Genomic DNA, 229,540 nt, shown 5'->3' with positions numbered 1-229,540 from the left:
CATTTTGATTGTTTTACTGTCATTTACAGAGATATAGATAAAAATAAAGCATTTAGTTTCAATCCATATGCGTATCTTCTGTGTTTGGGACCCCTCCCCACAACTTTTATTCTTACTTAATTGTACTTTTATCCTTCTCACAAAGAACTGATTCTTATTTGCATAACACACAATACTTTAAAGATGCCAAAATGATTTTAAGTCAATTTAAACTAAAGGTACCATGAACAAGCTCGCAAAATTAATCCCCACCCCTTTTCCTTCTCCGCTGCAATTTTTTTTTAAAGTGCCTAGTATATACAATTTTTTAAATGGGACCTTGAACTTGCCAAAATGACCTTGGTTAAAAGAAGTTTTGTGAAATATGAACATCCACAGTTTCTCCATTAGAAATTGTGGATCTGACAGAGGCCTCTACATGTAACTTGCCATCATGACCTTGGGTCAAGGTAATGACAGTTTCAGCTCACAAATAATCTTTCTTTGAAGTTTCAACTTCCAATACTTATCTATTAGAGAGTAATGAACTGGAAACAAAATACAAACAAATAAAAAGATGTCAGTGACATTGAACTTTCCAAAATGACCAACACGACACACCTTTAAGTCATAATCTTTGTTCAAGTATCAACTTCTAAGAGGCCTCCATTTAAGAGTTATAGACTGGACATAAATAATAGCCTTTTCCCAGTGACCTTGAACTTCCTGGAATGACCTTGGGTCAAGGTCGGTACATAACCTAAGGTCATATGGAGTATTTGTGATAAGTAGGAGCCTCCAACGTTATCCAAAACAAGATAGAGTCAGAACAAGAAATAAACCTTTTTTTTTTATAAAAATGACCTTGAACTTGAGCAAATGACCCTGGATCAAGGTCATGGCATATCTTTAGGTAATAAGCAATCTTTGTTTGAGGCATGAACTTCCATCTCCAATAGGAGGTTTAACCAGAAACGAATTATATACTTTTTCTGACAGTGACCTTGAAGTTCCTGAAATGACCTTGAGTCAAAGTCAAGACACATCCTCAGGTTTTAAGCAATCTTTGTACCAAGTATGAGCTTTCATTGATTCTCCATTACAAAGTTATATACCAGACACAATTGCACGGACAGACAGCTAGATGAACAAGGTGATTTCTATATACCCCCAAACTCTATTTTAGGGGGGGGGGGTATAAATTGAGTATATTACTGTAATTTTAACATAGAACTAGTATTTGTAAAAGTACATTGGCTGAATAATCTACAGCTTTGAATAGGGCATATTTGGAGGTAATAAAATACTGAAATAAAACTCAACATACTGGTAAAAAATCATTAAAGCAAAATGCAATGCCTTCTCAATAACAAGTGGTGTACTGTAAACCGAGAAATTCCTGAATGGAGGTAATATTTGCAATTGGATATACAGTACTTGAAAAATGATCATCTGTCAGAAATGTTCTTTTATAACATAAAAATTTCAAGTTGCAGTTGTTCATGCAAGTAAAACAAACATACATGTACATGTATTAAAAGAATAGTGAGTTTAATCAGAGGATGCCTATTTTACATTTGTTGGCATGGATATGTGGAATAATATAAGTCTGCAATAACACCACCAAGTCTTTACGGAGATCTATAATGTCTGCCATTCGTTTGAATTTCTTATCTCTCCAGTTCCAGTCCAACACTACACTCTTTACACTGTCTAAATGTAACGAACCTGAAAGATAACAAAAACATAAAGAATTCTCTTCCAAAACTACACTCATTCCACTAAGTGTAACGAACCTGGAAGATAAAAAAACCCCAAAGAATTCCAGTCCAACACTATACTCTCTTAGAGTATGCAAGTTTTAGCTGATCTTAAGGTGGAATGGACCTCTGCTAAAGAGAGATAACTCTAACATTGATAAATTACTTTGTTTTATTTATGAAATTGATGATAAGTCTTAAATTTGCTTGAATTTTATTTCATCTCCACCTTTTCTTAGAAAATTATCATTTCAGATAAAATCCCGTTTACCAGAGGTATGCAAACTATGTTTCTCCTTTAATGTAAGTGATTATGGTGACATTTAGGAGAAATACTGAGTCTAAGACTTACCATTTTTGATGAGGCTGCAGATTCTGTTTGGGGTACCCAGTCCTATGTGACAGATATTCTTGGAGAGGTACTTTTGTTGTTCCTCTATCTGCAATGAACAAGATTATGTACATATCTACAATATTCTATGTTTTAATGTTTCTAGTCATAATACAGACAGTGGTGTACTACAATTAATATTCATTTTATCAGGTTGCTCTTTTTCTTGGGAATGCATTTGCCAATTTTATCAGGTTACTCTTTTTATGGGGAATGTATTTGCCTTAAAGATATGCTGGGACTATGACATGATTGCATGGTAGGCCAGAAAAAATAATTCCCATGTATCCCTCAAAACTTTCTTTGTAGGGGATATCATAAAATGGAAGTTATCCCCATAAGCTCCTTAAATACTTTAGGAGTCTGATGATATATCCTTGGAGCAATATCATGAGTACATTGTAAAAAATATTTTGTCAGAAACATGTCTTACTTTGAAGTGTTTTGCGAACAGTTTTGCACATTTGCACTCTTCTGTTTTGAAATCTGTTATATCCCTACAAAAAAGGAATTTCAAACTTATCATGCAGTGTACATGTATCACCATTTAGCACAAAAGTACAAGTCATGAATTGGCAAAATCATGAATAAAAGCTATGAATATTTCCATGAATTCAATTATATTCTTGTAAATTCATATTTTGGCATTGTTCAGAAATTCGCACACTATAAATGATTGTGCTGAAATATTAATCCAACAAACTATAGTACATGAATTCATATGCAACCAATATAAGAAGAAAAAAAAAGAACTGCAAGTATCTTCAAACATTTATATGTGAAACCAGTGCTTCACAAAGAATGGCCAGAAATAGTTAAATTTAAATAATTTTTTTTTACTATTTCAAGTCTTGTGCAAATCTTCTTTGAATGAGAAAACATGAAAATAAGGTTACTACAAAAGGCAGTAATCAAATATTAATGCTGAACTCCAGGAAGTACACTTTCAAGTCTTTTCCACAAAAATTTAAATATTTTTTTTTTTGACATTACATTTATTTACTTTAAAAGAATTACCCTCTAACTCTCAATATTTTGTTAGAATGTTCTTTCATACATTTACCTTTTACTATCTAATCAATTGGCTGTAAACAATCAAACAATCTGAAGGTTTGTACCTGTTAAGTTGAACTGCTCGGATGGCAGAGGACGCTATGATAATTTGAATGTTGTGTACCTGTTGAGCTGAACTGCTCGGATGGCAGAGGATGTTATAATGAGAACCAATGGAGAGCCAGGTTTTAGGTCACTAGACTTGACCAGCTTCTTCCATTTAGGTAATATAGTTCTGAGATAGGAGCTAGGGGTGTGGTCTGATTCACTGCTGACATAAAAATCACCATCTACAACAAGAAAACACCAATATAGCAATATTAATTATAGTTCTCGAGTAACTTGTGTATGAAATACAGTGTATGAAGAATAATGAATGCTTCCAAAAACTACTGCTTTACTGGTAAACATTTTTTTCATAAAATTACTTTTCTGCATCCAATTCAAAATTTCTCCTTAAACATTCCCCTAATATGCAAATGTACAGTACTGTAGCTGTCCATTGAGTACAAAAGTAAAAATCTAGATGTGTCAGATAAATTTAATAAACATAATAAAAGATTACAAAGCTCACAATGAATGTTATTTTAGGAATGACTCTAATTCTTGGCCAAATTATTCGAGTATAACCTGGTTTGGGTCAGTTTATGCTTTATAATCCACGAAGCGGATTATAAATCAGCGTAAACTGACCCAAACCAGGTTATACTTGAATAATTTGGCCAAGAATTAGAGTCATTCATTATAATTTAATTTTAAAATCATTAAATAACTATGGGTGTAAAATTTCGTTGCTTTTTATAAGTTCAAATTTGCCGCTCAATAATACAACTGTAGTAACGGAAGTAACGGAAGTGATGGGAAGCTAGGGGAGGTAAAAACTGATACATAGGCCTAGCAGCCTTGTTGTTTGTTTACATGTGGTAAGATAGAATTAATTATTGTTTGAAGTTAAAGGTACATTTATTAAATCTGGAATTTTCCATGAATCTTGAGGACTGGAAATGAGAGGATTGTATGGATACATGTACAGATGATTCAGCTGGTTGTCAGGGGGGGGGGTCCCCATACCAAACCAGGTTATACAGAAAAAATTTGTGTTCCTTTTTGGATATTAACCAATCAGAGGCTAGAATACAAACAAAATTAAATTATTTATAAATAATACATAGAACGGTAACAGATATGTTCACTAAGATCCATTAGTTACGTGTAAGTTTGTCATTAAAGTGTCTTAATATGCATTTGCACCTCTTAATGCATCATCCATACAAGTTTGTTAATTTGCTTGGGAATAGACTTACTCAAAAACTTAAACCTGACCCCTTATAAAGAAAAAACAGATCAGTTGCAACATCTGAAAATAGTCTGGTGATGTTCCAGCCCTAGATGCAACATTCATTCAAGTTTGGTTAGATAAGGAATTACTTTTAAGATGGACCTGGTCCAAAACATTTTTCTTGGTCACTCATCTGGAAAAGATACATGTCATTCAGATGGAGTATTCAAAGCAAATCTGAAAATGTGCATTCCAAGAAGCATCCATGGAAGTTCAGTCAGGGTAGTGCTCATACTAGTAGTTATTTGGGAATGAACCCGTGAAAAAACTTTGACCTGGTGATTCATTTGGAATATTAATGTCAGATGCAGCATCTAAAGCAAGTGTAGTAGTGTATATTCTTAGAGATATACAACTTCATTCATATACTTGTTTGGTCAGGGTAGGGCTTATAGTTACTTGAAAATGGAACCGTTCTATAAGCTTAAATCTGTTCTGTCATCCAAAAAATTAGGCTAAATGTAGCTGCAATAATGTAGCCCTCTCCGATTTTTTTTTTTTTTTTTTAATATCAGATTTAAAAAAATCGGAGAGGGCTACATTATTGCAGCTAGGCTAAATGCAGTATGCAGAGCATGTTTGGTAGAATACATCCCTAAATGCATCATCCATGCAAGTTTGGTCCAGGTAGGGCTTAGAGTTACTTGGGAATGAACCTCCTTTTAAAACTTTAGCTGGATTGCTGAGAAAGGAAAGTAACATAACTCCATCTTGACCTTAGATTAGGTAAAAACCACACACCTGGATCAAGCTTTAATTCATCCCACTCCACAGGAGACAGTTTTCCCTCAAAATGTTTAGAAAGTAGGTCAATTACATCAGCAGGCTTGGCTCTGGAGGACTTTCCCTTCTCCTTTAATTCTGTAGTAATCTTCTGTATAGTTAGAAAAACATAACATACATGTATAATTTTTGAGTCTTTTGACTCCTAAACTAGAATTCTCTTCCTTTTTTTCCCATCACATGAGTCTACAGTGATACAGTGCTTATACATGCTTGAATAATTGATTACATGTAATTGGAAAGGCCTTACTTGTAATCCATTTCTATAATTTATACAGAAAGAAAAAAATAAATTACCTCTCAAATTTAAATTTACATGTATGTTGATTGACTCTGGTTTATTACACTTTATGTAAGTGTAACACATCAGCAATAAATCATATCAATAACAAAGAATAGCAGAATAACAAAATATCATCCTGATCAGCTCATGTTTGTAATGTTCCTTTTTACTACAATAATCAAGTTTTCTTTTTTACATGCATCCAAAACTAACTAGATTTAAAGTATGAGAATTCATTTTTTATTGTCTTTATTTCATAGTATTTTCTGTTTCAGTTTGCAATATGCATTCATGAGATCAAGATTGTTTGTTGGGGCCCAACTTTTTTATTTTTTGACTGTGAAATAAGTTCTCAAATTTAGGCTTTTTGTTTTCTAGGTGATAATTAAGTTTTTCTAGGTTCTGATCATTGTCATTACTTGTAGTTTAGTAAGTTTTAAGGATGTTTTATTACATTAAAAAATCAAACTGGAGTGATGAAATCCACAGAATACTCAATTGTTAATAATATATACCAATTATTGATTATTGAAAAAAAAAGATTATCTATGGAAATAAGATAATTGCTATAAAATCGAAAATCAAAACACTAAGGCTGAGTGCTCATCTTCATATTACATGACTTTTATCTTAATAAGAATCACCCTCAAGAAAGGGGGGAAAACTGGACAGACTTTGCATGATCAGAATATTCTGCTCTTGAGAATAAAACAAAAGGAATATCCATGGCACATCAGAGTAGGATTGTTTAGAATAATCAGATTAATTCTGCTGCAGTTAAGGACATATGCAACATACCTTACCTACTGATAATTTTTCAAGATATTCTTAATTTAAGATTATAGTGCCATCAGATGTTCATAGACAAAAAGTCAGCATGTATTACCAGGGGTTTTGAAAAGATATCAATTGATGAAAATTCTTGTATAATTAAAAGAACACGATGTGTTTGTGAAACACTGTTGCCCCCGTATGGCAACTTATAGCAAGGTTAAACTTTCTCAAATGCAAATCAAATATGTTGGTACCCAAAGAAAGGTTTTGTCTCGAGGAATACCTGTGAAATATGAAAGCCCTAGCAGCAACCATTGAATAGATATGGAAAAGGTTAAAATTTTTTTCAAAAGTATGTCAAACATCAAGGTCAAATGGTCAAAATTAATGGTGCCCAAGGAAAGGCCTTCTTCCAAGAAATACACAGGTGAAATATGAAAGCCGAAACACCAATTGTTCAAAAGTTACGGCCATAGTTAAAGTTTTCCAAAAGTAGGTCAAACTCCAAAGTCAAAGTTGTTGGTATCCAAAGGAAGGCCTTGTCATAAGGATTACATATGTGAAGTATGAAAGCCCTACCACCAATCGTTCAAAAGTTATGGCCAAGGTTAAAATTTTCCAAAGTAGGTCAAACTCCAAGGTCAAGGTCAAAGGGTCAAAGTTGTTGGTATCCAAAGCAAGGCCTTGTCATAAGGATTACATATGTGAAGTATGAAAGCCCTAGCACCAACCGTTCAAAAGTTATGGCCAAGGTTAAAATTTTCCAAAAGTAGGTCAAACTCCAAGGTCAAGGTCAAAGGGTCAAAGTTGTTGGTATCCAAAGGAAGGTCTTGTCACAAGGATTACACACGTGAAGTAAGAAAGCCCTAGCACCAATTGTTCAAAAGTTATGGCCAAGGTTCAAGTTTTTCAAAAGTAGGTCAAACTCCTTGTTCAAGGTCAAAAGGTCAAAGTTGTTGGTATCCAAAGAAAGGTCTTGTCACAAGGATTACACACGTGAAGTATGAAAGCCCTAGAACCAATTGTTCAAAAGTTATGGCAAAGGATAATGTTCGGTAAAATTTTGCAAAACTGGGTCAAACTCCAAGGTCAAGGTCTAAAGGTCAAATATGGTGGTACCCAAAGAAAGGTCTTGTCACAAGGAATACACATGTGAAATATGAAAGTCATAGCTCCAACCAATCAGAGGGTATGGGGCATGTTAAAGTTTTAGCGGACAAACAGACAGACAGACAGATGGACAGTGCAAAAACTATATACCCCCGAATCTTCAATACGGGGGCATAAAAATATACAAACATTACTAAACATATATTCTATATGTTTTATTTATCCAAACTTGTTTTAGAAGAAGTGTACAGCAGCATATATAGACATTAAAATGTAGCACACAGTTCCTTTAACAATTGGAACTCTAAAACTCCAGGGAAAAAGACAGTAAAGTTCAAACTACATTGCATATGTCCTTAAAAGTTTAATTAAGAAATAAACAACAATGTTAAAAAGTTCATTGGGAAATGAACTTGGTTGGTCATATAATAAAATCCTGTGAATCCTGAACGGAAAAGTGCTGGTATCGTCTGTTTCATTTTACATACCTTCAAATGAATTTTGGTTTGAAAGGTAAGCACAATTTTAATTAATATTCAAACCATATTCTTCACACCAAAGGAAGATCAAACAAACATCTGTTGATTGAAAAAATATCCATAATTATGTTTTAATTATCTTTGTCATTGCTAACAAGCTGGAAGTTCCGAAACCACTTTCACTGTGACAGAAATATGTAGGCAAAATATCATCTCGGCGTGTGATTCGGTCATGCTATGACCTCTGACCCTCTAATAAGTTCATACAGAATTGAACATGTTTTCTCTTCAATAGGTTCATCTAAGGGAAATATTTGCAAATGTAAATATATAATTATACATTACATATACAATAAACATACACCTTTCTTTTGCGTTTTTGTTTCTTTTTAGTTCCAGCCCCCTGGTCAACTCCATCATGCTCAAGTGGCCTCTTCCTGTGGTCTTCAACTGCATTCTTCTCTTCTTCATCTGAACTTTTTTCTTCTGAATCTGAGAAATACAACTGTGAACTACTAATAATATACAGAAACTGTCATACAATTCTGACACATACTCAGATACTATATATCTGACTATTTGCATGTTAGCATGGTAAGTGCTTGTTCACTGTAGTTTTCGAAAATTCTATTTATAAATTATTAAAAATTGACCTTGTAACCGTTGGGCAATATAAAAATGACATGGACATCCGAAAACTTACCGTCATTTTGAGCACGATTACCAGTTTCCCACCACTCATCTTCTAAATTATCAGCCATGCTTGTTTGTTGTCATACAAAATATTCTAAATACCGATCCCGATCAAAATAGGCACCAGACAGTGTATCTACTTGTCGATTTGACATTTGATAGTAGATTTAAACTCTAGCAACTAATAAATAATATTGATATCAAAAGTGAGGAATTTTAGTGATAGTCTAAATAATTCTTAAGAATTAAATTGTGGGTTTCTTATGACAATTGAAAGGATTCAGGCAATGGGTTGTCAAAATGATTTCTTTTTAAATTCTTATTGACTTTGTGACCATGGTTGAAAATATTTTAAACTTTGTTTTCTTAATTTAAAACTTGTGATGCATGCATGTTGTGGAGTCCTGTGTTCTTGACTCAAAAAGACAAAATGCTCATACGTTTTCAAAGGGTTCATAAATATTAGGTGCTATTTCATGATATCACCAATTCAAATCTAGGTAATATCACGGATTATGTACTGTTGAACTTTTGTATCTCAAACACCCATAATTATCTCCAATACCATGGATATGTCTTGGTAATTTGGAAGTCCTCACTACTTATTATTTATAAGTATTTTACCTTCGATATCTCAAATCCTTGGCTATCTCGAAGTTTTTTTCTTGGTCCCATGGAGTTTGAGATAATGAGATTTGACTGTATTTCATATGAATAGGTAATGATAATCTTTTTGAACAGACAATATCATCTTTTTTGGAATAGATATATCACTTACTGGAATTGGTGATATCAAATATTCAATATGAATCCATTGTTATATCACTTATTAGAAGTGATATCACCTATACACATTTTTTTCCATCTTAATTCATAGGCACTTGAGGATCATTTGAATTACTACTAGAATAAAACATGTAAACAAACTTTACAAAGCTCGCCTAAATAAATGTTATCTGAAAGAAAGGCAAGTTCTAACACCCAATGAATTTACTGGTAGTGTGCACCTATAGAATCAACATCCATGCAAGTTTGGTCCAGGTAGGGCTTATAGTTATACATGTGTTTGGAAATGGACCTGCTCCAAAACCTTTTACTATGTTCAATCTTTCTGAAAATTTTGGTCAGATGCAGCATCTGATGCGTATCCCTTGATGAGTCATCCATGTAAGGCTTATTAGTAGTTATTATTAATAGTTACTTGAACAAGTCCACTCATCCAAAAAAATGTAGGTCAGATCCAGCATCTTTAGCAAGTCTGGTTGTTTGTATCCCTATATGCATCTTCCATGCAAGTTTGGTCTAGGTATAGGGCTTATAGTTACTTGGGAATGGACCTGCTCTAAAAACTTCAACCTGTCAATCATCCAGGAAATACAGGTTGAAAGCAAATAGAAGTACTTCTACCTTCCATTGTTGTGCACATACAGTACAATACAGGTTACATGTGTAAGGATATACACTTAAAATTAAGTTGGAATGTTTAATGTTTCTTGCAAAACAGTTAAACTGGTAATCTTTTTTTACATACAGTACATTATAATGCCAGGATTTGATAAATATCTACATGTTCTTCACACATATTCTCATATCATATTGCACATTAAAACATAAAACATTGTAAAAGAATAATCAAATCATCTAACAACTAAAATAAAAAAAAACAGACAACCATTACAAATAATTAAAAAAGAAATATCTACACAGCATTTCATTTCTCTTAAATCATGTACATGTATATACTCTGGAATTCCAGAATAATATCCCTGTGGCTTTGTATAAATTGAGAACTTCTGCATTTAAACCAAGTTCAGCTGAAGACATTACATTAAATTTAAATTAATCAGGACCTAAATGTTAGGGCTGGGATGATACAACTTTTTCTAAATTGATATGTATCACGATATTTGAGCAACGATACGATATGTATCACAATATGTTGAATTGGTTAGAAAATGTCTTTTTTGTATTGAAATGAACAAAACATTTCTTCACATATAAGAATAATTTATTTAAAGTAGTTGTACCTGTTGTAAAAGAAAATAATTTTACACAAGTGGTGTTAATTATTATGTATTTAATATTTATATTAATATTTAGCATATTCATATTTATATATTTAACCCAAAATGTGAAGTAAACAAAGAAAAACGTAAGTCAGAATTGTTTGCGATATTTCGATATTTCTTCATACGTATCGATATGCGTGTCATCCTCACATTGAATCGATATTATCGATTTCTCGATATATCCTCTCAGCCCTACTAAATGTATGAAGCATGGAGGGGGGGGGGGGTCTGTGCAATCATTTGAAGGAAGTACAGTAAATACTGCAGACAAATAGAAAAAATATAATGAAGTAGCTATATAAATGAAATGAAGTTGCTATAAATGTAATGAAGCAGCTATATGTGTAATGAAATAGCTATAAATGTTCACATAACACAGTTTGCACCCATAATAACAAAGCTTAAAAAATTAATCCAAAACTTTTTTGCCATCTACCCAATAAAAGTTCAAAAGTGTTAGAGATATTGTCACAAACAATGTATATAATAAATTATTACTGGATATAACACAGAGAGAAGTAAAATTTATACATAGATCCTATTTAAAAAAAAAATAATAAAATTAACAAACAATGATCTCACAACAGCCACACCCAGATGCAATGTCAATATGAATGTCTAATGTTTTTAGGAGATAATGCTAGCGAAATAAAGATATAACATATCAATTACATCACACATAGACTTTCAATCCAATTTCAATGTACAAGTTTGGCGAGCAAAAATGTTCAATTCTCACAACCAACTTCAACTTTATTTTGTTTTATAAATCATCGCTGCCTTCCTCTTCATCTGATTGTAGCAAAGCTTTGGCCGCTGGAAAATCCCGGAGAGAGGAGGTAACTCTCCCAAAAATTCTTCTTTTTCTGGCCGTGATGCGACTCTGGCGAATGGCTCCAATGCAGTAGATGCCTCCCACCAACGAAGAAAGTACAATTATCACAAAAACTGAAATAGAATATGTCTGCAAGTAAAACTGAATAGTGCAGTAAGCTCAGAAAAACACCAACATCATTCAAGTTAGTTCTTAATTATGAAAACTTTTACATGCAGATTGAATCAGTGCAGGTCATTTTGGTAAGTACAGTGAGGGTACATATATATAATGACTCTCTGTGGAGTTTCACTGCTTGAATTAAATTAATTTCTTGAATTCAATGCAAAAACACATTCATGTAAAATTAAATCTACATGCATTTTATAGAATACAACTATGTCATTCCATCTATTAAAGAAGAACTACATGTATGCTTAATGCACTTTGAGATCCCACACAGTGGCTTTCATATACATGTATAACCAACATTCACTTTATCATATATTCCATTATAATGTCACAGTCTACTTTACCAAATTAAAATTTAAAAATTAAAAAAAAAAAAACTCTCTTTGTTCAAAATTACATTCTGCTCCTATAACTAGTAAATATTTATTTTTTACCACATATTACAACTATCAATTTTTAAAGCTACAGAAAGTAGGTCTTACATGTTATTCCGGTTGTTTCAAATAGTTTCTCTTTAAAATTGGCAGGTTTCCCAGCTGGAGGTGAGATCAGAAGCTCCTTGATTTCTTGCAGTGATCCGTTGTTTGGTGCTGGTTTCACCTTCAGTATTTCACACATCAAGGGATATATATCAACGATATCAATAGGATGGATATGCGTAAAGTTGGATTTGAATGAAGGACCTGATGCCACAAAGAATGGTCGCATTTCCTGGACTTTCTCAGGATCATACCCATGGCCACCCTCTAAAACAGCATTTCAAAAAAAAAAATTGAGAATTCTTAAACATGGGTCAAATTTAACATATATCATTTACTAATAACTCCTCATCATCTGAACTCCAAATAATTATCAATAAGACATTTTCTTTCAATAGGTTCTGCATTTCTATTAATGATTTTTCAAGTTTTGAATACATAAATGCTGTTCAATACTTACTTGGACTGTAATCTTTACGGGTTCGATCTGTAACCATAATATATCCAGCCTTGGCTTCCAGGACTATAGGAGGTACTCTGTAATTCTTTTGAAGATGCATATTTTTCAACTGTTCACTTTCTTTTGTGTATACATAGATATTACTGCAACTCCGTACACCATCCAAAATCTTAGCATGAAATCCTGTAGATAAACAAAATACATGCATAGGAATACAAGTGACTTAACTAAGAAAAAGCATGCCAACTGCTGCCTTGCCCTCTCCTTATAAGACAACTTCCTCTATCAAGTTTTGTATCAATACAAAGGTCTGAGGCCAGTCTGACATAAAATTCATAGGAATCAGTTATTCCTATTGAGAGTTTTTAACTTTGGATCCCTTAATTAATTTGGTCCTCCATAAAGCCAAGGGCTTTATAATTCTTCAGAAGAGTCTTTAAAGACATATCCTTTGTATTCCATGTAAAATTTGAAACCCAATCATTCCAGACCCACCATTATTAATACAATTCAAAAACTGTACCCATGTTTTCATGCATCTCCAATGAAGGGGTCAATATGCTTAATTTTCTTTAAAATGAATCCCCCTTTATCCACAAAAATGTGCCAAGTTTGTTGAAGATTTTAAGAAGTTAAATATCCTAACAATATAATTATAGAAGAAAAACAGCTAATACACATGCCGGTATTGTATAAAGAAAAGTTTGCTAGAGCATTTAGCCGAGGAATGAAAATATTTTATTCCTAAAACACTTGCCTTCCTTTGGATATATAAAAAGCACAGTATCATGATCACGATTTGAGGTGTACCAATTACTGTCAATGCAAGTATCAATATTAACTAATCCTTTGTCAGTTGAAATCATCCCATGATCTCCTGTCAGAATAATATTAGTATTACTTAATAAATCGGTCTCATTTAGTCTCTTTATCAAATACCCAAGTGCAGTATCAACTCTCTCAAGTGCTTTTGTGATCTCTGGACTCTCTGCTCCAAATTTATGTCCAGCTTCATCTGGCTCATCAAAATATAACAAACCAAGATTCACAGGTCTTTTTTCATCTGTAAACCAATCTATTATGTAGTCTACTCTTTGTCTGTAAGACAATGACATATTTCCAGAAAATGCTCTTCCTATAGTTCTTGGTTGGATCCCTTTGATTATTGTCAATCCAGCTGGCCATAGAGCTGATCCAGTATCTCTGGTACCACTTCCTTTCTTGTTTGTCACATAGATCACTTCTTCACCATTGTCAAACCAGCGGGAGTCAAAGTTTTGGAAAAAATAGTCATAATGGAATGTATCATTTAGAAATTCATCTGCAAAAACATTATGAACTACTCCATGGCTCTCTGGATATAAACCACTGATAATCGACATGTGATTTGGATATGTAACTGATGGAAAAACATTTTTGACATACTTCACAGATGAGCCATGTTTTTTGAAATATGAAAAATTAGGAAGCTGATCGCTACGGATGCTTTGTAGGTAATCAAAGCGCAGTCCATCCACAGATATAAGAATTACGTTTGGGACTTTTTGTATTGGTCTTGCATGACCAAAGTAAAAAATGCTAAAACATTCAATAACAAAGCTCAGTATTATTGCTTTGCTTGGTGTCATTGTTGAGATCATGATTGCCTGGTGTAGTATCCAGATGCCCTGCCTACAGCATGCGAATCGGAACTGTTTTCAATTAAGTAACCATGCTCCCTACTGAATATGCTTTCCCTTCTCTGAATGAAAAAGATTAGATTACTCAGAACATTGGAATACGTATAACAATATTCATCAAATTCACTACAAATGCACAATGTGGAATAGTAGCGTATGTCAACACAGGAAATAAGCTGACGCGCATAAATGAGAAAACCGAATGGTTAACGTTACCTAAAATTGTTTAAGGATTTCTTATTTCTTGTTGACCATTATATTTGCTTATTATGTTTTTCGTAAATGCTACAATATATTCAATTTACACATATATTTATTTGGAAGATATTTGCGAACAAGAAAGAAAACCATTTCGGGTTTAACGATCCAAAGGTTCCGGTTACGGAGTTTCACGAACTTCCTTAGATACCAACAACGATGGCGGACAAAACAGAGGTAGGGACTTGCATATGATAAATCTTTTTGTTCCTGTTTATAAACTGATAAATATAATATTGTTTTGTCACTTTTTTCAATAATAACGATTTACATCAAAAATGTGAATAAACTCAAGAACTGTCGATAATAAGGCACACATTTCCATACACAATAATTAGAGATATATCGTGATATTTGATATATATCGATGTTGATATTACTATGCTCCCAAAGTACATGTTTTGAAACATATAGTTAGTGCATTGCAATAAACTGGATTTTTCAGGATTTGCAAAATTTTCCGACAATTTGCATTTTGCAGAAAATCAATGTTCATTTTTTAAAATGCTACTTGACTTTCTCTGTGTGTACTGGATTTTGCTTTTAATGAGTTAATTAGACAAACTAAGTTACTATGAGCATAGTTATGGTCAAAGAATGTAGACAGGAGTTATCATTATGAATGACAAATTGTTTGGATTTGCTCAATTTTGCAACTTTCTTTTAAAATGTACTTTCTTGCAAAACCCTGTGCTAAAACTATCACCCAATGTATTTATAGTCTATTATTTATAATAAGAATGAATTTAGAAATATTTTCTTTTTTAAGTCGCCATCTGGCTTGACAGATGAAGGTGGAACAAGTCAAAAGGACCCAAAGGTCATAAATATGGAAGGAGTCAGTGTTGATCAGACCAAACAAACAACAGAGTCAGATCTTGATGCTCTTTTACAGGACAAGGAGTTAATGATTGATCCCTATAATGAGGATGAGGTATGTATTATGTGATATACATTTATGTCAAAAGATTGCATGTTGTTAATGAGTGCATAAGTCTGAAAATGTAATTAATAATTTAGTAAGATTCCAATGAAATAGTTCAGTGTCTCCTTTTTTTTTTACAGACGGAACTTAGATTCCTGCATTCCAAACCAACATGTTTCATTATAATTGGAAAACCAGGGTCTGGAAAAACAAGCCTGGCTAGAAGACTTGCTTCAGAATGGAAATGTGAACTGATTAATCGTAAGAAGCACATTTTATGAAAATAAATTGCAACACTATCTTTTTGCAATACTCTTTAATTTTTTTTAATTTTATTACTTGAGGACATAATATATGATTTTATTTCAGCTACGGATTTGATCAACCAGCATATACACATGATGACTGAAACAGGCAATAAATGCCAAGAAATTCTTGTAAGAGGAGAGGCAATTCCTGAGGAGATGGTAATTAAAATGATCGAGGAAAAAATCCACTCCCCAGAGGTCACTCATCATGGTAAGATATGATTCTAACACATGTTCTTACACATGTCTTAGCTCTTTGTTGTTATTTATTATCATATGTATTGTAGTGTAAATGTGACTCTGATATTCTGTACAATGAAGCTGTAAATGTGACTTTCGGTGTTCTGCTTAGTGACGATGTTTTGAAGAGTGAGGATGAAAGAAAAGGAATTCCTTTTTTTTAAATTTGATTTCAAAAATTGAGTTGGAATTAGTAGTTGCACACAAAGCACAACATAATGACTAGACACTTGTCTCCAGCTTTAGATATCTGCATGTTATCACTGCTGGTCAATGTTCACCATTGCACTTCATTCACAGGTTATGTGCTTGATGATTTCCCCTGCCTATCTGAGGAAAACCTTTCCATAAAAGACCAAATTGAACTTGTGAAGAATTGGAAACTCAAGCCTGATTTTATCATTAACATCAAGGTTCACATTTTTACAATTTATTTTAAAAACAATATGGTAAACTATTTAATTGTTTAGTGGGGTTAAAGGGTTAAGAATCCTAACCTGGATTACAAAATGATTTATAGATCCCTGATCATGATTTGGAGAAGAGGAGAATAGGTCAGAAAATTGATCCCATGACAGGAGAAATCTTCACTGAGGATGTTTACAACCCAGAAAAACCAGTCAAAGAGGTCAGAAATACATGCACTTTATTAAAATACTTCAAATATGTCATGCTGCACATATTCTCTGGGAGTATTCATTCATGTTTAGGATTCATTTTACACAAATGTATCACTATTTCAGCACATCAATTCCCATTTGTTTTTAATTTTTTTATTGAATTATTTGGTAATATCAGTTAGAACCTGCCAAAGAAGTAAGTATCTGCATGCAGATCAAGATAATGTATACGTAGATATACCAAAGTAGTCGTCAGTTAACTTTGTGTGTACATCATTACACACAGCTATTTTTAAGCTAAGAAATATTGTATGTCTAATAACCCATAAAAAAAACAAGCCCCACAACAACTTGTGTGATTGACAAAATTAATTTGATTGTTAATGCATGAAATAGAATGCAAATACAAACATTAACTACTGAAATATTAGCAACATCAATTATGATATATGAGTTTATCTACATGATAAGTGATTTCAGGCATTTAAGTTGTATATTTCTTCTAACAAACTTACTGCATGCCTGTTGATAAAAATAGCAGTAATGGTGTGTTTAAATGCTTTAAACTAATAGGACATACATGTACATATATGTGGAAAAGAAAAAAACTAAAAAGGTTAAAAACCACAACTAATTAAAAGGATAACTTGTGGCATTAATAAACTGTTAATCGATACAGTGGTAATGTTATTATGTAATGTTGATAGATTAAGGAGGAAGGAGAAGAAGAAGGAGAGGAGGAGGAGGAAGAGGATGCAGAGGAGGCCACACCAGAGGTCAGGGGTCAATTTGTGTCAGGTTTTCTGATGATGTCTTTGTGAACTGATAACAATTGCTGGGTCAGAATCTGTGTATACTATGATATATCCATGTTTTATAACAGGACGGTGAATTTGCATCAGAACTTCCTCCCGATGTGCTGGAGAGACTACTGAGGCGACCTGAAGATTTGGAGGAGCAAGCTAAAGGAAACATCTCCAAATATAAAAATAAAATGCTGCGACTCTTAGAGGTAAGGCTTCATAATTTAGCATAGCTACCTGTGCATGTCAATATATTATACATGTATGTACTGGAAAATGGGCTTATTGCATGCATTTAACGTTGATTCATCATGAATATCTTTTTAGGATTACATGGCAGACCATGATCAGCAATATCTTATTGAAATGGATGGAAATCAAACCATTCCAACACTGTTTAGGGTAATTGAAGTTTTTGTTTTCTTTTAAAGTTATGTTTCTGTAAGTGATTAACTTATATTAATTTGTACACTGTAAAGTGTGTATGTAGACAAATGAACATTGTTCCTTCATAAATATAAGTATACTGACAGTATAGGTATCAGTATAATAACTTACTGTTATAATATTTTGCAGCAATTGCTCTCGCGATTGAACTGCTTTGTCCTGAGACCAGCTGCTGTACCTGTCAGGCTACAGGATCCTGAGGATGACGAAATCCCGGAGGAAATTGAGACGGATGAGTTAATGAGGACACTTGCACCTAAGCAGATGGTGGCCCCTAGGTTTAGATGGAGGAGAAGCCGCTGGTTGAGAAATTGTCCTGTAGCTCTTTATGAAGGGGATATAACTCCTGGCAAACCAGAATTTGCTGTCAGGTATAAACAGCTGAAAAAAAAATTGCATAGACAAAAAAATGTTTCTTGTTAACTTTTCCATTTGTTTTATATGTTATTGTTGTGTTTTCAGCTTTTTGGACAAGATATATGTTTTGTCAAGTGCAGAAGCAATGGAGAAATTTTTAAAGAATCCTCGTCCATACTTGATGGCCCCACAACCCAGGCCACCTTGTAAAATAGCCATTTTAGGTCCCCCTCTTGTAGGAAAAACCACACTAGCACACCTCTTGGCACAGAAGTATGGAGCAAAGGTTAGTATTTAATGTATTCAATATCTCAGTAAAACATTAAATGAGAGCCTTTCACTTTAAATCTTGTTAAATCAGACTGAGCAAGGCAGGAATGTCTTCAAGATTTGAATGTGATTGTGTCATAAATTGATGCAAAGTAGCCATCTTCATTGGTAAAGATGTAATCCCCCCCCCCCCCCACCCCGATTTTACTTTCTCACAATACTGTCTTGTTGCAGTAGAGTACCGGTAAGCATTTTTACTTTAGGTTTTGGATATGGACGTTCTGATGAAACCAAAGATGGAAGAAGAGAAGAAGAAGTACATTGATGAGCAGAAGAAGGAGGCAACAGAAAATGCCATCTCCACTGTCAAAATGAAGATCAAAGAGAAAATGGAGGCAGAGCAGGCTGCAAGAGAAGCAGAAGGTAAGGGGATCTTACAAATCTATACAACAGAGAAATCTTGCTTGTGAAATGCATAACGTTTTGTATGTTATAGAGGTATAAGGGATATAAATAGATGTTTGATCTACATGTGTGTTATTTATTGACACAATGTATTATGACAACAAACTTGGCTTAAATGTTTGACCTTGACCTGCTGTTTACAGAGGCAGCGGCAGCAGAACTTGCTGCACAACAGGCTGAGGAGGAAGCTGAGGAAGGTAGACAACTCTATAAAGCTAGTGTCCTCTGTCCTCAATGCATGACTATCCTCACATCTAAATCCTCAAATCTATCTGTCCTCAATGCATGACTGTACTTACTACACAAACCAATTCTCAAATCTATCTCCTCACTGCATGTATCTGTCCTCGATCACTGCATGATCTGTCCTCACTGCATGATCTGTCTTCATTCTCTCCTCATTGTATGACTTTGTCATCCATTAAATTTTTGCCTTATCCATTTCAATCGCTATAGTACTAAGGTCCTTTCTTCATAGACCAAATTTCTGATGACAGATCATTATTTCCATTAATTTTACTCTTAGAAGAATGATCATGGGTTTCTCTATATTTTAAGTCTACTTTTTAATTACTTTTAAATCATATTAAAGAATCCGTTGAAAATCTGAACAAGTAGCATATAAAAAATAATCTATAGTAAAGAAATCTTTTACATGAATTGTTTAAATTGAAAAATTAAATTGTAATACCTCTAATATTTAAGGCTATACACTTGCATGCATACCTCCCAATAGACATTTTTTATTTGTTGTACACAAAGCTGTATTAAGTAAAACATTTGTTTGCCTCTGATTAGATGAAGAAGGCAAGAGTGGTGATGAAAAAGAGGAAGGTGAGAAAAATTCTGTAGTTACCTCCCCTCTTCCTCTTCATTTACTTCTATATATATCCTCAATTTACATTAATATTCTATCAGTACTACTTGAAGCTTAGAATTTAGAATATTTTAAACCCTTTTTCTGCTAAAATTTCTACAGTCTGTCAAAATTTTATAATGTGTAATGATTTTTTAATTTCCAAATTTTCTTCCAACATTAAAGATATTACTTTGCTTTTTTTCCTGTTAAGACAATTGGGCTAGAAATTTAGTACACTGCAACTCTCTTATAGCATTATATTTAACTTGTTCACTTCTTCATAAATGATCTCTAAACTTAGCACTGCTAGTACGCATCTTGAATGCATAAGATTCTTGGTGACATTAATTATAGATTTATGTAATTAAGCTCTTTCATGAAGTAATGATCAAATCTAAGATGTACAAAATGAAATTATTTCAGACTCAGATGATGATTTTATGGGTATTATAGCTTGAATTCAGGAAAATAAAATGTTTGTTTACTAATTAAAATTCAATCTTTAATTTTTGTGTTTGTTTCAGGAAAATATCATTAAACTTGCATTTGCAGTTTTCAATTATTTCTGAGCTGTTTTTGAATTCATGCATGCATGTGATTTTGAATGCTATCATACTTTTACAATTTTTTTTAAATTTAGCTTGTGTGTATATTAATAAACATGTATATTTTTCTTCAAGAACTATAATAGAATCATGTTTATTTGACAGTTAATCATTTAAAACAAAGTCTCTTCTTGAGACAAGAGTTTGCACCTGGCTGTAACTTGACACAATCTCACCTGTTTTTACTGTAACAGAGTTTGTTTTTCTGACCAGATCCTAGTGCTACTGATACCAGCATGGTCAAAGAGGGTGAGGAAAAAAGTGAGGAATCTCCTCCAGAAGAGACTAAACCTGAGGAAGGGGCGGAGTCTAAGGAGGTCAAAGGTCGGCAGATCTGGCTAGGAACTTGTAGTGTTTTTGGGCTTAACTATAAACCGCCTTGTTCCTGCTACTGTTGGTTATTAACCGCTTTCTTATTTCCTTCAGCCTTGTTCCAGAATTGGTGGCAGTTCTTTTTATTCTGGGAAAAACTGTTTCTTTCCATTCTGCTAAATTTACTGTATAGGGGTTAAAATATTCAGGTGTATATATTTTTCCTTTTGGCACCTACAATCTCAGGTGTTTGAAATTGGGCAACTAGTAAATATTACTAGTACTTATATAGTGACTTTTTAAGCATATAAATTATCTACTTTTTTGTATTTGTGATTTATTGATGGAATGAATATAGCAAAAATGCACACCACTAGTTATTTTCCCCCTATACAGTAAATGATTCAAATTCTAGTGTTTTAAAGGTATGCAGATTTGAACATATTAACTCTTACAAATGTAACCACAGCTAGTTACAATCCTTGTGTGGTTGACAGCTTTGTAAATGAGCTGTTTTAATATCTTTTTTTAATCAAGGATTCTGCTTGCCAGTATATTGCTTCTCCTGGAAAGATAACCCATTCTGCCAGTTACTTATTGATAATTAACAATTTTACCAGCTTGTTTATTACGTTGAGAATGCTAACAAATGCTAAGGTAATATTTAAAGCTTAGCTTGAAATTCAATGTATTAACAAAATACTTCATACTAATTTTTTCTCCACTAAAGGTCCCTTTTTTAACAACTTTGTGATGTTTATTTTTTCAGCCAGAAAAATAAATGCCCAGATAAATTGTGATTTCTGTCATTCCCACGTATGTTTAGATTTTTTAGAGTTTAAGACTTATGAACCAAAAATTCATCTTAGATTTCAAAACGTAACACAACATTATATTTTTGGACATAACAGAAGAAGAAGAGGAGAAATCCGGTGAAGAGGGCGGTGAAGAGAAAGCAGAGGAAACAAAGACTGAGGAGAAATCCGAGGTCACCTCCTCCACGGAGCCTCCAGCCCCTCCTCCAGCCCCTGAAGTCGACGAGACCCACCCAGAGGTCATCACCATGGTAGAGGCCGCTATTAAGCTGGCAGAGGAACATCAGATCACCCTCCCCCCAGAGGCATATATTGAGGTTCTGGAAGTGGCAATTAAAGATGCAGAAAAAGAACTCAGAGAAAAGACCCCAGATGGACCTATGTAAGTGTAAAGAGATATTTTTCCTGCTTAGAATTTTGATAAATCATTGGGGGTTTTTTTTGTTTTGTTTTTTATGGAGAAGTTTTGAATTCATTTATATTATATCACAGAGATTTATGTTTCATTATTAAATACCCTCTTCAAAACCTGTATTATTTGGTGCTTTCTTTTGCACTGATATTTTGTTGAATTTGAAGGACAAATTTTCTTTTAAAATCTATCAAAATTCTTTGTATAGACATGGTGGATGGGTTTTGGATAACTTCCCAAAGACCAGAGACCAGATGAACATGTGTATAGAGAAGAATGTGATGCCTGATGACATCATTCTGCTACAAGACAAGGAGAACAGCGAGTTTCTGATCAGGCGCTTCTATCAGATGAACAAGGAGGAGATTGACGCAAAGATAAAGGCTCGCAAAGAGGAGGAGGAGCGCAAAAGGAGGGCCATTGAGGAAGAAAGGAGGTAGGCAGGGAGGAGTTCATTAAGATTTGTCGGATTAGAGGTGCAATCCAAATTCTCCTCAATCAATTGAGAAAGTATCTAAAATATTTGAGAATGTTCTGATTAATAATGCCCTGAAAACAGTTGTAAAGGAACAAGAAAAATAAATGAAAGTTATTAAAGTTAAAGAAATGGTAGATTATTGGTTGAATATTCAAGATATTTTTTAATATTAAGAAGGAGGGAGGAAGAAGAGAGAAAAGCAGCTGAAGAAGCAGCGAGGAAGGCAGCAGAAGAAGAGAGATTGAGGAAACTTGCTGAGGAAGAGGGCGAGGAAGGTGGTGAGTTATCTTCCTTGATCATCTTCATATCATATTATCCATTTCATGTTCACAAATAGAATCATTGAGGAATAATTTCATTGCTATCATGACATCAAGATTTCTATAAACATGAACAAGATATCTTGCCTCATCAGATTCATCATGTCAACATGTGTGAAGTGAAATTTCACCACATGAATTTTGCTGAATGCTGATGCACGGTGATTCAAACCAGAGCATGTGTGGCTTACATTAAAAAAAAAATTACATTTACTACTGTTCATTAGACAAAGTGTTTATCACCAGGATACAGAAAATAGCTTGAATTTATTGCCACTGTGTGTCACCACTACATAGACTTGGCACCATTTCTGAAATTTAGGTGAGACGGCTGAGGAGGGCGAGGAAGAAGAAGTCGAGGAGAAGACTGAGGAGCCAGAACAGGAGGAGACAGCTGAACCTCCTAAAGGTAACCCCACTGTCCACTCCTCACTGTTGGTCCTCTCACTGTAAATGTGCCCTCTGGTGTTGTGTGCTGTGTATTGTGTAAGGGGAGTTAACCCTATTGGTATCATTATGGAAGTGTTTTTTGTGGAATTTTTATAAAGTTATAGAGCTAGTAGAATCAATAAAAGCATGGGTGCTAGTTAACAACTGTTAGTGGGAATGGTATTTCATAGATAAAATTCTGCTATCATGCTATGTGTTGTGGTGTAGTAAGATTGTAGTAAGATTGTATAAACTTCATTGTGTTTATCAGAATGTAAAAATTGCATTCATAGAAGCATAAACTTGCATTGGTAGATATGAGTTCTCCCTCACCATCAGTTTCATCTTCAGGTTTGTGTCTGGTTATCATACTTTTATTTCATACTAGCTTATGTTCTCACAAAAATTCTTAGTGCTTTGTATTTATGCTTCACTATGTATATTTCAATTGTAGATATATGTATTATATTCCATTACATGTATATCAATACTTTACACTTTCTGTTAGTTTTAAACCCCTGCTTTTAGCATGTGTTGACTTTTTTGCATGCTATATTTCAGGATCTTATATTTTATCTCTTTGCACTTTTTAGGTGTAAAAGATGTATATTGCACATTTCAGTACTATATAACTTTAATCAATTCATATATTTACTGATTCAATATTGTGATGAACTTCCACATTTTTGATATTAAATTATATATATATGTATATATATTAAAAAAAAAAAAAATCAATGTCTTGAAAGTTTGTTGAAATATTTTAAAAATTATGTAATTAAAAAAAAATTAATAAAATTATTTTTTGTCTACCTTAAACCACTCAAATTTTGCAGACATTTTTGGTAAATATTGAATTTCTTATGAATCAATCTTCTGTTTGTTCCAGAATTCATTTTTTATGACAAATAACTATGAGCATAGGAAAGAATTTTACATATATTTCATTATTTTACATATATTTCTTTATTTTACATAGATTTCTTTATTCAAAGTTGGTTTATGATTCATCCTTTCAACATAGATTTATGAATTAATTGGCTTGTTTTCACCAACATATGCTCTGCATTTAATGAGTTGTCTTTCATTGAAAGAATACTCTTATTAACTACAAGTCATAGATGACTAAAAATGTCTCTAACCCACAATATATACATAAATCTGTCCCAGTTATTAATTTTTCTTCTTTCAGATATATACCCTAGCTACTTATTCACATTTTTTTCCATATGAATTTTTTTTATATTATTGTCTTTCTCACATGAAAATTTGCAAATACAAATTAATAGTAGTTATTCTAAAATCACAAAATGAAAATGTTGTGCTCATAATTTTATTACATTGCAAAGTTTGAGAAGCTAAGTCTGTTGGCAGTATTTACTTATTGAGATTTTTTTATAGATTTTAGATCTCTACTCTTTATTACATATTTTACACTTCATTGTATCAATGTCATGTTTTAACAGAGGAGGAGGAAGAACAAAAATCAGAAGTAGAGACCACAAAGACCAGTGACCCCGCCCCATCCAGCATAGGGGAGGAGGAGGGGTCAAAGGTCAAGATACAGGAGGATGAAAATGTGAGTATAAGACTACGCTGGGATCTTATTATTATTAACAATTTTCTTAGATCTGGTGGAAAAGAGGTTTGATTGTTGTGTTTTGTAAAGCATATAAATGAAAATTGTTATAATTGCTACAAAGTGGAAATTCTTCATGCAAAAAATAAAATTGCTATTTTTTTTCTTTTCAGAAACTTCCAACAGGACCAGAAATTGAGGAATTCAAAGAGAAGAGGAAGGAGTTTGACAGGGAATTCCAGAATGTTCTGGCTACTCTAGCTGGAGGAAGCAGCATGGAGCCTATAGCTATCGAGGCCGAGGATAAGTCTGTCGAAGAGGTGTACAAGGAGTCCATAGAAAATGTGGAGAGTAAGTTCTCTGTTGTGAACAACTCTTAAAGCACATATATCATCTCCGTTCATGTACTCATATGTTACATAGTAATTACATTTGTCCATAGGACCATTTTCTGTTCTGTGGTAAATTACTTGTACTATTATACTGTGGTACATTGATTGCATTTGAATAATGGTACATTGATTGCATTTGAATACTGGACCATTCATCTACTTTGACAGGTGATTTTTTTTACATTATTATACCGATTACATTTGATTACAAGACTGTGTGAGGACTCTTTGAATGTTCTGGGAGGCTACTATTACAATATTATGTTGTGATAACATTTTGATTACATTTGATTACAGGACCATTCCTGTACTCTGGTTGGGAGTATCAGGGAGCTGATGTGGATGAGGAAGAAGAAGATATGGAGGCTGATGCTGCAGCAGCTGAAGAAGAGGAAGAGGAAGGAGGCGAAGAGGTCAGTCAAAGGGAGATAACTTGACTTCAAAACTCAAATTTCCATCTGAAAATCTAAGAAATTAGAATAAAATCTTCCAAAATAAAAACTGCTCAGCAGTTTGTGGACATACATATGGAGGACTAAAAAAAATCTTATGAACTGGAAAATAATGTCACCTGTCTTGCAGAAAATGCATTTAAAGTTTTTAAGGAAACAAGTCAAATTTTAAGAGTTACAGTTGCTTAAGGTTGAAGACTAGTATTTGTACATGTATCATAAATTCTCTTTCAAGGAGGAAGATCCAAACAGGAACAAGAAGAAGCCACTTGGAGACACGAACCACTTCTGTCCTGTGGCACTGAAGGAGAACTTTGTCCTGTACCCCGGAAACCCTGAAATATCAGCCAAGTACAGAGAGAAGGTGTATTACTTCTCCACTAATGAAGCCAGGGAAAAATTCCTCACCAATCCCACAGACTTCCTCCCAAAACACAAACCACTGGATGTAAGCATTTGTGTGGAACTTGAAGCTATTATATGTAAATAAAGGAATTAACAGTAAAACACAGTAATAGTGAACACACTTATAATGAATTTACACTTACAGCATAGTGATTTTCATTCCCTGTAGTTTTATAATGTATAATGAACTTATTGAACAAAATGTTTTGCATTTATAAGGACAAAATTGACCATCCTTGATACTTCTCTGTAAGCTTGTATCATAAGGATGGGTCTGCTTAAATGTTTGTCGAAGATGTCATATAAATACAAGAAGTTTGTATCATACATCACGTTACCATATAGCCACTATGAATTTAATAAAAATTTTAAGATAATGTCATATGTATAAACTTTGTGAACTTCAGTATGATGTTGTGAATTTTTTTTTTCATATGAAGATTTTTCAGACAAGAAAGAAACATTGAATATTTCTGATTGTTTTGCCTAATGAGAGTTTTTTGTTTTTTTTTCTAAAATAACATTATTTTTGTTTTAACTGAACACTGCCAATAAGAATGTCAAAGAATGTATGAAAATTATATTCATGAAAATTAATCTGATTATTGTTCTTATATTATAGCCCCCTCCCATTCGTCTGTTGATTCTGGGAGCCAGAGGTGCTGGTAAATCTCTTCATGGCCGACAGATGGCCAAGAGGATGGGTCTATTCCACATCTCCTTCAAAGATCGCCTCCAGGAACTGATCATTGCCAAAACCAGGAAGAAGGTCGGACCGGAGTATGAGGAGGATAACCAGGAGGAACCAGAAGAGCCGTAAGTATTAAACTGTAGTAACCAGACAATCATCTATCTGCCAAAAATTTATATCACTAACAAATGGAAAATGAAACATGAAGACTATATACATGTATCTAATGGTTCAAAATGACTAGGATAACTTTTCATAAATGACATTTGTTATACTTGTATAATGCATGTAAGTTTAAGAGGAAAAAAAGGAAAAATGAACCAGAAATAATTTATACAATGACTGTTTGATAGAGATGAAGATGAGGATGAGGCGGCCATTACAGATCCTGATGGAAACCCAGTGGAAAAGCCAGCTGAGCCCTCGGACAGCAAAGAAAGTGGTGGAGAGGTTAGTCACATCAAATATTACCAGGGGGTAATACTGATTCAGTATTTCATGTACTGGTTAGCTTTTAACATTGATTCAGTTGTTTGTTATTTAGTTTTTTTTCTGTGGACTTTTTCTTGTCAGATACCTTACTGACTATTTTTGTTTGTGACAGGAGAAGGAAGAAGAGGAGGTAGAGTTTACTGAGGAGGAGGAGGCCATTAAAGCTAACCTGGAGTCAGATGAACCCCTCCCTGCTGAGGTCCTGGACACAATTGTACCTGCCTGGTGGAACAAAGAGCCATTCAAGTGAGTTGCTTTCCCAATTGCATATATAACTCATCCTCCAAAATATTTTTACAGCACACACAATAAAGCTCCAGTTTACATTTAGCCAATACAGACAGATGCAAAAAAAAACTCTGAGCTAAATAAGAAAGTATTTTGCTGTCTTAATTTTTTATTTTAAATCTGATTCGGTTGATTTACATCAAAGTAGTCGTTTTTGTTTTCTTTTAACTTTTCCAAATGAAAAAGACTTGACTTTTTAGTGGAATTTATTTGTATGAAATTTATTTTTAACAGATCCACTGGGTTTATTCTGGAAGGATTCCCTAGAACCAGTGAGGAAGCTAAATACATGGCAGAAATGGGGCTGTTCCCCGACTCTGCCCTCATCCTTAATGTAGAGGACAGTGACGTCATCGCTCGACTTCTTCCTCCAAAACTTGACAAATGGAGGGTTAAGAGAGACAGGAGATTAGAGAAGAAACGCAAGAAGAAGGAGAAGGCTCAGAAAAAGAGGGTAAGTGTTTAAAATTGTTGCTTCTTTGATGTACATCTCACATCTAATGCTTGAATTATGTGTACGCTAATACAATGTATTTTGAAATTACATTTTTCTTCTTGTGGGATTTACATGTATGTATGAAATTTCAAAGAAAAGAAACTGTTATACCGATAGTTTAGTATGTGGAATGAATATTTGATGATCTGATGATGCACCATTTTTGTTATGAGAGAGGGAAACAATGGAATTTGAATTTTTATGTTTATTTTGGAATGTTGAAAATTGTAGGAAGCAGCAATTCAGAAGAGGAGAGAGGAGCTCCTCAAGGAGCAGGAAGAGAGAAGAAAGGAGAGAGCAGCAGAGAAGGCTGCAGCCAGAGAAGATGGTGATGAGGAGGAAGAGGCAGAAGAAGAAGAAGAGGCAGAGGAGGAGGAAGAGGAGGTTGATATTGAAGCTCAGCTAGCCGAGGAGTTTGAGGTAACCCTTGTCAAACTCACTGTCTTAAATACTGTATTCAGGGAAATTTTCACCCCCGTTTTATTTTCACCCCTTTCGCCCTACTCACAGGTGGGCGAATTTAAAATGGGGCGAATTAAAAAAAAAACAGTGTAATTTCTTAATCAGAATTGTGACTGGGCGAATTTAAAATGGAGCAAACTTGTTTACAAGTGTGAAAGATCGAAAATAACATGGGGCAAAAATAACCCTGTATACAATAATGAGACTCTTCTTGGACTGTCAGCCAAACTTTATTGCAGATTTATGATAAGAATAAAATAACAGTATCCCTTCTTCATGTAATGGTCGCCCGCGTGGCGCAGTGGTTAGAGCATCTGCTCTAGAGTCGCGAAGTAAGGAGTTGATCCTTATGTCGCGGGTTCGAATCCCACTGTGGGACATGGAGACCGGTCCTTCAGATGAGACCGTATAAACCGAGGTCCTGTGTCACAGTGCGTGCTGGCACGAAAAAGATCCCTCACTGCTCAATGGCCGTAAGTGCCGAGTATAGGACAAAATTTGCAGCTTTCTACCGGCAAGTGGTGGCGTCTCTATATGAGTGAAAAATTCTCGAGAGGAACATTAAACAAAATACAATCAATCAATCAATCTTCATGTAATGACACTATGATTTAATTTGTGTCTGTAGGAAGAGGAGGAAGAAGAAGAAGAGGAAGAGGAACAAGAGGAGGATGCCACAGACAGAATGAGGAATGACCTCAATGAGGTGTATGATAATGACACCAACAAACTCGCAGCTGTACAGGTAATTTGTTGTGGATGAGTGAGAAAGTGTAATTTAGAACAGGAAACATCTAGGGTCTTTTCAAAATTAAATCTATTAAAAAAATCAAAATAAAAACTGTCAAATTTCATTATCTTGAACTTGATGGAGTCAAGAAAACACTTCAAGATATTTGTGGACTGGATATTGAGGTTAAAGGATATAAAGAAAAATTGTGATTTCCAACTCACTTATCCATTGTATTTGAGGTACAGAAGTTCAACTGTATATGTTTTTTTTTTTTTTTGTTTTAGGAAACTCTAGAGGAAATCTCTGTTCCACGAGTGGCAGTGGAAGCTGGCAGGAAGCCACATATTGTTAGATACTCCATGTCTAAGGGCTTGAAGCCATTCATTGACTTCAGACATAGTATGTTTGAGAGGGTCTACCCCGTCAATGAGAGGCTGGCCAATAAAATGCTGCAAACTGGTTATAAACAACCAAGCAAGTTTGGCAGATGGTGTCCAGTCAAGGTAATTACTTTTTATTTATCTTCAAGAGAGGAGAGCTTTACTATAAATTTCTTAAGAATCATTTATGCTTTAAATAATTTCTTCATAGTTTTTTTATTTACATGGTAATGTGCCGAAAGATCACCCATTGAATGGTATTTGATGTACTACTTTTTCAATTTTTTTCAGTTATATGAGGGAGATGTGATCCAGCCAATGAATGGACTCGGATTTCCAACATATCCTTGTATCTATCGGCAACATATCTACTTCATGTCCTCTCCTTCAGCTCGAGAGGAGTTCTCTAAGAACCCCATGCTGTACCTCACACAGAACATCTCCAGACCAGTGGTTCCAATCAGATTGAGCATCATTGGACCACCAAAGTCAGGCAAAACATCATGTATGTGGTGGCTACATTTATAACAAATTATTCCTAGCATGCATTTTGCTTGATATTTATTTTTGGAACACATTTTTTTGTATGTACAGTTTAGAATAATCTGCCTGCTGTATATTCTGTATAAAATAAGAACTATGCATGTTTATTCCATTTCCTGTGTATTTTGTACTTGCAGTGGCTAACAGGTTTGTGAGTGAGTATGGCTTGGTCAGGTTGTCCATTGGAGAGGCCATGAGGAGAGTTCTAGTTGAACAACCCAAAACAGATCTAGCTAAGTCCATTACCAAGCACCTGGTCAAAGGACTGACCATTCCTGACGAGCTGGCCGTCCAGGCTTTAGATGTCTGTCTAATGGACATGAGATGTCAAACCAGAGGGTGAGTTAACACTGCCAGTTCTCCAATGCTAGCCAGTTATTTTTTGAAACATATAAAAGAAAAGAACGATTTAAAAACAAATTTACAATTTTTTTTAACCTATTAGGTATGTGTTGGATGGCTATCCGATGACCAAGAAACAAGTGGACTTGATGACCGAGTGTAATATTATTCCAGTCAGGGTCATTGAGTTAATTATGGACAGCAAAGAAATCATGGTTAGGGGAATGAGGGACCGCATTGCCCCCACAAGGTAAATCTGTCCCAGTATTGTGATAAAGTAGTGCAATTAATAAAATGTAATAACTGCATGGATGGGATACTGGTAATTGACAAATTAAGGAAAAAATAAACTTTCATGGGAGTTAATGTATAAAATATTGTATTTTCTTGATATCAAAGAATTTGTTTTAAAACAAAAATAAAAAATTGATCCTTTGATCATTTTGTAAATGTTACTTAAGTTTGTGGGATTTTTGTAGGACCCTGCCTCTGCATGATAGCTCTCAGATCCTGGCTGTGAAATTAGCAGCCTACCATAAGGAGGTGGGGGCTGTCAAAGAATGGTACACGAAAGAACACATGAATCACAAGTTGATCAGTGGTGAACGATCAAAGTGGTGGGTATGGAATGCTGCTCTCGACATCTCCAAAAAGAGTGTGTCACAGATACAGATCTACCTAAAGAGGATAGGAGAGGGTGGGTGTTATACTTACATATGTAAATCTTTAAAAAAACAAGCAAACGGCAATTAACTAATGTGTTTATACATGTAATTATTTGTTGGCAAATACATGTACTAGAATGGAAGTACATGTACTATAATTTTCAGCAAAAATTTACTCATGAATTCTTTCAGCTCCACAAAGTTTTCAAGTCGAAATAATAATAAAATGCTCAATGTAACATCTTTATTTTTGAATCAAGTCACCACACTCCATGTTTAATGTCCCACATATGTACAGGTCAAGCTGCTTCCATTGCCGACATGTGCATCACACCAAACGAGTTCCTGCAGCGCATGGGTGACTTTGGTCAGTATTGTCCAGTCAGCCTGGCCGACAAGAATGAGCTCATCGACTGCTCCACCACTGTGTCTCTCAGATATGCTGCCGAGTATAGAGGTTTGTGATCAGTGCTACCATTTTATCACCTGTCTGTATAATTGTTAGGAAGAATGAATACAATCTTGCTTTGACTTATTATGCATTGCTTGCTTGTTAAATTGTGAAATTTTTGTCTTTTTTAGCTGTTTACAGTAAATATGTGCTTTTTTCAGGACATTATTATAAAATGGCTGGTCAGAAGGAACTGAACAAGTTTTTGGACGACCCAGAGAAATATGTTCCCCCTCTGGCCCCCAACAAACTTCCCCCTCCAGAGCTCCTCCCCAACAGACACACCCCTGCAGATGTAAAAGCCTCCCAGGAGATAGAGTTGTTAGGATATTGCCCTGTCACATTCTTGGATGGACATTGCAGGTTTGTTCTGTGATCCCCCCATTTGTACTGTGATTACAAGCAGCAGATCTTTCATGTTAAAGATTCCAGTTCTATGGTGTATTGTAATAATGATCAGTACTGGTATCGTTCAACATTTGGATAAAAGTCTTGCCACAATTTGTAACTGTATTTTGCTTTGTGATAACAGATATGAAGCCATCGTCCCAGGGAAACCAGAATTCATTGCAGAGTACAGAGGAAAATTCTTCTATTGTGAATCAGAAGAAAAACTTCTCAAATTTATGAAGTGAGTAATTGCTTTCATTTCATAGAACTGCTGTAAATGTGCTTTTGAAAATTGGTCAAATAATTGCATGCAGACATTGTCTTTCATATTGATTTTGTAATACTCCTAGAACACCAGAGAAGTATTATGATTTAAAGCTTCCCCACAAGCTCCCCCCTCCCAAGGAGCCCCTCCCAGTGACTGGACTCCCCATGCTGGGATACATGGAACAGTCCTGTGCCACTGCATTGGTCAAGGCTCTGACAGCCTGCGGAAACTTCAAACCAAAATACCCATTCCTTAATTCAAGTCGGTCAGCTCTTATGTATGTGGCCTATCATCTTAAAGGTATGTGAGAAACTGACTTGTTGAAATCAATTTCCTGAAAGAATTAAAGTCATACATGCTGTGTACTAATGATCTTATTTTAGACAATGAATGAATACAACAAAACATATTTACTCGTACATTAGCTTCAAAGGATGTGACCATGTTTTGTGGGCAACATGTTCTTATGCAGTTGAGAATTACAATGAATTTACAATTTGAATACTTTACATTGTCATATATATTAATATATAATGGCTATACTTCAAGTATATGTGTAGATATATTATGTTCTGTCATAATTTTTGTCTTCAGCATATAATCCCAAGAGTTCTGACTACGTAAGAAAAAAGTACAAGAAAAAATTACAGAAATTTGAAGAAACTTGTCAACTGATCCGTTACCTCGGGGACAATATGACTGTGAGATACCGTGCTCCCAATGATCGCCCTGGTGATTTCGACAACAAATTAGAAACATTCTTTGCTCTTAGAGGAATTGAACCAACAACAACATGGATGGTCTGAAATAGAACTACTTATTTCTGTCTCTGTGAAAATGACTCCCCATTTGAGAATTCTAAGTGCATTATTTGTGTGAAAGGTGCTCATATGAAATCCGCTGATTACTCTTTTTATAGTCTTATATTGTAACAACTAACAGATGTTAAAATACTGCTGACTGAAATTATACTTCACACCAAAGGAAGTTTAAAGTTACCCTCTGTCAACCTTTTTTATTATTGTTGTACAAAATCTACACTGGAGACAGGCCTTGTTACGAGAGTGTATTGGAAGAAATCCTGTTACGCCTTCTATTTATATGACTGTGTCTTTATTCTGTGATAAAATTGTAATACATTATTTTGTATTGTTGACATTGTGTATTTGAAGAATCAGATTATGTCTACAGAATTGAATTGTAAAGTTGTGGATATCCGTCCAATAAAATGTCATAAAGAAAAACTCAGGATGTTTTATTTCTCATTTCATTTCAGCTGAGCTTACAGGTGATTAATTGCGTATACTGCAAGTCATTGTTTATGGGCATCCAAAATTTTTCTCTTTCATGGAGAGATAAATTCATGGGTAATATGAATACATAGAAGATTCAATTAACCAATATATTATCAAAGTTATACTCATTCATGGGGATGTAAACTTGTGGCTGAGGGCAACCCACAAAATCAACAAAGTTTGATGATGATGATTGAGATGGCGATCATCTCGAAGGGCCCCTCTTTTAGTTATATGTATAAAACAGTTATGTGTATAAAACATGACAATATTTTGTTTTTTCTCTAAGTGAGCTATATAGTACTACAGAATACATGCATGTTTAATTCTTCTTTTATATCCTTTTTGATAAGCCATTATTTATGGGTTTTCATCCATCTATAAACATGCATTTCTCATGTCTGGGTTAAATTTTTAAAGCTGTGAGGACTAAGATCATCAAACTATTGTTTCATTGATGTATCTTGGGGGAAAGTTGTGTCACAAATTAAAAGTAGGTCATAGTGACCTCATTTTAGAATTTTATGGCTACCAGTATACATTGTCAAATCATGTTTACTTCATGTTCTGCACACTTTTAGGCCTAGGCCTAAGATCATCAATCCTCCTGAGATGCATCTTTTGAGAAGCTATGTTGGGACCCAAATGTAGCTCACAACAGAACAGAATTAAACCGCAGCGGCTATAAATAGTCAAATCAATATCATGGTAAAATCTGGATCATATTTGGCACACTGTATGACCTTGGATTATCATATGTAGTCAGCTAGTTGAAGCATCTAATGAGGAAGATATATTGCAACTTAAAAGCAGAAGTGATGCAATTTCTGGAATTCAAATGGGGATCAATGTCATTTTGTTTCCAAATCTTGCCTAGTGTGATCTAGAGTCACAAACCATTTTGATTTATGTAAATTGTATCACAGACCTAAATATGACATCTTTCACTGTTGTATCATTTGGTGAACTTAATTCTATTTGTAAGTACATCACAGCTTTTTAATACACTCTCAAGGACATTATTTCACTTTTTACAACAATATTCTAGTCTGTTCTTAAATCATTTTAAAATTGATACTGTATATCCCTGTTAAAAGGTCTATGGAGAGCCATACCACCTTAAAAAATAATAAATAATTACCATTAAGTCTTTAGAGCAGAAATATATACCTGACTTAAACAAATTTACTATTCTTACACATTTCACTCCTTTCCTTTTTACTACTAAGTGACTGAATGCCAAAACAAAAGACAAAATATCGAAGGCAATTCTAAAGTAATGATTTATTAAAAAGAGAATAGCAGATGTACAAAAATATACATGTACATAAACTATACAAGTACTTGTGTATCAGCAGAGAATTTTTGAAATTTCACATAGCATTACAAGTAAAAAAAAGACAAAAAAAAAAAAAAAATGAATCACAGTTTGCATATCACAGATGTAGAAAAAGAGTATCCATGTCCACACATCTACACAAAGGAGAGTTCAGAATTCACACCTTACATTAACCTAACAGCTAGAATCCATGTTTGATTGCAAATCTCTGGTGCTGAGGTAAGTTCACAGAACATTGAATTTCTAAGGTTTATATTGCAAACTCCATGACATAATTAGAGACGGGCAGTAAATTTGGTACATCAAAATTTATAGTATAAAGGCACCATAATTGAGAAAGACCACAGCAGTCTGTAAACAAAGCAAGCAATAGAAGGATAGAGATGGTATATCAACACCAGTCAAATCGGCTCTTATTTGAAAAAAAATATATTTCCTAAGTTAAGTTTTCTCAATGTTCTCAAGGGCTCTGGAGATAAGCTTTAATAAAGTCATTATAAGATATCATCCCATTCAAGTTCTTATCATAATAGGACAACAGATGGAAGAATTCATCTTCTCCTAGATTGACACTGAACTGACGTAGAACATGGCGGAAGTCAAGGGAGCTAACTGTGCCCTGATTTTCACGGTCCAGTGATCGGAAGAGTCGCCTCATTTCCTTCCAGTTCTGGAGCACACATTCACGGAGTCGAATCATGGCATCGTAGAAATGTGTGCTGGTGTGGCCCGCTGATACCTACAATACACAGACACAAATTAAGTTCCTGTTTAAAAATAATTGGTCAATATCTTTAAATTAGAAGTTTATTATGAAAAACAAATTAATCTACTGGAGGTATGACCATATATGATCAATTAATTTAATGTAAGAAAAAGAATTCAAGGACTTTCTCTGCATGTAATTTTTTTTTTTTTTTTTGCTTGAAGGAAAATTAACAACACAAAATATCTAGCCATATGTCTACCATGACAATATATTGCATCAAATCTAACACTTTTAGCAGGCTAAAAAACTAAAATAACTATAATTATTTTTATCATATTCCTGTTTCATCATTTATAATAATATGGTTGAGACTAAAATAAATTAAAAAAATACAGATCAGCATGTAAAGATGAGTAGAGAAAATCTGGAAATATTATATTTTTTGAAATTGACAAGAAAATAATCGACCAAAAACTGAAGGCAATTTAAAAAGATAAATTAGTCAAATTGAATGAGGGTGATTACAGTGTATAGCATTAATAAAGAGTGACATAAAATTAAATTTTATACTGATACTCTGAGGATAGATGAATATACAATGATTGTGTGAACTTATAAATTAAATAAAGCCAAAACCAAAAATCAGACAGCTGCAAGAAATTACCTCGGAATTCTCAGAGAGTGTGGACAGGGACTATAGAGCAAAATTAAACCAATTAAAATACCCTGACATAACCATACACAGCAAAGTTTGTCATTTTTTATACTGTAAAACACCTTTCATTGGAGAGAACTTTATTTTTGCGTAATTACGTGAGATGTTCTGTTCCCAAAAATTTCATTCTCATGTAAATTTTGTTAGTATAGATTATATACAACAATACCCAGAATTTGCAAAAAAATTGTCTCACTTATAAATACCGATTATATAACTCGCGAAAATAAGGTGTCGCGAAAATTTGGTGATCTACAGTAGTATATATAGACAGTCTTCCATATAAAAAACTGGTGACAGGCAAGGAACATCAAATTGTCATTAAAATGTTTTTGGTTTCATTTTCTGATACACAAATGAATAAATTTACTGTAATAATATCTTTAGTATTTTTAATATTAATTAAACATTAATGCTGCCTCTGTTGCACACAGAACCAGGTGCAGTCTGTAGACTGTAAGCCAGGTGTATAATGCCCGTGTGGAGATATATGTTTTAAGCCAAAATGTTTTATAATATTCGTACACATTCTAATAATATCAAAATACCTTCAATTGTCTACCAAATATTGGTATCTGTGTTGCCTTAATAATAACATTATATTTATCATTACATATATAAAATGAATTCAGTATACTTATTAAATTCAGTGGTATTCAGTAAATCAAACATTTGTTAATAGTTATATATCACATTCAAATTGTCACAAATTAAAATTCAAACATACATGTTATTTTGACTAAGCTTGGATTCAATGTAAGTGACACAGTTATATATACTGGATTCTAATACAGGAAGTGACATCACATTACTTACAGATACTCGTCCTGGAACACGTCGCCTTGACAATAAGTTGGAATCTTCCTGTGGCTTTAGATTTAAAATAAAGTGACGTAGGAAGTCAACATATGCAAATGAGCCATCCTCTCTCAGATCATATTTAGTCATCAGATCGTAGAATTCCTCTTCTGGCATTTCTATTCCATTTCTCATCAGAATGTCTAGAAAGAGCAAGGAAGATATATGTCAAGTAATTTAACATTCAGAAATATTTGTCCTGAAAGCTCACTACCCAGATAAAACTCTATTATTCAACCTCTGTTTCTTAAACTTCTGTTCTCTTTCTATTTGTAATACATCTGTATTCTGTAACTTGTCCTTACCTCTGAGTTCCTCTATCTGGATTGTCCCTGTGTTGTGTTTGTCACAGTTACGACAACTCCTCTGGATTTCCTTCCAGTTACGGAATATCCTGTTCTTGATCCTTGTTTCAGCACTCTCAGCATTGATCATTGGTGTACTCATACGAGTCTGAGCTCTGGACAATCGAGAACCTGGTCGCCCAAACTCCATCTGTGATGAGTAAAAAAGAATTAGACAAAATTATATAGACATAACTTCATCGTTTTTAGGACCCAAGTGCACTAATATATTGACTGCACTAACCAACTGAAAAAGAAAAATGCGCTTATTTTTGAGTGTGCTAATTTATGTTTTAGAGTATGTCCTTGGTGTTGCTGTCCAGTTTTACTCCCCATTCCCTTAAAAAAACATTTGAATGGTTTAATAACTTTTTCCCATTTTTCTTGCCTAAATCAAAGTCACTGATTTTTTTTTAGTCACTATCATCAATAGATGCTTAATTTGTATTCTTTGAATCTTCAACCTAGAAAGGTACAAATAGAAAGACACCTTTGTATTCAAAAACTACAAACTCATCCCCCAAAAAGTTATGAGTAAAGTCTCGTACTAAACATGTACACACTTTCATTGCAGCCTTGTTATTTTGTAGAAGAGAATTTTCTTACACTTGAGTACATGTACTGGTACATCCACTTATAGGCAAAACTCTTAACCCTTATTTTGGATCCATCCTTGCCCCAGGGGTATATATGGATACTTATTGTTATCAGTAAAAAATAAATCATCATCTTCTTAATTACACACCCTGAGTGTGTGAAAGCAGAGATAATTGAAATCTGAGCAATAATAATGCTGACACATCTTGAGAAACATATACAGTACTTTATCTTAACCATACAGAAATAACTAATTTTTTAAAACAAAGAAGCCTAACCTGTGTCAATGACCTGGATACTGCCCTACTCTGGAGTCGTCGTCCTGACATCTGTGTCCCGGGGCGACCATTCATCGTGGATGCTGGTCTCTGTGGAGTAGGAGGGACCTCCATGTTGGACGAATAACGACGCAGGAATTCCTTGTAGTCTAAGTTTCCAAAATCATTTACAGGTAATGACGCCCATAGATTGTCAAACTGCAACAGAATTACAAAAAAAGATTAAAAAGAGAAAAGCTCTTAATTATCGGAAGTCATCTCTGTTCCTTATCTATAAAGGTGTTGTGTTGACTGTATCTACAGATACTAGAGGATATATTTTTTAAATATTTCAAACACCTGCTCATCAGTGAATCTCATGACATTCTTATCCATCAAGTCTCTGAAGTCCTCTTTAGATACAACACCAATGTTGGCGTAGTCCACCTCTTTGAAGAGGTTGGCCAGTGTGTAGAAGTGGGCATGTACTGCCTCCCGGACTTTCTCCTGAACCTCATCAATAGGCATCAGGGGCTGAGACTGGTTCCTCATCTGCTTCTGTAGGGCTGCCAGCCATTTCTCTGCATCCTGAAGACAGTCATGCATAGAATGCAATTTACAGCTCTCAATAAAATTTCATTTATTCCAAATAAAAGTTCAAAATATTACTTGATATATGGCCTTAATCATTTTGTAAGAATTTTCCATTTACTGCATTGTGATTTTCTACCATTATGCAAATGACCTGTTACTTTAAAATAGATGCAAGGCTTGACAATACAGATTTTATCAGGTTTTGAACTAATGCAATTGACTCACCTCTTGGTCAGACATATTGTAGTTTTCTAGGAACAATAAGTAATTGACAGACTTATCCACCACCTGTAGTTTACTCATTAGGTGGCGCCACTGTGGATCAGTCATCTTAAAGGCAAAGATGTCCAGCACTCTTCTGAAGTCCTTCATAGGAATCAGGTTAGACTGATTTTTATCAAAGGAAGCAAAAGCCTGAAAAGACGGTAAGGATTCATCAACAGCTGAATACAATTCAAATTTCAAGGGAGGTCAACATATGGTAACTTTAGCAGATGGAAGGACGTAGGTCATCTCCATGAATCTCTATTATCTGTCTGAGTTTGTTGTTATCTTTCCAAGGACATTTCCCCGAGTCTCTATAATCTGTCTGAGTTTGTTTTCACCTTTCCAAGGACATCTCCCTGAGTCTCTATAATCTGTCTGAGTTTGCTCTCACCTTTCCAAGGACATCTCCCTGAGTCTCTATAATCTGTCTGAGATTGGTCTCACCTTTCCAGGGACATCTCCCTGAGTCTCTATAATCTGTCTAAGTTTGTTCTCACCTCCCTGAGTCTCTATAATCTGTCTGAGTTTGTACTCACCTTTCCAAGGACATTTCCCTGAGTCTCTATAATCTGTCTAAGTTTGTTCTCACCTCCCTGAGTCTCTATAATCTGTCTGAGTTTGTACTCACCTTTCCAAGGACATTTCCCTGAGTCTCTATAATCTGTCTGAGTTTGCTCTCACCTTTCCAAGGACATTTCCCTGAGTCTCTATAATCTGTCTGAGTTTGTTCTCACCTTTCCAAGGACATCTCCCTGAGTCTCTATAATCTGTCTGAGTTTGTTCTCACCTTTCCAAGGACATCTCCCTGAGTCTCTATAATCTGTCTGAGTTTGCTCTCATCTTAACGAGGACATCTCCCTGAGTCTCTATAATTTGTTTGAGATTGGTCTCACCTTTCAAGGGACATCTCCCTGAGTCTCTATAATCTGTCTGAGTTTGTTCTCACCTCCCTGAGTCTCTATAATCTGTCTGAGTTTGTTCTCACCTTTCCAAGAACATCTCCCTGAGTCTCTATAATCTGTCTGAGTTTGCTCTCGGCCTCCTGAGGACTGAGTCCGCCCCACTCCTGGATCCTGATCTCAGGTAGAGGGCGCTGGTAATGATCCTTACGACCCTCCTCAAAGGCCCTCAGGAACTCCTCATAGTTCAGACGACTCCCTTTGGTGCCTAGACCAATTCTTAAAAGAAAATTTGTCACAATGAGTTACAAGGATTAAAGCATAAGAAAAGATAATTGGAGGTTTAATAACAATCTGTAAATTTGCCATGAAAAAATCTGTAGAAAAAAAAAGATTTAGAGAAGAGCATACAAAATGTAGGTTTTGAATTTAAAGTCTTACTTGTCTATGAGCTTGAAGAATTGTTCATCGTTCATAAAGAAGTGTAGATCATTGAGAACATTCTGTATCTCATTTACTGATAGTGACCCCTTCTTCTGTGTATCATACTTCCTAAAGGCATCATATGTGTCCTTATAATTATCTCTGATCTTATCCCTGAAAGAAGTCAATTTTATAATACATGTACTGTGTCTGAAAATATTTTATAGTCTCTTTTCTTTTTTAAAGTACGGATGCAACTTTTGAACCATAAGTTTAATATCTATATATGTCATTATTGTCATATTTGTTGAATTATTTTGTGAATCATTTCACAATCCCATTAATTTCTCTGAAAACTGGGTGATCTTGAAAGTAGGATAAAAAGATTTTACAGATCTCTTCATAAAATCAACACATTTGTATAACCACATACTTGAGTAGTTTCTCGACTTGTTCAGCATTCATGAAGGCCACCCTATCTGCCTGGTGTTTAGTCATCCTCTGATGTTTGACCAGCTGGTCATCATTGTGATCCATGATCGTTTTATGACTGGTATCTATAATGTTTGTACTGGTTCCCATCGTATCAGCAGGAGTGAATTCTGATGCTCCGAGTTTTTCCAAAAAGTCTTGATAATTAACATAGCCTTTCCCATCTTCATCATAGCTGAAAACAGGTAGAGCACTTATTTACAAATATATTTCAAAGATTATTAATTCATATAAATTAACGATTACTCTTTTGAAGTAAACATCTTTTTTTCATTTAAATATACTAATTTTACAAAAGGGATGGTATGAAATATTGTAATGTCAATACTTTTTATTATCCAAGCATGTACATTTCTTCTGTTAACAACCATACATGTACTTACAATTCCCAAAGTCTTTTAAACTCCTCAGGTCCCATAGGAATAACCATTTTGAACAGCAAGTCTCTTAACTCTCTCTTCCTTAGGACTCCTTTGGTTCCAATGGCATCAATTTGTGTGAATGCCTACAAGAACAATTTCAATTAATCTAGGCTGTAGCAGAAACTGAAGAGCAATAGACTTAAACCATCTGATCAACAGCTGGACACGAGACCCATGAAGCAGCCTCACCTGAGCTAAATCCTTCCATTGTCTGTGACATTTCAGTTTTAATGCTTCGTGTGCTGACTCTGCTGTCATCTCTGGTGTGGGATAGGTGGTGTTATACCTGGAAACAATTGTAGAAATGAAATATTATATAAATATAACTGATGATCTACGGAATGTACCACTCAATTCAGTACCTGCACTAGAAAGGAAACTATGCCATGAAATTAAACAGAAATTAATATCATTTTTACATTGCTCTGAACTTGTCTACCCCCAGAAAAAGATAGTCATTTTTTTTTTAAACTTGATTAGACTTTTTTTGGTTAACAAAAATCCAACACTGACCTGTGAACAGAGTTAAGCCACTTGTGTCCCTCGGCGGTGTCCCTGGTCTCAAACCTTTGGAGGAATTCCTCATAAGAAATCTTACTGGAGTTTGTAATTCCCATTCTCTTACACAATTCTTGGAATTCATTGTCAGACATTATACACATAAAAGAATCTAAAATCCTCCTAAAGTTGGCCTTGTTGATCAAACCATTGTGGTCCTCATCAAACTTGTAAAATGCTGCTCGCAGATTCTGGGGGGAAAAAACAAAAACTATTTTATAACATCTCATTTTAAATTAAATCTAACACATACAAAAAGCTAAGAATAATATTCAAGTATCAACCATCAAGAAGGAAAATGCAAAAAGAACTCAAATAGTGAACATTTTCTTAACAATTTTTTTGTTAATTATATATCAAGTATATGCTCTTGAACAACTCTGTTTTTCCAATACCTTGACTCTGTGTTAGAAATCCATGTACAAACAAAGCACATAGTCCTAAGACTATAAACTTACTGCAAAGTTTTCTCGGAGTTTACTCCTTAATTTGGCCTCCACCTCATCTGCCGTCATTCCCCGCTCATCGCCTCGGATAGGATTTACTCGATGATTGCCCGTCCTCTGAATCTCATCTCCTGGTCCCTGGATCCGCGGATCCTCAAAGGCACTGACAAAGTCTGAGTACTCCATCTGACCATTCATGAAGCCTACACGCTCGGTCAATTCCTGGAACTGGTCGTCGGTCATCAGGATACCAAACGTTCCCAGAACCTGATCAATGGACACATCACAATAGTGATAACAGGGATAATAACTCAGTTATTCTGCTCTACATTAAGTCACAGAAACACCTGCTTGATTTAAAGTTAATGAAGTACAGTTCGACCATTAGACTCATTATGGACGAACAGAAACACTTACAAATTGTTATACTACAGCTTACTATTCAAACTTTATAGAAAAAAATATATATGAAGAAACTGGATACACAGCAAATTTAAAGTCTTTTATTAATTTGCCATGAATATCTTTGTTCTATCCAAACACAAAAATGTCTGCATAGCTATTAGCCCCAGGAATGATTAACATACCTCCCTGAAGTTCCTCTTGGTGACTCGTCCCTTTCCTGATTTGTCAAATGACAGGAAGGCTTGTCTAATCTGAACCTTGTGTTGGGACATACGGTCCTTCAGCCGGGCGATGACCTCATCAGCGGTCATTGTGTTGGTACGGTTCTGGGCCCTTCTATTAACTCTCATACTCCTAAAATATAAATATATGTGTAATATGTATCAATTAATGCTTCCAAATAATGGGTTTTTTTTACTGGTAATTTCTGCAAAATATCATTTAAACTTTTAAACGCAGAGGTAAACCAGAAGAATCTTTAGAATACAATATTGAATACCTAAGATTATGTTTGTTTGTTTTTTTTTTTATTATTATAGCTTGCTTTATTTTTTTTTATATACATGTACCTTGCTATATGGTTTTTCATCCTGATTGCCTCCCTTTCCTCACTGCCTTGTTGGACCTGGGAACTGAGGCCGATCAAATCTCCAGGCCTTACGTCAACGTTTAACATCTCCAGGAACTCCACGTAATTAATCTGATTATTAACACAATCCTTACACCGAGACACCATACTGTAAAATATAAACATTTATTACTTTCTAAATACAAGTCTAATGTTACTCCATAAGTCTTATAACATAGCACAATCATACATTTAAAAACTGTGTACACTTGAAATATCGATAGTAATACAGTGTATTTTCATTGTGGGTATACTGTCTCAGCTAGTTGCTTGAATATTTTGTTTACCAAATTACTTTGGTTTATCAGTAATATATAGTATTCCCCATGACATGAACATTTCTGTTACAAATGAAACCAAATTTATACTGACCTTTTGAAGTGATCTTCTGAGATGGGCAGCACACAGTTATCTATAACAGACTTCAGTTTGGGGATAGAAATGTAACCATCCCCCTTAGTATCGGCCACCATGATAGCTGCCGATACAGGCTTCCAGTACTCTGTTATCTTCTCACGGAGAATCTCCTCAATCTGTCAATTCAATAAAAACAGTAATCAACAGTGTTAAAAAGAACTGACTGACAAACTTAGTCAGGAAACTCTAATCATAATAATAAAGTCAAATATGTGATAGTCTTACTGTTTCCCAAGCCATGATGGCTGGTTTGGGCGTCTCGTTGAAACGATGTACAGACTTCAGCCATTTGTGTCCCTCCTGTAAAATGCAGCACACAACAAACAGTAAATCTACATGTATAACTGTGGAGATCAAAATTAAACATACACATATTTCTGTAGAGTACAATAAGTAACAAATTCTGAATGACTGTGAATGCTGCATCCACACTTACTGGAGTGTCTGTCTCCTCAAACAGTTTCAGGAAATCATGATAGGAGATGCTGTTGGTGTGAAAGGGATCTAACTTTAACATCAACTGTTTAAACTGCTCATTGTCCAATCTAAAGGCAAACTTTTCTATCACATTTCTCAGCTCGGTTCTCGTTATTCTTCCTTTACGAGTCTGTAATGGAGAAAACAAGAATAAAATAATAACAATTTATTTTTACATTGAACAAATTAATTAATTGTCTTATCATCTTCACTTAGTAATACTTCACCTAAAGGCATGATCAAGAAATATTAACTCATTAAATGTATTGCAAACATATCTTACAATATCAATCTGTAGAAAGGCCTGCTTCAAAGAGGGGTAGTGGGATTGAATATGTTTATACAGTAACTTCCATATATCATCTGTTGGCACCACCTGTATTCCCTCACGGATCGGGAAAAACCTGTCAAAATTTTATTAATATAACTCTCAAGAGTAACAATGGATATTACTACAGATCAGTGAAAGTTTGATGAATTATACACAATAGTAAGATATTTCACATTATTTGACCTACTTGTGATTGGGTCTCATGGGAATGGTCTGTCCATTTCCCCCTCCCTGGGGATCCTGGAACTTGTCCAAAAACTGCTCCCAGGAAATTTTTCCTGTTCCTCTCACACCACACCTAAAACAATGTTATACCCAAGAGTTATTCCCCTTATAATCTTATTAATTAACAACATAATAATCCTTTTTCTATCATTTACAGTAGAATGGTTTTCTACAACCATTCAGATGCTTAAATTATGCTTGTATAATTTCTCATGAGTTGACAAAATACCCCCACCTTTCCATCATCTGTTTGAAGAGTTGGTCAGACATTGGGATGGTAAACTGACACAGAATAGACTTGAGATCCTCCAGACCAATGAAACCATCCAGGTGCTGGTCAAAGGTCAGGAAAATCTTCTTCAGGTTCAGATAGTTTTTCTTCATCTACAACCAGAGTGGGATCCATTTTGAAATTTTTTAAAACCTTTTGTAAATTTGAAATTTGGATATTCCTATCTTAGAAATCTGATCATCAAAGACTATAAGACCATAAAATCAATGCATTTTTTCAGAGAGTAAATGATGATGGAATGCTGTAAGGATGAGTGATATAGATAATCCCTTTTTTTAGAGAGTACACTAACCCTGTTTCTGAACTCTAGCTCAATCTGGTCAAAGTTCAATCTCTGTAAAGCTTCCTCATCATCCTTCCTCTGCTTAAAGATCTTACTGTTTGAGGCAGGGATCTGCTGGGGCCACAAAAGGGCTGAAAATACAGAGTTCATTAGTTAAAACTATTACCAGTCAGAGTGACTTTCTATGTCATAGGAAAAAAAATGAAATTGCTGAGGAGTATGTAACATGAGATTGGTTGACAAAATAGAACAGAAAAGAAAATTTTCTTCATGAATGATGCATTAACATGGCCTACCAAACTATAGGTAGAGCATATAAGAAATGCATGTGTTGTGTCATAGCCCTCAACTGCATCAGGCATAATTCATTATGATGAATATTTTCATGAAATGTTGAAGATGTGATGCTTAGAACAGATAAGTTTAATCTTTTGCATGAAAGTGTGATGGATCAACAAAACCAAAAGTTATATTTTAATGTGTCTGCCATACAGGCAATTACCCATAAACAATGAATTGATGCAACTTTGAATAAAAAATACTGTCAAAGTGTTGAACAAGCAATATCATGCAAAATGTATATCAACAGAAATAAAAGTGATGATACATGTTTGACCATGCATTCTATATAAAATATTTACAAAGAACAATAGACATGCATGATGAATCTTATTCACAGTGAACATATTTGGACCAGAAACAGACAGTGAGGACATGCATTTCGACAGGTGTGAGGCATCACCTTTACCATTCGGCCTGTAAACTTGCCACTAAATCAAAAAAGACAAAACCCTGGCATGTCAAAAATCTACAAATCTGCATGTTTTAGACACTTCAATGATACTTAACTAAAATAATTAATGTTTTAAATAAGCATTTTGAAGACGGAGTCAATCAAACTTTAAAAAAACTCAGGATTACCTCCCTTTGCCCCGTCTACTGGTGGACGACCCTGGTTACCAACAGAGACCCCAAGTCTGGACAAGAACTCCTTATAATTCACCAAACCAGTGTGATGGAAGTCATATCGCAGCCACAATCTATATGGAAGTAAATAACAATTCTCTTACTAATAATATCTTACAAATAAAATCCTAGCTAGTAGAATGAGTGGGATAATTGTGCAAAAACCTTTTTAAATTATAGTATTGTTGAATAAGCTAAAGGCTTGAATTGGAGAAGGGATAGATGTATATACATATAACCATTAATCCCTGAATTACTGAATGACTTACTTCTGAAACTGGTCATCTGACAGCTTGAAGCAGTAGTTCTCAATTACTCGTCTGAGTTCATGTCTCTGGATTTTCCCATCTCTATTATAGTCAAACAGCTGTAGCGCCTTCACAACAGCCTTTAAATTCTGACTTATCTGTAAAAATTAAATAAATACTAATACTTAGATGTCACTGAACTGCAGACTATCATAATATAATTTCAAACATATGCTCTTCTTATTTATTACCATATTAATGCTTATCTCCCTTACCTTGTCTTTTAGCATCTTTTCAATCATGTCAATATTTATCTCCCTTGCTGCAGGAGGGGGAGAAAATCTGGAAGAGAAATAAATTTGCACATTTCAGGACCTGTACAAGACAAACATGCACAATGCCTCTTCTACAAATAATCATATTAAACTCAAGACAACCTCACATACCAAGACACAAAATTTCTTTACATTATTTCCAGAGAACTGCAAACACTACATTCATTACAATATTACACTGCCAAATCTGTGGACTTACTTTTGAAATCCAGCCCATTGACCACCACTGACAGAACTTGGAGGTTGTCCATAAAATTTCTCCATGAAGTCTGGATATTTGACCGTCCCATTGGGGTTCTTTTCCACCTAGTGGGGGGAGGGAGAATGGATTAGTACTTAGACCACTTCACACAGTCATATACCAAATAAAGTCACGAGAAAAAAATACATCCTGGGAGATATCATCTCCGAGCTAGCCAACACCGGACTAAATTACACTCCAAAAAAAGGCAATTCTTCTCTGACATTAATAATGTGCAATGCAGAAACATCATTCTCTTGTGATCCAGTCTATAGCACTAGATAAGCTTATGATGGAAATGTACACATTCTTAAGCCATCATGTTCAATTTAAACTGGTGATTTGTTAAATAAAATCATTAATTTGATAAACTATTTCAAATTTGAAGTATGTGTTTTGATTAGAATGAAATAAATCAAAAATAGAAGGATTGGTACAAACTGTTAAACTGAGGGAAGCATTATATTTGTACCAGTATGAAGATTTACAACATTTTGGAAACTGTATAAAAAAAAATTATGTAAAAATTGTAATACCAAATAGAACTACACATGTATTAGGTATTTTTATTACATATGCTTTTGGACTAAACTAAATATAATGTAAAATAGAAATTTTAAAATTTAGACATGCATTTTACTTAAGTACCATCAGTGACAGGTCACATTTTGGGGAACAATATACCCTCCCCAATGGAAGTCAAGCAAAAGAATAGTGTTAATTAATAAGATACAGTGGCATGCTCTTTGTTACAGGTTATATCAAGAACCTGGCATTCCATTCTCATGTTAGAATGATAAGCAAATAAATGATTAAAAACAAGTCAAAATTTGCAAAAGACCATGATTGCTGATATTTTCGTAGACACCAGAAAGTTGATATACATATTTACTTTTCCTCTATCACTCTCTGAAATAGAGCGTGCTTTGGGAGATATCACAAATATTAATTTAATGATTTTTGAATGTTCATAAACTCACTTATGCATTGACAAAAGAAGTGTTATACTGTGGAATCATTTTAATTCGTAGCGGTCAATGTTCATGGCAAGAAAAATTTTTACTTTCATGGGCATGAATTTCATGGGTTACTCCATTATATGGTAGATTCAATGAATCAATATGTTTACAAAATAAATGCTCATGGGGATGTAAATTCATGGGTAAGGGTGACCCACGGAATCCACAAACATTGGTCCCCTACGAACAATGATGATTGACACAGTGTTAGATAATCATGGTCTTTGTTTAAGAAAATGATTATACTGAAATATATGCCAAGCAGTTCAACCTTACCTTAGCAATTAAAAAAATTCAAATTACAAATAAAGGAAAAAAAAGTCTAAATAACATAAACTACTAGAGAAATCCAGAAAAAATGCAGGCTGATATGAATTTTATGGAGGAACACAATATTCCTTAAAATAACCTGACCCCAATCAAACAGTGGCATCTCTATAGCGACTGAAATAAAAACAAAAGGGTGATGTATCCAAAAAATGACATAGGGTGCTATCAAAGAAAACTATACGGATGAATAAATGAAGAGAGATATATTTTGCACTTTATTTTTACACTTCATTTATTATCTTTTTTTTAATTGAACTCAAATGAGGGTGCACTTAAGATGATTCAGACATAGAACTGGGTGTAAGAGGCAAACTGAAGCCACAATTTAATAGGTTAGGGTATGAGTGTCACACTTAAGGTCAACTACAAGTACAGAGTTATGTACCTTGGCTAATACTGCCTCAAACTGTTCTGAGGTCAGGGGGAGACAAAAGGATTCTAACACTCGACGGAATTCCCCTTTTGTTACCCCTTGATTGTGTTCAACATCATAAGTCATAAAGGCCTGAAAAGACAAAAATATGTGTGAGCCAATTCTATACAAAAAATATAATATAATGTAATAAATTCTGGGGTAAAAAGAGGCCCATGGGCCTTGACAGTCACCAAAGTTCTATGCAGTAGCTTTTACAACTATCAAATTCATGAAATGAAAACTCTATTTTTGTGATGAGCTGGGATAAAGCCCTGACATTAGTACCACTGTCAAGTTCAACTCTGATGGCAGTATTAAAAATATCTCATCCTTATGTACCTAAGTGTGATGATAAACAGAAAAAAATAATCCACAACAGAGGTATGCATGTTTAATTTACTGAAGACAAGGTTAAATGTCAAGGAGAACACCAGTGGTAATTGAATTATCTCATCCTGCTTTTTACAAAATAAGATGCAATGAGCATATCAAGTCATCTTTAAAAAAAAGTCATCTTAAACATGGTTCATTCCAATCTCAAGGTCGAATGTCAAGGTAAATATCAATACTAATGATAGTACTCAAAATATCTTATGTTGCTGGCCTATGTAAAATTAGTAGGTGTTAATCTGAAGATCATCCTCAAAAGAGATAAACATTCTTTATTTGCTAATTAACAAGTCCAATATCAAGGCCACTGAAGTATCTCACCCTGATATACAAATCTATGAAATTAGAGGAAATAATAATAATAGGTCATGCTCTACAGAAATAAATATGTTTCATTTAATAACCTCAGGTCAATTGACAATGTCAAAGTTGATTCTGATATTGGTATTAAAAATTTCATTTTGATTTATATATGTGTGAAGTTAGAAAATAATGGTCATCCATAACATTGGTAACTTTTATCGTTGAATGACTTCAGGGTCAAGGTCATCTATGATATCCTGATTTACATATGTGTGATATATAAGAAGATAATATTTAGAAAAGTTCATCTTTAACATAAATTCATGCTCTTAATTTAAATCCTTATGTCAAGGTCAACTCTGCTAGCATCTCATCCTGATTTAAATAGATGTAAGTCTGATCATTTTACTTTGAATAGATCACCCAAAAGGGAACTAAACATGGCAACTACACAAATTTGTAAAATGCTGAAAGATATCATCATCTCACTGACTTGACTTTGCTTAGCAATCAAGCTAAAAGAGACGTTTCATTATAATTGTGTAAAAAGATCTAGGTAATATAAAGATATAATAGCATTTACGGCAAAGTGGTCATGCATCCACATACCAATCTAAACAAAGTAAACTATTTAATATTCATCGATTAAATCACCGCACAAAATCTATTTCCTGCGACTGATCCCTGATTTAAATAGCTGGACTTATAATTACAGCCATTCATTTTTACCTCACCCAATGGGTATCAAAGATAACATAGGAACTAATCAATGCTGTTAAATTTAAAGGTACATTGCCCAAGATTAAAGTTTTTGTCAGCTAACTGCCAGGGCCATTAGTAATCCGGCCATTGACAAGGTCACATCATAGTGGGATTATTGGTTTAATTTAAAAACAGACAGTAGCTGTTGTCAATGTGTATATCACTCTGTGGGTCTTATATAACACTCAAATCTCTATCAATTTGGAAATATTAACCTGTTTAATGTATCATTTATTGCAAGCAATTTAATGTATCCTGTCTGGAATAAATAGCAGAACCAATGCCAGTTAAGAAAATTTCCTTCTTAGTATTAAATGATCATGCTTTTAAGATCATAGAATAGAATATCCAAAATCTGGAGAAAGTGGGGATATGTGTGTTTTCTTTTTTTCTGCTGTCTTTAGGTTCAAATTAATTTTGTTACATGATAAAATCAGAGTAAATTCACATTTTATTTTGGGGGATTCAATTTTTCATGATTTTGCATTGAATTTCAATAAATATAAACAAGGCTGGTTTGATAGGGTAGTTTTGTGATAAATGTGTGTTTTAACAATAATTAAGCCTGTACAACATGTTTTATAGATTTCTATAATTTTTTTTGAGTATCCTATGTCTATAATGTTTGATGATACATATATTTGTTCAAAATTTGAAGATACATTGTTTATCAATCTCTCTATAATCATACATATTTAAGTTTTCATGAGATGTTAACACTCGATCAGTACCCTGAACCCTTTTACAAGAGTACTGTATTCATAATATTCTGTCTGTATTCCATTGGAAATTCAATGGGAACATGTATATGAGAGTTGTAACTTAAGAACTATATAGTTACTTAATTGTTTGGTCTTTCACACAACATTTAGTACATTGATCACATTACATATTAACTAATCTGCTAGAATTTTGTGTGTAATTTTTTTAAGAAAAATCTAAAACAAGAAAGTCATTCAGTGATAAGCAATTGCAATTTTTCTTGAATTAAGAAGAGAAAGTAAGAAAGCCTCCATACAGTGAGGCCTGTGACATTGACTATAGGTAGACAATAACAAGTAGACAGTGTTTATACAATGAGGCCTGTGATATTGACTAGGTAGACAATAACAAGTAGACAGTGTTTATACAATGAGGCCTGAGATGCCTGTGATACTCACCTGCATTATATTCTGGTGTTTGGCCCTCACCTTCTCCCTGAGGAGAGCCTCAACCTCAATACTAGACAGGCTAGCATTGACAGGCTGGATTCCTCCCTCAGAGCCTGCAAAACAGAAAATCAAGTTGATACTGAAAGTCAATTCCTGGTGCACTGTTACTGTAAATACTTTAAAAAAAAATGCAACATTTAACAGTGGATACTTAACAATGGAATGAATTTACTTGCATTTACATAAAAAGCTTGATACTGCATTCTGTGAAATCTTTCTTTTGTTCATGCATCCCAATGCATTAAAAATTGATTCTATTCCATTCTGAATTGCTCTTAAGTGGTTTTGCTACTTTATATTGAGTTAGTTTATAGCCTCATCTAAATCTCAGTTTCCAGAATAAGAGCAATTGGGTAAAAAACTAAAAAAGTGAAATTTGTCCTGTGTCCAGTACTCTTTCTGGTAAAAAACTAAACTTCATTTTGAAGGATCTTACTTAGAGAAGATGACCGGCCACTTCTGGGCTTTATGTTTTCTTTGGTTCGGAGGACAGCTGGGCGGGCTGTGAACTGGACCCCCTGTGTCTCTGGAAGCAGTGTGCTGGCAGCTGCCATTTTCCTTCACACTCCTAAGATATTAAATGTAATTGTTTGTAAAGAAATTAGAAATGAAAATCAACTGAAGTGGTTATAATAAAACATGGTTATGGTGAAGTGCAAAGGACAAACAAATTTATTTGTTTCAAATGTACTTCCCTATTTCTGGTTAGTTTATGTGAACTTTAAAACTACTTTAAAATTGCTATGAACGTGAATATATAAGAAGTGTGTTCTCTGTTACCATGTTTTATTGTAATTAAATACAATTAAATTTGATAAAACAACAATTGATAATATATTACTATAATAAACAAACTGTATACATGAAAATACAGTCAAACCTCGTTATCTCGAAGTCAATGGGACCGAGAAAAATCTTCGAGATATTCAGGGTTAAATACTTAAAGAATAAGTGGTTGGGACTTAATTCACTTCGACATATCCATGGTATTTGAGATATCAGTGTTCAAGTTACCGAAGTTCAACTGTAGTAACTTTAAGTAACAATCACTTAATTTCTTTAGTTTTGGACATTGTTATATTAGGCAAATTAAGAAACACTCCTCCTCCCCACCAGACACAAAAAACACTTCCCTGCCACTCAATCCTGTTAATCTTTTCTACTTACGGTTGCTTTTTATTTACATAATATAAAATTATCTTTAACTAAATTTAGCTTAATCTATATGAATAAATTTTAGACAACGATACATTGAAGTATAATTATATGACCCATAACTGCAATCGTCATCATTCGCCCTCGCTTGTTAGTGGATTGTTGCTTTGATTCTGTCACTGTCATATTGGGATATATAAGAAAAACCTATAGGTTACAGCCTCCAAGCACTACTTAGGGAAAACGAGAACAACTCGGGTGTTTGAACGTTATGCATTTTAATTTCTAAATTCAGTGTAAATTTGTGGTTATTTTCGTTTTATTTTTATGATTTTTTATCAATTTACCTCTGTAGATGCTTAACAATCAATATCCCTCATATATTATATTAATCCATGCTTATTTTGTGAACAATTTACTGTTGACCGACTTCAATCTCCTTCCGTTGCCAGGAAGTGCTTAGGTGATACAACACGTAAAAGTCAGACCATTCCCGTTCAAAATCCGGATATTTATTTTTTAAGAGATGGGGAATCTATACTTATAAATTAATAAATTTTGCAAATAAACTCCGAAACGGGTGCACCAGAGTTCTTACTTACTCCTCTAACAATACACTAGATACAAGCTGATGTCCGTAAACTATATTTAGATTTCACTCGCATAGTTAGTATCGAACATTAAATTAAAAGTCTACTTTCATTTTCTATAAACAGCCATGAAATAGCTAAAACGTGAGTACGGTGGCGTTTCCGGTTGGCGGATCTAAGTTACTGGCAATTTTTAATGAAACTGACAACAAGCAATCGTTTATTTATTACATAAAACGTCATCACTGAATTATTCAGTTAGAACTCGATTTAAATGATATAAAAGAAATAAGTTGTGATAACCGATTAAAAAGGGAAATGTGCAAAATATTTTCGTCATTCACCGATCTTTATATTGACGGAAGCTTCTAGAACATCATATACCATCGAGCCCGGTATTAAGAAAAAAAAGGAGGAGATTATAGCTACATGACCATAAGAAAAGCTTTTTCGTGTAAATGGTCATAATTGAAATAACGGTAAATCACTGATAACACTATAAGTTGTGAATATAATTATATATCGAAAGACTATTACATTTACATGTATGTAGTAGGTTTTCCTAATAAATTTATCGATAAAATATGTATATATTCCTACTGAGCGCATCATATGTATGCTGTTTTGGATCTCGTAACCAGCCTCTATAACCAGGCAGAGCGCATGCGTGAAATAAATTTCCATCGAGATCGGAAAACAGCAGAGAGGAAATTCGGAATATATAATGGAAACTAGTAATGCGGAATGATACTATAGTCAGATGCAGAAATTTTTGCATAATTCGATCAACTTTTATTTAAAAAAGCAGAAGAATAAATGAATCAACTTTACAGTTAGTTTTTATTTATTTATTTATTTATTTATTTATTTATTTATTTATTTATTTATTTATTTATTTATTTATTTATTTATTTATTTAATTTATTTATTTATCATTCTTATAATTAATTAACTAAGTAACTGATTAATTTATTAAAAAATATATATTTGTATTTTTTTTTAAATTCATTTATAACATTCTTTCCTTCATTTATTAATTATTCCATCCATTAATTAATTATCTATTAATTAATTCATTGATTTATTAATTTGTATGCATGTTTGTTTATTTATTTATTATTCTAATAATTAAGTAATTGATTAATTCATTAAGAAGTTCATTTATTTGTTTGTTTATCTATTTATTATATTCATTCCTTCATTTATTTCGTATTCTATTTATTTATTTATTTATTATTTATCTATTTATTTATGCATTCATTTATTCGTATTTTTATTTATTTCTTTATTTTTTATTTCTTTATTGATTGATTGATTGATTTTTGCATTTATTTATTGATTTATTTATGCATTTATCATATATTTCTTTTATAAATTAATTATTTTTACAGGGTTTGTATACTTATTACCAGGGTCTGTTTATGTATTGCCATAGTTTGTATACCATCACCAGGGTCTATATACCTATCACCAGGGTCTGTATACCTATCACCAGGGTCTGTATACCTATCACCAGGGTCTGTATACTTATCACCAGGGTCTATGTACCTATCACCAGGGTCTATATACCCATCACCAGGGTCTGTATACCCATCACCAGGGTCTGTATACCCATCACCAGGGTCCGTTTTATCTATCACCAGGGTCTATATACCTATCACCAGGGTCTGTATAACCATCACCAGGGTCTGTATACTTATCACCAGGGTCTATGTACCTATCACCAGGGTCTATATACCCATCACCAGGGTCTGTATACCCATCACCAGGGTCTGTATACCCATCACCAGGGTCTGTATACTTATCACCAGGGTTTATGTACCTATCACCAGGGTCTATATACCCATCACCAGGGTCTGTATACCCATCACCAGGGTCTGTATACTTATCACCAGGGTCTATGTACCTATCACCAGGGTCTGTATACCCATCACCAGGGTCTGTATACTTATCACCAGGGTCTATGTACCTATCACCAGGGTCTGTATACCCATCACCAGTGTCTGTATTATCTATCACCAGGGTCTTTATACCCATCGCCAGGGTCTGTATACCCATCACCAGGGTCTGTATACCCATCACCAGGGTCTGTATACCTATCACCAGAGTCTATATACCCATCACCAGGGTCTGTATTATGAATTGAATTGAATTGAACATATTTTATTGACAAAGTCAAAAGGATCGGACACAAGTTCAGAAACTAAGATAGTCTTCTCCTAATACAACATTTTGTTAAAATTGCCAAAATAAAAAACATATATACATATGGTCTACTACATATACGTAGTTATAGAAAGAAAAAAAAGTTTTAAGTGTACAAGTATAACTTGAATTGGTAAGAAGAAATTTTTTTAAAAAAGTAAGCTTATTTTGAAAAACGACCACATTCATTTAAGAAAGTTTGAATGGTTTTGAAAAGTTCAACATTTTGTTCAATAGTAAGAGAATCATCTCCCCATAACATTAAATGTACATCTATAACATATAAATAATTAAATGATAAAAGCTTATTCATTAAGGAATTCCTTGCTTTTACATAATATTTACAAGCAAAAAACAAATGATATGCATCTTCTAGTAGTCCACAAGAACAATTAGGACTGGTTATTAGGTTACAGCGATATAAGTCAGACTTTAAAATACAATTATGTCTTAATCTTGTATGAATTATGTTCAAAAACCTTTTTCCATATGAAAAATATTTCTGAGGTTTTGCAATACTGTTGTGCAGATAGTTTTTAAAAATTTTGATAGAAGTTGCCTCCCTTGTTTTAAGACTAAGGGAATTCCACTTTCTAACTGTATCAGGAATAAATGATTTATTATATAGTTCTAATCTGTATTTTGGCAAAGAATAATTTAAGAAATTCCTGGTAGTGTATCCAGAAATATTGCCTCTTGTATCAGGTACTAAATTTTGTAAATAATTAGGTACTAAATTATTGTGCATTTTATACATTGTTATTAATTTTGCTCTGTTTCTTCTGTATTCCAATGGTTCCCAACCTGTTTCCAAATATAATGAATTTCTTGAAGCAATAATTGTAAGCCCAGTAACTATTCTTGCAGCAAATAATTGTACTTTTTCAAGATTCTCAATGTCTGTTTTTGTGCATCCAGACCAAACTTCAACAGCATATTCAAGTTGTGGTCTAATAAAAGATATGTACATCTGGGATAGAATATCTCTTGACACAGTAAATTTTAGTTTTTTAAGAAGCCCCAGTTTTTTGTATGCTTTCTTTATAATGATATCAATATGATCAGACCATCCTAAGTTGGACGACAGAAGTATCCCAAGATGTTTGTGTTCTGTAACATATTCCAATTGGCAATTGTCAAAATATAATTTAGGAAACTGCTGCATATTTTTTGAATTAAAAAATACGGCTTTGGTTTTCTGTGGGTTAAATTTCAATAACCATTTCTTTGACCATTCATCTAGTATTCTAAGATCATGGTTAAGATTTTGTTCAATATGATTAATATTATCTGAACATTGTTGTAAGGAATTATCATCAGCATATAATCTACAAACTAAAAGTGTAGTAGATTTTGAAACTTTAAAAGCAGACCTTGACAGTATATTATGACATTTAATGTAAAAAACACCAATCGCGGCACGGTGTTGTTCAAGGGAATTACCCATTATCAAAAACTGTGGTTAAGCAAAATCCAAAGTTTGATTTGCAACTGGGCCGCATTGAAATGGGATTTATTGACATTGTAATTATTTGGCAATATATGAGATGTGTCAATTCGAAATAAATAGAAAATAAAAAAGCACAAAAAAGGTCTGTATTATCCATCACCAAGGTCTGTATACCCATCACCAGCGTCTGTATACCTAGCACCAGGGTCTGTATTATCTATCACCAGGGTCTGTATACCCATCACCAGGGTCTGTATATCCATCACCAGGGACTGTATTATCTATCACCAGGAACTGTATAGCTATTACCAGGGTCTATATACCTATCACCAGGGTCTGTATACCCATCACCAGGGTCTGTATACCCATCACCAGGGTTTGTATACCCATCACCAGGGTCTGTATACCTATCACCCGGGTCTCTTTACTTATCACCAGGGTCTGTATACCCATCACCAGATTCTGTATACCTATCACCAGGGTCTGTATACCTATCACCAGTGTCTGTATTATCTATCACCAGGGTCTGTATACCCATCACCAGCGTCTGTATACCCATCACCAGGGTCTGTATACCTATCACCAGAGTCTATATACCCATCACCAGGGTCTGTATACCTATCACCAGGGTCTGTATTATCTATCACCAAGGTCTGTATACCCATCACCAGGGTCTGTATACCTAGCACCAGGGTCTGTATTATCTATCACCAGGGTCTGTATACCCATCACCAGGGTCTGTATATCCATCACCAGGGACTGTATTATCTATCACCAGGAACTGTATAGCTATCACCAGGGTCTATATACCTATCACCAGGGTCTGTATACCTATCACAAGGGTGTGTATGCCCATCACCAGAGTCTATATACCCATCACCAGGGTCTGTATTATCTATCACCAAGGTCTGTATACCCATCACCAGGGTCTGTATACCCATCACCAGGGTCTGTATACCCATCACCAGGGTTTGTATACCCATCACCAGGGTCTGTATACCTATCACCCGGGTCTCTTTACTTATCACCAGGGTCTGTATACCTATCACCAGATTCTGTATACCTATCACCAGGGTCTGTATACCCATCACCAGTGTCTGTATTATCTATCACCAGGGTCTGTATACCTATCACAAGGGTGTGTATGCCCATCACCAGAGTCTATATACCCATCACCAGGGTCTGTATTATCTATCACCAAGGTCTGTATACCCATCACCAGGGTCTGTATACCCATCACCAGGGTCTGTATACCCATCACCAGGGTTCGTATACCCATCACCAGGGTCTGTATACCTATCACCCGGGTCTCTTTACTTATCACCAGGGTCTGTATACCCATCACCAGATTCTGTATACCTATCACCAGGGTCTGTATACCCATCACCAGTGTCTGTATTATCTATCACCAGGGTCTGTATACCCATCACCAGGGTCTGTATACCCATCACCAGGGTCTGTATACCTATCACCAGAGTCTATATACCCATCACCAGGGTCTGTATACCTATCACCAGGGTCTATATACCCATCACCAGGGTCTGTATTATCTATCACCAAGGTCTGTATACCCATCACCAGGGTCTGTATACCTAGCACCAGGCTCCGTTTTATCTATCACCAGGGTCTATATACCTATCACCAGGGTCTATATACCTATCACCAGGGTCCTTATACCTATCACCAGGGTCTTTATACCTATCACCAGGGTCTGTATACCCATCACCAGGGTCTGTATACCTATCAACAGGGTCTGTATTACCTATCACCAGGGTCTATATACCTATCACCAGTGTCCTTATACCTATCACCAGGGTCTTTATACCTATCACCAGGGTCTGTATTATCTATCACCAGGGTCTATATACCCATCACCAGGGTCTGCATACCAATGACCAGAGTCTGTATACCTATCTCCAGGGTCTGTATACCCATCACCAGGGTCTGTATACTTATCACCAGGGTCTGTATTATCTATCACCAGTGTCTGTATACCCATCACCAGGGTCTGTATACCCATCACCAGGGTTTGGGTATCTATGAACAGGGTCTTAATCTGTAAATCTATGTCAAGGGTGTGTATTATCTGTCATTAGGGTCTGTATGTACCCATCACCAGGGTGTGTATACCTATCACCAGAGACTGTGGACCTATTACCAGGGTCCGTATATCTATTACCAGCGTCTGTATTTCTATAACCAAGGTCGGTATTATCTATTAAAAGGGTCTGTATACTTATCACCAGGGTCTATATTATCTATCACTAGAGCTGTACATCTATCACCAGGGTCTGTATACCCATCACCTGTTTGTCTGTCCGCAAAAACGTGCCCATTACTTTTGATTGGATGGACCTATGGCTTTCATATTTCACATGTGCATTCCTTGTGATAAGGCCTTTGTTTGAGTTCTAACATATTTGACTTTTTTGACCTTGATCTTTGAGTTTTTCCCACTTTTTCAAGAATTTACCAAACTTTAACCTTGGCTATAACTTTTCAACAGTTGGTGCAAGGGCTTTCATACTTTATACTAGTATGTGTATTCATAGTAGCAAGACCTTTGAACGGATATTAAAAAAATTGATCTTGACCTTTGAGTTTTACCAACTTTTAAAAATTTTAACCTTGAGAAATTAGTATCAGGGCTATTATTTTCCACATGTGTATTCCTTGTGACAAATCCTTTCTTTGGGTTCCGACATATTTGAAATTTTGACCTTTATCTTGGAATAAGACATACTTTTGAAAAACTTTAATCTTGGCCATATATTTTGAACAGTTGGTGCTAATTCTTTAATGTTTTACATGTGTATTTCTTATGACAAAGCCTTACCCTGGGTACCTTTAATTTGACCCTTTGACCTTGACCTTGCAGTTTGACCCACATTTAAAAAACTTTATTCTGAGCTAAACCTTTTGAATGGTTAGTGCCTGGAATTTCTTATTTCTCAGATATATTCACTGAGAGTCCTTTCTTTGGGTAACAACATTTTTCAGCTATTAAGGACATACGCAACGTAGTTTGAACTTTATTGTCTTTTTCCCTGGAGTTGAGGATTTCAAATACTTAAAAGAACTCTGTGCTACATTTTAATGTCTATATATGCTGTTGTACACTTCTTCTAAAACAAATTTGGATAAACAAAACATCTAGAATATATGTTTAATAAATTTTTGTATATTTTTCTTTGAATTATACAAGAATTTTCATCAATTGATATCTTTTCAAAACCCCTGGTAATGCATGCTGATTTTTTGTCTACGAACATCTGATGGCACTATATAATCTTAAATTAAGAATATCTTTAAAAATTATCAGTAGGTAAGGTACGTTGCGTATGTCCTTAATATTTGAGTTTGAGTTGCATTTGAGAAACTTTAACCATTGTCAAAAGCTGCCATACAGGGACATCAGTGTTTCACAAACACATTTTGTTTTAATTTGAAATACCAAACAAAATTAAATTGAAATATTCGATAATAACCATTATAGATTTTAGATAATTTTGTTCACTAAAGAAGAGAAAGTCCTTTGCTGTAAAGTGAGGTTTATTTGTACGTTTATTTGTTCACTAATTTGTTTATTTATTTTTGGCCTGAAATGACCATGTTATAGACCGTTCGAGAAATTAATACGGTATGTTCTTTGACATCAAACATATCAAACTTTCATGCATACTTAGCTTTGAAGTCTACATTTGGACTTTGCGACTTTGTAAAAATATTTTTTAATGAACGCCTGCACTGAAAATTTAAGTTTAAATTTCAATTTAAATTTAAGGAGGTATAACCTATCGATTACATGAATTTTTATTGGGGGAAGTGGGTTAAAGTCACTATTTATAACAAAGTGTTGTCAGTCTAACTATCATGATAAATAAAGAAGGATGGCTAAATAATTGTCTGGAATGTGTTGCTTGGAATTTATTTCAAGGCCTAAACATGTAGATCAAGGTGTAGGGAAAGGTCGACCAATAATAACGACCTCACTATAGATTTTCAAGGCACCTAAACACTACAGATTTTATTTATTTCATTTGTATTTACAATTCATCAAATTATAATTTCAGATTAACAATTTGTTATTACAATTTTTTATCTTTTATAAAACAAGTTAACATTTTATAATTGCAAATTATTTGATTTGTTGTATAAATATTTTCCTTCCTACTGAGTTTATGTTAAAGTATGAATTTGAATTCCCCCAATACTGATGTACAAAAATCACCGTTACGGAAAACAAGATGTGTTTGTGAAACACTGATGCCCCCGTATGGCAACTTATAGCAAAGGTTAAACTTTCTCAAACGCAAATCAAATATGTTGGTACCCAAAGTAAGGTCTTGTCCCGAGGAATAAACCTGTGAAATATGAAAACCCCGGTAGCAACGATTGAATAGATATGGATAAGGTTATTTTTTTTCAAAAGTATGTCAAAAATCAAGGTCAAGGTCAAATGGTCAAAATTAATGGTGCCCAAGGAAAGGCCTTCTTCCAAGAAATACACCTGTGAAATATGAAAGCCAAAGCACCGACCTTTCAAAAGTTATGACCAAGGTTAAAGTTTGATAAAATTTTGCAAAACTGGGTCAAACTCCAAGGTCAAGGTCAAATATGGTGGTACCCAGAGAAAGGTCTTGTCACAAGGAATACACATGTAAAATATGAAAGTCATAGCTCCAACCAATCAAAAGTTATGGGCAAGGTTAAAGTTTTTTCGGACAAACAGACAGACGGACGGACAGGGCAAAACTACATACCCCCGAATCTTCGATACGGGGGCATAAAAATGCGAATAAAGCGTTCGATTAATTTATCTTATCCAATAAATTAAAGAATTGAGAACACTTAAACTGGTTGCAAATTGTACATCTAGTAGGAAAATTCTATGAAATATTTTGTTTATAAAACAAGTAGAATCAACAATTAACACATTAATCACAGATTGTGTTTGCCTGCACATGATTAAAATCATGAAATTGCCCAAAAATGTACGATACATGGGAGAATTATTTGAAATCGCAAAGATATAGTCAGATAAGAAACAAACACACTCAATTTTGTAATTCATATTCGATTATCTTGTGATTTATTTTTGAAATTGTGTATACTTCATAATTATATTTAAAAAATCCCTGTGATTCATATTTAATTATGCGAAAAGTTCATATTCGAAATCTTGTTACTGTGTATTTTTAGGAATGTCAAAATATTTATTTTCCTTAGTCGACTATTCGATAACATTATTCGAACGATAGTCGAATATTCGGAGCATTTTCTTAAAATAAAATTTTAATATTTCAAACCTCACTTGTAAATGCAGGAGGTATTTATAACAAAAAAAACCTTTTTACCTCATATATACAAAAAAGTAACATCAATTGCCTCTGTTGCACATAGATGTTTGCAGGCACCTAACGTGTGGGCAGTGTGTTTATATGAAATAATTTTAGACCGTAAATTATTCATATATCAGTTTTTATTTTAGCAAGCATAAAAAAATTGCCAGCATGATATTTTAAAGTTTACAAAAATAAATGGAGAGGGGGGGGGGGGGGTTAATACACTATCTACGCCTTACTCTTTGAATATATGTATTGCTAATAAAATTAATTTGGAAAGATATACATATCACTACTTCAAATAAAACGTTTTATCATAATTATCAATTTATCTTTCATGGAATTTTATTCAATTATTCTCCATTGCTATAGCAAATACGCCGGGACAGTCTATGTGTTTGTTCATCACAAAAATTTGAACATTGGTCATAATTTTTTGTTTAGTTTATCAATTTCAAGAAATATTCATCTAATAGAAAATATATAATAATTTTGAGAAGATCGGACTCTCATATTCCACATATGAATTACGAATTACAAAATCTTTCTGAATTTATTTTTTTTATCTTATGACCTTGTCAGTGAAATTTGATATACTTATAAAAAAAAAATAACCCTGACCTAAGCTTAGTATGGAATGAGATATATGTTTTCATAATTGACCTGTGCAATACCCGTGACAAAACTATAACAAGTCACTGGAATGTATATAGCCTAATATCTTTGACCTTGGCATTTGACTTTCTTTTTACAAAACTTTTAATCCTGGCCAAAGCTTTGTACCTGATGAGACAGGACTTTAATATTTTCTTGTACATGAACATAGCTGTAACAAGACCTTCCAAATATACTTTGATTTTTAACCTCATAAACTTGATATTGAGGTTTGATCGACTTTCAAATCATAACTCGATCCTTGGTCCTAAGCTTTTAAACAGAACATCCCACTTTAAAAATATATAATAATTTTAAATATGATGAGCCGCCACGACAGTCACAATATGCCATAGACGATTGCATCCCAACCAAAAAGAAAAAAAACCCAACAAAAAACGATTAAAGACATTCCATATCATTTCCATGCAGTGAAAATACACTGGGTCTCCTTCTTGACAACATGACAGCTAGGGTTTGTAGAACACAAATTTTGGCACTATTATCCTACTGTTCTACTGTCATGAACATAGAAGAAATTTGAACTTTGTGTTGGTTGCTCTTCTTTTATGATAATTTTTAAAATTTCACACTTTATTGATTAATTATGTAGATATGTATATCTTCACATTTTCTCTGGAACAAGTAAACAACATAATGGAATTTTTAGATTTCTCTCGATTTATGCAATAGAGGAATCAGGATACATTGGCATTTACAATGTAAAGATAGTTCCACACAATTATAAATCTTTGTCCATTGTTATAAGTTTCTATATCCTTTGCTTCCTCCTTGACAGGCTTACACTACAAAATAAAAAGTAAATAAGATCAATATAACATTAGAGTCAATGCATCTTAATCACAATAAAATCATTATAGTTCATTAAGCAACTCATACGTTCTCCACAAGATGTTACGTTTATGAAGACACCCTAAAAAGTAATTGGATTCATTTTCATAATGCAAACTATGTTGAAGGTCACTCTACTAAAAAGATGGGAACTAGACCCTGCACGAGAGAAGAAAAAACCGTGATGAAGGGTATATAGACCCTGGTGATTGGTATACAGAACCTGGTGGTAGATAAACTGACCCGAGTGATGGGTCAAGAGACCCTGGTGATTGGTATACAGTACCTGATGATAGATAAACTGACCCTGGTAATGGGTCAAGAGACCCTGTTGATTGGTATACAGAACCTGGTGATAGATAAACTGACCCGAGTGATGGGTCAAGAGACCCTGGTGATTGGTATACAGTACCTGGTGATAGATAAACTGACCCTGGTAATGGGTCAAGAGACCTGGTGATTGGTATACAGAACCTGGTGATAGATAAACTGACCCGAGTGATGGGTCAAGAGACCCTGGTGATTGGTATACAGTACCTGGTGATAGATAAACTGACCCTGGTAATGGGTCAAGAGACCCTGGTGATTGGTATACAGAATCTGGTGATAGATAAACTGACCCGAGTGATGGGTCAAGAGACCCTGGTGATTGGTATACAGTACCTGGTGATAGATAAACTGACCCTGGTAATGGGTCAAGAGACCCTGTTGATTGGTATACAGAACCTGGTGATAGATAAACTGACCCGAGTGATGGGTCAAGAGACCCTGGTGATTGGTATACAGTACCTGGTGATAGAAAAACTGACCCTGGTAATGGGTCAAGAGACCTGGTGATTGGTATACAGAACCTGGTGATAGATAAACTGACCCGAGTGATGGGTCAAGAGACCCTGGTGATTGGTATACAGTACCTGGTTATAGGTATATAGACCCTGATGATAGTTATAGATGGTGGTGGGTATATACAGACCCTGGTGATAAGTATAGAGACCCTGGTGATTGGTATACAGAGCCTGGTGATGGGTATACAGACCCTGGTGATGGGTATACAGACTCTGTTGATAGGTATACAGTTCCTGGTGATAGATAATACAGTACCTGGTGATGGGTATAGACCCTGGTGATGGGTATACAGGCCCTGGTGATAGATAATACAGACCCTGGTGGTGGGTATACAGAACCTGGTGATGGGTATACAGACCCTGGTGATGGGTATACAGACCCTGGTGATAGGTACATAGACCCTGGTGATAAGTATACAGACCCTGGTGATAGGTATACAGACCCTGGTGATAGATAATACAGACCCTGGTGATGGGTATACAGACCCTGGTGATAGGTACATAGACCCTGGTGATAAGTATACAGACCCTGGTGATAGGTATACAGACCCTGGTGATAGATAATACAGACCCTGGTGGTGGGTATACAGACCCTGGTGATGGGTATACAGACCCTGGTGATAGGTATAAGGACCCTGGTGATAGGTATTTAGACCCTGGTAATAGATAAAACGGACCCTGGTGATAGGTATACAGAATCTGGTAATAGGTATACAGACCCTGGTGATAAGTAAAGAGACCCGGGTGATAGGTATACAGACCCTGGTGATATGTATACAGACCCTGGTGATGGGTATACAAACCCTGGTGATGGGTATATAGACCCTGGTGATAGGTTTATAGACCCTGGTGATGGGTATACAGACCCTGGTTATGGGTATACAGACCCTGGTGATAGGTACATAGACCCTGGTGATAAGTATACAGACCCTGGTGATAGGTATACAGACCCTGGTGATAGATAATACAGACCCTGGTGATGGGTATACAGACCCTGGTGATGGGTATACAGACCCTGGTGATAGGTATACAGACCCTGGTGATGGGTATACAGACCTTGGTGATAGATAATACAGACCCTGGTGATGGGTATATAGACTCTGGTGATGGGCATACACACCCTTGTGATAGATATACAGACCCTGGTGATAGGTATATAGACCCTGGTGATAGATATACAGACCCTGGTGATAGATAATACAGTCCCTGGTGATGGATATACAGACTCTGATGATGGGTATACAGACCCTGGTGATAGATAATACAGACCCTGGTGATAGGTATACAGACCCTGGTGATAGGTATACAAACCCTGGTAATGGGTATATAGACCCTGGTGATAGGTTTATAGACCCTGGTGATGGGTATACAGACCCTGGTGATGGGTATACAGACCCTGGTGATGGGTATATAGACCCTGGTGATAGGTACATAGACCCTGGTGATAAGTATACAGACCCTGGTGATAGGTATACAGACCCTGGTGATAGATAATACAGACCCTGGTGATGGGTATACAGACCCTGGTGATGGGTATACAGACCCTGGTGATAGGTATACAGACCCTGGTGATGGGTATACAGACCTTGGTGATAGATAATACAGACCCTGGTGATGGGTATATAGACTCTGGTGATGGGCATACACACCCTTGTGATAGGTATACAGATCCTGGTGATAGGTATATAGACCCTGGTGATAGATATACAGACCCTGGTGATAGATAATACAGTCCCTGGTGATGGATATACAGACTCTGATGATGGGTATACAGACCCTGGTGATAGATAATACAGACCCTGGTGATAGGTATACAGACCCTGGTGATGGGTATACAAACCCTGGTGATGGGTATATAGACCCTGGTGATAGGTTTATAGACCCTGGTGTTGGGTATACAGACCCTGGTGATGGGTATACAGACCCTGGTGATGGGTATATAGACCCTGGTGATAGGTACATAGACCCTGGTGATAAGTATACAGACCCTGGTGATAGGTATACAGACCCTGGTGATAGGTATACAGACCCTGGTGATAGGTATATAGACCCTGGTGATGGTATACAAACTATGGCAATACATAAACAGACCCTGGTAATAAGTATACAAACCCTGTAAAAATAATTAATTTATAAAAGAAATATATGATAAATGCATAAATAAATCAATAAATAAATGCAAAAATCAATCAATCAATCAATAAAGAAATAAAAAATAAAGAAATAAATAAAAATACGAATAAATGAATGCATAAATAAATAGATAAATAATAAATAAATAAATAAATAAATAAATAAATAAATAAATAAATTAATAGAATACGAAATAAATGAAGGAATGAATATAATAAATAAATAAACAAACAAATAAATGAACTTCTTAATGAATTAATCAATTACTTAATTATTAGAATAATAAATAAATAAATAAATAAACAAACATGCATACAAATTAATAAATCAATGAATTAATTAATAGATAATTAATTAATGGATGGAATAATTAATAAATGAAGGAAAGAATGTTATAAATGAATTTAAAAAAAAATACAAATATATATTTTTTAATAAATTAATCAGTTACTTAGTTAATTAATTATAAGAATGATAAATAAATAAATTAAATAAATAAATAAATTAATAATTAAATAAATAAATAAATAAATAAAAACTAACTGTAAAGTTGATTCATTTATTCTTCTGCTTTTTTGAATAAAAGTTGATCGAATTATGCAAAAATTTCTGCATCTGACTATAGTATCATTCCGCATTACTAGTTTCCATTATATATTCCGAATTTCCTATCTGCTGTTTTCCGATCTCGATGGAAATTTATTTCACGCATGCGCTCTGCCTGGTTATAGAGGCTGGTTACGAGATCCAAAACAGCATACATATTATACCTCTCGCGCATCGTGACAACGAATCCGAAGTACAATTTGTACTTGCTTACATGAAAAGAGAAAATTAATGAATAAGGTATTGTTCAAATACAATTAAAGATGTAAAATTTTGCGCTTTAATCAATGCACAGTTAATTTCTAAATACAATCTTTTATAGCTGCAATAATGTAGCCCGCTCCTTTTTTGAGGGGGGGGGGGGGAGGGAGGGGCAGAGAGAGAGAGAGAGAGGCCAGAAAATATCAGATCAAATAAAAAAAAAAATTGGAGAGGGCTACATTATTGCAGCTTAGTCTTTTGTATCAAATACTCAGCCTATTCATAGGGTGATAAAAGCTAATTTTTACACAGGTACTTGGTTTATAAATATGTATGTACCTTATTGACAGGTAAAAAAGTAAAGTACATTTTTACATATCAATAAGGTACAAACATATTTATAAACCAAGATCCAAGTACCTGTGAATTTTTACCCCCCCCCCCCATCAATTTATTAGTAAAATGTTCATATTCGTTGCTTTTATCCTTGACGGAAATGAAATAAGAGCATCTGAAGTACAATATCCATAACACAGTATAACAGGTTTCACAATAAACGTCAATTAATGAAATTGCTATTTTTCAAGTTTAAAAATAAATAAATAAATAAATAAAACAAAAAAGGGGGGTTGTTGGGGGGGGGGGGGATTGGACAGGTAAATCTACTTCATGCGGGATTTTGAACAAAGTATTTATTCCTGCATGCTGAACAAAGTATTTTTTCCTGCTATAAGCCGGTAGGCTGTCAATAGAGAACTACAATATATTTTCTGTCGGTAGTGGTATAAATTCAATTCCCCGCGCTTGCGCGGGATTTCATCTAGTATTTTCGTAAATCTTGAAAACAGATGCTCGTTTGTATTTCAATAAACAACAAATAAAAATTATTAATTTAAAAAAAAGCTTATAATTAGTTGCTTGACATAGGAGCTATTTTTCAATTTATTTTCAAAAAAATGTATTCATATAATATTGCATTTAGTTAATCTCTTACTTTTCCACAAGAAAAACAAATTAGATTAATTGCTATCTTACCTTGATTTTTTGTTAAATTTTGTGCTGAATTCTAGGACTTACTTCAACTTGGGTGTCTTGAACATCAACATCTCAATTATATTGATATTATTATGTATTCTAAAGCTGAAAAAAAAAAGCAGGTGCAGGATTTCTGATATTTCCACAAGTGCAAAGCACAAGTGAAAATAAAAAAAATCCTGTTAAATTTCAGTATCTCAAACACCGATGTCTAAAATACCATGGATATATTAAAATGATTTTGAAGTTCAAAGCACCTTTTCCTAATTTTTTACCTTCGACATCTTGAACCCTGGGATATTTTGAAGTTTTCTTGGTCTAATTGAGTTTGCGATGAGGTTTGACTGTCACAGTGAAACAAATGTAGTTCTTACCATAATGTATATATTAAAAGTCTCCATTTCAGCATCTTGACCCTAGGATAATATTTCATGTTTTTTTTTGTTTGTTTTTTTTTTGTTTTTTTTTACAGTACTACCATGCTTGAGATATAATTGTTTGACTGTAATGTACAATGTATATACATTTGTACAAATGAATGTATTAAATCAATTTTAAAAGTGTACATTGTAAATATACAGGGACTTCCTCCATTGACAGGTTGTTTCTTTACATGACAAACATCAGTTCATTAAAAGAAACAAAAATTAAGCAACTGCTACTTGAAAGACAAATTCTGACCCCCAAAAAAAGCCAAAAAGAAGAGTTTTACATACATTTCAGTTTTATTTGCATTTGCCATTTTCCCCTAAAATATATCTCTATTTGACATACATATCCAACATACAGAGTTGACAATACACATATCATTCATTGCTGTTGGACATGGTAACAACCAACAAATACATTATACAGATCCATACACACCAACACAGTGTTTGTGTAAAAACAAAACCATTTTGGCATAATATTATTAAAATGATCTGAATTTCTGACTTTTTATCTCTACAGCCTATGTATACTTAAAACAATTAGCCATTTCAAATAAAATTGAAATCTTTGATTTTTTTATTCAAGTAGTTAATGCAAGTACATATAGTTCTATCACTCATTACAAGCTTTTTTTTCTGTACCTGCATATGTGAATGCAAAAAGTTCTTTGGCCACACATTAACTTGTAACTCATGCATGTTTGTAGATCAATTCTAAGGCATAACAGTCTAAAAATCTAAATATCTGAAAATTACAGTTTGGTAGGTTTTCATTGAATATTTACAGTGGCTGCTGATTTCTTTAAATCACATACAACCAAGAAAACATGGAAATAGAAGTCAGACTTGGGTAAAAACTTACAGCTACAGGTACATGAAAATAAATCACCAATTACATGTACTGTAAAATTTAATTCTAGTTACCAGATAAATAAAGCAGTAAAGAAATGAAACGTGAGGAAAACAAAAAAAATCTTGAATGATAACAACTTTGTTTCTGAAGACTAATTAATAACAAATGTTGTTCTTGGAATTAAAAATTTTTAAGTAGTTTCCTTTTTTTATTTTTTGATTTGAGTTACTTCCACTCAACATAATAACATATACCATAATGCCCATAAAAAAAACACCATTTGGATCTACAGTCAAAAACAAAGCAATTTACCAAAAGCAATTTATCATTTATCAAGCACAAAAAAATGTTCCATCAAGGGAAGTAACTCCTCACTATGAGGTACACTGTACTGGCATTGAAGTTTTCACCCTTTGTCTTCATCAATGTTATATTCATACATCAACTTGTTTTTCTAATGAAGACAGATCCTAAATGGAATTCAAATCTTACATACTGGGATTTTCCTTGTACTAACAATAAATATAACTATGCTATACATTAGAACTATCATTATCAGTTTGTCAGATCAGGACTGATAGTTCATGGCCTGTAAAGGAATGATTTCAATAGAGGGATATATAAATATCCATACATCCTATCCTAAACATTAAATGTATCATATATACTGTACATGTGTATAAATAATAGAAACCCATGCATTGTTATCATAATATTTCATACAGTAACAGTTTTTACTTCCTTTTAAGCATAAAGTAAAAAAAAAAATGTCTAAATCACTCTAGCACCCAAGTATTCAGGGAAAAATTTAACAACCAAATGTTCACACTTTTAAGTTTTAAACAAATCATATATTATAAGCTTAACAATAAGGTAACAAATGAATGTTTTAAATGAATCTTAACTAGGGCTAAATAGCTCTCTGGTAATGAGACACAGTGTGAGATGATACGCGGACTGTAATTAACGACTAGTGAGTAACGCAGCAGTCATCTTCCAAATCTCTGCTTCGTTTCTCCGTATGTATGAAGTAAGTCTGTAAATGATTTATATCCTATACTATGGTGACTCCTAGTTGATCTGCAAAAAAAAAAAAAAAAAAAAAATTAAAAGAACTCTTTTTACACACAGTATTTTGTTTTATTCATTCACATCGATTAGTAATAAACAGCAGCATTAAAAGGAGGAGGATCCTCTGACAATTTGATTTCATTGTAAGAGAACTACAATGTACTATTCAAAAACTGTAGAAGTACTTTTTTTCCACATGGTATTAATTAATACTATTTAAGGCCACAAATTTTCAGCAGAAATTGTTCCTGCATACTTAAAAGTACATTTAAAGCATATATAGGCAATCTCAAAAATTCTTCTTCTACCTGTGGATTAAACAGATTTTGTGATTCCAAGGAATTATGACCCTGTGGAAAATAGTACGTTTACAGCATTCAATTGCTATGGGTTTCACAACCTTATTAATGCTGATGTCAAGACAATATGTAAACTAAATTTTGAAACAAAACTTACAGAATTTCTGTGAGTCGAATTTGCCAGGGTTGAAACCCAAATAGACTCTCTCCTACCCCGAACCGAATAACTAGGTCAGGGTCTGGGAAATGGGAATTTTCTGAAATGAAGAAAGTAAACAAATGACCAATAAATCATAATAGAAAATATACAGACCAGTATTTAGAAAAATCATATGTATGTATTATATAAATGTATTTGTGGCTGGTACAGTAACAACCATCTATCAGCAATAAAACTGAGAGTGAAAGTGAGCATCTACAGATATCAAGCCATGTTTTAAACACTCTTGTAGCTGTTATTTCCAGGGTATTGCCCAGATGGTCACCAGAAGTACCTTCATTCATAGTTTTAAATGTTGAACAATCAATACATGTTTGTTGCCCAAGAATATTACTGCATGTTATTTTTTTAAAAAAAAAACACCTATGTATTATTCTATCCACCTTTTATAAACTCATCAACAGTTGATGGAGTGATATCTTCTAAGCGCCGCTCTCTGGATGCCACCTGTTGACATAGTAACCGTGTGGTATCTACAAGACCCTGGCGACCATCCACTTTTGACAACAACTGTATATCAACCTGATTTGATCTACAATATCCTACAAATAAGAATACATTTGCAATCTTCCTTTTGAAAATTTCCAAGACAATACAATATATATGCATTTTACATTTTATTAATATCAGCAGATTGAAAAAAAAATATGTTCTCCAGTTTCAAGTTCTTTCAACATCAAGATAGTCTGCTCTCTTATGGTCAGTCTTCCTTATCAAGTTCAACTAGTCGACTAAAGTTTCATTTTTAGCAACTTCAAAATCTTACATAAAATACAAAAACATTTGAGATTATATTTGTTCAGTCTAATTAAAATGTTATAGTGTTATTGATGTCAGCTTGGAAACTCACCATTCTGAGCTAGGGGTATGCAACTACAGATATTGATATTTTTGGGCTCAAGCAAGTTTTCATTATTGTAGACATACTTTTTTTCTGTGTGGGATTAGGTTATGCTACGTAGGTGGTCACTAATTCTCCATGGAAATTTGTTATAGTGTACTTAAAATGCATTTAAGACATAAAGAGGTAATAAAAGATATCGGCATAGTTTTCTACCCGTGGATTGAACAGAAATTGTGATCCCACGGAATTATGACCCGTGGAAAAAAGTAGGCTTACAGTATTTTACCTCTCCATGACCTTGTCCTTTGACCTCGAGTCAAGATCATGACAAATTTTCATTTTATTAGAAACAACATGTTGAAGTTTGAATCCATTGCACTTGTGATTTACAGAGAGCCCAGGAAGAATTTTACATCATAAATTGTAATGACTTGGTTTTCACTATTTTTACTTTGTAGATTTTCGTTCCACTATCTGTACTAGAAATAAAACATTGAAATATTTTTTGCAATTTTGTTTTTTGTCATTCTGGTTGAACTACAAAAAATTGACAGCTATTGAGAGTAAAAAAATTACAACTACTTAAAGACTTGAAACTACAATGTATATTAAAGATACTTAAGTTACAAGAACTACAAAATGTCTGAATACATATTAGTGTACCCGTTAGTTTACCATTTGTGTGAGAAAGCTTCTCATCCCCCGAGTGAATGACAACTGTATATCGCCTGTGCTCCTCATCCAAACATTTCTTCTGTGCGTTGTCTATTTCCTCCTTTAACTCTTTCCTTTTCCTTTTTAAATAACCTAAAGTAGGAGAATAAAAACATAGGAGTTTTACCTTACAAAAACAAAGACATATCATTTTTCAGACTGTCTATCCATATTTACCAATACATCATATGGTGTTTAAAGTGAATTATTTCATGTTCATAAGGAAATTATATTTTAGCATTTAACTGTCTATATTCAATATAACGAAAAATAGATGTAATGTTACAATTTTATGCATCCCTAAATGTTTATTCAAGTTGATAAAATGTACTATCCTCTCCTAAGGCCATGGAACACCCAGTAACTGGCAAGATTAGAAATACAGTTGTACTTCGGTATCTCGAACACTGATATCTCGAATACCATGGACATGTCTAAGTGACTTTGGCGTTCAAAGTGCTTATTTATTAAGTATTTTACTCTGGATATCTCGAATCATTGGATATCTCAAAGTATTTTCCTGGTCCCATGAAGTTTGAGATAACGAGGTTTGACTGTATACACCTTACATCATTTCCATCTGTTACAGTCAAAACATTTGATGATAGACTATGTAATGGGTGGTATGATTGAACATGAACCTCTGAGAAAATTGGATTTAAAGTTTAAGTGTCTGAAATGAATTTCAATTCACTTTAATATCTATTCTCAGGTGCATATATATGTAGTACTAAAATACAACTTTTCAAAAGTTATGTCCCTTTACAGGGCTCGACATTAACGCTTGTCCGCTTGTCCGGTACCAGTGAAAAAAAATTACGGACAAGTGAATATTGCTAAGCACTTGTCCGATTGGACAAGTGCATTTTAATGTAAAGGAGTCTCTAAATAATTAAAAAAAACGACTGTTAAAAAAGTTAATCGGTAGTTTCAAGACAGAAGGTGTACATAAAAACCGGACTTCGATCCTGATAGGGATCGCTATTAATTGAGTTCATATTTGATCGGGATCGAAGTTCACTAATTGCATACTACTGAAAAGGCATGGAACCTACGAACTTAACGAAGTTTGGTTCACTTGTGGACATTTATGTTGTTGTCAGACCAGAAAGACTAGATAAAATTTCGTTTTATGTGTTTGTTGTATTTATCAATAACATCACGAATCAATCAAGCACATGTCAGGTGTAATGGACTTTATTTTAGTTTTCCAGTTGACAGTATTAGATATATTTATTGAAAATTTTTCAGACAAGTGAAGTTGAAGTTCGGACAAGTAAATGTCTTGGCCACTTGTCTGAATGGACTAGTAGGGAAAAAAGTTAATGTCGAGCCCTGCTTTATTGCCATCATTAAAATGTTATAAAATCATTGTGAAAATACATTTGAACACAGAGAAGTAATAATTATTCATGAGCATTAATTTTCGGTCTGGAAATAATTTGTAATGAATAATACTTGCATATATAGTAATTTGTGTTTTTAATTTAATATTTTCAAAGGAAATCAGTTCCTTATCTACTGTATCTATTTTGATGCTATGTTTCCACAGAAATAATAAATGTCTTTCAAAATGTAGAACAGAAATTTCAGTTCTAAATTAATTCAAAGATTTAATGAATTTAGTGTTCTTCTGGATCAATTTATAATACTTTACATAGAGGGATAGTAAAGTGGATTGAAAATCAACATAGAGAGGAGAATTTCAATGCAATAATTTCCCAGTCATTCGTACCGAATCATAGCTGCCCATTTCAAATGTTTTGACTGAAACAGATGCATGGAAATCATGTAAGATGCATCTTCCCAATTCTGGCAGTTAAAGTTCTGGCTCTAAAACCTGAGACAAGCTCACTTTTCATCTCAGTCTCACTTTTCCACTATATATTCCTTTTGTAAAAGTGAGATCAAATGTGAGCTTGTCTAAGTTTATGGTCCCAGGGCCTGTGGCCTTGTGATAGCTATGTAGATCACAAGTCTTGTTACTCATTGTCAGGGTCACACAAGCCATGCTTGTTTAACCTCATCATTTTAAGTAGATTAATTGGGGCAAATCAAAATACAGATGTCCATTAGACCTGAAGTGCCAACCCTTATAGACTATTAGAGCAATAAGAGGCAAAAAGTGACACTTGCATAGTGAGCTTTATAAACTAACATATAAGAACATGGCAAATGAAATCTGCACATTGAGCAATTTAATTTTTGCTGTAGGTGTTCTTTCCCTTGCTATTACAATATCCTTGTTAACATTAATAATGACAGAAGAGACATGACCGTTACCAAGAATTTGTTCTATTAGAATGGCAAAAGAGCTCAAATGTAATTGTAATTCTAATAAAAGGAAATTTTAACAAAAGTTTTGTAAAAAAAAAAAAGCACTATTTACCCTCCCAACCAAGACACAACTTACACAATCTAGACTTAATGCATCCGGCCTTTTGCTATCCAATATACCATGCATTATGAAAAAGCAGATTTAAATCAAAAGTGTATAAAGGTTTTAGGTGGGAATGCACTTCAATTCATAAACTAATACTGCGTTCACTCCAATGGTCAAATAATTGTGCATATTTCAATGAAACTTCAGTCAAAACAAATCAAAGAATGACACTTTTGCATTCCAAAGCCATGCATATATCTGGAACAATAAGAGTTTTGCATGGGTCTCTGGCAAAAATAGTTCAAATATCTATTTGGGCTGTGTCCATAGCCATTTCTGAATCTGTGTACTAACCATTTAAGTCATATATACTGAAATAAGATACTCCAAATGCTATTGACCACACTATAATGTTTGCTATATCTGGAAATGAGAATTCCTCTTCACAGATAATTAGTCCTAAGTGTGTTGGCACTTTCTTCAGGTCCCTTGCGTCAGATTTTAGCTGTGAATTCTTCCATTGATAGGGAAACACGGGGAAGCGAACGCTGTATAGACATTGTCTTATTAAATCTCCTACTGCTATAAAAAGATGAAAGACCCTTAAAAGTTTTTCTAACATTGTAAGACAAATTTTCCTGTCGTCTATGGTTTAAATTTTGTGTTATATCAACATTTCACTGCTCATTTTCTCTGTTGACAAACCGGTGATCTCGTGTACCGGATGGAGAACAGCGCTGAGGCAAAAAGTGTTCTTAATTATCATTGGTTGAAAACGTTTTACTTGGGATCATTTCATTGGTTGTCTCTTTCAATATATGATAGGCGGATCATATGGGAACGGAGAACCGACTTGTAAGGATTTATCACGTAATTATATTTATTTATTAATAATATAATAATTAGAAAGACAAAATAATTTATAATCTATAATATTTTAAACTTCATTTTGAAGCACATGCATATATAAATTAAACCAACGGTAAACAGTGGTACCTACTATACCAGGAGTAACGAAAAAATGGGCGGACCACGACGAGAGTCGAACTCGCACCACCTCGATTAGAAGTCGAGTGCTCTATCCAGTTAAGCTACGTGGTCTTGTTCTTACCTCTTTATTAAATTCCATAATATAAATGGTTCATAGAGGTTGTGAAATTCTCGGCGTCCTATTTCATCTTATTGCATCATCAATCATTATCTATATATTCAACGATCTAACAAAATACAGTGAGCATAAATAAAGAAATTAACATTGGCGAAAAAAACATTAAAATATTTTAAGGCTTATCAGAGGCAGATTCGAGTCTATGATTTAAAATAGAGGAAGCACCAGCTGATAAGGCAGGAGGTCTGGGCATGGCATAGGAACCGGGGGGGGGGCGTGTCCCACCCTTTCTAATTTTGACGATATATAGAATACTATAGAAAACATAGCTATTATATATGCTTGTGCCCCCTCAATAATAAGGTCTGATGACCTTAATTTTTTTTACTTGTCAAGGAATTTTCAAATTTTTGGTAGTGCCCCCCCAACTGAAAATGTTTGGTTGTTCCCCCCCCCCCCAACTGAAATTGCTTTAAACGTGCCTTTTAGGGACACATAGGAATTTAAAGAGTTCAAATTTTCAAAGAAATTATTCTCTTTGAAGACTCCAATTGGTACTGGGTTCGAGAGATTTTGTAGGACAACAATGAAGTCTTCTAGACTAAGTAGACATTTTCCAAAATTTCTTTTCGTCATTATTAATGATGAGACATAATAACTTAAACTGTAAAAACAAAACCTAAGAGTCAAATCCCAGAAGCTCCTGCTTCGCAAGAATATAGATATAAAACCGTCTATTTCAAACCTTTATCACTGCTTATCCAATAATTCATTTCTTTCTTCAAGATGGACCAAGATTTATCTTAAATTTTAGGGGGTGGGGTGGGTTCTTGTGCACCCCCTTAAATCCGCCACTGCATGTTGAATGTGCACTAAAACTGACTTTTTCGTTTACTACATTTAAGGTCATTTTAAGCCTCGATTATCCAGAACTTCATATTCTGAATAAATGAAAATGAAATCACAGTGAAAAATTATCGGACCACGACGAGAGTCGAACTCACATAACCTCGATTAAAAGTCGAGTGCTTTATCCAGTTAAGCTACGTGGTCTTTTTCTCTACAATTTGCATATGTTATTGAAATACTGTAGTTAGTAGTTGTGAAATATTCAATGAAAAATCCATTTTCTCTGTTTCATTGAATTGCATCATCAAATTCTGAGTTATCCATTCAACCAGGGACCTATATACTAACAAAATAGTATATAGGTCCCTGATTCAACGCTAAGTCGATAAAAAATTAGAATTACTGGATCAAAAAAGTGTGTCAAAGACGAGGAGCACAATAAAATAAAGTAAGTTTTTAAAGTTAAATAATAATAATAAAAAAAACCTTGTCTTAACCGTAAAAATGGCGCGAAATACATTGTAGTCATGTGACTATCACGTGACAAAATCAAGCGGAGTGTTTAAAAATGTCGGACAGCGAAGACAATGTGCCGAACTTGTGTACAAAGAAATCTCGTATGTCTCTCAATATAAATGCTGATGGATCTGGAGATGATCAGGTTAAATTTGTATTTTGATATTTTTTCAATTGTTGACAGCTTAATAATTCAATTTACATGTCTAGTCTAGAGACCTGTTAAAAAAACACAATAATAAACAATACAGTAAATACATGTATACATTATTGCAGTATCAACACGTTTGCTAATAGTATATAGGTTCTTGATTCCATACATAGTTAGGGAAATAAAAAATCAAAATAATTATTGAAATCACAAGGGCTTGGTTGCAGGATGGTGTGTTAAATTGTCTGAACACACTCTAGTTAGAATAATCTATAACTGTGTCTCGGGACAAGCCCTCACCACAGTTAGAATACGTCCCATATACTTGCAATGTAGCAAATCGGAGTGGATCCACTCCGAAATGATTTTGAAGAATACAAAAGGAGTTGCACTGAAAATAACTACCAAATTAATCATAACAAACCTGTAGCGTTTCCGAGTAAATCCTTTTCACATTCATATTTTGGTAGCTCTCAATCATAATTCCTCTTTGTAATAAAACACAAAATAACGGTAAAATGTTTATTAAATCCAAATGAAAATAAAATATAATTCAAATCAATGTCACAAAGTATAAATCCAAAAGAATTGAATGAAAGGCACTTAAAATAATTATTCCAATGTAACTCAAGTTAAATTCCCATTATTAAACTACTCTTTCAAATTACTCCCCCAAATTACTCCCCTCTCATTATAAAATGAGCCTGCTTATATAGTTTATGACTCCTCTTACTCCTCCTAATGTCTCCCCTAAAGTAAACTAAGGTCAAGCTATAAAGTCTAAACACTATAAATCACTACCATTGTATAAAACCTCCTCCTAACCTAATTAACAGCTCCCCATGACCTCTTTGCAGTCTGGGTCAAGACATTGATAAACAATCTAGTCTAAGAATAAAAGTAAAATAATAAAAACATACTAATCTACTGAATAAGAAAAGTAAATATAAAAAAATAATAAAGATAAAAAAAAATCATTATGCTACATTTCCCCCTGCTTAGCTTTGTACCCCGTACAAAAACAATTAAACAAAAATAAAAGCCTTTCAAACAAAAGTAAGACAATGTAAATAATAAAAGCAAATGATAAAACAAAATCAATCATGTACATCATCAAAAATATGCAAAATAATGGCATTTTAAAACAAAAATACTTATAAATGATGAATTAAAAAAAAAAATATTAAAATGTCATCTATTTACAAATTTATACACGGTCACAGTTCATTTATTACTCTCATTAGAATTGTCCAAGAAATCGTCCATGAAATCTGATATCAAGTCCATCACTGGCACCTCTCTCATTTCTTTGGTATAAGAAAAGTTTATCTCTTTAACAATTTCTGAATGTCCGTCCTTGTGATTAATTTTCCTATGAATTAACTGGATGGTAATGGATTTCTTTTCCTCAGAAACATTGTCTTTTTCTTCCTCATTACTGTTCTCGGCACTCTCTTCTGTTTTGTCACAATCCTCAGAATCTTTTGATGGCTCGAACTCTTCTTCATCAGATGAAATATCCTCATATAAATCACTTTTCACGGTAAAATCCATATTCCGGTCATTAGAAAAATTTGGAATATCTTCTGGTGAAAGGTCATCTAAAACTTCCATTAAACTGTGTTGCGAAAAATAATGTCTTTTAAAGTTGAAATTCCTTGTAAATATCCGTTGACAAATGTCACATTGATAAACTTTCTTCTTGGAAAAATGGTGTTCTTCTAAATGTCTTTGTAAATTCCTTTTATATTTGTACGTAATATTGCAGTCAAAACATTGGAACATTTTCACATAGAGTAAATTTTAAGTGTTTATTTTCTAAATCTTGTTGGGGTTTTTATAAGCCTGCCCAGTCTTGTTTTCTTGGGTTCCATCTGGGTTGGGGTTGACAAATGTCCATTATTCTCCTCCCTGCTCCTCTCTAACGGTATATCCTGGGTCTTGTCTTTAACTGGCAAGGTGTTTTCGGCTTCAGAATTTCCAGTGTTGTTAAATTGATCTTCAATGTCTTCGGGGACTTCATCACTTGGACATAAATTTGGAATGATGACATCTGGTTCACTATTTGTAGTTTTCTGAATAATGCGTTGCAGTTTCAAATAAGTTGTCTTGTTCACTTTTAATGGTTTAAGATTGTCCGCATGAATTACGACAGGTTTTGAAGAAATAGAATGTTGAATTCGATATAACACACCACTGAGTTTTTCAGTCACTACCCAAGGTCCACTCCAATTTCTTGCAAGTTTAAGTTTGGTTCCTAATATTTGCTGAGGTTGGAAACGACACACAGTATCACCAACACAGTATTGAATTTTTCTCACATTTTGATCATAATTTTTCTTCTGGGTTTGGCTACTTTTCTTGGTTTCTTCTCTAGCAATTTCATGGCATTGATCTAATTTTTGTTTCAACTCACGAACATAGTCATGATAATTGTTTGAGTCACTTATGACATTATTATCCTGATCAGAGAATAAATCAACCGGCATGACCATTTCTGTTCCAAGTAACATTCGGTACGGACTTATTCCAGTTGTTTCATGCACAGTACTGTTGTAAGCCATGGAAATTCCATCGATGAATTTGTCCCAATCATTTTGATGTAAGGAAATGTATTTTGACAGCATATCTTTAATTGTACGGTTCAACCTCTCTACCATTCCATCTGATCTTGGGTGAAACGGAGTTGTACGTGTTTTATGAATTCCAAGTAATGAACACAAGTTTTGAAAAAGTTGACTTTCGAATTGTCGGCCTTGATCTGTATGTAACGCATAAGGGCATCCATAACGTTTAATCCATCCTTTGAATATAACATTAGCGACAGTTTCAGCTTCCATATTTGGAATCGGGAATATTTCAACAAACTTTGTAAAATAATCTGCTACCACAAGAATATACACATTTCCACTAGCTGTTTTTGGAAACGGTCCAGCAATATCTGCTGCTATTCTTTCCCAACGTCCCCCTGCTATGAACGATTCCATAATACTTCGCTTTTGTCGTTGTGGATTCTTTCTTTCTTCACACACATAACACGATTTCACATAATCGGTCACATACTCACGAATATTTGGCCAGTAATAAGAACTTTGATTCACTTTACGAATATTCCTCTGAATTCCAAGGTGTCCTGAAACTGGTGAATCATGGAGATACCACATCACAACATCACGCATTGATTTTGGTGTACATATCCTCAATCTCACTTTATTCAATTCCATCCATTTAACACACAAAACATGTTGATGGATTTCTAGAATTTCCCATCTATTGTACCAAAACTTACACTCAGGATCAAGTTCTGTGATTACACTACTAGATGGTTTGTTTTCAGATCCAAATTTTTCAAATAATTGAAGAATCGGCCCAATTCCTTTGTCATTTTCTTGTTGATTACGAATTTCTTCATACGTAAGTTGTAGATCTGGTATTTCTCGTTGTTTAGCACGACGTGGACGATTACGTTTTCTCCTTGTAGTTGGTACTGTTTCAGGCTCAGAATCACTCCTCTCTTCATCCTCACTTGTCACATTAAATAACTGGAAAATGTCACAGATGATGTCATTTGCCCCCTCGATAGTCTCCTTTGAATTTTCCCGCAGATCTTTCACATGAGTCACTAAGTCACCATCATAGACACTATGTTTTTGTTTACACTGTTTACATGTTTTTTCATGTAAATCCTCTTTTGGTAATCTTGAAAGTGCATCAGCATTTGCATGTTGTTTTCCAGCCCTACGTATAATTGTAAAGTTATATGGTCCTAACTGTTGCAACCATCGGCAAATTTGTCCATCTGGCTCTTTGAATTTATGAAGCCAGGTTAAAGATCCATGATCTGTTCTCAAGATAAATTCTCTTCCTAATAGATAATGTTTGTAATATTTCACAAAGTAGATAACAGCTAACATTTCCTTTCGCGTTACACAATAGTTTTTCTCGGCTGAGCTCAGTGTTCTGCTTCCATATGCAATAACTTTTTCTCTCCCATTCTGGATTTGAGAAAGAACACATCCAATGGCTTCATTACTTGCATCCGTGTCTAATATAAAACTTTCACCATCGACATCTGGATATCCTAATATTGGTGCATTTTGTAGTTTCTTCTTTAGTTCAATAAAAGCTCGGTCACACTCTTCTGTCCATATCCATTTGCTATTTTTGCTAGTCAGAGAATGCAAACACTTTGCAATATTAGCAAAATCTTTAATATACTTCCGATAGTAAGATACTAATCCTAGAAAACTCCTTAATTCTGTGACATTCTTTGGTATTGAAATCTTTTCTATTGCTTCAGTTTTAGCAGGGTCTGTCTTGATTCCAGTCTTAGAAACAACATATCCAAGAAATGACACCTCTTTCTTGAAAAATGAACATTTCTTTGCTTTCAACCTCAAATTAGCGTCTTCCAGTCTATCCAATACTTGCTTTAAATTCTCCAAATGCTCATCAAAGCTTTTTCCATAGACAATGATGTCATCTAAATAAAGTACAGCTACATTCCACTGTAGACCACTTAATACTCTTTCAATTATTCTCTGAAAAGTCGCTGGAGCATTACATAATCCAAAAGGCATAACATTGTACTGATATAACCCTCCTCTTGGTGTAGCAAATGCTGTTTTCTCCTTGTCCTGATCTGACATAGGTACTTGGTGATAAGCCATATTCAAATCCAAAGACGAAAACCAAACAGATCCAGCCAATGCATCCAAGTTATCATCTATCCTAGGTATCGGATATGCATCCTTTATCGTCTTCGCATTCAAACGACGATAATCCACACAAACTCGCCAACTTTTGTCCTTCTTCTGAACAAGAACAAGTTGCGACGACCATGGACTGCTGGATTTCTCAATAATTCCCTGATCAAGTAGTTTCCATATTTCTTGATCTAGAATTTCCCTTTTAAACAATGGAACCCGCCGCGGCGCCTCCTTAAACGGCGTTCCGTCACTCAAATTTATCCTGTGCTCACCAATGTTGGTTCTATGCAAAACTCCATCCGGGTCAGCAAACACATTTCTCCTTTCAATGAGAAATTCCTTGAACTTTTCAGACTCTTGAGAATTTAAATTTGTAATTCCGTTTTCATAGACTGGTTTCAGGTACTCTGGTAATTCTTGAGTATCTCCCTGGCTAATTGTTGCTATAATTTTTCCTTTGTCACAAATTGGTTGACTCACATATGCAACAGGTACAAGTAATGCTATTTCAGTATGCTTCGGTACTGTAATTGCATGGTCCTCTGGATTATATAACCGAATGTAAAACTCTGTATTGCTTGAATCAAGAAGTGTTCTGGCAACTCCTAATTTATACGAACTAACGAAAGTTTTCAAAGGCATTGGTATTCCAATTTTCCCATCAGCATTCATAAGCATAGATCTTACAACAAATTCATGTCTGCCTGGTATGGTAAAAGAATCCAGATTATAAATTTTTCTCGTTGGACAAACTTCATTCACATCATTTTCTTGATCATATGTAAAACTCAAAGCACAATGTTGATAGTTCCAATTACACTTGAACTTCACAATGAAATCTTCTCCCAGTAAATCATGTGTGACTCCTCCAACAAAAACACGAAATTCAATATCAACATCCTTCAAAGTAAGAATCATTTTAGCAGTACCCAGAAGTTTTAGTTTACGTCCATCAGCTGATAAAAATTTACTTTTCACTTGCTCTAGTACAGGACGATTATCCAAAGGAATGCTATAAAATGTTTCTTCAGTGATAAAAGTTTTCCTCGCTCCTGTGTCAATTTTCCATGTTACTGGTGTTCCCTGAATTAAACCATTAACCAAAAATCCATTCCTTCCTGGGATTAAAATGTCAGATGTATTCTTCTCAAGAACATCACAATAATCACTTTCATTGAGCTTCATATCCATAGAATCAGTATTACATGCTTCCTCATGAGCTCTGTTATTAACTACTTGTAAATTACTGTGAGTTATCTCTTCTGTACTAGGCCTATTCATATCAGCGACCAACGCACGGCCTACTGCCTCGGTCTCCCGCTGTTTAACTGTTTGACAGTTCCACTCATTGCACTGCTTATGTTCCCCTTATTATTGACAGGACAATTCCTTAGAAGATGTTGTGTTGAATTACATTTGAAGCAAGCCCTCTTCACACGTTGTCTCATATTATCAAATCCATTACTCCCATCATTTGGTTGGCTAACTTGATAAATTCTGGGCTTTGTCAAGGTTTTCGGATCTCTGTTTTGTTGTTCACTAATCCTTATGCATTCTTCTTGCATTGCAGCCGTTACTGCTTCTTGTAATGTTTTAGGTCTAGTTCTCCTAACTGCAAGCCTAAAATTTTCCATCTCACTGCAGTTATCAAGGAAAGTCTTTAGACTACATTCTTGAACATACTCTCGGCTTTCAGGGTGAGCTCTTCGATACAAATCTTCCAGACACTGAGCAAAATCCCTATATGATTCACCTTCCTTCTTTCTTCGTAGTTTTGCCTCTGCAACATAACTTTCCTTCATTGCCTTGTGTCCAAATCTATTATCCATTGCCTTGATTAGTTCCTCATAACTATTTCTCTGTTCATCTGATAATCCATAAGCATATGTTTCGGCTTGTCCTCTCAAGGTAGTAAATAAAATTCGTCTTCTACGATCAAAATTCCAGTTATTGAGAACAGCAACATTTTCAAAATATCTTATGAATTCGGTCCATATTTCATTTCCATCTCCTCTGAAAGTACGCTTTACATTGACTTGATGTGTGGATTCCGGAAATGGTGTTCCAATATTGCGCTCTTTGCCATTGCCACATTTTCCTGGTGTATTTTGATAGATATTCCATCTATTTTCTGATTTGATTGATTCCTTAGAAAATTTTGCAATCAAACTTATGATCAATAAACACAGCGTAACAATTCCAACAGAAATAAGAAATTCCTTGGTCAAGCAAAGAAGCATGTATCCCGGAAAATAACGATATAATCCAAGAACAGAAACACATCCACAGAAAAACATTAAAATCCAAAATAATGTTAACATATTCCATTTTGAATGTGAAGAATTTTCTCCCTGAAGTCTCCCATTTTGTACAATTTCAGGTGAATTTTCGTCCACAAATGAATCCTCCAATCTTCGCCTGACATTTGAAATTCCCGAATTTGAAAATAGTCCCGGCGTCCTTTGTTTCAGAGTTCTGTCACAATTTGTCATTTCCATGTCCATTAACGAATACGACGTTTCATCCATTTTTCATTCAACGTTTTCTCTATTTAACATGTGCCTTAATCCTGCATTTACAACTTGGACATCTATAATATTGAGTAATGATTTTTCCATTGTCCGCACTAATTTTATGATGGTTTTCATTCTTCAAAAACATAACAAAACAATTTGGACACTCTTTCCGATTATCAACACGAATAAATCCAATGAAAATCAAATCTCCAGAATCACTATAATCCAACACATTTGCAAATTTAGGTCCGTTAAGATCCATTTTAGTTCACAATAAAATCCACAAATTATCAACAAATTATCCCACCGCTGCCACCATTTGTAGCGTTTCCGAGTAAATCCTTTTCACATTCATATTTTGGTAGCTCTCAATCATAATTCCTCTTTGTAATAAAACACAAAATAACGGTAAAATGTTTATTAAATCCAAATGAAAATAAAATATAATTCAAATCAATGTCACAAAGTATAAATCCAAAAGAATTGAATGAAAGGCACTTAAAATAATTATTCCAATGTAACTCAAGTTAAATTCCCATTATTAAACTACTCTTTCAAATTACTCCCCCAAATTACTCCCCTCTCATTATAAAATGAGCCTGCTTATATAGTTTATGACTCCTCTTACTCCTCCTAATGTCTCCCCTAAAGTAAACTAAGGTCAAGCTATAAAGTCTAAACACTATAAATCACTACCATTGTATAAAACCTCCTCCTAACCTAATTAACAGCTCCCCATGACCTCTTTGCAGTCTGGGTCAAGACATTGATAAACAATCTAGTCTAAGAATAAAAGTAAAATAATAAAAACATACTAATCTACTGAATAAGAAAAGTAAATATAAAAAAATAATAAAGATAAAAAAAAATCATTATGCTACAAACCTTTTTGAGATTGTATATGCCTTTTAACCTAAAAAATAATCCATATAAATACGAAAATTCAATTCATTTTCTCATCGTTTTTTCCTCACTTCAAATTTAATGCCATGTTGACACTCGGAACTCTCTGGATTGTTCATAGAAAATGCACAGTGTACGAGTTATCGCCCGTGTTTATTTTGCAACATTGCCAATACACGGAACGAATTCTATCGTTAAACCGGGTCTGTAGGACAATATCATTTTAACGATAGAACGTTCTATCTAAATACACTCAAATGCCATGGATATGTCGAAGTGATTTGCAAGTCCCAACCACTTATTCTTTTAAGTACTTTACCGGTCCCATTGAGTTTGAGATAACGAGGTTTGACTGTATTTTAAACCTTGCTTCCAACAATTTGGGACATTTTGTACCGTTCCTGTATTTCCATGGTATGGGGCAACATAGAAAACATAATGAACATATACAGTGAAAAACTGTCTAATCCAACACCTGTGCAATCCAGTTCACTGTGAATTCCAACCTTTATTTTCATTCCCATTTTACTGTTTTCTTTATTCTTTACACTGTGTAATCTGATACTCTGTCTATTCCGTCACAAAATTGGTCTCCAAGTGCATGTTGGATTAGACAGGTTTCACTGTATATACAGGTTTAATTTGTAAGCCGCTGCCCCATAAAGTTTGTAATGTTGTAGAGGGAAAACAGTGAGTTACGCCGATTGTCCCCAGATCGACCCCACAAAGGGAAATTACTTTTGTAAATGTGAAAATCGTCTATTATTTCACTTGAAATGATGCTGAATAAACACATACTAGATGCAGTGGATTTTTTTTTAGTTTTATGAGGCTTATTGTTGTGTAAATCACACAGACTTGTCAAGTAAGCATATTTCTTCAAGTGCTTTAGCTCCAAAAATACAATATATCATATATAATATTTAAATTTTTCTCTGACCTATTATTTTTTTTACATCTCGGTCTCCTCATTGTGACGTCTTTCTAACACAAGTTTGTCCATGTGTATTTCATGCAAGACTATCAGTCTATGCGAAAGTCACTGGACCGTCGGCTTTTACCGGTAAAATTTGGTTCGGGTCGGTAAAAAATTCAGGATACAGGACCGATTGTCCGTTGAAAAATTAAGGCCTAAAAATCTTAATTTACATGTACACATGTTCTTATTGTCCACACATAGCCTTTATTTGATCAATTTAGCAGTAATACATGCTTAATTTTAATTTATAAGAATTCTGTCATGATCGTTTATTTCTAACTCGAATTTCCTCTGTCACGGAATATAGATCCATAGATAGCTCATACGTGATTCGGTTGGGCGAAATTATTATCATTATTAAACAAGAGTAACTGTAATGAGTTACTTCAGGAAAGAAATAAATATATTTTAAAGTGCATTTTAAGTTTTAAAAAAAATCTTTGACAATGTGTATTTCCTTTGTATGTGTCAAATAAACAGAAAAAAGAGAAAATTGTATGGAATTGTATATTACCTTTTAAAAAGGAAAATTATTAATTGTTCATTTCAATAAAATAATTTTTTTATAATCTCAAATCTGGATCTATTTGAGGTTCATTTTAACAGTGAGAATTCCCCCCCCCCCCTCCTTTTTTCAATCTGTGTATCATAATGAAGTATGATTGAATTTAAAGGGGAAAAAAAGGTCGGTCTGGTAAGTAAATGCTTGGTCTGGTAAAATATATATTTTTACCAGACCTTATGTCCTGTAAAAATTTTAGACTTTCGCATAGACTGGACTATGCACAAAAATGGCATTCAAATCTTGTTTCATAGTTTGCTTAGTTAAAAAAAATTGCGAATACATCAAATGTAAATATTACTTTTTGTACTAACCTTTTAGATGTATAGTAATTTTACATTTGCTATATTCTGTAATTTGAAGTGAATTCATTATAATTCCACTTATTTTAGGATGACATATCATCTACTGCAAGTGCCAGCACCATTATGGAGGATGCCTCCACTAGAAGTGACACCCCAACACAGGGAGTAGGTGGAAGGAGAGGGAGGGGCAGAAACAAAAAATGGAGGCCAAAATTACAATTCAAGTGTACAAACTTTGTCAAGGTTTAGTAACCAATGTATTTATTGTATTCTAATCCCAATGTTTCAAACTGCAATTACTACCATAATGTTCAAAGCAAAGGACTGTTCATCATTGTAATGTTAATTAATTTAGCTGATAATGGTAAATGTAACTTCCACTTGACAGAATTTGAAGACATATATGGACATTCATTATTGCTGTATATCTCCTCTTTTAAGGGAGGACATACTGTTATATCATTTTTCTTTATTAGCTCACCTGTGCTGAAAGCTCAAGTGAGCTTTTCTGATCACATTTTGTCTGTACTTTGTCTGTGTGTCTGTCAGTCTGTCCATCTGTAAATTTTTCACTTTTTCGACTCCTTCTCTAGAACCACAGGACCAATTTCAACCAAACTAGCCACAAAGCAGTCTTGGGTGAAGGGGATCCAAATTTGTTCAAATGAAGGTCCATCCCCTCTTTCAAAGGGAGATGATTAAGAATTAGTAAACATTTGGTGGCATCTTTTAAAATCATCTTTTCAAGATACATTGGGCCAAAAAAGTTGAAACTTAAGTGTAACTTTCATTAGGTTTGAATTTGTTCAAATTATGACCCCTATAGGGTTAGGTAGGGGCCACAGTGGGGGATCAAAGTTTTACATAGGAATATATAGGGAAAAAAATTTGAAAAATCTTCTCGATAACAGCAAAGTCATGATTAGTCATATTGATATGGAAGCATTCATAGGTAGTGTAGATTCAAGTTTGTTCAAAGTATGACCCTTGGGGGAAGAGTGGGGCCACAAAAGGTGAACAAGGTTTTACATAGGAATATATAGGAAAAAATCTTTAAAAAAAATCACCTTCTCAAGAGCAACAAAACCATGATTAGTTATTTTATAATGAAAGCATCCTCAGGTTGTGAAGTTTTAAGTTTATTCACAATTTCCTTATTGACCCTAGGGAAATAGTGGGACCACAATGGGGGTCAAAGTTTTTTCATAGGAATATATAGTTAAAAAAAAACTTCTACTGAAGAACAACAAAGCCATGATTAGTCATGTTAATATAGAAGCATTCTCAGGAAGTGTAAATTCAAGTTTGTTTAAATCATTACCCCTGAGAGTAGGATGGGGCCACAATGGGTGATCAAAGTTTTACATAAAAACATAAAAATATATAATAGATGTAAATCTGCTGATGTAGAACAGCAGAGCCATATTGACTCAGGTGAGCATTGTGGCCCATGGGCCTCTTGTTCCTTCTCATTCTTCTAATCTTAATATTGTACAATTCAAAAAACTTTAACAAAATTCACAGGAGGATCATGGTCAGCCAATTTTTGGAATAGATGTCAACAGAAATACCAAGGATGGAGAACCCATTATATTTGCATCTGTAGGCCACAACAGGGTATGTATTGTATGTAACTACAACTATATATAGGCCACAACAGAGTACATACAGTCAAACCTCATTGTTTCAAACTCAGTGGGACCGAGAAAAAAACTTAGCGATGTTCAAGGCTTCAAGATATTGAGGGTAAAATACTTAAAGAATAAGTGGTTGGGACTTCCAATTCACCTTGACATATCCATAGAATTAGAGATATCGGTGTTCAAGATGTATAATGTATATTGGTATCAATATATTGAAAGTACCCAATACATTGGTATTTCATTATATATCGATACACCACATTTTAGGATGTATACTTTTAAAATTGTCTTTAATTATCATGTTTTTTCAATGTTTTTTCTGATCCCTTGTTTTCCTGAATAAAATACTTCTCAAAACTTTAATTCTTATGCAACTGTGAGACTGAGCTATGTACTCTTTGATTGCCTATGTTTTTTTTTTCTTTGCAGGTAACAATTTATGAACTCCAAGAGAATGGGAAAATAAAGCTAGTACAGGCTTATGCAGATCCATGTGTATCCTCTTATGTTACAAAGAAGCAAAACACTTTAATATCCTGCATGTATACAGGAAAATTTTCACCCCAGCTTTATTTTTGCTCTTGTTGCAAGTGGATGAACTTAAAAAGGCAAATTCAAAAAAGACTGCAGAACTCTTTAACACAACTATCTGGGCGAAATCAAAATGGAGCAAAATTGTTTGCAAGTGTGAAAGAGTGAAATAAGAAGGGGTGAAAAAAGCCTGTATACAGTACATCATAATGTATTTTTGACCTAAATAACTTTGATCTGAAATTGTTCTTGGGTTAAAGACTCAAGCATAGGTCTCTTGTCATTTTATTATCAGTCCTTAAATGATAAATACAGACAGATGAGAATTTCTACTGCTGTGCCTGGTCATATGACAATGTTACTGGACAACCATTGGTCGCTGTGGCTGGTCTAAGGGGGATAATCAGGATTTTAAGTCCCATAGCTCTCTGCTGCGTCAAAGTTTGTACATTCTGCTTTTATCCTCTAGTTCTATTTTACATTTACCCCAGTACGTATATAGAACGTGTATAATGTATATCTTTTTAATATAATAAAGTCATATTTTGTCACTGAGAAGTTCAGTAGAGAAAAATGTATTAAAAAATATGAAATAGATATGTTAGGATGTGATTAGAGATGTCCCAAGAGATTTATTCAAACTCCATTTTACTGTAGCTGAATTATGGAACGGTGTAATAGTTCTTGAGTTTGTTAGAATGTTATTCAATTTTTCAGCATTTTGTTGGACATGGTATAGCAGTCAATGAACTTAAATTTCATCCAAGGGACCCAAACATGTTACTCTCAGCATCCAAAGGTCAGTGACCTATAATTACCGGTAGTTTTAATTTCAATTATTTCAGAAATTTTAATATCAAAAGATGTCGTGAAATGTTCACATAGTCACAAAGAATGGACAAGCATTTCTTCATTTATTTGTAGACCACACCATTAGGTTATGGAATGTAAAGACTGACGTTTGTGTGGTGAAATTTGGTGGGGTGGACGGTCACAGGGATGAAGTACTTAGTGCAGTAAGTTCACATTCTTAGTGCAGTGAGTTCACATTCTGAGTGCAGTTAATTCACACTCTTAGCACAGCAAGTCCACACACATAGTGCAGTAAGTTCACATTCTTAGTGCAGTAAGTTCACATTCTTAGTGCAGTAAGTTCACATTCCTAGTGCAGTAAGTTCACATTCCTTGAACAGTTAAGTTCTCATTCTTTGTGCAGCAAGTTCACAGTCTTAGTGTAGCAAGTTCACTCTATTAGTGTAGGAAGTTTACACTCTTAGCGCAGTAGTTCACACTCTCAGTGCAGTAAATTCACATACTTAGTGTAGTAAGTTCACACTCATAGTACAGTAAGTCTACACTTGTAGTAGGTTCACCACTGAAATGAATAAGGAAAATTTTTTTCAGTTGTCATATCCTGTCTTTTTTCCCTAAAACTTTCTGCCAAATAAAGAATTTTTAAATAGTAAATTCTGGTAATTTGACCCCCCCATTAAGTTAATACAGTATCTGTAGGACTCTATTCATTTTTATTCCAAATGGAAAAACTTTAAAGTAGTGTAACAACTGTTGATAATTTGTGAGAAGATCATTGTGAAAATAAATCTGATTATAAAATGAGCTTTGAATAAGTGGATTTGTTTTCAGTGTATCATTTGTAAGGGGGGTACTTGTTGTTTGTAGGATTTCAATATAACTGGGAGTATGATCACTACCTGTGGTATGGACCACTCCCTGAAGATCTGGAAGACTGACACAGAGTCCATACAAACTGCCATGAAAGACTCATACACATACAATCCAGCAAAGACTAACAGGTTCACAATACTTAACCTAGTCATAATATTTATAATATATTAAATAGCATTTATTTGCTGTGAGCAGAAAAATGTGCTTTTTCAGAAATTGCTCCACATTGCAGTGCCTAATTACTTATAGATATTACATTGAAGAAATATGATGGTAATCTTTAGATATCTTCAATTGATTCTGGTGTTTAATTTTCCTACAGACCCTTTCCTACAGTAGCTCAGCATTTCCCAGACTTCTCCACTAGAGACATCCACAGAAATTATGTAGACTGTGTACGATGGTTCGGTAATTTTATACTCTCAAAGGTAAATCTCAATCTTGAGATGTTCTCAAAGGTAAATCTCAATCTTGAGATGTTCTCAAAGGTAAATCTCAATCTTGAGATGTTCTCAAAGGTAAATCTCAATCTTGAGATGTTCTCAAAGGTAAATCTCAATCTTGAGATGTTCTCAAAGGTAAATCTCAATCTTGAGATGTTCTCAAAGGTAAATCTCAATCTTGAGGTGTTCTCAAAGGTAAATCTCAATCTTGAGGTGTTCTCAAAGGTAAATCTCAATCTTGAGGTGTTCTCAAAGGTAAATCTCAATCTTGAGGTAAGGTAACATCTCTGTCTTAAAGTGTCATTTTCAACAAAAAGAAAGATTTTAATTGATGTGATTTTAGTCCATTTTTGTGCATGCAAAGCATTGTTTAATGAAAAGGACACATGCAGTGTTACAGTCAGTATTTTGGCATGGTATAGCAACAAAAAAAAAAAAATATATATATATAAATAAATAAAAATTGATTGGAAGTTGTACCTAATTAAAAACATTTACAAACCTAAAATATGGCAATATTGCTGCTTTTTTTATTGCATATTTCATTATTTAATGAATTCTTATCAATGATAAGAGGCAGAACTTTATTTAATAAATATATGGAGGGAAAAGAAAGTTAGGTCTGAATTAACTCTAGTCTTTTAAATATTGTTTCATGTCTTGGAATGTCGAAACCTAATTGATTTATCAACTATGTACATACATGTGTGAAATTTGTATTATTTGAAGTTTAATTTCATTTCTTCCTTGTAGTCTTGTGAGAACTGTATCATTTGTTGGAAGCCTGGCCCCCTGTCAGAGCCTAACTATCCCCTGAAGCTGAGTGACAGTACGGTTTCTATCCTCCATCGCTTCGACTATAAGGACTGCGACATCTGGTACATGAGGTTTGGCCTGGATTTCTGGCAGAAGGTGAGTGTTGGCATTGCATCATTAACAGAAATTAAGGACTTTAATATCTTTGATCTTTGCTAATTTTTTTTCATACCTTTGCAAAAAATTCTCAGCTTTTAAATCAATCATTGCTATTCCTTTCATTATTCACCATTACCTTTCATTATTCATCCGTTACATGTATGTTAAACATTAATTTTTGCCCAAAAGCAGAAATGTAATGATTATTTATGTTAAGTTGGGTAGGTGGGGGGATGTGAAAAAAACAGACTTATGTTCCTTCACCAAATAACATGTCCATGTTTATTTAGTTTATATTGTTTTAATTTATTTCACACAATTATGAAAAATTATTTGTAAAATAATGAAAATTGCATCAAAATAACACTTTTTCATGGTTTTTTTTTTTCAATTACAAAATATGGAGGGCAGGTTTTCATGTCAAATTGATACCTAGTGCTCATATTCATTGAACAACATGGTAACCTAACAACAAAACTTTATGTTAAACGTGATGACTTCAACTTTTTTATCATCAACTTCCCGTATTTATGTAGCAATATACCCTTATCACCAGCATATGGAGTTTATGTCTCCCAGTTGATTCGATACGCAAGAACATGCTCTATGTACAAACAATATTTATAATGAGGCAAGCTATTGACAAACAAGTTGGTGAAACAAGGATATCAACAGTCTCGTTTGAAGTCAAAATTTTGCAAGTTCACCTGATCCCACCTCTGATGTTTATAGAGGTCTGTGTTTGCTCTGCTACCGATTTGTATTGTTTCAATGGACTTTTAAGCTTGATTACTGTTCGTTATCTCCATATTCATGCAACTCATATCATGCAGATCTATTGGTTGACATACATGTACATACTTTCCAAGTCCAAAATTAGTTTAATAACTTCCTTTACATGTATCTTCCCATCAATTTAGGCTAATTTGTGATATCATAGAAAAATTTCTGGCTGATTTTAAAATTCTTTGAAATAAGTGATTAGAAAAGACATCTTTTGAGAAACTTTTCCAACCAAAAAGGTACATGTATTTTACTCTGCTGCTCTTTGTGTTAAAATTTTCACAGTTCTGCCCTTCTTTGAAATCAGTGAAAGTGCTATGGAAGTAAACCTGAGCATAACAAGCATTTCATACAAAGATAAAATATGTCAAAATGACATGGCTATATAAATTATATGACTTTAGTAATTTAGATAAGAGCAGTTATGAGTACTTGTACACATTGGATTTATGCATTTTATTATTAACTACAACTAATGAAACTGTATATGAATTCAGTTCTAAGATCCAATGTACTTAGAGAAAGGTAGAATAAATGAGTTTCCAGGAAAACTTTGTTCCTATACTTGAAAACAAACTTTGTTTTTCAAAAGCTCAGAGGTTTGATTTTATATTAAGATACAAACTAGATTATATCCACTGTGTTCTATTTCCACTTCCCCTCTCTGCTGTTTTAGCGGATATCGTGTAATATCCAGAATGTATTGTAGGGGGTTCAGGGGGGACATCAGGAGCTATATATTCCCTTCTGCTTTCTTCCCACCTCTCTTGACCTGCCCATGGCCTGTAAGCTGGATCATTAAAAGCCCTCACATCATAAGAACTTCCCTCAGTTCTTGGATCTCGACTGATATAACAGGGCTCCCTAGGGGGGCGTGGCTTAGGAAGGGTGGTAATTCTGTTCAGCATATCTGGCATGCTCTGGCTGTATCTTGGTCGAGGACGACGAATAATATCCACGTTCTGGGCAGTATAATAGGGGTTCCTCTGTCTCTCTCTGTATCCATAATATTGTGACCTTCTTGAAGGTGGATAAAGGTCTGCTTGGCTTTTACTACGGTCGTACAGATAGGGATTGTATATGGGGCGTGATGGAGTCGGTCTATAGTAATCACGTCTATCCACATATCGATTTTCTCTCATCCTGGGTAACGTTCTTACATCACGTTGAATCCCAGGGTATCTGATCATATCTCTTGTGATCCTGTTTTCTACTGTGTTCTTTTTATGCCTCTTTTTCTTGGAGTCCTCTTTGACTTTCATTTTCTGAGAAAGCTCAGGTTCCTTCTTTCTTCGATGTTCTGCTTTAAGGAGTTTCTCCACTTCACTGGCATCTGCATTCTTTAGAATTTCAATGGGAATGCCTCTCCTTCTCTTTTCCTCTTTCAAAGGAACACTTCCATTCATGATGGGTTTGTACATTTTCTCTGTTTTCTGTGTTTTATTTTTGCAGCAGTAGTAGTAAATGAGAGCTGCAATGACACCAATCACCATGATACCACCTGCTATAGAGGAAAACACTGTTACATAAAACAGGGTCTCATCACATTCAAAGTCACTCATTTCATAACTTCTCACATCCACTCCTAGTCTGTGGATCGGGGACTTACATACATAGCTGCTGTTAGAATGGTGGATAATTCTGACTTTTGTCATTAACATCCACTCTTGGAAATCAACAAGTTCACATCCACATAAAAAATTGCTGTTGGAAAAATCCACTTCTTGTAGTTTCTTCAGCACAGATAAGGTGGAAGAGTGGAGTACATGGATAGGGTTATCACTCATGCTGATCTTTTCTAAGTTTGGACAGGAGTTGAACGTTCCCTCAGTCAAATATCTGAATTTATTGTGGCTTAGATCAATGCTTTTGATCTGATATAATGACTGCATTGTGTTGTAAAGCTCAATATCATTAGATATGTGGTTGTGTTGTAATTGGAGAACTACCAGGTCACTCAAAAAGACAAATACAGCAGGTTTCAGTTGACTAAGATTATTTTGACTCAAATCTAACTCTTTCAAATCATACATGGCATAAAATGATTGGTCATCCATTTCACTGATCTTGTTACCATGGAGATCTATAGATTTGGCAGTCTTCCAGCCAGCATTCCTCAACCTCACAAGTTTGTTATTGGACAAATCAATCACATCTGGTGACTTGGGACGGAATGTTTGATGGTACACCATAGATATCTTATTGGAGCTGAAGTTTGTGTGGACTAGCTTCCTGGAGTCCAGAAACAGGAATTCTGGGAGCTGAACCAGGCTGTTCTGACTGATGTCAAACCTCTGAAGGTTGTGAAGTCCAGTCATGGTGGAGATGTTGTTGATCCTGTTTCCAGAGAGTAACAGGTCTTCTAGGTCTTTTAGTGTGCTGGGTGCCTGGTAACGTGTCATTTCATTGAAGCTAAGTTCTAGTAATTTCAGGGACTCGCATTTTGTTACAACTACAGAGTTGTCTCCAAGACGATTATGAGATAATCTCAGGGTTTGGAGGTTTGTCAGAGATTGTTTGAAAGTTTCATCTATCTGAAAGGAAACAAATTTCTGAATGATATAATCGAACAGCTTTACCGTCTCAAATTCAACCAATTAAATTGTACCCAGAATACTGAGAAAAGTTTCATGGACATTTAGAAACATATAATGTTTTGATTTCATTGTTGTTTTTATAACATGAATTGAAATAAACGTATTAGCCAGGGCTTAATTGACCCTTTTTGGTAAAGACCTGTACCCTTTCAATTAGGAATTTCAAATAAAAAAATTGGCAAAATTTGGAAATATCAGTGTTTTACTGTTGATTAAAGAGTTAAATTGAAGGCTTATTCCCTATTCACATCTTTGTGAATTGTTAAAATCCAAAAATTCAATTTTTTAGAATGTAAAATCCACTGAAAAATTCAATCTCTTTATCATTTGGGAATTTTTACCATAATTTTGGGGGGAAAATTGTTGATTTTCAATTAGGACAGGGTCCTTTTGCCAGACCTGGATGCAAGGGTTATTAAGCCTTGTTAGCTGTCTTTTATGCAAGAATATTCCAGATTTAGAATGCTTCATGCTTTGTAAAAAAATGCAATCAATTTTTAAGGTATAACAATACTGTATGTGTACATAAATTGGTGTATTCAAAATTTAGCGCAATCACTGGGTATGAAGTTGTTGGCGAAATCATGAATTATACATGTCCATGCTGTATATTGTATTTATAAATGATTTCTTAGCGGTATTCATGAATTAGCTCATCGTTGTCTGCGCCAAAGCCGCTAAAATATGAAGCCCGCTTTTTTAAGTACACATACAGTAAATGAATTGATAGAAGTGATAGACCTACCTCTGTGATTTTATTATGTGAGGCATCCAGATGAAGGAGTCCACCGATTTCGGTCACAGCATTAGAAAGTTTGTCTAGTTGATTATAGCTGACATCCAGAACCGTGAGACGACGGAGATAATCCCTCAGACTTAGGGGGATTTCCTGGAGGTTGTTCCTGGCTATTTTTAGTTCAGACACAGAGGTTTTACTCAACATTGGAATAAGATCAGTCACTTCTGTCAGGTTCATATCAGAGATATCCAGATGTTTGAGTTGTTCAAAATGAGAGGAGTTGAACATGTCTGTGAGATTTTCCACACCTATCCCAGAATTCCCTGCCAGTGACAGAAGCTCCATTCTCACTGGGTAGGCAAAAGTATCAGGTTCTATAACTGATATTGCACACTTAGACAAATTGACATGTTTAGGAACTTGATCAGACCATCCTTTGGTATATTCAAATGTATCCTTCCCAATGACAGTAAAGTTATTTCCTGAGAGGTCAAGGACATTTAGAGAGGTCATGACCTGAAATCTGAGTCCTAGTTTAGGGTTCTGTAATTGGTTAAAACTCATGTTGAAAACTCGAAGGTTACTAAGGTATCTGAATGGAATGTCTGGCAAAATAAAGAAGTCGTTGTGACTGAGATCTAAAACTTCTAGAGATGTCAAATGTTGAAAAATGTGGTTGTCAAGGCGCACTAGGTGATTCATGCTGAGGTCAAGGTATGTTAACCTCCGCAGGAACTTGAATATATTTTTATCCAGTGCATGAAGTCTGTTATTTGATAAATAAAGCTCTTCTAAATCCATGTATGGAGAAAAAGAAGTTTGTAGCTGAGGTCCTAGATAACTGTCAGTTATGTTGAGTTTTGTAATTTTGGGTTGAAATGTAAAGGCACTGAAGGTTAAGATACGAGTACAGCACACAGTGGAATTGTCACAAACACACCCCTGCATACACCCCCAGGAGGGAGGAATGGTCCAGATTACCAGAATACTAATACACATAATGATCCTCATGTCTTCACAAAAGGCCATTGTAGTTCATAAAACTTCTGTAAGTTGCTAGACACAGATATAACTAAGTTTCTCCTCTCATATACGAAAAGAAATGAAAAAGGAGAGGCTTATCATGAAGAAATGATTAGTGGTCTAGCCTTGTGTCTCCATGCTTTAGCTGTCTCCCTTTATAACACATGCAGTTCACTGATATCAACATCTAATTTTCTTCTCAACTGAGTGAAGGATTCGTGAAAACAAATTGTCCTTCACATGGTGAAAGTGGAGAGTATCACTACAAAACTATCCCAAAATAAAACCTGTACTGATTATGACAGAGTTTCCACCCTAATTCTAATTAGAATCTCTCAGATTACACTAATCATTGTATATCTAATGAGCGTTAACCTGTTCAGAACACTGTGTCTTTGCATATCTTAAATGTGGTCAATTTATTCTCCAGTCTTCAGTTACACATGCACTTTTAATAAAGTTATCACTACAGAGTATTGCTGACATGAAATATGAATTATTTTCTTGATAAAATAAATTTTCTTGTCAGAACTACATGGTTTAGCAAAAATTAGATGGACCATTTTCAAGCTTAATTATATATTTTGAATTCCCAAATTATAATTTTTTTTATCATTTTATGATTTATCAATATACATCCCCATCCTCTTTTTGAACAAATTACCATTTTATAAATTCTTTGCAGGTGTATTGTATTATATACAGGTATTTTCATCCAATTTAGTTTGAGCCAGTTAAATAAGCATGATTAGTTTCCACATTTGGAGTATTATTTTTATACCCCTGCTTGAAAAACGGGGATGTATTGTGATGAGGGTGTCAGTCGATCTGTTTGTTGGCCTGTCTGTACATCCGTCTGTTACGCTTTGGGGTACCCATCTCTTATCCACAACTCCTCTTATACCTGGAGTAAATAAAATTTAATGAGACTTTCACAGAATCTTTGTTACATAGTGACATTTTGCATCTCCTATTTTACTTTTTGATCGGACACATATTTCAGGTTTCCAATAGCACAACATTGAACACTGTCATTCTTTCTATAATATTGAGGGGTACCCATCTCTTATCCGCTACTCCTTACCACAGAATAAAATTGAATGATACTTTCACAGAATCTTTTTTGCCATTGTGCACCTCCTATAATTTTACTTTTTGATCAGGCACTTATTTCAGGTCTCCCATAGCAGAACATAAACTTTGCCATTATAAACATATTGCAGGTGGGGGGTATCATTTTGTGAGCTCAGTGCTAACAGTACCTCTAGTTTTATTCCTATATTATAAAGGTTCAGTTGGACTTTTTGAAATTGATTGTAACCATAATAAGTATTGTATGTATATGTATATGTACATTCCTGATGTCCCCCCCCCCTTCACCTTTTCAAATCTGCCACCAGGATGATATACATTATTTTATTGACAGGTGCTAGCACTAGGAAATCAGATTGGCAAGGTGTATGTATGGGATCTTGATCTTGAGGACCCAACTCAGTCAAAGTAAGTCATAATGTGACCAAAGTCAGTCAACTGTGACCAAAGTCAGGCAAAGTAAGTCATAATGTGACCAAAGTCAGTCAACTGTGACCAAAGTCAGTCAAAGTAAGTCATAATGTGACCAAAGTCAATCAAATGTGACCAAAGTAAGTCAAATGTGACCAAAGTCAGTCAAAGTAAGTCATATGTGACCAAAGTCAACCAACTGTGACCAAAGTCAGTCAAAGTAAGTCATATGTGACCAAAGTCAATCAACTGTGACAAAAGTCAGTCAAAGTAAGTCATATGTGACCAAAGTCAATCAAATGTGACCAAAGTCAGTCAAATGTGACCAAAGTCAATCAAAGTATGTCAGTGTGACCAAAGTCAGTCAAGTAATTCAAAAGTGACTAAACTCAATCAAAAAGTCAAATGTCGTCAAACTCATTCTATTATCATTCAGACATATTAGCTATAAATGTCAATTGAAAGCATTTTACATTTAAATACTTTCCTTTATATTGTCTTTCACCCAGTCATCGGATCTTAGATATATATTGCTGTGTAACGTGTTCAGCACAAAAATTTGGCCAGAATTTTACTCAACAGTGTGGCTTTTATTGATAAAATGTTGGCAAATGTAAATGGTTACTGATAATTTCAGTGTAAACAAAGCAAAAATATCAACTTTCTTCTTTCAGACCCATCATTTTAACACATCCCAAATGTTACACCCCAATACGCCAGATTTCCTTCACCAGAGATGGCAGTACAATGCTAGCTGTGTCTGATAATGCCACGATCTGGAGGTGGGACCGAGTGAAGTGAACCATGACTGCTGTCTCTAGATTCAGTGACCCATGACAAAGGCTAGGGGATATTATAACTGGAACATGTTTGCAGCTATGGGAGGATGTGGTTGGACAGGGAGGCTGAGGATACAAAGCTTTATGGCAATGGACATTATGTAAAGGAAGAACTGTGTGTAATTTGAAGAAATTAAAGGAAAAATTGTATAGAAAAATAATGTTGCATTCTTTTTTTGGGGGTGGGGGGGGGGGGGGGGAGGTGGAAGGGATGGGGTTATGTCAATGGTTGGTTGATTCTGTCTTTGGTATCAGGTTGTGCATTTACAGAGTTGGAATTGAAAGAAAGGTGTTGCCATCCATATTTCTCATGTACTGTGTGTGAAATCATATTTTCGTGGGGTCAAATTTTCGAGGTTTGAAGAAAAATTATTGGTTTGGGGGGATTTAATTTCATGGTTGGGATGTGTTGAGTAGTTATGAATATGAAATTTTACATTTCGTAGTGGATATAAATTTGTGGGTGTCTTCATACCTAGAAAACATGGAAAATCAAACCCCCACGAAAATTAGTGATCTTTGTGAACAGTTTAATTAATGAGTACAAATTTTTCATGAAACAGCCATGTTGACAATGATTTCTGTGCAAAAAACCATTAATTGTGTCTAAAAAGAAAAAAAAAAACTTGTACAGAACAGGAACTAAACTGCATATCATCTAAAAATCTGTAGTAGGGTTTTTATTTGCTGAATATGTAACAGGAAAGGAGAAAATGTATGACTGGACCACTACTCGTGTGCTCTAACAACTAAGCTACCCAGGCCGATATCCATGACCCAAACTGTAACTAATACTTTTCTAGCCCAAATTTTCTTTTTGTGTTCGGACCTATAACATACAGAGACAACTAGAGTATAAGTACTATAGACAAATTTTTGAAAAGCTCAAAATGATGTATTAATAAATAATTTTATAAATATTTGAGTAGCTGCAGGTCTTGTAGGTCACTGATCTGAAAAATGGGGATGCATGGTCCTCCATGGCAATTTTTCCTGAAAATAAACGAGGAAGATTTAAGGTAATTTCTTAATTTCTAATGATAGATGAAAAAAAAAATGGAAGCGTCCCTGGGTGGGCTCGAACCACCAACCTTTCGGTTAACAGCCGAACGCGCTAACCGATTGCGCCACAGAGACCTCGATATATGACTGGAAAAAAATAAGGTATTTAAAATTTTACTGTCATTTTGTAGCTTGATTACCGCTTCCGGTTTTCTGCAGTTGCTGATTGTGCAAGATGGTTACTTCGTGCACACGTGAATTTGGATGTGAAATGGTGAAATAATAACACCCTGTAGTATTTTGGTGCTGAATAAAAGATTACAACAAAACCATAAACACGGTAAGACAGCGACTGGAGTATAGTATAGAGAAACGACACGGACAGTCGATTGTCAATCGGGTTGAGATTTGCGAATTAGGTTATAACTAGAAACAAAAGTGAAAGCACAGAGAGATGCAGGATAAATATCACTGTACAAACCAGTAGTGTTTGAATGTTCTTTTATAACACGTTATTTTTAAAATGGAGTTCCCCGTGCTTCCAAATTCATTCATCGATTTCCAGTTTACAAATTTAAAAGTTTCTTTTTAAAAATGACAGTTATAACATATTTTGTGTCAGTTCTTCAGATAAATAATGATGAATAACGTAAATATAAGATATGAATTTAATTTCTGAAAATTCGTGTGGTACATGAACTACAGTGCTTCACATCTGCATATTTTTCATGAAGCGCTAACCAGATTCATTAATTGTGCAGACTTGATGCCTTTTTGTTTGTGTCCTCATGGATTTTCAAAAATTAAATATATTTCTTAAATGTACAGACTGTGGACAAAAGTATCAGAACAATTAACTATATCATTATGTTTGTAGAAAATACTGATGTATGTTTTAATACTAAAAATAGCCACATTTCATAAAGACATCTAAAGTAAGTTGCAACCATTTCATAGAAGAGACGATTTTGCGTCTGCCAAAAAATAAAACTTACTAAAACATATTCATCAAAACAAATACCTTACTATTTCGTAATGTAGCCTTTTGAACGAAGTACTATAGCAATTCTCTTGCGGAGGGATAATGGTACAATTTTTTAATCTTTTCATCGAAACTGGTCCAACTTGAACAAATTTTTACCTTTTTATGTTTTCTTTTAAGTTGCAAATGACAAAAACAATATTGATAATGAAACAGGAAGTCATCATCATTAAAATACCTTAGGTGTAGTCTCAAATCTACTACAAGAATGCCTGCTGTAAATAATTAAACATCTGGTTTCTTGTATAATGCAATGTAAATTTTTCCAATACTTTTGTCTACTGTTTGTAGTTGTGTGTAAATTGAATATTTAGCATTTGTTTCAATTCAAAATAAGGCTTAATTTTATTGAATATAAATTTTACAGTCAATTAACCAGATAGAAATGACTACATTACCACGACTGACAGGAGCTTTACGAGCATTTGCCAATGTTAGTAAAGACACAGGAATATCACTTGCTGATGAGCACCAAGAGTTAGTTCGTAAACGGCAGCTTGTGGCAAAGAAACGGACGGACACTGTCAGCTGGCAGCGACTGACTGAGGTTATAAACAAGGAAGCTGACGTGTCAAAACAGGAAGTGAAAGCAGCGCTCAAAGAACTGACTCAATACGCCAAATCAATAGGTGTGATATATTTTGATTGATTATAGTGCTGAAAACATGAAGTGTATTTTAAAAGAGGGCTAAAAACTTGAAACAGGCTGTGTAAAGAATGTACCTATGTCATATCGTCTTTGAATGCTTATTGTAGTGTGTAATTTATTTTTAACAAGAAATAAATGTATAAATTGAAGTGTTATAAGATATCAAAGAAAATGCCCAGAAGGATTGATTTTTTTTGCCAAATGTTACATGTTATAGGAAGTGATCTTATGAATCATCTTCCTTTTTTCAGTGGGATCAGAGGCAGATTTAGAGACAATAGAGGGCTCAGCAGCCTTCCTGTTTGAACTTCTGAAGTCGGTTAATATTGTCGGAAAAAAAGAGAGCACGAAACTTCGGCAGATCTTCGGACCATTTCCAGCCTCAGCAGCCAGCAATGCATGTTCATTGATCAACAAAATTGTGTCATGGTTACCAGAAAACACATTGGATTCCCTTGGTAACCAGGACAGACAGGAAGCTGATGGAGAAGCAAGTGTCAAGGAGTTTGGGATGAACATTAAATTTGTAGGTCAAAGTCGAGATTCTTATTTTGAAGATGAGGACTTTAGTTCTGACTCTGACGAAGGTGAGAGGAGAGAACTGGACCTGAAATATGTAGCTTCTCCCCATAAACCAATCGCAGCCAAAAGAGAATCACCTGACAAGGAGAGGTAACTCTAACGTTAATATGTTAGATTTTACAATATCATATTTTATGGTTTTAGCTTAATGTAATTAAAAAAAGTGTCACACTTTCAAAGAAAAATTACATATTGGAATATATTGTGTTAAAATCAAAATGTGTGAAGTATTAGAGACTTCACTTTATGTAAAGTACATTAAAACATTGTTATAAGCCATGGGTTGATTTGCTACCATCTCTGTAAATGTGAAATTTGGAGCAGAACATATCCTGTGCTTCTGTCAATGTAGAAAGGGGGAACAATTGTGTCAAACTTGCATTTTAAATTTTCAGAGTTGAAACTTGTAAGCACATTGAAGTTATAATATTCCAAGTGAAAAATAGAAGTATATATTGTAATTTTTAATTTCCCAGGAAGTTAATTTACATATAACATAAAATGTGTTTTAGGTATGATGCCTCTTGGCTACAAAGGGAAGTAACCCAGTATTTTCCTGGTGAGGAGAATTATCTGGGTATGAGTAGAGAAGACCTATGTTCCACCATATTTGATGTTCTGACAGCATCCAACTCGGATGAGGAACTTCAAAATAATGTAAGCATATTGGAGTATATTCTAAGTGAAACAAGCTAACTCAGAGAATTTATGTCCTCCTCCTAAGAAAAATAGAAGAGGGTGGAAGACCTACAAAAATGCAGATGGAGAAAGGAAAAAAAAAGATTTACCTTGATCTTTTAGCTTTTGGCCTTAAAGTTAATAGGGGTCTTTCTTAAGTTAAATCACGACCTTAAGTTTCTTTGCAAAAGCTTACAGAGATTTACATTTATCATCTGAAATATATGTATGCAGTATATGAATTTCTGACCTTGGATCATTGACCTTTTGACCTCAAAACCTATAAGGATCTTCTTTAAGTCACAGGGAGTCAGGATATAACATTTCATTGAAAAAGCTCAAAGAGCTTGTATGCAATTTTATGTATTTTATGCAAGATATGAATTTCTGACCTTTACTTTTAAATCTCAACATCAATAGAGGTCTCCTTTGTGTCATTGGGGTTTATGATACAAAATTTCATTAAAAATTTATCAAGAGAAAGAGAACTAAAGTTATCATGTGGAAACCAGTTTTTGCAATGTTTGAATTTTGGATGTGACCTTTGACCTTTTAATATCAAAATCAGTAGAGGTCCTTCTTAAGTCACAGGGAATTAGGACATAAAAATATCAGTGAAAAGCATCAGTGAGGACTAAAGTTGTCATCAGGAAACTGTTTTTTGCAATTTATGAATCGCTGACCTTGAGTTTGAGCTTTGACCTCAAATTCTATAGGTGTCTTTTTCAAACCATTAGGAGTTAAGACATAAAATCTCATTGAAAAATCTCAAAGAGAACTATAGTTATAGTCTGGAAACCATTTTTGCAATATATGAATTTCTGACCTTGACCTTTCTGACCTTTTGATTATAATCAGTGACAGTCTTTTTTTAAGCAATAAGAGGTTGGGATATAAAATTTCATTGCAAAAGCTCAAAGTCTTTTTGAGATATTGCCTGGAAACGAAAGTGTTATATACAGACAGAATAATGGACGAATGGACAGATATACCCAAATTAATATCCTCCACTTTCATTAAAAAGTGTTAGTAAATGTTACTTTTCCTATGCATATGAAATTTTTAATAGCAGTGTTAAGAGAAATAATTTTTCACTGAGTATTATTTTTTGCAGCTCTTTGAGCTTCTGGGCTTTGACAGATTTGAACTCATCCAAAGTTTGATTCAAAACAAAGGAAAAATTATTGAGGGAGCTTTAACTCGACCGGAGAGCAGTAAACAAACAAGTATGTATAAAAAGTTTTTCTCAACAACTAAACAGTAAATGTAACCAAAATTAAAATATCCTGATACATTTCTATGTAAGTGACTGTGTGATAATTTATTGTAATGGTTTGGGCTGTGGATATTGACCTGGGTAACTAGACAATGATTTCTTTTTTACCCATTAGGAATGGATCCGGTACTGATTTAACTGGGAAAAATAGGGTCGAAATAGAATGAGAATTTTCTTTCGTGTCAACAAATGAAATTTATTTCGTATTTATTCAAACCTCATTACCTATTAATTCACACTTTAAAGAATAATCAACAAATATTCATTGTTTTACACATTAATGTCCCATGTTCTCATGTTGTCATGCTTTCAAGTTTTCAAAAAGTAAGACACTAGCATGACTATGCTGTTAACAACACAGGTCCCACCATATTACCACTAATCTCTACTTTTGATTTATAGGAGCACATTTAATCAACTCATATGAAAAGAATTATGATGTCATTGTAATCTATTCCTCGGCAGTTGAATTTGGAATTTTTAGTCTCAAAATTAAGAAAAATGAATGTTTTTTGGCATTTAGAATGGTACTGTTCACCGGTACCAGTTACTGTAAACCGACTTTTATTTGTGTGCGAGAAATATTCGCGAGTTTCACAACATACTTTAATTCACGATTTGATATTGCCGTGAATCATTTATTTTGCTTTGTATTTGTAGAGATTGTTTCGTAAGTCGCGATAATTAATCTCTGCAGATTGATTTCAAACTGACGAATCACGAATCATGAATAAAAGTTGACACAAATTATGGTTGGTTTACAGTATTTAAGAAAAAAATTGCTGGTTGAGCACTTGACTTGTAATGCAGGGGGCCTGGGTTTGATGCCCAGTCCAGCCATACATTTTCTCCTTCCCTATTACAAATCTATCTTCAAAAAAAAATTAGCTTAAAGCCATACTTTAGACTGGCAAAATGTAAAAAGTTACTGGAAGAAACCTGGTTTTGAGAATAGGGAAGAGAATTAGGGATTGGGGATTGAGAAAGTTGCACTAAGAGGTGCTTAGCTTTGGAGGCTTTTAGAGCTGTACTTTATTTTTGCTGCCTTTTCATGGTTTTGAGTTTGGATTAACTAAAGTAAGTATACTTTCTTAACTTGTGACACTTATCTAAAATATATGATATTGATTTTCACTTTAGGGGCCAAAGCTGATGGAGGAAACAGGCCCCCAGTTACCCGACCCACGTATGGGTGTCAAGTTACTGTGCAGGTAAGTAATAGGTCCTGGATTACTGAACAAACCAATGGCTGTTAAATGTAGTTACTAACGAAGAAAATGAACAGTAAGGCCCTCTGTTATGTAAATTATTGTGGAGGTAAGGATTGTTCTATTATAACCATTAGGAACTAGATCCTTCTGTTATTATGCAAAAGCATGTTATTAAATACTTTGAATATCATTAGATCTACATGCAAGTTGACACATTGCAGATAAAGGATAAATTCAGTTAATGAAGCTATACAAAAATCAGCAAATCCTTATGATAAAGCCAGCCAAACATGTAGTTATATATGATAGAGGATAAGGTTTCCAGTGGAAACTGAAGAAAGGTACCTAGGCTATGGTTAAAGCTACATAAAAGTTTTACTATTTATAGACAGAGGATGAGAGACAGATGATGAAGATGATGAGGAAAGAGGAGAAGAAGGAGAGGAGGAGAGATGAGGAAGAGGAGGATGTAGGCTTTCTCTTTAATCCTCAGCATCTCAGGGCTCAAAGGTTTGTACACATGTCTTGTTTAGTTTAGTTTACCATTCAATTTTTTATAAATGATAAAATAAAGGTAGTAACTGTAGGCACTGTGACATTTACATAATTCTAAAGTTTGTCTATATTTGGAATTTTTATTTCTGAGGAAATCATTAATTCAGTAATTGATGAAACAAGTGCACTGAGATGTAAATTTCTAACACGTTATATGTGAGGAGGCACCTGCTTACTTAAGCATCTGTTGAGAGATCTTGAATATTAAGTACCAGCCGTATCTTATTCCAGAGAAGCGGCATTAAAGGCACCTGCTCCAATGTTCAGTGGGGGGAGGGGAAACTATACACCCAGGGAGAAGTTCCCCTTTGTGTTTGACTCCATGGAAGAAGCCAGACAGTCCTCAGCTTTCATTGGAGGAGTCAAGGTAACCTAGACTTATCCTCCTTTAGTACTTATAATTATACAGTAAAACACACTTATAGCAAAGTGCCAGGGACGTGCAATTTTGATTCATTACAAACGTAATTCATTATATCTGTTAAGATAACAATACATTTAAACCAGGGATTGAAAATCACTTCGCTGTAAGCATGAATTCATTATACATGTAAGCGTGTTTGCTATAACTGTGTTTTAGTGCATTTGGTATATTCAGTGTAATATTGTAATAATGCAGTATCTTATTTTTGTTTGATGTCTTGATTTCTGATACATGCTTATAATTAATCCACGTTAACAGCGACATGATTTTCATTCACTTCGTTTTGTGACTTATAATGAACTAATTGGATATAACAAGTTCTGCTTTTATGAATCTAAATTGTTCATCCCTGACAGTTAACTACAAGCTTGTTTTACTGCTGTACTCCTTCTGTGACATTGACTAGTAAACCAACTTTTATCAACATGTGAAAAATTTCTGCGAGTTTCGTGACCTCTTACTCGCGAATATTTCTCGCTGCAAAGTATTTATTTCATTATGTATTTATGTAGGATAATTCCTCAGTCTTGAAAATTAGTCATTGTGGATAGATTTCAAACAGACAAATCGTGAATAAAAGTTGCTGCGAATGATAGTTGGTTTACAGTAAATAAAGTTCTTGGGTCAGAGTTTGTTTGAGTAATTTTGTGTTTTATTGGATATTTCACTGATACATTTTTTTTCTCTGATTTCAGATGGTGCTACCAGACACATTCACCAGGAAAAGCACAAAGTTAGCAGAGGAGGTGAGGATCCCCCACACAGAGGCCCAGGCCACGAATGTGGGAAACCAGAGAGTCCAGATTGCTGACTTAGATGATGTAAGTCATGCATGTATTACTAGCCATTTTACTAAATAAATAAATTTCATGTAATTTGATATTTTATCCTTATACTTGTAGTCTTTCAAATTATAACTTGCAAGAATGATAACAGTAATTCTGCTGAATATATGGCAAAAAGACTACTTGTCTAGCAATAAGAAATGGAAAACTCACTGAAAAATAAATAAAAAAATATTTAAATCACATTGACATACATGCACCAGTTTTATATATAAACCATCTGTGTTTCAGGTTGCTAAGCTAGCGTTCAAGAACACTAAAGCCTTGAATCGTATCCAGTCAGTTGTATTTGATGCTGCATACAAGACTAACGAAAATTTGTTGATTTGTGCTCCCACTGGTGCTGGGAAGACAAATATTGCCATGTTAACAATCCTTCATGAGATGAAACAACACATCTCACAGGGGGTCATTAAAAAGGATGAGTTCAAGGTCAGTCTCATTTGCAATGTTAAAAAAATTAAGCCAGGCTAATAGTAGGAATATTACCATGAAATAGATTTGTACTTGACATAAATTAAGTTTCTCTTCACAATGACAGAAGTTGACTGTCATACCAAATTTCGAATGAATAATATAAGTTAAAATAGTTGCAGTGATTCATTTTGGTGTGCGTCCTGCGTAAATTACGCACAAATTTTGCTAAGGACGCATTATTTCAATAAATGTGCATCCCACTGGACGCAATAAATTTATAGAAGGACATGTACTATTTTAAATTATTTCGGTATAATCTGATTCAAAACTTGACCGATTGCATCATATCCACATGCTAAATGATACGCATGAACGATTTTAACAGGTATAAGGTTGCCAACAACAGGTCAGATTTCACAACTGCAGTTAAAAGCAATTATCAGAAAATATTTGAAAGTTAGATGGCATAGTTCGATTATCACTGATTAAGTCTATTACCGTGGAACGTTTCTGAAGCGAATACTATACTATACCTTTGTATTTAAGCTGTAACCTGTATAATTGTTTTTTTTTCTTTTCGTTTTTTCATTACATGATAAGAAGTATAAAATTTAATCATTTTTATTTCTGACTATTTGTCATTTCTTCTTAAACTTTTTTTTTACTTCATTCTGCTTCTGTGCATTTTATAACTGATACAATGTGTGAGATCGTATGTACGATCTAAAAATAGAACCAACGTGCACAGTGGACAATATATTTTTTTTACGACACAAAATCATATACTCTTACTTGGACAATTAATAGTAAAAGTATAAATCACTCACAGCTACAATAAAACATTTGCACTTTCGTGCAATACCCTTTTTTTCACCAGAATTTCCTCTGTAACATCTAATATACGGTACCCTTGGATTTGGACGCATTGATTTTGGCACGGGACTCATTGTTGTCATTAAGAGGGGTCCTTTGGACCCATGATAACCATTTTCAAAATGAATCACTGTAGTTGTAATCATTTTCTTAGATAATTTATGTGGCCCCCATGAAAGCATTGGCTGCGGAGATGGTCCGTAACTTTGGGGGTCGGTTAGAACCACTTGGAATTGCAGTCAAAGAACTTACAGGGGACATGCAGTTGTCAAAGTCTGAGATCCTCAAAACACAGGTATACCGCTTAATTTTTATCTTAAAACTTTAATGAAGTTCAGGTAAAGGAAATGCTGAATCAATTTTTGTTTAGACCTATCTTTTATATGCCAGAGCTGGAATAGAGAGAATTCATGATTTTTCTTTCAATTACATAGCAAATGAAAGTGAAGTACTGTACGTAGATCACATTATTTTTGCGACACCTTATTTTCACGAGATAGCTATTTGGTATTAAGCGAGACAAAATTTTTGCAAGCTGTGGTTTCTGTTCTATATAATCCTTAACAATACAAGTATATGCAAGAACAAAATTTTTGCGAGCAAACAGACTTGTGTAATAACGCGGAAATAAAGTTCTCACAAATAAAAAATGATTTACAGTATGTTATCAATATCCAATCAAGTAGAATTTTGATACATTTTAATCAGAACCTTCTGTTATAGATGTTGGTGACAACGCCAGAGAAGTGGGACGTGGTGACCCGTAAGAGCACAGGGGATGTAGCACTGACCCAGCTGGTCAAGTTACTAATTATAGACGAGGTCCATCTTCTCCATGATGATCGAGGATCAGTCATAGAGAGTCTGGTAGCCAGAACAATTAGACAGGTAAAGGCCAAGTATACCCACAGAAATTATAATACAGTCAAATTCAGCTATAAAGAACTCACTTATAAGGAAATCTTTGATATAAGGAAACTTTTGTGAATCCTACTTTACCTTGCATTAAAAAAAAAAAATCGATGTATACCTTTAGTAGTGTACATGTCTTTGCATTGGGTTGCCAATAAAACTTCAAAGATTTCTGTATTCCCGCAGCTAAAATTATATGCCTATTGTTTTATGATAATATTCCTGTACACTTTCTGTAGGTGGAGAGTTCACAGAGTATGATTCGTATCATTGGTTTATCTGCCACCCTCCCTAACTACATTGATGTGGCCCGATTCCTTCATGTCAACCCTTACGTAGGACTCTATTTCTTTGATGGAAGGTTTAGACCAGTCCCTCTCGGACAAACATTTGTAGGTAATGGAAACCTTATTTGTTCTGATTTCTGACTAACAGTTTAGAGAGTAAGTTCTCATCTTATTGCTTATTAAATTTTGTTAATGATACCTACATGTTTTGATTTTTATGTAATGATTTTAACATTTTGACATGTAAAAAATACACTCACAGGAGAAAATATGCGTATTAAATTTTGTATGATTTTTACCATATGTTTTGCAGGAATTAAGGCGACCAGTAAAGTTCAGTTTCTTCAGGACATGAATACAGTTTGTTATGAGAAGGTTCTGGAACAAGTTAAGCAGGGTTACCAGGTGATGGTGTTTGTACATGCTCGCAATGACACGGTCAGGACAGCCATGGTACTACGAGAAATTGCCAAAAACAACGGAGAGATGGGATTCTTTTCTCCCGAGCAATCTGCACAATATGGGCAGGCAGAAAAATCTGTGAGTTCAATATATAGCCCTGGTAATGATTCCAATTCACTAAACATCTCAAACAACAATGCAAGGAGATAAATCATTTAGCAACTATTCAGTATGTGTGTATATCTTTGGTGCCTGCATCCTTATATTGCTCAGAATGCAATATAAAGTGTACCATTTGACCTTTAAGTTTATACTTGAGGCAAATTTTATTCATAATCTGTGATTGTCATAAATCTATATTAAGGAATGATCTAATTTGATCATGCACATTATATTTCTGATATCAGGAAGTACTATTTATATAGCTACAGTAAGACTCATTCATTTTTAACAAAAACTAAGTGACATGTTTTGTTTTTCAGACACTGAAATCTCGTAACAAACAGCTGAAGGAGCTGTTTCCCGATGGTTTTGGAATTCATCATGCGGGCATGCTCAGACAGGACAGGAACTTGGTGGAGAGATATTTTGCTGCGGGACACATTAAATGTCTGGTGTGTACGGCTACTCTGGCCTGGGGTGTCAATCTGCCTGCACATGCTGTCATCATTAAGGTACTTGAGAGCAGCATTTTTCCTGAGATATTTTTAATCTGATTTATTTTCTTTATAAAATTTTGATTTTCATTATTTTCAATGTTTTGGATATGTATAAAATCTATCATGTAGTTGAGAGTAATATTTGAATTTTTTTAACCAAGACAAGCATTTTCAATGGAGTAGTACTTTTTTCCCAAATTTGGTTTTTAATTATTTTTTTAAATTTTGATTTTTTTGGAGATAATCATTTATTGCTTGTTTATAGATATGATAAATGTAATTGAGACACTTTACGAATACACACCATTAAAGAGAATGAGTCTGTGACTGAAATAAAAAGCTCACTCCTTGTAACTGTAATGATAATTCACTAAATTACCTATTCCAGTACACTTACTTTCATTCCGTTATGCTTACAGGGAACAGAGATTTATGATTCTAAGAAGGGAGCCTTTATAGATCTTGGAATTCTGGACGTCATGCAGATTTTTGGACGAGCTGGTCGTCCACAGTTTGACAAGTTTGGACACGGAACAATTATCACGGCACATGAGAAGCTCTCTCATTACCTGTCACTGATGACCCGACAGAATCCAATAGAAAGTCAGTTTGTGAACAGTTTGACAGACAACCTTAATGCTGAGGTATGCTCTTAAATACTTTCATCCTTCAGATGACCCATTTTATAAATACATATATGTCTTAAGGTAGTCATTCTGTTATTTTGATTACCATGCAGTGAGATATTAACACGTGATACATGTATAATTGTTTTATAATTGATTAAGAGTATCTCCAGCATCTCCAGAATTCCATTGTATCTTAATAATATGAAAAATGTACAGCAGTGTGTATCAAAGACCCAGACTGCATTCTCTGTTATTTGCTTAATAAAAAAGAAAATGCAGATTAGAAAAGACTGACACTTTATATTTTAAACTATTACAGATAGCTCTTGGTACAGTGACAAACATTGAGGAGGCAGTGAAGTGGCTAAGTTACACGTATCTGTATGTTAGGATGAGGTGTAATCCGCTGGTTTACGGTATCAACTATAATGCTGTGGAGGTAAGTTTGGCTAAAGGATGAGGGAGAATGAGGGGAGGTTAGTGACATGAGTGAGCTAGGGTAACAGAGTGAGGGTGATCCTAATCATGTGTTGTTTCTATTATTGGTGCCCTAACATTCTAGTCATCCTTTGTATCTCTCCTTGGTGCCCTTTTCTTCTTGAACAACTGTCCTTGGGTTAAGGAATGGATGGAATGGGTGGTGCTATTAGTGTACCATAATCAACTTATGATTATTCATAGGCTATTGTAATGTAGTTTATTTAAAGCACTTTTACCAATATTGAAGTATGGACACTTATTTGTGTAGAATGATCCTTTGTTGGAGCAGCATCGCCGGGACCTGATAGTGGATGCCGGTAGAAAGCTGGATAAAGCCCAGATGGTGAGGTTTGATGAGAGGACTGGATATTTTGCATCCACAGACCAGGGACGTATTGCCAGTCACTTCTACATTAAATATGATACTGTTGAGGTAAGATTTTGTCTGGTTCTTGTGCAAAAAACTTCCATATTCTATAATTGTAATGATTTTACAATAAGTCTGACATGGTTATTTCTGATACAGGTGGTTAATGAGCATTTAAGGCAAATTATGACAGAGGCAGATGTTTTTGCACTTTTGTCCAAGGCTCAAGAGTTTGACCAAATTAAGGTAACTTATTTTCTTATCATTGAACCTTTAAGTCTAAAAACTTATTTTGAGACTCTTTCTGAATGCATCACTTTTATATTTTCTAATGATGTTTAGGTCCGAGATGATGAGATGGATGAATTGGATGACATACTCCACAATGTCTGTGTGATGCAGGTCCTCGGGGGATCAGAAAACACATACGGAAAAGTCAACATCCTGTTACAGGCTTACGTGTCCAGACACAACATGGATGCATTTTCTCTGGTGTCTGACCAAGCTTATGTGGCTCAGGTAAGAAATTTGTAGTGGTAATGATCTTTGAAGTCTATTGTTTCAATTTTCGTTTTTATTTTAGGAATGATATGGAATAGTATCAGAAAAGAAAATGTAAATATACATAAATACATTTATATACTCATTTTATCTCCAATGCCAATGAATCAGATACAGGTACAAATTCCTTTTGTCACTCAATATTCTTTTTAATTAATCCCCAGTTCAACATTTTAATTGTTAATGAGAATTTTGAAGTAATTGTACCTTGATATCATTAATTTATAATGGTTCCTTGACACCATTGTAGAATGCTGGTAGAATAGTTCGAGCACTGTTTGAAGTCAGTTTGAAAAAAGGTTGGCCTGTAATGGCAGGGCGACTTCTTAACCTGTGCAAGACAATTGACAAGCGACTTTGGGGGTTTGAGAACCCTCTCCGACAGTTTCCTCTCCTCACCAGTGAAATTCTCAACAAACTGGAGGCAAAGAAATTGACAGTGGACAAACTTAAAGAAATGGAACCCAAGGAAATAGGTGAGGGAGCTAGCTATATTTGCTAATTCAAATCAGCAATATTAATGAAAAGAATTGGTGTTTTTTGTGCTTAAAGCTTTTTAGAAATAATCAGAAGTACATGTATGTAGGCAAAATAAACAAAACTGTTACAATGGTTTAAACTCACTATCAACGCAGAAGTGGTGAATTAAGGAAGAGCTGAGTCCTTGCCCTGGGATCATGAAACAGACTTAGACTTAAGTCAAATTTTCAGTCGTCCATAAAATATTTATTACTGATTAATCAAAACTCGTAAGATGTTTCATAATCCTGGGATCTTATCTACCAGCATGTACAAAGTTCAAGATCTTGAGTTCAAAAAACTTCAAAACTGAGTGTTATGGATATCATATTTGAAACTTGATTGAAAATAGGGTCAGGACATCTGACTCACCTAAATATTGTCCCTGTTATTGGACATAGAAATGATTGAGATGCTGAAGTGTAACTATATTACTGTTTATGTTCAGGTCACATGGTTCACCATCCTAAAATGGGTGGTGTGATAAAGAAATGTGTGAATCAGCTTCCTTCATTGGATCTGGAGGCCAGTATTCAGCCAATCACACGTACTGTATTAAGAGTGAGACTCTCCATTCAGCCTGAATTCAGATGGGATGACAAGGTATGTACATACTTGCTCTTTCTGTTTTTTGCTCATCTGGTCATAGGCTCAAGTAAACATTTCTGATCAGCATTAACACAGTTGGATTAATGCTCATTGGACTTTTGTTAGAATTATATTAATGAAACCAACAGATCAACATGGATTTTGACACAAAGATCCAAATAAACAAATCTACTTGGTTTTCAGTAATAATTTCTAACAAAAGGCCAATGAGCATTAATCCAACTGTGTAAATGTTGATTAGTAATGTTTACTTTTTGTCCACATCCACATTGAATCTAGCCTTCAAATCTGTTGTTTGTGATGTAGGTACATGGCAGTACAGCTGAATCCTTCTGGATCTGGGTGGAGGATCCGGATAACAATCACATTTACCACTCGGAGTACTTCCTACTGCATAAAAAACAGGTACTTATTCCAGTTATTACAGAGGCAGGTGCTTGTTAATTATAATCTGTAACTTTACTGGGAGTCAAAGGTCTAGATTTCCAGTTTAACTTTGGAAAATGTTAAATTTATTTAAGTCTTTGAAAGAAAGATAACAACTAATTACTGTAGATGCTACATTATATATTCTGTATGTGATTGATTGACAGGTGCTAGCAGGGGAAGCTCAGCAGCTGGTGTTTACTATCCCTATTTTTGAACCCCTCCCTTCCCAGTACTACGTGAGAGCCATGTCAGATCGCTGGCTAGGATCTCAGAGTTCATGTGCAATATCATTTCAACATCTCATCTTACCTGAAAGGCACCCCCCTCACACAGGTAAGTTAATCTTCTTCAAACAATCAACAATGCTTATCATTCTTTTAACTATCCATGTCATACATTTAACTAACCTCATCATGTAATTATTTACAGTTTTTCAAACATGTACAGATAAAATACAATTCACTATAAACAAAATAATTACAGATAACTGTCCACCTACATGTAATTCTTTTGATTACATCCACATGTTATTAAAAATTTCACCTGCATTAAGATACATGTAGGTGTACACCTTAACATGTACAGTGTGTATATCTACTACTGTCATCCCTGTTACATTGTTAAATATCCACCTGTACACATGATTATCCACATCATTCACATGGCCATATCATGTTGGTAACTTTATCCACCTGACATGGTAACTCATTCATCTCTTACAGATAATTACATCTATCTGATATAGATAATTCAAGCCATCTCTTAGAGATAATAACATCTGTCTAATATAAGCCATCTCTTACAGACAATTACATCTGTCTAATATAGATAATTTGAGCCATCTCTTACAGATAATTACATCTGTCTAACATAGATAATTTGAGCTATGTTTTTCAGATAATAGTATCTGTCTAATATAGATAATTTGAGCCATGTCTTTCAGATAATAGTATCTGTCTAATATAGATAATTTGAGCCATGTCTTTCAGATAATAGTATCTGTCTAATATAGATAATTTGAGCCATCTCTTTCAGAAAGTAGCATTCATCTAATATAGAAAATTTGAGCCATCTCTTTCAGATAATTACATCCATCTAATATAGGTAATTTGAGCCATCTCTTTCAGATAATTACATTTATCTGATATAGATATTTCAATCCATTTCCTTCAGGTAATAACGTCTGTTTAATATAGATTACTTGAGCCATCTCTCTGATATAAGCACATCTGTCTTAATCAAGCCATCTCTTACAGGTAATAACATCATCTCATATAGATAATTAATCTAACTTTTTCAGGTAGTTACATCAATCTTGTGGTATATTAAATCAATTTCATACAGGTTTTTACATTTTTCTCATATAGGTTTTTTATATTCATCTCATGCACAACGTTTTGATAATCACCATCACTTTAACTACTTTAGAAATATCATTACATATAGCACATTTATATAAAGTTAAACTGTAATAGTTTTAGCTTATGGGTTACTTGACAATTTAAGCAGCACATTGAAAAATCATGTTTATTGAACTATCAAGTAACAGAAAAAATAAATAAATAAAATAAAAATAAAAAAAAAAGCCTTTGACTAATTTCTAAAAGGGAAAGGAGTCTGTAACAGTAACTCCAAGAGGATTTGTAGGACTGGTAATTGATAGTTTTAATTCTAGATTTTCCAGTTTCTGTAAATCTTGATAACCTCCCATTACAGAATTACTTGACCTGACTCCACTACCAAAGTCTGCCCTAGACAACCCGGCCTTGGAGGCACTTTACAAGTTTTCTCACTTCAACCCCATCCAGACCCAGATCTTCCACGTCCTGTATCACACAGACACTAATGTCCTACTGGGGGCCCCTACAGGATCAGGTAAAACCGTGGCAGCAGAGATGGCTATATTTAGAGTATTCAGAGAGTATCCCAAAGCTAAGGTAAGAGGACAACTCCCACACTCAGTTATGCTTATTAAACATTGTCTCAGCAGACAGAAAAGTCTCTTCTGCAGATTGCTGTATACAGGGTTATTTTTGCCCTTTTACACTTGCAAACAATTTTGCCCCATTTTAAATTCGCCCTGTCACAGTTTTGTTTAAGAAGATATACTGTTTTCTTTTAATTCTTCCCGTCTTAAATTCGCTCAATTGTGTCTAGGACGAAAGAGGCGAAAATAAAACGGGGCAAAATTTTCCATGTATACAGTATCAGATTCCTGCTAGATCAGAAGTGTTAATAAATGTATTTGTTGATAAAAGAAGATGACTATAGTGAAGAATCAAAATTTGATTTAGGCTGTGTATATAGCTCCTCTGAAAGCCTTAGTCAGGGAGAGAATGGAAGACTGGAAGGTCAGGATAGAGCAAAAACTGGGTAAAAAGTAAGTTTGATTAAACAAATCTAGACAGTCCACTGTCTCTCTGAATTAAAATTATTTCACAACATTAAATGTCTAGAAGCACATTTACAAGTTTTCTCACTTCAACTTGATCCAGACCCAATGGGTTTTTTTTTGCATACCTTCAATATCATTATAGAGTAGTGGAGTTGACAGGGGACGTAACTCCTGACATGAGAGCGGTGGCCAATGCAGACCTGATAGTGACTACTCCAGAGAAGTGGGACGGGGTCAGTAGAAGCTGGCAGACCAGGAGTTATGTCAAGGCTGTGTCTCTCCTCGTCATTGATGAGATCCATTTACTGGGTAATTACAAGTCTATAATTATAATTTACTTTTTACAGGGTTATTTTCCCCTCATGTTATTTTTGCCGTACATTAAGATAACTATGCTTCTATTGAATTTGCCCCCTTTTTGAATTTGCCCACTAATGATGAAGGTGGAAGGGGTGAAAATAAAACAGGATGAATTTTTCTTGTATACTGTATCTTTATGTGTTGTTTTATGTAAATACATCTCAAATTTCTATAATTATGTATTTTTAGTGTATTTTTACATGTAAATATATCTGAACATGTATAAGTTGTAATAGTATTTCCTAATGAAATCGATTGTTTTAGCCATAAAATGTGTACATTAATTGAAAATGAGAATTTATTCCTCTAAATTGGTTTCCTTCCTAGGTGATGACAGAGGACCAGTCTTGGAGGTCATTGTTTCCCGTACAAACTTTATCTCCTCACACACAGAGAAGCCTGTCAGGGTTGTAGGTTTATCTACAGCGCTGGCAAATGCCCGAGATCTGGCAGACTGGCTGGGAATAAAACAGGTCTATGTTTTTATAATGCTGTTTTTTTAAAACTTGCATGTGAAGTAAAACAGTGAAATATTTTAAAGTCACTCCATTTCCCTTAGAAATGTTGTGTTGTGTATTGAAGAGATGAGGTCTTATTCAACATATTGAATACAAAGAAAACACATTTTTATTCAGTATTACTGAATTGTTTTATGTTGATTCAGGATGCTGATTTCTTTCATTTTTATGCCCCTAATCAAAGATTTGTGGGCATGTAGTTTTCGGACTATCAATCCATCTATCTGTTTGTCTGCAAATTTTGAATTTTCTTTTTAGTTGCAATAATGTAGCCCTCTCTGATTTTTTTTTTTTTTGGGAGAGGGCTACAACTCCTTAGGATCTCCGTAATGGTGCAAGTGCGGGAGTGATTCACTACCGCACAGATTTTGGCTCAAATTATCAGTAAGTGGGTATTTTATTAACATATCTTACCTGAACTCATAAAATGTAGTTATTCAAGATATGAATTGATCCAAAAATATACAGAACAATCTGTATTTCGGTTATTTTTCGTGTATGTCAACATCACAACTTGAATTTATCCGCCATGTTTACTGACCTTGATCGATTTTATTTTGGGACAACCAATGAGAATTCGGGATCTAGGGGAGCGGATCGTTTAGGATTTCCCTTATTTTAAGCATAAATATCACAGTTTATGAAAAAAATATCCCATGGAATGCTTTTATTTATCGATATTTAGTGATATCATACAACACGAACATTTATCAACACCGATATTTACTTTATCAAGTGATTCTAAATTTCAAGTGCAAGTCTCAGTACATCACGCGAGAACTGTCATGGCTGCTGAGGAGAACGACTGGTAAACAAGCAGATTTATTTTACTTGGTTTTCGCGTATAAAGGGTTATGATGTTGATAGTGAATAAAAATTCCGTCTCATTGGAAGTAAGTTGAATGCAAAAACAATTCATTTTGCCTGCAGTCGCCCGTATCTAATAAATATATTTGCACCAATACGGAGATGCAGTGGAATTGTAGCCCTCTCCTGAAAATATCAGATTAAAAAAAAATCGGAGAGGGCTACATTATTGCAGCTAATTTCTTTTGAATGGTTGGTACTAAGGCTTTCAATTTCACATGTGTATTTCTTTCTTTGAGTACTAACATATTGAATCTTTTGACCTTGACCTTGGAGTTTGACCTACTTTTGAAAAATTTACCAAACTTTATCCTTAGTCATAACTTTTGATTGATTGTTGACATGGCTTTTATATTTCACATGTGTATTTTATGTGACCAGACTTTTTGGGAACCAACATTTTTAACTTTTTGACCTTGTCTGAGTTTTACCAACTTTTGGAAAAATTTAATCTTTGCCACAACTTTTGAATGGTTGGTGCTAAGGCTTTCATATATCACATGTGTATTCTTTGTGACAAGACCTTTCTTTGGGTCTGACATTTTTTACTTTATGACTTTGACCTTGGAGTTTGACCTACATTACAAAAACTTTAACCTTGTCTTTAACTTTTGAACAGTTCATTCTAGGGATTTATTTATGTATCCCTTTTGACAAGACCTTTTCATTGGTACTAATATTTTGACCTCATGAACTTGACCTTGGAGTATGACTTACTTTTGAATTAATTTAACCTTGGCCATATTTTCTGAATTGTTGGTGCTAGGGCTTTCTTATTTCACATGTGTATTTCTTATGACAAGACCTTTCTTTAGGTACCACCATCTTTGACCTCATGACCTTGGAGTTTGATCTACATTTGAAAAACTTTAACCATGGCCTTGAGCCGCCATGTGGGGGCATCAATGTTTCACAAACACATATTATTGTTTTTAGCTCTAAGGGTCAATGGCCAGAAGAGCCTATGCGATGGTATCAATGGTGTCAATCTGTCCGTCTGTTTGTCCGGAAATAATTTTTTCAAAATTCTATGTTTTCTACATTTTTTTTTTAATTTAAATAAATCTTGGAAAACAAGTAGACTACACAAAGACACATCTATGTAATTCTGTATATCTTTTTTCAATTTTGACCAATGGTGTTTCTTTGGTTACTAAACAATGCTACTCCTCCTACAGATTAATTTGATTTCAATGAAACTTTGTGCACAGGTAGATTACACAAAGATACAAAATTCTAAAATTTTAGACCTTTTTGATATTGCAAAGTCTAGGATTTAAACGGTCAAGATGGTATAATTAATACATTTTATGGATGGAATGGATTTTAAATTTCAAAAAGGGAATATGAGGAAACAGATTTGAGGAGCTTTCGAAGAAAAAATATCCTGTTTGTTGACATTTTGTATGTATTTCTTTAGATGGGTTTGTACAATTTCCGTCCCTCTGTGCGACCTGTACCCCTGGAGGTTCACATCCATGGATTTCCCGGCCAGCATTACTGTCCACGCATGGCCACCATGAATAAACCAACCTTTCAATGTAAGTCAGACAGATATACATGTAGAATATTTCTTATTATAAATAGATATGTTGTTTCTATTCACTGATCATGTTTAATTTTTGTACTTCTTTACTGATAAAAAAAAAAATGTTGGACAGATGACACATATTTTAAGGAAAGTTTAATTTATAACATTTAGAAGCAAGGTTCTTGTGAGGTGTTACATCATTAAAATGTGTAGAAGCCGGATGCTTTGTACAGAGTGTTACAACATTAAAACATGTAGAAGTAAGGTGCTTGTACAAAGTGTTACATCATTAAAATGTGTGGAAACAAGGTGTTTTGTACAGAGTGTTTTATCATTCAAGCATGTACGTAGAATCAAGGTGCTTGTTTAAAATGCAACATCATTAAAACATTAAGAGGTAAGGTGCTTTGTACAGAGTGTAGAATACAGTAATAACCAATTTATATGCAATGATTACACGCTATCTCCTGTAATGTCTATTATGGTTATCGACAAGAAATCTAAAAAAGGAGGAAACTCGATGAAGAATGCTAATTTTTTCATATTGAGTTGTTAATAATCAAGTAAAGGATGGTGGAATCCCTACTTATTTAGGAATGTAAGCCTGTGTGATAAACAGTTTTCATAAATTGCTGTCATGGTTTATTGGGCATCAAAAACAGTTTTCTTGTTTGATGGATTTTATGTAATTGCATCCAAAGATACATAAAAAACTTGTGGGGGAAGACATCTAAGCTGAAAATGATAGTTTTAAAACTGTCATTTCTCATTTAAACCAATTTAAGGTTTGAATGAATAATACTAGTAATATTTCAGTAAATCTTATGGGTCATGCTTTAAATGCTATGTTTTATTTTTTGATCTACTAGAATTTTAGTCAGGTAGAATGAAGAAAACTCACTTCTTATCTGTGCTATTCATTGGGTTAGTAATATTTACAAAAAAAGACAGGTTGTGTACTGGGATAAGTCATCTATAGACATGAAAAGTGAGGCATTACTGCCAAGCATCAAGATATGGTGCATATATAATCACAATGTCCATCTGTCTGTCTGTCCCTTAATTCTGCACTGACATTGTTACACAAAAAATATCTAGTACAAATATGCCAAACAATTCATAGAGTCAGTTAGATTTTGAGGCTATGGCTCGAAAGAGCGTGGTGGGGGTGGTAGTGGATAGCTGTTGAAAATCTGTAGAGTCACATAGCATCAGTTTCAGAAAGACATTAGGTACCGTATATACTCGCCTATAAGTCGGTCCGCCTATAAGTCGGTTGTATTTTTTAAGCTTACATTAAAGGGATTGACCCGCTATTATACCAATATTTTCATAACTCGCCTATAAGTCGGACAGGGGTTTTTGGACCAAAGTTTAACTCCCAAAAAACCGACTTATAGGCGAGTATATACGGTACTGTTCCTTCCAAAATACTGCCTATCCATGAGGCCCCTGACAGGGAAATCTTCAGCTACGGGGACCTCATTAGGGAAATATGTTTCCTGGTATAACTCAGTTTATAATACTTATAAACTCTAATTGAAATTGCATGTGTATGCCTTCATTACAGTACATGTACAGTTGAACTTCATTATCTCAAATACCATGGATATGTTGAAGTGATTTGGAAGTTCTAATTGCTTATTCAATAAGTATTTTTCCCAGAATATATCTAACCCTCAGATTTCTTGAAGTATTTTCTCAGTCCCACTTGGTTCAAGAAAACAAGGTTTGATTGTATTTCATTTAGATCATGCAAGGTTTCATTTTGAATCCGTGTATACATAATTACTAAATTGGAACTGGAAAAAATTGTGTAAGTTATTAGTGTCTTGAAGAAAATAACTTCTGAGAAATATCAGCTGACTACATCAGTGATGACACAGAGTGACAAAATCGAGACATCGCCTGTAGCTTTGCCATTTATAACTCTCTGGAGGATAGAAACAGAATTTTGTCTATTGCCGCAGACATCTGATTAAGTTGTGGAGGAGAACATTCATACTCATTAACAATTATGTGCTCACAAATTAAGTCTTGTGTCTAAGATATTTATTATGAGATCTAACATAGTCAAGTTACATGGAATGTACAGTTTTAGTATAAATGTGTGACATTGGCTTGGTTAATAAGTCTCATACATGTCGGTTTAGTTAATAAGTCTCATACATGTCTTATGAGGAAAAGCAAATATTGGTCAAATATAGTAACTAAGTTGATATGATATATACAGGCTGTAAATTGCTCAACAGTATTATTTTCTGCTGTAACAGTATATTCTTTTAGAAGTTGTGCAAGTATCTAGAATCCATTCAAAACAAACTTCTGCTTAAGATAGCTGACAGGGGTTTCATTGCACAATATTTTGTGCAGTATAGTGAAATACAGCATATTAATAAAGTTTAAAGATAAAACAGATTTAATTTTAAGATAATATTTTTATATCCTTTATCAAATTAAACAGAATTAAGACATAAGTAAAAATCTTTTGCATTCTTTTAAAAAAAAAAATCTGTTTAACAATTTTTTTTTCAAATGATAGGTTGATGGACATCATAATTGTGTGTTTGTGATGTTATTATTAGCTGAAGTTCATAAGAAGGAGGTCATAAATTTGACATAAAAAAAGTATAAAGTATGGTAGATACTTTTAAAATTTAAAACATAGAAAATTACAAATCTCACTGTAATTTTTAGTTATTTCTGTATGAGTCCTTAGTATCGATAATATTTTGTAGTATGTACTACATAAAAATAGTAAAATTTTGTAAATATTTACAATTTAAGATGTCTACTTTAAAAACCAGCTGGTAAAATTTTGTGTTTCTTATATATAATATACTAAGTAGTATTACTCAATATATACCAATATTACAATTTGCATGAGCAAAAAGTCTATTGCAGTATTTTATAATTTGCTTCAAAATGCAAAAAGCAGCATTTCCCAAAATAATCATAGAATAAATGTACCTGTATTTTGAAATAGTCCCTAAAATGTACCCAGTTAAACTTGCTCGGCATGTACACATTTAAGTCAGTTTAGGTAACACATGGTGTAAAAATAAACAGTAACTAAAGACTGCTTCTTTCATTTTTTTGCTTCATACAACATGGAATGAATACTCTTTTAACATTCTTTGGTAGCAGAAATTCTCCGCTATGTTTAAGGATGTTACCCATTACTGGAATCTTACAAATAAGGCTGGGCTGCATTACTGATAAACAGTTGTAAATAGTTGCACCTTACACAGATACAAAGAAGCAATGTCGAGGAGTTACATTATGGCTAGTTTAGGAAGATTTACAATACATGTATTGTATGATACACAATATAGTTAGGAAGACAAAACATGATATAGGGTTATTGAATTTATATTGGTGAATATTGGCACGAGTTTGCTGTACAAATGCACGAGCTTGCGAAAAAGCCTTGAATAGTTCCTGATATGACTCATTCCCTGTGGAGGCAGAACCCCGTAATGTCACTGACCAATTTTAGAGTGCTTTCTTCCCCACTGCGGTGTTTAATGTGGTGTCTGATGACTGTTAGTGTTTCCTGTTGAACAAGAGTTGGATAGGAAAGGTCATGACCTTATTGATCCACCTATAATTTACAGAGTTTGTATCGCTCTCTCTGGTGGATCTTTACAGTAGTCCTCGAATCATTTACCAGAGTAATGACACCTATCAGATGAAGCTGGCTGATGGACTGGCTGTTTTCTTTGTCAGTATAATGTTATTAATAAACCAATATTTGCTCTCTGAATTATGTTTTTACTCCCCAAACGATGAATGGTTTCATTTACTAATGAAAATAGATAATTGTGCTTTGTGACTTATTTCATTATCTTTCAGGTAGAAACATGTTCTCATTATTTCACCATGTATTTTTGTGAAAGTTGATAGTATTTCATAATAGGATGCTCTTTAGAGTTTAAGTTAATTATGATCACCCAGAATCAATTTTGGCTGGGTTAAAATATTGTTTTTAGTTGTACTGCCAAACATTTTAAAGAGCATTTTGTGAAAATGAAATAAAGAAACAAACAGGTTAACTTTGTATGTAGTCACTAAGATTGAGTGCATACAAATTGGCAAATTCAGAGAATTGTGGTCCCCCACTTTTGGGGCCTTATTGGTTGGGGTGCAATAAACCAATTGACGTATTGTAACTGTCTTGTTTATAATGTCTGTTCATCATGCTAAGAAGTTTTATATTTTTGAATAAATATGTTGTACCAACATTACAGCCTAGTTAAATGTTTTGAAAATTATTTCATACTGCAAGGTCATGAAACAAAAAAACATAGTACATTTGAAAAAAAGATCTTGACACAGGAAATGCAAGTGTAAAAATATGAAAGCCCTATCTTTTCAGGTACAAAAGCTATGGCCAAGGTTAATTTGAAAAGTATAGGTCAAACTTCAAGGTTAAGGTCAGAACAGTAGTACATCCAGAAAGGTCTTGTCACAGGGATTGTACACAAGAAATATGAAAGCCCTATCTTCTCTCATTCAAGAAATATGAAAGCCCTATCTTCTCTCATTCAAGAAATATGAAAGCCCTATCTTCTCTCATTCAAGAAATATGAAAGCTCTATCTTCTCTTATTCAATAGTTAGGTTTGTTATTACCTTTAAAAATGTGTTCCTATATAAATCAATACTAATAAAAGTCTAACATTTCCAATGTTTTGCTGGTGGTCATAAAAAAAATCGATGTTTGACCACAGAGTGAGATGTTGGACCTGTCGATGAGATGTTGGACCGCTTACGTCACACAATGGGCGGGGTCAGCTAAATATCATTTGCATTCGTTGGTGTTTGACATACATGTATTCATGTTAAATAATAATACTAACAATAAAATAAATAAATGAAAGGTATAACAAAACATTTATTGACTGTATTCTCGGGCAAAATGCGTTTTGTCGACCCCTCGAACCAAACTGTTTGCCTTCCGCCTAACGGCCTCAAGCAAACAGTTTGGTTCTTGGGTGTGACAAAACGCATGTTGCCCGAGAACCCAGTCAATAAATGTACAGTATTATTAAAGTTAAAATTTGTAAAGAAAGTCATACTTCAAGGTCAAGCTCATGAGGTAAAAAAATTCACAGTATACAGGTAACTCTTGATGGCTCGAACTTCGATCTCTCGAAGTTCTTGATCGCTTGAAGTGAGTCTCTGGTCCCGAAATTTTCCACTATATAACTAAACAAATTTACTCTTGATTTCTCGAACTCTTGATCTCTCGAAACCCTTGATCCCTCAAAGTCAAAATGCAGTCCCGCTATGCATATTCTATTAGAATTTACCCTCGATACCTCGAAGTGGCTATGTGTATGCAAGATTATATAATTAGCACCTTTACCTGGACATTTAAATGGCCCAAGGCAGAAGACGCGGGTCTTTAGGACCGGGATGTTTATTCAGATGACACTTATGCTGCAAGGTGATAATTGATTTATAATTAATCATATTTTGCCTATATGCTATTAAAATAATTATCATCGACTGTCTTACGATAATTTAGAGATGCAGTGTCATTGAAAGTAGTAATTGATTAAAAGACAAAACACTAATTTAACTTTTATTTGGAGTCAATGTCAAAGTTAAACGAAATAGGAAAAAAAGCAGAAACAGCCTCAATGTCAATATGACAACTATTATTGGACAAATACTTACAGAACTGCGTTCAATGATCATTTTTGGAATAGTCAAAGGTATGTAGGACGCTGTAAAATGTCGTTTTCATGTAACGAATGTTTAGTACAATGTCCGTATTACAAAGAAAAAAAAAATATATACATGAAATGACGATATACTTTTTTTGCTTTACTCAGTTTAATAAAATATTCATCTGAATTACGAAAAAATATCGTTGTTTTATATAAACCACATGTAAAAGGTTAGCACTGCATGAAAATCATTACATCCGGTAAGACTAATTTTAAAACCTGTCAACAAACCCGGAAAATTCCGGACTCTTGAAATCTCTCGAAGTTTTTTCTCGGTCCCGCGGACTTCGAGTAATCGAGAGTTACCTGTATTTGAAAAGATCTCGTAGGTAATATTAATGCATGTGTGAAATATGAAAGCCCTACCTTTTCTCATTCAAAAGTTATTACAAGTTAAAAATTTTGAAAAGTAAGTGAAACTTCAAGGTCAAGGTTATGAGGTCAAAAATCAAAGTGTATTTAAAAAGGTTTTGTCATAGATAATGAAATATATAAAAGCTGTATCTTCTCTTATAGAAAAGTTATTACCAATTATAATTTTGGAAAAGTATGTCTCAAACTCCAAGGTCAAGAGGTCAATAATAGTCTGAAAAGTATTGCAACAGGTAATGCACATGTAAAAAATTATGAAAGCCCCTATTTTCTCTTATTCAAAAGTTATGACCAAGGTTAAAGTTACTGTGACTGACAGATGGATGAGCAGACAAATGGATAGATAAACGAGATTGAAAGTCATGAAAGCACCTGGGACAAGAATTTGTACAGCAAAACTCATAGTGAATTTCAATAGAACAAAGAGAAAAAACTTTTTTAGTTTTATAAATTTTATACATTTATAGCAAATTCATTGCAAATCTTAAGAGGAATTTGTTATGAAACAAAAATTTTAAATACTTTATTCCATTTTAAATTTGTAATTGTATCTTTCCACAGCCATAAAAACCCACTCCCCTGAGAAGCCAGTCCTTGTGTTTGTGTCGTCAAGGAGACAGACACGGCTGACCGCCCTTGACCTGATTGCCTTTCTTGCTGCAGAGGACAACCCCAAACAATGGCTACATATGGGGGAAATGGAGGTGAGGGGGATACTAGTCATTAATAATATTATGTGTAGGAGATTACTGAACCAAATAACTAAATATTCCAGCTTTGGTAATGGAGGCTGCTAGACTGTACTTATTGTGGCCCTGAGTACTTTCAATCATAGGTATAAATCTTATTTAGAATGGGCAGATTGAAGACATTTAAAAAAATATATCTTTCAATGTATACAAGTATATTGCATGTAGTACTTCTATATATGTTGATCAAGGTTTCGTGCATTCATCTACAGTCTCAACTAACTAGCAAAAGGGTTCCATTAATAGATTTTACAATACCCCTGAATGTAGATTGAATTTCATTTATTGCTGCAATTTAGTATTAATTTGAGTCTGTGAACTTAGTGCGTGACTCATGAGACAATGTTTATCTTTTAAGTTTCAGAAGTTTTTGATTTCATTAGGTCTATAAAAGTGCACAGGCCAAAAAAAAAAAATGCTTAAATATGGGTGTTTAATTAAACAATGATTACTTAGACTCCACCCTTATGTATAATTTGTGTGCATGTTTTGGAGCTTTGTTATAATTGCGGTTGTTTGATACGTGAAGAAGGAAGAAGATCATAGCTAATGGAAAATCCCTACAGGTAAGGTTTGAATCTCAATACAGGTATACTTGTATTATATATCTGTATTTTTATTGTCAGTGTGTGTGTGTGTGTGGGGGAGGGGGGGGGTTGTACCACTGTTACTACTCTACTTTGTTAATTGAGCTAGCTTTGACAGATTATTAGTGATGAATTAATTGCTGGACTTGATGCATACTTAATTAATTTGGAACAACTTTCATTTCAATTGTGGAAATCTATGTAATATTTCTCCTTTTGACATTTGTTTTTGGAATCTAAATAGATTATAAATTTTATGTTATATTTGAAGCTGTTGAACTCAGCAACCATTGCCTAAGTCTGCTATGTTGCTGAATGTGGATTTTTCTCAAACAGGGACTAATAATTTCAGTAAGAGAGAAGTATAACCATAAAACAATGTGCCAAGAGGGCATGATGTCACTTTTATGATATAAATTGAATAGAGGTATCTCAGATTTAATGATTTTATTGCACAGTCAGAATGAACATCAAGGATTTAATGAACATTGATTGCAAGCTTGAAAGTTATACAATATTACAGAAAAATTAGAAACTTTTTCCATAATAAGTTCTTCATAACTCTGTGCATATACATAGGTCTCTTCTCTATCTGATTCAGCTCTAGGCTGTACCTTTTGCTTTTCTTCAGCAGGTCTATTCTGGCACCTAAATTCTTATTCTTTGTCTATAATGTTTGTGGTTATCAGGTCAGTGCCAGCCGTGTGATGCAAGATGCATGGTTTTTTTGGGGTGTGTCCTGTCCAACTCCACTTCTGGAGATTTGATTAAATTAGCTCTCGGTTGTTGATCCACTCTTTCCCACAGGTCTTCATTTCTGATCTCTTCTGCACATAGTTGTCTTTAACCTTACCCTGCAAGGAGATAGCTATGCATACTCAGCCTTCTTAAAGATTACTTTTCTAGAAATTATACTCTTTTCGGAAAGCTTTGCAAACTCAGAGGGCTCTATTCGAACAGAAGGCTTTGGAAAGGGAACATTTCAACAAGATGGGTATGCAAAATGTAGCTTAAAACTAGAGGGCATTGGAAATTCTGTCCACAATAAGAGGGCTTTTGAAACTTTTTATTCTTCAACTAGAGATTTACCTGAGAGATGTAATTTCAAACCATGCTGTTGGAGGTTTGGTAAATTTCAACAGTTTAACAAGTGCTTAAGAAAGAGGAGAACAATATTATAAAACAATTCTCAACCATTTACGAATAAAGGGGTTTAGTCTCTTGGATACTGGGATCTGTCTTTGTGTTTACAACAATGATTCCCCCCCCCCCCCCCCCCAAAAAAAAAGGAACTACAACCTACAACCATTACAATTATTTTTCAGGAAATATCTATTAAGCAATTTTCGCTGCTAGGAACAAAGGTTCTAGTTCCGAGCAGCTCTGTTATGGCAGATTGAATCCTTTATTCCTAGCTCCTATATATTGATTGTTCCTAGAATTAATAGTGAGCTGTTGTAAAACATTCACAGGTCATGAAGAAATGATAGTATTTATCTGGTACTTATCAACATATAATTTTTTTCTGTCATATTATCCTTATTAATTATCTTGTGGAGGTACATGTAGCAGTTGATTTAGATGATATTGCTTGAGTCAGGGAAATGAATATAAATAATTTATTTTGATGGGTAATCAGCTTTTAAACCTCCAGCTAAGAAATGCATTTTTCTTCCTCAAGAAATTTTTGTACACCTTGAAAAAACTAGAGGCCAAGGAAAGAAAAAAAGTTACATTTTAAAATGCTACTTGCTAGATAGAAAAGAAATGTGTTCTTTTCTCTTCTATAAATTTTCTTGCTGGAGTTTTTTTTTTCCTGAACACCCCTTTTGATCCCAACCTTACCCTTCCCAACCCCCAACCCACCCCCAAAATAGACAGTGAAAAAGAATACTGTATACAGGGAAAATTACACCTCCATTTTATTTTTGCTCCTTCCCCCCTACTCACAGGTGGGTGAATTTAAAACAGTGAATTCAAAGAATACAATATAATTTCTTAAACAGAACTGTGACTGGTCAAAGAGCAAGGGCCACTTCAGTCCTTTTTTGGCCCTGTAAATTTCTGAAAAATTAAAACTGCATAGTTTTAGTCGACAAGGCAATACTGGTAAATATCACTTGAACACTTGGTGACTGAATTTCTACTAAAAATGACGTAATTTTCTTGCTAGTCAATGCATTATGACATCATGAATTGCGTCATTATTCAAATATCCCGTATATTTCTTCAAAATGGCCAAAATATTATGCTATTTGTCAATATTTTGTATACAGCACAATCTCCGATCCAAAATGTGCAAATATATTATGAAAGAACAGCTCATTAAGATTATAAAACATACTTTAATTTTTGGATCGAAGGGTGTGCTCATATTTTAATTCTTTGTTGAAGGTTCTCAAATTTACCTGTTTTCTGCAAATTTCAAGAACTTTGCAATTTCACAAAACCTGTTTTCCAGTACCTGGACTCTTTAGAGGAAACTTTTATATACAAACTGTAAGCGCCAAGTCTCTACTTTACATTGATGTTGAGAAAGGGACATAGTGTGTTAGTGGATAAATCTGTTTATCTTCAGGGCCATTATATGCATGAAGTGAACCAAGCTCTTTAAAATGGGTCAAAATTGTTTGCAAGTGTGAGAGGGCGAAAATAACACGGGACGAAAATAACCTTGTATACAGTACCTGGTATATTGTATGAAGAGTTGAAAATCTGAAGAAACCTTATGCATAAGACTAATTACTACACTGTAGCCAGTTTTGAAGCCATTTTTTCCCTTGAGATACAAGGATGGCTGAAACTTTCTTCAGAGTAAGTTGGAATAATAAGGATGTGGTTTCTTAGTTAATGGAGTTTTCAGTCATTGATTGTGATATAAGGGTGTCATTAATGTTTAATTAATCATATATCATAACAAAGAATTATATACAATATGTATAAGACAAGAAGTATCCTTTGTGCTTTTTAATGAAGATCGACAACCTTTATGTCCAATAATTGGAAGGAGAATGTAACTTTAACAAATTGTTACATTATGATTTATTGCATCTTTAATGTGGTCATTCATCTTAACAATGTGATAATGGCATGGTAAGAATAAGTTACAGTCAAACCTAATTATCTTGAACTCAATGGGACCGAGAAAAAAATTCAAAATATCCAAGGATTAATGATATTGAGGATAAAATAATTGAAGAGTAAGTGGTTGGGACTTCCAGGTCAGTTCAACATATCCATGGTGTTTGAGATATTGGTGTTCAAGATATCAAAGTTCAACTGTATTTCCAAAACGTTTTGTAGATTCATAGTTCAATCACAGACTTTTACATACTGGGTTTCAATCTTTGGGGGCTTTGCAAGTAATTAATATACCTCATATTCCTGGTAGAATTTCTGAGTGGGTTTGCTTAAGGACTAAGCAGCTTGGAAACATTTAATAATGTCAAGTGCATCTCAAAGTTAGAAATAAGTCTCGGATTAAGTCCGTATTTTACCAGACATCTGGCTTATTGCAGTAGATGTAATATTAACCAACAAAGTCAACATTAGATCCTGGGAGCAAATTACATCAATTATTAGTTTTTGTTTCCAAAAGAGTTCATTGCGAGAGACTAAAAAAAAATAATTCAAAAAGAGATGAAGGGAAATGAACTAGAAAAAACTAATTGATTTGTCGGTACCTTTTTCCTCAGTAAGATTAATCTTTCATAAACTTAATAAGCTGTCTATGGAAAAATATATTAATATCTCTAAAAACTCATTAGGTATGTAATTGGGTAGAGTGTTATAAAAAAAAACCAAAATCTTCCACAAAAGCTGATAAATACTTAATTTCTACAGTGTGTAGCTTATTCCTTTTCTCATATTCTGAAAATAGATTCTGACAATTGCTTCTGTGTAATTTTTTAAACTTGTCAAATTAGGAATGTACAATAAATAAGCAGAAAAATAAGATATATACAGCCTTATTTGGATCTATATCTGTAGCATTTGGTAATTCTTTTTCATAATCTGATACGTTCTCTTTTTCTTTAAACACTTGATATGATGATCTCCTATGGGAAATAGTCAGTTTAGAAACGGAGTCATACTAATTTGGTGTTGATTGGATTTCTGGTTGGTGGACAGTTAATACAATGATGAAAAAAATGGCCCCAAGTTCATCAACCATGGAAGGCAATCTAAGAGAACAATAAAAAGGGGAGAAAAAAAATCAAATTTCAATATGGCACTGTAAGCTACAAATTACAGTTTGATTGGGAAATATCAGGAAGCTAGGCAGGGGTGATTGGTTTACTGTAAGTGTCAAGTTTACAGTTACACTGGGATATCAGATGTCTTGTTCCATTACGAGTCTCTCTTCCTGATGCTGGAAGTAAGGTGCTAGCTTACATATCATTGATTGCTCTTGGACTGTTAAGTGATTAATTAAACATCCACCTCTTATCACACGCTGATTAAACCTCCTATCAGAATAGACAATGCACTCATTAGCTGTGTATACATCCAACATGGTGCATTGTGTGTCTGTCATAAACTTTTGAAATTTTTAAGTTTTTATAGAATGTCTCTGAACCAATATCAACCAATTTGCATATAGCTTCTATAGGTAAAGGGGAACAAAACTTGGGATTTACATAGTCCTTACCTACTTGGGGCCTATTGAGAGTTTGGGCCAAAGCTATCGAAATAGCAATGTTCAAAAACTTCTGTACTCAAGGAGACCTATAGCAGGCCAACTTTTTGCATGATAATACCCCCCCCCCCCCCCTAAACAAAGTTTGTTCATGGTTGTTCTTGATGCAAAGGTGTGTAATGACCTTGACCCAAAATTATTATTGCAAGTTGAAGGTCACTGGCAGAAAAATTATAAATTTGTGTCTGGTCTACAACTCCCTAATGGAGAAACATTGAAAGTTCCTACCTTTCAATTTGTAAGATTGCTTACTACCTGAAGGTGTGTCATGATCTTGACCCAAGGTCGTTTGATCAAGTTCAAGGTCACTTTTACAAAAAATTTTAATTTATGTAGTAAGCATTTATACCCTTGGGTTGAGGGTTTAATTAGGCTCCAGGTTTGGTCAAGTTGAATGATTATATTTTAAAATTACATTCTTAAAAATCCACTTCTTTATTCATGAACATCTAGAACTGTTTGTATGATTTTAATTAAGGTTTAATCCTCAACAAAAATTGTTAAATTCATGGCCCCTTGGCCCATGATTCAGACCCCAGGGTGGGGCTAAGTCAGTCATGCAATGGGGATGTTATACAATACAGATACTGTTGAGTTCATGTTATACAATGCAATATATTCTAGATAAACACTGTGAAATGGCACACAAGTGTTAGAAGTCCTTGTTATGCAATTGCATGACTCTCAGTGTCCTTTAATAGATATGTTATAGATTTGGTTGACCAGGGGTGAACAAAAACATGCTGCATTATCTAATACCTGACACATCATGTTTAAAATAAATTCATTGATGAATGATAAACAACCAAGACTTGTGGTACTTGCATGTATTATTTCTTGTGTCATTTGGAGACTTTTTATTCAAGGCATGCTGTAAGTATTTTGATATACATTACAGGGGTTGAAATTTTCCTGGAAAACTCACTAGCCAAGGGGCTACTGATCAGTAGAAAAATTACTAACCCAAACCTCAAACTAAATAGCCCAACAACATTGTTTGTTTACTCAACTTTGATGTGATTAAAATGCTTTATCATGCAAATATATTCACTGACTTTCAAAATGCTTGTGATAGAAACAAACTAGATCTCATCAAAAGAAACCAGTCTACATAGAAAACGAAAGTAAAGTGACAATCTTTTTTCCCAGCCTGCTAGTCTGACGGACTATTGTTAGTTCTGTTACATTTAAATTAGCTAGCCTGATTCTTACAATGACCAGACCCGGATGTCGGGTTACTGAATATTTTAATCCCTGCATTAATTTTATAATATATCAATACGAAAATCCTTAATCTGATGAATGTTAACCTTGGCAAAAATAAGCCCCATACAATAGTTACTTTCCAAAGTTCTTACATATGAGAACTCATGTTCTAGTCTTAAACTAGAAAAAAAAAGGCAATTATGGTGAAACTTGTTATATTGACACCTCTTGCTTTCATGCCCAATCAATCTTGGACAAAAGATGGCAATATGTAAAGGCAGCACTGTAGATTGAAAGTATGTACATTACATTTATAAAAAATCTTTTTCATCACCTGTTGGCACTTAGCAGGCAAACATGTCCCTCTCCTTCAACCACCACGTTTTAAGTGATTGCATTGGAGGATGAATTGGGTTTGTGTGAAAAATGACTGACACAATTTGTCATACTGCCTCAACATCAAGTGTTAATTTTTGGAGTTGAACATTTACAATATATGCTCATAGACATCTCTTAAGGTTCTTGAACCATTAGCAAAGTAATTTAATTGTTCTCCCGTTACAACTTGTGGATGCTATTCCCTGAACTAGGTATGTTACCCAAAAGGCTATGAGCTACAGTCACACCTCTTTATCTCAAAACTTGATGGGACTGAGAAATAACTTCAAGAAATCCGAGGATATAGGAGATATCTGGGGTAAAATACTTAAAGAAAAAGTGGTTGGGACTTCCAAAACACTTTGACATATACATGGTATTCAAGATATCAGTGTTCGATATACTGAAGTTCAACTGTATATATTAAAAAGTATTCAAACTTAAGATGTTATAGCAAAATTAGTAAAATTTACTGACATATGCTTGCATGTAATAATCACAACACTCAAAATATGTAAACAGGAAATCATTCCTCTAGGTTGGTGAGACCAATCCACACTCTCCCAAACTAATTCAGTAACAGTTGTATTTTGTATAAAGAAAAAATACTGTCATAAAGTTTTAAGAAATTTGTTTAGCCATGCCTAATGTTACAGATTATATCAATACACTGTTAAAGTTGTCAAGAAAAGGACAAATTGAAGGAAGTGAAGGAAGGATTTATATTGTATAGAACTTCAGAGAGTTGCTTATCCACGATCAAAGCCTATCTGTACGTTATCGTGTTTTATGAGATTGTTTGAACTGACTTATAAAATATATTAAAGGACTTATCGCATGATTTTTCAAAAATCTTAATTTTATGAAAAATATTATCTACAACCTTGTTTATTAAAATTCTGAATACAATAAACGTTGTTGGAAGCATATTTTAAGAGATATTGAGAGCTGAAATTCAAATACGGCAATATGCATATTTCAGTCGGATTTCGGCGAAATACTGCTCTGACGTCATAGGCGACAATTCAGTGATAGAGAGATGAGAAGTTGCACACTATTTACGAAGTTATCAACGACAAATGCAGCTTCATTATGAAAAATGTTGAAAAAATTAATTCCTAACGTGATTTTCAATAACTATAGAAACATTAACTAGTTCTAAGGTGTAAGAATTTTGAGATATTTTCGTTTTTTATTCCAAACATTTAGAATCTGTAGGTCTGATTACGGCAATGTTTCGTGATCGGAAAATTATTTTTCAAAACCGCCATCCTTTACAAAACATATGAAAGCATACTTGCATAAATTAATGTTATGTTAAAAACGAAGAATAACAAAGTTATGTAATATTAAATTTGTCAATCAAATGAGTTAATACATGTGATAAAATGACAAATCAAATTGTATCTGTGTATTGTGATGGCGAGTTTCTTCGTCTTCGCTGCGTCTCCCTCGCTATCGTCGCTGCTATTTTTCCAATGTTAACGGATTTTTCAGATTACTTCTTGCTGACAATTCGAAAATATAAGGTTGGATATTAAAATTCATATCGATAAAATCAGTAATTTGGTTGTCCATAACGCAGAAAATTCAGGTTGTATCGTGTATATTTTAGTAAGATTACGTGAAGAGCTGGTCAGCCATTGTCGCCTTTGACGTCACAGGGTCACGTGATCGCTATCTAATTAACTTAGATTTTTAATTCAGGGGTTTTCATTTGAGTCATTAATTGGTTAATTACCGCGGTTTATCCGCAGTAAAAACACAAAATTTATAAACTGTGGTCATAAGGAACGTTTTACGCTTTTAACTTCAAATAATTTAGAAACATGCGATAAGTCCTTTAAGGTAAAGGAAGAAAAAGGTTTCTTTAAATAGTGAAAAGTTGTGATTTGATAAGAGTTTCTTGCTCAGGAAACAATTCTATGAATGTTGCTTTCCCATGTGATGATCCCTAAAGTGTTCTTTTGTTAAAATGATTTCAGATTTCTTTATACTCCCTCTTATTGCAAGACCAGTTAAAGGAAAAATTATTATCAACAGCTTTAACTAAATAGAAACAGTTTACAATATTTAAAGAACAAACCTGTTGGTATTGTTGTCACAATTAAATATTTGATTTAAATTAATACCTGTTAATTGGTGCCTAGGACTACGTTCTTACACAATGTAGCATACAAATGGTAATTTGCAGTTCATACATGATATAGTATGTCCTCATATAATTTGATACTTATTTTAGGATAATATTAATTGATTATAGGATATGGATTTGCAAATGACTTCTTTTGGAAGTAGTAAATACGTCATTAACAATTCAATATTAATAGCAGAGAACATCCCTACAACGGAATGCTATGGTATCCTCAGATGATACGAAAGTCATTGATTTTTTTTTTGTATGGAATATTGTGACTGAGCTTTGTCTGAGAGATGCTAGGTATGGTACTCTTATTTATTTTAAGGCACCTTCGTTTCTTTTTCCATCGTGTTACTTTGTCTAGCTTTTGTTACCTGGATTTGCCTTCAATGTAACCTTGCAATTGAGCTCCATTAGTCACTTTCGATGAATGGGCAGTTGCATTTAGTGATAAGAGTTTTTGTGGAGGTTGTTTGATCTAAGTTTTTAAAGTGCACTTTAATAAAAGTGTTCAATCATGCTGCACTTAAATTCAAGAGTTTACAGTAATGGAGAGACTTGGACTGATATGTTTTTTCTTCAGCAATGCATCACTTTTTACAGGAAATGGGTTTCCTATTCCTACACAAAAGGGGAAGATGAACAGAAAGGATTATTTTAAATGACTAATTTTTATGATGTGTCAAGAGAAGACAACTCTGTGATCAAGCATTTTTCTGACCCTAACATGAGGAATTGCTCACCCCTGCTAAATCTGAGGGAGGATAAACATTTCTTGCTGTGTAGACAATGAGGCAAAGTCTTGTGGTATGTAAAGTGTACATATAAACCATTATTTTTAGGAAATTGTTCATTAGTTTGATGTATAATCAAGTCAAAAATCAAAAAAAGTTATACTAAGCAGTATTTAATTGTATGTGGGTTTTTTTTTCATATTTTACTGTCAAATTCATAATTCTGTGTGCAGTTAAATTACATTCATTTATTAAGAATCAGAAAAACTCAGAAGCCAAACGTGGTTACCGTACTCTTCCTAATATGAACCCTGCAAGTCCATATAACATCCCATCCCACTCATTTTTAATCTGAGAAATTGAGGTGTGTCCTAGGTGTAAAAGGTTAAAGTTCACATGAGTATTGTTTAAATATTTTAATCAGGTTAATTGTTTGAAAATTTTGCTGGTTACTGAGAAAGAAATGCCTATGCAAAATGAGTACACTAATCATTCTGTTTTAGTGTAAATCGGTTTTATAATTATGTGAAGACAGATGCAAAGTACAGTGCCCTGATACATTTCCCATAGGCAATTGATATTAATTATGATTTCTACTTTTTTCCTAATTTTCATTGAACAATGAAGTAACTAAATGTGAAATATATTGTAAAATTTGTTTTCGGGCAAAAAGTACATTCTAAAAATAAAAGTAGGGAGTTTTGTGTTATGGAAAAAAAACACTTGTGAAAATATCAATTTTATTCAATGGATAATTAGATTAGACTGAAAACAGAGATATCAAACAGGAAGTTAAAAATCTGATTGGCACTGTGTAAACTTTAAATGTAAATTTACTGCATACACATTTTATTAAGACACAACATTTAGTCCCAGAAAAACATTACCATGTTTGATATAGTTTAAAGATGGAAGTAAATATTGAAGGCAATATATCACATTATTTGACCTGTAAGTTATGTACTTTAACATATTTAATCTGTAGACTTTAGTCAATATAAACAACATAGGATACTGAAGGAGATGTTGATTCAGAGAAAGTATATTAGCCAACTTAACAATTAGATTAGGCAGTTTATTTAAAGCTTATTGTTTGAATATTGTCATCACAAAATGAATTAGCTCAATTCTTCAGAAAAACTAATAAATTGTGTAATAGAGAGAAAGAGAGGGGCTGTACAGGGTATACGTGTGTATTATGTTGATGACACTGTTGTTTTATTTGGTCTATTTCTGTGGATCATATTTAGGACGTATCAGGGTAAGGTACATCTCGGGAAAAAAAAATCTGATTAAAGCTTTGTTTTCAAGCACCTACTACTCGGATGAGGTGTACAGTTCTAGATTGATTATGCTGCAGTGTGATACGTGTATTTAATACATAAGATAAAATAACGGATGACTGTTACCAAGTATGTAATATTTGAGGAATCGTGAAAATAATTGATCGTTGAAAAATTATATAATTCTTTAAAAAAGAAATATAATATGTAAACACTGTTAGTAATGACAACACCAAAGGGAAGTGATTTTTTTATAGGGACAGGATGTTCAATTTTCCTGGTGACCTCATACTTTGCAAAGCATATAATATAGTGTAGATATTTTTAATTTAATGTCAATATTTATTAATATTTCCTTCTATAAAAGCTTGGTAAATATTCTTTTACTGGATGATGTTGTATGCATTGGGAACCATGATATAGAGTTGTGATGCAATTATCATGAATTATAAGTTGTGAATTAATAATGTGCAAAAAGACTACAGGATCAATAGTATCGTTTTGTGACAACAGGTATGTAGATATAACAGTCTCCGTCAAACAGGTCCATACCATTGGACAGCAGGTATAGGGAGAGGAGTATATTGGAAATATCACTGCATGGATTCCGAATTATCGGGGATGACTTCTAAAAATTTGTGTATCTTTTACAAGTGATTTTTTTTTAAACGGGTATGTTTTCACGATCCTAGTATCAAAATGCAGGTTTTGTAGTTTCATCCATGTTTTCTGAAATAAGTAAAATATGTAAAATAGAAACTTTATTGTTTTATCTTGGCTTATAATTCCTAGTTTAGAAGTCGGAAGTCAATTAAAATTTGTAGCTATACTGGACCTTTAATATTTGAGGCAAAGAAAAATTTAAAAAGTCTGAGAAAAATTATTTTGAAAGTATAGTTTGTATTTCTAGGTTTTTATGTTAAAGTCGTTCACTGTTGTGTCATAACTGTACCAAGCTTTTTTTGTTTTTTATTACAAAAAGAAGGTTCAAAGTTATGCTTCATTACAAAGTCAATTATTATTGTTCTTTGCTGATGTGTATAAATTCAGTGTACCATATTGGAAGATTTTCAAAATCTTTGTTGAATATTAAAGTGGCTCCTCTTATAGATTTCTTTCCAAGTACCGGTAAATGTTAAAACTCATCAATTCCAAAAATCACCAGTAAATGTGTTGAAGTAAAATAACAAGAGCAGGAAGTATAATAATTGTTTTAGTCATTCTTTGTTCAAAATTTATATTTTATTTTGTTTTTTAAAATGAGGGATACAGACTCTTTATTGGAGTGGATGTGTGACAGTGCCTTCACAGCTGTATTGATTTTACACTAATTGACAGTATTTGTCTTTTTTATTCCAGCAAACGTGAATACATGTTGGAATGGGAAGAAGAGGATGGCCTTATCGAATTTATTTCCTGATAATGTGCATGTTCTACATGTTAATGGTTTTTGTTTTCCATGGCCAACTTCAGCTGGAAATCCTTCAGAACAAGCAAATTAAAGGCATTGTAAGACATGTTCATTCAGCCCTGCTCAAATTTAATGCTAGTTCTGTTGAAGCAAATGGATTGAGAAGGGATTTATCTCACTTTCAGGTCCATAGTGAGTCATTCTATAGAGGACCAGCAGGGCCTCTGAGTGATGATTGCTTCATTTCTCCAAAGAATATGGAATACAAATTCCAGACAGTGCTTCCCAATGTTCTGTATATTTACTCAGCCTACTTGGATGAAAGAACTAGTCAAGCTTATGTTAGGGTTATGGCCATTCTTGCCAGAAAGAAAAAGGACAAGGTTGAAGTAACATGCCATTTTGGTGACGAAGAAGGAGCTAATATCAGTGCTGTTGTGTATGAAATGTGTGAAAACCACAACAAAATGATGGGTGGATACATCTTATCTTTCCCAGTGGATAGAGGGTTAAAACCATGCCATGTTATAATTAAGGCCAAGGAATCAGGTTCAGATGAGGTGAGGACAGTGTCTGTTAATGTAACCAAGATCTCTCCGAACTCCACACAGTACAGTTACGGTGTATGTATTCCGCCTCTCTTTGGAGAAGTAGATAAAGGAAGGCTTGTGGAATTCATCGAATTAAATCAATTACTTGGTGCTCAGCATTTCATTTTTTATGATTTTCACATATCAAAAAATGAGACTAGAAAACTTCTTCAGTATTACAGGGAGCGGGGTTTAGTGACTGTTATACCATGGGTGATACCGGGGGAGATTAAGGAATCCTCGCTATGGTACCACGGCCAGTTACTGGCCCATAATGACTGCATGTTCCGAGCAATGAGTCTCTTTAATTTTATGGTGCTACAAGACATCGATGAATATGTTGTGCCACACACTTCTCATAAACTCTGGTCTGAAGCTTTGTCAGATTTATTCCAAGACAGAGTTGTGGGGCTTAGCTTTCACAGTGCTTTCTTTGACCCTGGGGACTCAAAAGACCTCGTGACAATGAAACAATTTTCAAGAACAGCCATGTACAGTAAAGTAAGAACCAAAGTCATGATAATGCCATCAAAGATATTTGAAGTTGGAATTCATCATGTTAGCAAACCATTAGGGGAGGATTTAACCATTAAAACAGTGGATACCAAAGTAGCCAATCTACATCACTATAGAAAGTGTGTCAAAAATTACGGCATGAAATGTGATAAATTTGAAGATGACAAAACAATGCTCAAATATTCAAGTGTGCTAAAAAATAGATTTATATATATTATGAATCTAACGTTAATATGATTCCCAGAATTACCTAGGTTAATAATTTATGGTATTATTATTCTCTAAATTATTTATTTTTTCACTTGTAAAATCAATGTACAATAACTGTAATTATAAATTTGACAATATGAAGCTTGTTTTGTGATTAATTTTGACATAATATAAATAACATTATGCCATTTTTTTTTTTCCTACTGTAATTACTGTAGATCACTTTTTATTCATGAGAACTTTATTTTCGCGTAATTACGCAAGGCTGCCTGCTCGCAAAAATTTTATTCTCGCATATATTTGTAGTACAAAAGATTATATAGAACTCAATGGCCCTGAGTGCCGAGCATAGGTCAAAATTTGTAGCCCTCCACCGGCAAGTGGTGGCATCTCCATATGAGGGAAAAATTCTCGAGAGGGACGTTAAACAATAAAACAAACAAACAAACAAAAAGAACAATAACCAGAGTTTGTGAAAATTATGTCTCGCTTATATATACCAAAAAATGAGAATCTCGCGAAATTAAAGGGTACACAATGATTTGGTGATCGACAGTAAATGACATATATTTCGTGTGATTAAATTGTTTCTGAAGACAGTAACATTGCATATTTTGAGTATACCTACCTTTTTGGTACAGTATGTCATTTTTTCTCTACAGGGAAACTAGAGTTTCTTAGATAATCTGTAAACATTTGAGACTTTCCATGATACGAAAGCATCTTATATTCTAGAAAAATTAAGGAATGACAAAGATCAATGATAAGCTACTGTTATAACAGTAGTGTTGAAGGACAATAAATTTTGTTTAGTTTGTGGATTAGGTTTTCCCAGGAAATTAAATCTCTAACTATAGTTTTACCCTGGAGTTGTACACTATAATATCAGTGTTCATTATTTATCAGCTATTAGAAATAAAATCCCCATGCATAATATATATTGATGATATCATGTTTATGTACCTTAAATGATTTCGATTTCTTTATTTCTTTAAGATCAAGAATAGATGGTTGATGAGATTTAGACGATTCTATTGATTGCAGGTGTAATAAAACATAAATCACCTGAAATTCATAATGAACTTAGTGTAAATCATTGGGTTTATTCATCATAAAAAATATTGATAAAACAGTGAATGTTTCTTTTTCTTTGTTTTTTATTGTTTGTCTTTTTTTTATACTCATGGTGATTTACAATAGAATGCGAAAATTTAATCATTTCCTTGCACAGTGCTTTTTTCACATTTTCCGACTTCAGTATTGATTTTTTTAAGAATACGAAATCAGATATTCAAACTTTCTCCAGCTAAATTCATTTAACTTTACTTCTTTAATTGTCACGCTTTGACTTTTAGTAGGTAGGTTTGTTGATGTGTAGGCTAGATTATTTAAGAAGACCGGATTGGCATTTTATTATTTATTTATTTATTTTTTGTTTGTTTGTCAAAATCAATTTTTAAGCCACAAATTTTGAACTATAAAGGAAGTATTTTTTTATTCATTGAAGGTCAAGGCTGTAAATGTATTATATTAAGTGTGTACGATATTTGGTGGAAATTTATTTTTGATCAAGTTCGTGTAGATTTGATTTAGCTCATTTCTTAACGTTCTTATTTATGTATATGTATGTACAAGACATTAAGTGTTGTACTTGATTTAGAGGGAGTTGCTTACTGCCAAAGGTGCTAAAAAGAATACACAGCCAAATGTTATATGTTTACAGTATGTGAAATGTCAAGGTCATACTTAAGCTATAGAGATCATAAGTCAATTTTTTTTGTGCTATGTGGGCTAGTTATAAGTTGAATATTTTGCAGTGAAAATCTCTTTCTAAAATTTCATGTATAAATCATTTTCGTGATTTTTCTGATTGTTGAGATTAGTCCCATGTGTTATCTGAATTTATTTTGTTGATTAAAATTTAATGAAAAGATTTGAACTAGTTTTCTTGTGTGGTTGGTACCCAGTACACAATGAAACTCAGAAAAACTGAAGTCTGAGTCAAAGTGAAGTGTTGCCATAGCCCATTGTTTAATCACTTCAAATAAGTTAACAAATGAAAGAACTCCTTCACTTAGAAAACTTTTTTTTAGCTCACCTGAGCCGAAGGCTCAAGTGAGCTTTTCTGATCAAGGAGTGTCCGGAGTCCGTCTGTCGTCTGTAGTCTGTAAACTTTTCACATTCTCTTCTCAAGAACCACTGGGCCAATTTCAACCAGACTTGCCATAAAGCATCCTTGGGTGAAGGGGATTTAAGTTTGTTCACAGGAAGTACCGCGCCTTCTTTCAAGGGGAGATAATTAAGAATTCGTGAAAATTTGGTGGCATCTTTTAAAAATCTTCTTCTCAGGAACCACTGGGCAAAAAAAGATGAAACTTATGTGAAAGCTTCACTACATACTGTAGATTCAAATTTTTTCATATCATGACCCCTGGGGGTAGGGCAGGGCCGCAAGTGGGGGTCGAAGTTTTACATAGGAATATATAGGAAATGTCTTTAAAAATCTTCTTCTCTAGAACAGCAAAGCCATGAAAAGTCATAACAGAAGTATCCTCAGGTAGTGTAGATTCAAGTTTGTTCCAATCATGACCCCTGGGGGTAGGGCGGGGCCAAAACAGGGGGTCAAAGTTCACCAAAGAAATATGTAGGAAATACCTTTAAAATTCTTCTTCTCAAGAACAGGTGAGCCATTATTAGTCATATTAATGCAGAAGTATCCTCAGGTAGTGTAGATTCAAGATTATTCGAATCATGACCCCCAGGGATAGGGTGGGGCCACAACAGTGGGTCAAAGTTTTACATAGGAATATATAGGTGTAATGGTTAAGGGGCAATTAAATTAATTCTTCAGCAGTTACACATGTGTACAAATTAGTTGACTAATTATGTAAATCCTCCTCCAAGAAGACTATGGTAAGTACATGCAGTCCTTTAATGGTAAATTTTGTCCCCTAACTTGTCACATTTCAGTGACAAAGTCAAGTACATCAGCCGAAGGTAAGGTTACGACAGGGATTTAAACTGATATAAGTAGAGATATCTATCTGCATCATCCTTGTTTTAAAAATCTACAGTTAACAAATGTCCTTATGTAACTTAAGTTACTAAATCATCACTAGGAGGAGAAAACTAAGAAAAAGACATATATGAATTTGGAGTCATTTTGTTAAAGGTCAGGATTTAAGGACAATTTAAACATCAAAACGTGTTTTGAAAATTAAGATCTTGTGTAGTTTAACACTATAAATGATATTTTTCAATGATAACAATATAATTTGTAATGTCAATTTTCACAATATAATACTTCATGTTTTAGAAAAAGCACACACCTTTAAATAAATACCATTTGAAACAGGAAAATATATGCTACAAGTTCATACTTATGGGTACTAGGCCATCTACAAGTGTGTATGTGTGTACATACTTCCACTAACTGATCATTAGCAAAACTGGTGATATGTACCTAAAAGAAAGATTTCCTAGTGGGGGGGGATCCCCTGCTACATGTACAAGTATATAGTATGTGTATTGTCACTACGCCTCTCTAATATCTGAGTGTGGCATCTAAATTCATTCAAGAACTCATCACATATCAGTTAGTGATCCTTCTGCTGCTAGGGGTCTCAAAGGAATATCATGTCAGTACTGTTAATGTGGAAATTTACACATAGCGGTGATTAAATACACCAAATATGCAATATATATCCCTTGTATGTTAACACCTTTTAACATATTTTATTTAGTTTTAGTGTTATATAATTTAGTTATCACAGAAATAACCCCTATTGTCAACTGAGGCACATAATTAACACCACATTTACAGTATATTTAATTAGAGGTATAGGATCAAATCATGATATTACAGCTAGATTATAAATTTGTTTTCTTTTGTCACCTTGTACATTTACTTATATTATATTTTCATGTAAATTAGTTGAATCTGATTCATTAATTGAGAAACATTTGTTTAAAAACACTATTACCCTCTAAATGATGGAAGCAAGCCCTCTAGAGTAGCAACAGTCAACATTGCTTGATGATCGATGGGTGATATTCCAAAAAATATTGAATTTATGTGCATGCGTATGGTTCAGTCTATATTCATTTTAGGGATGGCAATTTTTAACCGGTTAACCGATTAATCGGTCGGAACGATGGTAATCGGTTAGGAAATCTGCAATCGGTTAGTCGGAAAAAAAATTAAAATATGTGAAAATTTCATTGAAATTCAGTTTGCAATTTAAAAAAAGCTATGAATGTTGAAAAGTCATAACGTATTCACTAATTTTGAGATAATTAATGAAGACTCGGGATTGAGGTGTTTGGGTAATTGGTCAATTGGTGAAGTGTAAATTGCTGTTTAAACATCCTGTCATTACCCAGCCTGTCCTATATTTCGTTTATGATATTAATTAAGTCACCGTGGAGCATTGTGAACTTATTACATTGTGTATCTTTTGATGTTATTTCTGCCAGATTATATTTTTATACAAACATTATAAATTCAATGATAGTTCAGTATAATATAATAAATACAGCCTGTAGTTGAGGGTAACATTGAACATTTTCACCCCTCGAAAACCATTGTCAACCTCTACTGTGCCTCGGTTGACAATGGTTTTCTTTGGGTGAAAATTTTCAATGTTATCCTCAACTACATGCAGTACATGTATTTATATAATATTAGGGTTATTTATATTTTTGGAACTGTTGATGTAATCACACAATAAATCACAGTTAAGGAAATCTTCCAAGGCATCTGTGTTATTTCAAGTATAAATAACAACATTTTATATTGCACATTATAGTCATATTATCCATTAACATATGGTATATATTGATGGAGCAAATTATGGAACAAATTTGTAATTGCACTAAAAATTCAAGGCATTGTTTTAAATTTTACTGAAAACCATGACAATGCATGTTGGCAACATTTTTTCTTATTTCGTATAGATTTAAAATGAGAACCTCTGTTTATTTGAACTTTCAGATGGAAAATATCATATCAGGTATCAAAGACACAAACCTGAAGCTAACACTGGCATTTGGAATTGGTCTACATCATGCTGGCTTGATAGAACGAGACAGAAAAGTCTGTGAAGAGCTCTTTGTCAATCAGAAAATACAGGTAGGTTTATAAACTGTTGGGAGACTCATTACATCTCTGTCATTCTCTGGTAGATCTATGGTCTCAAGGTTACTGACATGTAACTCCTACACAAAATCTGAAGAAAAGGAAAATCTGTGATTTCCATCTTCATTGTTACTGTAAAAGCAGAAATTTTCGTTGGGGATTAAATTTCGTTTATTTCGTTGTTAACAATTATCAACAAAATTGAATCCCACAGGAAATTTTATATTACTATATATCAAATAAAGTAACTTTCAAAACAATGAAATTTAATGCCAACGAAACCTTTTTAGATGACAATTCAACGAAATTTTATCCCCACAAAAATTTGTGCTTCTACAGTATATCTCCTGCAAACAGTGTACAAAGGTATATTAATTCACCATACATGTCTGTCTGTCTGTCTGTAGACTCTTCACACTTTTGACTTCTTCTCTAGTATCACTGGACCAATTTCAACCAAACTTGGCACAATTAGCATCCTCGGGTAAAGGGAATATAAGTTTGTTCAAATGAACAGTACCTTTTTCAAGAGGAGGTAATAAAGCATTATTGAAAATTTTATGGCAACTTTTAAAAATCTCATTAAGAACCATTGGTCAAGAAAAGATGAAACTTATGTGAAAGCTTTCTTTTTTTGCTTATTTTTCTACATTCTCCACATACACCTGTGCTAAACATAGCACCACATGACTTTTGATGCAAAAGGGGAGTTAATCTAAAACTTATACCATGCTCAATTCCTTTTGTTTTTATTTAGTAAAAAATTATAAATACTTTTGATAACACAGAACCAAAATAAAAAACAATGAGTTGGACTCTGAGAGGGGTGGGCAGGGATGAGAATCTAAGGCAACAGGCAGAAATATTAGCACCACTAAATTTCGACGATATTGTATAAGGATTTGTAGAATTAGAAATCTATATTCTCCATCCTAAATCAACTTCACATATTGCTTTCAAGCCAGTTTGAAGAAAGCATGATAGAGGAAAGGGGAAAAGCATTAGTGGAGTACTTGCAAAGTGAAAGAAAATCAGTGATAGATACAGTTGAACTTCGGTATCTCGAACAAGGATATCTTGAATACCATGGATATGTTGAAGTGATTGGGAAGTCCCAAACACGCATTTCTTAAGTATTTTACCCTCGATATCTCAAACCCTTGGATATCCTGAAGTTTTTTCTCGGTCCCATCGAGTTGGAGCTAACGAGGTTTTTTGACTGTATTTTGATTTACCACTTATTCTTCATTTTCGATCCTCAACACTATTTTCAGCACTTAGCTTGGATAAGGAGAGTTTATGCTTAACATGACTAAAGGTTAAAGTTTTTAAGCCAAACTTATTTTTGGGTGATACATCTTCAGTGCACTCTATGAGACTTAGTTTGAATGACCCCCACTAAAAACATTGTAATGATGAAATAAGTAAATCCATCCTAAATTGAACATGTGTTTGTTAGAAGTCTTTGTCTCACTTAAAGATGTTTTTTGTTGAGCTTACTTGTATAGTCTTTGAATTCTTTTTTTTTTTTGTATAAGACATTTAGTGTTAGATCAATCTAAAATTGATATCAAGAGTACCTCAAGAACTTTCAGTCCTCATCTTTGTCATATAAATACTGCATGGCCAGAGAGAGAAGTCTTTTGATTAGAAGACATTTGCAAAATGGACAGGGCTAAAGCAATAAATTTTGTAATCCACAGACAGATTAAGAAGTCTGTGAGTTTTGAAGAGTCTTGGTCATGTTGTAGTAAATAAGGCATTTTTAAAGGTAATTGTGGTGCTGAAGAAACAGTACTCTCAGATAATTTGTATTGTGATTTTATGCCTCATTTGGAGGTGTATTTTTTTGTATTCATTCATTTTTCATTTCCTAGGTCTTCCCAAGTCTCTGTCAGTTTTTGTTGATTGAAGACTTGTCTTGTAAGAGAACTTCAGAGCTAGTTCAGGGAATGTCTTCTGTCTTGGAGATAGAATAAATACTCCAAGAGCCGTGTAACAGAAATGATTAATGTCCACCAAAGGTCAATGCTTGTTGTTTGGTCTCACATCTCCACAATGATGTTCTCAAGAGTCTGACAAAATCAATCATAGATAATGGAATACATCAAGTTTTCTGGTCTGTAAATTACAAAAGTTAAGCAAATAACATCAACTAATTTAATTGGTGTGTTATATTCTTGCTTTGTCTAACTTGTCAATAGAACCTGGCCTGACTTAAGTAATATTTGTTTTAAAAACTTTTTAAAAGTTTTTTGTAGCTCAAGGGAGCTTTTCTGATTGAAATTTTTTGTCTGTCTGTTGATCTTTCTATTAATTTTTCACATTTTCAACTTCTCCAGTATCACTGGACCAATTTCAACCAGACTTAGCATATTAAAGCATCCTTGGGTGAAGGGAATTCAAGTTTTTTTCAAATGATGGGCCACACCTTGTTGAAAGGGGAGATAATCAGGAAAATGCAAAATTTGTGTGAATGTCTTTAAAAATCTTCTCAAGAACCACTGGGCCAGAAAAAATAACATTAGCCAATATACTCGCCTATAATTGAATTTTTGGGAGTTAAATTTTGATCCAAAACTCATGTCCGACTTATAAACGAGTCCTAGAAAATTGGATATTTTTTCTGGAAGAGGAAATATATTAATTTTGCAACAACTCTAATGAAAATCATTCATAAATGTCGGATTTTATTCTAATGCAGGAAAAGGAAAATCTTAGGTTACCACATGCAAATAACACAAGTGCTTACAGATTTAAATTATCTTATTTTTGTTTAAATTGTTAGTAAAAGATCAAATATCAATGTCATACCCCAAATATACTTTGAAACACAGGTTAGTACAATAGAATATTAATTTGAAATTGGCTGCAGATTCTGGCAAAAAAAACACACCAACTTAAAAGTGGGTCAATGGCAAATTCCTCCAAAATAATCTGGAAAAATGCAACTTATAAGCAAATTAACTTGGTAGATAAGGTAAGTAAAAACTTTCTGACAAAGGGTAGATTCAAGTTTGTTCAAATCATGGCCTCTGGGGGTAGAGTGAGGCCACAATAGGAGATCAAAGTTTTACATAGGAATATATAGGGAAAAACTCTTCTCAAGTATAGCAGGGCCATGATTAGTGATATTACAATGCAAGAATCCTGAGATAGTGTAGCTTCAAGTTTGTTCAAATCAAGACCCTGGGGGATAGGGTGGGGCCACTTGTCTCTTGAACAGCAGGGCCAAGGTGACTCAGGTGAGTGTTGTGGCCCGTGGGCCTCTTGGTTTTGTTTTGTTTTGATTTGTTTCGTTTTGCTTTTTGGATTTTTTTGTTGTTGTTGTTGTTAAAAGGCTCTAAGGTTTTGTTAATTCAAGTTTGTTCATATTACAGATTCTGGGGTCATGGTGGGGTCAAAATTGGGGATCAAATTTTACATAATACATGTAATACAAAATATTTTAAAAATCTTCTTCTCTAGAATAGCAAGACCATGTTAGTGATATTAATATTCAGAATCCCCATGTAGTGTGGATTCAAGATTTGGGTTAGGGTGGAGTCACATTATGGGGTGAAAATTTTTCATAGGAATTAATATAGAGGGAAAACATTTTAAAAACAATCCTGTAAGAACAACAGGGCCAAGGTGACAGAAAAGCATTGGGGCTTTTGGGCCTAGTGTTATAATTACCAGTATTGTTAGTTTTAAGTAAAGATATTCAGGATTTTTTTCTTTAAAAAAGGGTTTTGTCTGTCATCGATTTAAGATTTCTGGTTGTAGTCCAGGAAATCTTGACTTTGTATATGGATTAGTATTCAAGTATCATTGTCTGATTTTTGCTATATATCATTTAGAAAAATTGTTAGTTATTGGAAATTGAATGTCTAATAGACTTTATTTTAACATGAAAATACAATAATTGTGAATATTATACTTTCATGTAAATTAGTTGAATCTGATTCGTCGAGAAACACTTGTTAAAAAACACTATTACCCTTTGAATGATGAAACCACACCCTCCAGCATAGCAACAGCCACATTGCTCGATGACGGGTGATATTCCCAAAAAATATTAACTGCGCAGAATTTATGCGTGCACGGTTCAGTGTTACATGTATTTGTATAAAACATTCAATATAATATAATAGATACAGCATGTAGTTGAGTGTAGCATTGGAAACTTTCACCCCTCGAAAAACCATTGTCAACCTCAGCTGTGCCTCTGTTGACAGTGGTTTTCTTGGAGTGAACATTTTCAATGTTACCCTCAACTACATTCAGTATTTATACATGTATATTACATTGTTGAATATGCATGAATTTAAAGTTACCTTCTATCCATCACTAAAAGAAACCTCATTATGTGACTTATAATGTTGTAGGTTTTGATAGCCACCAGTACCTTAGCTTGGGGTGTTAACTTCCCAGCTCACCTAGTGGTTGTCAAAGGAACAGAATACTTTGATGGAAAGACTCGTCGCTATGTGGATTTTCCAATTACAGGTATTGACGATGCTGTAGAATTAATACTTGCTATATTGTATGCAATGAACATTCAATATAGCAATTCTTAATTTGAAAAAGCTTATGAGGCCAAGGTTAAAAAATTCTTTGTTTGCAGTTACCGACCTATAAATTTTAGAGTGGGTTGGTAGGTAGGTATTTCTATTTTCTTTTTTCTTTTTTTTGGAAAAAAAATTGTAGTTTTCAGATTTTTCTTAACAAAAGTAGGCTTACTAAACATAAATAAGTTCTACTTGTTAAAACTAACCACTGATTGATTAAAAAAAAAAAAACAAAACAAAAAATCAAATATAGAAAATGAAACAGTTTCAATATTCTGAAAGTTTGAAACTTTAAAAAAAAAAAAAAAATAACTGAAAAAAGTTTGAGTCGGGAGCATTTATGGTGGGTCGGTAGGCAACTGCAAACAAACAAATTTTTATTTTAGGCCTATTTCAGGAAATCTCATACATAAAAACCTGACACTAATTTGCTGTCATATGTGCAAAGAATTAACTTTCTGAATTTTATAAATGTACGATATTCTTATATTATTTGTGATGTATGATAGATGTGCTCCAGATGATGGGTCGAGCAGGTCGGCCTCAGTTTGATGACCAAGGAGTAGCCATGATTCTGGTACATGACATCAAGAAACATTTCTACAAGCGATTCCTCTACGAACCATTTCCTGTGGAGTCAAAGTAAGTCTGAACAAAGAGAGGTAACTCTGTGTAGAGGATAGAAAAAAAAGTTGGGATAACTCCGTCATCTTTAATCTATGATTGATCAATTAATACAGTTTGGGAAAATTTTAAAGTGGAAAAATTTTTAAAGAAAAGGTCATATATTGCACATATGATAATGGTCTATTGTGATTCTTGATAGGTTATAAATTAGTAGTTGGGTGTAGGGTTTTAACTGAACATGTCAGAGTCTCATAAAAAAAGTCTCCCAACATTTGTGACATCTTAAAAAATCCTTGATAAGCTGAAGTTGTTAAATGTTTTATTAAAAGTGATGTAATTGAAGATAGTGAATCCTTATCATGAAATCCATGTTTTCTTTTGTAGTCTGTTGGAGGTACTCCCTGATCACATGAATGCTGAGATTATAGCGGGAACAGTAACATCTAAACAAGACGCTATGGACTACATCACATGGACGTACTTCTTCAGACGTCTAGTGCAGAATCCTACGTAAGTAGCACATTCACATCGTAAATTCTTAACCCTTACCATATTTTTACAAGTGCTTCTAAATGGCTTTTCATTTATAGCTACCTGTATTTAAAGCTCTCTTCTGGCCAGAATTTAATAAGTATTTCTTTTTTTTTCATATCTAAAACTTTGCATGAAGTAAGTCATCCCTAAGGAAAACAAATGGAAATTTGTATTTTTAGCTCACCTGAGCTGAAAGCTCAAGTGAGCTTTTCTGATCACATTTTAACCAGCATCTTTCTGTAAACTTTTCAGATTTTTAACTTCTTTTCAAGAATGGCAAAGGCTTGACTAGTGATATTGATATTGAAGCATTCTTCGGTAATGTAGATTAAAGTTTGTACAAATCATGACCTCCGGGGGTAGGATGGGGACACAATGGACAATCAAAGTTTTACATAGAAATATATAAGAAAAAAATCTTCTTCTCAAGAATTGCAAAGACATGATTCATTAGTGAAATTGATATGGACCCATCCTAAGGTAATGTAGATTAAATCATGGGGGTAGGGTGGGACCATAATGGGCAATCAAAGTTTTACATAGGAATATATAGGGGAAAAAAGTGCTGATGAAAAACAGCAGGAGCGAAGTGACTCGGGTGAGCTTTGTGACTCATGGGCCTCTTGTCATACATCTTTTAAGAGTTTGAAATACTTTCAAACTAAAAATAGATTATTTCAGTTAACCAATATATTTTTTTATTATCATCATTAGGAGCTTAGTAATGTTTTTATTATGAGGAAATGTTGACCAAATCATTATTTACGTGGGCACCGTTGGTTAACTGCATATCTAATTTTTACTCTCCTCAAAATTTATTTTCTCCATAAAGGCATATACTGGTCACTAGTTTGATTTTGAGGACACTTTGTATTTTGGGTTTTTATTCATGTCCTGCAAGACTATCATTGCTCAAAGGTCTGGAATTTATCTGGAATTTTCTCAAACAAAAACACATATATTGACTCAAAAATGTGCATATTAAAATTCAGATTTCATTAATTTATACTTTGATCTAAGAGTAAATTGCTCTAGCTAACTTCAAAGTAAGGATTTATTAAATCAGGTCTGTTTACTCAATGGTACAACTAAATATATATCCTGCCGCATCAAAATTGAAATAGATTTTAAGGAATCTTTAGTCTTTAAATCTATAGGCACATTGAATGATAGAAAGAAGTTAAAAGAAGAATAATTTTCATATTTATTTCATTTTCATTCAAATGATATACATTATTCATATATTTTTTTTAAAAATTGCCAGCAATTTGAAATTTTACCAACAAGTTATGCATGATAGATAGGTAGCTATAAATGATGAAAAAAAACACAGAAATTGCATTTACCCCAATAGATCAGCACAGAAATCATGATACACAACAAACAAATTCTCACAACAAACACATTGTGGAATGAATGTGGATTTCATATCTGTGTCTTTCAGTGGGAACAAATTCCTACATACAACAAAACATCCGATGTGTAGAAATCAGAAATATACACAGTGATTTGGGAGTAAATGTTTGATGTCATTTTGTAGTGCATCTAAACAGCTGATTTTTAACAATTAATTAAGCTACAAAGCTTAATTAGCAATGTGTTAAAATGATCGAGATGTGGATTTCTCTGTCCGTGATGGATGGAATCGTAAAACATGATTGAAAAATGTTCATATACATGTCTGAATTAGATTAACAAGGCCAGTACTAAGAATTATGAAACATGTTAAGGAATTTAAATGGTGAATCGACTTCTGGTAAAAAAGATTAATACTGATAATTCTGAGATCCTTTGTTAATTAGCATGATTTTTTAAAATATGTATAACTATTCAAAAATGAAAACTTGTGCAGGAGGTAAAAGCAGGAATTTGTAATCAAAATCAAAAAGAGATGGTGAATTTTAAGTAGAAAGTCATGATTAGTTATAAACAGGAGAAGGTTTGTACATATTGATATATTTTTAAGGCCAGCATAGTACATGGTAACAATAAATGGGGTTTTGACTAGAAATAATTTACATAGAATTAATGGCATATCACAGCACAACCACTTAACAAGCACCTGACAATGGGAGGTAACTCTAACACCAAGGAAATATCCAAGTTCTCTGAATAGCTAGTATTCTGAGTTTCATCCCATTTAAAGAGGCTTGCTCTGGGCACAATTTACACAAAATAAATAATAATAAATTAGTGCACATTGGAATATTTACAAACAAAAACATTAATTCTATAAATACTGCTACAACTAGGTCAGTTCTATAACCACAATTGTAATTATTGTGCAAGAACGTAAACTGTGATAAAATGGAACAAAATATTAAGTGATTCATCAATAACTTATACACTCCATAATTTTTAGGGTAAATTATTCAGTTCTTGTTATGTGCCAGAGGCTTTATTTAATTTTTTGTGTATGTTGTGAATCGGCATCGAATTAAGGGACTGCTAATGAACAAAAAGACCTAGGGCAGAAAAGCTCATTAATCGAATGATGTAAAGGCACCAGAATTTGGTGGCTTTGTCACGCAATAACCATGTTTAATCGCGGGATACAAGAGCCCTTATGTCTTATCAATGCAATGATATTGATTTCTATGTCAAATTCAAAACAATCACTTTTTCCACTTTTTAAACCTGGTGTTGAGTCATCAGGGAATTGGAAAAAAATCTCTTTATCCACCTAGAGATGAAACTCATTGATGCCAGTCATAAAATATTTGTGCTCTATTGTTGTCATTCAGAAGAGATTTCTTTCTTTGATGCAGTTTTTGATATGCCGTAACTTAAAGTACATGGTGTGAGAGAAAATGTGTCAAAATGGAGAGCTGATTTTTTTTTTGTATATGTACAATGTAGTATATAAATATGTAATAAAAATATATTGCACAATATGTGTTTTTCATAGATACACATCAGATGTATATTGCACCATTAAATCCTCCATGTGTGCGTGCCATTATAATCTTGTTATCACAGATCAAGTTTAGAAACAAAAGTAAAATGCAGTCTATTTCTGCGGTCACTGTAAGGTGAAGTGAAGCTGGAGTCCTGTCCACTTGAAAATCTTAGTCTCAGCTGAGGTCTGTGGACAGACATTTGTCATTAATTGTTTGCTGAATAAACACCAATTTCTTGCTTCATCAGCTCACAGCAAAATTTCATGCCAGTAAATTCAGCAATTGCCGGGCACAGATCTCCTTTGGTTCTTGCCGCTGGACTTTGAATGCCTGCTTCTGGGGCTTGAGAGGGGAATTTAATTACAGCGAAGTTTGATTGTTTAGTCATGAATTAGTGAACTCTTCTTACTGACACCCTCAGCAGTCAATATAATTATAGAAATTGTCACTGGACACGTTACTATTGCGGAATTCCGTGCTATTTCTGTAGGCTGGGTTTTGGACCTCTATGAATCTGTTCTTGTCCATTCGTCTTCTTCTCTCTTTCCACCATTTTATCCCCAGAAGGATTAGAAGGACAAACAAAATAAAACTCAGGGTCCCAATCACACCTCCAATAATGGCCACTGAAAAAAACAAGATTAAAAAAACATTTAACTTTCAATATCTTTAAAGAATAGCAGTATCCAACATCTAAAAAAGTTTTTAGACAACGCTGTTTGTTGTACTTGTATGCCATTAAGGTTCAAGTTATCAAAAAAGAAAATGTAAGTTTGTTTTTGATTTCTAGAGGCTTTTGTCAGCATAGTGAAGGTTGCCTTACCAAAGGGTAGTTTATTTTCCTCAGTCTGCATTCTGACAGTATCAGTCCTGGTCATGGGAGCAGGGGCCTCTTCATCAAAGACTTCAGAAACTGTAGTGGTTCTTACAACCGGTGAGGCGGTGGTGGTTGTCAGAAGTGGTGGATCAGCTGTAAAACAAAATAGCCATTAATTATTAACAAAGATGAGGAATAAATTATCTCACACCAGTACCTCATCATTCCACTAATAGGATTTTCACACATGAAAGTCAATTGAAGGGAGGACTTAATTTTTCAAATATGGTTATCGGCGAAAATGAACTGTGAATTATTCAGTTCATTAGCAGTGATGGAGGGGAGTTTGGACTGCCTGAGATTACACACCTTCGTAATACAGCCAGAATCCCTTGTGATTTTCGATCCCGTTTGACATAAGCTGTATGAAGAGCTCGTCCCACATGATGGATATAGGCTCGTTGGCACGACGGGCACACAGAGTGACGCTGCGTGACTTGTCCCTGGCATATAGGTAGTCCATACACTGTATGGAGCCATTAGTTTCCAGGTCCATGTCGATCACAAAAAGTCTGATGTTTTGGTTGGGTTTCACATAGATTCTGGCAGAGCAGTCCAGATTAGATGGGTAGTTGTTAGGGTAGCCAGGGCTGGCTAAATACCCGGATTGGTCCCTCAGATCCTCAACATTACAAATACTTCTGGTCATGTATGCTGAAATTTCAAAAAAAAAAGTAAGCATAAGAAATGTTTATTATATTTATTTAAGGAATTTTTGTAATGCATACTTTTGAAGGCCGTATTAAAGTTTTTTTAGATTTTGACGATTCCAACTGCAAGATGTGAAATACAACATGTATTTTGTGTATTTTTTCACGTCATTTCATAATAATTGAATGATGATTTTTAAATCCATTGGAGATTGACATTTTAATATATGAAATTTTACTCTTCATATCAAATTGCAATAATTGAATAATTAATTTGCTGTGCATTATAAGTATAAAAACAATTTCTGACATTATAACAAAGAAAACAAGTAATTATTTGTTCTGATTTACTGTACACAAACTACGGAGTCCTTAGACCACACCATAGAATTCAGTTATTACATACATCTACCATAATATACTGTGATACTTAATATCTATGTATTAGTCATATTCAGTGCATTCCCACCGATATAAGTATTTTACCACATAGAACAGACAATGCTGGCGGATCTGGTCCCATTGTTAATTCTATACACTTATTGACATAGGCAATCTTCCCTGAGGAGGTTGACAAGCAGGCATGGGAAATATCCACAGGGGCATTGAATTAAAAAATTAATGGTATTGATTAATTATTGTGCTTGATATTAGAATTTGTTAATCAGTTTTATCTATCAGGGGTTGGGTCCAATGTCATTCAAGGCCCCCAATGGACAAGGCTAAAAACAGTGATCTGTCGGCCGTTTTTGGACCGTATGCGTGGGAATTGGCGATGAGAACTTTAACTGCTTTTTTAAGGAACCAGTGAGCCAATTCTAGTATCATCAGATTTTTGGCATGTCATAAAAAATCAGTTTGTGAAAGATTTAAATGACATTGTTAATGCCTTAGATATGATCAAAGTTCAGTATTTGTTAAATTTAAAATTTTACAAAAATTTTAATTGATTTTGTCCACATAATTTTAGGGATTTTTAAAAGAATTAATTTTTCTCATTATTTGAATTCCTTTATTTGTGTTTAAATGAAAATCACAAATTATAAAGTATTCAGAAAAAGAAGGTATGCATTGAGTGAAGTTGTGAAAAATATTCAATTATTTGAGAAAATTTTGAGTTTTTATATTAGCCACAGCTGGTCATATTCCATAAAAATTGAGAAAAAACAAACTTTGAAGATAACATTACTCCCGAACTCAATAAACTCGGGGCTGATTACGATTGTGAAATCCAATAGAGTGGACTATGAGGCAATTTATTGAATAAATTTATTGTCCCAAAGTACAAGAGCATATACACCGTAATCCTTTGATTTTATTCACTGCATTGCAAAAGGTGATTTAATTTTGACACCTGCTGTTTCAAACTAGTGGCTCAGTGAAATAATGCAATTAGAATTTAGGTCTTTGTCAGTTGTGCTGGTTGCCTTGGGGACATCTGTTGCTGTGTGCTGGATACGCCTGATTGGGGGCCTCCATCTGCAGATGGAGACGGTGACAGATGGGGGACCATGACAAAAATGGAGGGAAAACAGAGACAGCTGTTTGATGACAATTTTTTTTCTCACTCTTAGTTACTAGCCAAATTCAAAAAAAATTTTTTTTAAGTGGTTAAATTTAACTAATTCTTTTTTATTTGTTATTGCAAAAATGTTATTAAAAAAAAAAAAAACAAGCAAAAATACTTTCAATTAGTAAACAGTTCTTTTAAAATTGAAAGGTTTTTTTTTTTTTTTAAATTTTGCCTGTGTGAGTGTATTTTTTTTATTATGGCGAAATGAATCATGATGTTAATTTTGTTCAGTTGAAGTTTTAAAAAGTTCTATTTCCATATGCTTATATGTTGCTATATAACTGCATGTGGAACAAATTCAAGTTGTGCATGAAATATAGCAAAGTTTTTTTGTAGCATATGCTGTTGCACTTCTGACCTGAGTGTAGAAATCTGGATTTAATGCAATAATGGGTCAGAAGAAGTGAAAAGAGCACATTATTAGAAGTTTAAGTATCCTGTTTGGCTGCAGATACCTAATAATGATCTAAACTGGACCCCCACCCCGAGGCCTGGCAGCTCACTCGAGCATCATCGTTAGCAGAAAGTTAGCTGCATAGACAAGAATGATGAATTAGACATAAAAAGAGTTCCTGAAGAATGCCAAAACCTAACACAAAGACTGTGCCGGTTATTGTACGATCTGGGAGAGTGTAATTGAGGTTAGGCCCTGATCAGAAGCTACAAACAAGACATGCTCAAATAATTGTTTTTATAGCAGGTTTGAAGTTTTGTCTTGGCAAGAATGAATTAAATGGGAAATGTTATGAATTCTAAGATGGAAATTTTACAGCTTAAATGTATTCAATGGTCTGAAAATGAAAAAAAAATGATAAAGATTTTGTTTGTTATCGAGTCTACAGGTATTTTTATAAAGCAACTTTAAAGTTTAATGGGCTTAAAAAGATTTATTTCAAAAGTTTACATAGATTATAGAAAGCAAACAAGGACATTTTTCACTGAAATGCTATGCTTTCAAACTTTCTAATGATTAAGATCTGCTTTAAAAAAGTATATCAATTTCAGGTGCAGGATTGAACAATGCTAGATTTAATTATTGATTCACCTGCGGAACAGTTTTAAGAAGTGTTCAGTGCTCATTACTTCGCACACAAAATGATCGCAAGATCGATTGGCGTGATATTCCTCTGCCGTAAGAAATTATCACAAGGTGTCAGTTATCTGTGTTGTTAAATTTTCTGGAGTTTTATGAAGATTGAGTTTTAAATTGAGTAAAGAGCTTGAGAAGAAAATGAAATTATTTAGGGTGAGCAACTTTAATTCTGGAAGGGGAGGGGCGGGGAGAAGTGTAAAAATTCCCTGCTGTTAAGCTGAGCTTCTTTAACACATTTGCTCCCTAAAACTAGCTAATAATCTATCTCACTTCATGTAGGATTTAATAACTTGTAAATAACATGTGCTACTCAAAGAGTGCATCAAATCAAGCATAAGTTAGATGAAAGCAAAGGTTCCATTTTATCTCAACGGCTTTCATTTCTGTTTCTCGGGATGCGTAATGTGTGGATTTTTACCTGGAACACATTCGTAGTCTACTTGGAAGTAGGTACTCTCTTGCTGGCAAGACGGAATCTTCCGACCAAACCCTCCGCTGGGGAGGTTGATGCTGCAGGTCTCTTTCCCCACACAGGGGTAGTTCTCGTGCTCCATATAGATGCAGTCACCGGGGGCGAAGGAACACCTCCCCTCACTGTTGTACCCAAAGAAAACCTTGTGTATTCTCAGCATCGTCCGCGGAGAACACTGAATGTCGATTTTGTTAGCTCGAGAGAAGCAGGCACTTGCTGAACTGATTTCACCTGTCATAAAGAAATAAAACTAGGTTCATTTTGATAAAAAAGATTCTGTATATAACTCATCAAATGTTGAAAAATATGCAGGAATGAACTTAGGCACTTTAATGCACTTGTTTCTTTTTCTTTCTATCATGTAGGACTTGTTAAAAGAAAGACACTTATAATTTTGAAAGTTAAGTTTTTATTGCTTTGGGTTTTTGAACCGGGTGGAAAGTTTTAATTTTCAGTTAACAAACAACAGTCCATATTTTTGCCCTGTTCCTTATCTCTTAGCTAAGAAGTATTATGTGTATAATATTTGAAGTAGTGTATATATTATGACACATTATTGTTGATCTTGTAAATTTAATTGATATGATGTTTAAGAACTTTAAAGTTTGTTGTTTTTAGGCTACTTAATTCTTTGTGTATGTGAATTCCCTATCATAATATTTAATTCTCACAAGCTTCAGATGTCTTTCATGGTTATACAAGTTCACGGTTTACAAAAGAAGGGCATTATCTTTAGATATAGGCAGTTCTTGACATTGTCCCCTTTTCTGATAATAAACAGTACATGACAATAATACTCTGATTAACTGATTAAAACGTCTAGAAAAATAAAGTACATTCAAATTTTTAAAACTAAGACATAAATAGGAAGATTTTCTCACCAAAATGTCTAACATTTGCCTACATTTTCTGTAGTAAAATAATGTAGTAATATTGAATATGAATATATTCCCAAAGTTCACTTAATTAGGACCAACACATTCTCTCATTAAGCCAACACATTTCTAGTGCTGAATATGTTGTATGTCATGCTAAAATTCATTGTTATTTATGCTGTCTGTGAGCAATCAATATTAACCTTGACAGTTTCTGGGTTCTATTGTTATGTGATGTTTTATGATAACCAAATCATAAAAACTAACAAATATTTCTGAGGTATTGCTAAATTTTGGTACTTTCTGATTCCTCGCTATTTTTTAAAATTATAAATTGTTCATAAAAAAGTAAAGAAAAAGTAAAAAAAAAAAAACAAAAAGAAAAACAAAAATTTGATAAGTTTATCAGAAAGCCTTTACCTGAAAAATAAGATAAAATTTAAATTTTCTTACCTGTAACAAGGTCTAGTAAGCTGATGATGAAAATTACAATGGGGATGATGATATTGGATGCCATTTCTTTGGATTCTAAACTGACACTAAATCACTCAAAACTGTCTACCTATAGAAACAAAAAAGTCCAAACTAAAAAGACTCTTCTACGTAAGGTGCTATCTGGTCAACTTATAAAGCTATCTGTTGTCCTGTTCCATCTGTCTTCTGAATTTATACCCAAGAGTCCAAGACACAGCTGAATGGGTACAAATTGATTATCTAATTAATTCCACTCTTCAAAAATAAAATAGTGGTCCTACATTTTCATGCAGTTTTCATCAAGTGGTTCTAACATCAAAAGCTCTGAGCCGTCACTGGGTCTGACAAGAGAGGGAGGAGCTAAGACAAGGGGCTTTTGTACCAAACACGCGTAAAAAAGTGCGCCACACTTCCCTCCTGCTTTTGAAATATTTGAATAATTGATTAAGTCTTCTATTCTTCCCTACAGAAAATGTTTTCCATCTGTCAGAGTATTTTTAGCCGAGTCTTTTGATTTGGAGATCTGTTGCTTTTTGCCTGAGTTCCTGTTGTCAGTCTGAGGAAGGGGGAGGGGCTAAGATAGGGCTCCTGTAAGTTACCTGTGTAAGATAATCACCTGGCCACGCGACCAGCTGTCATGGTAGAGTGATTCCCCATATAGACTCTACACCACAACAAAGGAGCAGACGTGTGCCGATAATTATAGTCAGCTAGAGCCGTTAAAATACTTAAAGAAGAGCATTATACTCCTGGCACATGTTGATCCTCAAGACACCATGTGGCTTGCAATTTCCAAAATCTTGGCCAATCAAAACTTGGAGACACCACTGAACAAAAGAAATGGCGCGTGGCCATTGTGCACCTGACATTAGGTATGACCCTGTTTAATCAGAAATTTGTGTTCAAAGAGGATATCAGTTTATAAATGGGCCATCTGAAGATAAACCCTCCTAGTCTCACCTGTCGCAGAAACTGGTCATCAACAGTTGGTAAACTGTGGAACTATTCTACAGCTGTGATAGAAAACCCTCATATTACCGTTAGGGAGGGTACATAAGCTGGTGTGGTCTATATAATGCATCCATTTGTTAACAGCCCCTATTATTGATCCACAAATGAGTTATAATATTTAACACAACATCTGCACCATGTGAAGGCCTTCAGATAGTTTTGAAAAAAAAAATCAAAACAGTCACTGAAAAATACATAATGAGCAAAAAGGTTAATGTACTTTGTTGAAAGATAATATTTTTCAATCAATAGATGAAAAAGTATGGAATTTATGTTAACCAAGTTAAGATATGATTCATTAAGAAATTTTAATAGATTGCATAAACTAGATGAACTGAAACAAAGAATTTATTGCCAGAAGCAAAGCATAGAATGAAACCTGACACAAAATCAAATCCCTGGAATCAATATAAGAGGATGGCTTATAATCGGGGCCCAGAGTTAAACTGTGGCAGTTGGTATAAAACATGAAATGTTACGTTTGTATGATTGATAGGTCACAAATTCAGTTTTAGTGACTGTTTTCAAGATTGACAATACTGTACTTGAGATCTATGTTACAACCGTTACATTTACTTGGATAAGAATCAGATTGAGTTGAGTTTTGTTTTTTTTTTTTTGCACCAATGCCTGAATAAAATGAATCTTTTTTGTGAGTGTCTACACCAAAAATCTGCCATCCCACACCTGCTGTTTTACTAAGCATCCATAATTATTCTTTTGTTCCGTCAAGTTGAAAGATGAAGCCAATGACACCTGTACTACCAAGGTCATGGTTTTTACGTTTTTCCCGCTCGTGCATGCCACGATTTTGTGGTAGCATGCATCAACCAGCCTTATTCAGCAGAGAGTCAAATCACAGTATCACTGTATAACAAGTCGTGTCATATACATATCTAAATTATTAATGGTTAAATAGTATTGTGTGCCACAATGAAACTTGGGTATATGTGTCTTTTATTCATGCATAGCATTTTCCATAAATTAATAATGTTCAAAATTAAGTCAATTATATTGGCCAGAAATGTAATATACCTGATGTATTAATATTTTTAGACTTCAAAAACATAAATTACATGGAAATTTTACAGTTTTAAAAACATTTTTTTAATAGAATATATTTATACATTTTAATTGAAAACTTTTAAATACTATTCAGAAGATTCTGAATTTCCATTATAATATCCATTTAACAATCAACATTTTTAGATAAATTGGTCATAGTTTTTTTTAAGAATATCAGTGGAATTCGGGATCAGTGTAATTAATTGATGAATGTCAAAGCTGGTGATCTTTAATTAATTACTTTATGAATATAAGTATATAAAATGATATTATATACATGTGTAAGACACAGGATAGGTTTGACCTATTGTCCAGGAACACATATTGGTTTCCATGTTCATTGTAATTTCTGTCATATTTTGCGATATTGCCTTCACAACAGATTGCCACAGATAAAGGTAGATAAGGTGTCCGTTTCAGCCATTCCTTTGTTTTCTGTTCGGTTCTTATCTTTTGGACAAAGGACAGTCACTGATAACAATAGGGACGCGTGGCAAATTTACGCCAAACCAAACAATATTCCACCAATACAAGGTTATTAAATCATAACAAACTGATTATATTGGCTGCTGATTGCTTTATAAAAATTCATAACCTCCGTACTCAATAGCCAAGCTCTTTTGTTTAGGTTTGTTTTAATGGGTATTTTGTAACAAATTTATTTGGAGAATTGTATTTATTAGCTTTGCAAGTATGCCCACCCTACATAGGTTTTTTTTATTATTATAAAGTTGTAGATCAATTGATTGATCAAATGACATAAAAATGCATATTCTACATGTATTAAAACATCAAGACAATTATTCATTCCTGAAATAAAGAATATAAATATTTGAAAATGAATTTTAAGAATCTGCGTTTGCCTGCAGGTGTCATTCTCTTTGTAATGTTTCTCTTAATTAAATACTGCAACTTAAAGAACTCAAGCATTGTGAAGTTAGCAGATAGTGCACATAAACCCCCCTTAATGTTACACAAACCCCCTCCATACTATATTGATCCCTTTGGAAAAGCTTTAAATAAATCTTTAAATATTTGCTGGAATTATTGACACTTTTATTTGGTGATTGGAGCATTGATTTTTGTTACGAGACCATTTATTTGTTTAGTGTATTCTCTCATTGTTACAATCTGCAAAGAAGGAACTCAATTAGAGCTCCCAGGAAAATGTTGATAAATATTAAATTAATGGACATTTGACCAATTTACTAGAATTTTTGGGCATGTTTGAGAAATTAGAAGCCAGCTTGATTGGGTAGTTTCCTGGTGTTTAGGACAAGTTTGAGAAATTGGAATTGAGCTTGATTGGGTAGTTCCTAGAATTTTGTTCACAGAAGATTTACAGTGGCACTCTGAGATCATATCAAAGTTTTTAAACAGACCTTGCCAGGGTAGACTAGGTGATTCGAAGGTTTCTGCAGACTCCCTTTAGTTTTGTTGCTCTGAGTCAAATAATAGCTGGATGATTGATTTTCAGGAAGATTTTGCGGATTTTCTGGTCGTTTATTGCATCATGTGTGATTTTTCTTCACACCTGCAAATTTCATTGAGAGGAAGTAAGGCTACATTGATCATTAGAAATGTTCTATAAAGAGAGCTATCCCGTCTGGTATTGTTGATGAAAGTTTATGCGTTCTATAGATACAAAGGAACTGATTCATATACACAATATGTAGGGTTCTAAATTATATATCCTTTCCCAAGAACTCTTTTCCTAATTTTAGGAGTTCTGTTTTTATAGTTTTTCATGGATTTGCTACGTCATTTTTCAGTTCACTGTAATTAAAGAAACTTTTTTTGAAGTAAAAATAATCCAGACATAATAATTTTAACTTTTTGACTGTCAAGGTCAAATAAGGCATCTGAGGATTTCAAGGACACTTTTTTAATTTAAAAGGTGCAGGAAAATTCAAACCGAGTAGAATTTAAATATAACCCTCCATACCAATTAATACATAATGAAATGTTGAAGGTTAATTAACATTATGCATTTATAATCACATGATATAGAATTTTGTAAGGAACACGGTTGGCCTGCACATTATTTGTGTATGACATATATATTTATAATTTCTGTATCACAGTTCTCCTAACAGTGAATTTACTCTCTCTTCTGTTAGGAATCATGTATATTCATGCCATCTAAGAATCGAGGATAATTATTTCCTTATTCTCAACCATTTATAAATAAAATAATGTTACTGTCTTTTCCTGAACTGAATATTAAATACTGTAATAGATAAAGCGATGAAAGCTTGAATCTCTAGTAACAATTACTTTCCGATTTTAATCGATGTCAGTATATGTAAGCAAATGCTTCTGATGACCCTTTGACCTGTAATTAATTGGATGATGGCTATAATTACTAGAGGCTGTGCCCCGTGACCTTGATGTATGGTTTTTGTCCTGGAGCGGACTCTCATATAAACAGAGATTGTTTACACAGGCTACCCCTGTTTCTAATTATTAGCTCGTTATGTGAACTCAGTTGACATATTAAGATGTCCTCCAATGAGAAGAAAAAATTTTTATGTCCTTCAGAATAAAAAAAAAGATTGTGAATATGAAAATCTCCTGTATCCTGCTGTGTGTAAGAAAATTTATTCAGTTTTATTGAATATATATTTATGGAAAATAAATTAATGCTGCATTGAGTCAATTTATTTAAAATTTTAAATGCATTTGATGTCTATCATATTTAAATTGTCAAGAGTAAAGTGAGAATTTGTGCTATATTGTGGAGAAAGATTGATATAATTGTATCAGTAGGTTCCCAATTGTTAGATTGGCTGTTGTTATCCGATTTAACACAGTTTAAGGGTAGATGTAGCCCCCTGTAACATTTGTTCAGAGTGTTGTTATCTGATTAACACAGTTTAGTGGTAGATGTAGCCCCCTGTAACGCAGCCCTGTTATTGGGTGTAAGGTGTGTGTGTCTGATTTCGCTGGAAATGGGACAGTTTGACCACGTTTGATGTTGAGGACCTTGCCATTGATCTGTGAAGTGGACAATTGGAGAATGACCTGGTCATTTAATCAGATTGTCACATTGACCGACAATGTCCACCTGTCACTGCTTCATGCTTCCCCAGTCTCGTTGTATAAGGATCCTCCAATCAAATGTCTACGTCAATTGTCCAGAAGACAGTCTGCTCTATTAGGTTCTTGATGAATTCATTCAGACATGGATTAAGTGGAGACAAAAAAAAAAAAAAATACAGTAATGATGAATATTTAAATTTAAAAAAAAAAATCTTAACAGCTAGTGTGAGTCAAAAGAATTTGTAAATGATAGATATTTAATTTTTTTAAGTTTTATTTTCCAATTAATACACACAACTCATCTGGCAAAAAAATGAGCATATTTCAACATGCAGACTTAATTATATTCATTATGCAGTTAATTAAAAGAGATATAATTTAAGACTTCTTGGTCAAAGGTCAAGATTACTGATAAAATTACACTCTAGGGCCCTGGGTGACATTGTCAGGTTTCTTTCTTTTTTTTTTTTGGTTTATTTTCTGTTGCCAACTGCAACATGGCAAGTCTTACCCAATTCCTGGAAATACTTGGCAATGTAGATTGCCTTTGTTTACAATATAGACCCAAAGAATGCCAAATAGTGTGGTACTCTGGTTGAGATAGTGCACTCTGTAGTAGGTTTTTGACATAGATATGAGTCCCAGTATCTAGATCACAGGGCATATTTACTGTTACAGAGAATTAGGATACTTGGCAGTCAGCTGTCAACTTGTTTAACTATTCCAGATATTTTTACTTAGCATTATGGCCCTTGTGTAATCCATGCACAGAAAGTTAGATGTTTTTCTTTGAATAAAGGATGCTAATTTTAAAGAATAAAATCACTCTGTATATGGAAAAAAAAAACTTTAAAAAGTATATAGCTCCTAATGATGGCCAATTTTTTATCCTACTTCTCTGGAATCTTGTACTGAGAACAATTAATCCTGACTCCATTCTCATTTTAAATGCAGAATTTCAAATCTAATTGTTCCTTCAAGCATAGTGGTAAGAATGGTAAGAACAAAAATTTCAGTATCCTCATTGGATGATGTCTTTTGTGGTTATAGCTTCCTAGAGTACACAAATTTGGCATTAAATTAAAGAAGGTAGAGGTAGGAGTGATTGATTGTATGGTGTTTGAGGTCCTGTTGAAGAATTTTTCACTCGTATAGAGACATCACCACATACTGGTGAAGGGCTTCAATTTAGACCCTTGGCAAAGGGACAGTTGCTACCTATTTTTTATCAATTTTGGTCAGTTGCAACTGGGGTTGGAACCCACAACCTTCTGATCACGGAGAGAGCATCTTACTGACTGAGCTACCTTTGGTGTGATTGAAGTGTCTCTCATCTGAGATAAACTTCTTACGAACAGTTGTGCTTATTAAACCCTTGATAATGTTTTTAAATACATCTACATAATAGTTATTCTGAAGTGTCGTTGCAAACGCTACTGCTGAATTGAAAGTAAAACTATAAAAAAGAAAGACAAGCTAACTTAAAGTTACCATCTGTTTGGATGCCATTTATCAGTAGCAGTAAACTAAAAAAAATCAAGTTATATATACAGGTGCATATACCCTATATAAGTGACAATCTTTCCACATATTATTATATGCTTACCTGAGCCATTAACTAAAGGCTCAAATTGAGCTTTTCTTATCAAAGATTGTCCATCCATCTGTCTGTCCATTTATAATTCTGTTCATCCATCTTTTGTAAGTGTTTTACATTTTTGACTAATTTTCAAGAACCATGTACTGGGCCAATTTCAAACAAACTTGGCACAAAGTATTTTAATTTTAGGAAGAATAAGGTATCTATGTGAAAGCCATGACCCATGGGCCTCTTGTTTTCATTGGCAAACAAGAGTGAAAATAAGAGAATTTTAGAGTTAAAATCTTCAAGCAAGCTAATAAGATGAAATATGTATCTGTAGCTTCTATAGATAAATAAAACATTGATGCATTGAGCTTATTTCTGATGCTAAAAGCACAATTCAGATACCCATCTATTCATTTACATTGGAGTGCATTTTGTAGAATTTGTGCATGCATTACATCTGTAGAATTTTTGCAAATAGATAGAATCACAGTGTGCCACTATGATTAAGACGTAGCACAGTCTATTCCATTCCATCCCCTAAGACAAATCATTTATTACATTAATTCGTATCTATCTGACTATAACATTTCATAGTTATTTGAATTGAAATTGAAAAAGATAAGTTTTATTAAAGTTTCTGATATTTTTAAATTTTGGTGCTAAACAGAGTTAGTAGTGCATTAAGACATATTACCTCTGTGGCTGAGCTTGGATCATTCCCGCAGGTAATTGCAGTGTTATCCAATTAACAGACATAACATCTCACACATTAAACTAGGAGCCGGACCATATCACACCCAAAAATCAATTCTTATTACTGCTCATTTTTGAAAATATAGTGGATTAGCTCTAAATCAATGCAGTGTAAATAATAGGATATAATGCGTTTGATTGTCCTAGCTTTTGTTGGTTAAACTCGGCACTAATTTGTTATGAGTGTGTGACATTGATTTGTGGACATGATCGTGATTGAACCCAGTGCGATATTTTTGCCTCCTGTTGCCAGTCCTTATGAATAGCCATATTTTAATCATGCGATATATTATGTCACTGAATCAGAGGCTTTATAAAATATGACAATTTTTATTGATATTTGTAAATTTTATAGCTCTGATTTGCATATAAATGTCTTCTTGAATCCACTTTTCAGAGCATTTGAATATGAAACAGAAATGAAAATGTCATTTGAATTAATTTGAAGTCCATAAATATCTATTGTAATATTTCATTTGTATATACCTATCTGTCCTGATATCATAAAAATCACATGAAATCTTATAAGTTTTAAGATACAGTCAATCCTCATTATATCAAACTTATTGGGACCAAGAAAAATACTTAAAGATATCCCAAGGTTCAAGATATCGAGGTTTAAATAAAATAAGAAAATAGTAGTTGGGACTTTCAAATCACTTCACTTCGAGATATTGTAGTTTTAGATACCAAAGTTCAACTAACTGTATCTTTTTATTTGTTTTATCTTTAAAATTTTTCTTCATAAAGACTTCAGACTTAGTGTATATCATTCATAAATGATGGGGACTTAAATAAATGTGATGAATTCAAGAAAAGAGACATGTGTTAATTTTAAATTTCACTGAGACTTGAACAGTATAACTACTGAAGATACAGATTGCAAGTTAAAGAACACTAGCTATATCTATCAGGGGTTATTAGGTGTCAACATTGTTTGACATAATATGGGTCAATTTAGGAAGGTTGGAGTGTTGAAGTGTTCATTCTAGTCATTAAGATTTCATTATAAATTTTCTTTAAATTAAAAAATACTTTAAATTTAGGATATATATATTATAGAGATTAATATTTTTGTGTGGGATCTATACAAAGAAGAGATTATAACCATATAAATATTGTGTTCCAATTACGAAAGAAAAAAAACACCAACAAACACACACTTGTTAAAAGCTATATCATAAATCACATTAAGTGAAAGTTGTAAAACAGATAAAACTTATGCATATATGAAATTCCATTCTTTATCAAAATTATGGTTTTAATTTCTACCAATTATACTCCGTTGCTTGGCTCCCTAAGAGTTTGCCATCAGAGGGATTTACTCAGTATATATACTTCAATCTTTACATAGATGCGTGTTTGATGATAAATAAACACTGATTTTCTTCAAACAATTTGGCCACATTGGATACAAGCTTTGTATCAGGTAGCTGATATTAAGCATGTTATTTTATGAGATAAACTTGCTTATTGATAGCAATACGTAGAAATGCCATATTTTCAAAATATTTAGAAATTAAGACCAGCGGAACAGGTTTCCTGAGCAGAGGTAGCATATTGTGGTAAATATGGCAGACTGGGAATCCAGCTGAGCTTCAAATTGTTATTATAGCAGAAAATCTGACATATGCCTCAAAAACATTGTTCTTGTAATGATAGTCAGGTAAAGTATTCTGGTTATAGATCACGAAATTCAGCCAAAGCTTGATGTTATAAACTTGCAAGGACTTGGGGTGGGGGGAAGGGGGAGAAGGGGGGCAGATTAATTTGAAGGTTCAAAATAATAAATTTAATTCAGATTCTCTTTTCTTATTTTGACAGGACACCACTCACTTTGACACATCTGTGGTGTAAAATATATCAGTCCAAGAGTTGGGAGAGGTTAACATAATAAAATGGTCAAAAGACTCTCTCATCATTTTCTCTAGATTTATAAGCACTTTTTAGAGTAGAAGTATACCTTACCTTTCTAAAACTATTCATTATCCTCCACCCAGGTGAATTAATCAGTGCAATTTAGTAACCAATACTGAACCGGATGACCACAGGTAATGGTATAATGACTTCCAGAATCTTGGAGGATTTCAACATCTTATTAACCACCAATGCCAAGACAACTTGTTGGTTCTGTGTAATTTTCTGAGGCTGACGAACTTTGATCTATCAAAATAATTAAACAAGACGCCACCTTGATATTCCTCTGATTAGTGTATAGTGCCTCCTCTATTGTTTATTAACAGACTTATTGCTGATTAAAGGTGTAATCCTGGATTAAGGCTTTATGTACAGATTCCAAAGCATTAAGATGCATATTTCAGTCTTCTTTCATGTTGTTTGTTTGTTATCTTTGTGGTAGAGGATAAAATTGCATCCAAAAACAGCATAAAAATTTCTTGTACAGCACCTTTGGATAAACATTTATTACAAGCAATGAACTTGTATCAAACCAAAAATAAAAAAAGTTGAAGCAGGAAATTTATCTGATATGGAACTAATGGTTTGTTTTCAATGAAAACTTTGAATTAGTCTTTGATGGTCATTATAGGGTAACCACAAATCAAGCCACTGGATGTTCTCACATTTCATTATTGACTGATGGTGGATTTGAGACCAGGAAAATTCACTTTTTGATCAATTCAGGGATTAATTTTACCAGAACTTGGGTCTACAGCAAAATCTCCTTTTACAATTATTTTATTTCTTAACAATATTTACTTCTGATTTTTATGTTAATAAGAAGAACCCAATCATACATTATATTATGTGGGCATTTTCTCATAGATAAATGCTGTAAATCACTTTTTATTTGTGAGAACTTTATATTTGTTTAATTACACAAGTCCATCAGCTCACGAAAATTTCATTCTCGCATATATTTTTGTTATTAAAGATTATATACAGCAATAACCAACATTCACGAAAATTTTTTCTGTCTTATAAATCTTGTAATAAATGACTTTCTTGCGAAATTAAGGTGTCACAAAAATATGGTGTAGAGTAATGGGTGAGGTTTGAGGAGCATAAAGATTTGGGTCTTAGTAATGCAAGTTCTTTCATTAAACAGGGCACTGAAGAGCAAACCTTGATATTAAACAAAAAGTCTGAAAATGCTATGTAAAGAACTTGTTTTGCTCACATTTTGTTGAAATATGCTGAGAGTGACATAAAACAGCACAGAATCAATCACTCTTATTCAGTATCATCAGATACTCAGTGTATTGGATAATTTTATGTATGTATTTAACTTTTTGTAGAATATAATATAATTATATTCTTTCATAAAAAAGATAAAAAGTTATTTTCATGTAAGTGTTAAGATAAATTCAGAAGAAATAGGGACATATTCAAGATAAAAGAATTGCATGCATTTAGAATATCTTGTCAGATTAAATATCTGAAAGTGCAAGCATTAAATTTCAATTCAAAAAATGCACAGCACGAAGATCACTCGTTATCAGAAATTCCTTGAAATAATTGGAAAACTTATCTGAAAATTTTAGACATGCATGCGTAATGGATTGCAAAGAGAGAGTTTTGTTGAAATGATTATCTACTTGGATGATAACCCATATTGTGTGATGAATCCATTGTCTGACTCCGAAGGGACAGAGAAGTTCCTCCAAGACAGGAATTTTTTTTACTGTTAGGGTTTTTTAAGGGGGGATTGATGATCTTGCTGACTGGAAGTTGGAAAAGATTTAATTAGCTTTTGAGGACCACTTTGTGAAATGTGTCTGGATGTGCTTCTATAATCTTCACTGCTTTGTGTTTTTTTTTAAAGAATTCATTAGAGTTCTGCAGTAAATTTGCAATTTGCCATCTTTCGTTGATCCTTATCCAACAAAAAATCTGTCTCTCATAATCTTGTTATAATTTACTGGATGGTTGGTTATTATTGGTTCCATATTGTTAAAAGTTCAGGCTCTCAACCCCAGATGATAGGCATTGAAATCCCACGTTTTGATGTATGCATCCTTCATGTGTGCATCCAAAAAAATGTAATATTTTTCAACATCAGAAAAAAAAAATATGAAGACAGACACCATCATTTAGAAAAAGAGGTAGAAAAAATAATCAGTTATATTGATAAGCCTGCATAAAACAATGTAATCTATTTTAGAATTTCGGTTGATAGATTTAACCTGCAAAATAGTGAGGAAGAAAGCTATTTCTCCTTCGCATCATCAGATGTAAGGTAGAGACAGGCGGGTTGAATAGTTTATACTCATCAATCAGTGGAAATTAAAAAAAAAATAAGGAGAGAATCGGGGGAGAAGTGTAAAAAAGTCACGGGGATGTCAGCCATGTCTCGTAAAGCATGACACGTGAAGGATGGAACAGCAGAGGGGCAACAATCCTGGGGGGGAAAAAAAAAAAAAAACCTAAAAGAAAGGAACAGAGATAGAGGAAATTCAGATTTCTTAACCAGAATCTGATATTTTATTATTGCCAAAACCAAAGATTAATTCAATCATTTTCCTCTTTACGCAAATGCCAACATTTGGAAATTATGTTAACATTTTCCCAAAGAATCTATAATGCCTCTAACTTGACTTGTTAGAGGGATACAAACTTTACAAATTGATACATTTTCTTAGAAGAGTCTTAATTCATAAGAACTTTCCCCATTCATTTGATTTATTATTATTTTTCATTTCCTACCTTGTACATTTATAAGTGATTATTTGAGATTTATAGTAATGAGTCTATTTTAGATATGTTTTATTAATTAAAGGCAACACATAGTGAGGTTGCCAACTCTAATTTTCCAGCTCCTGGAGAATGTAGATTCTGATTACCTTGACCTTTCATCACAAAGATATATCTGTAGATTTGATGGCATCAAATGTAAACTTAGATATAAATCTTGAAGACATTATCTAGATTATAAAAAAGGAATTTGTTTCTAGAAGAATGTAACATATATAATGGTTAATCTGAGTAAGAATGAAAAGTAAGAATTTCACGGCCGCCTGACAGAAATGACACTCAGAGTTATTACACAATTAGTTACAGAGACGTGGAGAAAAGTCAGCTGACAAACAGCTGATTCCAATGGCAGTAATTGTATTGCAGTTGCCAATGATGCAGTGGCCTTTTTCCAAATCACAGATAACACAAACAGACAGACAATACAAGTGAAAACATGCTAGACAGGAGTTGATTGCACTTAATCTTATAATGACTTGGAAAGCTGGTAGAAAAATATTAACATGCACAAAATAATTGACAGAATACAAATTGGTGCTCCAAATTACAAACAAAATAAACTCTGTCCAAAAACAGACTGAACCATAAAATGAACGGGTCATCAGAACATAACTGTCTTTCAGTGGAGGCAGAATACTCTGCACACGAACCAGATGTTAAATTTGGTTAATTTTTGTATTCTTAACAAAGTGAAGATAGCAGAAACATATTACTGCCTTGTTTTATGATTTCTTACAAATAGCAGTACCAGGAGCCAAAAGTAAAAATTCGGCAAAGCCAATTACAGAAATGATGAAACAAGTCGGACTTACTGTGTATCAGTAGATTCTTTTATCTTTTGTGGATGTAAGGCTTCTTGCCAGACTAACTGCCCACTGAGAGGAGGATCAGAGGGCGACATCAAAAGGAGGGGTGTCAGCACGTGTGGGTACCGTTGTCACCACCTGAGGTGCCGCCAAAGAAGATACAGAAGTCACTCACAATATTGCGGGAATAATGACAGACAAAAGCACAGCAGGATGGTCAATTAATGTTGTACAAAAGGCTTTGGTCAATACGTACAGATATAGGCTCTGGTCAATACGTGCAGAAGGCCCTGGTCAATACGTACAGAAGGCACTGGTCAGTACGTGCAGAAGGCTCTGGTCAATACGTGCAGAGGCCCTGGTCAATACATACAGAAGGCGCTGGTCAGTACATGCAGAAGGCTCTGGTCAACCAGGGCAGAAATAGAAGTGGTCCGAGTCCCTGTTGTAAGTACACATACCCAGGAGGAGAAATTTTATGGCTTCTTTTTAAAGTTACAGCATCAATAACATCAGCTCCAAGAATGGCCCAGCAAAGCAATTAGTTTCTTGTAAAGAGGTAATTGCAGTTTTAGAACTTTTTCAATGTAGCTCACCTGAAGGTCACTGAAATGTCTAAAACATCTCTCTCTCTCTCTGCACTCCAGAGTTTGAGTGTTTCTTAATAAGCTATCAAGTGTTTCACAACTTTTTAACTAGAAAAGATAACTGCTGTGTTGATAGAATTCGGCTGTAATTTTTCTGTTTTGGTTTACACATGGAGTTAGGTAATGATGAATGTTTGCACCTGAATCAGTTATAAACATTTAGGATGAACTTGGAAGTAATTCAAAATGGGGGAACGTAGAGGGGGGAACAGGAATGGAATGGTGCCCAGAATCTTTCAGAGACTGGTCTATGATAGGTGTAATTTGTTGTCACGGATTGACAAACCTTGGTACATAGGAGATACTTATCTCCCACTCATGCTATTAGTAAAATTTGGCAGCCATCATCACTCAAATTTGATGGAGGATTGTAGTCTCCAAGATTTGTGGTAAAACTCTTTGATCACATGTCTTGTTTGTTTCCTTGAAGGTAAAAAGGATTGACTGCCAATTTGTGGCTCATGTAAGAATTAGAGAACATTAGAAGGGAATGTCACTCTTATTTACTTTTAAGTGGGGTGGGCTAATCTATATCGGAAAACTGATCACTTCAAATGCATATTTCAAGCATTAACTTAAAGGTATCACTTTCATTTCAAGTAGAAAAAATTTGAAACATATTATATTAAAGGTTTCTTTTGAGTGAGTTCAATTATAGTTTGATGGTTAAATTGATTTTAATGAGAGCCAAATTCAATGCAAAGTCTTTATATATTTACTTGAATTTATAATCTGATATATGGTTAGTGAATTTGCAATGTCAGAGGATTGGATATCAAATATTCAAAGTTCATTTGTAAATGTTAATTTAGAAAGATCTAATGGAAGAGAAACAAAAGAACATTTAGTTCTTATTCAAAGTAGATAAATGTGTGCAACAGAATATGGAAGGGGATTTATAAAAAAAAAAAAAGTTACATCTTCATTCCATTCATTTCTTCATCTCTATAATTTTTTATAAGTACGTGTATGATATAACTCAGTCAAAAATTTTTAATGAGTTTTACAGGAAAATCAGCAGTAAATAATCTTAGATTTAGCAAAGTAAGATCGAGTCATTTCTGTAGAGGGAAAAATAACAATCCCAATACATGGTTGATTTTTTGGCAGTCCTGCAAAAGACAAGTGTCAAATCTGCACTTAATAAGAAGGTAATTAATAAACAATAACTGGTAACCTTGTAAACTTCTTAGGTGGAGAATAAAAAGAAATGTAAATATTATCCACAATGTCATTCATATTGTATTAAGGTCAGAATTAGTTTATGTTCCGAATTCCATTTTTCACCCCAGTTGTAACTATGGTAGTAAAAATAGTAGAAGCTAATCTGCGTACCTGGCGCGGTTCCAGGTGTTTTGTTTATCTCCGGTGCATAACAATATCAGCAGCAGTGCATCTCATGGCGTAGTGTAAAAGTTGGCATAGAAGGCCGAGTGTGGAATGTGGAATGATTTTATCAGCCTGAATGATGCCACATTAAAACATCATTACTGATGTGTTGGCATTGTGTACACATGTAACAGTCTCATTTGCATATTTGTATGTGAGAAAACTGTCTATTCTGGAATTCTAAGCATCAGCGGCATTTGCATATCCCAGTGCTACAATAGTTTTACTTTTGAGTTTTTGTTTTTTATACAACTTGGATGGTCAACATTTCATAAGAGTAAGTGCCACATGTACATTACATTGATGACCATATCCTATACAGTAAAACCTCATTATCTCAAACTCACTGTGGCCAAGAAAAAAAACTTCAAGATATTCAAGGATTCAAGATATTGAAGTTAAACTAGATGAAATTGGACCTTCATAATCCTTTCAACATATCCATGTTGTTCAAGATTTTAATGCATGAGGTATGGAAGATCATCTGTATATTATGATGTTGGTTTTGTTAAAAGGTTTTTGAAATGGTCTCTTAAAAGAACTTTATTTTACAAGAATACTAGAAGTTCACAGTGAAATCATTTTGTTCATAAGCATCTATAACATTCCTGCCAGGTCGGTGTATATTTTCTCTAGATTCAGAAACATCTTCATTTTTCTTCCTGCAAACAGACCTCATTGTTATTTCATTGTAACATCAACAGACAACATTTAAGTTATTGCATAACTGGGAATATAGCTTATTTATAGACTTCTGTCTTACCTGCAAATAAGAATAGTAGCAACAATGAATATGATGAAGAAGAGACCGCAAACTGAGGCGATCACAGCAATTAATATAACCTCACCTACAAATAAAAACAACCTGTAGACATCAGACAGTACAACAAATTGTAGAACAAGAGGTCCAGGGGCCACAAGGCTCACCTGAGTCACTATGGTCCTTCTGCTCTTTTTTCTGTATATATTCCTATGTAAAACTTCAATCACATATTGTGGCCCCACCCCCCAAGGGTCATTTAACAAATATAAATTTACACTACCTGAGGATGCTTCCATATAAATATGACTATTCATGGCTTTACTGTTCTTGAGAAGAAGATTTTTTTTTAAAGATTTTCCCTATATATTCTGAAGTAAACCTTGATCACCCATTGTGGTCCCATCCTACCCCCAGGGGTCATGATTTGAACAAACTTGAATTTTTACTATCTGAGGATGCTTGTACATAAAGAGCAAGAGCCACTTAGGGCCTTTTTTGGTCCTGAGAATTTCTGAAAAATTGAAACTGCTCAGTTTTGGTTGAAAATGTAGTATTTATAACTTGGACTCTTGGTGACCGTGTATCTATTGAACATGACATAATTTTCTCTTTAGTCAATGCATTATGATGTCATAAAATGTGTCATTTTTCCCATATCCTGTAAATTTCCTTAAAAATGGCCAAAAAAATTGAGGTACTTTTTCAATATTTCATATAGAGCACAACCTCTGATCCAAAATATGCAATTATATAATAAAAGATCTGTGTTTGAAGATCACAAAGCAAATTTTAATTTTTGGATCGTGGGCTGTGCTTATATTTTAATTCTTTTCTGAAGGTAGTCAAATACACGTTTTCTGCAAAATTCAAGAACATTGCATTTTCTTAAAGCCTGTTTTCCAATACCCGGATTCTCAAAAAGAAATTTCATTGTAGGAATTGAAAGCACTAAGTTTCTACTTTATTTTGATATATGAAATGGGACAGAGGGTGATAGTCAATTAATTGATATAAGGACAGGGCCATTTTATGCATAAAGTGAACCTAGCTCTTTGAGTAATCATGTCTTTGCTGTGATCTCAAGAAAAAATTATAAAAAGATTTTTCATACTGAAGAAACACAAATTTTCATGGGGATAAAATTTTGTTGATTTGTCATCTAAAAGGTGTCATTGGCATAAAATTTCATTGTTTTGAAAGTAACCCTATTCAGTATATAGTCATATAAAAAATCATGTGGGGTTCAATTTTGTTGGTAATTGTTAACAATGAAATAAATGAAATATAATCCCCCATGAATGTTTATGCTTTTACAGTATATATTTCTAAGTAAAACATTGTGGCCCCACCCTACCCATTTGATGATTTGAACAAACTTGGATCTACACAGCTTGAGGATACATCCATTTAAAAATGACTAATCATGGCTTTGCTATTCTTGAGAATACTGAAGATTTTTAAAGATTTTTCCTATATATTCCTATGTGAAACTCTGATTGCCCATACTGGTCCACCGTACTCGCAGTGGTCATGGTTTGAATAAACTTGAATCTACACTATGTCAGAAAGCTTTCACAAAAGTTTCCCCTTTTTTGGTCCAGTGGTTCTTGAAAAGAAGATTTTTAAATGACCCCACTCAATTTTTCACTATTTCTTAATTATCTTCCCTTGGAAGAGGGTGTGGCCCTTCCGTTGAACAAATCTGAATTTCCTCCACCCAAGGATACTGTGTGCAAAGTTTGATGGAATTGGCTTAGTGGTTCTGGAGAAGATGAAATTTTGAAAAGTTTACGATGACAATAACAACATCAACAACAACAACGACTGAATTTTGATCAGAAAAGCTCACTTAAGCCTTCGGCTCAGGTGAGCTAGAAAATATTCCAAGGGTGACAGCTAAATCAAGTTCTAAAAAGTGAAAAACTCCAGGAAGACAGTCAAATTTTTTTCTTTTAAAAAAAAAGGGTATATAACTTTAAATTAAGAAGCCAGCCAAAATAACCATAGGAAGCTATAGGGGTCATAAAAAATCAAATATGTTTTAGGTATATCAGTAAAAGTTTAAACAACAAAACTATAAAGTAACAGTGCCAGGAAAGCATCCTACAAATTAAACATATGGAATGTTATAAATCTTTTGCACTTTATAAATTTTGCAGGGGGAAAAAACTCATGCAATGATTTCTAGCAGACTGAATAACATTATTAGTGATAATATTTATGTTGTTAATTAAATATTTTAAAAGAAAGACAAAAGCAGCTCTGCATAGTAACTGCATGCTTTTAATTCAATATCAGATATGCAAATTTGTTCATTCCTAATGATTTGTGTGGTTAATATGGACAGAACTAATCAATAACCTCTGATTGGCTGAGCTGGTCATTAGTAATTACCTGATTGGCTAATTCTCTGTGAACTTTTTCCTGTAATAGACACAGAGGATACAGTTACTGTAGCTGTTTGCAGCACTGAATTGACTATTGACAAAGAGAGGTAACTCTTCTCAGTTATAGACTTGGTCAGCACTGAGTCCACTGTTGACAAAGGGAGGTAACTCTTCTCGGTTATCACAGACACTGTCAACACTGTGTCAACTGTTGATGAGGAGAGATAACTCTTTACAGCTATCATAGACTCGGAGGAAGTATTTATATTAAAGTTCAGGGTGCTGTTAGGTAGAGCAGTCACATTTATGTCATCATAAGAAGAGAAAAGTTCTAGAGATGAAGTGCTGAATATACTAGAGGGGAGGTAACTGTCGTGAGTTGACATGTCAATTTGTGAACTGCTAACGGCTGACGGTATTACAGGAGAGCCACATTTGATAGCCATACCTGTAATGTAAAAATTTCAATAAATGTGAGAGCTTTAAGTCTCCTTGCATTATATTTTGACTCATTACCAAGTTTTCTGCGGGAGTTTTCACATGAAAATTTCTGAAGAAGTTCATTAACCCACCATTGCCCGTGAGTTTGAGCCAAAGTCTGAATTCCTGCTGCGGATACCTGTTGTCCAGTAAGACCTCTAGACTAGAGATGTTAGCAAACTCCAGTCTGTTGATGATGCTGAGTTTTGTGATGTGTTTAGTGCTGGTGTCAGTTGCGAGTATGTACACCACTGGACTTAGCGACGCCTTGGTCTGTTCCAGTGTCCGAACATCCATGTTCTCACCTGTGATGTCACAGGAACATCTGACAGGGGATATTTTTGGGACTGGGTATAGAGGTGAGGTTAGATAGAAGGTGGATCTGTACATCTCCAGAAAATCAGAACACATGTCAAAACTCTGAGACTCTGCAGGGTTCCAGTTGGTAAACAAAAGAAGACAAGGACTTAGAAATGACATGATCATGTGAATATAAAGGAATTTCAAACAACTCTTTTGAGAGCAAGAAGTTAAGAAAAAATCTAATGGGTTGACTTTACTGTATAGCAATTTTTGCATTTTTTATTTTTTATTATTTTTTTTATGAAAAAGAAATAACATGCAGGGTTTCATATAGAACCTGGGTTAAATTCTCATAGTGCACTTAGCAAAGAAACATTGGAGCACTACATACTTGCCACACATTGGTATATGACTTTAAGGGAGGTCGCGTTTTCCTTGCATACTGTCATGTACTGATCTGTTGGTACAGTGAAGGTACAGGAAGGTCTGCCATTACAGTACTTAACACTGGGCGGATTGAGAAATTCGGTGTCTGTACAGATGTCCCCTGACACAACACAGTTCTGTGATTGGTTGTATCCATAAATCTCGTAATCCACTTGAATCAGCCAGTCTGGACTAGAACAATCTAGACTTATCTCCTTACCAGCACACTGCGACACTTCTCTGCATCTTGATACTACATAGACATAACAGCACTAAATTCTACAAAACTCGATATCAACAAGTCATTTTCTAGAGATGTTTCTTAGAACATCTCAGATTATCAAAGAATATTCTTAAAAGAGATTTTAATTAATGACATTTCAGTCTTACCTCTTTGAAGCAGGACAGTCCATCCAATTATAGCAAAGGTAATAGAAAAGATTGATGTTTTCATGTTTTTCGTCCATATCACTGTATTACATTGTATACTTAGCACATTTTCAAATATCTATCAAATTTCCTTAGAATTTGTAACATTTCCCATACCCACCAATGTCAAATTTCTCTAATTTCTATGTCCAGTTCCTTAAATAGGTAAAGAAATATTCCCTATGTTTCAGCATAATTCATATTGTCATGATCTTTTTCTTTAATGTAAATTTCTTTTTTTAAAGGCTCTTCATTTGCCTGTCAAGATGTTACCCTCTTTCACCACCTCTGAGGCCTGAGTCAATAAACCTTTCCTACGATCAATTATCCCACATAATGTCCTCATCTCCATCTTTATTTGTCATCTTATACCTAACACTATAGGGCTGTCCTTCATCTCATTATCCCATGAAAACTGTCAACAATTGATTTAAATATCTGAAGTTTTGTGTTTGGTGTCTCAATTGTCCAGTTACTCTTGGTTTAGACTTGGGGATTTTATTTCTGTTTCCTGGTTTCTATAGATAGGATTGTCAGGGCAGACAGGAATTTGCCATGTTGTTTTGTTAAGGTTGCCATTTTAGTCTTTGTAATGTCCTTTTTATGTCCTGAATCAATCCAACTCTGTGTCTTTAGAAATTTGCATTATTCTTTAAATCGTTTTCAACTTTTGCACTGGACTTTTATAACATGTTTGGTTATTTAAAATCTTTTAAAAGTTTCAGGAGGTACTGTTTGTAATATGTCTGTGTAGACTGACAGATCTCCGAAATGAAAGATAATAAAGTCACTCCTTATTAAACATTTTACAAATCTCTAGATTTTATCCTGTTTCTCAATACTGTCAAATCTTGTTATCTTGAACTCGATCAGGGACCGAGAAAAAACTTTGAGATATCTGAGGGTTCATGATATCGAGGGTAAAATACTTTAGAAATACATGGTTAGGATTTCCCAATCACTTTGACATAGCCATGGTATTCGAGATATCTGTGTTTGAGATAACGAAGTTCAACTGTATTTAAGATGTTTTATTACCTATTTTTGGGTGAGAAGTATTGATCCCTCCAGATATGCTACTGTGATTACTTTAAGGAGGAGAAGGACCTTGAGCTGAAAAAATATTTGTCTTTCAATTTTTTTTCATATTTTGTATATTTCTAATTAAGTATGTCCCACATATCTTAAAGCAGTTATATCATTAGGTTTCTTACCTTATTTTGGAGATATTGAATGACAAATACTATGCCCTACAGTATCTAAGTGGAGTTTTAATTTTCCATTGTATGTATCATTTAAAATATTTCAGAGTATAACATGTATAACTAGGATTTAAAATTCGAAAAAGCAAGTTTTGTATATCACACTGCTTATGGATAGGGAAAATTACGCACTTTTTAAGACAACTTAAACAATAAAAAATGTAATTTACAAAAAATTCTATCATTCAATATTTTTTAATTTATGTTGAAATGCAAATCCTTTAAATTCTTGATTAACTGTAAAAATTTCGAATGATAAAGCTGACCTCATTATTTCACAGGACATTGTTAAAGAGGACATAAGCATGACAAAAACGTGTCATGTTACATTTCTCAAGTACGGGAAAAACCAACTATGACGTCACATGTAAGCTAAAAAAGCGAAATAAGATATACCTACATAAGATTTCCGTGATCAGTCATGCAAAAATAAATTTTGTGTTCCCCGTTTCTCAAAATATTTCATCATATACTGATTATGACCTGTTTTTACATAATAATGCCACCCCTGTGTTCATCGAGTATGATCTTGCTGTACTAACAGATCGTGTATGACGTCACCAACTTGTTGGATGCACAGTTTAGGGAAACGGAGGAGTGGATCAATCTTTTTCATAATTTGTTAATGTTTACAAGAATGTTAAAACTTTTTTATTTTTTCAATATAAGATGGTAATTTAAATTAAAAAATTGTCAAAAAATTATACAAGAACTGATGCTTTACATGTTTTGCACTTATATAAACGGAAACTATGACGTAGTTAAACAGAGTCATGTGACCATGTGTCCTTCATCCCCTTAAACACTTCATTCCCATTTATAATCAGACATATAGTTTTATGTGGACAGGGCAAATGTGTACAAACAAATGTTCCAAACATTCTTAAAGAAATTTAGCCCTTGCTATTAACATTGTACATTAATGTACAATGTAATGTTCAAAAACATTTCCAAAGAACACACTACTAGATGTTTTGATACAATACAATATCTCCTCTTCATTTTACTTTAACACACAATCCAAAGGGCATAATTTAAAGTGGGTCATAGGGGTTCAATCGGAACTTTGTCCTTATAAAACACACAGAGTTTCAAGGCATGACAAAAAAAGTCCTAAATCAGTTGTACAGTTATTTATGGTGGTAACAAACTTCTGGTACTGTGTGTTAATTATTTCCAGAATTTGTTATTCTAAGTCAAAATACCTTAATTTTATTTTACTTCATGACAAATATGACTTCATTACAAGCAGGACATCAATATAAAAAGGTTTAGAATAATTGTGTTGTACTGTATACATTAATGACAGAGTAAAGGGCAGAATAAAATAAATAGGCCATAAATTTTCAAGAAAGAACAAAATAATGCCCCTAGCAAATCCTTCTCTTATTGGTGACAGTCTTTCAGTGTTTCCAAGTTATCAGTGTGTTTTCTTTCTTTACAGATATTACAACTTGGATGGTACAGATTTTGACTCCATCAACAAGTTCCTGTCCTCTCTTGTGGAGAAGGCTCTATATGAGCTGGAGTGTTCCTATTGTATCGAGATAGATGATGTAAGTACTGAGATAGATGATGTTAGCACTGAGATAGATGATGTAAGTACCGAGATACATGATGTAAGTACTGAGTTAGATGATGTAAGTACTGAGATAGATGATGTAAGTACTGAGATAGATGATGTTAGCACTGAGATAGATGATGTAAGTACCGAGATACATGATGTAAGTACTGAGTTAGATGATGTAAGTACTGAGTTAGATGATGTAAGTACTGAGATAGATGATGTTAGCACTGAGATAGATGATGTTAGCACTGAGATAGATGATGTAAGTACCGAGATACATGATGTAAGTACTAAGTTAGATGATGTAAGTACTGAGATAGATGATGTAAGTACTGAGATAGATGATGTAAGTACTGCATCAAGTCTGCAATATTAGATATCCTATCTTTGACACAAACCCAAGAACTTGCATTGAACCTACTTTTGTGTTTTTACAGGATCAGAGGGGTGTGCGACCTTTGACTCTTGGGAGGATAGCATCCTATTATTACCTGAACCACAAGACCATGAGGATGTTTAGGGATGAACTCAAGGCAGAGTGTACCATGTCAGACCTCATACAGATACTCTCTGTAAGTACATCTTTATCTTTAAAGGCAGTATATGTATGGTAACTTGTGCAAGTCATGTGAACTTGTCTTTGTCTTTAGGTTTATGGACAACAGATTGTAATTTATCAAAATTAGACATTTTTCTCTACAATTTAATCAATGAAATGAAGTAGAAAGGGTCAATCTTTTTGAGTTATGTTGACAGTAGAGAAAATGATTATTTTTTATGCCATTTAGATCAAAGATTTAGGCATATTGAATTTATACTGTTTGAGCATAGTATATGGTGTATAGTTTCAACCCATTTTGGAAACATGAGTTTTTCACTGGATGCTCAAACTTTCTTCCATGAAAATATACCTCATTTTTTAACACCTTTATCAGAGTCATTACAAAGACTATAATATAAGATCTAGAACTTGTTTTTAGTTGACATAAAGAAAATGATGAATGTATCAACTCATTCATATGAATCCTATGACTTTTCTGTTGTTTACACTTGACTTTGTAGGATGCAGAGGAGTATGCCCAGTTACCTGTCAGACACAATGAGGACCAGATTAACAGGTAAGTTATCTACAGGTCAGACACAATGAGGACCAAATTAACAGGTAAGTTATCTACAGATCAGACACAATGAGGACCAAATTAACAGGTAAGTCATCTAAGGTCATGCTCAATGAGGACCAGATTAAAGGGTAAGTCATGGTTAGGTCAGACCTAACCAGGACCAGATTAAAAGGTAGGTCATTTACATGTCAGACCTAACCAGGACCAGATTAATATGTAAATCATTTACAGGTCAGGTTCATTGAGGACCAGATTAACAGGTAAGTCATCCAAGGTCATACATAAATGAGGACAAAATTAGCAGAAAAGTCATCAACAGGTCAGACACAATGAGGACCAAATTAACAGGTAAGTCATCTAAGGTCAGACACAATGAGGACCAGATTGACAGGTAAGTAATCTAAGGTCATAAAAGGTAAGTTATTTATAGGTCAGACCTAACCAGGACCAGATTGACAGGTAAGTCATCTACAGATCAGATACAATGAGGACCAGATTAAAAAATAAGTCATCTACAGATCAGACACAATGAGGAACAGATTGACAGGTAAGTCATCTTTAGGTCAGGTACAATGAGGACCAAATTGACAAGTAATTCATCTAAGGTCATACACAGTGAAGACCAGATTAAAAGGTGAGTCATCTAAGGTCAGAAACAATGAGGACCAGATTAACAGGTATGTCACAATGAGGACCAGATTAACAGGTAAGTCATCTACATCTAGATGTAAAGTTAATCTTGGTAGTATTCGGGTCAGTTCAAGGTTTATTTCAACCAAACTTGAATACCGATATTTATAGTGCATCTATGGATACACTGTAGATATTAATCCCTTTTGGACAGTTCTAGTTTTAAGAGTGTAGCACAAGATGCTATATAGTTATATTTACTATTTTGTGGTCATTAGTTGACATATACTTTTTTGTAGTGAGCTTGCCCAGAAGGTACCTCTGGAAGTGAACCCCCACACTTATGACTCCTCCCACACCAAAACCCACATACTGTTACAGTGCCATTTTGGTCAGCTGCCCCTACCCTCCACAGACTACAATACAGATACCAAGTCTGTACTGGACCAGGCTATCCGAATTCTCCAGGTAACTTATTTTATAAAGAGGTTCTTAATTCAGCCGAGCTTCATTCATCTGGATACTTTTGTTCCCAAGAGAATCGTCCATATTAATGAAGCTGATGGATTACTGAAATGTAATGATGAAAGATGAAGTATCCAAATTATTGACATCTGGATTACCCAAGCTTGACTGTATTTAATGATTTATCATACTTCTTAAAAATGAATGAAACTTTGTTTTCAGGTATTGAATTTTATATTACTAGTTTTGGATTGATAAACACAAAAGATTTTTGTCTTTTTCCATTTTTTTTTAAATTTTTTTTTTTTGGCTAAAAATACTGAAAACTTACTTTAGCCAAAAGTGAACAAAGTCAGCAATCTATTTCCCTAATTGATTGGGGGCTTCATTCAAGGATACACATTGGTAATATCTGAAACTGAATCATTTTTAGGCCATGCTGGATGTCAGTGCAGATGAGGGCTGGCTAGTGACCTCCCTTAGAATTACACAGCTCATTCAGATGGTTGTTCAGGGTCGATGGTACCATGACAGTGCCCTCCTGACCTTACCTCATATGACTCCATATCATCTCAGTTGCCTAAGGTACACAACTCTGTCATTCTTTAGGTATTCATATAGTAAGGCCACATGTCCTGGCTGTGTGATTTGCCTTTTGCCACTTCATTTATAGCTCAAGGTATAAGTAGAGCTAATGTTAAATGGATATGAGTATAAACAGAGAATTCTTTGTGAAATTCTTTTGCATTCCTTTTTATTTCAAGACCCAGAGGGGGAGGAGCCAAGAAAAAAGGATTCCCCGATATTCAAGGCCCTATTCAAACCCTCCCAGAATTCCTTGCCGTGTGTGATGGGAAGTTTGATGCTGTAATGGCCTTGCTTGGGGATGATATGCAGAGGAATCAGGTCGACCAGCTCTACCAGGTCATTGGGACCCTCCCTCAGATACAGGTCAACATAGAGGTCAAAGGTTGGTGGGAAGGAGGTGTAGGTCAACAGGAAGCCAGGAAGGTCAACAAATCAAAGACAGGTAAAGGACAATAAAAGGAGAATATTATCAACTGTTTGCTGTGATAATTAATATATACTGCTGAGTTTAGTGTTCTGAATGAGAGAATTTTGTAACACAGGTGGTCGAAGACCAGACAGTGATTGGATTCAGGTGCATGCTGACCAGGAGTATGTCATAGAGGTCAGCTTACAAAGAATCAACAAACTCAAGGTCAGTCCACTCAACAGCAACATTAGTATGTTTGATTTTAACCACTACATGCAATGGGTGACCGTGTTTTTCCTGTTCTGTGATACTGACAAAGGTATCTGTTTTTTGTACAAGCATGTTATTTTTTGTTTTCAGAAGAGAGAGAGTAAGGCTCATGCCCCTCGATTTCCAAAGCTAAAGGATGAGGGCTGGTTTCTTATTGTGGGAGACATTGAGAATCATGAAGTGATGGCTCTGAAGAGAGTTAGTTACATCAGGGGCTCATCCAAACAGTCATTGGCCATCTATACCCCAGAGAACACAGGGCGTGTGATCTACACCCTGTACTTAATGAGCGATTCCTATTTAGGACTGGATCAGCAGTATGATATTTGTCTGGATGTTATTCCAGCCAGTATAGAGACACAAGTCAACACAGAAATAGCAAATGAACTGGATGATCTGGATTTTGAGGAATCCTGATGACTTGGATGTCTGGATTTATACTATGTGTTCTGTGATATACTGGATAGGGTGTCTATAAATCAAACTATATGAGGGTGTGACAGTCACTGTTGATTGATTCTCAATCAAAATAAAGGATCTGTGAATTTCTTCATAAAAATCATGCTGAAATTGTTGTTATTACTGTTTAGACATTAAAATCATGAAGCTGTCTAATTTCTATTTCTCTTTGACAACAAATTCAAACCTTCCAAATAAAATAAAAATAAAAGAGTGAAAATATGAGCAGGTTAGATTTTCACTGACTTTATTATGTGTACACCTTTTTTTTCAGTGAAATAAGTTCTGATGGGCATGCATTATAATAACCTTAACACGTACAATTTTCTGACAAAACATTCCTATAAAATCACATCATATATATATAAATCATCTGAATTGTAAGTATTGTGTATACTTTCAAATATACACAATTAGCAGCATAATCATGCAGCAAAGGGAAAAAAAATTCTGTCCTGCAAAATACAGCAACATAATACAGTGAGGAAAACTCCAAAGTTTTCTATCCTGTAAAATACAGCAACATACTACAGCAAGGAAAACTCCAGAGTTTTCTATCCTGTAAATACAGCAACATAATTCCTCATGGAAAACTCCCGAGTTATCTATCCTGTAAAATACAGCAACATAATACAGCAAGGAAAACTCCCGAGTTTTCTATCCTGTAAATACAGGAAGGAAGAAGAGGCTTTCCTCCATCCTGTGTGTAATATAGCAAAGTGTGGTCTACTACCCTTAGAAATAGGTAAAGATTTAAATAATAGTACAAAATTCTTAACAGTTTGTTAAATACACCAACGGCCATAACAAACATGGAAACCCTGTCAAAAAAAAAAAAAAAATAACAAAATTTACAAAACATGATTGTTAAAAACATTTAACAAAAGTATCACAGTCCTATTTTGAGACAGTAGAATATATTATAGAGAAATTTGACAAAGCAGCAGCCTGTATTATCATCCAGCAGACTCTTTGAGTCGAAAAAGAAAATGACACAAATTGTCTGAATGGATGATGTCCAGAATAGAGCTGCAAACAATGAACAGATATAATACTGAAGGGGATCACATACCTACAGAGGACTACAGCACTTAATCAAATATAGAACAGGGTAAAATAATATTGGGGTAAAAATATTATGTTTATCAAGACACAATCTAAAACTTAACAAAATAAAAATGGTTTCTTAAACACTTTGTCAGAAAAAAATTGCTGAATACGTGTGGGGATATAAAGTTTATAATCCTCCATACCGTGTTCAGCTAAGACCTGCATACATAATTAATATTGCAATGACTTTATGACCAGCAGTTATTTACTGTCCCTATCGTTAATTAACATATCTTCTTATGCTCTTCCTCTTCATTATGATACAACTACAGAGTGTGTCTTCATGTCGTGTGTGTGATCATCGTAGAAAACATCTCGAGCTTTTATACTCCTGTGAAAAGAAAGACATGCATAAGACTTCACATACAGAGGTTATTTATTTTTATTCTATAATAATAGATAAGGAATATTTTTTGGACATCTATCCTTATCATCACGTGATTGCATATACAAGACTGTTGAATAAAAATCCAATACATCTTTCCAACAATAAATTTGCCACCTCTATCGTTATTGCCCATGTGGCGCAGTGGTTAGAGCATTTGCTCTAGAGTCACAGAGTAAGGAGTTGATCCTTACGTCCTGGGTTTGAGTCCCACTGTGGGACATGGAGACCAGTCCTTCAGATGAGACCATAAATTTGCAGCCCTCCACAGGCAAGTGGTGGCGTCTCCAAATGAGTGAAAAATTCTCGAGAGGGATGTTAAACAACAAACAAACTTCTATAGTCTCACAAAAACATTTGGTGTAATAATTCTGTGTAAGTTTAAAATCTATCTTTAACCAGGACTTGAATCAAAGATTAATTTATACTCATTTCGTCTGAAATCAAGTTCTAAGTTTAACTGAACTTCTGTACCTCAAACTTCAGTTGTTGAATATCAAAGGTTTCTCCAAAGGAGTAGGCTATCCAAGCTTTTGTAAATTGTAATTTTGATACACGTTCAAACAAAATATTTGACTGTGCTTGCAGAAAGAGAACAGATTTGGCTTAAGTAGGGAATACATTTTTCCATATTATCATACCTGGCTACGTATGGCTCCAGCCTCCTTAATGTGGCTGTAGACTGGACATCAGGTCCATAAGAGTGGACAGCGGTGCTCTTGGTGAATCCGTCCAGTTTCTGTTGTTGTACAGCTCCCCTTGTGTGGCCTTCTCTGTCCTTACCCACAGGGGTGGGGTCTGGTCCAAACCTTTAACACAGAGAAAACTTCATGTAATCTTTTATAACATGAACTTTAAGCTTGCATATGTTCCATAAGTAAATAAATGTCTTAAGATACATATTCCTTATAATGTCCTGCATTTACTGCAAGTAAAAAACTGAATACATGTATCTTGTGTCACTTTTTGTTTGTTTGCTGAACAATTCTAGAAGCAATAAATAATAGACCTGGTATCGTAGTGAGTGGTGAACCTCTTGTAATCATCAGACTGGGCGACAAATCTGTCGTTATTCTCGCTATAGCCAGACAACTCTTTGTTACCCACGGATGTGGTGTTGAGTCGGTCAGCCTCTGTGGGAGATGGCCGCTGTTGTCCCTGGTACATCTTCATTGTAATGCTGCACAAAAAGTAAGTCGTATATTAAAATTTGATCAGATTTATCATGCAGAATAATAATAATGACAGAGGCCCTGTATTCCTCAATGTAATACCACACCAAATCTAACTAAAAATTAATGTAACATGCATCAAATTCTACACCATATACACACTGCATATTCTATAAAGCATTTCAAATTTTCTAGAAACAAAGTAAAATTAAACTGTCTAATGTTTTTTGCAGTTTAGATTATTTCCACATGGATTATACTACAAAAATGATTTTATTTCAATGTTAGTGGAAAAAATTCTCTCTTTTTATAGCTGATTTACTTGTTTTTTGGGGGGAGGGTTAAGAGTTACTGGCCTTTACCTGGAATGGTTGTTAGGATTCTGCATATTGAGATACTCTGTGGGGTCCACCTTCTTTGTTTTGTCCAGTCTCATGGAGGGAATGTTCTCTGCCCTGTCATAGGCCTAATAAAATATAAATAGTGATGATGCAATAGCTACAGGAGTACTCAGTACTTTAAGGACAAATAAACTTGTGTCTAAAGAGAAAATACAAAATTAGTGAGCGTATTTCCTTTACAAAATTTCACCTTCAGGAATAATTAGTCTCAGTTCTGCATGTGTGATAAATTTGCTTCAATATTTAATTTTTTCTCCAATGATTTGATTTAAAAATTGTCATCATTCCACAAAAAAAAAAAAAAAAAAAAGAACACAGGTTCATTTTTTCTTTAAACAGAAATGGTTTACTTTTTTGTGGTTCATTTAATTGAGGAAATAGTCATTCTACCTTTAACAAAAATATCTTTTAATTTTGTGGTTCAATTTTTACATCACAGGATTCAGTGGGAGTAGACTTACATCTGCCATGACTCTGTTGACATACAGAGGTTTAGCTTTCTCTCGGGTGAATCCCGTTCCACGCTCTGCACCATGAGACAACACTGGGAAAGGCTCATTACCCTGTTAATGATCATCAGAACAACTTTTTAAAAAGGTTCAAGTTGTATTGACACAATGTTTTGTTGAGTTATTCAGGCATATACAGAATCTTTTTACCTACCTTGGGATACTCTGATCGTAAGAAATGAGTTTTCATTATGCTACTACCAGTAGGTCGCCCTGTAGCCCAACCCTGTAACAGAAGGTCAGGTAATTAGCAAAGGTTTAGAGACCTTACAGCCATAGAGAAAGACAAAGGAAATTGGAATAACGTTTACTGGTAACAGTAAAGGGAACACAACTCACCGGAAGGTCATTTTTGTGAGGTGACCCTGGGATGTATGTGATTGGTTCTACATTATAAGCATGCGTGAATCCACTCTCTTCATGTGGGCCAACAGTCTTGTTGGTCAAATCCACTATAATACAAACACACTATTAGAATAAAATACTTTATATCAGATAAAGAAGTCAGCAATGATGGCAATCCATGACTATTAAAATTTCCATTCGGCATATACGAGGACTGATTACTTATGATTCTACCATCATCTACAAAAAATGTATGCAATCTACATGAAAATAGGCTGATACAGGTATTATAAATTTCTGAAGACTAAAACACTACAATAAACTAATGCTTGATCCTACACTCTACAAGGGGTGGAGCCATAGATACTTATATAGGTAAATGCAAAAAGAAATAAAAGCATGCTAAATTGTAACTAGATTGATACTGTCAATGAATTTCTACATGAATTTACATGCATAATACCATAATTAGTATATTTTTCTTAATAAATGTATAGATGAACATTTCCGAGGGCTTGTGAGTCATGCATAGCTAATAGAATATAAAGTATGGTTACCTTCAGTAGAAATGTAACAGACCCTGACACAGTAATGCAGAATTTGATAATGTATGTATGTAACAAATACAAAAAAAAAGAAAAGAAAAGAAATTAAAGAGGAAATTGCAAGATTTGAAAAGCTACTGTTAAGCAGATGAAAAAAAAATAAATTTCAAAAATAGTTGGGAAACCATTAAGATAGGGGATAACTAATCAGAGAGAAGATATAACATGTTATTTAAGAGATGAAATGACGATTTTTCTCTGGTGTCAATAGGATTGTACATGTATAATTTAATTTTTCTCAAGACCCACCAAAATAAGACTGTCAAGTAAATTATTGAATCATTATGTGTACAAGCAAAAGCATAAAATATGATTGAATATCCAAACTCAACAAGTATTAAATAAGATAATTGTAGCAAATATATTTTTAAGAATCTCTTAATTCCCCAAATATTCCCAATTTTTAACTAGATCATCATTTCATCTCAAGGATATGATCTATATCTTACCATGAATCTCTGTAAAATTCAAATTCAAAAAAACATCAATTCCATTTTACAACAACAAACAGTGATCTAGATTTCAGACTGCTCAATTCAACTTGTGCACACACACAATGTCATAGAGAACAATTTCAATCAACACAGTGTTTGTGAGCTAATTTACACTTGAGATTAGCGACACATAAAGTCATACATTCAGTGCATTTACAATGGTTAAAAACATTACATATATTTCATGAACAAGTTTTTTCCCCTTACTTCTGTCTGGCTGTTCTCCCAGAAATTGATGCTTGGTTTCAGAAAGCATATACTTTGGACCCTGAAATTAAAAAAAAATTCGTATACATTTTATTACTGCATGCTCTGGGATATATATCTTTTAACTCATTGTAATTTATGGTATGTTTAATTAAAATTCCAGCAGTACGTTTCAAACTTATTTTTTATATTATATATCCTTTACAAAAAAAACTCTGGGCTCAGAGAAACCATGCAATCACAGTTTCTTTCTTTCCAGAATGAAAAGCATCTACTGCCTGACAAAAATAAGTAATTAAGATACATGAATGCAGTCTTACGTATCCATTATTCTCTAGTTCTACAGGGTCCTTGGGTCTGAGAGTGTGTAGGCGAGGTTTATTCTTAGGAAGGATATCACTCGGGGCAGAGGCAGCTCGGGTGTCAATAAACACTCCATTTACCTAAAACAGACAAATCATCAACTATGTCCATGTAAATATATAATTGTTTCGTACTATAAAGGTTTGTAATTAACATTAGGAATTCAAAAGTTTTACATAAAGCATGACATTTTTTGACCAAATTTTATTGACAACATTAATTTGATTTTAACAAAATTAGTTGGTAAATCAAATGTATGAATTTCATTTGTTTGGAGTTTATATCTGTTTGTGCTCATGTTGCTTACTTCTCCAACAGTTGGGTTAGTGATGGGTTTCTGTCGGACAAACCCTGACCCCTTTTGATGGACGTTTCCTGGCAGTGGTTCGGTTCCAGTGTTTTCTTTGTAAGGCTGGAAGTGGAGCTCCGTCACACTGTGGTAATTCTTTGCACAAATTTTACTAAAAAAATATAAATAATTTTTTTTTTTACACAATAAAAAATATTGATATCTGCAAATTCACTCTATATTAAGAAATTTGTGTTATGCAGATATAATAAATTATAGATACATAGTGAAGTAAATTCACAGGTCACCAGGATTTTGCTACAACTGAGTTTCACTGTATTATATTTATATGAATAATTCTTTTGCTAACTTTGACAGTATTTATAAATTGGTATACAAAGGATTGTCCCTATGGCATAAAAATATGAATTGCTAAAATAAGTTCACATACAGTTTATTAAAGACTTTAACAGGAAGCTATAATAAATGTTTGGGAACTAAAACTGCAACTTAAAAGTTTGAAAGCTTAAATAACCCTCCTAAATTCTAGACTCTACATTCAATTAAATAATATGCAGTCTACCTAAAACTCCCCTGGATGGAACGTAATGCCATCATTGAATAAACTTTTTTCATAGCTGGATGGACTAAACAATGGTAGTTAAAGTGTATTCTTTAATGATCAGGAGCTGAATTATGACAATTAATGTATGGATTTAAACCCGAACAACTAGTTAATTACCAATCTAGCCACAGCTTCTTAAGGCATGTGTTAATATGTCTCATCATATGAAGATATTAAGTCATTGCGGAAACACTTGGCCAGCAAAGACAACATTATGATATGTTCACTTATGCTACAAATCATTTTTTTTTAACATATGGACTCTGGAATGTACCTAAGGACAGGATTGTCCACTTCGTCCAGACGCTGGTTATAATAAACAGCAGGTCGGAAATTTGACAGATATCCTGTTCCTGTGTGCCGACCTGGACGTGGCTTGAACTTATCGTAATATCGACCGTACGTGGTGGAATTTGTTGTGTTGTAGAACTTCATCATGTTGATGTCCGGACCCTGGCTAGCCATGATGTGTACATTTCTACTACCTTGTGGGAGTGGCCCCATATTGACTGTTCTAACAGAATAAATAAATATTTTATCTCTCTCACTATTAGAGCATGTTCACCTATTTTTCACACAAATGTGACAAAATGTATATATTAACTATTTTGGGACTATGGTCTTAATTTGCATTATCCAGAGTTGACTCAGTAAGAAATGAAAAAAAAAATGCAATACTTTTTGAAGAGGTCACAGATGTACCTGGCACTTAGTGACTTACCAGGTACATTCAACATGAACATTAAGTTCCATGGCATACATGTTTGCATGATATTTGTTAGGCCTTTTTGCATATATGCAAACTTTGAATTAAGATGATTAATTATAATTGCAATACATTTTGCACATTTTAAAACCGTCCAATTCACTAAAATTATGATTTCCCCCTTTTATCAGAAATTTAAAATTGGGGTACTTCAAATTATAGTTCAAAGACGTCGTCAAAATTAGGCTAATCTAGGATGGTTTACCTTGCTACTGTAATACTCAAAGTACAAGGTAAATATTGGACAGTCTTTTACAATAACAACGGTGTTTAACAAGTCAGTTATCACACATTTGTACATTCAATGTGACATAAGACACTAATTTAAAATCTCTTCAACAATCTTACCTTATTTAAAGCAAACAGAGACGAAACTAACAATATTTACCTTTCCGGTTCTTCTCAGGAGCTTTATCGTTGTCAAAGGCAACTGTGCACTAGTGTGCACAAAAAATGATGACGCATCATCAAGAAAGATAACTCTAACAACTTGTACTGCTAGGTGGATCTAATGATTTTTTACAAAGAAAAATTCAAAAAAAAAAAAAAAAAAAAAAAAATCTTCAAATGTAAGAAGTCTCAAAGATGTACATATTCTTAGTAAAATTCCAAATATATGAAGATAAGCTGAGATACAGAGTCATTCTTATAAGAATTAAAGATCAGGGGCCTGTTCTACAATGAAAAGAACTTACAACGAAGGCCAAAAACTTCAGTTGATTGTAAAATTTTGCAAAAATAATAATTCTGTTTCAAATTGCTAGCGTAAAAATATCTTTCTACATTCTATTTAAAAATTTTAAAATCATTTCAATTTAATGTGAATTTGAAATTTATATAAACAAGAACTAAATTTTGGTCTTAGTCGTCAGTTCTTTTGTAAATCGGGCCCCAGATCAATACAGCATTGCTTTCAATCCTCTTCCCAATATAGAACAAAGGAGAAAAAAATCTTTTTCTTTTTGCTATTCTGGTTCATTTTGCCATGAATTTGAAGTGAAATACTTATTTTCAATGTTTCGTTGATGTCAAATATTCCAGGCTGGATATAGTTTTTCCAGTTTAAGATCAGTTCATATGTGAATGTGCATAAAGTTAGAAAAATATGTTCTGACAAACCAAAATAGCTATTGCAAAACCTGTTAAAATGATCTGTTGTGATAAATTTGTTCACAACTTAATTATTACATGTATATAAACCTTTATAAGATGAGTACCAGTATCCCTTCTTTGTAAACTTCTTTTTAAAATTACCTATAAATCTGTACATACCATCTTTCATTCTGCCATAGAGATGAGTAAAAGCAGTTCAACTGTAACTAAGAAAGCCCACACACACAGTATCTTTAATCAGATTTATTGCACTTCAGCTTTTTATGGACATAGTTAAAATCTTTTCCAATTATGTCATAAAATATTTGCAACATTTTTGGATTATTTTTAAATAAGATCTAGAAACAACCATGATAATGAAAATATTCAATACAATTTGAAGTAAATCTTTCAAAAAAGCCCTTTTCAAAGTTTTTTGCTTAAACAGAGTACAATTATATCATTGCAATTTTTAAGTTCAACATATCGTTTTGCATTTGGCATAAAAATGCTCTTATAATCCATGACTGATGTGTATAAACTGTCCAAGATCTGAAATTTCAAGCTGTCTGATCCACAATGTTCCCTTTCCTTCATAAATTGAGCTTTATTGTGTACACATTTAAAACTTCTTGTTGTCATGTTTCAGACTCCTTTGACCTTTTTGCACTTGACTGTCCCTCTCCAGCACTAGATTTCCGTTTTTGAGCTTTCAGTCCTTTCATTTTCCTTGTCTGTAACTTATCTAGATTCTGTTTTGTCATGTGGATTGTTCCAAGTTTAGATCCAAAAGCATCATGTGATACATTTTTCTTTTTCCTTGGCTAGTATTAAAACAAGAATACTATTATAATATTACATTTATTAAAAACACAATACTATGACTTATGACACCAATTTTTGTTGTTACACTGTATCGTTGAAGAATCAAACCAAGAAATAGGTAATCAATGAATCACAACTTTACTTTGGTAATTATAGAATGGAACGAGATGGCTGTCAACAGATTGAAATATCAATGAAATAGTACTTTTTGCCAAAACCATGAATTTTGATCAACACAAAAATTAACAAAATCACAGTAATTTATCTGAGTATTTCTTAAAAAATAAAGAATTCTATTACCATAAGAAGCTGATACCCCCTTTCCCCTCCCTAAACAAAACCCTGGCAGTATAGGGCTCTCTAGAAACAAGTACCTTGATGGTTTTGGGCTGTTTGAGAGCCCTTCTGTAGAGGTCCTCTGAGGCCAGCTTGGTCCTCCTCATCCTGAGGTCCAGTGAGGGTCCAATCTCCTCCAATTCAATTTGAGGTGTCTTGCTTCCAGACTTCTTCAGCAACACTCTGGTGAACAAGAAGCATATGTAAAATATATCCCTATCCACACTGGCCCAGGTAAGGTAAGAATTATACAATTTTGAATGAACTTGAGTTGAGGACACACTCTCTAGTGGTCATTAGCTACTTTGTGCCTAAGTATAAGTCTATAGAATGTTTACTTCAAAATATATTAGTATGAACAAGATTTAAGTTGTGGAGAGATGGATTCTGGATCCCCCATCCCACCCACTCTAGTATCTCTATCTAGTAGGAAATTGAGAGTCTGCGATTCAGGAATCTGATTAAGAGGATAATTCAGGAATATCATTCAACACCTGAGATTTACCTGTAGTTTCTGAGGAGGATTTGTCCTTCCACGGCTGTTATCATAATCACATGTTCCAATCCGGCCAATCGAACCTGACTTACTACCGGGCCTTGGAAGAAATCTGCAGCCAAATTGTAAATACATGAGAAGATTCTCAGTAAAACATTTAGGAACAGATCAGATATAAACATTCCACAAGTACTTTAAAAAAACTTGACTGTGATTTAATCTTTATTTAATGAGTAATTGTGAAATTAAAAGGGTGCTTTTATGTGTATAATCAGCTATAATTTATTTTTTGGAAATACAAAAATTAAATACCATAATGCACTGTTATAGTAAAGTTTTACACTATGTTACACGAAAAAATGAATTCTTTCGGAAAAAAAATTCAAGCAAACCCTTTATATACATTTAACTAATAAAATGAAAAGGGGGAAATTGTCTATCATCAAAGCCTTGTAGATAAAGAATTATTTTCAGAACCAATATACCTATAAATTTAATGAATAAGATCTTAGACCACTTACCAATCAGTAGATTTTTCAGCCTCTGGTATTCTAAATCTTTTTCAAATGTCTCCCCAGCAAACATCAAACATGGCTTTGTGCCCTCCGAACATTTACCTCCCTGCATAAAAGACTCAGTGATGAATATACAGTAGGAAAAAAATCCAGCATTAGCTACAGCAGGAAGAATGTGCAAAGACACAGGTAACACAATGGAGAGGGTGGAGTTACTGCACAGACCAATGACAAAAAGCTTAGCTATCTATTTTTAACATAGCTGCAGACCTGTAGCTCACTGGTCTGAACAAACTGGGATGATACTCCATTACATTTTGTTTTTAGACCATTGAGCTACAGACAGACTTGTCGAAATCTGTCGGTCCTGTCGGCAAGGCCGGTAAAAAATTGTCTGGACTGATAACTTTTAAGAAAAAGTCGGTCCAAATGACCGATTGAAAAAATCAAGCGTGACGCGAATTTAAAAAAGGTCATGATTGGGATGCGCAACTGAGGGTCACAAACGCAGAAGAGATGGCCGAGTGCGCAGCATAGTGACGATGGTCAATTTAAATTGTTACAGGAAAGACATAAAATATGTTATATATGTCTCTTATTAAAGACTCTCAATCCTGAGATTGAAGGCTGTTGAAAACAATAAAGGGTATTTTGGTGCAGTTATTCATTTTCCTTTCTCAGCATCAAAATAAGGTACATGTGTCTGGTCTGACAAAACTTCGTCTGGTCTGACAGAACATTTGACTTTGTCAGAACAAATGTCTGACAGTGATTTCAAAATTTTGACAAGTCTGTACAGATATGCAGAAAACACAGATACATAACTGATATAAAGTCAGCCTGTCTATATCTTATTCAAACAACATATAATCCTTGCATTGCTAATGATATTAATTTAGTATAAAAAGGAGACATTTCTTGACTTTTGAAGCAAATATCAAAACCATCTAAAAAGCTTGCTTGATACTCAAGCAAGAATGAATATATGAATTTCTTTGTACTTTGGTTGAAAAATTAATAAATCTGTAAAATTAATTGGATAAATAGTTTAATAAGATAAACAACTCACAGGAAAATCTGTCATTGATACAAATTTCTCAACGCCTAGTTCAATCATGTCCAATATGTGAAAGTCAAACAATCGACCTAAACAAATAAAAAAATTTTTTTTTAAAAATTGGTGTAATGTACACACTGTAAGTATACTGTACTATGCTACCAAATTTAATCTTGAACTTCTAAACCTAAAGTAAATTAACTTACCAAGTACAAGGTTATTAGGTCGCTTCTTATTATGTGAACCAAACATAAACAAAGAGGCATCTGTCTTCTTAGCAAAAAATTCCTACAACAAAAAGTAAGCTACATTACTTCAAAGGAACATGTTCCTTTCTGAAATTCCTTGAACTATACATGTATATATATAATGAAACACTTAATATGAATTAATATGACTAAGATTCTGTTTTGATGGTTTGTGAATTTTTTCTTATTAAGCTTTTCGCTTTGTAATGCCGCACCCTATTCTCAGTGGTCAAGATTTGAACAAACCTAAACATACACCACCTGTGGATGCTTCCATATAGATTCAACTAATCATGGCTTTGCTGTTCTTCATCAGAATTTAATAATGATTTCTCCTACAAATTCCTATGGAAAACATTGATCCCCATTGTAGCCCCACCCTACCCCAGGGGTCATGATTTGAACAAATTTGAATTTACACTCCCTGAGGATGCTTCTAGATAAATACGACTGGTATAATCATGGATTTCTAATTCTTAAGAAGATTTTTTAAAAAAATATTTTTTCTATTATACCCATGTAAAACTTTGATTGTCCATAGTGACCCCACTGTACCCAGGGGTCATGATTTGAACCATTGAATCTACACTACCTATGGATGCTTCCATATACCGGTAAATATGACTGGTCCTGGCTTTCCTGTTCTTGAGAAGAAGATTTTTAAAGATTTTTCCTATATATACCCAATGCATGCAAAACTTTGATCACCAATAGTGATCCTACCCTACCCCCAGGGATCAAGATTTCATATTTGAATCTACACTATGTCAGAAAGCTTTCACAAAAGTTTCATCTTTTTGGACCCAGGTTTTTTGAGAAGAAGATTTTTAAATGGACCCACCAAATTTTACTTTTTCTAAATAATCTATCCTTTGAGGAGGGTGTGGTACTTTATTTGAACAAACTTGAATCCCTTTTACCCAGGGATACTCTGTACCAAATTTGACTGAAATTGGCTCATTGGTTTTGCAGAAGAATATGAAATTGTAATAAGTTTACAATGATTACAATGACCGACAACAAACAAATTTTGATCAGAAAAGCTCACTTGAGCCTTCAGCTCAGGTAAGCTAAAAGAAAGAAAAGAAATACAGGTTCACAAATTAAAGATTTAGTTTTACATACCAGAGGTGTTTCATCTTCAAATGGTCTCAAAATGTTCTTTCTGAAATATTAAACAATAAACTGGAAAATGCTAAGATTATAATTAAAGAAAACCAGAAGTCTCTGACGAGACTGTAGCTCTACTGGTTGTATTTATAAAGGAAGATAAAAGTAGCACTTGGACTTGAAACTTTGCAACAGCAATAAACAGAATAATGATCCTTGGTTTAGTCTCTTTTGTGGCAAGATTTATTATAATATCAGACTAAAACTGTAGGAGGAGTAGCCTTTTAAAACAATTTTACAGAAATTTTGATTTAAGTTACCATGGCAACATCATTCAACAAAATCAAAAAACAATAACACCAAATATGTATCTCTGTAGTCTACTTGTATGCCACATTATACTGAAATCAGACAAAAAGTGTAGGAGGAGTAGCGTTTTGAAAGTATTTCAAGAAAATTTCTATTTTTAGTAACCATGGCAACACTGTTCATCGAAATCCGAAACTGGTACAGAGAATTATGTATCTCAGTGTAGTCTACTTGTGTGCTAATTAGTATTACTAAAATCAGACCAGAACTGTAGGGGTAGCATTTTGAAGGTATTTCAAGGAAATTTCTATTTTTAGTAACCATGGCAACAATGTTCATCGAAATCAGAAAATCAATATAAAGAATTATGTATCTTAGTGTAGTCTACTTGTTTGCCAAGTTATATTGAAATCAGATCAAAACTGTAGGAGGAGTAGCATTTTGAAAGTATTTCACAGAAATTTCTATTTTTAGTAACCATAGCAACATCGTTCATCGAAATCAAAAACCGATACACAGAATTATGTATCTTAGTGTAGTCTACTTGTGTGCCAAGTTATATTGAAATCAGATCAAAACTGTAGGAGGAGTAGCATTTTGAAAGTATTTCAAAGAAATTTCTATTTTTAGTAACCATGGCAACACCGTTCATCGAAATCAAAAACCGATACACAGAAATATGTATCTTAGTATAGTCTACTTGTGTGCCAAGTTATATTGAAATCAGATCAAAACTGTAGGAGGAGTAGCATTTTGAATGTTATTCACAGAAATTTCTATTTTTAGTAACCATGGCAACACCGTTCATCGAAATCAAAAACCGATACACAGAATTATGTATCTTAGTGTAGTCTACTTGTGTGCCAAGTTATATTGAAATCAGATCAAAACTGTAGGAGGAGTAGCATTTTGAAAGTATTTCACAGAAATTTCCATTTTTAGTAACCATGGCAACACCGTTCATCGAAATCAAAAACCGATACACAGAATTATGTATCTTAGTATAGTCTACTTGTGTGCCAAGTTATATTGAAATCAGACCAAAACTGTAGGAGGAGTAGCATTTTGAATGTTTTTCACAGAAATTTCTATTTTTAGTAACCATGGCAACACCGTTCATCGAAATCAAAAACCGATACACAGAATTATGTATCTTAGTGTAGTTTACTTGTGTGCCAAGTTATACTGAAATCAGACCAAAACTGTAGGAGGAGTAGCATTTTGAAAAATTGTTTACAGACGGACGGACAGACAGACAGACAGACAGACAGACAGACAGACAGACGGACGGACGACGGACACCTTACTATCGCATAAGCTCTTCTGGTCTCTGACCAGTAGAGCTAAAAATCAAAATGGTTTCATAACTACTTTTGTAAAGAAAAGAATAATGATTGGCTCTTTCTCTTTTATCCTCACCTTTTAAATGATACTGAATTGTGCTTCTTTAAAACATACTGAAAGGAAAAAACAGATATAGTCAACATACAAACATTTGAAAAAAATACACCTACATATTGTTAAGAACTTCATCCTGGAAATCTTTTATTCAATATTGCTTATCAAAATATTTCTCCTTTTTGAGATATTTAGCACTGCCACCATATGATCCCTTTGTTATGTAACATTGCAAGAATCCTTCCCAATGACTTTCCTTGCAAACAAAACCTATTGACATAAAAAAAGGTTGCAAATTAATCCATAGACTTTCACAAAGCAATGAGCTGGAAGCTATTGGGTTACCCATGGTCTTTCTGCTTGTGAGTTAAGGCAAGGAACATGTATAGGTGCATGTTTCTATGCTAATGAGCTAATTAAAATTCATAAGAGGTATTACTGTTTTACAAAGAAGGCATAAACTCATTTTTTAATATGTACCTCAGTTATAGTACTCACAACATACTATAGCCCATACACATTATGACATCATTGTCCTTTACTACTCAAAGAAATATAGAACATCAGCTTCAGTGCAGTGATATATCTTATGTCACAGAAAGAAGGGACCTTGTGTAATAAAAAGCAAAATATTCTAAAGATTAAAGCTGCAAAAATGTCGACAGTTGAATTATTAATTAAGTTGCTATTTGTGGAGTTTTGAGTCGAAACACGGTAAAAATACATAGCCTGGCACATGTTTTGTAAATTTGGATCAAATAAGGTTCAGGCTAATTTATTCCATGAAATATATGGAGATAACGAACAGTATTCAAGCTCAAAAGTCCATTATATAATACAAAATAGGAGCAGAGCAAACATGGACCTCTGAAACATCAGAGGTGGGATCAGGTGCCATGGAGGAGTGAGCATCCCTTGCTGACCGGTCACACCTGCTGTGTGCTCCTTGTCATGATCGGTAAATAACGGAAAAATCCATCAACAATTCAGTGTGTAAATAATGGCCTAACAATTAGTATGATATCATCCATATCACTTTCAATTTGGTACACAGTTTGTTCAATTAAATTGTCGCTGTAGTCTGTGATGAGACAGGCCTTAGGCACGCAAGTGCCCATTATAAATCTGCGGAAACATTCTTTACTATTACTATATTATAAATTAGCAATTTATGTTTACCTGGTAAATAACATGAAAATGAAAAATAAATAAGTCTGGTTAAGAGTATAAGATCCTGGTAAATAACATGGAAGACTTTCGCTGATTGAGGTCCTTTTTTTCTCACACTTGTTCTTGCTGCTGGCAATTATTACAGCCCAATTTTTTAACTCAAATAGGAAACAAGAGGCGCATGGGCCACAATGCTCACCTGAGTAACTTTGGCCTTTTCACCCCTTGTAGTACTTATTGTGGCCCTGCCCTACTCCCAGGGGTCATGATTCAAACAATTTAGAATCTACACTACCCCAGGATGCTGCCACTTAAGTTTCAGCCTTTCTGGCCTAGTGGTTCTTGAGAAGAAGAGTTTTAAAGATTTTTTCTACATATTTCAATGCAAAACTTGGATTCCCTATTGTGGCCCCGCCCCACCCTGGGGGTCATGATTTAAACAGTTAGAATCTACACTACCCCAGAGTGCTTCCACATAAGTTTCAGCTTTTCTGGCCCTGTTCTTGAGAAGAAGATTTTTAAAGATTTTTACTACATATTTCAATGTAAAACTTGGATTCCCTATTGTTTCCCCACCCTACCCCCATGGTCAAGATTTGAACAATTTAGAATCTACACTACCCAGGATGCTTCTACATAAGTTTCAGTCTTTCTTGCCCAGTGGTTCTTGAGAAGAAGATCTTTTAATGACCCCACCCAATTTTTGTCTTTTCTTGATTATCTCCCCTTTGAAGGGGGCTTGGCCCTTTTTTTAACAATTTAAACTCCCCTTCACCAAAGGATGCTTTGTACTATGTTTGGTTAAAATTGGCCCAGTGGCTCTTCAGAAGAAGTTGAAAATGTGAAAAGTTTACAGATGGATGGACAACGGGTGATCAGAAAAGCTCACTTGAGCTTTCAGCTCAGGTGAGCTTATTATAAGTGTATTAAAAAAAAACAAATCTGGATTGAAAAAAAATAAACTGTGTATACCTATATATAGACCTTTCTATTAGGGTTTTATTAAAAATTTTATCTATTGCAATTAATAAGATGACAGTTAATTGAATTAAATGATTTTGCTAAGATTTTTTGTCTCATTTTGATACACTAGTCTTTAAAAACTGTTAGACATTTTGAACGATATAATTCAGATTTTATATGACCCTTCAGTATTTACCAGGGATGCCTGGTGGACTGGTACAATTTGGGAATTCCAAATTGTAATTTATACATGTTGACAAATTACAATATGTATAATGTAAGATAAACTTACCAATTCTTTAAGAACCTGTGATATAACATCACTTGTGTTTCCACCTTTGATAAACATGGCCTTTTTGTCATTCTCTATCAGTTTAGGTTCACGTTTTTCCAAGAAACGTTTTCCTTGCTGTGTTTTGGGCTTTCTGAAAGTCGTAGAGACAATTTTAATGATAGCAAATTCTAGGCTGCAACATGGAAACTGAAAGGAATTGTTTTTGTCCCCCATTGTCCCAAAAGCAAGGGACATTAAATCTCATTCGTCTGTCAGTCTATCAATCACATAGACTTTAACCTTGGTCATAACTTTTGAATGAAAAGATGGGGCTTTCATATTTCACATGTACAATACCTGTGACAAAATCTTTCAAAATATTCTATGAATTTTTACCCTGTGACCTTGACCTTGAAGTTTGACCTACTTTTCAAAAATTTTAATATTTACTTTTACCTTGGTCATAACTTTTGATTGAGAAGAGATAGGACTTTCATATTTTACACGTACATTACCTGTGATAAAACCTTTCCAAATATACCATGATTTTTTACTCCATAACATTGACTTTGAAATCTGACCTAATTTTCAAAAATTTTTACATTAGTAATAACTTTTGAATGATAGAAGATAAGGCATTAATGTTTGACTAGTGCATTATGGGTGACAAGAAGTTTTCCGAATATACTATGTTAGACCCTGTGACCTTGACCTTCAAATTTGACCTCATTTTCAAAAATCTTATCATTGCTGCTAAATTTTAAAGGAGAGAAGATAAGATAATCATATTTGACACATTCATTACCTGTGACAAGACCTTTCCAAATGTACCATGATTTTTAACGATGACCTTGACCTTAAAGTTTTCAAACATTTTCACATTGCTGATAACTTTTGAATGAGAGTAGATAGGGAATTTATATCTGACATGTGGATTTGATCTTTCAAGGCCTTTAGGAATGCATTCTGTTTTTTTTCCTTATGACCTTGACTTTTGAGTTTAACCTTCAGTCTTTTTCATATTTGTTTACACTGGTAAGAACTTTTGAATGAGAGAAGATATGGCTTTCATATTTCACATGTACATTACCTATATGAAAATATCATTTTTGACTTCATAACCTTGATCTAGAAGTTTGAAAGACATACAAACAAGACTATTACAATATGCCATAAATAATTGCATCCAACTACCAAGACATCGATAGCGGGGACCACAATTCTTTGAATTTGCTTGCAAATTATTTAAAAAAAAACTATGATTTCCTTAAAATTTCCGTCAATAAAAAGCAAGAAACGTCTGATTGGACCAAGGCACACCAGAGGCATCAATAATGTTATTTTACGCCTCTGGCACAGGTGTTTGTTTCTTACAGCATGCTACTTTTCACTACCAGTAGAAAACTAGCGTGCTGTATGAAATAAACGCTTGTGGTCGCTGGTCACACGTTGATGTAGTAATCATCCACGGAAGAGATTAATCTTTTTTCAATCCATTTAAAAATATTTGACCGATAAATTTAAGAAGTTATGCAAGCATTAACACGAGAGTTTTACACTATTCTCTGAAGAACCATCGTGTTGAATCCCTTTCTTAGTTTCTGTTTACAAATTCAATCCAAGCACGAAAGCACGTTGTGGATAAAATAATTATTGATATACCGAGCCCGAGTTGAAATTCTTTGATTTACACAGTTAAAAGCCGGGGTATTTTAGTACAACGACTAAACAATTTAAATTGATGCAAAGCATCGAATCGGCCTCAAAAATATATTTAGCATCTTAAAGTATTTCCACTAGAAAGTGTCGAAAGAAAAGAAATCAAAAAGTACACGATACATTTTATTGCAAACTGTTCACTTGCCTTACTTTTCTGTGCCCCCCTTTTTTAAAATAATTTAATTTTTCAGTGATCAATTACATTTGCCTGCCTTACTTTTCTGTGCCTTTTTCTTGAATAATTTAATTTTTCAGTGATCAATTGTTAAATATTTATTTAATAAAAAATAATAATAATAATAAATTCACGGAAATGAAAATCGGACGGCTGCCCACGATTAAAAGGATGGGACTTTATTATCATCAAATTATTTGATTCGAAGACAAATGCAACAAATACATGTATCGGTCTAAAATTATTAATAATGAAATTCAGAATGTCCGAGTGCTGACAAAAAAGGACGCACAAACTTCTGAAGTTCAAAGGCTGATACCCTGGATCTTGGTCATGTGATAATGCCGATGGTATTCTTCACAATAAATGTGAAGTGAAAAACGATCATTGAGCCATTTGCAACTGTAGTGTATTCAAAACAAAATTCACTTCTTTTTGAGGCACTGTAATTCATAAATACGTTTTGTTTTTATATCTTATGCACGCCCACATTGGGGAGCAGTTTTATTATCAAATCATAAATTAATAAATATCTGATGAGAAATAAAAATCAAATTGAAACATAATAAAAGCCATTTAGACTTAGTATTGAGCAAATTTTTAAAAATTTTATTCATAAATTTTACGTGTGTTCATTATCAATAAGGAATTATTCCATCGAAGCAATGAAAAAAATAATGTGCACATTCTAACACAACGGGGAACAACAAATATATCGGCCGCTCCTGCGGCCTATAACAATTGAAAGAAAAATCAACATGACAACAGTTTTAAAACATTAGGCTAATTAAATGAATAAAAGGTCCAAGTATGAATTATACTATATATTCAATTCACTTTATTGACAATTACCATGTCGGCATACAGTCATGAACACTAATAACAGAACAAAATGTTTTTCATCTTCAATAAACAATTTACATGAATAGAATAGACTTTTTTTTCTCTAGGAATAAGAGGTTTACAGTACCTACCCGTTTCAATATACAATGGATGGGCAATGATCCTTAATTTTGTTTATGCAGATCTATAACTTTTTTCAAAGGTAGCTTTAAATAACTTTGAAAGTTTGCTATAAAAAGCTAACTTTCCAGAGTCTGATTTGCTTATATTTTTCAGTTGTTCATGTATCTTGTTTTGGTAATGCTCTTGTAATTTGTTTTTCAACGTTGTGTGAGAAATATCCAAAGAAGTGATATTTAATTTTTGTAGTAATGAAGACAGTTTTCTTTGCCAAGATATTCTAGATACAAGTTTTTTGTCTTCTTTGAATGCAGAAATCACTAAATAATTATTATAACCATGTTTGCATTATATTTCCTTGAGTCTCTATTCGTAATATAAATAGTACAAAGGAAAACGACCCAATTCACATAAAACAGCAAGATTTGATGCCTTTCTATGTACCCCTAGTATGTCTTTAAATATTAAGTAGGAAATTGGTATGAAGACATTAAATCACATTTGAAGTCAGTTATCCATACTTCAGATTCATATGTGATAATTGGTATTATCATTGACTGATATAATTTCAACATAATTTCAGCTGAAAAATTAATATTTGCAGGAAAATTTGGTTTAAATAGCATAATATGCTTTCCTATAGTTGTTCAGCTGCAAATTTCATTTTTCCATCAGATCTGAACACAACACCCAAATATTTATATCCATTAGTTATGTAAATCATTTGGTTATTGTAATAAAAATCTAAATGATGTTTCATCGCTTGATTTTCTTGAAAAAATCATATCATCTGGGTTTTTTCCATATTAACACACAATCTCCATTCTCACCGTATACAACGGGTAACGCGGGGGAGTCGCTAAAAAGTATGGGGGGGGGGGGGGGGTTGTTTCAGCGTATTTTTCACCGCTTCGGAGTCAGAAGGGAAGTCTTGTCTTTTTCGGTATTTGTAAGATGTATTTACAAAAAAAAAACAAATATCTCACGAAAGACAGCAATAGTTAATTAAGCTTTGTCTTAGCCATTGGTCCGGCCATCATATACGTCTAGTATTCCCAAACACTTCGAAACTATTTGACAGATTTCATATATTCGCGTATGGCGATCCAGTGGTCAAAATATGTATATACATGTATATATGTGATTTGCACAATGACTGCCTTATTTTAATTAGTTTGATTGAAATTATAATATATAAATTGAACAAATTCACAATGGTGCAGTAAAGTTTAATCTAAAAAAAAGCACTGATATGGAATTTTTAAACTGTCCCAAAATAGATACCTTAAAATTTAAACTTTAAACCGGATACAAGTGACAATACAGCTATGAGGTCAGACCGTGACGGACAAAACGAAAGGAGGTCGCTATGCGGAGATAATGAAATCATTTTGAATCTTTTTGTATGGATCATGGATTAGCTGGGTAACTGGGATATACACATGGGGAAGGGACCGCGAGGGAGCGAATCCAATATGTCTCGAGGACACGTAAGTCAGTGTTCTATACAGTTTAAAAAAAAATTATCTTGCATGATATGTAAAATTCGTAACCATTATAAACCTTTGTTAAAATAACTTCCTGATATTTCCATTACCAGTATTGCCAGGAATTTGTCTATAAGCACAACTTCTAGATTTTTTCCAAACATTAAGTGAACAGGTAGCAACATCTTTAAGCAACTATTAAAATACATTTTTTTCTGCAAGGTAGACCTGGACAATTGCCATTATAAACAGGGACGTAACATCAACCCCCAATCTTTTTTTCAAAACAGGACCTCTTACTATCGTAACTGTTTATTGAAAGGCCGTTTGTCCCCTCCCCCACTTTTTGTTGCAGTATAGTCAAATAAGGGTAATGTAGTAGTGTATGAATAAAATTTGGTACTGAAAGAAGTTGACACCTAAGCCCCCCCCCCCCCCCCCCCCGAAAATCGAGTGAAGGCAAAAATCAAAATAGATAGGGATATTTATTTATGATTTTTTTAATAACATTTGATTATTAAATATTTTATAGCAGTTGTGATATTACTTTTTGGATCAACCTTCGTATTTTAAACAGGGTATCCGTCGTTATAGAGGTCACATCGGAAATGAAAACTACACAAAACTCCAAAGAAGTGTTAAGGACATAAAAAGAAATCTTTCCGTAGATCATATTCTGGACGACTTAATCAGCCGTGAAGTCTTGTCTATTGAGGATGGCTTGGAAATTCGCAGGAAGGAAATAAACCATACAATGGCGGATGGACTGATAGAAAAACTTATATATGTAGGTGAAGAGGGATTCCACATTTTTGTTGATGTTCTTCACAAGAACGGTTATGGATATTTGTTCGATTCTGGTAAGGCACTGTATTTCTTTATATATATATATATATATATATATATATAACAGAGTAAGTAAGAATACTCTAAGGAATCATACATTCCTAAATATTAAAAAAAATTAATGAACTGATTCTTTATTCAAGATATTTACCCTTCATTGAACAGAGTACCCTGGAATCACGCAAAATTCACCTACAGAATCCTCAGATCTCACTTCTTTCCCAGAACACAGCCATTCGCACCAGGTTAAGTTTTCCGACCAAATACAACAGCAGTTTCATTCCCATAGTCCAACACAATCATCTGTAGGGTCAATACAAAAACCACATGGCCCCTCGATTCTTACAAAACCCAGGGACTTACCGCTAGAAAGGCGATCTGATTTACCTTTGGCTAAAACTATGAATGTGGCGGACACTCCGAGTCCTGGCAAAGACGACGATGACTATGATGACGTCGATGAAGTGGATTATGATGATTGTAGAGTTGGGTCGAAGACAGACAACATAATTCTGTCACATCCTATACCGTACAGAGGAAGTCCAGTATTATTTGATGGTTGGTACCCAGTAAAGAACATGGATCATCGGCTCCGAGAGTACCCGGGATGTCACCCAGACGTCGAAGAAAGAAATGTAGGGAATCCTTTTGAAATCAAATACTACCGTTACAGATATACCTTATTTGCAAATTTTGATCTCGCTGCATTGTATTGATGTAATGATTGACATAGAAAATCACACAAAAAAAGATGTCATTAACTGCAAAAACTTCATGGAAAGTAGTTACAATTATCATTGTAATTACCGGTGTAAGAATATATTAACGATTTTCTAAATTCTTCGGTTATAGTTATCCCATTCAAATTTTATACGTGTTTATACGTTTGAATTATATTTTGTTTACAATGTATCATGATGGAAAATAATGTTTCATACATATTGCATTTTCTCCAGCGAAATCAAGAGAAACAAATTTTACACCTCTCCCAGAAACTAAATATGCTTTGCTTCAGATCCGGGAATGAGGTTATGTTCTTGGTAGTAAACTTTAATTGTAACCTTATGACAGAAGCACAAATGTATACGTAGTGACGGATATTAAGGTCTGTTAAAATTATATATAATATGCATTCAGCCGGTATCCTACCATTTTTTTAAAGATGGGAAAGGCGTTTTCAAATTTAGCACAATTGAACATGTTTTTATTGGTGTATCGTTTAGTACTCTTAAATATAGTATTAAAATTTTCGTGTTTTCATTGACGTAGTTTCAGAGCACTATGTTTTTTGTTTGTTTGTTTTTTTTTTTTTTTAGATAAAACGAATCATTAGAGAAAACAAAGCGAGAGATGGCGATTACGTCATTTGGTACAGCCAAAAACGTGAACTTCTAATAGTCACGATCATGTGAGTATCTTAACGTTACTCACAAATTTACTACAGACCTATTTGATCAAAATGCTTTTCATTTAGAAAACAAAATAATCTGAAATGTTAATTAATGTGCCATTGATTTTTTAAAAGGTTTTGAAAACTGCACACATTGCATATACATCTGATACATGTATTTTATGAAGTTCGATGATCCTGCATTAATTAAGTTTTATCCTGTCTGTCCTTCTGTCTGCAAAACTGTAATACTTAGCTTTATCTTTTGAAACCAGTCAGAATATTGTAAATTCTATTGTAGTATGTCTAGGGACTCTTTTCCACATCACTTGGCCAAGTTTTAGGCATTTGTGTTTAACAAACACACCATGTTGAATTGAGTTTTTTTAATTTCAAAATCTACACTTGGACTAGTCTTATGGTTCAAAAAATCTTGTTCTGATATTTGCATTTTAAAATTCGACAATACTAATCATGTACTCATGTACATTATACATTTATTGACTGTGTTCGAGGGCAACATGCGTTTTGTCGGACCTAAGAACCAAACTGTTTGCCTGAGGCCGTTTGGCCGTTTTACCCGAGAACACACCCAATAAATGTTTTATTATACGTTTTATTTATTTATTTATTCATTTATTAATTTATTTATTTATTTTGGACATACTTGTATCTTGAGCTGGCTTCCATGATGTAAATTTCCTTTAACCGCACTGCGGTAAATTAATTCTGTCACTGTCGAACACCAACAAATGCACATATATAAAATTTAGCTGATCCCGCCCACAGTGTGACGTAAGCGGTCCAATATCTCATCGACAGGTCCAATATCTTACTCTGCAGTCAAACATCGATTTTTTTATGATCGCTCAGTAAAACATTGGAAATGTTAGATTTTTTAAAGTATAGATTTATATAGGAACAAATTTTTAAAGTTATGACAAATATATGTATTGATTGTACATGTACTGTTAAGAAAAAAAAGATCAGTGTTTATTTTCTCTTTCTGCACCCCACCCCATGTCTTATATCATACTATGCGGTTTTGTAACTTGTATTATCTCAGTTTCAATGAGGAGATCTAAATGGCCTAATTTAGATAAGGTGTTAAAGTTAACAAATGTACAGATTCAAAACGTATAATAATGAGAGGAAATTAAATGGAAGGCCAATGCAGAAACGATTAGATTTGATTGATTTTAACCCCTTTTCTTTTCGCTTAGGATCTGCGTTTTTTGATATATAAATTTTCATCATTTTAGAAACACATCTTCACCAAAAGGTAGATATCACTACAAAGTAAAGAGAAGACGATCGGGATCAGGGAACCGGGTCACTTACCGCTTCAGTTCTCAGATGGAGACGCCATCTGTCATAGAACTCCTGGAGTATGTTAACGCAGAGGGGCTCCCCCCGCCTGTACAGAAAAGCCACTCCGTCAAGGGAAGCAGTTCAAAATAAGAATAAATTAGCAGACAAGATTTTATGGAAAAGGAGCAATCCATAAATAATTTTGGCAGGAAGGATTTTGATACACAATATTTACTAGACTATATTATGTGTCCTGTAGTATGTACATATGGAAAACCTGTAAATGTTGCAGATATCATTTTCCTTGATTACAGGGTTTAATGCATTTTTTCAGATATTTTTGGGTGTATATTGGGATTATTTTAAAAGAATTTGCTCCCCCGAAAAAACCAAAGTCAAACCGTTAGACAATCCAAAGGCATTTGACGGGTCTTGGTAAAAGATTTCCAAGATTGTCTTTGTCACTGATTTTACCCTTCAAACATTTCTGCTCTTGTAAATATTCTAAAATTCCTGCAACCCTTCATTAGAATGGAACAATTACTTTATTAAGGCAAGGCAAAAGCTTTCTTGTCATATATAGCAAAGATCAGTCGCATGCAAAAACAATAGTTTTATAGCATATTTACATTAAATGGAAAATATAATTTCGTAGGACTTCAGTGAATTGTTGCACATGTTATTTGGTGTGAAAATAAATGTTACTTGTTTCAATGTCCTTTCGTTCTTTCTTACCGTATCCCTGTCACCCACAGTTCAACTACATTATTACAGTTCTCTGACTATACACGAAAGGTCTCCTTCGTGATTTAAGACACAAGCACCTGATGAAGAGATGGTGTAGCCCCCCTCCTCCTGAGAATATTTATTACACAAGATAATACTTATCAAAAATACATGACTTCTTAGTCCATCATTCCCACATTCCGCTATCTGATATCGGCTTCCGGCTTCTTCTTCTTTTTTAGCTCACCTGAGCCGAAGGCTCAAGTGAGCTTTTCTGATCGAAAGGACAAGTGCTCTTTAAGCGACAGTACGGCTGCAAAATGTGTGCTTTTTCATCCAAATTTACCCAATATGTCATTAAGAAATAAGGTATAAAGTTGATGTAAGCAGTTTGAGAAACAGAAATATTCTCTACTCAAACAAAATTAACGTAATTAGAATCTGCCGGAAAATCAAGGGTCGTACGAACTGGAGCAATCTTAGATCTGTTTATTTGTACCACGTGAATTCCAAAACGGCACGTGCCTACACTATAGAGTTTACAGTTATAATGAATATTAGGTGAAAGCAATTTTCAAAAACACAAATTATCATAACTTTCTGATAAAATAATCTAAAATAATAATCGTAAAGATTTTAGTCTGCATTCAGCCGAATTTAACAGAATTAAAGTACAAATGTTGACGTTTTGTGTATTGAGGTCCGAGAAAGGAAAAACCAACTAATCTTACGTTACCGCGGCAAATGTCAAACAAAATATTTTTCTGCACAATTAAAAAAAATTAGCATTTCAAATGGCAACAATGTTTATAAGTCAAAGATGTATTTTTTATGTTGAGTTTACACTATTTTTTTTCTTTGAAAGCGACGGAAAAATGAGAAATGATAACAAGTATGAACAAACCTGTCGAGTAGAACCTTCGAGAGCCCTGCTTGAGTGTCGCCGAGTTCCCGTTTCTTCCTTATCCAGCGATTATATTAATCCCCAAACTAAATTTTAGTCAGGAAAGTTGCTTTTTCAAGTTCTATTTCAGTTTCTTTTTATCTTTAGTCGACTTTGTCAATGTAGCAGGCCTACCGGGATTCCCTCTCTAACCATGCTGTTTTGTTTATGAAAACTACGCATGCGTGCATAGCATGGAATGTGGAACATCGAACACGTTGCGATGTATATATTTACGTCCCATAAATAACTATTAATTTTAATGAAGTAATCCAAATTAATTAATTGTAAAAGTTGTAATTTTCTGAAAGTTTATACATTTATGAGTAGTAAAAAAATGCCAAATCTTGTCGGAAAATTTTATCTAGTCAGTTTTTGATGAGATGCGCCGTACTGTCACTTTAAGCAATACTTCATGGGCCCTTTTTCAGTGACGTTTTACTTTAGAATATATTACCAAATTGTTCTTTTTTGGTAATAGTTAAACACAAGTGGATATTTCTAATTAAAATCACGTTAAAACATCATCTAAATCAGCATGGATTTGAAACAAATGAAGATTTTTTAAGCCTATAACTACCCCAAATCCGGAAAAGTCGTACCGATCCTATTTTGAGTTTCATTTATTTAAATCAAGGGGAGGAGACATTTAAATCGGACACTTGAACAATCTGATGGTGGATCATTGACGGGCGCGTTTGCCGAATGATACTTCTTGAGCTTTTTTTACCTGAGAAAAAATGAAGTTGTATAGATGCCTGTAGCCAGAGTGATCAAACTAAGAAATTTGCACGCTTGCATTTGAAATAACAGAATAAGTATTACCATTTGTTCCTTTAAATTTTAGAATGAAAAAAGTGTATTTAGGTGGCTTTCAATACCGATACCATTCTTGCATGAATGTTAAAAATGTTTGACGCTTTTATGTATGATCATGACATTTTAACGACACTAAACTCTCCTAACCCTCCCGTGTTCTTAAAACCAAATACGTACAAACTTACGACTTATATAATGATACAAAACGTAGCTATCTTTTACAGTAAGTACCTTTGAGGAATGTTTACCCGGGTAGAACTCACGTGGCTACCGGTATTTTAAATAATTTATTCCACGGGTGGGTTCAACATAGGTCATACAGGTAAATAGCTGTCGCTTGCTATAGGAAAAACATTCAACTTTTCATACATTTTTAATGTTTTAAGTACAAGCCTAATCTTGTACAAATTTCCTCCTTTCACACAAGTTTTATAAATGTATAATGCGCTTTTTGTCATTTGCACAAGTTTGTACAATGTTAGACTGACAGTAAACAAAAGCTTTGAAATGATTGACCGTCCTCGATTTACTATAGAAAATCACGAATGTCGGCTGACTCCTACCACATTGTGTGGTTTTGCTCTTTGTATATTCATGAATTTCGGCGATAAAATTTGTTGAATCTTATGGTTTAGATATCAATTAATGATCTGAGATGAAAAATTATGCTTAATTTGAATCTTCATTTTACATTTTACCGGGGCCCATAAGTGCACTTGTTCTTTGTCCGTTGTCTGTCGTTGCCGTTGTAAACTTTTCACAATTTCATCTTCTTCTCCAGAGCTATTGGGCCAATTTCAACCAAGCTTGGCACAGAGTATCCTTGGGTAAAGGGGATTCAAGTTTGTTCAAATGAAGGGCCACGCCCTCTTCCAAGGGGAGATAATTACAAATTGGTGAAAATTAATGGCATCCTTTAAAAATCTTCTTCTTAAGAACCATTAGGCCAGGATAGATGAAACTCATGTGGAATCATCCTCAGGTAGTTTAGATTTAAATTTTTCAAATCATGACCCCCGGGGGTAGGGTGGGGCCACAATGGACGATCAAATTTTTACATCGGAATATATAGGAAAAATCTTTAAAAATCTTCTCAAGAACAGCAAAGCTATGATTGGTCATATTTATATAGAAGCATCCTCAAGTGGTGTACATTCAGGTTTGTTCAAATCATGACCCCCGGGAATAGGGTGGGGCCACAATGGAGGATCAAAGTTTTACATAGGAATATATAGGAAAATTTTTATAAAAATCTTCTTCTCAAGAACAGCAAAGCCATGATTGGTCATATTTATTTGGAAGCATCCTTAGGTGGTGTGGATTCAAGTTTATTCAAATCCTGACCCCTGGTGGTAGGGTGGGGCCGCAATGGACGATCAAATTTTTACATAGGAGTATATAGGAAAATTTTTATAAAAATCTTCTTCTCAAGAACAGCAAAACCATGTTTGGTCATATTTATTTGGAAGCATCCTTAGGTGGTGTGGATTCAAGTTTGTTCAAATCATGACCCCTAGGGGTAGGGTGGAACCACAAAGGACGATCAAAATTTTACATAGGATCCGGACTATATAGAAAAAATCTTTTCAAGAACAGCAAAGCCATGATTGGTTATTAACTACTCGGAAGTATCCTAAGGTAGTATTGATTTATGTTTGAAAAAAAATCATGACCCCCTGGGGAAAGGGCGGGGCCACAATTGATGATTAAAGTTATGCAAAGGAATATATAGGAATTTTTTAAAAAAAAAAATCTTTTTCTCAAGAACAGCAAAGCTATGATTGGTCGTAATTATATGGAACATCCTCAGATAGTGTAGATTCAGATTTGTTCAAACCATGACCCCCGGGGGTAGGGTGGTACCATAATGAAAGTTCAAACTTGTTTAGGGGTAGGTCGGGACCACTTATGCATTAAAGCTTTACAATACTAAACTGATTTTTGCTTTTTTCCTGGCCACAGTGCTCAGGTGAGCAATGTGGCCCATGGGCCTCTTGTTTTTTGGTTAAGTTTTAGTGATTAGTCCTTTACGATATATAATATACAATTTTTATATCCCGAAAAGGCCAATCTCTAAAACTTAACAAAAAAAGAAAATATCAGATATTTCATATATAGGTCTCTGACTGGCGAAAATGCAACATTTCAGAACTCATAAAAAGTTATATACACCTTTTAGATGAATATCTCGTTTGATTTTTTTTCTACTTTGGATCAATAAAGATCGGGAACAAACTGATACGATTATATTTATTCATGTCGCTCAGTTAAATCCGCGCCTCTTGTTCGGCAACAACCTCAACAGTCGTAAACAACAAAGAAAGATGGCGAGATTTGCTTCACAAATTTGTATCACTTGATCATATATTTATATACTTGTATGGGGGTGGGGGAGGGGGGTTTCCAATACAATGATCTAATGATCCTCGAATTACGACATTTACCTCGCCTTAAGGACTCGGCGAATACTGTACTCCTCGGGTGGTTGAATTACATGGCATCGATTTTAAAAAAAAAAGGCAAAAAATTCAATAAAGCTTTAATAAATACGTAATTTCAAACATGTCACAACAGCTTCTCCATTCTATTTCTTTTTTTTTTTTAATATATATCTTCTTATGTCTCTTTTAAATTTATCTTATCATCTAAAATAACAAAGGTCAGACGCGAAAGAGTTCTTTTTAACATTTAAAGCGTCACGAAAACCGTCATGTGGTTATGTTACATATCTATTCCCGTGAAATTTACGCTTGACGAAGATTGAATATGACTGTCGCAAAGAACAATGAATTGAATTGTATAATTTAAACTTTATATACAAGACTATATACTCATCAAGAATTTGTTTTTTAAGGGGTGAGGAAATATTATCTACACCTGATTATGGAATACTAGTAGTTTGCTCTTTATGTAAGGAATATTCTACTGGCGCTCCATGGTATAGCCAGGACGTTTTCTAAAAAGTTTAAATCTCACCAAAACAGTCTACCTTAAACACAAGGACTTGCTACAGGTGTGTTAAAAAAAACGACTTAAAACAACACTAAAATTGGTATTGGCATTAGGGGTTTCCCCTGTGTTTTACCTGTATTTTTTCAAAATGTTGGCTAGGTTGTTGTTGTTGTTTTATTTGAACCAGAGTCTGATACATTACATGTACATCTCATAATTATACAAAATATGCACGTAAATATTTAAGATAAGATTTACACAGGATAAGTGTAGTATATACTATAAACATTAGCAGTTACATAAACAAAAGCATTTACTGCTTTATCACTTCTTATTATAAAATTTACTTACAGGTTACATAGTTCTTTTGTATTTATAGAACTCAGTAACTGTACTACATTTAATTTAAACACTGATGATTTTTTAAATAATAACTCTTCATATACTAGTATTTATTTCTTAATTCTTGATATTGAGGACATTTTAATACAAAGTGAAATTCGTCCTCTATCTCATCTGGTACTGTATACATATTTCACATTATCTATCTTTTCTTTCTATGTTACTATTCCTTCCCCTCTCTATATCATTAAATCATGCGCTGATAGTCTTAAACGACTAATAGGTATTCTATATACTTTGAATGTAATGGTTTTCTTAAATACGTTGTAGTACATTATCCATTAAGTGTTGATACAAAAATATTTAGGAGAAATACAAATTCTTGACATAATATCTTGTTTATATTTTATAACCCTAACCCAAACCCTAACACTAAACCAGTCACGCAGCTTAGACATACATCTTTCAACCCTCGCAACTTTTTCCGTCTTTAACCTTTCATAACCATTCTTTGAAATACAATGTCCAAAGTATTTTTATCAATACAATTGCTGTTATACATGTCAGTTAAACCATGCCTTTGAAACTCGTTCTTAATATTTACAATCCATCCATCATTATTTTCAACATTATCTTGATAACATGCTTGTAAAATATAAATTATCACTGTTTCTTAACTTCATCCAGTATTTCAAAATTTTCTTTTTCTTTCTAATATAAGTGGGAATCTACCCAATTCACAATAGACTGCAGCTCCACACTTCAGCTCCATAACTCATTACACTGTTTATATAAGTATCAAATACTTTTTGTACTGTTCAAGACAGAAAATAAATGAATTTAAAGATTTTAAAAGGTGAAATAAATAGATTTAATGAAAAAAATGATTTTAGACCTCGGACGGGCATGTTTCCCGATATTCAGTCAACAACCTCTAAATATAATGATAATGCTTGCTTTTAAAATTTCGTATATTTCTTATATTTTAAATATTCTACGAAAAACAAGCTAATTCAAGGAAAAATGAAAAGGTTAGACCACCTCAAAGAAATGCAGCTGGAGAAAGAAAAAGGTCGACCTTGTCCTTTCAGCTTTTGGCCTTTAAGTCAAAAGGGACCGGTCTTTTCCAAGTTAAAGAAATTCACGACCTTGAATGTATGCTTTGATCTTCTGACCTAAAATTATCAGGTTAAAAAAAGTTATATTGACTAACGGTATAAATTTCATTGCAAATCCTCAAAAAGAACGAAAGTCTTCACCAGGAAACCATTTTATACAATTCAAGATATGAATCTTTTGACCTCAAGCTTTTGACTTCAAAATCCATAGGGTTCTTCTTTACATCACTGGGAGTTTTGATATAAGATTGCAAAAGTTCAAAGAAAAGTAAAGTTATCATCGGGGAACTATTTTTTGCAATGTATTAATTTCCGATCTTGACCTTTTGACCTCAAAATCAACAGGTCTCTTTTTAGGCCACAGGGAATTGTGATATAAAATTTCGATGCAGAAGCTCAAAGGGTTTTTGACATATCGTTCGAAAACGAAATATTATTGTTACACACAGACAAAGTATATGAATGTCTGACCATGACCTTTTTACCTTAAAATAGGGGTCTTCTGTAGACCACAGAGAGTTGTGATATAAAATACCATTGCAAAAGCTCAAAAGCTTTTTGAGATATCATCCGGAAACGACATTGTTACTCACAGACAGAACGACGGTCGGACAGACGAACAGGCTGACCTAAATTAATATCCCCCATTTTTAGTAAAAGCGGAGGAAAAAAAATACACTGGAGTCACTAGTTTTATATGTATGTACAACAAAATGAAAGTTTGCTTATAAACACTTAAATTGAGTATTATTAATACATGTATATACTGTCTTACGTTAATACGATCATTATATTGTGATTTAACATTTTTGAATAAGTTTTCCTATTATATCACAAATGTAATAAGTTTCACTATAAACCTTGAAGAATGCTGAATCACACCGAAAACAGTTATGTCACACGCCGGAAACAGTTATGTCACACGCCGGAAACAGTTATAACACCCTCTCGATCACTTCCACGTGTTTTTATGTTACGCATTTGTAGCTCATGTAATGACGTCGGTTGCTAAGCAAATGTAAACAACGGAGCGTAATTCTAACGTCATGAAAGCATTTTGAATTATTTGTCTAAACTTAAACAATTTTAGACGATTTTTTAAATTTAAAAATGTTATATAACATATACCACATGGCTTCTCGGGTGACTATACCAGAATATTTGGCCCTCGGTGACGGAAAAGTCCTGGAGTGTTATGTCACCCTCTGCCTTCGGCATCGGGAGACATAACACCCCAGGACTTTCCTGTCACCTTGGGGGCAAACATTCTGGTTTATTATACTTCTGTTAAAATGTTTTCTATATAAAGTTAAGAAGGTAAAATAACTATCTTTATAGTCTCAAAATTCCACACATAGCAAAGCTATACCCCGGGGTATAGTTTTTGCTATCCATCCCTCGGAAAATTTTCATGCAATTTTTGCCGCCAATTTTGATTTCCTGTAATCAATCTATAGACTTATGATGTCATCCTGACTTCAGTAGCATTGTGGCGTCATCAGGATTTCAGCTCATTCTAGCAGTGTTATGTTATTCCAAATACTTGTTCAAAACTTCTATAATTTTTTTTTTCATGTTTTTACTATCGAACTGTAGTATCAGGTAAATCCAATCCTCAGAAATTATGATATACATCAGTATAATAAAACGCTTATCCACTGGCTGTGAGTGGGATAGCTCTTTCATCAAACCCGCGACAGGAACTATTCCCCTCGGGCAAGCCCTCGGGGAATAGTTCCTGTCAAGGGTTTGATAAAAGAGCTATCCCACTCACAGCCAGTGGATAAGTGTATAATTTCACCCTCGAAGCCATGTGATATATGTATAATATTAACACAAGGATTAAATAGTACATAGCAGTGCATCATGATCATGAGTTAAGACATTTATATCAAAGAGTAGTACCTAATTTTGATACATGACTGTTTCATGCCGCCTTAGATAAAACTGATACCAGTCCATGTCTAAACATCATTTATCTACGTTTTGAATATGTTTTATTGACAATATGTCCATGTGAGATTAGACAGAAGTTCTAGATATTTACGTTGTCCTCTTCTTTCTAGATTTTCTTTTCTTCAGAGACCTTTAAATTTTAAATATGTCTGAGATAGTTATCAGGTATCTTTTGACAATACCTTGAACCGATTTCACATTTAAATCCCCAAGTACCTGTCTGATAATCGATATTTCAGTACAATCTAGCAATGGCGACTTTGGGAGTTGGTTCCATTTACGAAAGCGATGACGACTTTGCCAACGATTCTTCAGATGATGATTCATCAGACACAGAAAAGGTGGGTATTTTTCATCATCAAGACTAGTGACTTCACAGCAGGTGGTGTTCTTGAAGAATCAGACTTAGTAAGATATTTAGTATCATATGTCAAATTGTTTACTTACAGCAACTTCTAAAGAAAGTTTGAGTATATTGTTACCCTGGTCCGTCCGTCCGTCTGTCACAATTTCTTCTTCCTCAAACTCCCCTTTTATTTTAAGCAGTAACAAATTAATCTTTTGGAATATGATAGGGGTGTTCTGTAGATGTGCAATGAGGTTTTGGAATTTTCTATTTTACCCTTGGGTCAAAGTAAGGGTAAAAAAGGCATTTTTTCTACAAATATCTGGTTCCCTGAACTCCTCTTACATTTTCCCCAGTAGCAAATCATCTTCTGGAAGATGATTTGTGGTGTCCTGTAGATGTGCAATAAGGTTTCGAAATTTTTATTTTCACCCTGGGGGTAAAATGGGGGGGGGGGGGGTTGTTTCGAAAATGACGTTTTCCTACATAAAGCTGATTCCCAGAACGCCTCTTAAATTTAATGCCGTAGACAAATCATCTTTTGGGAGTTGATTGCTGATATCCTATAGATATGCAGTAAGGTTTCGGAATTTTATTTTCACCCTGGGGGTCAAATAGGGGTCGAAAATGAAGTTTTTTTTACAAAAACTCTGTGTCCACTGCACTAGTTAACTGTATATGTATTTACAACCACCAAGTCAATTTATGAAATACTAAGTAATTAAATGTTTTTTTTTCTGTGTATTTTAAAAATTGGCCAAGGTGACAGCTTCACGTATCACGTGACCCATATAACACATTTTTCAAAGAAGAAGAAACCAGTCACGGTAGCCTAGTGGTAGGGCGTTTGCTTCGTGATCTCGGGGTCCGGGTTCAATTCTCGTTCGCCGCTCCGCGTCAAGCCTAAGACGTAAATATAAGTAGCGATTGTTCCTTCGCCAAGTTACCGGCATTAGAAGTGAAAGTCACGAGTCTTTCGGATGAGACCTCAAAACTGACGTTCTGTGTCACGGAAGGCGTTGGCACGATAAAAAACCCTCACTGCTTAATGGCCCTGAGTGCCCTGTATAGGTCTAAATTTTAGCCCTTCACCCATCCTCACAACGTCAGAGATCCTGAGTCAACAAGTTGCTGTTGGACCCCTGACAAATTTCATTTGATATCTTATGGAGTGACTGTAGCGACGTCTTTCGGGAACATTACAAACAAATTTTGTTTTCTTATTTCTCAACCAATCACATTAAGCCCATCGGTGATAAACAATGCCTAACACGTGCATTTTAGGTGTCAATTTATTCCTTTCTGTTTACATTATCTGTCTACTTCAATTTGATTGGTGCTTCTCAATGAGAGAAGCAAGCCCGAAGTTCTTACACCTATCAAGAATTTTAAATTCAAATTACTAATTTAAATATCTAGGTATTTTTTCTTACCAAACTGTGTCCATGCCTCTTCAAAACCTTTATCCGATTTTGTAAAATTAAATGAAAATATTGAAAGCCTTTTTACATATACATTGTTTCTATGTTGCTATGTTTACTATTTCAAAAGACTTGCATCTACTTCTAGGAAATTTGTCTGACGTCTGTTAATGAGATAATCTCTCAATGGTCGGAGCTGCTGACAGATCAAGATGGAGAAGAAATCATTGATGAACTTGTCAGTGGGCAGGTTCTTTCTATAGAGGACTCTATAAAAATTCGAGATGAAGCAGATGATGCAGCAAAAAAGACAATAATTGAATCATTAAAGAAGAAAATACAGACACCGGATGAATCAACAATAAAAATAATATTGAATGTTTATAACATCAGTAAGTAAACTCTGTGTGTGTGTGTGTGTGAAATTAAGGATTACTATGTTTCATCTACTTTTTGAAAAATCTGCTCTGTAATATTCCTTTGACATGCACAAAATTATATAAGTATTGCAACAGTGGTATTACTGATGTCAGATATTTTTTTTACAGAGAAACAAAAACGAAGAGAATTTCGTAGTTTCCAAGAGTCCCAGCCGACTGGAAACGGTGCGTTTTTAAAAATTCTTTAAAATAACTCATCTTTGATTGAAACCGATTTGTGGAAATATTAAATAAAACACAGTTAAAATCAAATATTCCTGTTTTGTTTCTTTAAGACTTATGTTATTACAGAATTACATTTGGAATGGCTTGAATTTTTTTTCGTTGCAGGTCAATTACAACATATACATGTATCTGCAGAATATGATGCTGACATTCTATTCATAGAGACTAACGGATTTAAAAGTTTCGTGGCTGCTTTGAAGAAATCAAACGTTGTCATTCTTACAGGCATGCCAGGAGACGGGAAAACATCAGTTCTTAATCATTATGTTAAGAAACTCAATCTACGTAAAGCTGAAGCAAGATTTCTGCAAAGTTTTACGGAACTGCAAAGTTTAGAAGCGAGGAGGAACGTTATTTATCTTTTTGACAATGTTACCTCTACAATACCTGTTTCAAGGCGCCATTCTTCTGATGTTTTGAAAAACATAGATTCTGCTGCTTGTCGTTTCCAGAGTACAACTTGTCAAAATCGAGGAAGACTAGTCATTGTCTTTCAGAAAGATGTTCTGAATTTCCTAAAAATACGCCACGGGAACTCTCTCATTTGGTCGCAATTTCCGATTGTAGATCTTTCAGAATCCTTAGATCAAAGCGACAAGATACGGATTCTTCAAAACTATGGACTGAAAATTGGAATGGAAGACGCAAGCACATGTATGTTACATGTTTTAGCTGAGAGAGATTTTTTATGGGGGTTCCCTAAGTGTTGTAGAATGTCGTCGACAAATGCAGTTTTTCCACTGAAAAAAGATATATCTAACATTCTCAGTTTCCAGGTTAAAGTACTAGAAGAATACTTTGGAGAAATGGAGGGTCCTTGCTTAGCTGTTCTCGCCTCGATTGCTTTTCATGGAAACACAGTCGATCGTGACTTTTTCTCCAATGCTTGTTCAAATGAAATGTTTTTTCAAGATGTTTTCATCTTATGTGGGTCTGAGTATAACCACTCGATGCCTCTTTCGATGTCAGAAATCGCAAGTGCGTTCCTGGGTGTCTTTTTAGCCGAAGAAGATACAAGAAAAATATCTATGAATGAAATAGTTTCGGAGGCTACCAATCGTGTATTGTTGACAAGGAATCCCTCTAAGTTTATAGCATGGTATCCAATTGCGGTTCTATCAGAGTTCTTTAAAAATGGATCGGAAAATAAATCCAAAGTATTATTCCCAAAGGCCTACATAAGAAATCTTCTTATACGCATTACTTCAGAACTTGAAAATCCAAACATTGATTTCATTGACATTTTGGAAATGATATCACACATGTACGTGTGGAGTAAACCTCTTTGCATAAGATATATGAAGCAAGATAGAGAGATGACAGTAAGACTTCGTCAGCTCATTCCAACTGGTTCATTATTCCTGTTTTTTCAACGTAGTGTTTCACTGTCTTTTCTGTTTTGTTTGTACCAAGATTCCTCAAAGTTAAAGACTGTCTGTCGATCTTTTATACAGAAAAAGATCAAACACTTTGGTACATACATTTTTGATTCAGATGTGAATGTGAATGCGACATTGGCTGAAAAGGCATTTCCATATCTTGTGTTGTCAGAAACTAGATCTGTTGAGCCTATCCTCGGGCACAAGTCTTTGTTTCTGGCGCTCGATGTTGCAGATGACATGGATTTGGTGAACAGATTTGCTACAACAATGCAGGAGACTTGCGTTACAGAAAAATCATTATTTGACACTTTACTAAATACATACATGCTCGATGTTAGAGGAAAGGGGAAATTTGACCCTATTTACATATTAGAGCAAGGAATCCAACATAACTCTAAATGGCTTGTTAAATTGGCTTTGACATTTGCTAATCAAATTGCATATAAATTATTTGAGCGAATGGTGACAACATTCAAAAACCATCCAGATAAGAAAATACTGAAAGCTTTAGGATGTGCTGTGGCACTGTATTTTAGAAAATGTTACAAGAATACATACGATATACGGGACGTTTGGGCAGGACATTCTACGAAAAATTCAGCATTAGATACTTTGGTGGTGATAACAAATAGTTCAAAGCCGAAAAATATAGATATGAGAACTTTTGCGGGATTAAGTCTTCTATTACGGGGAGAAAATGAATTTAGCGAAGAATCAAAGAAGATGCTGCGATTTGAAAATAAATGTGCAGATTTACTCAATATAAAATTGAGTCCAGAAACAGTTAAATCTCTTCTCCGATCCCATAGTAACATTTCATTAATATCGGCGTCTTGTGTTCGTAGCAAGGGTTTTGAAACTAAGGAAATCAAAATATATCCTACGCCATGCATTTTACTGTGCTGTCCTGTAAAGGGCGTCATACCTGCGGGAGAAATGCCCTTTCCAGCTAAGCTGGAGGGTCATGAAGTTGATATCCGAGAGGCAGCATGTTCATTTGCAGCAAACGATGAACCGCTTTGCGTTGGAGATGAAATTAGATTACCAGATTCGAGTTCCATTGGTACTCTAGGTGGTTTTGTTGATTTGCCGGGGAGCTGTTTGAAGGGGTTTATAACGTGTGCACATGTTGTTTTCGAACCAACTGAATTAAAAAAGAAAGACTTTGGAAACCCACGAAAATTGGCTAGAATCTTGACTGAGATAACTGACGGAAACGGCTCTCATATCGGAGTTGTCGAGAGGGCTGTCTTTAAGGATGACAGGTATGAAGGTACGAGTGTGGATGCAGCTCTGATAAAAATATCCCACTCTATCCCTGTTGATGGATCATTCTCAAAAAAGATGCGCAAAGAAGACGCTCGTTGTGCAGGTAACAATTAATATAGGAGTAAATACATGTATTTATCATGTGCTGTTGGAGTGGTATTCAAACCTCTCAATATCGCAATAGGACGATTAAAAGTTTAATTTTATGAATTTAAAAGTATCAAAAAATATAACTATTCACTGTCAAAAGACACCAAATGTTCTGACGATTATAGGTTAATTAATAATAAAATAGCTTTTATATTACAAGAAGTTTTTATCGTTTTGATGTATTTATCTGATCACTTGTCTAATAATAGATTTCTATTTTCAGGGTTTTTCAACGAGTCACCTCATTTTTCTTATGGGGGAACTGAAAGTGTTACATTTTCAAATATAGACTCAAAAATCGTGAAAATGGGAGCAGTTAGTAGACTAACTAGCGGAAAAATCAAGTTTACAGAAGCCATATTCCGCAGTGTGCCCACAACCTTCAATGATAATTCAAATGTAACATTACAAGGACAAATGGAAATCATACCAGATATTGATCCTACAATAGATTCCAATGATAGACCTTCATTTTTATCTGCCGGGGATTCGGGGTCTTTTGTTTTTATGGTTACAAGAAAAAACCCTTTAGTACTGAAGTGCATAGGAATGGCTGTAGCCATGACTTCATTTGGAACCTGTTTTGTTACCCCAATCGAACCAATATTGGAAGCGTTAAAATTACCACTGGACTGTCTCACAAAATTTCGCGATATACCGGAAGAGGAAGTGGACATCAGGAGTTTTTTAGTTAGCATCAAGTCAGATGTGAATCAAATAAGAAGTGAAATGAATTCTAATTTGAATGACATTAAAACTCAATTGGCCAGTCAAGACCAAAAGATTCGTCGATTAGATTCAGAGGGAACAAAATGTATTATTATATAACTGAAGCTACCATTCCTTAATCAATAAATACAGAGACAATTTTTCATTCTTCATTGAGTGTGTGTAATGATTCGACAGCAGACAATTTGGTAAATTTTCCAAAAATAATTATTGTGTTTATTATGCTGTATGTTCATTTGCATTTGCATCCTAAGAAATGAGAGATTATGAATGAAAACTCATCATATGATGAATGTTTATCATTAATGATTGAGTTTCAATGTTACTTCAACTACATGTATTACTTATTGTTGAAGCAGAGTCAGGAATAGGTTTCAAATAAATAAAGCAGAGGAAAATGAAGTCAGATGACTGCGGGTCTTACAATGCTGAAGGTTGCACGATGTGACTGTACACCTGTTCACTAGTAGAACTTGGTAAATTTTCAATGTTGAAAATTGTACAGGTAAAACTGCTTATTTTTCTGCTTAGTAACACTTTTCCTCTTGGTCCGATTATTGTTGGTTTTCAGTCAGTGCATATTTGGAAGAATGCACCCAGGATACTTGGGTCTTGGGTTATATAAAATATGTATACCTATTGATATGTAAAAAGAGTACTCATTTTACATATCAATTGGTTTACATATTTACAAACCAAGACCCAAGTACCTGTGGGATTCACAGCAATTTTGAAGGATTCTTACATTGGTGTTCAGACTATATGTAACA

General features: G+C 34.0%; 14 protein-coding genes and 2 non-coding genes across 28 annotated transcripts; 5 read left to right on the top strand and 11 right to left on the bottom strand.

Annotated features, from left to right (window-relative positions):
- Positions 1-1,429: 1,429 nt before the first annotated feature.
- LOC133186066 (protein CMSS1-like) lies at positions 1,430-8,712 on the bottom strand. Its single transcript, XM_061321347.1, has 7 exons — positions 8,655-8,712; positions 8,316-8,443; positions 5,264-5,396; positions 3,308-3,473; positions 2,564-2,627; positions 2,092-2,179; positions 1,430-1,707 (listed from the first exon to the last, which is right to left on the bottom strand). Exons 1-7 carry the CDS (start codon positions 8,710-8,712, stop codon positions 1,535-1,537), a joined length of 810 nt encoding a protein of 269 aa, XP_061177331.1. The 3' UTR covers positions 1,430-1,534.
- A 1,914-nt stretch (positions 8,713-10,626) lies between these two features.
- LOC133186065 (ectonucleotide pyrophosphatase/phosphodiesterase family member 5-like) lies at positions 10,627-14,446 on the bottom strand. The gene is made up of 4 exons (XM_061321346.1): positions 13,416-14,446; positions 12,659-12,841; positions 12,202-12,465; positions 10,627-11,661 (listed from the first exon to the last, which is right to left on the bottom strand). Exons 1-4 carry the CDS (start codon positions 14,296-14,298, stop codon positions 11,477-11,479), a joined length of 1,515 nt encoding a protein of 504 aa, XP_061177330.1. The 5' UTR covers positions 14,299-14,446; the 3' UTR covers positions 10,627-11,476.
- A 305-nt stretch (positions 14,447-14,751) lies between these two features.
- LOC133185474 (adenylate kinase 9-like) lies at positions 14,752-33,537 on the top strand. Of its 6 annotated transcripts, XM_061320716.1 has the most exons (40): positions 14,752-14,772; positions 15,365-15,529; positions 15,661-15,781; positions 15,890-16,039; positions 16,369-16,481; positions 16,589-16,696; positions 17,396-17,464; positions 17,572-17,700; positions 17,819-17,893; positions 18,068-18,309; positions 18,401-18,581; positions 18,829-18,988; positions 19,174-19,227; positions 19,829-19,864; positions 20,708-20,818; positions 21,718-22,003; positions 22,242-22,469; positions 22,686-22,789; positions 23,154-23,240; positions 23,576-23,611; positions 24,727-24,839; positions 25,013-25,190; positions 25,529-25,644; positions 25,919-26,131; positions 26,711-26,904; positions 27,133-27,229; positions 27,384-27,517; positions 27,794-28,013; positions 28,287-28,475; positions 29,146-29,262; positions 29,535-29,753; positions 29,922-30,135; positions 30,311-30,512; positions 30,619-30,765; positions 30,995-31,212; positions 31,479-31,637; positions 31,793-31,994; positions 32,164-32,262; positions 32,372-32,589; positions 32,884-33,537. In XM_061320716.1, exons 1-40 carry the CDS (start codon positions 14,755-14,757, stop codon positions 33,093-33,095), a joined length of 5,934 nt encoding a protein of 1,977 aa, XP_061176700.1. In that variant the 5' UTR covers positions 14,752-14,754; the 3' UTR covers positions 33,096-33,537. The 6 variants fall into 6 exon arrangements, with proteins under 6 accessions (XP_061176700.1, XP_061176702.1, XP_061176704.1 ...); XM_061320718.1 differs by lacking the exon at positions 19,829-19,864; XM_061320720.1 differs by lacking the exon at positions 20,708-20,818.
- Positions 33,538-35,349: 1,812 nt separating this feature from the next.
- Positions 35,350-53,386, bottom strand: LOC133185472 (EF-hand calcium-binding domain-containing protein 6-like). 4 transcript variants are annotated; one of them, XM_061320710.1, is made up of 31 exons: positions 53,285-53,386; positions 52,219-52,350; positions 51,732-51,835; positions 49,087-49,206; positions 47,311-47,417; positions 47,052-47,118; positions 46,798-46,934; positions 46,484-46,602; positions 45,572-45,693; positions 45,223-45,371; positions 44,950-45,060; positions 44,715-44,835; positions 44,391-44,561; positions 44,180-44,254; positions 43,910-44,070; positions 43,479-43,646; positions 43,092-43,263; positions 42,517-42,771; positions 42,014-42,249; positions 41,690-41,786; positions 41,462-41,583; positions 41,020-41,253; positions 40,605-40,760; positions 40,250-40,442; positions 39,223-39,411; positions 38,764-38,991; positions 38,425-38,622; positions 37,511-37,700; positions 37,164-37,348; positions 36,297-36,326; positions 35,350-35,662 (listed from the first exon to the last, which is right to left on the bottom strand). In XM_061320710.1, the coding sequence occupies exons 2-31, from the start codon at positions 52,334-52,336 to the stop codon at positions 35,384-35,386; spliced, it is 4,614 nt and encodes a 1,537-aa protein (XP_061176694.1). In that variant the 5' UTR covers positions 52,337-52,350; positions 53,285-53,386; the 3' UTR covers positions 35,350-35,383. The 4 variants fall into 4 exon arrangements, with proteins under 4 accessions (XP_061176694.1, XP_061176695.1, XP_061176696.1 ...); XM_061320711.1 differs by lacking the exon at positions 36,297-36,326; XM_061320712.1 differs by lacking the exon at positions 49,087-49,206.
- A 16,173-nt stretch (positions 53,387-69,559) lies between these two features.
- Positions 69,560-76,393, bottom strand: LOC133185473 (dehydrodolichyl diphosphate synthase complex subunit nus1-like). The gene is made up of 5 exons (XM_061320715.1): positions 76,023-76,393; positions 73,247-73,378; positions 72,111-72,269; positions 71,665-71,764; positions 69,560-71,217 (listed from the first exon to the last, which is right to left on the bottom strand). The coding sequence occupies exons 1-5, from the start codon at positions 76,288-76,290 to the stop codon at positions 71,127-71,129; spliced, it is 750 nt and encodes a 249-aa protein (XP_061176699.1). The 5' UTR covers positions 76,291-76,393; the 3' UTR covers positions 69,560-71,126.
- A 302-nt stretch (positions 76,394-76,695) lies between these two features.
- Trnar-ucu (transfer RNA arginine (anticodon UCU)) lies at positions 76,696-76,769 on the bottom strand. The gene has a single exon. It is a non-coding gene; the product is annotated as a tRNA-Arg (tRNA).
- Positions 76,770-78,180: 1,411 nt separating this feature from the next.
- LOC133185479 (polycomb protein eed-B-like) lies at positions 78,181-101,129 on the top strand. Its single transcript, XM_061320727.1, has 12 exons — positions 78,181-78,286; positions 88,354-88,509; positions 89,791-89,883; positions 90,339-90,404; positions 90,756-90,881; positions 91,158-91,239; positions 91,365-91,456; positions 92,121-92,254; positions 92,449-92,554; positions 93,323-93,481; positions 100,053-100,126; positions 100,804-101,129. The coding sequence occupies exons 1-12, from the start codon at positions 78,194-78,196 to the stop codon at positions 100,928-100,930; spliced, it is 1,308 nt and encodes a 435-aa protein (XP_061176711.1). The 5' UTR covers positions 78,181-78,193; the 3' UTR covers positions 100,931-101,129.
- On the bottom strand, positions 94,709-98,733 carry LOC133185476 (toll-like receptor 3). The gene is made up of 2 exons (XM_061320724.1): positions 97,610-98,733; positions 94,709-96,801 (listed from the first exon to the last, which is right to left on the bottom strand). The coding sequence occupies exons 1-2, from the start codon at positions 98,630-98,632 to the stop codon at positions 94,897-94,899; spliced, it is 2,928 nt and encodes a 975-aa protein (XP_061176708.1). The 5' UTR covers positions 98,633-98,733; the 3' UTR covers positions 94,709-94,896.
- A 902-nt stretch (positions 101,130-102,031) lies between the features above and the next one.
- On the bottom strand, positions 102,032-102,105 carry Trnan-guu (transfer RNA asparagine (anticodon GUU)). The gene has a single exon. It is a non-coding gene; the product is annotated as a tRNA-Asn (tRNA).
- A 190-nt stretch (positions 102,106-102,295) lies between these two features.
- LOC133185475 (activating signal cointegrator 1 complex subunit 3-like) lies at positions 102,296-189,153 on the top strand. Its single transcript, XM_061320722.1, has 42 exons — positions 102,296-102,310; positions 103,380-103,641; positions 103,913-104,333; positions 104,756-104,900; positions 106,036-106,147; positions 107,338-107,408; positions 107,797-107,918; positions 108,195-108,330; positions 109,083-109,208; positions 109,464-109,664; positions 110,677-110,817; positions 111,246-111,410; positions 111,674-111,830; positions 112,035-112,261; positions 112,606-112,797; positions 113,202-113,426; positions 113,731-113,850; positions 114,160-114,324; positions 114,418-114,504; positions 114,601-114,777; positions 115,070-115,295; positions 115,787-115,941; positions 116,254-116,352; positions 116,541-116,709; positions 118,093-118,313; positions 118,671-118,756; positions 118,914-119,080; positions 119,459-119,604; positions 121,937-122,057; positions 128,718-128,860; positions 147,653-147,790; positions 152,167-152,287; positions 152,859-152,991; positions 153,361-153,486; positions 184,933-185,044; positions 185,493-185,627; positions 186,118-186,173; positions 187,106-187,274; positions 187,705-187,856; positions 188,036-188,301; positions 188,402-188,493; positions 188,629-189,153. The coding sequence occupies exons 2-42, from the start codon at positions 103,398-103,400 to the stop codon at positions 188,953-188,955; spliced, it is 6,594 nt and encodes a 2,197-aa protein (XP_061176706.1). The 5' UTR covers positions 102,296-102,310; positions 103,380-103,397; the 3' UTR covers positions 188,956-189,153.
- LOC133186064 (beta-1,4-galactosyltransferase galt-1-like) lies at positions 138,259-142,793 on the top strand. Of its 2 annotated transcripts, none has more exons than XM_061321345.1 (2): positions 138,259-138,722; positions 141,292-142,793. In XM_061321345.1, the coding sequence occupies exon 2, from the start codon at positions 141,313-141,315 to the stop codon at positions 142,684-142,686; it is 1,374 nt and encodes a 457-aa protein (XP_061177329.1). In that variant the 5' UTR covers positions 138,259-138,722; positions 141,292-141,312; the 3' UTR covers positions 142,687-142,793. The 2 variants fall into 2 exon arrangements, with proteins under 2 accessions (XP_061177329.1, XP_061177328.1); XM_061321344.1 differs by lacking the exon at positions 138,259-138,722 and adding an exon at positions 139,489-139,600 and having other exon boundaries at positions 141,292-142,792.
- Positions 154,702-176,163, bottom strand: LOC133185469 (CUB and sushi domain-containing protein 3-like). 4 transcript variants are annotated; one of them, XM_061320707.1, is made up of 8 exons: positions 175,659-176,163; positions 175,409-175,540; positions 171,852-172,046; positions 162,404-162,512; positions 161,022-161,306; positions 157,597-157,941; positions 157,234-157,380; positions 154,702-157,036 (listed from the first exon to the last, which is right to left on the bottom strand). In XM_061320707.1, exons 4-8 carry the CDS (start codon positions 162,465-162,467, stop codon positions 156,828-156,830), a joined length of 1,050 nt encoding a protein of 349 aa, XP_061176691.1. In that variant the 5' UTR covers positions 162,468-162,512; positions 171,852-172,046; positions 175,409-175,540; positions 175,659-176,163; the 3' UTR covers positions 154,702-156,827. The 4 variants fall into 4 exon arrangements, with proteins under 4 accessions (XP_061176691.1, XP_061176692.1, XP_061176690.1 ...); XM_061320708.1 differs by having other exon boundaries at positions 175,409-175,844; positions 175,999-176,163; XM_061320706.1 differs by lacking the exon at positions 171,852-172,046 and having other exon boundaries at positions 175,409-176,163.
- Positions 177,998-182,578, bottom strand: LOC133185621 (uncharacterized). Its single transcript, XM_061320933.1, has 7 exons — positions 182,500-182,578; positions 182,188-182,268; positions 181,763-182,050; positions 181,161-181,496; positions 180,596-181,036; positions 178,202-178,286; positions 177,998-178,100 (listed from the first exon to the last, which is right to left on the bottom strand). Exons 1-7 carry the CDS (start codon positions 182,576-182,578, stop codon positions 177,998-178,000), a joined length of 1,413 nt encoding a protein of 470 aa, XP_061176917.1.
- Positions 189,154-189,227: 74 nt separating the features above from the next.
- Positions 189,228-196,765, bottom strand: LOC133185464 (stabilizer of axonemal microtubules 4-like). The gene is made up of 12 exons (XM_061320698.1): positions 196,657-196,765; positions 195,777-196,016; positions 194,896-195,049; positions 194,546-194,668; positions 194,226-194,286; positions 192,914-193,026; positions 192,729-192,800; positions 192,527-192,628; positions 192,027-192,130; positions 191,502-191,672; positions 191,134-191,301; positions 189,228-190,438 (listed from the first exon to the last, which is right to left on the bottom strand). The coding sequence occupies exons 2-12, from the start codon at positions 196,004-196,006 to the stop codon at positions 190,363-190,365; spliced, it is 1,374 nt and encodes a 457-aa protein (XP_061176682.1). The 5' UTR covers positions 196,007-196,016; positions 196,657-196,765; the 3' UTR covers positions 189,228-190,362.
- A 957-nt stretch (positions 196,766-197,722) lies between these two features.
- On the bottom strand, positions 197,723-207,701 carry LOC133185460 (ribosome production factor 2 homolog). The gene is made up of 10 exons (XM_061320667.1): positions 207,619-207,701; positions 206,080-206,212; positions 203,676-203,713; positions 201,963-202,002; positions 200,796-200,877; positions 200,602-200,678; positions 199,539-199,638; positions 199,027-199,129; positions 198,560-198,704; positions 197,723-198,184 (listed from the first exon to the last, which is right to left on the bottom strand). The coding sequence occupies exons 1-10, from the start codon at positions 207,636-207,638 to the stop codon at positions 197,999-198,001; spliced, it is 924 nt and encodes a 307-aa protein (XP_061176651.1). The 5' UTR covers positions 207,639-207,701; the 3' UTR covers positions 197,723-197,998.
- Positions 207,702-210,272: 2,571 nt separating this feature from the next.
- Positions 210,273-214,666, top strand: LOC133186063 (uncharacterized). Its single transcript, XM_061321343.1, has 5 exons — positions 210,273-210,408; positions 210,983-211,265; positions 211,417-211,886; positions 212,568-212,659; positions 213,904-214,666. The coding sequence occupies exons 1-5, from the start codon at positions 210,361-210,363 to the stop codon at positions 214,100-214,102; spliced, it is 1,092 nt and encodes a 363-aa protein (XP_061177327.1). The 5' UTR covers positions 210,273-210,360; the 3' UTR covers positions 214,103-214,666.
- The last annotated feature ends 14,874 nt before the right edge of the window (positions 214,667-229,540 follow it).

This window comes from Saccostrea echinata, unplaced genomic scaffold (genome assembly GCF_033153115.1).
Source record: "Saccostrea echinata isolate AGI-Se365-2 ecotype Australia unplaced genomic scaffold, CSIRO_AGI_Sech_v1 ptg000012l, whole genome shotgun sequence".
NCBI classification, from domain to species: domain Eukaryota; kingdom Metazoa; phylum Mollusca; class Bivalvia; order Ostreida; family Ostreidae; genus Saccostrea; species Saccostrea echinata.
This window is presented reverse-complemented; position numbering and strand designations above follow the sequence as displayed.

What these genes read in the sequence shown, in the direction of transcription:
- LOC133186066 (XM_061321347.1), bottom strand. Translation starts at nt 8,712, where the DNA reads ATGGCTGATAATTTAGAAGATGAGTGGTGGGAAACTGGTAATCGTGCT. An exon ending in TAATCGTGCTCAAAATGACG is followed by an intron (nt 8,444 to 8,654) that starts GTAAGTTTTCGG and finishes TGTATTTCTCAG; the next exon opens with ATTCAGAAGAAAAAAGTTCA. An exon ending in CTGCAGCCTCATCAAAAATG is followed by an intron (nt 1,708 to 2,091) that starts GTAAGTCTTAGA and finishes GTTATCTTTCAG; the next exon opens with GTTCGTTACATTTAGACAGT.
- LOC133186065 (XM_061321346.1), bottom strand. Translation starts at nt 14,298, where the DNA reads ATGATCTCAACAATGACACCAAGCAAAGCAATAATACTGAGCTTTGTT. An exon ending in TTTTATATATCCAAAGGAAG is followed by an intron (nt 12,842 to 13,415) that starts GCAAGTGTTTTA and finishes GTTTATCTACAG; the next exon opens with GATTTCATGCTAAGATTTTG. An exon ending in CCGTAAAGATTACAGTCCAA is followed by an intron (nt 12,466 to 12,658) that starts GTAAGTATTGAA and finishes ATGCTGTTTTAG; the next exon opens with AGGGTGGCCATGGGTATGAT.
- LOC133185474 (XM_061320716.1), top strand. An exon ending in CCCAGAGGTCACTCATCATG is followed by an intron (nt 16,040 to 16,368) that starts GTAAGATATGAT and finishes CTTCATTCACAG; the next exon opens with GTTATGTGCTTGATGATTTC. An exon ending in GTCCATAGAAAATGTGGAGA is followed by an intron (nt 25,191 to 25,528) that starts GTAAGTTCTCTG and finishes ATTTGATTACAG; the next exon opens with GACCATTCCTGTACTCTGGT.
- LOC133185472 (XM_061320710.1), bottom strand. Translation starts at nt 52,336, where the DNA reads ATGGCAGCTGCCAGCACACTGCTTCCAGAGACACAGGGGGTCCAGTTC. An exon ending in CCAAGAGGAACTTCAGGGAG is followed by an intron (nt 42,772 to 43,091) that starts GTATGTTAATCA and finishes TCCATTGATCAG; the next exon opens with GTTCTGGGAACGTTTGGTAT. An exon ending in CACTCTCTGAGAATTCCGAG is followed by an intron (nt 35,663 to 36,296) that starts GTAATTTCTTGC and finishes TGTGTATTGTAG; the next exon opens with GTATCAGCGGGCCACACCAG.
- LOC133185473 (XM_061320715.1), bottom strand. Translation starts at nt 76,290, where the DNA reads ATGTTAGAAAAACTTTTAAGGGTCTTTCATCTTTTTATAGCAGTAGGA. An exon ending in CAGTATATATGACTTAAATG is followed by an intron (nt 73,379 to 76,022) that starts GTTAGTACACAG and finishes CTCCTACTTTAG; the next exon opens with GTTATTTAAAAAGGAAAAGG. An exon ending in ATTCGACTCACAGAAATTCT is followed by an intron (nt 71,218 to 71,664) that starts GTAAGTTTTGTT and finishes TTTTTTTTGCAG; the next exon opens with ATCAACTAGGAGTCACCATA.
- LOC133185479 (XM_061320727.1), top strand. Translation starts at nt 78,194, where the DNA reads ATGTCGGACAGCGAAGACAATGTGCCGAACTTGTGTACAAAGAAATCT. An exon ending in ATGGATCTGGAGATGATCAG is followed by an intron (nt 78,287 to 88,353) that starts GTTAAATTTGTA and finishes CACTTATTTTAG; the next exon opens with GATGACATATCATCTACTGC. An exon ending in AGTGTACAAACTTTGTCAAG is followed by an intron (nt 88,510 to 89,790) that starts GTTTAGTAACCA and finishes CAAAATTCACAG; the next exon opens with GAGGATCATGGTCAGCCAAT.
- LOC133185476 (XM_061320724.1), bottom strand. Translation starts at nt 98,632, where the DNA reads ATGGCCTTTTGTGAAGACATGAGGATCATTATGTGTATTAGTATTCTG. An exon ending in CACATAATAAAATCACAGAG is followed by an intron (nt 96,802 to 97,609) that starts GTAGGTCTATCA and finishes GTTTCCTTTCAG; the next exon opens with ATAGATGAAACTTTCAAACA.
- LOC133185475 (XM_061320722.1), top strand. Translation starts at nt 103,398, where the DNA reads ATGACTACATTACCACGACTGACAGGAGCTTTACGAGCATTTGCCAAT. An exon ending in CAGCATCTCAGGGCTCAAAG is followed by an intron (nt 107,919 to 108,194) that starts GTTTGTACACAT and finishes ATCTTATTCCAG; the next exon opens with AGAAGCGGCATTAAAGGCAC. An exon ending in TGATGAGATCCATTTACTGG is followed by an intron (nt 119,081 to 119,458) that starts GTAATTACAAGT and finishes TTTCCTTCCTAG; the next exon opens with GTGATGACAGAGGACCAGTC.
- LOC133186064 (XM_061321345.1), top strand. Translation starts at nt 141,313, where the DNA reads ATGGGAAGAAGAGGATGGCCTTATCGAATTTATTTCCTGATAATGTGC.
- LOC133185469 (XM_061320706.1), bottom strand. Translation starts at nt 162,467, where the DNA reads ATGGCATCCAATATCATCATCCCCATTGTAATTTTCATCATCAGCTTA. An exon ending in AGACTACGAATGTGTTCCAG is followed by an intron (nt 157,942 to 161,021) that starts GTAAAAATCCAC and finishes TTGAAATTTCAG; the next exon opens with CATACATGACCAGAAGTATT. An exon ending in GGAAAATAAACTACCCTTTG is followed by an intron (nt 157,037 to 157,233) that starts GTAAGGCAACCT and finishes TGTTTTTTTCAG; the next exon opens with TGGCCATTATTGGAGGTGTG.
- LOC133185621 (XM_061320933.1), bottom strand. Translation starts at nt 182,578, where the DNA reads ATGGAGATGAGGACATTATGTGGGATAATTGATCGTAGGAAAGGTTTA. An exon ending in CATATACCAATGTGTGGCAA is followed by an intron (nt 181,497 to 181,762) that starts GTATGTAGTGCT and finishes GGAACCCTGCAG; the next exon opens with AGTCTCAGAGTTTTGACATG. An exon ending in ACAGAGAATTAGCCAATCAG is followed by an intron (nt 178,287 to 180,595) that starts GTAATTACTAAT and finishes TTTTATTTGTAG; the next exon opens with GTGAGGTTATATTAATTGCT.
- LOC133185464 (XM_061320698.1), bottom strand. Translation starts at nt 196,006, where the DNA reads ATGGGGCCACTCCCACAAGGTAGTAGAAATGTACACATCATGGCTAGC. An exon ending in CTCACAAAAATGACCTTCCG is followed by an intron (nt 192,801 to 192,913) that starts GTGAGTTGTGTT and finishes CTTCTGTTACAG; the next exon opens with GGTTGGGCTACAGGGCGACC. An exon ending in CTGGAGCCATACGTAGCCAG is followed by an intron (nt 190,439 to 191,133) that starts GTATGATAATAT and finishes TTCTTTTCACAG; the next exon opens with GAGTATAAAAGCTCGAGATG.
- LOC133185460 (XM_061320667.1), bottom strand. Translation starts at nt 207,638, where the DNA reads ATGGTTCTTCAGAGAATAGT. An exon ending in CACAGGTTCTTAAAGAATTG is followed by an intron (nt 203,714 to 206,079) that starts GTAAGTTTATCT and finishes TTTTCCTTTCAG; the next exon opens with TATGTTTTAAAGAAGCACAA. An exon ending in ATCCTCCTCAGAAACTACAG is followed by an intron (nt 198,705 to 199,026) that starts GTAAATCTCAGG and finishes CTTGTTCACCAG; the next exon opens with AGTGTTGCTGAAGAAGTCTG.
- LOC133186063 (XM_061321343.1), top strand. Translation starts at nt 210,361, where the DNA reads ATGGGGAAGGGACCGCGAGGGAGCGAATCCAATATGTCTCGAGGACAC. An exon ending in CAGACGTCGAAGAAAGAAAT is followed by an intron (nt 211,887 to 212,567) that starts GTAGGGAATCCT and finishes TTTTTTTTTTAG; the next exon opens with ATAAAACGAATCATTAGAGA. An exon ending in CTTCTAATAGTCACGATCAT is followed by an intron (nt 212,660 to 213,903) that starts GTGAGTATCTTA and finishes TCATCATTTTAG; the next exon opens with AAACACATCTTCACCAAAAG.